Source organism: Pelodiscus sinensis, chromosome 18 (genome assembly GCF_052426305.1).
Source record: "Pelodiscus sinensis isolate ZL-2025 chromosome 18, ASM5242630v1, whole genome shotgun sequence".
NCBI lineage: Eukaryota > Metazoa > Chordata > Testudines > Trionychidae > Pelodiscus > Pelodiscus sinensis.
In genome coordinates this window covers 7,178,416-7,452,621 of record NC_143069.1, presented here as the reverse complement: position 1 = coordinate 7,452,621, position 274,206 = coordinate 7,178,416, and the positions used below count along the sequence as shown (strand labels likewise).

The 274,206-nt window shown below is 54.0% G+C and overlaps 4 protein-coding genes and 7 long non-coding RNA genes across 19 annotated transcripts; 2 read left to right on the top strand and 9 right to left on the bottom strand.

The window, feature by feature from the left end:
* Nucleotides 1-2,178: 2,178 nt before the first annotated feature.
* On the bottom strand, nucleotides 2,179-5,486 carry LOC142823397 (uncharacterized). Its single transcript, XR_016347215.1, has 4 exons — nucleotides 5,117-5,486; nucleotides 4,681-4,712; nucleotides 3,332-3,414; nucleotides 2,179-3,049 (listed from the first exon to the last, which is right to left on the bottom strand). It is a non-coding gene; the product is annotated as an uncharacterized LOC142823397 (long non-coding RNA).
* Nucleotides 5,487-9,262: 3,776 nt separating this feature from the next.
* LOC149523198 (uncharacterized) lies at nucleotides 9,263-9,986 on the bottom strand. Its single transcript, XR_016347136.1, has 2 exons — nucleotides 9,741-9,986; nucleotides 9,263-9,385 (listed from the first exon to the last, which is right to left on the bottom strand). It is a non-coding gene; the product is annotated as an uncharacterized LOC149523198 (long non-coding RNA).
* A 153-nt stretch (nucleotides 9,987-10,139) lies between these two features.
* LOC149523197 (uncharacterized) lies at nucleotides 10,140-12,271 on the bottom strand. Its single transcript, XR_016347214.1, has 4 exons — nucleotides 11,846-12,271; nucleotides 11,630-11,735; nucleotides 10,466-11,361; nucleotides 10,140-10,236 (listed from the first exon to the last, which is right to left on the bottom strand). It is a non-coding gene; the product is annotated as an uncharacterized LOC149523197 (long non-coding RNA).
* A 76-nt stretch (nucleotides 12,272-12,347) lies between these two features.
* On the bottom strand, nucleotides 12,348-13,721 carry LOC149523196 (uncharacterized). Its single transcript, XR_016347213.1, has 3 exons — nucleotides 13,275-13,721; nucleotides 12,881-12,984; nucleotides 12,348-12,569 (listed from the first exon to the last, which is right to left on the bottom strand). It is a non-coding gene; the product is annotated as an uncharacterized LOC149523196 (long non-coding RNA).
* A 3,965-nt stretch (nucleotides 13,722-17,686) lies between these two features.
* LOC149523195 (uncharacterized) lies at nucleotides 17,687-22,598 on the bottom strand. The gene is made up of 3 exons (XR_016347114.1): nucleotides 22,506-22,598; nucleotides 20,113-20,230; nucleotides 17,687-18,742 (listed from the first exon to the last, which is right to left on the bottom strand). It is a non-coding gene; the product is annotated as an uncharacterized LOC149523195 (long non-coding RNA).
* Nucleotides 22,599-48,889: 26,291 nt separating this feature from the next.
* On the bottom strand, nucleotides 48,890-249,026 carry LOC142823330 (maestro heat-like repeat-containing protein family member 7). Of its 9 annotated transcripts, none has more exons than XM_089769963.1 (12): nucleotides 119,219-120,312; nucleotides 108,794-108,992; nucleotides 108,170-108,273; nucleotides 107,732-107,854; nucleotides 92,016-92,083; nucleotides 51,251-51,356; nucleotides 50,881-50,976; nucleotides 50,609-50,713; nucleotides 50,084-50,219; nucleotides 49,760-49,854; nucleotides 49,359-49,511; nucleotides 48,890-49,000 (listed from the first exon to the last, which is right to left on the bottom strand). In XM_089769963.1, exons 4-12 carry the CDS (start codon nucleotides 107,825-107,827, stop codon nucleotides 48,983-48,985), a joined length of 873 nt encoding a protein of 290 aa, XP_089626089.1. In that variant the 5' UTR covers nucleotides 107,828-107,854; nucleotides 108,170-108,273; nucleotides 108,794-108,992; nucleotides 119,219-120,312; the 3' UTR covers nucleotides 48,890-48,982. The 9 variants fall into 9 exon arrangements, with proteins under 9 accessions (XP_089626089.1, XP_089626081.1, XP_089626087.1 ...); XM_089769955.1 differs by lacking the exons at nucleotides 107,732-107,854; nucleotides 108,170-108,273; nucleotides 108,794-108,992 and adding exons at nucleotides 92,618-92,740; nucleotides 93,052-93,155; nucleotides 93,446-93,879 and having other exon boundaries at nucleotides 119,219-120,306; XM_089769961.1 differs by lacking the exons at nucleotides 107,732-107,854; nucleotides 108,170-108,273 and adding exons at nucleotides 92,618-92,740; nucleotides 93,052-93,155 and having other exon boundaries at nucleotides 119,219-120,304.
* On the bottom strand, nucleotides 89,418-90,782 carry LOC149523194 (uncharacterized). Its single transcript, XM_089769968.1, has 4 exons — nucleotides 90,637-90,782; nucleotides 90,313-90,407; nucleotides 89,912-90,064; nucleotides 89,418-89,540 (listed from the first exon to the last, which is right to left on the bottom strand). The coding sequence occupies exons 1-4, from the start codon at nucleotides 90,749-90,751 to the stop codon at nucleotides 89,523-89,525; spliced, it is 381 nt and encodes a 126-aa protein (XP_089626094.1). The 5' UTR covers nucleotides 90,752-90,782; the 3' UTR covers nucleotides 89,418-89,522.
* LOC149523193 (uncharacterized) lies at nucleotides 111,375-112,813 on the top strand. Its single transcript, XR_016347116.1, has 3 exons — nucleotides 111,375-111,503; nucleotides 111,981-112,643; nucleotides 112,680-112,813. It is a non-coding gene; the product is annotated as an uncharacterized LOC149523193 (long non-coding RNA).
* LOC142823340 (maestro heat-like repeat family member 5) lies at nucleotides 126,913-129,606 on the bottom strand. Its single transcript, XM_075914271.2, has 8 exons — nucleotides 129,497-129,606; nucleotides 129,276-129,381; nucleotides 128,911-129,006; nucleotides 128,645-128,749; nucleotides 128,120-128,255; nucleotides 127,793-127,887; nucleotides 127,392-127,544; nucleotides 126,913-127,035 (listed from the first exon to the last, which is right to left on the bottom strand). Exons 3-8 carry the CDS (start codon nucleotides 128,914-128,916, stop codon nucleotides 127,018-127,020), a joined length of 513 nt encoding a protein of 170 aa, XP_075770386.2. The 5' UTR covers nucleotides 128,917-129,006; nucleotides 129,276-129,381; nucleotides 129,497-129,606; the 3' UTR covers nucleotides 126,913-127,017.
* LOC149523192 (maestro heat-like repeat-containing protein family member 2A) lies at nucleotides 167,011-212,346 on the top strand. Its single transcript, XM_089770370.1, has 17 exons — nucleotides 167,011-167,121; nucleotides 169,994-170,136; nucleotides 173,447-173,569; nucleotides 174,399-174,561; nucleotides 175,062-175,160; nucleotides 176,663-176,852; nucleotides 184,142-184,311; nucleotides 185,558-185,631; nucleotides 186,349-186,471; nucleotides 188,838-188,942; nucleotides 191,645-191,768; nucleotides 205,404-205,579; nucleotides 206,587-206,766; nucleotides 207,650-207,805; nucleotides 208,838-208,972; nucleotides 211,191-211,293; nucleotides 212,258-212,346. The coding sequence occupies exons 1-17, from the start codon at nucleotides 167,082-167,084 to the stop codon at nucleotides 212,329-212,331; spliced, it is 2,178 nt and encodes a 725-aa protein (XP_089626496.1). The 5' UTR covers nucleotides 167,011-167,081; the 3' UTR covers nucleotides 212,332-212,346.
* Nucleotides 249,027-253,253: 4,227 nt separating the features above from the next.
* LOC149523191 (uncharacterized) lies at nucleotides 253,254-257,837 on the bottom strand. Its single transcript, XR_016347113.1, has 3 exons — nucleotides 257,719-257,837; nucleotides 255,294-255,411; nucleotides 253,254-253,927 (listed from the first exon to the last, which is right to left on the bottom strand). It is a non-coding gene; the product is annotated as an uncharacterized LOC149523191 (long non-coding RNA).
* Between the last annotated feature and the right edge of the window lie 16,369 nt (nucleotides 257,838-274,206).

Here is a 274,206-nt window from a genome sequence, read left to right as displayed (position 1 = left end):
TAAAGCCAGGCTGATGGCCGTGAGGACACCCTGACTCCAGCTGAAGGCTGTGGGTCTATGCCCACCTAAAACTTCGGTCAACCCAGCTATATTGCATCGGTGTGTGTGAAAAATCCAGAGCGCTGGGGACGTGGTGAGGCCGACCTATGTCCTGGTGTAGCCAGCAGAAGGTGAACAGAAACATTCTCCCATTGACCTGGATAGCATCGCTTGGAGGGGGGATTAACTACAGTGACAGCAAAGCCCCTTCCATTGCTGCAGGGTCTGTATTACAACACTCCAGCGGCACAGTCCTGCACGTGTAGGGTCGACACAGCCCTTGTCTGCCCAGGGCAGGGGCATCACTGCATCGGCCTCACCCTGGGGGGCACCCCATGTACCTAGAGCACAATCACACCTGAGCTTATACCCAAGACCTGTTTCCATGTCACTATCTCGGCAAATCCCAGAGAACACGGCTTCCTTGCGGAGCGAGGGCCCAGTGGCCCAGTCCCTGCTAGCCCCTGATGCTCTCTGGGGGCTGTGGGTCTATGCCCACCCTTGGGGCTCTCAGTGGACCATGGAGGCGTTTGGCGCCTGTGTGATCGCCGGCTGCGGAGCAGCTTTCGTTGGTAAACGCGCTTCATCATCCACTGGTCTGTTCCAAGAGAGCCGCCGCTGGAACCGAGAGCTGGCGGGGGGGGGGAGGGGGGGACGCTGGGTTCAGCTACCAAGACCTCAAGCTGATATTGTCTTGCCCCAGCCCAGGGAGCAGCTGAGCTAGGTGACGAGAACCGAGAGCTCCCCACTGTGGACAAGGCCTAAGATGAGCGTTGCCCCCGAGCTGAGGCGTGTCGCTGCCAGGGCGTGGGGCTGTGCAGACGTGTTTGCTCTCACCCCCCGAGCCTGTGCCAAAGCCCGGAGCAGGCAGCGCTCTGGCAACTCGCCCTGCACCAGGCGTGCGGCTCCCTGGCCGTGCCGTGCCCAGCTCACACACACTCACAGGGCTCCGGGTGGCCAGCACGAGGGTTTGCAGCTGGGCTAGGTAATGTCGAACTGGCCGAAGAGGAGCCCCCAGTGGTGACTCTCCCGGCATCAAGGAGATATGAGGCTAGGCCTGTCCTGGAGTGGGGGGTGGGGGGTTCACACATTTATTCCCTCGTGGGAGCAAGGAGAGTGGGGGGGCAGAGCCAGGTTTACAATGGCACCGTGGAGCTGAGCCCACGCCCAGAAGGGCCTCCGTCCTGCTCTGCTTGCACTGTGCCCTGAAGCCCTGTCAGCCCACTGGCTCCTCTCCCCGGCCACCCACCACATACTCTCAGCCTGCCTGCTGGTCAGCTGAGGGCTCCTCTCTGTCTCCCAGCCTCGCCCGCCAGCTTCTCTCTGCCTGCTGGTGGGATGCCGGCTCGGAGCAGTCTCTGCATCTGACCACCTGTGGGGCCCACCTGTCTCGCTGGAGCTGAGCCACTAAGGACCAGTGCAGAAGTCTGACCAGTCTCAGCCCATTGCGGGAGGGAGCGTGGGGCGGCTTGGCTGGGCCCCTCCAGGCAAGTGGGTCCTGAGGGAGCCTGTATCACTCCCAGGTTGCTGGAGCGATTCCCTGCCGAGGACCTGCCCTGTCGGCTCAGACGCAGTCACTTCCTAGAGGGCAGTGAGTGGAGGCAGGGCATGGGGAAGTGGGGCTGAGCAGGGGGCGCTGTACTGCAGTGGGTGGGACGGGGCTGCAGTGGGTGGGACGGGGCTGCAGTGGGTGGGACGGGGCTCAGCAAGGGGTGGGACGGGGCTCAGCAAGGGGTGCTGTGCTGCAGTAGGCAGGACAGTGCTCAGCAGGGGGTGCTGTACTGCAGTGGGCGGGATGGATCTCAGCAGGGGGCGCTGTGCTGCAGTGGGTTGGAGAGGGCTCAGCAGGGGGCGCTGTGCTGCAGTGGGCAGGATGGGGCTCAGCAGGGGGTGCTGTGCTGCAGTGGGCGGGACGGGGCTCAGCAGGGGGTGCTGTGCTGCAGTGCGCGGGACGGGGCTCAGCAGGGGGCGCTCTGCTGCAGTGGGCGGGACGGGGCTCAGCAGGGGGCGCTGTGCTGCAGTGGGTGGGACGGGGCTGCAGTGGGCGGGACAGGGCTCAGCTGGGGGCGCTGTGCTGCAGTGGGCGGGACGGGGCTCAGCAGGGGGCGCTGTTCTGCAGTGGGCAGGACGGGGCTCAGCAGGGGGCGCTGTGCTGCAGTGGGCGGGACGGGGCTCAGCAGGGGGCGCTGTGCTGCAGTGGGCGGGACGGGGCTCAGCAGGGGGCGCTGTGCTGCAGTGGGCGGGACGGGGCTCAGCAGGGGGCGCTGTGCTGCAGTGGGTGGGGTAGAAGGCTGATGCTGTGCAGTGTCCCCCTCTCAGTGGAGGACTCTGGTGGAGTCCAGCACCGTGAGCCTCTTTCACACTCCCCCCCCCCCCCGTCCCAGTCATGCTCCTCATGCCGCCTCCTGGCTGCTGTGACCAAGGCTGCTGGAACTGAGCCTGGGATCCCCCGGCTGCACCCCGGGCTTAGGGCCCTTTCTCGATGGCAGAGTTATGGAGAGAAACCAGCTGCCACCTGCCTGGCGAGCCCAGCCCCAGCGCCCGACAGACGGACAGAGTGACGCAGGGACACGGCTGCCGGAGCCCGGGGGGTTCGGCCATTGCAGCTGGGCGCGTCTCGTTGCATTAACCCCAGCGGCCCTGGCCATCGTTGTGGGGCTGGGCAGGGCCCCGGCTCGCAGGCTGCTGAGGGGCTGGTACCAGGGCGCGCTTGGGGGAGGTTGCTGGCACCACTGGTTCACAGCCTGCCTGTGCCCACAGATCCAAGGGCAGAGCAGGTGCCTCCTCCTCTCCCGTGTGGGCCGAGCAGTGTCCAGGGCCCAGCTGCAGGCATGGGGGTCATGCCGGGAACAAGCCTCACTGGAGATCGGGGGCGGGGGGCAGAGGGCTCTGGTGGCTCTAGCCCGCTCCCAGGCTCCAGCGCAGCCCCAGCACCCAGCCAGCGCCCTCCCTGCGCCCAGGAGTCCTGGTGCCCCTCAGCCAGCCGGGCGAGGGACGTCCCCTCCACGTCCTGGGGAGAGAAAATGGGAGGGGGCTCAGCTATGCACAGTGCAACCCCCAGCCCTACTCCCCCCTTATCCCCGCTAGGGGCACCCAGCCCCCTGTCCTGCCACCTCCGATCCCACTGCCCCAGCACCTGCCCCATTATCCCCAGAGCCCCCGATGTGCCCCACAGCCATCCTGGGTGTGTGCAACTGTGCAAGCCCCTCCCCCCATTACCCCCCCAGCGCCCCCTGCTGGCCCCTGCTGGGTGGGTGCCCCCCCCTCACCCCCAGCACTGAGCCCCCCTCACCAGGCTCCTGGGGCAGGAGGCAGCAGCACAGGATCACCTCAGTGCTCGTAGGTCACCATGTCATAGTGCACGGGGGGCAGTGTCTGGAAGAGAGGCAGGAGGGGTCAGTTCAGGCTGCACTGCCCATGGCCAGGCCCATCCCTCTGCCTGGGAGCTGCTGCGCCCCCCCCCCAGCCCCCCAACCGGGGTTAGCAACTCCCATCGCAGAGTCCCTGCAGGTGGGCTGCCCCACATACTCAGCCCCACGGCAGCAGGGTCCCCCAGGTGCTCAGCCCCATGGAGGCAAGGTCCCCAGGTGCTCAGCCCCATGGCAGCAGGGTCCCCTAGGTGCTCAGCCCCACGGCAGCAGGGTCCCCCAGGTGCTCAGCCCCATGGAGGCAAGGTCCCCAGGTGCTCAGCCCCACGGCAGCATGTCCCCTAGGTGCTCAGCCCCATGGAGGCAAGGTCCCCAGGTGCTCAGCCCCACGGCAGCATGTCCCCTAGGTGCTCAGCCCCATGGAGGCAAGGTCCCCAGGTGCTCAGCCTCACGGCAGCATGTCCCCTAGGTGCTCAGCCCCATGGAGGCAAGGTCCCCAGGTGCTCAGCCCCACGGCAGCATGTCCCCTAGGTGCTCAGCCCCATGGAGGCAAGGTCCCCCAGGTGCTCAGCCTCACGGCAGCATGTCCCCCAGGTGCTCAGCCCCATGGAGGCAAGGTCCCCAGGTGCTCAGCCCCACGGCAGCATGTCCCCTAGGTGCTCAGCCCCATGGAGGCAAGGCCCCCAGGTGCTTAGCCCCATGGCAGCAGGGTCCCCCAGGTGCTCAGCCCTATGGAGGCAAGGTCCCCAGGTGCTCAGCCCCACGGCAGCATGTCCCCTAGGTGCTCAGCCCCATGGAGGCAAGGTCCCCCAGGTGCTCAGCCCCACGGCAGCATGTCCCCTAGGTGCTCAGCCCCATGGAGGCAAGGTCCCCAGGTGCTCAGCCTCACGGCAGCATGTCCCCTAGGTGCTCAGCCCCATGGAGGCAAGGTCCCCAGGTGCTCAGCCCCACGGCAGCATGTCCCCTAGGTGCTCAGCCCCATGGAGGCAAGGTCCCCCAGGTGCTCAGCCTCACGGCAGCATGTCCCCTAGGTGCTCAGCCCCATGGAGGCAAGGTCCCCAGGTGCTCAGCCTCATGGCAGCATGTCCCCTAGGTGCTTAGCCCCATGGCAGCAGGGTCCACCCGGTGCTCAGCCTCACCCTGGGGTGCCGGGACAGGGTCAGTTCTGGCTTTAGTAGGGGAAACCCAGGGCCCCTGCCTCACTGCTCCCCCTCCCCCTGGTCATCCAGGCCTGAACCCCCCACTGCAGCCAGGGCCGGGGTGCAGCACCTACCTTGGAGGTGCAGAACTGGCCAATGTCAGCATCTGAGAGAGAGATGGGGGGTTAGATTGAATCACATGGGCAGGTCCCACAGTTTCCCACCCTCTTCCCCCTCCAGCCAGACACCCCTAACCTCTCCATCCCTGGGGAGCCCCAGTCCGGGGAGCCCCCAGACTCCCCCACCTATAGCTCCACTGGGGGGTCCTTCCCCCACCAGCGCTCCCTGGCCCTTGCAGCGGCAGGCCCAGCGCTGCACATGGACACGGTGCCCCCGTCAGCCTATGGAGGTGCACTGCTGGGACCCCCAGACGGGGTGGGGGTGGACGGTCACAGTGAGGGAGGGGGCCCCGTCTCCATCAGGCGGGGACAGTGAGAGCTGCCAGATGAAAAGGACCCAGCTCGTGTTGCCCCCCCCCCAGCGGCATGGGGGAGCCTGGCAGGCCCTCACAGTGCAGCTGCCCCTCGGTGTGTCCGCCACTGCCAGGGCCCCCGTGACGATCGCCAACACCAGCCGCAGCGTCATGGCCAGGGCCTCCCGTGCCTGGCTGCCTGTGCAGGACAAACACAGCCGGCTCAGCGCATGCCACCCCCGACCCCCTGCCCTGCCACCCACTGCACCCCTGCAGCATGGCCCAGCCCGCACCCAAGCTCGGCCAGGGGATCAGAGGGCCGTGGGACGGGGGAGCAGGCTGCAGAGGGGACCCAGCTGTCAGGGACATCGGAACCCTCCCGCGCAGTTCGGTTGTGCCCCCAAAATCCCCCCGCCCTGATCCCTGCTGCAAGGGAAGCCCAGGGGCACCGTGCCAGGGGGACTCCTCCCCGGGGCCCACCTACCTGGGTCTTCGCCAGGACGACACAACTGGAAGAAAGAGGGAGAACGTCACTAGGAACCGCGCAGGCCCCTCCTGCCCCCACCACGCTGCGGCTGTGCTGGCACCCGCTGCCAGACGACCTCCATCTAGGCAGGGGCTGGCCAGCGCCCAGAGGGCTCCGATATGCACCCTGAGCCCCCGCCCTTCTGTCTGTCCCCATTATCCCTGGGCTCCGGGCATTGCACCGTGGCTGCAGAGGGATGAGGAGTAACGGTAGTTTGAACTAGGAAGCCTAGTTCGAAGTACCTAGTTCGTGCCCCGTGTAGCCGCGCTGCACGGGGTTCGAACGAGCGGGGTTTTAAAAATGGCGGCTCCCCGCTTATGCAAATGAAGCCCGGGAAATTCAAATCGAACTAGGAGGGTAGTGTAGACATACCCTCAGAGGCTTGGCCTGAGCCAGCTGGGCTCACCACTAGAGGGCAACACCAGCACACGCAATGGGATGGGGGGTTAGCCTCCCACTGCACAGAGGGCCATGGGGCCTAGCAGTTAGCGCAGGAGGGCTGGGAACCAGGTTTCATCCCCAGCTCTGGGAGGGGAGTGAGACCTAGTGGTTAGAGTGGGGGGGTGGCTGCCAGGATACCTGGGTTCTGTCCCTGGCTCTGGCAGTGGCCGTGTTGTGCAGGGACTTTGCACCTGTTTCCTCCCCCATCCTGGGTCATCGGCAGGGATTAGCCCTCCCCAGGCCAGGACAGACCCTCAGGGAGCTCGGGGGCTGAGAACAGCCCTAGTGCTGGGTGCGGGTACCTGGGCTGGCGGCGGCGGCTCCGTCCTGGGCACCTGCAGCAAAAGGAACGGTCACAGTAAAGGGACGAGGGGGCCAGAGGGGCCAGGGCTGCAACTGGCTCTGGGAAGGAGCCAGACACCAGCAGAGGGTGTGAAGGGAATCCCTGAACTCCAGCCCCTGCCCCCTTCTATCCTGCCCCCTTCCAGCTGCGCAGAGACCTGGGCAAGAACAAGGGCCAGCAAGCAACCTGCCTGCTGGCTAGCTGGGCGGCCCATAATGCCAGCCCGCCCCTCCCCTAATCCCAGCCCTCCAGCTGGGCACCAGACCGCTCCTCTAATCCCAGCCCCCCAGCTGGGCACCAGACCGCTCCTCTAATCCCAGCCCCCCAGCTGGGCACCAGACCGCTCCTCTAATCCCAGCCCCCCCGCTGGGCACCAGACCGCTCCTCTAATCCCAGCCCCCCAGCTGGGCACCAGACCGCTCCTCTAATCCCAGCCCCCCAGCTGGGCACCAGACCGCTCCCCTAATCCCAGCCCCCCAGCTGGGCACCAGACCGCTCCCCTAATCCCAGCCCCCCCGCTGGGCACCAGACCGCTCCTCTAATCCCAGCCCCCCAGCTGGGCACCAGACCGCTCCTCTAATCCCAGCCCCCCGCTGGGCACCAGACCGCTCCTCTAATCCCAGCCCCCCAGCTGGGCACCAGACCGCTCCTCTAATCCCAGCCCCCCAGCTGGGTACCAGACCGCTCCTCTAATCCCAGCCCCCCAGCTGGGCACCAGACCGCTCCTCTAATCCCAGCCCCCCAGCTGGGCACCAGACCGCTCCTCTAATCCCAGCCCCCCAAGCCACTGGCAGCACCAGTCATGAGCAGAGTTTGGGAAGGGCCCGCAGAGCCTCTGGCCCTGCTTGTGAAAACCCAGCCAGCCCAGGCCGTCACTGTCCTGCCAGGTTCTCTGGCACTATGCGGTGCTCCTGGAACCGGGGCTGTTCTGGCCTGTGCCGGCCCAGCCAGCTCCCCTAGACACAGTGATGGGGGGCAGGGAGTCCCTGCCCTGCAGGAGGGGTGTGACGGGGGCTGCTGCCCACACATGCCAGCTGCCCCGGAGCCCCTTCTGTTCAGCACAGCCCCTGGTTCCTGCCCCAGCAGTGGGGTCCGGCTGCTCTGGGTAGGGCAGGTCTGGGCCTCAGGGCCTCACCGGTCACACGCAGCATCCTGGAGAGGCTCAGGTTGGAATTCAGCAGCTCCTTATTGTCACTCCTGTGCTGGTACCAGCAGGAGAAATTCCCAGCGTCCCCCGGGCCGGAGACGCGACGGGTGAGGTGGTAGGTGAATGGCCCGGGGGTGAACACTTGGCTGGCAGCCTCCCGCCCGCCCTTGCAGAAGATAAAGCGGGTCACAGGGGATGCTCCAGGGACCAGACACCTCATGGTAACAATGACCCCAGGGACGCGTTCAGAGAGAGCAGGGGAGCCGGCAGGTACCCTGAGGGGAGAAGTGGGAGTGAGAGCCCAGCCGGGGAGCCGCAGAGAGACTAGAGTCAGTCTAGTATCGCGTGTACAGCTGGGGGAGAGCTAAGTTCCCCGCAAGCTGTTCTCATCGCTCAGCCATCACCACCACTGCCCTGCCTGTGTCCTGCTCCTCATCCCCGCCCCCACTCCTATCCCCTGTTCTCCTCCATCTCCTCCCCCTTCCCTTCTCCTGCCCCTCCCCATTTCTACCCACCCTGCCCTGCCCATCCCCATCCTCTCCCTACCCCCCCGTCTGTCTCCCTCTTATGTGAGGGCTTTGCTGGAAACGCCCCCCCCCCCCACCCAAGCCAGGGAGATCTCCCCTCCAGGAACAATTCACCCCCCGCATCTCGCTCCCTCCACTCCACAGTATTTCCTCCATTCCCCACAGTTGAAAATTGAGCTCCCCCGTCCCCTCAGGTGACAGTCGGGCTCCCCCATACGCAGCTGCCTAGGTAGGCGCCTCCCCAGCCAGAGCCTGCCCCTGGCGCCCACGTCCCCTCCCCGCCTGCCTGTCCCAGGCGACCACCTGAACTTGCGTCCCTCTTTCCCCCAGGTCACAGCTCCCTCCCTGACCCTGCACCCCCCGACACCCCTCGCCCAGGCCAGACTCCTCTCTGGCACCCGCACCCCTCCCCCAAACCCTCTGCTCCCCCTTCACCCAGATCACAGCTCCCTCCCTGACCCTGCACCCCTCTAGAGCCCCTCCCCCAGGCCAGACTCCTCTCTGGCACCCGCACCCCTCCCCCAAACCCTCTGCTCCCCCTTCACCCAGATCACAGCTCCCTCCCAGACCTGCACCCCCTAGAGCCCCTCCCCCAGGCCAGACTCCTCTCTGGCACCCGCACCCCCTCCCCCAAACCCTCTGCTCCCCCTTCACCCAGGTCACAGCTCCCTCCCAGACCCTGCACCCCTCTAGAGCCCCTCCCCCAGGCCAGACTCCTCTCTGGCACCCGCACCCCCTCCCCCAAACCCTCTGCTCCCCCTTCACCCAGGTCACAGCTCCCTCCCTGACCCTGCACCCCCCCGGCGCCCCTCCCCCAGGCCAGACTCCTCTCCGGCACCCGCACCCCCTCCCCCAAACCCTCTGCTCCCCCTTCACCCAGGTCACAGCTCCCTCCCTGACCCTGCACCCCCCGACACGCCTCCCCCAGGCCAGACTCCTCTCTGGCACCCGCACCCCCTCCCCCAAACCCTCTGCTCCCCCTTCACCCAGGTCACAGCTCCCTCCCAGACCTGCACCCCTCTAGAGCCCCTCCCCCAGGCCAGACTCCTCTCCTGCGCCCATTTCCCCTCCTGGACCCTGCACCCCTATCCACCGCCCCAGATCATACCCCCCCTCCCTGCACGCAGGCTCCTACCCTAAGCTCCTTTCTGCACCCAACCACCCCGTCCCAGACCCCAAACCCCTCGGTAGAAATGTGGCCCTTGATCAGTTGCCAAAATGGCCCCCCCATTACAAATTATTGACCAAGCCTGATCCAAATGTTTTTTGAAACATTGTTTAATGAGAATGTAAATACAATTCAATACAATTGGGAGGGTTGGGGGGAGGGGGACGCAGCTGCTGGCTCCTCAGCTCTTGCTGCTCTCACTGGGTGTCTTCCTGCTGCAAGGGAAGCAGAATCCGTCACATTCATCCCTGGGGACTCAGGGGAACTGGCCCCCAGCATTTCCACCCTCCTCCCCCCTGCTCTCTGGTCACCCCCCGTCAGGCCCGCAGGGTGAGCTCCTGACCCCCCCCCCCCAGAGCTCCTGACACCTCGGCCCCCTCCCGCCTCCTAGGACAGTTTCTGTGTTCAGAGCCTCCCCCACCCCCAGGGACGCTCGCAGGGGCAGGAGGGATTCTGCCAGCAGGGACGTGGGGTGGGGGCAGCCTGAGGAAAGGGGCGGGGGACTCCCTGAGGGGATGGGAAGGAGACCCTGGCCCTGCCCCACTCTCCTGATCTGCTCCGGCTGCTCACCATGTATTCCAGGAGCTGATGGGCCTGCCCATGCAGGGCGTGGGCCAGGACCAGCCCGGCCTGGCTGGGGCGCCGCAGGGGGGAGCAGGCAGCGAGCAGAGCCTTGTCCAAAAAGCAGTTCTCCTGCTCTGCTGTGAAGAGCTGCCCAAAGACCTGGAATCAAGAGCACAGGAGGTTTCAGCTGACGGCCCAGAGCCCGGCCCCAACTCCTGGGGCTAAAACAGCTTCCTCCTCCCCCAAACTCCCTTCCAGACCCTGCACCCAGACGCTCTCCTCACCCGGCACCCCAACCCCTGCCCCAGGTCACAGCTTCCTCCTGCCCCCAAGACCCTCCTACCCCCACGAGGGCCCCAGCCAGCCCCACCCCCGAGCCCTGCCCTGCCCTGGCAGCGCGTCCTTACCTCTCCCACCCGCACGCTGTTGCTGTGAGCCAGGACCCATCTTTCTTTGTAGTAGTGTCTGCACCACAGGTCCTCTGCCTGGTGGATGTTGAGGCCTGCAAGAGACACAACAGGGTCATTCTGCTGGCAGGTCTGAGCCCTTCCCCTCCCACGGGTCCCTGCAGGCATCCCTGGGCAAATGGAGGGGCACAGGGGGCAGAAGGGGAACACAGAGGGACGCATCCCCCCTTGGGCCAGTCTGGGGGAAAAGGGCTGGGTCCCCTCCCCCCGCCGCCGGCACCCTCAGGGTGTCCCTGGGGCCCAGGTCCCGGCTGGGTTCCTTACCCCTGTGGTGCAGGAGGAGTTGATACAGGCTGTGCACCCCCTCCCGGGCCAGCCGGCTGACGTCTTCGGATGGGTCCGAAATAAAAAGGCCCAGCTGGGCCACGTGGTGACCCATCCTCGGCCAGTTGGCGGAGTTCTGAGGGGAGAGAAGAGGGGGGGTCCCTCAGCATCCTGGGGCTGCACGTCCCATGCAAACGGCCGCCGAGGCGGGTCTGAGCTCGGGGGACGGACAGAGACACCTCCCGGGGCGGGGCGGGGCGGGGCCGGCCTTGCGAGGAGACAACCCTGAGCAATGGCCCCGACTGAAGGGTCACTCCGGGGGTGGAACAAGGGGATCCACTGACGGCCACTCCCCAGTCCCCAGGCCCAGTCCCTCAAGAGCCCCCCTGAAGGGCCCAGGGTCGCCCCTCCCCGGGGAAAGGAGAACGCGGCCCATTCCCGGCCCATTCCCGGCCCTGCCTCTGCCTCCCGGGGACGCTCCCAGCCCCGCGCCCTGCAGCCCCAGACCCCCCGGCTCCGAGGTCACTTACGTCAAACCCCGGGAGGGTGGTGGCGACTCCCAGCAGGGCCGTGGTGCTGCCAAGGGCCCTGGCTCGCTCCTGGGGCAGGCGGGACTCCAGCCATGGGCTCAGGTGCTGGGGGGGAAAGAGGCAGGTCAGGACCCGTAGGGAGGTGCCGGTTCTGGGCAGAGCCTGGGGCTCCTCTCGGACTGTGCCCCCCCCAGCCACTGACACTGCTCCTCTCTCGGCCCCCCCCCGAGGAAGCAGGGACAATGGCCCCGTCCCCCCCACGGGGCTCACCTCCATTATGAGCTGCAGCCGGGCGGTGTCTGGGGACTCGGCGAGGAGGCTCGCCAGTAGGGCCTGGAGGTCGTAGGGAAGGGCCCGGATGAACTGCTGCAAGACAAGGGGGAGCCCTGGGTCAGAGGGGGGTTGGGGAATCCAGGCCACCCGCTGGCTCCGGGGTGCAGCCTAGAGCAGGGTCTGAGCCGCCTCGCAGAGCAGGGAGGAGCCCAGGCTGGGCGTGGAAGGGACGGGCCCCCCGGGAGAGCAACGGGAACCCTGGAGGGAAGGATCCAAACCTGCAGCTTCTTCCCTCCCTCTGCCCCCCCCCTCCTCTCTGGAGCTCCAGCCCAGCCCGGGAGCAGGGCCCGGAGGGACGTACCTGAGTGTGGATGGGCTCCTGCTGCCAGTCCCCAGACACAGTCTGTCCCACGGCCGCCGTCAGCAGGGGGCTCAGGAGCTGGGCCCGCAGGGGAGGCTGCAAGGTGCTGGCAGGAGAGAGGGGCAGAGGCTGTTAATTCAGCAGCAGGAGACAGAGACTTTCCCACTCCCTGGCCAGGGGATCTGCTCTGGGGGGAGTCGACGGGGGGGTCGGTACCTGAGGCTGCAGGCGGCGTTGAGGCAGTCGGCCAAGACCAGCGGGGGGGCGAGTCCTCCATGATCTCCTGGGAGACCCAAGGAGACAAAGGGGCGTGTGAGGCTGGGCCCCCAAGAGACGCTCACGCGGCCAGCGCCCCCACCCAGCAGGATCCAACCCCACTGCCTCCCGCTGCCCTGTAGCCCCCCTGCCCGGCACAGGGCCCCTCCCAGCACCCCCCTCCCAAACCGGGACCAGCTCAATCCTTGTCCCCAGGCCGTCTCCTGCCCCTCACTGCCCTGGTGACCAGCCTCTGAACCTCCTCATCCCTGCTCCCCAGGCGCATCCCCAGCAGCCCGCTCGGCTCCCTTCCAGCCCCCCATGGCCCGGGGAGACCCCTCCCTGTCCCGAATCCCCCTTCCTGTCCGGCACCCCAGACCTGCCCCATTTCTGTGTCCCTCCCTCCTCCAGCATCCCCACCCACCCTCCCCATGTCCACCTCCAGCCCTCCTGGCTCCACCCATCCCGTTTCCAGCACCCCCACCCGCCGCCATGGCCCAGGCAGACCCCTGTCCACCCCACGTATCCCCTCCCCTCCTCCCGGCCGCCGCGACTCGCTTACAACGATCCTGGCCATCATGGTGTCCTTGCAGCAGCGCGGCGCCAGGGTGTCCTCGCCCCTTTGGAGGGCGGCGAGGCAGGCGAGGGGGATGGCCAAGAGGAACCGCTGCAGGGCGGCTGGGCTCTGCACCCCAGAGAGAGTCTGTGAGCCTGGGGCCTGCCTGCCCCCCACGGACAGCTGCAGGGCTCAGGCCTCCCAGGAGTGGAGGTGGGAGCTGCCGGTTGTCCAAGCACCCGCACTCCCCCCCAACTGCTGCCTCAGGCTTGTGGGGGCCCAGCTGGTGCATGACAAGAGCCCCCAGCTTGGGGGGCCCAGGTCATGCAGGAGAAGGGGCCCCAGGGGGATCCCCAGGGACAAGCCCCTCCCGGAGGGGGGGACGTGCTGGGAAGGGGCCGGACAATCTCGGGTCCCCCCCGTGTGGAGAAGGTTCCTACCGTGTCCCGGGTGTGGAGCTGCTCTTCGATGTCATAGATGGCCCCTTCCTCCACCCGGGAGTCCACCCGCTCCTGGCAGAGCTCCGCCGAGGCGCAGGGGGGCTCTGTGCGGGAGGGAAGGGACCAGGGTGACTCCAGCGGCCAGCAGGGGTCACGCGCCCCCATGTCAGGGACCCAGGGCAGGTTGGGCCCCACACGCCCCTCGCAGGGACCCATCCCCCTGCCACCCTCACATCTGCCAACGCCCTCAGCAGAGCCCCCACCAGGAACAAGAGAGCCAAGCAGCCCCCGCCCCCATCCATTGCCCAGGGTGCGGGGCAGACACTGGGGCTGCCCCTCCCCCCCCCCGGGTACTGGGTGAGCCCCTGGGCCCAGCGTGTTCACGGCCCCTCACCTGGGTCTGAGCGGCTGCAGGAGGTGGCCCGGCTGCAGCTGGAGGCCCAGGCGCTGCTGCTGACGGACCTGGACCCACAGCTGCAGGGGCTGGTGCGGGGAGCGACGGGCTGGGGGCTCCCGGAGACTGGCAGGTCCCCGGGGGCCGGGCAGGGCGATGCCCCCTGGTGGTAATGGGGGCTGGGCTCCCGGGGCAGGTGTTTCTCTCCACAGAGGAGGCCCCGGAGCCACCCTACCCGGCTCCCCCGCTGGGCTGGGTCCCGCCTGCCCAGCCGCCTCTGGAGCCAGGTCCGGGGGGCCTGGCCGGTGGGCGAGTCGCCCCGAGCTGGTGGGATCCAGCTTCCCCGCCCGCGGGGACGGAGAAGCTGCTCCCCACCGGCCCTGGGGCCATCTTCAGGGCTTTCTTGAACCACAGCCGAAAACGTTTGGCCATGCTGCAAATGAGGGGAGCAAAGGGGAGCTTGGGGCGCAGCCTGCAGAGCGAAATCCAGGGGTTCCAGCTCCCCAGAGCGACTGCCCCCAGCCCCCAAATGGCCCCTTGCTTATCGGTTCGGTCTTGCACAGGCACTGCAAGGACCTGAGGATATGTCTACACTACCCCGCTAGTTCGAACTAGGAGGGTAATGTAGGCATACCGCACTTGCAAATGAAGCCCGGGATTTGAATTTCCCGGGCTTCATTTGCATAAGCGGGGAGCCGCCATTTTTAAAACCCCGCTCGTTCGAACCCCGTGCAGCGCGGCTACACGGGGCACGAACTAGGTAGTTCGAACTAGGCTTCCTAGTTCAAACTACCGTTACTCCTCATTCCACGAGTCTCCTGCCCATCAACAGCCCCTTCTTGGCCAATCAGGGGAGAATCTAAGGTGTGGGGGGTGGAGCGTTCTCCCCAAAGACACCGGCATAGACTTGTTCCAGCCCCACCTCCCCAGTCCCCACAATCGGGGCTGCATCCCCCACCCCACGGCTCCTGCAAACCACCCCCCGTCCTTCAGCTAGTCTGTTGGGTCCCAAGCTGGGGGAGGCAGCAAGGGAAGGTCACAGAGGAGGCAAGAACAGAGCAGAAATGTGGGGGGATGGAGGAAAAGGGAAACCAACCAGGAGAAAGCCCCAGTGGCGCTAAGGATGCAGCCCAGGTGAGGAATCACCTTCCGGCCCTTGACCGAGGGCTGGGCCTGCCTGGAACCCAGCCGGCCCCGGGCGGGATCCAACCCCTGGGGGCTCTTACCTTCGTCACAAAGGTGTCGGGATGTGGAACTCACAGAACGCGAAGGAACCGTGAGGAGGAGACGCACCAGAGCTAAAGCAACCGGGGGTCTCCAAAGTCCCCTGGGCCCGCCCCCCGCTTTTATCAGCCTGAGATGTGGGTCCCTCTGTGAGGTCACCACCTCCCCACCTGCCCTTTGCCTTATATGCTGAGGGCTGCCCAAAGCCCCTGTGAGGTCACCGCCCCCCCCTCACCCTGCCAGGCAAATGTCCTGCCTCTGGCCACCCCCCTGGGAAGTTTGAGCCATTACTAGGGGTCCCTCCCCCTCCCTCATAGGCTGCTCCCTGCCCTACACTGCAGGCTTCTTGCACGAGAGCTGTTTCACGCCGGAGTTCTTGCGCAAAAGGTCTCGTGCAAGAGTGCCTCCACCCTGCCATGGGCTTTTGCACAAGAGCGTCCATGGCAGTGTGAACGCTCTCTTGTGCAAGAAAGCTCTGATGGTCATTTTAGCCATAAAAGTGTCTTGCTCAAGAAGCCCCTGGTGCCCGTCCACGCTGCCTTCTTGCACAACAGCTCTTGCACAAAGGGGGCTTAGTCATCGTCGGGAGAGGAATAACTCCTGTGCAAGGAGCCCTGTTCTCTGATGCTTTACTGCAAATTTACTTCTGCAAGAACACACGTAGAGTGTAGACGCGCCACAAGTTTTTTCGCAAGAACACGCAAAAACAAGCCATGTGGATGTTTTCTTTTTAGGCAAAAGCCCCTTTTTGCACAAGATCGGTCGGCCTTTTTGCAGGCATAGGGATCTTGTGGGAAAAGGGGGTTTTTTGCACAAAAAGTAAACATCCACATGGCTTGGTTTTGCGCACAAACCCCGAGCACAAAAACGGATCGGCAGAAAATATGCAAATGACATTGCGTGTCATAGAGTCCCTCGTTAGCATATTTGTTGCCAAAAAAACTCGTTGTGTAGACGTAGCCTAGGAGAGAAGCGATCTCAGACACAAAGCCCTTCAGTAAGAGGGCATAGCCCTGGGGCGTGGTAGGAGACGTACGGCAGACATGGGAGGTCACTCTCCTAGCTATTTGGCACGGAGGAGGCCTCAGCTGGAGCACTGTGTCCAGATCTCAGGGCCATGCTTTAGGAGAGAGAGTCCAGAGGGGAACTATGAAAAGGGATTAGGGACCTTAGATATTCACTGAGTAGTCAATTAACCTCATGATTTCTTATCGGTTACTTGACTTTTCGATAGTCCCCAGGGGCCAGCTGTCTCAGTCCTGGCTCGCGCTGGGTCCGGGACCTACCCCCTCTGCGGCTCTGCATTTACAGTGTGTTAGGAGCCAGGCAGGCAGGCAGCCTCGCTCAGTTCCAGTTTGCACCAGGTCCAGAAGCTCAGACCCAGCCCCCAGGCAAGGGCTGCTGCCAGCTTGTGCTGCTGCCTCTGATACAGAGGCAGCAGTACGGAGTGCCAGGAGGGAACTGGTCTAAAAAGCACCTCCCCTTGCGACCTGGCTGCCTGTCATCCCACGCTGCTGCCTCCGTTTTTGGCGAGAGAGAGCCGCCTGTCTTGAGACACCGGTGGGGAGTCGGATTTTCAAAAGGCAGGTCTCTGTCCTTTGTGAGCCTTCCAAAGCGCTTCGGTGGGGGGAGGGGGCAGGAAGGCGGACGACACTCAGGAATTGTAGCACCCAAATCCACGGAGTGTTTCGCCAGCACCTCCTGCAACAGAGCCCAATCCCTGACAGGCTTTTAGGCAAGATAGATCATTTGAAAAAATGACAGACACAGGGTTTTCCGTCACCGCTCTCCCTTTCTTTTATTTCCCTGGGCTAACTGGCTTGTTCCTCTTTGGCTAAGGATGGAAGGGTATGTCTACACTACAATGTTAGTTCGAACTAACGGACGTTAGTTCGAACTAACATTCATAGCCGCTACACTAGCGCTCCGCTAGTTCGAATTTGAATCGAACTAGCGGAGCGCTTAGTTCGAACTAGGAAAACCTCATTTTACGAGGCTTAAGCCTAGTTCGAACTTACTAGTTCGAATTAAGGGATGTGTAGCCCCTTAATTCGAACGAGTGGGAGGCTAGCCCTCCCCAAGTTTCCCTGGTGGCCACTCTGGCCAACACCAGGGAAACTCTATGCCCCCCTCCCGGCCCCGGACCCCTTAAAGGGGCACGGGCTGGCTACGGTGCCCGTGCCAGGTGCAAGCCTGCTAGCACCCAGCCAGCAGACCCTGCACCTGGCACGGCACAGAGCCACCCACCCGATGTCCCCCAGCCCACCCCCTCTTCCCGGGACCAGGCTGGCAGCTCCCGGAAGCTTGCCCGGGACCGCAAGAGGAGGGTACATTCCTGGGCTAGTGCGGACATCGTGGACCTCGTCCACGATCTCCGCACTAGGCACAGGAAAGTGGCCATCTAGGGCAGGAGAGCTGCCAGCCTGGCCACCCAGGAGCAGGTTTGCATGAAAATCAAGGGGGTCCACTGAGACCCCCGACCCTGAGCCCTGAGCTTACAATGGCCGTCCTGGGTCAGACCAAAGGTCCATCTAGCCCAGTAGCCTGTCTGCCGACAGCGGCCAACCCTAGGGACCGTGGAGGGGATGGACCGAAGCCAGTGACCAAGCCATTTGTCTCGTGCCATCCCTCTCCAGCCTTGCACAAACTTTGGGCAGGGACACCACTCCTACCCCCTGGCTAAGACTACTCCATGGACCCACCCTCCATGACTTGATCTCACTTCCCTTTAAACTCTGTTCTAGTTGTAGCCTTCACAGCCTCCTGCAGCAAGGAGTTCCAGCGGTTAACTATTTGCTTTGTGAGGAACAACTTTCTCTTACTAGTTTGAAGCCTGCTACCCAGTCCTTTCCTTTGGTGTCCTCTAGTCCTTCTTTATGGGAACTCAGGAAGAACTTTTCTGAATGCACCCTCTCCACCCAACCCTTGCTTTTAGAGACCTCTATCCTGTCCCCCCTCCGTCTCCTCTTTTCTAAGCTGAACAGTCCCAGTCTCTGTAGCCTCTCTTCATCTGGGACCTGTTCCCAACCCCTTATCATGTTAGTTGCCCTCCCCTCTCCCAGCCTTAATCTTCCCCTCTCCCACCTCCTTTTCCCAGTCTCCCCCAGTTTTGTTCAATAAAGACAGAGTCAATGTTGGAAGAAACGTTATCTTTATTTTGTACATCAATAAGAAGGGGGGCTAGGGAAGGGTAAGTGGAAGGAGGTGAGGGAGGAATGGGGTACGAGCCCCCGATGGGGAGGACTGGGCTGGCTCTGCAGGCTTCTGGGGGTGGAAGCTCTCCTGCAGCCCCCCGATTACCCCCTCTCCCCAGATGGCAGCCTGCGGCAAGTGCAGCCGGGCTGATGGCTGAGTGGTGTGATGTGCCCAGTGTGGGTACTCCGGGCACTCCAAGCCAGGACTGGTTTTCAAGCGGGGCACCCCTTAGAACTGTCTGTCCGGGGTGGGGGTCGGGACCCTTTAAGCGCAGCCCTCGGCTAGCCTGAGACTGCATCTCCACGCTCTAAGTCCTCCTCTGATGCCCTGCTGGCACTGCTTCCGGCCATCCTTAAGCCCTGTTCAGAGTCCACTCAATGTGGACTTGCTAGTTCGAATTAGCAAAACTAGTTTTTAGTTCTAGACGCGTTAGTTCGAATTAGCTTAGTTCGAACTAGCGCTGTAGTGTAGACATACCCGAAGAGAGGAGCCAGCAGGGGTAGAATGAATTGTGTACCAGGTCCTGGAAACAAGAGCATCTCCTCCAGATCACCCATCCACACCTGAACTGTTTAAAAGCTTGGCTGCCAATAAAGACACCTTAGCTCAGCAAATGCCAAGCCAGGCACCTGTGTTTGGACACGAGGGGTGCACAGGGATGTGAGAACCAGGAAGGCTGATCTGTGAATTCACCCCCAACCGTCCCAGTACAAGACAGACGCTTGCGCCAACCAGCAGGGGTCACTGCTCCTCCGGTTTGGCTTGGACAAAGGTGCCCATCTGTTTGGTGTTCGCGTCTCGGAGCTGCGCCAGCTGCCTCTGGCCACGGCGGAGCAGATACTCGATGTGCATCACGTCGGCCCGGGGGATGCTGGCGTTCTTCCGGAACTCAGCCTGGATGCGAGGCAGGAATCCCGGCTTCTCCCGGCCGGTGCGCAGGAACTGCCTGTATAGGCTCAGGACGTGCTTCTGCAGCTTGCTATGCCGGGCCATGGTGCGCCTGGGGAGCCCTCCCAGGCCACGGGGGGGCCAGCGCCACGAGGCAGGGGCTGGAAGTGAACAGAGGCGGAGATGTTAGAGCAGCATCTCATTCCCAGACGCGCCTGTGCAGGCATTTCCATGCACTTTTCACCCCCACCTGCTTGGGTTACCAGATGGTTTAAAAAAAATACCGAACAGCAGGGGCCGGGGGGGGGGGGGGGCGGGACTGGCTGGAAGAGAGGGGGTGGGGGGGAACCGGCCGCCGGGAAGCAGGGCTGGCTGGGAGGGGGCTGGAGGGAGCGGGGCTGGCCGGGGGGCAACCAGCCGTCGGGAAGCGGGTCTAGTTGGGTTGAGGACCAAGAGGTGGGGGAACCGGCCGGCAGCGCTGCAGAGATGTACCAGAGCCTGGGTCGGATTCATCTTTGGTGGGCCCTGGCTCCTAGACCATAGACACACTCCCCCCCCCCCCCCCACCCCCCCGGAGGCCCTAGGGAAAATGGCACCCCGGCCCTGTGGACATGGTGCCCTCTCTGTTTCCCTTGGCCCCGTAGGCACTAAGCTCCACTCCTGCCGCCCAACTCCTACAAGGCCCGACGGATTTCTCTGTGGCCCCCGACCCAAAAAAGGATCCCCCCAGCCCTGTGTTAGGGGATACGAGGGAGTCTGGCTGGGACGTAAGTGCAAATAACTCTGCTCTTAGCAGCTCTGAACCGATGGGCTCTGCCCTGTGCCCCAACCAAGAACCCTAACATAAGAACGGCAGTACTGGGTAGCCTGTCTGCTGACAGTGGCCAGCACCAGGTGCCCCAAAGAGGGTTGACCAAAGACAATGATCAAGCGATTTGTCTCCTGCCATCCTTCTCCAGCCTTCCACAAACAGAGGCCAGGGACACTATTTCTATCTCCTGGCTAATGGCCTTTTATGGACCTAACCTCCGTGAAATTATCTAGCTTCTCTTTAAATCCTGTTATAGTCCTAGCCTTCACAGTCTCCTCTGGCAAGGAGTTCCACAGGTTGACTACACCCTGTGTGAAGAAGAACTTTCTTTCATTAGTTTTAAACCTGCTACCCATTAACTTCATTTGGTGTCCTCTAGTTCTTCTATTATGGGAACTAATAAATCACTTTTCTTGATTCACCCTCTCCACACCACTCATGTTTTTATAGACCTCTATCATATCCCCCCTCAATCTCCTCTTTTCTAAACTGAAAAGTCCCATCGCTTTAACCTCTCCTCATATGGGACCCGTTTCAAACCCCTAATCATGTTAGTTGCCCTTTTCTGAACCCTTTCCAAGGCCAAAATATCTGTTTTGAGGTGAGGAGACCACATCTGTACACAGTATTCAGGATGTTGGTGTCCCATAGTTTTATACAGGGGCACCCTGAGTTACCAACCCACATGACAGTGCCCATTAAAAACCCACCAGGACTTACCCAGCGTTTATATGCAGAGGTCCCGCACCAGCAGCGATCTGCACTGGACAGGAAACCATCCGCCCAGCACGCGCGGGAAATCACAGGAACCCAGCCTGGACGGTCCGATGCCCCAGCCCTGACAGAAGAAAATCAAGGTGTGCTTGAAGTGCCACGCCCACCATCCCTTGGTCCTCTGGGGCATTCGGCACATCCTGCTGGGTGAAAGGGCCGGTCACAGCTCCAGGGTCTGTCACACTTCAGGGCCTTTGCCAGCTCCTATTCACCGGGGTCAGGCAGATAATCGCCCCGAGCTTTCCCAGCACTTTTCAGCATCAGCTCTCAAAGGGGGGCAGCGTGACCCCCATGGGATCAGGGGAATGTCAAAGAAGGAATGGGGCAGGGCAGGGCAGGCAGCCAACGGCTTCTCCTAATGCAGTGGTCCCCAACCATTTGAGGTTGCCGGGCGCCAAGGGGTGTGGCTGTTTGCCCGCAGGGCGCCCTGGAGCGGAGCCCCCCATTGCGCACCCGGGGGCGGGGCCCCCCCATAGACACATTCCCAGGGCCGCCCCCCCGCCCACAAGCGCCGCGCGCCCGGGACCGGCGCTCTCCCCCCAAGCACCGCGTGCCCGGGGCCGGCGCACCCTGCAAGCGCCACGCGCCCGGGGCCGGCACTAGCGCTGGCACTCTCCCCCCCCCCAAGCACCGCGCGCCCGGGGCCGGCGCTCTCCAAGCGCTGTGCGCCCAGGGCTGGCTCACCCTGCAAGTGCCGCACGCCCGGAGCCTGCGCTCCCCCCATGCGCCACGTGGCCATAGCGCGGGCAGCCAATCCGTGGCGCCCCCGGGGCCGGCGCTCACCGTGCACCATGCGCCCGGGGCCAGGCCAGCCCTGAGCACTTGGCGGGCGCATACAAATGCGGGCACCGTGTTGGGGACCACTGTCCTAATGTTAGCAGTGGGGACACCAAGTTCGGAAGTGAATGGTTAACCAGTAAGCCGGTTATGGTTAACCAGAGGGGGCTGGAGCAGCCCTCCACCAGCCATAGGCAGAGGGCACTCTGGCACGCCACGGGTAGGGTTGCTCAGCAGTCACAGCAGTGTGCCAAGGGGGTAGGTGTGTGGGCTGCTCCAAGCCCATCTTTAACACATCCTACGTGTCCCATTTAATCGGTTAACTGGTTCAACATATTGTTTAACTGGTTAGCTAATTAAATGAGATTTTACATCCCTGGCACCAAGGTGGCTAAAAGTAGGGTTGAATTGGGACTAGAAATTCCAGGATTTTGACTTTTTTTTCCTGATCACACACAGTTCTGCAAATAAATTCACGTTTTGTTTAGATTTTGACTTTTTTTAAATGTAGTACGGTGGATTACGGAAGATAAACTTTAAAGAGACCAAACAAAGAGTCATTTCAGGAATGGAAAACTACATTTTAATGTTCTGAAATGGTGGAGTTTTCCCCTTCCAAACAAAAGGTCACTAAAATCAGCATTTTCCAATGGAAAAACATCCCCTCAGAAAACTTCCTTCCAGCTCTAGTTAAAACGGCCGTATTTTGAAGTGTATAATCAACCTCTGGAACTCACTGCAAAAGGATATTAATGATGGTGAAGGAAAGGGGAGGGAATCATAGAATCATAGAGCTGGAAGAGACCTCAGAAGGTCATCAAATCCAGCCCCCTGCTCTAGGCAGGACCAATCCCAACTAAATCAACCCGGCCAGGGCTTTGTCAAGCTGAGACTTAAACACCCGCTGTGTACAGCCTGTCTGATCCCTTCTGGGGAAGCATGGGTGGGAAGAAAGAATTAGACAGGGTTAGACAAACCCGTAGGTCTTGGTTGACTTCGTCCTGCTTCAGGGCAGGGCGCTAAACTTGGGGACTACTCTAGTCAGACCAACATTTCAATCAATCTTGTCAAGAAACAGGCAAAAAAAAAAACCCCAACCCAAACCAGGGAGAAACACGTTCCTTGGTTTGTAAACACAGACACAGAGAACAGCTCCTTCCGTTAGGGGGGGTGGGAATAAAGAAAATAATCCCTCGCCCCCTCCCCTTCCTATTTGGTCCTAAAGGATGAAGATTTGTGCAGGCTGCGGGGGCAGGACTGATACTCAGGGAATGGGGAGCATGGGGGAGAAGGGGGCAGCTTGCTTACAATCCAGGGGCAACCCCGTGTCTCGGGGCTGGCCCAGCACAGGCAGGATTTCTGCAGCGCAGGGGGACACGAGGTGAAACAAGCAGCGACTCGGCCGATTGGGGCTTGTTATTGTAGGGTCGCATTGAAGCAGACACTGGCACCAGTGTCGCCTCCAAGAGCGAGGGGAGTGCGCGGCCTGGTAACCCCGGACGGACCCGGACCTGGACCCCCCTGCGCTGGGGGGCCAGGAGTCACCGCCCCCCGCCCTTCACCTCCGCCTCCTGCCTGCTCGCAGCTCCCGGGCCCGCGGCAGCAGCTGTGCCAGCCGGCTCCGAATGTTGAAACACCAGCAACATTAGCCCTCGTTTCCCATTGGCTGGAGGGCCCCAGGGGCGGGCGCAGGAAAGGGGAAGCTCCGCCCATCGAGGGCCACGTGGGCCGGCAGTGGAAGTTGCAAGTCAGCTGGAGGAGAGAGGGGCCCGGCCCGGCCTGCGCACGTGGCTTTCACCGCAGCGCTCACCTGCTCTCACGCCCCACGCTCCTGCTTTTCCCTCCCTGCGTTGTTCGACCCAACCCTCACCCAGGCATCCACCCAGTTCACCCCGATTCTCACCCCTTTTTAAACTTGTTCCTAAGAAACCCCGATCGGTTCCTGGGAAATTCCCAACAACTCTTATCAGTGGTGCCTGTTACATACCAGCTGGGTTTTCCCTTTGATATTTACATACCCCCTGCCTCCTTTTTTCGCCCCTCCCATTTTTTCCTCCCCTGTTCATTTTGGTTCTGGACATACAACACTCCAGTCGTCTGAAGAAGTGGGCTATGCCCAGGAAAGCTCATGATCCCATCGACACGGTTTGTTAATCTTTAAGGTGACTATATGTTGTGTTTTAAGTTTTTCCTGTTACAGACTCACTCAGCTACCCCTCTGAAACTCGTGGGCTCTGTCTACACTGCAGGCTTCTTGCACAAGAACTGTTTTGCAGAAGAGTTCTTGTGCAAAAGGTCTTCCATACGAGCGCGTCCACACTGCCATGTGCTTTTGCAGAAGAGATGTGCTTTTGCACAAGAGCATCCATGGCAGTGTCGACACTCTCTTGCACAAGAAAGCTCTGATGGCCATTTTAGCCGTAGGGGTTTTTTGCGCAAGAAATTCATGTTGCCTGTCTACACTGCCGCCTTCTGGAAGAGCTCTTGTGCAAGAGGGCTTATTCCTCGTGGGGAGAGGAATAACTCTTCCGGAAGAAGCCCTGTTTGCTGATGCTGTACTGTAATACTTGTGCAAAAACACGCACGCAGTGTAGACACTCTGCAAGTTTTTGCGCAAGAACAGCTGTTCTTGTGCAAAAAGCCTGCAGTGTAGACATAGCCTTAGAGGGGCAACCCCAACAGTCATTACTAACAAGGAGTCCTGTGGCACCTTGAAGATTTATTTGGGCATCAGCTGTTGCGGAGGAAAAGCAGGTCCAAGTGTTTTTTACCCCTGGAAGCGGATGCCCAAATACACGTGTTAGTCTTTAAGGTGCCCCAGGGTGCCTCTGTTTAAACAAGTGGAAGAGAAGGGCCTGTGTGCACCTCATAGGATGCCAGGCTAGACTGAAGATCACAATGGCCCTCTCTGGCCTGGAAGTTAATGAATGGTTACATCTGGCCAGGCTGCCTCTCTTTATGCTTGCATTAACTAACTGGGTTATTTGCAGGTGTTGTACTCAGTCCAGCTGTGTTGGAGCGCCTGCTGCTGGAGGAGAACGCAAAAGTTCTGTTACCTGGTTTGTAAGTCTGGAGCCTTCTCTACTGCATGAGGTACAAGCCACCTGGCTCTTCGCTAAAGTTGCAGAGCCGAGTCACTATCGCTGGATGTGGTCTCCGTGCCCAGAGTCCCCAGAGACCACAAACCAGATAAGATTCGAAATCGCCCAAGCAGATTTTTTGCGTAACAACATGCAATAATAGTTGCCAGCGAACAGACTCAGCGCTGCGCCGCTACACTTTATGGAAGCCGTGGCAATGTCCTAACACCCACTGAGCACCATCCAGTGCCCCCACACAGTCAGCTGGTGAACACCATTTGAGGTGAACTTTTATACATTCCTGATGTATCAGGTTGCTACCCCCTGTTACCTGGTTACCGTCCCTTACCTTGCAGAAGGGGGCTTACTTCCTAGTCTTCATACTGTCAACTTACTATCTGTTATGCTGTCAACTTTGACCTGGTCCTGAACATAGGTCGGTATGTACTTTATTTGTGGGAGGTAAATGGTACCAAGATGTTCCTTAGGACAATCCACAGAACTACAGACCGGTCAGCCTCACCTCACTCCCCAGAAAAATCAGGGAGGGGATCCTCAAGGAATCCATTTTGAAGCACTTAGAATAAGGAAAGGGATCAGGAGCAGTCAGCATGGATTCACCAAGGGCAAGTCATGCTTGACCAACCTGATTGCTTTCTATGACGAGGTAACTGGCTCTGTGGACATGGGGAATTCAGTGGATGTGATATACCTGGACTTATTCTTGCCAGCAAGTTAAGGAAGTATGGATTGGATTAATGGACTGTAAGATGGATAGAAATTGGGCTAGACTGTTGGGCTCAATGGGTAGTGATCAACAGCTCGATGTCGGACTGGCGGTCAGTTTCAAGCAGAGTACCTCAAAGACCGGTTCTACGGTCGGTTTAGTTCAACATCTTTATTAATGACTGGATGAGGGGATGGATTGCACCCTCAGCAAGTTTGCCTATGTCACTAAGCTAGGGGGAAAGGTAGATACATTGGACGGTAGGGTATATGGTGCAGAGTGTCCAAGACATATTGGAGGATTGGGCCAAAAGAAATCTGATGAGGTTCAACAAGGACAAGTGCAGAGTCCTGCACTTGAATGGAAGAATCCCAAGAATTGTTATAGGCTGGGACCGACTGGCTAAGCAGCAGTTCTGCAGAAAAGGACCTGGGGGTTACAGTGGATGAGAAGCTGGATATGAGTCAACAGTGTGCCCTTGTAGCCAAGAAGGCTAATGGCATATTAGGGTGCATTAGGAGGAACATTGCCAGCAGATCTAGGGAAGTGATTATTCCCCTTTATTGGGATGTGGTGAGGCCACGTCTGGAGTATTGTGTCCAGTTCTGGGCCCCCCACTACAGGAAGGATGTGGACGCATTGGAGAGGGTCCAGTGGAGGGCAACAAAAATTATTAGGAGGCTGGAGCACATGACTTAGGAGAGGCTGAGGGAGTTGGGCTTGTTTAGTCTGCAGAAGAATGACGGGGGATTTGATAGCAGCCTTTAACTATCTGAAGGGAGGTTCCAAAGAGGATGGAGAGAGGCTGTTCACAGTGGTGACGATGGCAGAACGAGGAGTGATGGTCTCAAGGTGCAGTGGGGGAGGTGTAGGTTGGATATTAGGAAAAACTCTTTCCCTAAGAGAATGGGGAAGCACTGGAATGGGCTAACTAGGGAGATGGTGGAATCTCCATCCCTAGAGGTTTTTAAGTCCTGGTTTGACACAGACCTGGTTGGGATGATTGAGTTGGGATTGGTCCTGCTTTTGGGCAGGGGGCTGCACTCGATGACTCCTGAGGTCTCTTCCAGCCCTGGGATTCTATGATTCTAAGGCAAGGGACTTCTTTTATTTGAGAGCCCCAATTCCTTCAACAGCAGTATAGGTCTAATCCATGGAGCTCCTGAAGAGCAGCTCTGCATCCCTTTCTACGGCAGCCCAACTGTCCTTGGAACTGGTCAGACCAGTGTGACATCCCCCTGTGTAGGCATAATGAGCTAACGTGTCCTTCACTCCCATGCACCAACTTTGCCACTTATCAACTATGTTTTTAATTTGTTCGAAGGGAAAGCTGAATGAAGCCAAAATTAATGAGTGTTTTAACTTGTAACAAAATACAGGACTGTGTAGCACTTTAAAGACTAACAAGATGATTTATTAGATGATGAGCTTTCGTGGGCCAGACCCACTTCCTCAGATCCACTATTTGATCTGAGGAAGTGGGTCTGGCCCACGAAAGCTCATCATCTAATAAACCATCTTGTTAGTCTTTAAAGTGCTACATAGTCCTGTATTTCGTTTCAGCTACACCAGACTAACACGGCTACATTTCTATCACTGTTCTAACTTGTGTTTCTGTTCCCAGGAAATGTTGAAACGGTAGATTCCTAGGGACTGTCAAGTAGAAAGATTGACCCAAATTAGTTACTTGTTTACTTTCTTTGGCTCCACTGGAATCTTTCAACAGGGATTAACTAGCTCCATTCATATCTATAATTAACACAAACAAAATCTATGTTTAGTGACAGGTAAGGTTTCCTGAGCACATGTCTAACAATCCAGACATTTAAAATCAGAAGTTAGTGGAAGGAGGCTGAAAAAGGTGAGGCTTTCGAGAGAAAAATTGCCCGAGAAAGGGTTATTTTGAACTCCAATTTACTCTGTATCAACCCATTTTTCCATTAAACCAACCTAAAGTACTATAAATAGGACTCAAAGTTTATGTCCTATGTTTTAGTTTTTGTCATAAACACCACAAGAAAAAAATATAAAGCAAATGGGAAAAAAGGGAGGATGCGAGTTATGAAAAAGCAAACAGTTGATAGGAGAAGCTAAAATTGGGGGGAAAAATCTATAACCAGTAACATAAAGGATAATTAGGAAATGTTTAAATATATCGGGAACAAAAGAAATCAGAGGAATGGTAAAGATCCATTACTGTATAAGGCTGGTCAAATTGCCAATCATGATGAAAAAAAGAAACTTCAGCAACCTGCTTGGAATTTAATGCGTTGAACTACACACAAGCCATAAAGATTGGATGTCTTTCTAAAACATATGTGGTAGCTCAACCGAGGGATGTTAAATTGCGCTTAATCAGCTAATCCAGTAGTTGGTGGAATTTCCATCGACTACTCAATTAGTCAATAAGGGTATGTCTACATTAGCTCGTTAATTTGAGCTAGGTAGGCAAAGCAGGCAACCGGAGTTGTAAATGAAGCCCGGGATTTAAATAGCCCAGGCTTTATTTGCATGTTCCCGTCCGGTCGCCATTTTGAAATACCACTAGCCCGAAGTAACTGCCGCGCGGCTATAGAATGAGATGTAACAGTTAATTCGAACTAAGGACTTAGTTCGAGTTACCGTTTCATTGCCACATGTAGCCGGCAGGAAGGGACCTCGAGAGGTCGAGTCCAGTCCCCTGCCCTCATGGCAGGACCCAGTACTTTCTAGACGAGTGTTTCTTAAACTTTTTAAGACCGAGGAACACCAAACAATTTTTTTTTTTAATGAGGATTTTTTGTTGACTCCTGAGGTCTCTTCCATTTATAGGATTCTATAAATGTGCTTGGTACCTGTGCCTGGACCTTTATGCTTGATCTGGCTTATACTATTTCTCTTTCCTGCCTGCGGTTCCACTGAGCCAAAGTCTTGCTTCCTAGATTTCAGGCCTGTTGCTGTTTTTATGTTACCGGCCTTTATTCGGGCATGCTGATTTTATGTTACCAACCCGCAACTTACTACAGAGGCAACTGAGTCCCAAAAAGGAGGAGCAACTTGTTCAAAAACACAGCAAGCCAGTGGCAGCGCTAGGAATAGGACCCGTATGTCCCAACTCCCTGTCCCCTGCTGTACTAACCAGACCAAAATACTTTGACCACCAGGGTCTGAAGCCCCACAGACAGGGGCCACGGATGGGGAGGGGGAGAGGCAAAGGGGGCAGTTGTCTCGGGAGCTGATGATTTAAAAGGGTCCAGGCCTCTGGGTCACTGTATCGACTATTATGGCAGCCGCCACTGCCAGAGACCCGGGCAAATGAAATCAATCCTAGAGCTCTGTCTGGTGCAAGGTGGGTGGCGCTAAGGCCTGAATGGCCCTCGCCTTGCCCCTCCTACCTTTAGCTTTGCCCCTTTGAGGGGGTCTAGAGCCTTGCCCCTTTGAGGGGGTCTTGAGCCGACCCCCTCCCATACATTACCCAGGGCCCGACAACGTCTGTCACCAGCCCCGTTGACATGAATGTGCCCCAAATCCCTCAGACCCAGTACAGTCCCCCCCTCCTCCCCCCCCCGGATCCTTAATTCTTCTCTTGTCATCTGATTGCTTCAAGCATTGTTACAGGCTGGGGACCGACTGGCTAAGCAGCAGTTCAGCAGAAAAGGACCTGGGGATTACAGTGGATGAGAAGCCGGAGATGAGTCAACAGGGTGGCCTTGTAGCCAAGAAGGCTAATGGCATATTAGGGGGCATTAGGAGGAGCATTGCCTGCAGATCCAGAGAAGTGATTATTCCCCTTTATTCGGCTCTGGTGAGGCCACATCTGGAGTATTGTGTCCAGTTCTGGGCCCCCAACTACAGGAAGGATGGGGACGCATTGGAGGGGGTCCAGGGGAGCTTGACCAAAATGATTCGGGGTCTGGAGCACATGACCTATGAGGAGAAACTGGGGGATTTGGGTTTGTTTAGCCTGCAGAAGCAAAGAGTGAGGGGGGATTTGATAGCAGCCTTCAACTTCCTGAAGGGAGGTTCCAAAGAGGATGGAGAGAGGCTGTTCTCAGTAGTGAGGGATGGCAGAACACGGAACAGTGGTCTCAGGTTACAGCGGGGGAGGTCTAGGTTGGATATTAAGAAAAACTATTTCCCTAGGAGGGTGGTGAAGCACTGGGCTGGGTTCCCTAGGGAGGTGGTGGAGTCTCCATCCCTAGAGGTGTTTAAGTCTCCGTTTGACAAAGCCCTGGCTGGGATGATTGAGTTGGGGTTGGTCCTGCCTTGGGCAGAGGGCTGGACTTGATGACTCCTGAGGTCTTTTCCAACTCTAGGATTCTATGATTCATCCGTGCGATGTCACTGGAGACGCAGGGAGGTACATTGTGGGCGAAAGCCCCGATCTTGCTTCTGGTTTTGTACAGGCGGCCGTGAAAGTAACTTTACAGTTTCTCACAGGTACTGTCCTGTTGCAGCCCAGGTCTTTGCAGTTCTTGCTGGAGCTGCGCACCAGGGCACTTTCACCTCTGTGTTCAGGATTCAGAGTTATCTCTTTTCCCAAAGATCTTCCCTGGAGCTGTTCAGAGAGAGCTTGCTCCCTCTCGCCACAGTCTCTCTTAAGGCAACCATGTTCTTCAGAGCCTCTGGCCTGACGTGGAACGGGACGGGGGACACCACAGAAGAGGCCAAATTCGCCGGGGGAAACACTCCAAGGAAATGGATGCTAAAGAGGGTCCATTCGCCAAGACTCATGTGCAGGGCCTCTTTGATTTCAGTGTTGTCACTGTAGACCAGCGCGCACCCGTTGAGATTATGGTCCCTGAGCCTCTGTTTGTACAGCGGGACGTTTTCCTCCTTCAAGCCGATTGTGTCCATCTGGAAGAGAAGTGGGAGCACCCGTTAGTGCCGTGCATCTACTGAACATGTCGCCAAACACGTTTTTAGGAAGGGTCCGCTATAGCTCCCGAGAGGAACCTGTCTGGGCTTGCTCAGATTCTAGCAAACAAGGCGGGCCGGCCGGCTGTGGGGCCAGGTATGGTACCCTGCACACCCCACTGCCGTGTGCTTGGATTCTGCTAGGGGCACCGCTGAGCAAGTTGGCACGGCAGGGGAAATAGCATGCTCTCTGCAGGCAAAAGCTAGCAATGCAGGGACCACTGGAGGGGTGTGTTGAAATGAAGAGGGAAGGTTTCCTGACCCTGCTTGTAGGCTGGAGGGAAGCATGCAGTCAGCCTGACGGGGGTGGAGTTGGGCCTCTCGACCTAAGGCTATATCTACACTGCGGGCCTTTGCAGGCAGAGAGTATGCTAATGAAGCACTCGTTAGCAACTTCTTGGCACTCATTAGCATGCTCTCTGCAGGCAAAAGCTAGCAGTGTAGACATAGCCTCAGGGTTCTTGTGTGTTATTCTGGATAAGGGGTATTATGCTGCAGGCCTCCAGCAAGAGTATTTATGTTTTTGCCTCTCTTCTCTCTGGAGTGCATAACAGACAGCTACGGGTCTCCCAGTCTTAAAACCGACCCAAGTCACTTCAGAGCGTAAAGGATGAACCCGGGGAGAGCCAGCCAATGGCTTCGGGGTTGGAGGAAAGAGCTGCAAGGAACCGAGTTGTTCCAAGCAGAAATGTTTTGTGCAAACCAAGAGTCAGGAGCAGCAGAAAGTGGGTGAACTAGCAGAGCCCGGACTGTGGCCTTGCCCCCTACATCACCCTTTCCCCTCATCCTCACTCTGCCCATTCCCCCTCATGTGCCCCCCCTACTCCTGAGGCCTCAAACCCACACTGTGCCTTCCCCGAAAGCCCCCATCCCACACCGCCTGTTCCCCTCAACATCCTACCCCCACTAGTTCTCGCTCCTCTCCCTCCAGTTATGCACCAGTTATGTGGGACAGTTTTCTCCCAGCTCTGGGGCCCGTAGTCAGGGCTGTCCCTAGGCCCATGGGAAATATGTAGCTGCATAGGGCACCGGAAAATTTGGGCACCAAATTTTTGAGTTCCCCAATGCAGCAGCCATGTGTTCTTGTATGTCTGAGGATATGCCTCTGCCGGTTCGTCTCTGGGGACGCTCTGTCCTGTCTGCTGCAGGGCTTTTCCCTTCGCCCTCCCCCACGTGCTCCTCTCAGCTGGCAGTGTAATCCACACGCCTAGTGTGTGTGGTTCACTGTCCCTTCGTGTGGCAATTGGACCTCTTACAGCCAGAGATAAGAACAAGGGAGCTCTACATCCTAAGCTGGGAGCCAGCTGCCTTCATGGCTCCAGCTGTCGAGGCCTCTAGGGGTGTGTCTAAACTACATGGCTCCATCGATGGAGCCATGTAGATGAGGCTGATCGGCAGAGGGAAATGAAGCCGCGATTTAAATAATCGCGGCTTCATTTAAATTTAAATGGCTGCCGCGCTCTGCCGACCAGCTGATGATCAGCTGTTTGTCGGCAGATCGGGGCAGTGTGGACGCTCCCGTCGACATGAAAGCCCTTTGTCGACCTCCCCCTGATGCCTCGTGGGATGAGGTTTACCGGGGAGGTCGACAAAGGGCTTTCACGTCGACGGGGAAGCGTCCAGACTGCCCCGATCTGCCGACAAACAGCTGATCATCAGCTGGTCGGCAGAGCGCGGCAGCCATTTAAATTTAAATGAAGCCACGATTATTTAAATCGCAGCTTCATTTCCCTCTGCCGATCAGCCTCATCTACATGGCTCCGTCGACGGAGCCATGTAGTTTAGACACACTCCTAGAGGGCCTAGGTTCAAATCTGCTACGGGGTTCAAATCAGCAGCAGCAGCAAGCTAGCAAGCAGAGAGGATCTGCAACTCTGCTCTAGTTCCTGAGCCCTGCTTGGGGTAGGGAGGTAGTAGGAACGACCAGACCTCCAGCAGAAGCTGCATGAGGGGAAAAGGCCCAGGCAATCCTGCAGAAGGGCCCTCAATTATTCAGGGCCCCACGATTTGCAAAGATGGCTCTGCCTGTAGCCATCATCTGTGGGCAGCTGCTGTCACATGAATGACATGCTTCTTGCGATGAAGAGGCATGGACATTCTATCGACAGCTGGCCCTGCTCGAAGGAAGGAAACCCAAGGGTGACCCACCTCTCGGCAGACATCCTCCACCGTCATACCCAGCAGAGTGCAGGTGCTGAGCTTGTCGAATTTCTTTGTCCGTTTCAGTCTGTGGCTGCCACGTTGCAGCTCCATCTGTCTTTTCAGGGATGGGTCCAAATTGACCGTGAAGGGGAGGTAGAAGAGGGCCTCCTCCACCCGAAACCTGCCGCACAGGAAAGTGTGGAACAGCTCGGGATCCTGGTCCAGTTCCAGCAGCTTTTCCATCTGGCCTTTCAGCATGTCCAGCTCTTCCATGTACTTCTCGTAGACCTCCCACAGAGACATGTCGGGGCGGAGCGGGCTTCCATGGCAGCTGCCCATTCGACTCCTCTGCTCCTCATCCTCGATGCACTGCAAGAGCCAGCTCAGACGGCACGGCCACTGGTTGGCAAGGAGCACCCATTCCACCACCTTCTTCGGACACACTTCATCCTTGGGGATGTTACTCGCCAGCAGCCTGATGGTGATGGTGACGGTGTTCACGATGCGCCGCATCTGCACCACGTTGTCTGTCATGAATTCCTTCAAGGCGTCATCCAGGAGGTAGTCGAAAGCATCTTGAATGAGGTCTTTGGCTCGGATACCTTTCCCGCAGCTGCCGGTTCCCAGCGCTGGGGTTCCAACCATGAGAGGTATCTGGCTGTCCTCTGCAACTGGATTCTGGGCATCGTGGTTGGCCGAATGGTAGCGAGAGATGTTGAGGAAGTCAGAGCTGGCTTCCATCTTGCCATCCTGCCGGAAGCCGACCTCTGCCTCTAGCTGCTCCTTGCGCGCGATGATATTCCTGATCAGCCTCCGCTTGGTGTCACAGTCCATCCGAGGGACAGAGAAGGGCAGGGTGACGATGCGGTTTAAGAACTCGTAGCCGTTGTTGGCCATACCTCTCATATACTTGGAGCTTTCCACGCAGTCGACAATGATGCTGGAGTCAACAGCCAGGATGGAGATGAAAGGGGCGTCATCGTCTGAGAGGAGGATGTTCATGGCATCAAGGACGCCCACCACCTTGTCAGGGCTGCATGTATCCAAGTGGGTGATCTCCAGCACCACCCGCAGCTTCCGCCGCTGGAAGATCTCCATGTACTGCAGGAACCCAGGGTATGTCTACACTAGAAAGTTAGTTCGAAGTAACGGACGTTAGTTCGAACTAACTTTCCTAGGCGCTACACTAGCGGTCCGTTAGTTCGAACTTAATTCGAACTAACGGAACGCTTAGTTCAAACTAGGTAAACCTCATTTTACGAGGACTAACGCCTAGTTCGAACTAGCTAGTTCGAACTAAGGGCTGTGTAGCCCTTTAGTTCGAACTAGTGGGAGGCTAAGGCTTCCCAGGTTTCCCTGGTGGCCACTCTGGCCAACACCAGGGAAACTCTATTGCCCCCCTCCCGGCCCCGGAGCCCTTAAAGGGCCACGGGCTGGCTACTCACTTTATGCCAGTTCAAGGCTGCAAGCACCCGTGCCTGCACAGCCTGCACCTGCCACATGATGAGCCAGCCATCCGAGGGTTCCCAGCCCTCCACTGCTCCCCACGACCAGCCTGGCGGCTCCCGGGAGCCTGCCCGGGGGCGCAAAAGGCGGGCGCCCGCCTGGTCAAGTGCGGAGATCGTGGACCTCATCGAGGTTTGGGGGGAAGCCTCCAATGTCCACGATCTCCGCACTAGCCACCGGAACGCGGCCGTCTACGGACGCATGGCTGCCAGTCTGGCCGCCAGGGGCCACCAGCGCAGCCGGGAGCAGGTGCGCTGCAAAATTAAGGACTTGCGGCAGTCCTACTCCCGGGCCTGCCTGCCAGGGGCTGACCCGGAGGCCTGCCCCCACTTCCATGCCCTGGACCGCATCCTGGGGCCTCATGCCGTCCCTGCCCCCCGGGACGTGATTGACCCCGGGGCAGAGGGACCGCTCCTGGACACCGAGGAGGAGGAAGAGGGCTCTGAGAGCCAGGAGCCTGCCGCCAGCCTTCCCAGGACCCGGGACCCCCGAGGCACCCCACAGAGCCGCTCGCCTGCATCATCAGAGGCCGGGGAGGCGTCCGCCTGTGAGTACCCTCGTGTTCCCCTTATGTGTACGGGGGGCTGGGGCGAGAGGGAGCCCCGGGACCGTGCGCCTGGGCCTTGCCCACCACGGAGCAGCAGCTGGGGATCCTGCAGGGGCCCTGGCCTTGCAGAGGGGAGCTGGGTTTCACACACCTGGGCCCCTGGCGTCATTGACCGCTGGTCTTCTTGCACCACAGCTGCAGCACCGGGGCCTGCAGGGCGCACCACACCGCCTGCAGCAGCCGCCCGCGCCCGGGCAAGCAGGTCAGCCAGGAACCAGGAGGACTACCAGAGGCGGCATCTCCGGTTCCTGGACCGACAGCTCCGTCTCCAGGACCACTGGGTCCAGGAGGACCTCAGGCTGCGCCAGAGGAGTCTGGAGGCCCTGGAGGAGCAGGGCCGTGCCCTGCGAGGCCACCTCCAGAGCCTGCTGGACCGCTTCCCGTTTCCTCCTCCCCCTGCTCCCCCTCTTGCTCCCCTCTTGCTCCCCCTGCTCCCCCTCTTTCTCCCCCTCTTGCTCCCCCTGCTCCCCCTGCTCCTCCTGCTTCCGCTCCTGCTTCCTCCACACCCCCTGTCCTCTCTGCCCCCCCCCCACAACCATTCCCCACCGACGCCCCCGGACCCGCAGTGTGGCGAGACGGGAGAGGCAGCCGGACTCCCACCCCTGAGCTTTCCTTTCCCTTCCTCCCTTCCCTCCCCTCCCCTTCCAGCTCCCTCGTCCCAGGTTTCCCCCTCCCTTCTCCCACCTTCATTCCTCCCTCCCCCACCCCAGTTCTGTGAAATAAACAGACGTTTTTGTTGGAAAAACAGGTGTCTTTATTTGACAGTAGGTAGGGAGGGGAAAGGGGAAGGGGGGGGGGTAGGGTGGAAGAAGGCCCCGGTGGGGCATGCAGGGAGAGGACAGTCCTCCTCCTCCTCCACCTGGAAGCTCTCCCGCAGGGCTTCCCGGATCCGGATGGCCCCCCGCTGGGCTTCCCGGACGGCGGCGGTGCGGGGCTGACCGTAGTGTCCAGCCATGCGGTCAGCCTCAGCCATCCAGGCTGGCAGGAAAGCCTCCCCCTTCCGCTCACACAAATTGTGGAGCACACAACATGCCGCCACCACGGGAGGGATGTTGTGCTCGGCCAGGTCCAGACGGGTGAGGAGGCATCGAAAGCGGGCTTTCAGTCGCCCGAAGGCCCCCTCCACCACGATGCGGGCCCTGCTCAGCCTGTTATTGAAGGCCTGGCGGGAGGGATTGAGGTGCCCCGTGTAGGGCTTCATGAGCCACGGCTGCAGTGGGTAGGCGGCATCCCCCACCAGGCAGACGGGCATGTCCACGTCCCCGACCCTGATGTGGCGGTCGGGGAAGAAGGTCCCGTCCTGCAGCCGCTGGCACACGGAGGAGTTCCGGTACACCCGTGCGTCGTGTGCTTTGCCGGACCAGCCCACATTTATGTCCGTGAACTGTCCCCGGTGGTCACACACGGCCTGCAGGATGACGGAGAAGTACCCCTTGCGGTTCACGTACTGGGACGCCTGGTGTTCCGGGGCACGGATGGGGATGTGCGTCCCGTCGATGGCCCCCCCGCAGTTGGGGAAGCTGAGGGCGCCGAATCCCCGGATGACGGCATCCGGGTCGGCGAGGCGGACCACCCTGCGGAGCAGCACCCGGTTGATGGCCTTGACCACCTGCGGAGAGAGACACAGCAAAGCGTCAATCAGTGGGGCGCCCGGGTGGCTGGGAGCGTGCGTGCCCTGGCAGTGCCCTGGGCCCCACTCCCGGAAGCAACCCCCCTGGCGGCGTGTAGTACGGCCGGGACAGCCCGACCCCTCCGGTGCGGGGCGCTTTCGCCTCCTCCCGCCCCCCCCTTTGTCCCTGGGGCGGCCCATCCCCTCCTCGCAGCCCCCCTCCCCCCCCGGCTCGGTGGCCGACGAGCGCCGTACCTGCATGAGCACTGCTCCGACAGTGGATCTCCCCACGCCGAACTGGTTCCCGACGGATCGGTAGCTGTCCGGCGTGGAGAGCTTCCAGAGGGCGATGGCCACCCGCTTCTGGAGGGGGATGGCGGGCCTCATGCGAGTGTCCCTTCTTTGCAGGGCAGGGGCGAGCCACTCGCAGAGCTCCAGGAAGGTGTCCCTCCTCATCCTAAAGTTCTGGGTCCACTGTCGGTCGTCCCAGCGCTCCAGGACGATGCGGTCCCACCAGTCACTGCTGGTGTCCAGACGCCAGATGCGGCGGGGCACGCCGGTGCCGGGGCGCCGCCGCGGCTCCTCCACGGCCCCCAGGGCGGCCAGGCGGAGAGGCAGGGGGCTGACGTTCCCCAGGTGGTGCCAGGCAGCCTCGAGCCATTGCTGGCAGGCTTGCAGCAGCAAGTCCAGAAAGTGCACCAGAAGGTGCAGGGCGAGCCGTGGCTCCATGTTGCCACCTGCGGCGGTCCCCCCCGAAGGGAAGCACCGACACAGACGGGCACAGAGACCGACGCTTTGCTGTCCCTCGGCGAGGTTGGCAAGCAAGCAGGAAAAGCTGACAACCGGCTGTCCAGGGGGGTCCCTTTAAGCACGAGCCTCAGATAGCCTCAGACAGCAGCCACACAAAGCAACTGCTGACCTGATGCCCTGCCAGAACCGGTTTCAGCTGCCCTTAAATGCCCCCCTGCGTCCAATCAGTGTGGACGCGCTAGTTCGAACTAGCAAAACGCTAGTTCGAACTAGTTTTTAGTTCTAGATGCGCTAGTTCGAACTAGCTTAGTTCGAATTAACTAATTCGAACTAAGTTAGTTCGAACTAGCGCTGTAGTGTAGACGTACCCCCAGTGATTGTCCTGACTTCGCTTTTCACGCAGCTCATGAAGCCCAGCTGTGCGCTGAGAGCCGTCTGGTTCATCTGTCTCTCCAGCTGGCTCTTCTGGGTGACGATAATGTTTCGTACCACTGTGATAGTGAGCCGTATGGCAGCTGCTGCAGAGACGCTGACAGCCGTCACCACAATGCCTTCCACGACAGCTATGGCGTCTCCCGAGGCATCCCCGATGGGGATCCCAAACACTAGGAGGAGACCACCCACCCCAATAGCTACCATGATCAAAAGGATCACAGCCACCCACAGCGGGAGGAAGAGGAACTTCTTGCTAACCCATTCCTGATCCCCTGGTCTTTCGATGATGCTACATTTCCTGTCTATGGTCCTGTAAATGCTCATGGGTAGGAGACCAAAGTGGCTTTCGATGCCGTCGCACAGTGTGGTAATGAGGCCTGCCCAGAGCTGGTCGCAGCCCGCGTACTCCCAGGCGCTGAAATGGATGAAGACGTGTTTCACGTTCCTTCTCCACTTCTGCTGCTCCGTCAGGACCGGCCGGTAGAAGATCATGAGTAACAGGAGCTTGAGTAGATCCCGGCCAGTGTTGTCACGCTGCATCTTCTGCGTCCGCTGAAATTCCTCCTGGTCTTTCTTCTTCGATTCGTTTTCCATGTTCTCTGAGATAAAAGAGGAAGATATGTTAGGTACCTGGCAGTGCCTTAAATCTCTCCTCCTGAAGGGTCTTCCAGCTTCACAATCCCTCCCTTCTGGGAAGCAATCAAGAATGGGTAGCTCTTGGCAAAGCCATCCTTAGGATTGATGGGATCCTACACCGTTCTATTAAACTGGTGCCCATCTGCCCAACAGCAGCCCAGATGGATGTTGAATTTTTAGCGATGTGATTTTATAACCCTCATCCACACACTAATAAACAAACACATTTTAAACTAAGGTCCTGTCGACTCTCACAGTAAATTCAGCAAACATTTAGCAGAGGTTGGCAAATGCCTGTTAAATGGCTTCATTACTATGTCGTCGATGTTCTGCCAGTAGCTCGAGCAGACTTTGTCACTTGTAAATTAACTAGATCTTCTAGAACTTCTGCTGCTGGAGGAAGCAGAGCCACAGACCATGGATAGGAAGAGGCAGGTGGGTGGAGTGGACATGAAAACCCAGTGCTGCTCCAAATTTTCAGGTCCCCTATGCGATTGCATAATCGGCAAATGAGTACGGGTGGCTCTGGCTCTTTGGAGATGGTTGTCATCCACTAATCCCCATCCCCACAAGGTTCCTTCCCCGTCTTACGTTCCCCGGGGCAGTACTCACCCTTGATTTTGTGTAAGAGCAGGTTTTTGCAATGTCCCCATGGTGCATAAAACCCAGCAGTCACTGGCGTGGGCACAGTGTACAGGGCCTTCGCTAAAGCGAGGCAGTAGATATCCTCCTTGGTCTGGAACCCTGCAACGGGGATGAGGTAAAACACGAAGATTAGCCTCACCGAGCGCATCCACAGTGGATGCTCAACAGTGTCTCCTCTAATATTTTTCGGTTCAAGGTACTAGGTACAAGGGGAGGGAGCAAACAAATGTCCGAAACCAGACAAGTTTATTTTAGGCTATAAATATTGGGGTGCCTGGCCTTACCCCCTTTGCATGGCCGAAGGGACAACAGAGACTTACTGACTGAATTGCTCCTCATCCTGGAGCACTTGAGTTGGTGCACGCGTAACCGCAAATCCAGGGCACTAGATCTGTGACTACACAGCTATAAACCTGGCCAAGTGCCTCTGTCACCAGACGGTGCCTGTGGTCGGTCTTTGTGCATAACAGCGAGATCTGCAGCAGGAGCAGGCTGCGTTACCTGCACTGACCACTGATAACACCAGAGCTCCAAGAACAGAAGCACTGAGCCACGCTGCTGAGGCAACCACATCACAGCTCTTAACACTAGGAGCCCGTAAGTACTCCTGTAGACCCTGCTTTCGCTGGCATTAAGCCAAACAGCATCCACAGAGCCCCCTGGCACTCCTGCGCCCTGCTGTGCAATGCAGAGGGAGAGATGGAGAAGAGAAAGGCCCACGTGTTCCTTTGCCCTGGCCCAGGCTAGCCTATGCCACTTCCCATGGTTCTGTGGGCCAGACTTGCAGGGCGGGGAAAAGAGATGTAGAGGTCATGGTGGGTAATCAGCAGAACATGAGCTCCCATTGTGGCGTTGGGGCTTAAAAAGCTATTGTAATTCTGGGATGTATAAACAGGAAACGCTTGAGCAGGAGTAAAGAGGTTGTCTCGCTTCTGTGATGGATGGGAGGCCCACTGTTCTTTTCTGAACATCCCAGTATTCAGTGACTAAAGGGTTAAACCTAGCTAGCTAGAAAGTGTTGGCAGGGAGCCAGGAGCACCAGTGAGAAGAAAGAGTTCAGATCTGCATTAAAAGGGAATCTGTCTGCTGTTTTTCTTTGTGAGTTTAATCCTGGAGCTGCGGAAGGGGATGAGGGGGGGGATGAATTGAACTGGGCAGGGACATCATGCCTAAAAAAAAGAATACCTGGGCCTAGAATTGGACTGGACCTTGGAAGTGTGGATACTTGAGTAGATAGAGAATGTTTATTTAGATGCGATCAGGTTATTTTTTTGTTTTGTTGTTTGGTTAAACTCCTCTGTGCTAAATCCATATCCCCTCCTCTCCCCACTATAACTTTAAACTGAATCCCAGGGATGCAATTGTCTGTGTTTTAATCTGTTCTTTTCTCAGTTGCGCTATAACTCCTAGCAGCCAAGTCAGCTTTACAAATGAATACCTTTTTGTTTTCTTAATATAATCACCTATTTTAAGGCTATGATCTGATTTTGTATCCTGGAAAGTAATAGGAGGTCTGTGTATACCTGCCTAAGACTAAGAGGACAGCTATCAGAAATTACAGTTTGTTTTCATTTTTCTTTTTTTCTTTCCAAGTGCTAAATAAAAGGGAATAATGACATCTCTGGATCTGCTGGCAATGCTCCTCCTAATGCAACCTAATATGCCATTAGCCTTCTTGGCTACAAGGGCACACTGTTGACTCATCTCCAGCTTCTCATCCACTGTAACCCCCAGGTCCTTTTCTGCAGAACTACTACTTAGCTGGTTGGTCCCAGGCCTGTAACAATGCTTGGGATTCTTCTGTCCCAAGTGCAGGACTCCGCACTTGTCCTTGTTGAACCTCATCAGATTTCTTTTGGCTCTTGTGTAAAAGAGTTTGGGGTACCCTTCTGGAATACGTTCCCAAGTGACTTCTTCCTGCGTTCAAGAAGAAAATGTTTTTTTCCACTTGGGTAGAGGCAGCAACCCTCCTCAGCTCAGGGAATCTGTGACCTTGGGGAGTTTTGAAGCAGAAGCCCATAGAGACACGGTATTTTAAGGTCTCTTTTGGGCCCACACCTTCTGCACTCCAAGTGCCAGAGTGGGGAACCGACTTAGCCTCTTTATTCGGCACTTGAACTTCTGCTGCTGGAGTTCTGTGCCCAGCTCTGGTGACCAGAATTCCAGATGGATGTTGATAAATTGGAGAGGGGTCATGTCAAGGCTGTTTCCCACTCTGGCACTCCAAGTGCAGAAGGTGGGGGCCCACAAGAGACTTTAAAATACCCTGCCACTGGAGGCTTGTGTTGGTGTTGCTGCCATCATCCAAATGCACAAACCCCTTTGAGAACCAGACAGGCGCATTTCAGAATTCCCTCCTGTGGGGTACCTTCCTTGTCCTTGACACTCCCTCCAGAGAGAGCTTGAAAACCTGTAATTTCTCCTAGAAGTATGGCTTGCTGTCTTAGGCACGTGCATACAGAACCTTCCGCCCTCTAGGATGCAGGAATCAGATCATGGTTTTAAAAATGTGACGTCTATTAACAAAACAAATACACTTGGTGAAACATTACTTAGAATCATAGAACCATAGAGCTGGAAGAGACCTCAGGAGTCATCAAGTCCAGCCCCTGCCCAAGGCAGGACCTATCCCAACTAAATCAACCCATCCAGGGCTTTGTCAAGCCAAGACTTAAAAACCTCTAGGGATGCAGATTCCACCACCTCCCTAGGGAACCCATCTCAGTGTTTCCCTACCCTCCTAGTGAAATAGTTTTTCCTAATATCCAACCTAGACCTTCCCCATTGTAACTTGAGGCCATTTCTCCTTGTTCTGCCATCCGTCACTACTGTGAACAGCCTCTCTCCATCCTCTTTGGAACCTCCCTTCAGGAAGTTGAAGGCTGCTATCAAACCCCCCTCGCTCTTCTCTTCTGCAGACTAAACAAACCCAAATCCCTCAGTCTCTCCTCATAGGTCATGCGCTCCAGCCCCCTAATCATTTTGGTCGCCCTCCGCTGGACCCTCTCCAATGCGTCCACATCCTTTCTATAGTGGGGGCCCCAGAACTGGACACAATACGCCAGATGTGGCCTCACCAGAGCCGAATGAAGGGGAATAATCACTTCTCTGGATCTGCTGGCAATGCTCCTCCTAATGCACCCTAATATGCCATTAGGTTTCTTGGCTACAAGGTCACACTGTTGACTCATATCCAGCTTCTCATCCACTGTAACCCCCAGGTCCTTTTCTGCTGAACTGCTACTTAGCCAGTCGGTCCCCGGCCTGTAACTATGCTCGGGATTCTTCCATCCCAAGTGCAGGACTCTGCACTTGTCCTTGTTGAACCTCATCAGATTTCTTTTGGCCCAATCCTCTAATCTGTCTAGGTCACTCTGGACCCTATCCCTGCCCTCCAGCATATCTACTGCCCTCCAGCGTATCTACTTGGTTGCTAGGTGTTACAAAGAAACTGAAAAAAGAAAGATTAAAACACAGAAAATCGCTTCCCTGGGATTCAGTTTGAAGAGTTCCAGGGTAAAGGGGGATAGTTACATGTGCTTAGCAAAAAGAAGTCCAACAAACTAAAAAAATAAAGAAAATAACCTAGTAGCGTCTGACTAAAAATTCCCTGTTCTACTCACATCTCTCTTGTTCCAAGATTTAGTCTTTCCCTAGCCAAGAAAGTCGCTGGATTCTGCTTGCCCAGGTTCCTGGCTTAATTCACATCTTCCAGGCATGATCACACAACAACAGGCACATCACTGCTTCCAATTCAAAACCCCAAATTCTGTTTCCATTTTCTTTCCTGGCCTCCTGTCAACTCGCTTCCTGCTTCTCTAGCATTCCTGGAGACTTTCTAGGACCTTTTGTCTATGGTTTCAACCTTTCCAGGCAAGACAGTTAGGGTTAAGTCCCAAGACTTTCAGGCAACTGTCTGCTTTTGACACGACCTGCCTGTTTCTCTTCAGCTAACTCTTGCTTACTTTGGTTCAGGCCTCAGGCCTTACACCAGGCCCATGCTTCAGGCCCATCCTTTCTAGTACAGGATGTAGCCTGGTAACAAAGCCCTGACTGTGGTATCAGGAAACCTGGGTTCTATTCCTGCCTCTCCCACAGGTTGGAGAGGTTATTCCCTGTCTGTAAAATAAGACTAATGATACTAACCTTCACTTTTTAGACCTACACACAGCAACTAGGGATTTTTATTAACTACTCAAATATCGGTGAGCCTGGCTCGCTAGATGAACCATCCGGTTCCTCTTGGAATCATGTTAAATGCTTGATCCCCATGACCAAAGTCTCAGATACCGGGAGAAGTGACACGGGGGAATAAAAGCTGCTGTCTGAGGTAAACTACCTGGCAGGAATCCCCTGGAATGGGAGCCATCGCTACCAGGAGCCCAGGAATAACAAGACTCCAAAAGTCCAGCTGCCAGGCAGTTTGACCATCTCCTTCAGGCCAGTGGCCCAGAATTCCAGGACATCTTTGGGCCTGGGTTTAAAAAGAGGCAGTACCGTGTGCTCAGCCCCTTTTTATCCATCCCCTTTCCCTCCATTGGCACGCAACCCTCAAATGGCCAAAGGTTTCCCTTTCCCTCCCTCCTTGGTTAAACAAGCTGGTTAAACAGCTCGAGGTGATGGAGTGATAAGCACCCACTGACAGAGTCGCTCGGGTTGCAGGGCCAGCGTAAGTCCGCTTTTAAAACTGCCGGCCATAGCTGCAGCTACGGGAGGGGACTCTAGCAAGGGCCTGGAACAAGGAACAGGGCTCCACTCCTGCATGGGATTCGGGCTTCCCCCAGGCAGATGCTCTGTTGCTGCTTTCCTGTCTCTCCCTTCTCCAGGTGGAAGGGGACGGTTAGCCAGTGTTCCCTGCAAGCTGAGCTCTTGGGCGGCCAGCCAGGAGACATTCAAATGCTGCCCAGTTTGCTAGCCGGTAGCATGTGTTTCTAGTGGTGGTGCATGTGGTGTACTGGGTGTAGACATAGATCTTGTTGTTATAGTAACTGCGTTAGGTCACTGGGGGTCAGCCCAGCTGGTTTGGGTTTTTTCTAGCTAGCTCCGTGCTATGCAATAAAATGGACACTTGCAACTACTCAAGCTCTCTGTATTTCCACTGATTTCTTCCCATACTGTGAAACTCCACGTGACGTAACAGTGCACATCCGTGCATGCCTTGGTGCACATAACAAAATGTATTCCGCACAGGAGTGGGGGAAAAAGTAGAGGCATTATTGCTGCTAGCTCCTTACTGAAACTCAGTGAAAGGCAGGGGAAATGAGAGATCAAAATCCTGAGACTGACAGTCCCCAGGAACAACGGGGAGAGGCTAAAGTCCCAGTTCAGCCTGACTGGCAGAGCAGGGAGCCAGGAGGGGGCCAGGGTCGGCAGAGTGGGACTGAGCTAAGGAGAGAGCAGGGGCCCGCACTGAGCTGGGGAGCAGGGCTGGCCTCGGGGAGGGAGAAGGGGAGGCCGGGGTCAGGATCGGGGGCAGTGCGACTGGCCTCAGGGAGGAAGGGGGTCAGAGGCAGCATGACTGGCCTTGGGGAGGGAGAAGGGGGGGCCAGGGTCAGGATCTGGCCCCTCCCCCCCAGAGCTGCTTCCCATCCCCTCTTCCTTCCAGCCAGTTCCTGCCCCCCCCCCCCCCCAGCCAGTCCCTCTTCCTCCCTCCCCCCTGCCCAGGATCTAGTGTGTCCGTTTTTTGGGGGGAGGGTCTACCTCGCAACCCTACGAGTCAGACCCGGCGCAGGCACCAAGTGATGGGGACTGCCAGAACTTTGGGAACCTGAGTCTGCGGGGTGGGGGTTTGTGGCAGGTCAGGAGATGAAAGGGGAAGGCACTAAGGGACAGGGTGTAGGAGACAGACAAATGCCCGGGGGCCAAGTGGAGACAATGAGGAAAAGGGCAGGAGGGGAGGTGTCAGTGAGGGGGGGGGACAGGATGATGCTAGGAGAGGAGAGGGGAAGGGCTTTGGGGGCTAGAGGGGAGAAGGGGAGGTGCTGGGAGAAGGCTTGAAAGAAGGGGTGGGCATGAGGAAGGCGGAGATGGAGCAAGGCACGTGTAAAGGCACAGGGGCATGAGGGGAACGGGGGCAGAGGGTGGTGAGGGAGTGGGCAAAGTGGGTAGGGGCAGTGAGGGAAGGGGGAGGCACCAAGAGGGTGCAAGGGTAAGGGAAGGTGCAGGTGCCAGGGAGTCCGGGGGTGAAGCAGAAGGGCAGACACCTGCAGGGGAGGGACCAGCAGCAGAGGAGAGAGGCAGGACAGGTGTGTAGAGGGAGGTGTTAGAAGAGGGGATGAGGAGGGGTAGCTCACATGGTCAGAGTGGGGCTACTGGAGGAGTGGGCACAGGGGGGGAGAGAAAGGCTGCTGGAGGGGGCAGGTCTCGGGAAGGCCGAGGGCAGTGAGAAGGGCAGGAGTCAGGACAGCAGAGGTGGGTGAGGGGTTGGGGGGGCAGCAGGCACCAGGGGAGCTGATGGAGGAAGGGGAGGAGACAGGGCAGCAGAGGGGAAAGGTAAGTGGTTCATAAGATATTTATGAATAACTTGGGTGCCACCATGGCACATCCAAACAAGCCACAAACTCAGTACTGGTGCACAACACAAAATGTATTGTGCTCATGGGAGGAAACTCTTAGAGGGAACACTTCCCCCAGCCTCCCCACCCCCCGAGTTAATGTCACACACATTGGGTTAATGCAATTGCAGGATCGTTGCATGAGGGGGGTTTGGTGAGGGCCAAACTAATCCCTATTGGTAAGTGGATGGTGGGAAAAGTCCTTGGGGGGGGGAGGTCACATGACACCTTTTATTTCTGGTCATGTGTCCATATTGCCCTGAAAGTGTTACCTCCAGAGGCGTGGCTAATGGGGGTCAAAGAGTACATTTAAAAACATTCTTTGGGTGCACACCCTAATGAAATGTGCTGCGCACGCCAATGGGCAGAGAGCAGATCCAGTCCTGGGAGCAGGGCTGCAGCCACAGAGTTGTAGACGCCACCCAGAAAGCAGATCCGCATGCTGGGAGCAGGGCTGCAGCCACAGAGTTATAGACGCCGCCCAGAGAGCAGATCCGCATGCTGGGAGCAGGCCTGCAGCTGTAACCCACCCACCTGATGTGGGTCACTATCCTATGGAGTGGCACTGAGACCACTTCCAGCAAGCAATTATTACAAGGGAGCTCTTCAGCCTATGCTGAGAGGCAACTGACTTATAACTCAAGCTGTAGCAGCTCCTGCCCTAAGCTCCAAAAGTCCCAGGTTCTAATCCACCTGGTGGCAGTTGCACAGCCATGGAAGCAGAGGGGCCAGGGAACCCTCTGTACAGGACTTCCCCCCCCCCCCCCCACACACACCCTTGCTTCCTGGAATCAGCCACCTAGGTGAATAAAGCTGGAAACCCCCATGCCTATAGCTGTGCACCTTTGCTTTCAATAGCTACAGCCATTCTAAAGTGCCCAGATCTCACAACAGAAAGGAGACGTCCCAATGAGCTGCTAAGCTGTGCTGCCTGCCACGGACAAGTAGCTCCAAGAGGAGCAAGTGCTGTTGACTCTGGAGCCTAATGATGGTGGTGTCTTCCAGCCATTTTCAGATTAGTACAGCTGTGAACCAGGTGCCAGCTGGCCATAGGGTCCCATAGACCTGGCTTGTGCAGCCTAACCTGATAACCAAGCAGTCCATCCATTACTAGCCAGCCGATTACCTTGGGCATGGGAGACCATCGCACTCGTAATTCCTGGGGCCTTCACGCACTGACAGGGCTTGACTTGATCGGCCAGCTAGGGAGAAAGAAATAAACAGAAGGCAGAGGAGTCACCAAGAGATCAGAAGACCAGCACGATGCCTTATAGGCCGTTCAGCTGTGAAGAGTCACCAAGACAGGGCAGGTGATGCTAACCTGAGTTAGTCCATTAGCTGCGGCTAGGCTGGGCCATGAGAGGAGAGACAGGCAGTAAATCTGCAGCTGTCAGACCATAAGGAGGACACGGAGGTTTCGAAACCAGCTCAGAGAACAGGGCTGGGTAAGATGCAACCCACCTAACACTGTGATCTGGCCGCTTTCTGTTTAGATCCTGCTGCCCATGCCGCCGAATTCTAAGTGGGGACTCAGGCAGCAGGATCCAATTTTAAATGATTCACGGCTCATGGTTACAGCAGGGGCAGGAGCCACGAGCCCTTTAAAAAGCTGTAGCCACGCTGGACAGCTGCCAGTCGTGGCAAAGCTGTGAGCTCTTTTCTGTGCTTTTAATTGAAAGCCTCAGCCACGGAGAACTCTGAGGGTAGGCTAGTCCACAACACCGCCCCTTCTGCCTCAGGCTCCGCCCCTTCTGTGGGTGGAGCCGGCCTATGACCCCATACCAAAATCCATTAAGTGGCCCCCTTCTGAAAATTATCGCCCAGCCCTGTCACAGAATCATAGAAAAGTCTGAGTGGAAGGGACCATGATAGGTCCAGTGTTTCGCAAACTTTTTTTATAATGTACCCCCTTTAAAAAAAAATGTGTAAGTACCCCCAGTACCTACAGTTTTCAGACACACACAATTTTTTTCTACCGTTGCAACACATTTGTTTAAACAACTGCATCGTAGCCGGGCGGGCGATGGCATTTTTGGGTGTAAAAGGTACAAAAAGAATAAAGCGCTGTCAAACTGAAAACTAAAATTCAGTTTTCTCCAAATTTCAGTTGTGTTGACGTGTCCCCCAGACATCTCTTGAGTACCTTTAAGGGGACTCGTACCACTGGTCGAGAAGCACTGATCTAGTCCACCCCTGCACCGAGACAGGACCAAGCATGTTTGTCTCACCTCTTGGCTCCTAGGACACGGCTTGAACTAACGCACTTGGAAAGACATTATCGTATATACGCCCAAAGTGCTTCGTCTCAGTGTATTACCATAAAATCTAACTGACCAAACTCCGACCTTTCATTTCCCTGTCACTTGGCCAGCCACAGCCTCACAAGCCTTCGGCATCGATCTCAAAGCCTTCGTCACGCTTTTACACAGCTGTGCTGACACGCTTGTGAGCCAGGCACACTTGTGCGACACGTCCCAAAGCACTTGCTCCAGGGCATTACATCGCACTTGCCTGCCTTTGATGGACAGGGAAAGGGAGACCTGAAAGGCCTCTCCAAGGTCACCAGCGCGAGAGTGAGCGCAGAATTGAGGAGCAAGGGTCTAACACACAACTCTGTGCCTTAGTCACTAGGTGGCATTAGATTAGAACCCGGGAGTTCTTACACCCAACCCCCTGCCCCCTCCACTAGGCCATGCTGCTGGCCTCCCGCCTCTCCCCCAGGGCTTGGAGACAGACGGGAGGCTGGAGCCAGCCTGCGCAGAAGGGGCTGTAACGCTTACAGCTCGTTCATGACACTGCCCCTGCGCAGCCCCTCTCAGATCCACACTCGGAACCCACGAGAAACACCCCAAGAGCAGAGATGAAACCGCCACTCACCTGCAGCCCAGCTTCCAGGAAGGGCAAAGCAAAAGCGGAGCTCGCGGATTCCAGCCCAGCCTGGCACCTGCTTCCTGAACTTTGGCCCCTTTCCTCCAAGATAGCAGGAGGCTGCTCTGGGCCTTTTGTGCCCACGACGGGGCAGAAAAGCAAACTCAGCTGTTGGTTCCATCTTGCGGGCAGAGCCCCGGCAGACAGTGGCAGGCGGGGGTATCGACTGACCCTCCAACCCAGGATATTCCCCCCACACCTGGATTCGCTTCCTAGTCATCCCCATCTCCCTGCACGATCCTTGTTTCTCAACCCGCCGGTCCGAGAAATTGTCAGAGCAGGTTGATCCCGACCTTGCCAAGGGCTTAGGTTACATCACAAGGCTTTGCCGCCACAGCTGGCTTGGCTTGGGTGTGTGGCAAAAGCCCCCCCCCCCCCCCCGCTGGCACAGCTATTCTGGCAAAGCCGCCAGGGCAAATGGCAACTCTGCCGAAAAGCATCTGCTGGCTTTAAGCTCCCTGCGAGCTGTTCTCATCGCTCAGCCATCACCACCACTGCCCTGCCTCTGTCCTGCTCCTCATCCCCGCCCCCACTCCTATCCCCTGCTCTCCTCCATCTCCTCCCCCTTCCCTTCTCCTGCCCCTCCCCATTTCCACCTGCCCTGCCCATCCCTGTCCTCTCCCTCCCCCCGTCTGTCCCCCTCTTATGTGAGGGCTTTGCTGGAAACGCCCCCCCCCCAAGCCAGGGAGATCTCCCCTCCGGGAACAATTCAGCCCCCCATCTCGCTCCCTCCACTCCACAGTATTTCCTCCATTCCCCACAGTTGAAAATTGAGCTCCCCCATCCCCTCAGGTGACAGTCGGGCTCCCCCATACGCAGCTGCCTAGGTAGGCACCTCCGCAGCCAGAGCCTGCCCCTGGCGCCCACGTCCCCTCCCCGACTGCCTGTCCCAGGCGACCACCTGAACCTGCGTCCCCCATTCCCTCAGATCACAGCTCCCTCCCTGACCCTGCACCCCCCGACACCCCTCCCCCAGGCCAGACTCCTCTCTGGCACCCGCACCCCCTCCCCCAAACCCTCTGCTCCCCCTTCACCCAGGTCACAGCTCCCTCCCTGACCCTGCACCCCCCGACACCCCTCCCCCAGGCCAGACTCCTCTCTGGCACCCGCACCCCCTCCCCCAAACCTTCTGCTCCCCCTTCACCCAGGTCACAGCTCCCTCCCTGACCCTGCACCCCTCTAGAGCCCCTCCCCCAGGCCAGAGTCCTCTCCTGCGCCCATACCCTCTCCTGGACCCTGCACCCCTATCCACCGCCCCAGATCATACCCCCCCCCCCTGAACCCAGGCTCCACCCCTAAGCTCCCTTCTGCACCCAACCACCCCGTCCCAGACCCCAAAGCCCTCGGTAGAAATGTGGCCCTTGATCAGTTGCCAAAATGGCCCCCCCATTACAAATTATTGACCAAGCCTGATCCAAATGTTTTTTGAAACATTGTTTAATGAGAATGTAAATACAATTCAATACAATTGGGAGGGTTGGGGGGAGGGGGACGCAGCTGCTGGCTCCTCAGCTCTTGCTGCTCTCACTGGCTGTCTTCCTGCTGCAAGGGAAGCAGAATCCGTCACATTCATCCCTGGGGACTCAGGGGAACTGGCCCCCCAGCATTTCCACCCTCCTCCCCCTGCTCTCTGGTCACCCCCCCGTCAGGCCCGCAGGGTGAGCTCCTGACCCCCCCCCCCCCCAGAGCTCCTGACACCTCGGCCCCCTCCCGCCTCCTAGGACAGTTTCTGTGTTCAGAGCCTCCCCCACCCCCAGGGACGCTCGCAGGGGCAGGAGGGATTCTGCCAGCAGGGACGTGGGGTGGGGGCAGCCTGAGGAAAGGGGCGGGGGACTCCCTGAGGGGATGGGAAGGAGACCCTGGCCCTGCCCCACTCTCCTGATCTGCTCCGGCTGCTCACCATGTATTCCAGGAGCTGATGGGCCTGCCCATGCAGGGCGTGGGCCAGGACCAGCCCGGCCTGGCTGGGGCGCCGCAGGGGGGAGCGGGCAGCGAGCAGAGCCTTGTCCAAAAAGCAGTTCTCCTGCTCTGGTGTAAAGAGCTGCCCAAAGACCTGGAATCAAGAGCACAGGAGGTTTCAGCTGACGGCCCAGAGACCGGCCCCAACTCCTGGGGCTAAAACAGCTTCCTCCTCCCCCAAACTCCCTTCCAGACCCTGCACCCAGACGCTCTCCTCACCCGGCACCCCAACCCCTGCCCCCGGTCACAGCTTCCTCCTGCCCCCAAGACCCTCCTACCCCCACGAGGGCCCCAGCCAGCCCCACCCCCGAGCCCTGCCCTGCCCTGGCAGCGCGTCCTTACCTCTCCCACCCGCACGCTGTTGCTGTGAGCCAGGACCCATCTTTCTTTGTAGTAGTGTCTGCACCACAGGTCCTCTGCCTGGTGGATGTTGAGGCCTGCAAGAGACACAACAGGGTCATTCTGCTGGCAGGTCTGAGCCCTTCCCCTCCCACGGGTCCCTGCAGGCATCCCTGGGCAAATGGAGGGGCACAGGGGGCAGAAGGGGAACACAGAGGGACGCATCCCCCCTTGGGCCAGCCTGGGGGAAAAGGGCTGGGTCCCCTCCCCCCGCCGCCGGCACCCTCAGGGTGTCCCTGGGGCCCAGGTCCCGGCTGGGTTCCTTACCCCTGTGGTGCAGGAGGAGTTGATACAGGCTGTGCACCCCCTCCCGGGCCAGCCGGCTGACGTCTTCGGATGGGTCCGAAATAAAAAGGCCCAGCTGGGCCACGTGGTGACCCATCCTCGGCCAGTCGGCGGAGTTCTGAGGGGAGAGAAGAGGGGGGGTCCCTCAGCATCCTGGGGCTGCACGTCCCATGCAAACGGCCGCCGAGGCGGGTCTGAGCTCTGGGGACGGACAGAGACACCTCCCGGGGCGGGGCGGGGCCGGCCTTGCGAGGAGACAACCCTGAGCAATGGCCCCGACTGAAGGGTCACTCCGGGGGTGGAACAAGGGGATCCACTGACGGCCACTCCCCAGTCCCCAGGCCCAGTCCCTCAAGAGCCCCCCTGAAGGGCCCAGGGTCGCCCCTCCCCGGGGAAAGGAGAACGCGGCCCATTCCCGGCCCATTCCCGGCCCTGCCTCTGCCTCCCGGGGACGCTCCCAGCCCCGCGCCCTGCAGCCCCAGACCCCCCGGCTCCGAGGTCACTTACGTCAAACCCCGGGAGGGTGGTGGCGACTCCCAGCAGGGCCGTGGTGCTGCCAAGGGCCCTGGCTCGCTCCTGGGGCAGGCGGGACTCCAGCCACGGGCTCAGGTGCTGGGGGGGAAAGAGGCAGGTCAGGACCCGTAGGGAGGTGCCGGTTCTGGGCAGAGCCTGGGGCTCCTCTCGGACTGTGCCCCCCCCAGCCACTGACACTGCTCCTCTCTCGGCCCCCCCCCCCGAGGAGGCAGGGACAATGGCCCCGTCCCCCCCACGGGGCTCACCTCCATTATGAGCTGCAGCCGGGCGGTGTCTGGGGACTCGGCGAGGAGGCTCGCCAGTAGGGCCTGGAGGTCGTAGGGAAGGGCCCGGATGAACTGCTGCAAGACAAGGGGGAGCCCTGGGTCAGAGGGGGGTTGGGGTTGGGGAATCCAGGCCACCCGCTGGCTCCGGGGTGCAGCCTTGAGCAGGGTCTGAGCCGCCTCGCAGAGCAGGGAGGAGCCCAGGCTGGGCATGGAAGGGACGGGCCCCCCAGGAGAGCAACGGGAACCCTGGAGGGAAGGATCCAAACCTGCAGCTTCTTCCCTCCCTCTGCCCCCCCCCTCCTCTCTGGAGCTCCAGCCCAGCCCGGGAGCAGGGCCCGGAGGGACGTACCTGAGTGTGGATGGGCTCCTGCTGCCAGTCCCCAGACACAGTCTGTCCCACGGCCGCCGTCAGCAGGGGGCTCAGGAGCTGGGCCCGCAGGGGAGGCTGCAAGGTGCTGGCAGGAGAGAGGGGCAGAGACTGTTAATTCAGCAGCAGGAGACAGAGACTTTCCCACTCCCTGGCCAGGGGATCTGCTCTGGGGGAGTCGGCGGGGGGGGGGGGGGTCGGTACCTGAGGCTGCAGGCGGCGTTGAGGCAGTCGGCCAAGACCAGCGGGGGGGCGAGTCCTCCATGATCTCCTGTGAGACCCAAGGAGACAAAGGGGCGTGTGAGGCTGGGGCCCCCAAGAGACGCTCACACGGCCAGCGCCCCCACCCAGCAGGATCCAACCCCACTGCCTCCCGCTGCCCTGTAGCCCCCCTGCCCGACACAGGGCCCCTCCCAGCACCCCCCTCCCAAACCGGGACCAGCTCAGTCCTTGTCCCCAGGCCGTCTCCTGCCCCTCCCTGCCCTGGTGACCAGCCTCTGAACCTCCTCATCCCTGCTCCCCAGGCGCATCCCCAGCAGCCCGCTCGGCTGCCTTCCAGCCCCCCATGGCCCGGGGAGACCCCTCCCTGTCCCGAATCCCCCTTCCTGTCCGGCACCCCAGACCTGCCCCATTTCTGTGTCCCTCCCTCCTCCAGCATCCCCACCCACCCTCCCCATGTCCACCTCCAGCCCTCCTGGCTCCACCCATCCCGTTTCCAGCACCCCCACCCGCCGCCATGGCGAAGGCAGACCCCTGTCCACCCCACGTATCCCCTTCCCTCCTCCCGGCTGCCGCGACTCGCTTACAACGATCCTGGCCATCATGGTGTCCTTGCAGCAGCGCGGCGCCAGGGTGTCCTCGCCCCTTTGGAGGGCGGCGAGGCAGGCGAGGGGGATGGCCAAGAGGAACCGCTGCAGGGCGGCTGGGCTCTGCACCCCAGAGAGAGTCTGTGAGCCTGGGGCCTGCCTGCCCCCCACGGACAGCTGCAGGGCTCAGGTCTCCCAGGAGTGGAGGTGGGAGCTGCCGGTTGTCCAAGCACCCACACTCCCCCCCCAACTGCTGCCTCAGGCTTGTGGGGGCCCAGCTGGTGCATGACAAGAGCCCCCAGCTTGGGGGGTCCAGGTCATGCAGGAGAAGGGGCTCCAGGGGGATCCCCAGGGACAAGCCCCTCCCGGAGGGGGGGGGACGTGCTGGGAAGGGGCCGGACAATCTCGGGTCCCCCCAGTGTGGAGAAGGTTCCTACCGTGTCCCGGGTGTGGAGCTGCTCTTCGATGTCATAGATGGCCCCTTCCTCCACCCGGGAGTCCATCCGCTCCTGGCAGAGCTCCGCCGAGGCGCAGGGGAGCTCTGTGCGGGAGGGAAGGGACCAGGGTGACTCCAGCGGCCAGCAGGGGTCACGCGCCCCCATGTCAGGGACCCAGGGCAGGTTGGGCCCCACACGCCCCTCGCAGGGACCCATCCCCCTTCCACCCTCACATCTGCCAACGCCCTCAGCAGAGCCCCCACCAGGAAGAAGAGAGCCAAGCAGCCCCCCCCCATCCATTGCCCTGGCTGCGGGGCAGACACTGGGGCTGCCCCTCCCCGCCCCCCCCCCCGGGTACTGGGTGAGCCCCTGGGCCCAGCGTGTTCACGGCCCCTCACCTGGGTCTGAGCGGCTGCAGGAGGTGGCCCGGCTGCAGCTGGAGGCCCAGGCGCTGCTGCTGACGGACCTGGACCCACAGCTGCAGGGGCTGGTGCGGGGAGCGACGGGCTGGGAGCTCCCGGAGACTGGCAGGTCCCCGGGGGCCGGGCAGGGCGATGCCCCCTGGTGGTAATGGGGGCTGGGCTCCCGGGGCAGGTGTTTCTCTCCACAGAGGAGGCCCCGGAGCCACCCTACCCGGCTCCCCCGCTGGGCTGGGTCCCGCCTGCCCAGCCGCCTCTGGAGCCAGGTCCGGGGGGGCCTGGCCGGTGGGCGAGTCGCCCCGAGCTGGTGGGATCCAGCTTCCCCGCCCGCGGGGACGGAGAAGCTGCTCCCCACCGGCCCTGGGGCCATCTTCAGGGCTTTCTTGAACCACAGCCGAAAACGTTTGGCCATGCTGCAAATGAGGGGAGCAAAGGGGAGCTTGGGGCGCAGCCTGATGAATGAAATCCAGGGGTTCCAGCTCCCCAGAGCGACTGCCCCCAGCCCCCAAATGGCCCCTTGCTTATCGGTTCGGTCTTGCACAGGCACTGCAAGGACCTGAGGGTATGTCTACACTACCCCGCTAGTTCGAACTAGGAGGGTAATGTAGGCATACCGCACTTGCAAATGAAGCCCGGGATTTGAATTTCCCGGGCTTCATTTGCATAAGCGGGGAGCCGCCATTTTTAAAACCCCGCTCGTTCGAACCCCGTGCAGCGCGGCTACACGGGGCACGAACTAGGTAGTTCGAACTAGGCTTCCTAGTTCAAACTACCGTTACTCCTCATTCCACGAGTCTCCTGCCCATCAACAGCCCCTTCTTGGCCAATCAGGGGAGAATCTAAGGTGTGGGGGGTGGAGCGTTCTCCCCAAAGACACTGGCATAGACTTGTTCCAGCCCCACCTCCCCAGTCCCCACAATGGGGGCTGCATCCCCCACCCCACGGCTCCTGCAAACCACCCCCCATCCTTCAGCTAGTCTGTTGGGTCCCAAGCTGGGGGAGGCAGCAAGGGAAGGTCACAGAGGAGGCAAGAACAGAGCAGAAATGTGGGGGGATGGAGGAAAAGGGAAACCAACCAGGAGAAAGCCCCAGTGGCGCTAAGGACGCAGCCCAGGTGAGGAATCACCTTCTGGCCCTTGACCGAGGGCTGGGCCTGCCTGGAACCCAGCCGGCCCCGGGCGGGATCCAACCCCTGGGGGCTCTTACCTTCGTCACAAAGGTGTCGGGATGTGGAACTCACAGAACGCGAAGGAACCGTGAGGAGGAGACGCACCAGAGCTAAAGCAACCGGGGGTCTCCAAAGTCCCCTGGGCCCGCCCCCCGCTTTTATCAGCCTGAGATGTGGGTCCCTCTGTGAGGTCACCACCTCCCCACCTGCCCTTTGCCTTATATGCTGAGGGCTGCCCAAAGCCCCTGTGAGGTCACCGCCCCCCCCCCCCACCCTGCCAGGCAAATGTCCTGCCTCTGGCCACCCCCCTGGGAAGTTTGAGCCATTACTAGGGGTCCCTCCCCCTCCCTCATAGGCTGCTCCCTGCCCTACACTGCAGGCTTCTTGCACGAGAGCTGTTTCACGCCGGAGTTCTTGCGCAAAAGGTCTCGTGCAAGAGTGCCTCCACCCTGCCATGGGCTTTTGCACAAGAGCGTCCATGGCAGTGTGAACGCTCTCTTGTGCAAGAAAGCTCTGATGGTCATTTTAGCCATAAAAGTGTCTTGCTCAAGAAGCCCCTGGTGCCCGTCCACGCTGCCTTCTTGCACAACAGCTCTTGCACAAAGGGGGCTTAGTCATCGTCGGGAGAGGAATAACTCCTGTGCAAGGAGCCCTGTTCTCTGATGCTTTACTGCAAATTTACTTCTGCAAGAACACACGTAGAGTGTAGACGCGCCACAAGTTTTTTTGCAAGAACACGCAAAAACAAGCCATGTGGATGTTTTCTTTTTAGGCAAAAGCCCCTTTTTGCACAAGATCGGTCGGCCTTTTTGCAGGCATAGGGATCTTGTGGGAAAAGGGGGTTTTTTGCACAAAAAGTAAACATCCACACGGCTTGGTTTTGCACACAAACCCCGAGCACAAAAACGGATCGGCAGAAAATATGCAAATGACATTGCGTGTCATAGAGTCCCTCGTTAGCATATTTGTTGCCAAAAAAACTCGTTGTGTAGACGTAGCCTAGGAGAGAAGCGATCTCAGACACAAAGCCCTTCAGTAAGAGGGCATAGCCCTGGGGCGTGGTAGGAGACGTACGGCAGACATGGGAGGTCACTCTCCTAGCTATTTGGCACGGAGGAGGCCTCAGCTGGAGCACTGTGTCCAGATCTCAGGGCCATGCTTTAGGAGAGAGAGTCCAGAGGGGAACTATGAAAAGGGATTAGGGACGTTAGATATTCACTGAGTAGTCAATTAACCTCATGATTTCTTATCGGTTACTTGACTTTTCGATAGTCCCCAGGGGCCAGCTGTCTCAGTCCTGGCTCGCGCTGGGTGCGGGACCTACCCCCTCTGCGGCTCTGCATTTACAGTGTGTTAGGAGCCAGGCAGGCAGGCAGCCTCGCTCAGTTCCAGTTTGCACCAGGTCCAGAAGCTCAGACCCAGCCCCCAGGCAAGGGCTGCTGCCAGCTTGTGCTGCTGCCTCTGATACAGAGGCAGCAGTACGGAGTGCCAGGAGGGAACTGGTCTAAAAAGCACCTCCCCTTGCGACCTGGCTGCCTGTCATCCCACGCTGCTGCCTCCGTTTTTGGCGAGAGAGAGCCGCCTGTCTTGAGACACCGGTGGGGAGTCGGATTTTCAAAAGGCAGGTCTCTGTCCTTTGTGAGCCTTCCAAAGCGCTTCGGTGCGGGGAGGGGGCAGGAAGGCGGACGACACTCAGGAATTGTAGCACCCAAATCCATGGAGTGTTTCGCCAGCACCTCCTGCAACAGAGCCCAATCCCTGACAGGCTTTTAGGCAAGATAGATCATTTGAAAAAATGACAGACACAGGGTTTTCCGTCACCGCTCTCCCTTTCTTTTATTTCCCTGGGCTAACTGGCTTGTTCCTCTTTGGCTAAGGATGGAAGGGTATGTCTACACTACAATGTTAGTTCGAACTAACGGACGCTTAGTTCGAACTAGGAAAACCTCATTTTACGAGGCTTAAGCCTAGTTCGAACTTACTAGTTCGAATTAAGGGCTGTGTAGCCCCTTAATTCGAACGAGTGGGAGGCTAGCCCTCCCCAGGTTTCCCTGGTGGCCACTCTGGCCAACACCAGGGAAACTCTATGCCCCCCTCCCGGCCCCGGACCCCTTAAAGGGGCACGGGCTGGCTACGGTGCCCGTGCCAGGTGCAAGCCTGCCAGCACCCAGCCAGCAGACCCTGCACCTGGCACGGCACAGAGCCACCCACGCCGAGTGGTGTGATGTGCCCAGTGTGGGTACTCCGGGCACTCCAAGCCAGGACTGGTTTTCAAGCGGGGCACCCCTTAGAACTGTCTGTCCGGGGTGGGGGTCGGGACCCTTTAAGCGCAGCCCTCGGCTAGCCTGAGACTGCATCTCCACACTCTAAGTCCTCCTCTGATGCCCTGCTGGCACTGCTTCCGGCCATCCTTAAGCCCTGTTCAGAGTCCACTCAATGTGGACTTGCTAGTTCGAATTAGCAAAACTAGTTTTTAGTTCTAGACGCGTTAGTTCGAATTAGCTTAGTTCGAACTAGCGCTGTAGTGTAGACATACCCGAAGAGAGGAGCCAGCAGGGGTAGAATGAATTGTGTACCAGGTCCTGGAAACAAGAGTATCTCCTCCAGATCACCCATCCACACCTGAACTGTTTAAAAGCTTGGCTGCCAATAAAGACACCTTAGCTCAGCAAATGCCAAGCCAGGCACCTGTGTTTGGACACGAGGGGTGCACAGGGATGTGAGAACCAGGAAGGCTGATCTGTGAATTCACCCCCAACCGTCCCAGTACAAGACAGACGCTTGCGCCAACCAGCAGGGGTCACTGCTCCTCGGGTTTGGCTTGGACAAAGGTGCCCATCTGTTTGGTGTTCGCGTCTCGGAGCTGCGCCAGCTGCCTCTGGCCACGGCGGAGCAGATACTCGATGTGCATCACGTCGGCCCGGGGGATGCTGGCGTTCTTCCGGAACTCGGCCTGGATGCGAGGCAGGAATCCCGGCTTCTCCCGGCCGGCGCGCAGGAACTGCCTGTATAGGCTCAGGACGTGCTTCTGCAGCTTGCTATGCCGGGCCATGGTGCGCCTGGGGAGCCCTCCCAGGCCACGGGGGGGGCCAGCGCCACGAGGCAGGGGCTGGAAGTGAACAGAGGCGGAGATGTTAGAGCAGCATCTCATTCCCAGACGCGCCTGTGCAGGCATTTCCATGCACTTTTCACCCCCACCTGCTAGGGTTACCAGATGGTTTAAAAAAAATACCGAACAGCAGGGGCCGGGGGGGGGGGGGGGACTGGCTGGAAGAGAGGGGGTGGGGGGGAACCGGCCGCCGGGAAGCAGGGCTGGCTGGGAGGGGGCTGGAGGGAGCGGGGCTGGCCGGGGGCAACCAGCCGTCGGGAAGCGGGTCTAGTTGGGTTGAGGACCAAGAGGTGGGGGAACCGGCCGGCAGTGCTGCAGAGATGTACCAGAGCCTGGGTCGGATTCATCTTTGGTGGGCCCTGGCTCCTAGACCATAGACACACTCCCCCCCCCACCCCCCCGGAGGCCCTAGGGAAAATGGCACCCCGGCCCTGTGGACATGGTGCCCTCTCTGTTTCCCTTGGCCCCGTAGGCACTAAGCTCCACTCCTGCCGCCCAACTACTACAAGGCCCGACGGATTTCTCTGTGGCCCCCGACCCAAAAGGGATCCCCCCAGCCCTGCGTTAGGGGATACGAGGGAGTCTGGCTGGGATGTAAGTGTAAGGGGCCTGTTACCCCTTACTAAAACTCTGTGGGAGTTTTTGGTTTACCAGCTTCAGAAGGGGAAGGGTTCATGAGACTGACAGACCCCAGAGACAATGGAAAGCAGTCAACACTCCAGCTCAGCCTGACTGACAGGTTGTAAGTGGGGATTGTTCTGGCTCTGTCTCTGAACAAACAAGCTGTGTGCAGAAGAGGTCCTGCAAAGACAGAGCTGAAAGAGGAGTACAAGAAGAAGTCCTGCAGCGACAGAACCAGACACAGACAGGCCAAGCAGTGCAGACCCTGTGTTGAGCAGCAGACTGGCAGTGCTCAGAAAGCCAAAAGGAACAGAGAAGCAACACAAAGAGCTGGAACTGGCCAAGCAGCACAGCCTGCACCTGGATATGGTGAGCTACTGGGACCTGCAAAGTGTGGGGAAAGGCTCTGGACTAGGAGAGGGGTCTGGCCACTTAGAGACTGAGGCTGTGTGGTCACTGCCAGTGCAAGCGTGTCCAGCCTGCAGCCCCTTGCAGCACATCCAGGGCTTCTAAGGAAGAGACTGTGAACTGTCCTTACACTCTGCAGACTGCTGTGTTGATGTCCCTGTGCTACAGAGCAGGGCTGTGTGTTCTCATTTAACCATTCTCATTGTTTCTTATTCTATTCTCTTTAATCAGTTGATGTTTAATAAATTGTATTTGCTTTGAACCTTATGAAGTGATCACTGGGCCAAGAAGGCCTGCAGTGTAAAGAGAGCACCTCGGAGTGGGGACACCCTAACTCCTGCCCCTAGTGACTACAAGGTCAGGGATTAAGCCCCAGGAAACCTGGGCCCAGCCTTGTTGGGGTTTCAAGGGCTCTGCTACTCAGGAGAGTGGAGGGGGAGCCCTCAGGATCAGGGAGCCGTGGGGTAAAGGAAGTGGGAGCGGGGACTCAGATCCTTTCGCTGGTTCATTTCACCGGGGTGTATAGAAGCCAGGAAAGTTCCCCACAAGAGCGGGACCATTCCCGCGCTTACATAAGTGCAAATAACTCTGCTCTTAGCAGCTCTGAACCGATGGGCTCTGCCCTGTGCCCCAACCAAGAACCCTAACATAAGAACGGCAGTACTGGGTAGCCTGTCTGCTGACAGTGGCCAGCACCAGGTGCCCCAAAGAGGGTTGACCAAAGACAATGATCAAGCGATTTGTCTCCTGCCATCCTTCTCCAGCCTTCCACAAACAGAGGCCAGGGACACTATTTCTATCTCCTGGCTAATGGCCTTTTATGGACCTAACCTCCGTGAAATTATCTAGCTTCTCTTTAAATCCTGTTATAGTCCTAGCCTTCACAGTCTCCTCTGGCAAGGAGATCCACAGGTTGACTACACGCTGTGTGAAGAAGAACTTTCTTTTATTAGTTTTAAACCTGCTACCCATTAACTTCATTTGGTGTCCTCTAGTTCTTCTATTATGGGAACTAATAAATCACTTTTCTTTATTCACCCTCTCCACACCACTCATGTTTTTATAGACCTCTATCATATCCCCCCTCAGTCTCCTCTTTTCTAAACTGAAAAGTCCCATCGCTTTAACCTCTCCTCATATGGGACCCGTTTCAAACCCCTAATCATGTTAGTTGCCCTTTTCTGAACCCTTTCCAAGGCCAAAATATCTTTTTTGAGGTGAGGAGACCACAGCTGTACACAGTATTCAAGATGTGGGCGTACCATAGTTTTATACAGGGGCACCCTGAGTTACCAAACCACATGACACTGCCCATTAAAAACCCACCAGGACTTACCCAGCGTTTATATGCAGAGGTCCCGCACCAGCAGCAATCTGCACTGGACAGGAAACCATCCGCCCAGCACGCGCGGGAAATCACAGGAACCCAGCCTGGACGGTCCGATGCCCCAGCCCTGACAGAAGAAAATCAAGGTGTGCTTGAAGTGCCACGCCCACCATCCCTTGGTCCTCTGGGGCATTCGGCACATCCTGCTGGGTGAAAGGGCCGGTCACAGCTCCAGGGTCTGTCACACTTCAGGGCCTTTGGCAGCTCCTATTCACCGGGGTCAGGCAGATAATCGCCCCGAGCTTTCCCAGCACTTTTCAGCATCAGCTCTCAAAGGGGGGCAGCGTGACCCCCATGGGAGCAGGGGAATGTCAAAGAAGGAATGGGGCGGGGCAGGGGAGGCAGCCAATGGCTTCTCCTAATGCAGTGGTCCCCAACCATTTGAGGTTGCCGGGCGCCAAGGGGTGTGGCTGTTTGCCCGCAGGGCGCCCTGGAGCGGAGCCCCCCATTGCGCACCCGGGCGCGGGGCCCCCCCGTAGACACATTCCCAGGGCCGCCCCCCCCCCCCACAAGTACCGCATGCCCAGGGCCGGGCCTCCCACCAAGCGCCGCGCGCCCGGGACCGGCGCTCTCCCCCCAAGCACCGCGTGCCCGGGGCCGGCGCACCCTGCAAGCGCCACGCGCCCGGGGCCGGCACTAGCGCTGGCACTCTCCCCCCCCAAGCACCGCGCGCCCGGGGCCGGCGCTCTCCAAGCGCTGTGCGCCCAGGGCTGGCGCACCCTGCAAGTGCCGCACGCCCGGAGCCTGCGCTCCCCCCATGCGCCACGTGGCCATAGCGCGGGCAGCCAATCTGCGGCGCCCCCGGGGCCGGCGCTCACCGTGCACCATGCGCCCGGGGCCAGCTCCGGCACCGCACATGCGCCACGTGCCCGGGGCCAGGCCAGCCCTGAGCACTTGGCGGGCGCATACAAATGCGGGCACCGTGTTGGGGACCACTGTCCTAATGTTAGCAGTGGGGACACCAAGTTCGGAAGTGAATGGTTAACCAGTAAGCCGGTTATGGTTAACCAGAGGGGGCTGGAGCAGCCCTCCACCAGCCATAGGCAGAGGGCACTCTGGCACGCCACGGGTAGGGTTGCTCAGCAGTCACAGCAGTGTGCCAAGGGGGTAGGTGTGTGGGCTGCTCCAAGCCCATCTTTAACACGTCCTACGTGTCCCATTTAATCGGTTAACTGGTTCAACATATTGTTTAACTGGTTAGCTAATTAAATGAGATTTTACATCCCTGGCACCAAGGTGGCTAAAAGTAGGGTTGAATTGGGACTAGAAATTCCAGGATTTTGACTTTTTTTTCCTGATCACACACAGTTCTGCAAATAAATTCACGTTTTGTTTAGATGTTGACTTTTATTAAATGTAGTACGGTGGATTACGGAAGATAAACCTTAAAGAGACCAAACAAAGAGTCATTTCAGGAATGGAAAACTACATTTTAATGTTCTGAAATGGTGGAGTTTTCCCCTTCCAAACAAAAGGTCACTAAAATCAGCATTTTCCAATGGAAAAACATCCCCTCAGAAAACTTCCTTCCAGCTCTAGTTAAAACGGACGTATTTTGAAGTGTATAATCAACCTCTGGAACTCACTGCAAAAGGATATTAATGATGGTGAAGGAAAGGGGAGGGAATCATAGAATCATAGAGCTGGAAGAGACCTCAGAAGGTCATCAAATCCAGCCCCCTGCTCTAGGCAGGACCAATCCCAACTAAATCAACCCGGCCAGGGCTTTGTCAAGCTGAGACTTAAACACCCGCTGTGTACAGCCTGTCTGATCCCTTCTGGGGAAGCATGGGTGGGAAGAAAGAATTAAACAGGGTTAGACAAACCCGTAGGTCTTGGTTGACTTCGTCCTGCTTCAGGGCAGGGCGCTAAACTTGGGGACTACTCTAGTCAGACCAACATTTCAATCAATCTTGTCAAGAAACAGGCAAAAAAAAAACCCCAACCCAAACCAGGGAGAAACACGTTCCTTGGTTTGTAAACACAGACACAGAGAACAGCTCCTTCCGTTAGGGGGGGTGGGAATAAAGAAAATAATCCCTCGCCCCCTCCCCTTCCTATTTGGTCCTAAAGGATGAAGATTTGTGCAGGCTGCGGGGGCAGGACTGATATTCAGGGAACGGGGAGCATGGGGGAGAAGGGGGCAGCTTGCTTACAATCCAGGGGCAACCCCGTGTCTCGGGGCTGGCCCAGCAGAGGCGGGATTTCTGCAGCGCAGGGGGACACGAGGTGAAACAAGCAGCGACTCGGCCGATTGGGGCTTGTTATTGTAGGGTCGCATTGAAGCAGACACTGGCACCAGCGTCGCCTCCAAGAGCGAGGGGAGTGCGCGGCCTGGTAACCCCGGACGGACCCGGACCTGGACCCCCCTGCGCTGGGGGACCAGGAGTCACCGCCCCCCGCCCCTCACCTCTGCCTCCTGCCTGCTCGCAGCTCCCGGGCCCGCGGCAGCAGCTGTGCCAGCCGGCTCCGAATGTTGAAACACCAGCAACATTAGCCCTCGCTTCCCATTGGCTGGAGGGCCCCAGGGGCGGGCGCAGGGAAGGGGAAGCTCCTCCCTTCGAGGGCCACGTGGGCCGGCAGTGGAAGTTGCAAGTTGCTAGTCAGCTGGAGGAGAGAGGGGCCCGGCCCGGCCTGCGCACGTGGCTTTCACCGCAGCGCTCACCTGCCCTCACGCCCCACGCTCCTGCTTTTCCCTCCCTGCGTTGTTCGACCCAACCCTCACCCAGGCATCCACCCAGTTCACCCCGATTCTCACCCCTTTTTAAACTTGTTCCTAAGAAACCCCGATCGGTTCCTGGGAAATTCCCAACAACTCTTATCAGTGGTGCCTGTTACATACCAGCTGGGTTTTCCCTTTGATATTTACATACCCCCTGCCTCCTTTTTTCGCCCCTCCCATTTTTTCCTCCCCTGTTCATTTTGGTTCTGGACATACAACACTCCAGTCGTCTGAAGAAGTGGGCTATGCCCAGGAAAGCTCATGATCCCATTGACACGGTTTGTTAATCTTTAAGGTGACTATATGTTGTGTTTTAAGTTTTTCCTGTTACAGACTCACTCAGCTACCCCTCTGAAACTCGTGGGCTCTGTCTACACTGCAGGCTTCTTGCACAAGAACTGTTTTGCAGAAGAGTTCTTGTGCAAAAGGTCTTCCATACGAGCGCGTCCACACTGCCATGTGCTTTTGCAGAAGAGATGTGCTTTTGCACAAGAGCATCCATGCACAAGAAAGCTCTGATGGCCATTTTAGCCGTAGGGGTTTTTTGCGTAAGAAATTCATGTTGCCTGTCTACACTGCCGCCTTCTGGAAGAGCTCTTGTGCAAGAGGGCTTATTCCTCGTGGGGAGAGGAATAACTCTTCCGGAAGAAGCCCTGTTTGCTGATGCTGTACTGTAATACTTGTGCAAAAACACGCACGCAGTGTAGACACTCTGCAAGTTTTTGCGCAAGAACAGCTGTTCTTGTGCAAAAAGCCTGCAGTGTAGACATAGCCTTAGAGGGGCAACCCCAACAGTCATTACTAACAAGGAGTCCTGTGGCACCTTGAAGATTTATTTGGGCATCAGCTGTTGCGGAGGAAAAGCAGGTCCAAGTGTTTTTTACCCCTGGAAGCGGATGCCCAAATACACGTGTTAGTCTTTAAGGTGCCCCAGGGTGCCTCTGTTTAAACAAGTGGAAGAGAAGGGCCTGTGTGCACCTCATAGGATGCCAGGCTAGACTGAAGATCACAATGGCCCTCTCTGGCCTGGAAGTTAATGAATGGTTGCATCTGGCCAGGCTGCCTCTCTTTATGCTTGCATTAACTAACTGGGTTATTTGCAGGTGTTGTACTCAGTCCAGCTGTGTCGGAGCGCCTGCTGCTGGAGGAGAACGCAAAAGTTCTGTTACCTGGTTTGTAAGTCTGGAGCCTTCTCTACTGCATGAGGTACAAGCCACCTGGCTCTTCGCTAAAGTTGCAGATGTGTCCGTGCCCAGAGTCCCCAGAGACCACAAACCAGATAAGATTCGAAATCGCCCAAGCAGATTTTTTGCGTAACAACATGCAATAATAGTTGCCAGCGAACAGACTCAGCGCTGCGCCGCTACACTTTATGGAAGCCGTGGCAATGTCCTAACACCCACTGAGCACCATCCAGTGCCCCCACACAGTCAGCTGGTGAACACCATTTGAGGTGAACTTTTATACATTCCTGACGTATCAGGTTGCTACCCCCTGTTACCTGGTTACCGTCCCTTACCTTGCAGAAGGGGGCTTACTTCCTAGTCTTCATACTGTCAACTTACTATCTGTTATGCTGTCAACTTTGACCTGGTCCTGAACATAGGTCGGTATGTACTTTATTTGTGGGAGGTAAATGGTACCAAGATGTTCCTTAGGCCAATCCACAGAACTACAGACCGGTCAGCCTCACCTCACTCCCCGGAAAAATCATGGAGGGGATCCTCAAGGAATCCATTTTGAAGCACTTAGAATAAGGAAAGGGATCAGGAGCAGTCAGCATGGATTCACCAAGGGCAAGTCATGCTTGACGAACCTGATTGCTTTCTATGACGAGGTAACTGGCTCTGTGGACATGGGGAATTCAGTGGATGTGATATACCTGGACTTATTCTTGTCAGCAAGTTAAGGAAGTATGGATTGGATTAATGGACTGTAAGATGGATAGAAATTGGGCTAGACTGTTGGGCTCAATGGGTAGTGATCAACAGCTCGATGTCGGACTGGCGGTCAGTTTCAAGCAGAGTACCTCAAAGACCGGTTCTACGGTCGGTTTTGTTCAACATCTTTATTAATGACTGGATGAGGGGATGGATTGCACCCTCAGCAAGTTTGCCTATGTCACTAAGCTAGGGGGAAAGGTAGATACATTGGAGGGTAGGGTATATGGTGCAGAGTGTCCAAGACATATTGGAGGATTGGGCCAAAAGAAATCTGATGAGGTTCAACAAGGACAAGTGCAGAGTCCTGCACTTGAATGGAAGAATCCCAAGAATTGTTATAGGCTGGGACCGACTGGCTAAGCAGCAGTTCTGCACAAAAGGACCTGGGGGTTACAGTGGATGAGAAGCTGGATATGAGTCAACAGGGTGCCCTTGTAGCCAAGAAGGCTAATGGCATATTAGGGTGCATTAGGAGGAACATTGCCAGCAGATCTAGGGAAGTGATTATTCCCCTTTATTGGGATGTGGAGAGGCCACGTCTGGAGTATTGTGTCCAGTTCTGGGCCCCCCACTACAGGAAGGATGTGGACGCATTGGAGAGGGTCCAGTGGAGGGCAACAAAAATTATTAGGAGGCTGGAGCACATGACTTAGGAGAGGCTGAGGGAGTTGGGCTTGTTTAGTCTGCAGAAGAATGACGGGGGATTTGAGAGCAGCCTTTAACTATCTGAAGGGAGGTTCCAAAGAGGATGGAGAGAGGCTGTTCACAGTGGTGACGATGGCAGAACGAGGAGTGATGGTCTCAAGGTGCAGTGGGGGAGGTGTATGTTGGATATTAGGAAAAACTCTTTCCCTAAGGGTGTGTCTAGACTACATGCCTCCGTCGACGGAGGCATGTAGATTAGCCAGATCGGCAGAGGGAAATGAAGCCGCGATTAAAATAATCGCGGCTTCATTTAAATTTAAATGGCTGCCCCGCTCTGCCGATCAGCTGTTTGTCGGCAGATCGGGGCAGTCTGGACGCGCTGCATCGACAAAGAAGCCTTTCTTGATCGGCACAGGTATGCCTTGTGAAACCAGGTTTACCTGTGCCGATCAAGAAAGGCTTCTTTGTCGGCGCATCGCGTCCAGACTGCCCCGATCTGCCGACAAACAGCTGATCGGCAGAGCGGGGCAGCCAATTAAATTTAAATGAAGCCGCGATTATTTTAATCGCGGCTTCATTTCCCTCTGCCGATCTGGCTAATCTACATGCCTCCGTCGATGGAGGCATGTAGTCTAGACACACCCTAAGAGAATGGTGAAGCTCTGGAATGGGCTAACTAGGGAGATGGTGGAATCTCCATCCCTAGAGGTTTTTAAGTCCTGGTTTGACACAGACCTGGTTGGGATGATTGAGTTGGGATTGGTCCTGCTTTTGGGAAGGGGGCTGCACTCAATGACTCCTGAGGTCTCTTCCAGCCCTGGGATTCTATGATTCTAAGGCAAGGGACTTCTTTTATTTGAGAGCCCCAATTCCTTCAACAGCAGTATAGGTCTAATCCATGGAGCTCCTGAAGAGCAGCTCTGCATCCCTTTCTATGGCAGCCCAACTGTCCTTGGAACTGGTCAGACCAGTGTGACATCCCCCTGTGTAGACATATTGAGCTAACGTGTCCTTCACTCCCATGCACCAACTTTGCCACTTATCAACTATGTTTTTAAATTGTTCCAAGGGAAAGCTGAATGAAGCCAAAATTAATGAGTGTTTTAACTTGTAACAAAATACAGGACTGTGTAGCACTTTAAAGACTAATAAGATGATTTGTTAGATGATGAGCTTTCGTGGGCCAGACCCACTTCCTCAGATCCACTATTTGATCTGAGGAAGTGGGTCTGGCCCACGAAAGCTCATCATCTAATAAACCATCTTGTTAGTCTTTAAAGTGCTACATAGTCCTGTATTTCGTTTCAGCTACACCAGACTAACACGGCTACATTTCTATCACTGTTCTAACTTGTGTTTCTGTTCCCAGGAAATGTTGAAACGGTAGATTCCTAGGGACTGTCAAGTAGAAAGATTGACCCAAATTAGTTACTTGTTTACTTTCTTTGGCTCCACTGGAATCTTACAACAGGGATTAACTAGCTCCATTCATATCTATAATTAACACAAACAAAATCTATGTTTAGTGACAGGTAAGGTTTCCTGAGCACATGTCTAACAATCCAAACATTTAAAATCAGAAGTTAGTGGAAGGAGGCTGAAAAAGGTGAGGCTTTCGAGAGAAAAATTGCCCGAGAAAGGGTTATTTTGAACTCCAATTTACTCTGTATCAACCCATTTTTCCATTAAACCAACCTGAAGTACTATAAATAAGACTCAAAGTTTATGTCCTATGTTTTAGTTTTTGTCATAAACACCACAAGAAAAAAATATAAAGCAAATGGGAAAAAAGGGAGGACGCGAGTTATGAAAAAGCAAACAGTTGATAGGAGAAGCTAAAATTGAAAAAAAAATCTATAACCAGTAACATAAAGGATAATTAGGAAATGTTTAAATATATCAGGAACAAAAGAAATCAGAGGAATGGTAAAGATCCATTACTGTATAAGGCTGGTCAAATTGCCAATCATGATGAAAAAAAGAAACTTCAGCAACCTGCTTGGAATTTAATGCGTTGAACTACACACAAGCCATAAAGATTGGATGTCTTTCTAAAACATATGTGGTAGCTCAACCGAGGGATGTTAAATTGCGCTTAATCAGCTAATCCAGTAGTTGGTGGAATTTCCATCGACTACTCAATTAGTCAATAAGGGTATGTCTACATTAGCTCGTTAATTTGAGCTAGGTAGGCAAAGCAGGCAACCGGAGTTGTAAATGAAGCCTGGGATTTAAATAGCCCAGGCTTTATTTGCATGTTCCCGTCCGGTCGCCATTTTGAAATTCCACTAGCCCGAAGTAACTGCCGCGCGGCTATAGAATGAGATGTAACAGTTAATTCGAACTAAGGACTTAGTTCGAATTACCGTTTCATTGCCACATGTAGCCGGCAGGAAGGGACCTCGAGAGGTCGAGTCCAGTCCCCTGCCCTCATGGCAGGACCCAGTACTGTCTAGACGAGTGTTTCTTAAACTTTTTAAGACCGAGGAACACCAAACTATTTTTTTTTTAATGAGGATTTTTTGTTGACTCCTGAGGTCTCTTCCATTTATAGGATTCTATAAATGTGCTTGGTACCTGTGCCTGGACCTTTATGCTTGATCTGGCTTATACTATTTCTCTTTCCTGCCTGCGGTTCCACTGAGCCAAAGTCTTGCTTCCTAGATTTCAGGCCTGTTGCTGTTTTTATGTTACCGGCCTTTATTCGGGCCTGCTGATTTTATGTTACCAACCCACAACTTACTACAGAGGCAACTGAGTCCCAAAAAGGAGGAGCAGCTTGTTCAAAAACACAGCAAGCCAGTGGCAGCGCTAGGAATAGGACCCGTATGTCCCAACTCCCTGTCCCCTGCTGTACTAACCAGACCAAAATACTTTGACCACCAGGGTCTGAAGCCCCACAGACAGGGGCCACGGATGGGGAGGGGGAGAGGCAAAGGGGGCAGTTGTCCCGGGAGCTGATGATTTAAAAGGGTCCAGGCCTCTGGGTCACTGTATCGACTATTATGGCAGCCGCCACTGCCAGAGACCCGGGCAAATGAAATCAATCCTAGAGCTCTGTCTGGTGCAGGGTGGGTGGCGCTAAGGCCTGATTGGCCCTCGCCTTGCCCCTCCTACCTTTAGCTTTGCCCCTTTGAGGGGGTCTAGAGCCGACCCCCCCCCCATACATTACCCAGGGCCCGACAACGTGACACCAGCCCCGTTGACATGAATGTGCCCCAAATCCCTCAGACCCAGTACAGTCCCCCCCCCCCCCCCCCCCCCCGGATCCTTAATTCTTCTCTTGTCATCTGATTGCTTCAAGCAGTGTTACAGGCTGGGGACCGACTGGCTAAGCAGCAGTTCAGCAGAAAAGGACCTGGGGGTTACAGTGGATGAGAAGCCGGAGATGAGTCAACAGGGCGCCCTTGTAGCCAAGAAGGTTAATGGAATATTAGGGGGCATTAGGAGGAGCATTGCCAGCAGATCCAGAGAAGTGATTATTCCCCTTTATTCGGCTCTGGTGAGGCCACATCTGGAGTATTGTGTCCAGTTCTGGGCCCCCAACTACAGGAAGGATGGGGACGCATTGGAGGGGGTCCAGGGGAGCTTGACCAAAATGATTCGGGGTATGGAGCACATGACCTATGAGGAGAAACTGGGGGATTTGGGTTTGTTTAGCCTGCAGAAGCAAAGAGTGAGGGGGGATTTGATAGCAGCCTTCAACTTCCTGAAGGGAGGTTCCAAAGAGGATGGAGAGAGGCTGTTCTCAGTAGTGAGGGATGGCAGAACACGGAACAGTGGTCTCAGGTTACAGCGGGGGAGGTCTAGGTTGGACATTAGGAAAAACTATTTCCCTAGGAGGGTGGGGAAGCGCTGGGCTGGGTTCCCTAGGGAGGGGGTGGAATCTCCATCCCTAGAGGTGTTTAAGTCTCCGTTTGAGAAAGCCCTGGCTGGGATGATTGAGTTGGGGTTGGTCCTGCCTTGAGCAGGGGGCTGGACTTGATGACTTCTGAGGTCTTTTCCAACTCTAGGATTCTATGATTCATCCGTGCGATGTCACTGGAGACGCAGGGAGGTACATTGTGGGCGAAAGCCCCGATCTTGCTTCTGGTTTTGTACAGGCGGCCGTGAAAGTAACTTTACAGTTTCTCACAGGTACTGTCCTGTTGCAGCCCAGGTCTTTGCAGTTCTTGCTGGAGCTGCGCACCAGGGCACTTTCACCTCTGTGTTCAGGATTCAGAGTTATCTCTTTTCCCAAAGATCTTCCCTGGAGCTGTTCAGAGAGAGCTTGCTCCCTCTCGCCACATTCTCTCTTAAGGCAACCATGTTCTTCAGAGCCTCTGGCCAAATTCGCCGGGGGAAACACTCCAAGGAAATGGATGCTAAACAGGGTCCATTCGCCAAGACTCATGTGCAGGGCCTCTTTGATTTCAGTGTTGTCACTGTAGACCAGCGCACGCCCGTTGAGATTATGGTCCCTGAGCCTCTGTTTGTACAGCGGGACGTTTTCCTCCTTCAAGCCGATTGTGTCCATCTGGAAGAGAAGTGGGAGCACCCGTTAGTGCCGTGCATCTACTGAACATGTCGCCAAACACGTTTCTAGGAAGGGTCCGCTATAGCTCCCGAGAGGAACCTGTCTGGGCTTGCTCAGATTCTAGCAAACAAGGCGGGCCGGCTGGCTGTGGGGCCAGGTATGGTACCCGGCACACCCCACTGCCGTGTGCTTGGATTCTGTTAAGGGCACCGCTGAGCAAGTTGGCACGGCAGGGGAAATAGCATGCTCTCTGCAGGGAAAAGCTAGCAATGCAGGGACCACTGGAGGGGTGTGTTGAAATGAAGAGGGAAGGTTTCCTGACCCTGCTTGTAGGCTGGAGGGAAGCATGCAGTCAGCCTGACGGGGGTGGAGTTGGGCCTCTCGACCTAAGGCTATATCTACACTGCGGGCCTTTGCAGGCAGAGAGTATGCTAATGAAGCACTCGTTAGCAACTTCTTGTGCTTCATTAGGGGTGTGTCTAGACTACATGCCTCCATCGACGGAGGCATGTAGATTAGACAGATCGGCAGAGGGACATGAAGCCACGATTAAAATAATCGCGGCTTCATTTAAATTTAAATGGCTGCCCTGCTCTGCCGATCAGCTGTTTGTCGGCAGATCGGGGCAGTCTGGACGTTCCCCTGTCGACAGAAAACCCTTTTGTCGACCGCCCCGGTAAACCTCATCCCACGAGGCATAACGGGGCGGTCGACAAAAGGGTTTTCTGTCGACAGGGGAACGTCCAGACTGCCCCGATCTGCCGACAAACAGCTGATCGGCAGAGCGGGGCAGCCATTTAAATTTAAATGAAGCCGCGATTATTTTAATCGCGGCTTCATTTCCCTCTGCTGATCTGTCTAATCTACATGCCTCCGTCGACGGAGGCATGTAGTCTAGACACACCCTAGCAAGCTCTCTGCAGGCAAAAGCTAGCAGTGTAGACATAGCCTCAGGGTTCTTGTGTGTTATTCTGGATAAGGGGTATTACGCTGCAGGCCTCCAGCAAGAGTATTTATGTTTTTGCCTCTCTTCTCTCTGGAGTGCATAACAGACAGCTACGGGTCTCCCAGTCTTAAAACCGACCCAAGTCACTTCAGAGCGTAAAGGATGAACCCGGGGAGAGCCAGCCAATGGCTTCGGGGTTGGAGGAAAGAGCTGCAAGGAACCGAGTTGTTCCAAGCAGAAATTTTTTGTGCAAACCAAGAGTCAGGAGCAGCAGAAAGTGGGGGAACTAGCAGAGCCCGGACTGTGGCCATCACCCTTTCCCCCTCATCCTCACTCTGCCCATTCCCCCTCATGTGCCCCCCTACTCCTGAGGCCTCAAACCCACACTGTGCCTTCCCCGAAAGCCCCCATCCCACACCGCCTGTTCCCCTCAACATCCTACCCCCACTAGTTCTCGCTCCTCTCCCTCCAGTTATGCACCAGTTATGTGGGACAGTTTTCTCCCAGCTCTGGGGCCCGTAGTCAGGGCTGTCCCTAGGCCCATGGGAAATATGTAGCTGCATAGGGCACCGGAAAATTTGGGCACCAAATTTTTGAGTTCCCCAATGCAGCAGCCATGTGTTCTTGTATGTCTGAGGATATGCCTCTGCCGGTTCGTCTCTGGGGACGCTCTGTCCTGTCTGCTGCAGGGCTTTTCCCTTCGCCCTCCCCCACGTGCTCCTCTCAGCTGGCAGTGTAATCCACACGCCTAGTGTGTGTGGTTCACTGTCCCTTCGTGTGGCAATTGGGCCTCTTACAGCCAGAGATAAGAACAAGGGAGCTCTATATCCTAAGCTGGGAGCCAGCTGCCTTCATGGCTCCAGCTGTCGAGGCCTCTAGGGGTGTGTCTGAACTACATGGCTCCATCGATGGAGCCATGTAGATGAGGCTGATCGGCAGAGGGAAATGAAGCCGCGATTTAAATAATCGCGGCTTCATTTAAATTTAAATGGCTGCCGCGCTCTGCCGACCAGCTGATGATCAGCTGTTTGTCGGCAGATCGGGGCAGTGTGGACACTCCCGTCGACATAAAAGCCCTTTGTCGACCTCCCCCTGATGCCTCGTGGGATGAGGTTTACCGGGGAGGTCGACAAAGGGCTTTCACGTCGACGGGGAAGCGTCCAGACTGCCCCGATCTGCCGACAAACAGCTGATCATCAGCTGGTCGGCAGAGCGCGGCAGCCATTTAAATTTAAATGAAGCCGCGATTATTTAAATCGCGGCTTCAGTTCCCTCTGCCGATCAGCCTCATCTACATGGCTCCGTCGACGGAGCCATGTAGTTTAGACACACTCCTAGAGGGCCTAGGTTCAAATCTGCTACGGGGTTCAAATCAGCAGCAGCAGCAAGCTAGCAAGCAGAGAGGATCTGCAACTCTGCTCTAGTTCCTGAGCCCTGCTTGGGGTAGGGAGGTAGAAGGAACGACCAGACCTCCAGCAGAAGCTGCATGAGGGGAAAAGGCCCAGGCAATCCTGCAGAAGGGCCCTCAATTATTCAGGGCCCCACGATTTGCAAAGATGGCTCTGCCTGTAGCCATCATCTGTGGGCAGCTGCTGTCACATGAATGACATGCTTCTTGCGATGAAGAGGCATGGACATTCTATCGACAGCTGGCCCGGCTCGAAGGAAGGAAACCCAAGGGTGACCCACCTCTCGGCAGACATCCTCCACCGTCATACCCAGCAGAGTGCAGGTGCTGAGCTTGTCGAATTTCTTTGTCCGTTTCAGTCTGTGGCTGCCACGTTGCAGCTCCATCTGTCTTTTCAGGGATGGGTCCAAATTGACCGTGAAGGGGAGGTAGAAGAGGGCCTCCTCCACCCGAAACCTGCCGCACAGGAAGTGTGGAACAGCTCGGGATCCTGGTCCAGTTCCAGCAGCTTTTCCATCTGGCCTTTCAGCATGTCCAGCTCTTCCATGTACTTCTCGTAGACCTCCCACAGAGACATGTCGGGGCGGAGCGGGCTTCCATGGCAGCTGCCCATTCGGCTCCTCTGCTCCTCATCCTCAATGCACTGCAAGAGCCAGCTCAGACGGCACGGCCACTGGTTGGCAAGGAGCACCCATTCCACCACCTTCTTCGGACACACTTCATCCTTGGGGATGTTACTCGCCAGCAGCCTGATGGTGATGGTGACGGTGTTCACGATGCGCCGCATCTGCACCACGTTGTCTGTCATGAATTCCTTCAAGGCGTCATCCAGGAGGTAGTCGAAAGCATCTTGAATGAGGTCTTTGGCTCGGATACCTTTCCCGCAGCTGCCGGTTCCCAGCGCTGGGGTTCCAACCATGAGAGGTATCTGGCTGTCCTCTGCAACTGGATTCTGGGCATCGTGGTTGGCCGAATGGTAGCGAGAGATGTTGAGGAAGTCAGAGCTGGCTTCCATCTTGCCATCCTGCCGGAAGCCGACCTCTGCCTCTAGCTGCTCCTTGCGCGCGATGATATTCCTGATCAGCCTCCGCTTGGTGTCGCAGTCCATCCGAGGGACAGAGAAGGGCAGGGTGACGATGCGGTTTAAGAACTCGTAGCCGTTGTTGGCCATACCTCTCATATACTTGGAGCTTTCCACGCAGTCGACAATGATGCTGGAGTCAACAGCCAGGATGGAGATGAAAGGGGCGTCATCGTCTGAGAGGAGGATGTTCATGGCATCAAGGACGCCCACCACCTTGTCAGGGCTGCATGTATCCAAGTGGATGATCTCCAGCACCACCCGCAGCTTCCGCGGCTGGAAGATCTCCATGTACTGCAGGAACCCAGTGATTGTCCTGACTTCGCTTTTCACGCAGCTCATGAAGCCCAGCTGTGCGCTGAGAGCCGCCTGGTTCATCTGTCTCTCCAGCTGGCTCTTCTGGGTGACGATAATGTTTCGTACCACTGTGATAGTGAGCCGTATGGCAGCTGCTGCAGAGACGCTGACAGCCGTCACCCCAATGCCTTCCACGACAGCTATGGCGTCTCCCGAGGCATCCCCGATGGGGATCCCAAACTCTAGGAGGAGACCACCCACCCCAATAGCTACCATGATCAAAAGGATCACAGCCACCCACAGCGGGAGGAAGAGGAACTTCTTGCTAACCCATTCCTGATCCCCTGGTCTTTCGATGATGCTACATTTCCTGTCTATGGCCCTGTAAATGCTCATGGGTAGGAGACCAAAGTGGCTTTCGATGCCATCACACAGTGTGGTGATGAGGCCTGCCCAGAGCTGGTCGCAGCCCGCGTACTCCCAGGCGCTGAAATGGATGAAGACGTGTTTCACGTTCCTTCTCCATTTCTGCTGCTCTGTCAGGACCGGCCGGTAGAAGATCATGAGTAACAGGAGCTTGAGTAGATCCCGGCCAGTGTTGTCACGCTGCATCTTCTGCGTCCGCTGAAATTCCTCCTGGTCTTTCTTCTTCGATTCGTTTTCCATGTTCTCTGAGATAAAAGAGGAAGATATGTTAGGTACCTGGCAGTGCCTTAAATCTCTCCTCCTGAAGGGTCTTCCAGCTTCACAATCCCTCCCTTCTGGGAAGCAATCAAGAATGGGTAGCTCTTGGCAAAGCCATCCTTAGGATTGATGGGATCCTACGCCGTACTATTAAACTGGTGCCCATCTGCCCAACAGCAGCCCAGATGGATGTTGAATTTTTAGCGATGTGATTTTATAATCCTCATCCACACACTAATAAACAAACACATTTTAAACTAAGGTCCTGTCGACTCTCACAGTAAATTCAGCAAACATTTAGCAGAGGTTGGCAAATGCCTGTTAAATGGCTTCATTACCATGTCGTCGATGTTCTGCCAGTAGCTCGAGCAGACTTTGTCACTTGTAAATTAACTAGATCTTCTAGAACTTCTGCTGCTGGAGGAAGCAGAGCCACAGACCATGGATAGGAAGAGGCAGGTGGGTGGAGTGGACATGAAAACCCAGTGCTGCTCCAAATTTTCAGGTCCCCTATGCGATTGCATAATCGGCAAATGAGTACGGGTGGCTCTGGCTCTTTGGAGATGGTTGTCATCCACTAATCCCCATCCCCACAAGGTTCCTTCCCCGTCTTACATTCCCCGGGGCAGTACTCACCCTTGATTTTGTGTAAGAGCAGGTTTTTGCAATGTCCCCATGGTGCATAAAACCCAGCAGTCACTGGCGTGGGCACAGTGTACAGAGCGTTCGCTAAAGCGAGGCAGTAGATATCCTCCTTGGTCTGGAACCCTGCAACGGGGATGAGGTAAAACACGAAGATTAGCCTCACCGAGCGCATCCTCAGTGGATGCTCAACAGTGTCTCTGCTAATATTTTTCGGTTCAAGGTACTAGGTACAAGGGGAGGGAGCAAACAAATGTCCGAAACCACACAAGTTTATTTTAGGCTATAAATATTGGGGTGCCTGGCCTTACCCCCTTTGCATGGCCGAAGGGACAACAGAGACTTACTGACTGACTTGCTCCTCGTCCTGGGGCACTCATGAGTTGGTGCACGCGTAACCGCAAATCCAGGGCACTAGATCTGTGACTACACAGCTATAAACCTGGCCAAGTGCCTCTGTCACCAGACGGTGCCTGTGGTCGGTCTTTGTGCATAACAGCGAGATCTGCAGCAGGAGCAGGCTGCGTTACCTGCACTGATCACTGATCACACCAGAGCTCCAAGAACAGAAGCACCGAGCCACGCTGCTGAGGCAACCACATCACAGCTCTTAACACTAGGAGCCCGTAAGTACTCCTGTAGACCCTGCTTTCGCTGGCATTAAGCCAAACAGCGTCCACAGAGCCCCCTGGCACTTCTGCGCCCTGCTGTGCAATGCAGAGGGAGAGATGGAGAAGAGAAAGGCCCACGTGTTCCTTTGCCCTGGCCCAGGCTAGCCTATGCCACTTCCCATGGTTCTGTGGGCCAGACTTGCAGGGCGGGGAAAAGAGATGTAGAGGTCATGGTGGGTAATCAGCAGAACATGAGCTCCCATTGTGGCGTTGGGGCTTAAAAAGCTATTGTAATTCTGGGATGTATAAACAGGTGTGGGGAAAATCCAATAACTCCAATTGTGTCTAAAGGGGGGACTGTGCAGAAATCAAAACTCTCTAAAGAAAACTGCTGTAAGGGTTAAAAGTTTTTCAGGCCTCTCTCCCTGTAACAGAGAGAAATCAAATTAACTCTAATCAAGACCCTTACAATGCCTATCTCAAATTCATGGATACTCTTAGTCTGTCACAATTTGTCATGTAAACCCTTATCTTTGTCACAGTTTGCCTTGTAGACTACTCCACTCAAGTTCTCATGTGGCTTTGTGTACTGTAAAAACTTACTTCTAGCACTCCTGGGGTGAACAGAAGTCTCAGAGTACTTCTGCTGAGACTTTGATATGTTAAAGAAGAACAATCCACAACTGAACTGTCTAAGCATTCTGTATAAAGGATACCTGAATCTGTCTGTCAGGGCTGCTGCTTCACTCTTGGAAGTGACAGCCTGCATGCATGCATCATAAAGTTTTCTCTTCTAAGTTTCTCTCCTGCCTCACTGATTTGACCTCCGGCCTCGGACCCTTCTGGGGGCTCTGTACCCCAGGGGAGCGAGATTTCCCCTTCAATTTGGTGTCAGAAGTGGGATGGCTTGGAACTCCAGTTGGAAAGGCTGATGACGGGGAATGGGAACGGACTACAGCGCGCATCTGGAGGGTAAGGGATCCATTTAAAATCCCCCGGTCCGCCTCCCTGTTCTCGTCACCAGCTGGACCGGCTGGCGGTAAGAGTCATCTTTTACTTAAAATTTTTTTGTTAAGAGGCTTGAGGGAAACTTAAAACGAAAACACTGGGTATAGCCAAATAGGGGTTGGATTTTGTTGTTGTTGTTGTTGTTGCTGACTGATTGGTGGCGAGTCCAAGCACATGGTTTTGAGTGAGTGAAGTCCGGAGTGGGACCGCAGCCGCACCAGCGCTGTCAGTGTCACTGCACAGCTGCTGAAAGCAAGGGCGGTTTCCCCCGGCACATAAGGAGTGTGAGTGAAGCTGACAGTTTGTGTGGACTCCCACACTATCCTTGGAGAGGGTAGTGTTGCTGGACGCCTGTGCTATCCTTGGAGAGGGTAGTACTGTTGGGCTCCTGTGCTGTCCTTGGACAAGACAGTGCTAACATGGATAAGATTGCTCCCTCAAGTCTGTCTCCTACTGAGAGAAAAGGTTTCTCACAGCCTGGGACTCCCTTGTCTCAGATGATCAGTCAGCTAGGTATTGCCTGCAGGTTTGAAACTAAGGAGACTTAAGGAATTATTGAGCATTTGGAATGGCTATACTCAGGGGAATTCCCAGAATAAATGGCAACTAGAACTTTGACTTACAAAAGCTTGCTTATCTTAGAGTTTTCCTCGAGGAAAAACATCCTAACCAGATGGAATATTGGTGCCTCTGGGAGGATGTGTCAGTAAGAAAAAAGAATCAGAGCATTATGGCTAGCCAAAAAGGAATTCTATTGAAAAGCTGCAGCAAGAATTGGCTACTCTAAAGAAACAGCTTGATTCCCCAGATGTGCCATCTGCACCCCCACCCGCTTTGGACCCTTGTCAGCTGAACATTCTTTCCTGTTATCTCCCTTTTCTGCTGTAAACCTTATGGGACCTGACTTGTTGTGTAAATTGGGTGCAAACCTTCTCTGTAGAGAGGAAGGGATATTTGTTGACCTTCCCCCTATCAGGCTCCAAATTGGATGGCATTACTACTCTGAGGAATCTGATGAGACCTCAGTACATACACCCCTCCTGGACCTCTCAGATGTCCCAGAGACATTGTGGGCAGCCCATGTGAATGAAGTGGGGTTGCTAGCCTCTGCAACACCAGTGCAAATAACATACAAACACAACAAGCCTTTCCCAAGGGTAGCCCTGTATCTATTGGCTAGGGAGGCACAAGAGGGCATTAAGCCTGTAATCTCTCCCTCCTTAAACAAGGGATACTTGTTTATACAACTTCACCATGTAATACACCTATACTACCTGTGAAAAAGCAAATCTATAGATTTGTAGAAGACCTAAGAGTCATTAATAAGTTTGTAATCCCTAGATTTCCAGTAGTACCTAACCTGGTTTTCTGTAATAGATTTATGTTCTGCCTTCTTTTCTATTCCAGTGCATAAGAATTCCCAATTTCTCTTTGCCTTTTCCTTTCAGAGTCATCAATTAACCTGGACATGTTTTTGTAAAGTTATTGTAAAAGCCCTACTCTGTTTTCTCAGTTTTTAAAAAGCTGACCTTAATTCTATCTCTTTTCCCTGCAGTTCTGTGTTAGTTCAGTATGTTGATGATGTGCTAATTGCTAGTGAAACTGAGGAAAGATGTAAAAAACTGATACCTCCTATGTGTTAAAGTGTCTTGCTAATAAGGGTCACAAGGCTTCCAAAGCCAAATTGTAGTTTGTAAAACAAAGAGTTCAGTACTTAGGACATTTACTTTCAGGAGATGGCCGCCAGTTAACACCTGAGTGAATCTCACAAGTTTTTTTTTCATTCCTCACCCTTTCACCAAAGTCAGGTATACAAATTTCTGGGTACTGCAGGATATTGCAGACAATGGATTCCTAACTTTTCTGGACTCACCAGGCCCCTTACTATTCTACTCTTAATCTTAGCTCCTGACCCAGTGACCTGGTCCCCAGAATGTGAATCTGCTTTCCTTTCCCTTAAAACTCTTCTGCACAGTGGGCTTACCTAATTATAGCAAGCCTTTTACTCTGTTTTGTCATGAACAGGATGGAATTGCAGCTGGAGCTCTCTGTCAGCCCCTTGGGCCCACACCTCGTCCAGTAGCTTATTTTTCTGCAACACTGGACTCAGTAGCCCGTGGGTTCCCACTTTGTCTGAGGGCAGTTGCAGCTACTGCTGAATTACTTGAAAAAGGCCCAACCTGTCACATTAGGCCACAGCATTATCTTACAGGTCCCTCATGCTGTCTCTGCTCTCTTACAGCGACACCGCACTCAGCACCTATCTGTTCAGAGACAAACCCTGTATAAGAATGTTATCCTCTCTTTCCCAAATGTGGTAATTCAAAGATGTAATGTACTTAACCCAGCTACTTTTTCTCCTTTACCCTCTAATGGTAAAGCACATACCCATAACTGTGAAGAATTGCTTGGGCACTGTGTAAAACCTCCCCAAAAATTTGTCTGATCAACTGCTGGAAAATGCAGATCTTGTATTGTATACTGATGGCTCATGTAAAAGAAATTCAGTTGGTAAACTAAAGGCTGGATATGCAGTGGTCTCAGATAATAATGTTTTAGAGGTTCTTTTCTCTTCCAGGAATCAAAATCAGCTCAGTCTGCTGAGCTCATCGCTTTAATTCGTGCTTGCCTTTTAGCTTCCGGACAGTCTGCTGCCATTTATACTGACTCAAAGTATGCTTTCTCTGTCTGTCATGCCACAGGACAAATTTGGAAACAACAAGGTTTCCTTACCTCTTCTGGCTCTGCTATCTCTCATGGTCCCCTTATCTCCCAACTCCTTGATGCTATTCAGCTACCCACATCCCTCTCTATTACCCATTGCCCGGCCCACACAGGTGCCATTGATCCTGTTTCTCTGGGTAATGGGAATGCTGATGCAGCCGCCAGACATGCAGCAGAACATGGACCTCTGGCTCCCTTTCAGATTCTGGTCTCTCTTTCCCTCCCTGTTTCTTTGCAGGACCTGATAGAACTACAGCAAGCTGCTCAACCTGCAGAGAAAAACCTTTGGGAGAAAGCAGGCTGCTCCTTATCCCCAGCTGGGATAATGGTTGCACCTGATGGCTGCCCAGTCGCCCCAAAAATCTCTCACACGGCAGCTTGCTCAGGTGTCTCATCAAATGACACACATGAGCAAAAGGGGGGTGGCCTCACAAATCCCAAAATAATGGTACGCCCCAGGCGTGCACCTAGAAGCTGTCAAGAATATCTAATTCATGTGTGATTTGTAAGCAGTTTAATGTTGCAGGAGGCCCACAGGCTAGCAGCCACACAGAAAGAAGAAACCTAGACATAAAATGCAGTTAGGAGAGCTTGCACCTGCAGGTAAAGGAAGCCCTCCCAGCACCTACTGATGTGCCGTGCCACAACATCCAACCAGGCGACTACGTGTTCGTGAAGGAACATCGCAGAAAGAATTCCCGACAGCCCGGTGGGAAGGACCGTTCCAAGTGCTGCTCATCACCCACACAGCAGTAAAGGTGAAGGAGGGCCCCTCGTGGATCCACGCAAGTCATGTATGCCGAACTGCAGATCCAACAGAGCTGATTGACCCCGTCACCCAGGACCCCTCCCTGGAGGAATCACCTGAGGACGAGGTTCAGCGGACCGAGGCGGCAGACTCTCAAACCAGACTGTTACCAAACCGGCCTGCACCAGGAGCTTCGAGGTACAACCTGAGAGGTAGGACTGTGCCAGAAAAGACCTACAGGTGAGCCTGGCGCCCTGTAGCTCTCACAAAGGGGAATCCATTCCAGTATTGAGTGAACTAAGAGACTACGAAATCTCGAAGAGTGCCTGCAGAGGCAAGCCAAACAATACTAACTGATTAAGTTTAGTTAAAAGACTGCTTTGCTAGTTGCTAGATAATTACTATATTATTATTATCCTTTCTACTTTAGAAATTTAAGATACTATAATAGGATAAGGATTGTTTTCCTTCTTTTAGTAGTCAGAATAGCCTTAGTATATAACTTTCCCCACCCTTATTGGGAAGCCCTGCAAAAGGTTGTGTCCCTCACCAATACAAGTGATACAAGTGACTGTTGGATATGTGAACAGCTTATAAAAGGCTCTGAAGGCCTTTTACCATTACAGTTTATCCCAACTCCTGCCTCCCTGTGGACCAGACCCCTAAAATTCAGATCTACTGGTAGTCAGTACTCTACAGGAGAGCGGGAGTGGGTAAATGCCCAGAATGATAACACTGTGCCAAAAGTACATAGTCATGGGGGGGAACAGGCAGATTTGGCATAAAAATCTAATTGCCTCAGAGATTCCCCTTACTCAAGCATTACATCCATCAGGGAATGCTTCCCTTATGTTTCCCTTATGTTTTAAAAGCAATATTGGCACTGGTAAAGATCTGGGGGTGAATGGGCAGTGGATCATTTACCCAACTGATAAAGAAAACCTCCCTCTAAGATAAGAATTCATCCCAGCAAAAGAAGAATACCTAAGAATGTCTAGAATAACTTTGAGTAATACTCCAATAGGAGTATTAAAGGGGGGAATTGTGGGGAAAATCCAATAACTCCAATTGTGTCTAAAGGGGGGACTGTGCAGAAATCAAAACTCTCTAAAGAAAACTGCTGTAAGGGTTAAAAGTTTTTCAGGCCTCTCTCCCTGTAACAGAGAGAAATCAAATTAACTCTAATCAAGACCCTTACAATGCCTATCTCAAATTCATGGATACTCTTAGTCTGTCACAATTTGTCATGTAAACCCTTATCTTTGTCACAGTTTGCCTTGTAGACTACTCCACTCAAGTTCTCATGTGGCTTTGTGTACTGTAAAAACTTACTTCTAGCACTCCTGGGGTGAACAGAAGTCTCAGAGTACTTCTGCTGAGACTTTGATATGTTAAAGAAGAACAATCCACAACTGAACTGTCTAAGCATTCTGTATAAAGGATACCTGAATCTGTCTGTCAGGGCTGCTGCTTCACTCTTGGAAGTGACAGCCTGCATGCATGCATCATAAAGTTTTCTCTTCTAAGTTTCTCTCCTGCCTCACTGATTTGACCTCCGGCCTCGGACCCTTCTGGGGGCTCTGTACCCCAGGGGAGCGAGATTTCCCCTTCACAGGAAACGCTTGAGCAGGAGTAAAGAGGCTGTCTCGCTTCTGTGATGGATGGGAGGCCCACTGTTCTTTTCTGAACATCCCAGTATTCAGTGACTAAAGGGTTAAACCTAGCTAGCTAGAAAGTGTTGGCAGGGAGCCAGGAGCACCAGTGAGAAGAAAGAGTTCAGATCTGCATTAAAAGGGAATCTGTCTGCTGTTTTTCTTTGTGAGTTTAATCCTGGAGCTGCGGAAGGGGATGAGGGGGGGGGATGAATTGAACTGGGCAGGGACATCATGCCTAAAAAAAAGAATACCTGGGCCTAGAATTGGACTGGACCTTGGAAGTGTGGATACTTGAGTAGATAGAGAATGTTTATTTAGATGCGATCAGGTTATTTTTTTGTTTTGTTGTTTGGTTAAACTCCTCTGTGCTAAATCCATATCCCCTCCTCTCCCCACTATAACTTTAAACTGAATCCCAGGGATGCAATTGTCTGTGTTTTAATCTGTTCTTTTCTCAGTTGCGCTATAACTCCTAGCAGCCAAGTCAGCTTTACAAATGAATACCTTTTTGTTTTCTTAATATAATCACCTATTTTAAGGCTATGATCTGATTTTGTATCCTGGAAAGTAATAGGAGGTCTGTGTATACCTGCCTAAGACTAAGAGGACAGCTATCAGAAATTACAGTTTGTTTTCATTTTTCTTTTTTTCTTTCCAAGTGCTAAATAAAAGGGAATAATGACATCTCTGGATCTGCTGGCAATGCTCCTCCTAATGCAACCTAATATGCCATTAGCCTTCTTGGCTACAAGGGCACACTGTTGACTCATATCCAGCTTCTCATCCACTGTAACCCCCAGGTCCTTTTCTGCAGAACTACTACTTAGCTGGTTGGTCCCAGGCCTGTAACAATGCTTGGGATTCTTCTGTCCCAAGTGCAGGACTCCGCACTTGTCCTTGTTGAACCTCATCAGATTTCTTTTGGCTCTTGTGTAAAAGAGTTTGGGGTACCCTTCTGGAATACGTTCCCAAGTGACTTCTTCCTGCGTTCAAGAAGAAAAAGTTTTTTTCCACTTGGGTAGAGGCAGCAACCCTCCTAAGCTCAGGGAATCTGTGACCTTGGGGAGTTTTGAAGCAGAAGCCCATAGAGACACGGTATTTTAAGGTCTCTTTTGGGCCCACACCTTCTGCACTCCAAGTGCCAGAGTGGGGAACCGACTTAGCCTCTTTATTCGGCACTTGAACTTCTGCTGCTGGAGTTCTGTGCCCAGCCCTGGTGACCAGAATTCCAGATGGATGTTGATAAATTGGAGAGGGGTCATGTCAAGGCTGTTTCCCACTCTGGCACTCCAAGTGCAGAAGGTGGGGGCCCACAAGAGACTTTAAAATACCCTGCCACTGGAGGCTTGCGTTGGTGTTGCTGCCATCATCCAAATGCACAAACCCCTTTGAGAACCAGACAGGCGCATTTCAGAATTCCCTCCTGTGGGGTACCTTCCTTGTCCTTGACACTCCCTCCAGAGAGAGCTTGAAAACCTGTAATTTCTCCTAGAAGTATGGCTTGCTGTCTTAGGCACGTGCATACAGAACCTTCCGCCCTCTAGGATGCAGGAATCAGATCATGGTTTTAAAAATGTGACGTCTATTAACAAAAAAAATACACTTGGTGAAACATTACTTAGAATCATAGAACCATAGAGCTGGAAGAGACCTCAGGAGTCATCAAGTCCAGCCCCTGCCCAAGGCAGGACCTATCCCAACTAAATCAACCCATCCAGGGCTTTGTCAAGCCAAGACTTAAAAACCTCTAGGGATGCAGATTCCACCACCTCCCTAGGGAACCCATCTCAGTGTTTCCCTACCCTCCTAGTGAAATAGTTTTTCCTAATATCCAACCTAGACCTTCCCCATTGTAACTTGAGACCATTTCTCCTTGTTCTGCAATCCGTCACTACTGTGAACAGCCTCTCTCCATCCTCTTTGGAACCTCCCTTCAGGAAGTTGAAGGCTGCTATCAAACCCCCCTCGCTCTTCTCTTCTGCAGACTAAACAAACCCAAATCCCTCAGTCTCTCCTCATAGGTCATGCGCTCCAGCCCCCTAATCATTTTGGTCGCCCTCCGCTGGACCCTCTCCAATGCGTCCACATCCTTTCTATAGTGGGGGCCCCAGAACTGGACACAATACGCCAGATGTGGCCTCACCAGAGCCGAATGAAGGGGAATAATCACTTCTCTGGATCTGCTGGCAATGCTCCTCCTAATGCACCCTAATATGCCATTAGGTTTCTTGACTACAAGGTCACACTGTTGACTCATATCCAGCTTCTCATCCACTGTAACCCCCAGGTCCTTTTCTGCTGAACTGCTACTTAGCCAGTCGGTCCCCAGCCTGAACTATGCTCGGGATTCTTCCATCCCAAGTGCAGGACTCTGCACTTGTCCTTGTTGAACCTCATCAGATTTCTTTTGGCCCAATCCTCTAATCTGTCTAGGTCACTCTGGACCCTATCCCTGCCCTCCAGCATATCTACTGCCCTCCAGCGTATCTACTTGGTTGCTAGGTGTTACAAAGAAACTGAAAAAAGAAAGATTAAAACACAGAAAATCGCTTCCCTGGGATTCAGTTTGAAGAGTTCCAGGGTAAAGGGGGATAGTTACATGTGCTTAGCAAAAAGAAGTCCAACAAACTAAAAAAATAAAGAAAATAACCTAGTAGCGTCTGACTAAAAATTCCCTGTTCTACTCACATCTCTCTTGTTCCAAGATTTAGTCTTTCCCTAGCCAAGAAAGTCGCTGGATTCTGCTTGCCCAGGTTCCTGGCTTAATTCACATCTTCCAGGCATGATCACACAACAACAGGCACATCACTGCTTCCAATTCAAAACCCCAAATTCTGTTTCCATTTTCTTTCCTGGCCTCCTGTCAACTCGCTTCCTGCTTCTCTAGCATTCCTGGAGACTTTCTAGGACCTTTTGTCTATGGTTTCAACCTTTCCAGGCAAGACAGTTAGGGTTAAGTCCCAAGACTTTCAGGCAACCGTCTGCTTTTGACACGACCTGCCTGTTTCTCTTCAGCTAACTCTTGCTTACTTTGGTTCAGGCCTCAGGCCTTACACCAGGCCCATGCTTCAGGCCCATCCTTTCTAGTACAGGATGTAGCCTGGTAACAAAGCCCTGACTGTGGTATCAGGAAACCTGGGTTCTATTCCTGCCTCTCCCACAGGGTGCTCTTTGGAGAGGTTATTCCCTGTCTGTAAAATAAGACTAATGATACTAACCTTCCCTTTTTAGACCTACACACAGCAACTAAGGATTTTTATTAACTACTCAAATATCGGTGAGTCTGGCTCACTAGATGAACCATCCGGTTCCTCTTGGAATCATGTTAAATGCTTGATCCCCATGACCAAAGTCTCAGATACCGGGAGAAGTGACACGGGGGAATAAAAGCTGCTGTCTGAGGTAAACTACCTGGCAGGAATCCCCTGGAATGGGAGCCATCGCTACCAGGAGCCCAGGAATAACAAGACTCCAAAAGTCCAGGTGCCAGGCAGTTTGACCATCTCCTTCAGGCCAGTGGCCCAGAATTCCAGGACATCTTTGGGCCTGGGTTTAAAAAGAGGCAGTACCGTGTGCTCAGCCCCTTTTTATCCATCCCCTTTCCCTCCATTGGCACGCAACCCTCAAATGGCCAAAGGTTTCCCTTTCCCTCCCTCCTTGGTTAAACAAGCTGGTTAAACAGCTCGAGGTGATGGAGTGATAAGCACCCACTGACAGAGTCGCTCGGGTTGCAGGGCCAGCGTAAGTCCGCTTTTAAAACTGCCGGCCATAGCTGCAGCTACGGGAGGGGACTCTAGCAAGGGCCTGGAACAAGGAACAGGGCTCCACTCCTGTATGGGATTCGGGCTTCCCCCAGGCAGATGCTCTGTTGCTGCTTTCCTGTCTCTCCCTTCTCCAGGTGGAAGGGGACGGTTAGCCAGTGTTCCCTGCAAGCTGAGCTCTTGGGCGGCCAGCCAGGAGACATTCAAATGCTGCCCAGTTTGCTAGCCGGTAGCATGTGTTTCTAGTGGTGGTGCATGTGGTGTACTGGGTGTAGACATAGATCTTGTTGTTATAGTAACTGCGTTAGGTCACTGGGGGTCAGCCCAGCTGGTTTGGGTTTTTTCTAGCTAGCTCCGTGCTATGCAATAAAATGGACACTTGCAATTACTCAAGCTCTCTGAATTTCCACTGATTTCTTCCCGTGCTGTGAAACTCCACGTGACGTAACAGTGCACATCCGTGCATGCCTTGGTGCACATAACAAAATGTATTCCGCACAGGAGTGGGGGAAAAAGTAGAGGCATTATTGCTGCTAGGTCCTTACTGAAACTCAGTGAAAGGCAGGGGAAATGAGAGATCAAAATCCTGAGACTGACTGTCCCCAGGAACAACGGGGAGAGGCTAAAGTCCCAGTTCAGCCTGACTGGCAGAGCAGGGAGCCAGGAGGGAGCCAGGGTCGGCAGAGTGGGACTGAGCTAAGGAGAGAGCAGGGGCCCGCACTGAGCTGGGGAGCAGGGCTGGCCTCGGGGAGGGAGAAGGGGAGGCCGGGGTCAGGATCGGGGGCAGTGCGACTGGCCTCAGGGAGGAAGGGGGTCAGAGGCAGCATGACTGGCCTCGGGGAAGGAGAAGGGGAGGCCGGGGTCAGGATCGGGGGCAGTGCGACTGGCCTCAGGGAGGAAGGGGGGGTCAGGGGCAGCATGACTGGCCTCGGGGAGGGAGAAGGGGGGGCCAGGGTCAGGATCTGGCCCCTCCCCCCCAGAGCTGCTTCCCATCCCCTCTTCCTTCCAGCCAGTTCCTGCCCCCCCCCAGCCAGTCCCTCTTCCTCCCTCCCCCCTGCCCAGGATCAAGTGTGTCCGTTTTTTGGGGGGAGGGTCTACCTGGCAACCCTACGAGTCAGACCCAGCGCAGGCACCAAGTGATGGGGACTGCCGGAACTTTGGGAACCTGAGACTGCGGGGTGGGGGTTTGTGGCAGGTCAGGAGATGAAAGGGGAAGGCACCAAGGGTCAGGGTGTAGGTGAGAGACAAATGCCAGGGGGCCAAGTGGAGACAATGAGGAAAAGGGCAGGAGGGGAGGTGTCAGTGAGGGAGGGGACAGGATGATGCTAGGAGAGGAGAGGGGAAGGGCTTTGGGGGCTAGAGGGGAGAAGAGGAGGTGCTGGGAAAAGGCTTGAAAGAAGGGGTGGGCATGAGGAAGGCGGAGATGGAGCAAGGCACGTGTAAAGGCACAGGGGCATGAGGGGAACGGGGGCAGAGGGTGGTGAGGGAGTGGGCAAAGTGGGCAGGGGCAGTGAGGGAAGGGGGAGGCACCAAGAGGGTGCAAGGGTAAGGGAAGGTGCAGGTGCCAGGGGAGTCCGGGGGTGAAGCAGAAGGGCAGACACCTGCAGGGGAGGGACCAGCAGCAGAGGAGAGAGGCAGGACAGGTGTGTAGAGGGAGGTGTTAGAAGAGGGGATGAGGAGGGGTAGCTCACATGGTCAGAGTGGGGCTACTGGAGGAGTGGGCACAGGGGGAGAGAGAAAGGCTGCTGGAGGGGGCAGGTCTCGGGAAGGCCGAGGGCAGTGAGAAGGGCAGGAGTCAGGGCAGCAGAGGTGGGTGAGGGATTGGGGGGCAGCAGGCACCAGGGGAGCTGATGGAGGAAGGGAAGGAGACAGGGCAGCAGAGGGGACAGGTAAGTGGTTCATAAGATATTTATGAATAACTTGGGTGCCACCATGGCACATCCAAACAAGCCACAAACTCAGTACTGGTGCACAACACAAAATGTATTCTGGTCATGGGAGGAAACTCTTAGACTAGAGGGAACACTTCCCCCAGCCTCCCCACCCCCCGAGTTAATGTCTCACACGTTGGGTTAATGCAATTGCAGGATCGTTGCACGGGGGGGGGGGTTGGTGAGGGCCAAACTAATCCCTATTGGTAAGAGGATAGTGGGAAAAGTCCTTGGGGGGGGGGGAGGTCACATGACACCTTTTATTTCTGGTCATGTGTCCATATTGCCCTGAAAGTGTTACCTCCAGAGGCGTGGCTAATGGGAGTCAGGGGGCGTGGCTAATGGGGGTCAGGGGGCGTGGCTAATGGGAGTCAGGGGGCGTGGCTAATGGGGGTCAAAGAGTACATTTAAAAACATCCTTTGGGTGCACACCCTAATGAAATGTGCTGCGCACGCCTATGGGCAGAGAGCAGATCCAGTCCTGGGAGCAGGGCTGCAGCCACAGAGTTGTAGACGCCGCCCAGAGAGCAGATCCGCATGCTGGGAGCAGGCCTGCAGCTGTAACCCACACACCTGATGTGGGTCACTATCCTATGGAGTGGCACTGAGACCACTTCCAGCAAGCAATTATTACAAGGGAGCTCTTCAGCCTATGCTGAGAGGCAACTGACTTATAACTCAAGCTGTAGCAGCTCCTGCCCTAAGCTCCAAAAGTCCCAGGTTCTAATCCACCTGGTGGCAGTTGCACAGCCATGGAAGCAGAGGGGCCAGGGAACCCTCTGTACAGGACACCTCCCTCCCCCCTCACACACACACCCTTGCTTCCTGGAATCAGCCACCTAGGTGAATAAAGCTGGAAACCCCCATGCCTATAGCTGTGCGCCTTTGCTTTCAATAGCTACAGCCATTCTAAAGTGCCCAGATCTCACAACTAAAAAGGAGACGTCCCAATGAGCTGCTAAACTGTGCTGCCTGCCACGGACAAGTAGCTCCAAGAGGAGCAAGTGCTGTTGTCTCTGGAGCCTAATGATGGTGGTGTCTTCCAGCCATTTTCAGATTAGTACAGCTGCCTCCCTGTGAACCAGGTGCCAGCTGGCCATGGGGTCCCATAGACCTGGCTTGTGCAGCCTAACCTGATAACCAAGCAGCCCATCCATTACTAGCCAGCCGATTACCTTGGGCATGGGAGACCATCGCACTCGTAATTCCTGGGGCCTTCACGCACTGACAGGGTTTGACTCGATCGGCCAGCTAGGGAGAAAGAAATAAACAGAAGGCAGAGGAGTCACCAAGAGATCAGAAGACCAGCACGATGCCTTATAGGCCGTTCAGCTGTGAAGAGTCACCAAGACAGGGCAGGTGATGCTAACCTGAGTTAGTCCATTAGCTGCGGCTAGGCTGGGCCACGAGAGGAGAGACAGGCAGTAAATCTGCAGCTGTCAGACCATAAGGAGGACACGGAGGTTTCGAAACCAGCTCAGAGAACAGGGCTGGGTAAGATGCAACCTACCAAACACTGTGATCTGGCCGCTTTCTGTTTAGATCCTGCTGCCCATGCCGCCGAATTCTAAGTGGGGACTCAGGCAGCAGGATCCAATTTTAAATGATTCACGGCTCATGGTTACAGCAGGGGCAGGAGCCACGAGCCCTTTAAAAAGCTGTAGCCACGCTGGACAGCTGCCAGTAGTGGCAAAGCTGTGAGCTCTTTTCTGCGCTTTTAATTGAAAGCCTCAGCCACGGAGAACTCTGAGGGTGGGCTAGTCCACAACACCGCCCCTTCTGCCTCAGGCTCCGCCCCTGGCGCCCATGTCCCCTCCCCGACTGCCTGTCCCAGGCGACCACCTGAACCTGCGTCCCCCATTCCCTCAGATCACAGCTCCCTCCCTGACCCTGCACCCCCCGACACCCCTCCCCCAGGCCAGACTCCTCTCTGGCACCCGCACCCCCTCCCCCAAACCCTCTGCTCCCCCTTCACCCAGGTCACAGCTCCCTCCCTGACCCTGCACCCCCCCGACACCCCTCCCCCAGGCCAGACTCCTCTCTGGCACCCACACCCCCTCCCCCAAACCTTCTGCTCCCCCTTCACCCAGGTCACAGCTCCCTCCCTGACCCTGCACCCCCCCAACACCCCTCCCCCAGGCCAGACTCCTCTCTGGCACCCGCACCCCCTCCCCCAAACCTTCTGCTCCCCCTTCACCCAGGTCACAGCTCCCTCCCTGACCCTGCACCCCTCTAGAGCCCCTCCCCCAGGCCAGAGTCCTCTCCTGCGCCCATACCCCCTCCTGGACCCTGCACCCCTATCCACCGCCCCAGATCATACCCCCCCTCCCTGCACGCAGGCTCCTCCCCTAAGCTCCCTTCTGCACCCAACCACCCCGTCCCAGACCCCAAACCCCTCGGTAGAAATGTGGCCCTTGATCAGTTGCCAAAATGGCCCCCCCATTACAAATTATTGACCAAGCCTGATCCAAATGTTTTTTGAAACATTGTTTAATGAGAATGTAAATACAATTCAATACAATTGGGAGGGTTGGGGGGAGGGGGACGCAGCTGCTGGCTCCTCAGCTCTTGCTGCTCTCACTGGGTGTCTTCCTGCTGCAAGGGAAGCAGAATCCGTCACATTCATCCCTGGGGACTCAGGGGAACTGGCCCCCCAGCATTTCCACCCTCCTCCCCCTGCTCTCTGGTCACCCCCCGTCAGGCCCGCAGGGTGAGCTCCTGACCCCCCCCCCCCCCCCCCCCCCCCCCTCAGAGCTCCTGACACCTCGGCCCCCTCCCGCCTCCTAGGACAGTTTCTGTGTTCAGAGCCTCCCCCACCCCCAGGGACGCTCGCAGGGGCAGGAGGGATTCTGCCAGCAGGGACGTGGGGTGGGGGCAGCCTGAGGAAAGGGGCGGGGGACTCCCTGAGGGGATGGGAAGGAGACCCTGGCCCTGCCCCACTCTCCTGATCTGCTCCGGCTGCTCACCATGTATTCCAGGAGCTGATGGGCCTGCCCATGCAGGGCGTGGGCCAGGACCAGCCCGGCCTGGCTGGGGCGCCGCAGGGGGGAGCGGGCAGCGAGCAGAGCCTTGTCCAAAAAGCTTTTCTCCTGCTCTGCTGTGAAGAGCTGCCCAAAGACCTGGAATCAAGAGCACAGGAGGTTTCAGCTGACGGCCCAGAGCCCGGCCCCAACTCCTGGGGCTAAAACAGCTTCCTCCTCCCCCAAACTCCCTTCCAGACCCTGCACCCAGACGCTCTCCTCACCCGGCACCCCAACCCCTGCCCCAGGTCACAGCTTCCTCCTGCCCCCAAGACCCTCCTACCCCCACGAGGGCCCCAGCCAGCCCCACCCCCGAGCCCTGCCCTGCCCTGGCAGCGCGTCCTTACCTCTCCCACCCGCACGCTGTTGCTGTGAGCCAGGACCCATCTTTCTTTGTAGTAGTGTCTGCACCACAGGTCCTCTGCCTGGTGGATGTTGAGGCCTGCAAGAGACACAACAGGGTCATTCTGCTGGCAGGTCTGAGCCCTTCCCCTCCCACGGGTCCCTGCAGGCATCCCTGGGCAAATGGAGGGGCACAGGGGGCAGAAGGGGAACACAGAGGGACGCATCCCCCCTTGGGCCAGTCTGGGGGAAAAGGGCTGGGTCCCCTCCCCCCGCCGCCGGCACCCTCAGGGTGTCCCTGGGGCCCAGGTCCCGGCTGGGTTCCTTACCCCTGTGGTGCAGGAGGAGTTGATACAGGCTGTGCACCCCCTCCCGGGCCAGCCGGCTGACGTCTTCGGATGGGTCCGAAATAAAAAGGCCCAGCTGGGCCACGTGGTGACCCATCCTCGGCCAGTTGGCGGAGTTCTGAGGGGAGAGAAGAGGGGGGGTCCCTCAGCATCCTGGGGCTGCACGTCCCATGCAAACGGCCGCCGAGGCGGGTCTGAGCTCGGGGGACGGACAGAGACACCTCCCGGGGCGGGGCGGGGCGGGGCCGGCCTTGCGAGGAGACAACCCTGAGCAATGGCCCCGACTGAAGGGTCACTCCGGGGGTGGAACAAGGGGATCCACTGACGGCCACTCCCCAGTCCCCAGGCCCAGTCCCTCAAGAGCCCCCCTGAAGGGCCCAGGGTCGCCCCTCCCCGGGGAAAGGAGAACGCGGCCCATTCCCGGCCCATTCCCGGCCCTGCCTCTGCCTCCCGGGGACGCTCCCAGCCCCGCGCCCTGCAGCCCCAGACCCCCCGGCTCCGAGGTCACTTACGTCAAACCCCGGGAGGGTGGTGGCGACTCCCAGCAGGGCCGTGGTGCTGCCAAGGGCCCTGGCTCGCTCCTGGGGCAGGCGGGACTCCAGCCATGGGCTCAGGTGCTGGGGGGGAAAGAGGCAGGTCAGGACCCGTAGGGAGGTGCCGGTTCTGGGCAGAGCCTGGGGCTCCTCTCGGACTGTGCCCCCCCCAGCCACTGACACTGCTCCTCTCTCGGCCCCCCCCCGAGGAAGCAGGGACAATGGCCCCGTCCCCCCCACGGGGCTCACCTCCATTATGAGCTGCAGCCGGGCGGTGTCTGGGGACTCGGCGAGGAGGCTCGCCAGTAGGGCCTGGAGGTCGTAGGGAAGGGCCCGGATGAACTGCTGCAAGACAAGGGGGAGCCCTGGGTCAGAGGGGGGTTGGGGAATCCAGGCCACCCGCTGGCTCCGGGGTGCAGCCTAGAGCAGGGTCTGAGCCGCCTCGCAGAGCAGGGAGGAGCCCAGGCTGGGCGTGGAAGGGACGGGCCCCCCGGGAGAGCAACGGGAACCCTGGAGGGAAGGATCCAAACCTGCAGCTTCTTCCCTCCCTCTGCCCCCCCCCTCCTCTCTGGAGCTCCAGCCCAGCCCGGGAGCAGGGCCCGGAGGGACGTACCTGAGTGTGGATGGGCTCCTGCTGCCAGTCCCCAGACACAGTCTGTCCCACGGCCGCCGTCAGCAGGGGCTCAGGAGCTGGGCCCGCAGGGGAGGCTGCAAGGTGCTGGCAGGAGAGAGGGGCAGAGGCTGTTAATTCAGCAGCAGGAGACAGAGACTTTCCCACTCCCTGGCCAGGGGATCTGCTCTGGGGGGAGTCGACGGGGGGGTCGGTACCTGAGGCTGCAGGCGGCGTTGAGGCAGTCGGCCAAGACCAGCGGGGGGGGCGAGTCCTCCATGATCTCCTGGGAGACCCAAGGAGACAAAGGGGCGTGTGAGGCTGGGCCCCCAAGAGACGCTCACGCGGCCAGCGCCCCCACCCAGCAGGATCCAACCCCACTGCCTCCCGCTGCCCTGTAGCCCCCCTGCCCGGCACAGGGCCCCTCCCAGCACCCCCCTCCCAAACCGGGACCAGCTCAATCCTTGTCCCCAGGCCGTCTCCTGCCCCTCACTGCCCTGGTGACCAGCCTCTGAACCTCCTCATCCCTGCTCCCCAGGCGCATCCCCAGCAGCCCGCTCGGCTCCCTTCCAGCCCCCCATGGCCCGGGGAGACCCCTCCCTGTCCCGAATCCCCCTTCCTGTCCGGCACCCCAGACCTGCCCCATTTCTGTGTCCCTCCCTCCTCCAGCATCCCCACCCACCCTCCCCATGTCCACCTCCAGCCCTCCTGGCTCCACCCATCCCGTTTCCAGCACCCCCACCCGCCGCCATGGCCCAGGCAGACCCCTGTCCACCCCACGTATCCCCTCCCCTCCTCCCGGCCGCCGCGACTCGCTTACAACGATCCTGGCCATCATGGTGTCCTTGCAGCAGCGCGGCGCCAGGGTGTCCTCGCCCCTTTGGAGGGCGGCGAGGCAGGCGAGGGGGATGGCCAAGAGGAACCGCTGCAGGGCGGCTGGGCTCTGCACCCCAGAGAGAGTCTGTGAGCCTGGGGCCTGCCTGCCCCCCACGGACAGCTGCAGGGCTCAGGCCTCCCAGGAGTGGAGGTGGGAGCTGCCGGTTGTCCAAGCACCCGCACTCCCCCCCAACTGCTGCCTCAGGCTTGTGGGGGCCCAGCTGGTGCATGACAAGAGCCCCCAGCTTGGGGGGCCCAGGTCATGCAGGAGAAGGGGCCCCAGGGGGATCCCCAGGGACAAGCCCCTCCCGGAGGGGGGGACGTGCTGGGAAGGGGCCGGACAATCTCGGGTCCCCCCCGTGTGGAGAAGGTTCCTACCGTGTCCCGGGTGTGGAGCTGCTCTTCGATGTCATAGATGGCCCCTTCCTCCACCCGGGAGTCCATCCGCTCCTGGCAGAGCTCCGCCGAGGCGCAGGGGGGCTCTGTGCGGGAGGGAAGGGACCAGGGTGACTCCAGCGGCCAGCAGGGGTCACGCGCCCCCATGTCAGGGACCCAGGGCAGGTTGGGCCCCACACGCCCCTCGCAGGGACCCATCCCCCTGCCACCCTCACATCTGCCAACGCCCTCAGCAGAGCCCCCACCAGGAACAAGAGAGCCAAGCAGCCCCCGCCCCCATCCATTGCCCAGGGTGCGGGGCAGACACTGGGGCTGCCCCTCCCCCCCCCCGGGTACTGGGTGAGCCCCTGGGCCCAGCGTGTTCACGGCCCCTCACCTGGGTCTGAGCGGCTGCAGGAGGTGGCCCGGCTGCAGCTGGAGGCCCAGGCGCTGCTGCTGACGGACCTGGACCCACAGCTGCAGGGGCTGGTGCGGGGAGCGACGGGCTGGGGGCTCCCGGAGACTGGCAGGTCCCCGGGGGCCGGGCAGGGCGATGCCCCCTGGTGGTAATGGGGGCTGGGCTCCCGGGGCAGGTGTTTCTCTCCACAGAGGAGGCCCCGGAGCCACCCTACCCGGCTCCCCCGCTGGGCTGGGTCCCGCCTGCCCAGCCGCCTCTGGAGCCAGGTCCGGGGGGGCCTGGCCGGTGGGCGAGTCGCCCCGAGCTGGTGGGATCCAGCTTCCCCGCCCGCGGGGACGGAGAAGCTGCTCCCCACCGGCCCTGGGGCCATCTTCAGGGCTTTCTTGAACCACAGCCGAAAACGTTTGGCCATGCTGCAAATGAGGGGAGCAAAGGGGAGCTTGGGGCGCAGCCTGCAGAGCGAAATCCAGGGGTTCCAGCTCCCCAGAGCGACTGCCCCCAGCCCCCAAATGGCCCCTTGCTTATCGGTTCGGTCTTGCACAGGCACTGCAAGGACCTGAGGATATGTCTACACTACCCCGCTAGTTCGAACTAGGAGGGTAATGTAGGCATACCGCACTTGCAAATGAAGCCCGGGATTTGAATTTCCCGGGCTTCATTTGCATAAGCGGGGAGCCGCCATTTTTAAAACCCCGCTCGTTCGAACCCCGTGCAGCGCGGCTACACGGGGCACGAACTAGGTAGTTCGAACTAGGCTTCCTAGTTCAAACTACCGTTACTCCTCATTCCACGAGTCTCCTGCCCATCAACAGCCCCTTCTTGGCCAATCAGGGGAGAATCTAAGGTGTGGGGGGTGGAGCGTTCTCCCCAAAGACACCGGCATAGACTTGTTCCAGCCCCACCTCCCCAGTCCCCACAATCGGGGCTGCATCCCCCACCCCACGGCTCCTGCAAACCACCCCCCGTCCTTCAGCTAGTCTGTTGGGTCCCAAGCTGGGGGAGGCAGCAAGGGAAGGTCACAGAGGAGGCAAGAACAGAGCAGAAATGTGGGGGGATGGAGGAAAAGGGAAACCAACCAGGAGAAAGCCCCAGTGGCGCTAAGGATGCAGCCCAGGTGAGGAATCACCTTCCGGCCCTTGACCGAGGGCTGGGCCTGCCTGGAACCCAGCCGGCCCCGGGCGGGATCCAACCCCTGGGGGCTCTTACCTTCGTCACAAAGGTGTCGGGATGTGGAACTCACAGAACGCGAAGGAACCGTGAGGAGGAGACGCACCAGAGCTAAAGCAACCGGGGGTCTCCAAAGTCCCCTGGGCCCGCCCCCCGCTTTTATCAGCCTGAGATGTGGGTCCCTCTGTGAGGTCACCACCTCCCCACCTGCCCTTTGCCTTATATGCTGAGGGCTGCCCAAAGCCCCTGTGAGGTCACCGCCCCCCCCTCACCCTGCCAGGCAAATGTCCTGCCTCTGGCCACCCCCCTGGGAAGTTTGAGCCATTACTAGGGGTCCCTCCCCCTCCCTCATAGGCTGCTCCCTGCCCTACACTGCAGGCTTCTTGCACGAGAGCTGTTTCACGCCGGAGTTCTTGCGCAAAAGGTCTCGTGCAAGAGTGCCTCCACCCTGCCATGGGCTTTTGCACAAGAGCGTCCATGGCAGTGTGAACGCTCTCTTGTGCAAGAAAGCTCTGATGGTCATTTTAGCCATAAAAGTGTCTTGCTCAAGAAGCCCCTGGTGCCCGTCCACGCTGCCTTCTTGCACAACAGCTCTTGCACAAAGGGGGCTTAGTCATCGTCGGGAGAGGAATAACTCCTGTGCAAGGAGCCCTGTTCTCTGATGCTTTACTGCAAATTTACTTCTGCAAGAACACACGTAGAGTGTAGACGCGCCACAAGTTTTTTCGCAAGAACACGCAAAAACAAGCCATGTGGATGTTTTCTTTTTAGGCAAAAGCCCCTTTTTGCACAAGATCGGTCGGCCTTTTTGCAGGCATAGGGATCTTGTGGGAAAAGGGGGTTTTTTGCACAAAAAGTAAACATCCACATGGCTTGGTTTTGCGCACAAACCCCGAGCACAAAAACGGATCGGCAGAAAATATGCAAATGACATTGCGTGTCATAGAGTCCCTCGTTAGCATATTTGTTGCCAAAAAAACTCGTTGTGTAGACGTAGCCTAGGAGAGAAGCGATCTCAGACACAAAGCCCTTCAGTAAGAGGGCATAGCCCTGGGGCGTGGTAGGAGACGTACGGCAGACATGGGAGGTCACTCTCCTAGCTATTTGGCACGGAGGAGGCCTCAGCTGGAGCACTGTGTCCAGATCTCAGGGCCATGCTTTAGGAGAGAGAGTCCAGAGGGGAACTATGAAAAGGGATTAGGGACCTTAGATATTCACTGAGTAGTCAATTAACCTCATGATTTCTTATCGGTTACTTGACTTTTCGATAGTCCCCAGGGGCCAGCTGTCTCAGTCCTGGCTCGCGCTGGGTCCGGGACCTACCCCCTCTGCGGCTCTGCATTTACAGTGTGTTAGGAGCCAGGCAGGCAGGCAGCCTCGCTCAGTTCCAGTTTGCACCAGGTCCAGAAGCTCAGACCCAGCCCCCAGGCAAGGGCTGCTGCCAGCTTGTGCTGCTGCCTCTGATACAGAGGCAGCAGTACGGAGTGCCAGGAGGGAACTGGTCTAAAAAGCACCTCCCCTTGCGACCTGGCTGCCTGTCATCCCACGCTGCTGCCTCCGTTTTTGGCGAGAGAGAGCCGCCTGTCTTGAGACACCGGTGGGGAGTCGGATTTTCAAAAGGCAGGTCTCTGTCCTTTGTGAGCCTTCCAAAGCGCTTCGGTGGGGGGAGGGGGCAGGAAGGCGGACGACACTCAGGAATTGTAGCACCCAAATCCACGGAGTGTTTCGCCAGCACCTCCTGCAACAGAGCCCAATCCCTGACAGGCTTTTAGGCAAGATAGATCATTTGAAAAAATGACAGACACAGGGTTTTCCGTCACCGCTCTCCCTTTCTTTTATTTCCCTGGGCTAACTGGCTTGTTCCTCTTTGGCTAAGGATGGAAGGGTATGTCTACACTACAATGTTAGTTCGAACTAACGGACGTTAGTTCGAACTAACATTCATAGCCGCTACACTAGCGCTCCGCTAGTTCGAATTTGAATCGAACTAGCGGAGCGCTTAGTTCGAACTAGGAAAACCTCATTTTACGAGGCTTAAGCCTAGTTCGAACTTACTAGTTCGAATTAAGGGATGTGTAGCCCCTTAATTCGAACGAGTGGGAGGCTAGCCCTCCCCAAGTTTCCCTGGTGGCCACTCTGGCCAACACCAGGGAAACTCTATGCCCCCCTCCCGGCCCCAGACCCCTTAAAGGGGCACGGGCTGGCTACGGTGCCCGTGCCAGGTGCAAGCCTGCTAGCACCCAGCCAGCAGACCCTGCACCTGGCACGGCACAGAGCCACCCACCCGATGTCCCCCAGCCCACCCCCTCTTCCCGGGACCAGGCTGGCAGCTCCCGGAAGCTTGCCCGGGACCGCAAGAGGAGGGTACATTCCTGGGCTAGTGCGGACATCGTGGACCTCGTCCACGATCTCCGCACTAGGCACAGGAAAGTGGCCATCTAGGGCAGGAGAGCTGCCAGCCTGGCCACCCAGGAGCAGGTTTGCATGAAAATCAAGGGGGTCCACTGAGACCCCCGACCCTGAGCCCTGAGCTTACAATGGCCGTCCTGGGTCAGACCAAAGGTCCATCTAGCCCAGTAGCCTGTCTGCCGACAGCGGCCAACCCTAGGGACCGTGGAGGGGATGGACCGAAGCCAGTGACCAAGCCATTTGTCTCGTGCCATCCCTCTCCAGCCTTGCACAAACTTTGGGCAGGGACACCACTCCTACCCCCTGGCTAAGACTACTCCATGGACCCACCCTCCATGACTTGATCTCACTTCCCTTTAAACTCTGTTCTAGTTGTAGCCTTCACAGCCTCCTGCAGCAAGGAGTTCCAGCGGTTAACTATTTGCTTTGTGAGGAACAACTTTCTCTTACTAGTTTGAAGCCTGCTACCCAGTCCTTTCCTTTGGTGTCCTCTAGTCCTTCTTTATGGGAACTCAGGAAGAACTTTTCTGAATGCACCCTCTCCACCCAACCCTTGCTTTTAGAGACCTCTATCCTGTCCCCCCTCCGTCTCCTCTTTTCTAAGCTGAACAGTCCCAGTCTCTGTAGCCTCTCTTCATCTGGGACCTGTTCCCAACCCCTTATCATGTTAGTTGCCCTCCCCTCTCCCAGCCTTAATCTTCCCCTCTCCCACCTCCTTTTCCCAGTCTCCCCCAGTTTTGTTCAATAAAGACAGAGTCAATGTTGGAAGAAACGTTATCTTTATTTTGTACATCAATAAGAAGGGGGGCTAGGGAAGGGTAAGTGGAAGGAGGTGAGGGAGGAATGGGGTACGAGCCCCCGATGGGGAGGACTGGGCTGGCTCTGCAGGCTTCTGGGGGTGGAAGCTCTCCTGCAGCCCCCCGATTACCCCCTCTCCCCAGATGGCAGCCTGCGGCAAGTGCAGCCGGGCTGATGGCTGAGTGGTGTGATGTGCCCAGTGTGGGTACTCCGGGCACTCCAAGCCAGGACTGGTTTTCAAGCGGGGCACCCCTTAGAACTGTCTGTCCGGGGTGGGGGTCGGGACCCTTTAAGCGCAGCCCTCGGCTAGCCTGAGACTGCATCTCCACGCTCTAAGTCCTCCTCTGATGCCCTGCTGGCACTGCTTCCGGCCATCCTTAAGCCCTGTTCAGAGTCCACTCAATGTGGACTTGCTAGTTCGAATTAGCAAAACTAGTTTTTAGTTCTAGACGCGTTAGTTCGAATTAGCTTAGTTCGAACTAGCGCTGTAGTGTAGACATACCCGAAGAGAGGAGCCAGCAGGGGTAGAATGAATTGTGTACCAGGTCCTGGAAACAAGAGCATCTCCTCCAGATCACCCATCCACACCTGAACTGTTTAAAAGCTTGGCTGCCAATAAAGACACCTTAGCTCAGCAAATGCCAAGCCAGGCACCTGTGTTTGGACACGAGGGGTGCACAGGGATGTGAGAACCAGGAAGGCTGATCTGTGAATTCACCCCCAACCGTCCCAGTACAAGACAGACGCTTGCGCCAACCAGCAGGGGTCACTGCTCCTCCGGTTTGGCTTGGACAAAGGTGCCCATCTGTTTGGTGTTCGCGTCTCGGAGCTGCGCCAGCTGCCTCTGGCCACGGCGGAGCAGATACTCGATGTGCATCACGTCGGCCCGGGGGATGCTGGCGTTCTTCCGGAACTCAGCCTGGATGCGAGGCAGGAATCCCGGCTTCTCCCGGCCGGTGCGCAGGAACTGCCTGTATAGGCTCAGGACGTGCTTCTGCAGCTTGCTATGCCGGGCCATGGTGCGCCTGGGGAGCCCTCCCAGGCCACGGGGGGGCCAGCGCCACGAGGCAGGGGCTGGAAGTGAACAGAGGCGGAGATGTTAGAGCAGCATCTCATTCCCAGACGCGCCTGTGCAGGCATTTCCATGCACTTTTCACCCCCACCTGCTTGGGTTACCAGATGGTTTAAAAAAAATACCGAACAGCAGGGGCCGGGGGGGGGGGGGGGGGGGGGGGGGGCGGGACTGGCTGGAAGAGAGGGGGTGGGGGGGAACCGGCCGCCGGGAAGCAGGGCTGGCTGGGAGGGGGCTGGAGGGAGCGGGGCTGGCCGGGGGGCAACCAGCCGTCGGGAAGCGGGTCTAGTTGGGTTGAGGACCAAGAGGTGGGGGAACCGGCCGGCAGCGCTGCAGAGATGTACCAGAGCCTGGGTCGGATTCATCTTTGGTGGGCCCTGGCTCCTAGACCATAGACACACTCCCCCCCCCCCCCCACCCCCCCGGAGGCCCTAGGGAAAATGGCACCCCGGCCCTGTGGACATGGTGCCCTCTCTGTTTCCCTTGGCCCCGTAGGCACTAAGCTCCACTCCTGCCGCCCAACTCCTACAAGGCCCGACGGATTTCTCTGTGGCCCCCGACCCAAAAAAGGATCCCCCCAGCCCTGTGTTAGGGGATACGAGGGAGTCTGGCTGGGACGTAAGTGCAAATAACTCTGCTCTTAGCAGCTCTGAACCGATGGGCTCTGCCCTGTGCCCCAACCAAGAACCCTAACATAAGAACGGCAGTACTGGGTAGCCTGTCTGCTGACAGTGGCCAGCACCAGGTGCCCCAAAGAGGGTTGACCAAAGACAATGATCAAGCGATTTGTCTCCTGCCATCCTTCTCCAGCCTTCCACAAACAGAGGCCAGGGACACTATTTCTATCTCCTGGCTAATGGCCTTTTATGGACCTAACCTCCGTGAAATTATCTAGCTTCTCTTTAAATCCTGTTATAGTCCTAGCCTTCACAGTCTCCTCTGGCAAGGAGTTCCACAGGTTGACTACACCCTGTGTGAAGAAGAACTTTCTTTCATTAGTTTTAAACCTGCTACCCATTAACTTCATTTGGTGTCCTCTAGTTCTTCTATTATGGGAACTAATAAATCACTTTTCTTGATTCACCCTCTCCACACCACTCATGTTTTTATAGACCTCTATCATATCCCCCCTCAATCTCCTCTTTTCTAAACTGAAAAGTCCCATCGCTTTAACCTCTCCTCATATGGGACCCGTTTCAAACCCCTAATCATGTTAGTTGCCCTTTTCTGAACCCTTTCCAAGGCCAAAATATCTGTTTTGAGGTGAGGAGACCACATCTGTACACAGTATTCAGGATGTTGGTGTCCCATAGTTTTATACAGGGGCACCCTGAGTTACCAACCCACATGACAGTGCCCATTAAAAACCCACCAGGACTTACCCAGCGTTTATATGCAAAGGTCCCGCACCAGCAGCGATCTGCACTGGACAGGAAACCATCCGCCCAGCACGCGCGGGAAATCACAGGAACCCACCCTGGACGGTCCGATGCCCCAGCCCTGACAGAAGAAAATCAAGGTGTGCTTGAAGTGCCACGCCCACCATCCCTTGGTCCCCTGGGGCATTCGGCACATCCTGCTGGGTGAAAGGGCCGGTCACAGCTCCAGGGTCTGTCACACTTCAGGGCCTTTGGCAGCTCCTATTCACCGGGGTCAGGCAGATAATCGCCCCGAGCTTTCCCAGCACTTTTCAGCATCAGCTCTCAAAGGGGGGCAGCGTGACCCCCATGGGAGCAGGGGAATGTCAAAGAAGGAATGGGGCAGGGCGGGGCAGGCAGCCAACGGCTTCTCCTAATGCAGTGGTCCCCAACCATTTGAGGTTGCCGGGCGCCAAGGGGCGTGGCCGTTTGCCCGCAGGGCGCCCTGGCGCGGGGACCCCCATTGTGCACCTGGGGGCGGGGACCCCCCCATAGCCACATTGCCGGGTGGGGGCCCCCCATAGCCACATTCCCAGGGCCGCCCCCCCCCCCCACAAGCACCGCGTGCCCAGGGCCGGGCCCCCCGCCATGCGCCGTGCGCCCGGGACCGGCGCTCTCCCCCCAAGCACCGCATGCCCGGGGCCGGCGCACCCTGCAAGTGCCGCGCGCCCGGGGCCTGTGCTCCCCCCATGCACCACGTGGCCAAAGCGCGGGCAGCCAATCCGCGGCGCCCCCGGGGCCGGCGCTCACTGTGCACCATGCGCTCGGGGCCAGCTCCGGCACCGCACATGCGCCACGTGCCTGGGGCCAGGCCAGCCCTGAGCAATTGGCGGGCGCATACAAATGCGGGCACCGTGTTGGGGACCACTGTCCTAATGTTAGCAGTGGGGACACCAAGTTCGGAAGTGAATGGTTAACCAGTAAGCCGGTTATGGTTAACCAGTGGGGGCTGGAGCAGCCCTCCACCAGCCATAGGCAGAGGGCACTCTGGCACACCACGGGTAGGGTTGCTCAGCAGTCACAGCAGTGTGCCACGGGGGTAGGTGTTGGGGCTGCTCCAAGTCCATCTTTAACACGTTCTACGTGTCCCATTTAATCGGTTAACTGGTTCAACGTATTGTTTAACTGGTTAGCTAATTAAATGAGATTTTACATCCCTGGCACCAAGGTGGCTAAAAGTAGGGTTGAATTGGGACTAGAAATTCCAGGATATTGACTTTTTTTTCCTGATCACACACAGTTCTGCAAATAAATTCACGTTTTGTTTAGATTTTGACTATTTTTAAATGTATTACGGTGGATTACGGAAGATAAACTTTAAAGAGAACAAAGAGTCATTTCAGGAATGGAAAACTACATTTTAATGTTCTGAAATGGTGGAGTTTTCCCCTTCCAAACAAAAGGTCACTAAAATCAGTGTTTTCCAATGGAAAAACACCCCCTCTGAAAACTTCCTTCCAGCTCTAGTTAAAACGGCCGTATTTTGAAGTGTATAATCAACCTCTGGAACTCACTGCAAAAGGATATTAATGATGGTGAAGGAAAGGGGAGGGAATCATAGAATCATAGAGCTGGAAGAGACCTCAGAAGGTCATCAAATCCAGCCCCCTGCTCTAGGCAGGACCAATCCCAACTAAATCAACCCGGCCAGGGCTTTGTCAAGCTGAGACTTAAACACCCGCTGTGTACAGCCTGTCTGATCCCTTCTGGGGAAGCATGGGTGGGAAGAAAGAATTAGACAGGGTTAGACAAACCCGTAGGTCTTGGTTGACTTCGTCCTGCTTCAGGGCAGGGCGCTAAACTTGGGGACTACTCTAGTCAGACCAACATTTCAATCAATCTTGTCAAGAAACAGGCAAAAAAAAAACCCCAACCCAAACCAGGGAGAAACACGTTCCTTGGTTTGTAAACACAGACACAGAGAACAGCTCCTTCCGCTGGGGGGTGGGAATAAAGAAAATAATCCCTCGCCCCCTCCCCTTCCTATTTGGTCCTAAAGGATGTAGATTTGTGCAGGCTGCGGGGGCAGGACTGATACTCAGGGAACGGGGAGCATGGGGGAGAAGGGGGCAGCTTGCTTACAATCCAGGGGCAACCCCGTGTCTCGGGGCTGGCCCAGCAGAGGCGGGATTTCTGCAGCGCAGGGGGACACGAGGTGAAACAAGCAGCGACTCGGCCGATTGGGGCTTGTTATTGTAGGGTCGCATTGAAGCAGACACTGGCACCAGCGTCGCCTCCAAGAGCGAGGGGAGCGCGCGGCCTGGTAACCCCGGACGGACCCGGACCTGGACCCCCCTGCGCTGGGGGGCCAGGAGTCACCGCCCCCCACCTCTCACCTCCGCCTCCTGCCTGCTCGCAGCTCCCGGGCCCGCGGCAGCAGCTGTGCAGCCGGCTCCGAATGTTGAAACACCAGCAACATTAGCCCTCACTTCCCATTGGCTGGAGGGCCCCAGGGGCGGGCGCAGGAAAGGGGAAGCTCCGCCCTTCGAGGGCCACGTGGGCCGGCAGTGGAAGTTGCAAGTCAGCTGGAGGAGAGAGGGGCCCGGCCCGGCCTGCGCACGTGGCTTTCACCGCAGCGCTCACCTGCCCTCACGCCCCACGCTCCTGCTTTTCCCTCCCTGCGTTGTTCGACCCAACCCTCACCCAGGCATCCACCCAGTTCACCCCGATTCTCATCCCTTTTTAAACTTGTTCCTAAGAAACCCCGATCGGTTCCTGGGAAATTCCAAACAACTCTTATCAGTGGTGCCCGTTACATACCAGCTGGGTTTTCCCTGTGATATTTACATACCCCCTGCCTCCTTTCCCCCCCCTCCCATTTTTTCCTCCCCTGTTCATTTTGGTTCTGGACATACAACACTCCAGTCATCTGAAGAAGTGGGCTATGCCCAGGAAAGCTCATGATCCCATTGACACGGTTTGTTAATCTTTAAGGTGACTATATGTTGTGTTTTAAGTTTTTCCTGTTACAGACTCACTCAGCTACCCCTCTGAAACTCGTGGGCTCTGTCTACACTGCAGGCTTCTTGCACAAGAACTGTTTTGCAGAAGAGTTCTTGTGCAAAAGGTCTTCCATACGAGCGCGTCCACACTGCCATGTGCTTTTGCAGAAGAGATGTGCTTTTGCACAAGAGCATCCATGGCAGTGTCGACACTCTCTTGCACAAGAAAGCTCTGATGGCCATTTTAGCCGTAGGGGTTTTTTGCGCAAGAAATTCATGTTGCCTGTCTACACTGCCGCCTTCTGGAAGAGCTCTTGTGCAAGAGGGCTTATTCCTCGTAGGGAGAGGAATAACTCTTCCGGAAGAAGCCCTGTTTGCTGATGCTGTACTGTAATACTTGTGCAAAAACACGCACGCAGTGCAGACGCTCTGCAAGTTTTTGCGCAAGAACAGCTGTTCTTGTGCAAAAAGCCTGCAGTGTAGACATAGCCTTAGAGGGGCAACCCCAATAGTCATTACTAACAAGGAGTCCTGTGGCACCTTGAAGATTTATTTGGGCATCAGCTGTTGCGGAGGAAAAGCAGGTGCAAGTGTTTTTACCCCTGGAAGCGGATGCCCAAATACACGTGTTAGTCTTTAAGGTGCCCCAGGGTGCCTCTGTTTAAACAAGTGGAAGAGAAGGGCCTGTGTGCACCTCATAGGATGCCAGGCTAGACTGAAGATCACAATGGCCCTCTCTGGCCTGGATGTTAATGAATGGTTGTATCTGGTCCATCTGCATCTTTATGCTTGCATTAACTAACTGGGGGTATGTCTACACTACCCCGCTAGTTCGAACTAGGAGGGTAATGTAGGCATACCGCACTTGCAAATGAAGCCCGGGATTTGAATTTCCCGGGCTTCATATGCATAAGCGGGGAGCCGCCATTTTTAAATCCCCGCTGGTTCGAACCCCGTGCAGCGTGGCTACACGGGGCTCGAACTAAGTAGTTCGGACTAGGTTCCTATTCCGAACTACCGTTACTCCTTGTCCTAGTTCGTGCCCCGTGTAGCCGCGCTGCACGGGGTTCGAACCAGCGGGGATTTAAAAATGGCGGCTCCCCGCTTATGCAAATGAAGCCCGGGAAATTCAAATCCCGGGCTTCATTTGCAAGTGCGGTATGCCTACATTACCCTCCTAGTTCGAACTAGCGGGGTAGTGTAGACATACCCTGGGTTATTTGCAGGTGTTGTACTCAGTCCAGCTGTGTAGGAGCGCCTGCTGCTGGAGGAGAACGCAAAAGTTCTGTTACCTGGGTTGTAAGTCTGGAGCCTCCTCTACTGCATGAGGTAAAAGCCGCTAAAGTTGCAGAGCCCAGTCACTGTCGCTGGATGTGGTCTCCGTGCCACTGGCTGGGACAGTACAACCCACCCAGTAGGTGTGTGGGTTACATGAGCGCTGTCGTTTGGCCTAGATCCATAAAGCTGCTTGCAGGTGGGTTTTATGTAGCTTTATGGATCTTGGCCAAAGGACGGGAGGCGTGATGGTGAAAGGTACAAAGTGAGGTGCTCAGTTCCCATGGAACGTCAATGGGAGGTAGGAAGGTAACCGCCACTGAAGTGCTCATTGGCGTTCTCACCACGACAAGGCCCTGCTGTAGGTGCAAGAGTCGCGTCTGCACGGTGTCCCCATCTCAGGGCGAACGAGGCTCCTACTCTAAGCTCCCTTCTGCACCCAACCGCCCCGTCCCAGACCCCAAAGCCCTCGGTAGAAATGTGGCCCTTGATCAGTTGCCAAAATGGCCCCCCCATTACAAATTATTGACCAAGCCTGATCCAAATGTTTTTTGAAACATTGTTTAATGAGAATGTAAATACAATTCAATACAATTGGGAGGGTTGGGGGGAGGGGGACGCAGCTGCTGGCTCCTCAGCTCTTGCTGCTCTCACTGGCTGTCTTCCTGCTGCAAGGGAAGCAGAATCCGTCACATTCATCCCTGGGGACTCAGGGGAACTGCCCCCCCAGCATTTCCACCCTCCTCCCCCTGCTCTCTGGTCACCCCCCGTCAGGCCCGCAGGGTGAGCTCCTGACCCCCCCCCCCCCCCGAGCTCCTGACACCTCGGCCCCCTCCCGCCTCCTAGGACAGTTTCTGTGTTCAGAGCCTCCCCACCCCCAGGGACGCTCGCAGGGGCAGGAGGGATTCTGCCAGCAGGGACGTGGGGTGGGGGCAGCCTGAGGAAAGGGGCGGGGGACTCCCTGAGGGGATGGGAAGGAGACCCTGGCCCTGCCCCACTCTCCTGATCTGCTCCGGCTGCTCACCATGTATTCCAGGAGCTGATGGGCCTGCCCATGCAGGGCGTGGGCCAGGACCAGCCCGGCCTGGCTGGGGCGCCGCAGGGGGGAGCGGGCAGCGAGCAGAGCCTTGTCCAAAAAGCAGTTCTCCTGCTCTGGTGTAAAGAGCTGCCCAAAGACCTGGAATCAAGAGCACAGGAGGTTTCAGCTGACGGCCCAGAGCCCGGCCCCAACTCCTGGGGCTAAAACAGCTTCCTCCTCCCCCAAACTCCCTTCCAGACCCTGCACCCAGACGCTCTCCTCACCCGGCACCCCAACCCCTGCCCCAGGTCACAGCTTCCTCCTGCCCCCAAGACCCTCCTACCCCCACGAGGGCCCCAGCCAGCCCCACCCCCGAGCCCTGCCCTGCCCTGGCAGCGCGTCCTTCCCTCTCCCACCCTCACGCTGTTGCTGTGAGCCAGGACCCATCTTTCTTTGTAGTAGTGTCTGCACCACAGGTCCTCTGCCTGGTGGATGTTGAGGCCTGCAAGAGACACAACAGGGTCATTCTGCTGGCAGGTCTGAGCCCTTCCCCTCCCACGGGTCCCTGCAGGCATCCCTGGGCAAATGGAGGGGCACAGGGGGCAGAAGGGGAACACAGAGGGACGCATCCCCCCTTGGGCCAGTCTGGGGGAAAAGGGCTGGGTCCCCTCCCCCCGCCGCCGGCACCCTCAGGGTGTCCCTGGGGCCCAGGTCCCGGCTGGGTTCCTTACCCCTGTGGTGCAGGAGGAGTTGATACAGGCTGTGCACCCCCTCCCGGGCCAGCCGGCTGACGTCTTCAGATGGGTCCGAAATAAAAAGGCCCAGCTGGGCCACATGGTGACCCATCCTCGGCCAGTCGGCGGAGTTCTGAGGGGAGAGAAGGGGGGGGGTCCCTCAGCATCCTGGGGCTGCACGTCCCATGCAAACGGCCGCCGAGGCGGGTCTGAGCTCGGGGGACGGACAGAGACACCTCCCGGGGCGGGGCGGGGCCGGCCTTGCGAGGAGACAACCCTGAGCAATGGCCCCGACTGAAGAGTCACTCCGGGGGTGGAACAAGGGGATCCACTGACGGCCACTCCCCAGTCCCCAGGCCCAGTCCCTCAAGAGCCCCCCTGAAGGGCCCAGGGTCGCCCCTCCCCGGGGAAAGGAGAACGCGGCCCATTCCCGGCCCATTCCCGGCCCTGCCTCTGCCTCCCGGGGACGCTCCCAGCCCCGCGCCCTGCAGCCCCAGACCCCCCGGCTCCGAGGTCACTTACGTCAAACCCCGGGAGGGTGGTGGCGACTCGCAGCAGGGCCGTGGTGCTGCCAAGGGCCCTGGCTCGCTCCTGGGGCAGGCGGGACTCCAGCCACGGGCTCAGGTGCTGGGGGGGAAAGAGGCAGGTCAGGACCCGTAGGGAGGCGCCAGATCAGGGCAGAGCCTGGGGCTCCTCTCAGACTGTGCCCCCCCCAGCCACTGACACTGCTCCTCTCTCGGCCCCCCCCCCGAGGAAGCAGGGACAATGACTTTCCCACTCCCTGGCCAGGGGATCTGCTCTGGGGGAGTCGGCGGGGGGGGGGGTCGGTACCTGAGGCTGCAGGCGGCGTTGAGGCAGTCGGCCAAGACCAGCGGGGGGGCGAGTCCTCCATGATCTCCTGGGAGACCCAAGGAGACAAAGGGGCGTGTGAGGCTGGGCCCCCAAGAGACGCTCACACGGCCAGCGCCCCCACCCAGCAGGATCCAACCCCACTGCCTCCCGCTGCCCTGTAGCCCCCCTGCCCGACACAGGGCCCCTCCCAGCACCCCCCTCCCAAACTGGGACCAGCTCAATCCTTGTCCCCAGGCCATCTCCTGCCCCTCCCTGCCCTGGTGACCAGCCTCTGAACCTCCTCATCCCTGCTCCCCAGGCGCATCCCCAGCAGCCCGCTCGGCTCCCTTCCAGCCCCCCATGGCCCGGGGAGACCCCTCCCTGTCCCGAATCCCCCTTCCTGTCCGGCACCCCAGACCTGCCCCATTTCTGTGTCCCTCCCTCCTCCAGCATCCCCACCCACCCTCCCCATGTCCACCTCCAGCCCTCCTGGCTCCACCCATCCCGTTTCCAGCACCCCCACCCGCCGCCATGGTCCAGGCAGACCCCTGTCCACCCCACGTATCCCCTCCCCTCCTCCCGGCCGCCGCGACTCCCTCACCACGATCCTGGCCATCATGGTGTCCTTGCAGTAGCGCGGCGCCAGGGTGTCCTCGCCCCTTTGGAGGGCGGCGAGGCAGGCGGGGGTGACGGCCATAAGGAACCGCTGCAGGGCGGCTGGGCTCTGCACCCCAGAGAGAGTCTGTGAGCCTGGGGCCTGCCTGCCCCCCACGGACAGCTGCAGGGCTCAGGCCTCCCAGGAGTGGAGGTGGGAGCTGCCGGTTGTCCAAGCACCCACACTCCCCCCCCAACTGCTGCCTCAGGCTTGTGGGGGCCCAGCTGGTGCATGACAAGAGCCCCCAGCTTGGGGGGCCCAGGCCATGCAGGAGAAGGGGCCCCAGGGGGATCCCCAGGGACAAGCCCCTCCCGGAGGGGGGGGGAACGTGCTGGGAAGGGGCCGGACAATCTCGGGTCCCCCCCGTGTGGAGAAGGTTCCTACCGTGTCCCGGGTGTGGAGCTGCTCTTCGATGTCATAGATGGCCCCTTCCTCCACCCGGGAGTCCACCCGCTCCTGGCAGAGCTCCGCCGAGGCGCAGGGGGACTCTGTGCGGGAGGGAAGGGACCAGGGTGACTCCAGCGGCCAGCAGGGGTCACGCGCCCCCATGTCAGGGACCCAGGGCAGGTTGGGCCCCACACGCCCCTCGCAGGGACCCATCCCCCTTCCACCCTCACATCTGCCAACGCCCTCAGCAGAGCCCCCACCAGGAACAAGAGAGCCAAGCAGCCCCCGCCTCCATCCATTGCCCTGGCTGCAGGGCAGACACTGGGGCTGCCCCCCCCCCGGGTACTGGGTGAGCCCCTGGGCCCAGCGTGTTCACGGCCCCTCACCTGGGTCTGAGCGGCTGCGCGAGGTGGCCCGGCTGCAGCTGGAGGCCCAGGCGCTGCTGCTGACTGAGCTGGACCCACAGCTGCAGGGGCTGGTGCGGGGAGCGACGGGCTGGGGGCTCCCGGAGACTGGCAGGTCCCCGGGGGCCGGGCAGGGCAATGCCCCCTGGTGGTAATGGGGGCTGGGCTCCTGGGGCAGGTGTTTCTCTCCACAGAGGAGGTCCAGGAGCCACCCTACCTGGCTCCCCCGCTGGGCTGGGTCCCGCCTGCCCAGCCGCCTCTGGAGCCAGGTCCGGGGGGGCCTGGCCGGTGGGCGAGTCGCCCCGAGCTGGTGGGATTCAGCTTCCCCGCCCGTGGGGACGGAGGAGCTGCTCCCCACCGGCTCTGGGGCCATCTTCAAGGCTTTCCTGAACCACAGCTGGACGCGTTTGGCCATGCTGGAAATGAGGGGAGCAAAGGGGAGCTTGGGGCGCAGCCTGATGAACGAAATCCAGGGGTTCCAGCTCCCCAGAGCGACTGCCCCCAGCCCCCAAATGGCCCCTTGCTTATTGGCTCGGTCTTGCACAGGCACTGCAAGGACCTGAGTCTCCTGCCCATCAACAGCCCCTGCTCGGTCAATCAGGGGAGAGTCTAAGGTGTGGGGGGGTGGAGCGTTCTCCCCAAAGACACCGGCATAGACCTGTTCCAGCCCCACCTCCCCAGTCCCCACAATGGGGGCTGCATCCCCTGCCCCACGGCTCCTGCAAACCACCCCCCGTCCTTCAGCTAGTCTGTTGGGTCACAAGCTGGGGGGGGCAGCAGGGGGAGGTCACAGGAGAGGCAAGAACAGAGCAGAAATGTGGGGGATGGAGGAAAAGGGAAATCAACCAGGAGAAAGCCCCAGTGGCGCTAAGGACGCAGCCCAGGTGAGGAATCACCTTCTGGCCCTTGACTAAGGGCTGGGCCTGCCTGGAACCCAGCCGGCCCCGGGCGGGATCCAACCCCTGGGGGCTCTTACCTTCGTCACAAAGGTGTCGGGATGTGGAACTCACAGAACGCGAACGAACCGTGAGGAGGAGACGCACCAGAGCTAAAGCAACCGGGGGTCTCCAAAGTCCCCTGGGCCCGCCCCCCGCTTTTCTCAGCCTGAGACGTGGGTCCCTCTGTGAGGTCACCACCTCCCCACCTGCCCTTTGCCTTGAAGGGTTTGCATGTGTTCATTTTAAACAGAACGTGCTTTGGAAAGTAGCTGTGCAGAAAGACGCATGCTGTGGCTCCACCCTAGCAACAGCCTGGAAAAGGCCAAGGGGAGGGGGGTGAACTCAACATGTGGAGTGGAGAAGCACAAGCATGTGACAAACAAAGCCATGTACGGAAAGGTTGAATCGGATTGGTTTAGAAGTTTGTGTTATGTAACCTGTAACCATGTGCTATAGAACAGCAAGGGGAGGGGCTCTCGGCTCGAGGGGCTCTGGCTGATTTTAGTGCCAGGGGCTTTCCCTTTGTGCACATTGAATAAAGTATTGAATTGAATTGAAGACCCTTGATTCTGCCCAGCTCCTGACTCTCTGGGAACCACAAAATCCCAACAGCCTTATGTGCTGAGGGCTGCCCAAAGCCCCTGTGAGGTCACTGCCCCCCCACCTCACCCTGCCAGGCAAATGTCCTGCCTCTGGCCATTGGGAAGTTGGAGCCATTCCTAGGGGTCCCTCCCCTCCCTCACTGGGCACCCTGCAGCCAGCGGCTCCAGTAGCCCCATAGGCTGCTCCCTGCCCTACATTGCAGGCTTCTTGCACGAGAACTGTTTCACGCCGGAGTTCTTGCGCCAAAGGTCTCGTGCAAGAGCGCCTCCACCCTGCCATGGGCTTTTGCACAAGAGCGTCCATGGCAGTGTGAACGCTCTCTTGCACAAGAAAGCTCTGCTGGCTATTTTAGCCAGAAAAGTGTCTTGCTGAAGAAGCCCCTGGTGCCCGTCCACGCTGCCTTCTTGCACAACAGCTCTTGCACAAAGGGGGCTTAGTCATCGTGGGGAGAGGAATAACTCCTGTGCAAGAAGCCCTGTTCTCTGATGCTTTACTGCAAATTTACTTGCGCAAGAACACACATAGAGTGTAGACGCGCCACAAGCTGTTGCTCAGGAACACTTGTTCTTGTGCAAAATGCCTGCCGTGTAGACGTGGCCTTGGTGTCACCCAGCACTGGACTTCCTGGCCCAGGAGCAAGAGTTAGAGCCTCCCACCCGCCCCGATGCCTCTCACGGGTTCCTGTCCGGTCCCGGCCCTGGATTTTGCCCTAGCTCATCCCAGCAAGGCCTCTGGGCCTGCACTAGACCCATCGACACGCGGAGAATCCACCACTGCCCTGGAGCGCCTTAAAGGGCCAAACCAGGAAAACTCCTCTCCCCTCCCCAGCCCTGGGGCCCTTACAGGGGTAGACTTGCCACTGGGCACGTGCGAGAGCCAGGCCTGCCAGCAGCTGCAGACCCTCAGCCAGTGGCCACACAATGGCAGCCTGGAGCAGCCAGCTCTCCCCTGCCCAGGAGCCAGCCAGGGGCCTTAGACAGCGCGCACCCTGCTGGACTAGTGTGGAGGTCATGGACCTCATTGAGGTTTGGGGGCAGCCCCCCAACCTCCATGGTCTCCGCTCTAGGCGGAGGAACGCGGCCGTCTACAGGCGCATAGCGGCCGCCATGGCCAGGAAAGGCCACAGGCGCACCCCGGAGCAGGTGCACGTGAAGGTCAAACAGCTGCGGCAGGCGTACGCCAGGGCCACCAGGGGCGGCGCCGCAGGGGCTGCCACCTGCCCCTACTTCCCCGCCCTCGACCGACTCCTGGGGGGCGGGGCGGTCTGTGCCAGCCTGGGAGACAGCGACCTGGGGCCAGAGGGCCCCGACCTGGGCACAGCAGAGGGGCCACCACCAGCTGTCCCGGCACTGGAGTCGGCAGGGTCGTCCAGGGAGGCCCTACCAGGTAAGTGCCAGCACTGTCCCCTGCCCGGGGGGGGAGGCGGGAGGGAGACCAGGGACCGCGCGCGTGGGCCATGCCTCCCACAGATCACGCAGCCACTTGTGCACCTGCGAGCACATGCCCTGCCACCCAGGGGCCGTGGCCCAATAGGCACATGCGTGTGTGGAGAGACCTGACACGTTCCCGACCCCGGGGCGGGACCCTGCAGGATGCTCTCCCTTCACAGGCCCCTTCTACACAGAGTCAGGGGATATCTCCCCCCCCCCGCCCCGGCCACAGTATACACGGCACAGGGGCATGGGTGCAGTCTTGGGGCAGCTCCCAATCCCGGGGAGAGCCAGACATCCTGACCATGGCCTCTGTGCAAGCACATCGGTTCTGACAGTGCAGGGCACGGGTGCCCTCACGTCGCAGGGGCGGGCTGGGCATCGTCCACTGCGTCCCCAGGGAGAACTGACCACTTCTCTTCTTTCTCTACAGCTGCACCAGCTGCTTGTGCAGGGCGCTCCCACACCTGGCAGGAGTACTGGGACCAGCACCTGGGGGTCCTGAGAGCCCTGCACCACACCATTGAGGCCTGGACGCGGGAAGACCTGCAGCTCCGCCGGGAGCAGCTGGCTGAGGACCGAGCCATAAACGCTAACCTGCAGGCCCTGCTGCAGAGCATGCTGCTCCGCGCCGGTCCTGCACCTGCTGCCCCCCCCCGCTACGGGTCCTCCTCCCACTCCTGCCCCCCTCCCACCTCTTCCTCCTCAACCTCCACACCCTCATCCTCAATGTCCACCCCCCCACCTCAACCTCTGCACCCTCCTCCCCATCTCCCCGGGGACGCCGAGGCCTCCTCCCCCGCCATGCTGGGAGGCGGTTGGCCCGGCGAGACCCCCACCCCTGAGCCCTGAGCTTCTCCTTCCCCTTCTTCCCCCTTCCAGCTCCCTCCTCCCAGTTTTCCCCCCCCCTCTCCCACCCTCTTCCTGCCCTCTCCCGCCTCCGTCTCCCCAGAGTTTCATTTCCCCTCCCCGAGTTTTGTTCAATAAAGAGAGTTTCTATTTTTGAAAATACGTGTCTTTTATTTGACATCAGGAAGGGGGGGCTAGGGAAGGGTAAGTGGAAGGATGAGAGGGAGGAGTGGGGCACAAGCCCCCGGTGGGGCAGACCGGGGAGACTGTTAGCGCTCCTCAGGGTGGAAGCGCTTCCGCAGGGCCCCCTGGATCCTGACATCCCCTCGATGGTCCTCCCGGATGGCAGCCTGCAGACAGTGCAGCCAGGCTGCCGGCAACGTGTCCACGAGACGCAGCAGAGTCCCCGGGGGCAGGTCTGGTTCCATGTTGCAGCGTGCCGTGGTGTCCCGAGTAAGGGCAAGCAGAGCACTTAGCGAGGTGGACCAGCAAGCGGAGAAACCTGAGAACTGTCTGTCCAGGATGGGAGTCAGGTCCCTTTAATCACAGACCTCGGCTAGCCTGAGGCAACAGCCCCATACACTAAGTCCGACCCTGATGCCCTGCCGGCACTGGTTCCGGCCAGCCTTACCTTCAATTCAGGGTCCACTCACTGTGGACGTGCTATTTAGAAAAATTCTATTTCGAATTAGTTTTTTTGTCTAGATGTGTTATTTCGAATGAGCATAATTCGAATTAACTAATTCGAAATAAGTGAATTTGAAATAGTGCTGTAGCGTAGACATACCCAGATTTATCTAAACTTTACCCTTCTGACACATTCTGAAGAGTCTTTTTCTTGGAGAGAGACATGTCTTCTGTCTCCCTCAGTATTCTAGAGCAAACTGGCCTAGAGACAAAGGAGGGAAACCCCCAAAATCCCTTTGTCTCAGTTTGAAATCCCTACCTGCATTTCTATTGGCTGAATGCTACCTGGCTAGGTATAGGGACATAGTTAACTCCTTAGTTCCCAGGCTGCTGGTCATCCCTCATGACCATGACAGAAGCCATAAACAGACACTTGTGTGTTAGAACGTATTGGGGTAAGACCCCCCCCTGAGACCAGGAGAGAGACCACTCAGATTAAGAGGGACAAATCCCAGCCTATATGCAGAAGGGAAAAATTCAGCCTGTCCAGCCAGAGGCACATGGTATAATATTTACATGAATTATGGGCATTTTGCAGCTGTGTACAGCACCAGAGCACGTAGGGATCTGACTCATCACAAACAACCAAGAGCCATTGTTTGTGGGATCCGTCACCTGTGATCACAGAGAGCATGTCTGGAGAATGAAACTGAATGCTAATGGCAAGACAATTCTCTATAAAATTGACTCCTGAGCTGATGTCTCTGGCATTTCAGATGGGACTTAAAATCTACACTTTGCTAGGTCTACACTGCAAAGATAAATCGGAAAAAGAAACACCATTTGCAGTACGCAAATTGTGTATCTTTTTCCGCTTTACTGTTAAAAGAGGCTTTTCCAAAATTTGGCATGTCTACATGGTGCCACATTTTGGAAAAAAAGTCCTCTTTTGACACATCCCTCTTCCGCGTAAAACGAGGTTTACAGGGATGGCAAAAGAGCACGTCTGCTTTTTTGAATTTTTTTCTGAAAAAGCAGACACGCTCCTTGGACATGGCATTGATTTCCGGGATACGCCGGTATCCCGGAAAAGTGCTGCAGCCTAGATGTAGCCCTCCAGTCCCTCCCAGAGTAGAAGTCACCTAAAACAGCTGTAACTAGCCCTGGACTTATCTGACCTGCCTGTGCGAGTTCACCACAGAAATAAGTGTTATATCAGAAAATCTTCCAGCAAGTTCTTCTGCCTTTCTCACCAGGCCCATCTTGGCTGCCACACTGCAGCTCAGAAGGTCGCTGGTTGTCTGTGGTTCTTTGATCACATTCACTCTCAATGCAAAGCTCTAGTCTTAGCCTATGGAACTCCTTGCTAGGTGATATTGTAAAGACCAAAACTATAACAGGGTTCAAAAAAGAACTAGAGAAATTCATAGAGGACAGGTCTATGAGCTAGGATGGGAAGGGATGTAACACCATGCTCTGAAGTGTCCCTAGACTCTTTTTGCCAGAAGCTGGGAGTGGATAACAGGGGATGGATCACTTGATGATTGCCTGATCTGTTCATTCCCTCTGAAGCACCTGGCATTGACTCCAATTGAAAACAGAATGGGTACAGGGCTAGGAGCATTGCTCTGCTCTAGTATGGCCATTCTTATGTTCTTAGGACCCTGGGCTTTTGAAAGGGGAACCAGTACAACTCAACATAAGAGACAATACTGAACTATATAGCGCACAAACGTTCCCACCAGAGAGACCTTGAAGAGACTAGCTGCAGATTTAGGGAAATTCAGAGTCCTTCATTACCTGCAAAAGCGATGAGGAGTCCTGTGGCACCTTATAGACTAACTGAAGTAAGGTGCCACAGGACTCCTCATCGCTTTTGCAGATTCAGACTAACACGGCTACCCCTCTGATACTTCATTACCTGGTCACCATGGATTATTTTTCCGGGTGTATAGAGACAATGTAATTGAAAGGCACATTGCGGTGTTATCGAGACACTGAAGTGCATTTTTGCTCACTTGGTATTCCAGAGCAACCAGTGACAGACAATGGACCACAGTTCACTGCAGCAACATTTGTCATTCCGAACAAACTGTTATCCCAAGCTCCCCACATTACCCCAAGCAAATGGAGAGGCTGAAGGAGCTGTATAGGGAACCAAGAAAACCCGATAGCAGGAAGATCCATTCCTTGCTCTTCTCAGTTACAGAGCCACACCCATAGCAGCTGCTGAAAACAGTCCAGCACAGCTCCTGATGGGAAGACAATTCAGAATCCTAGAATCCTAGGGCTGGACAAGACCTCAGGAGTCATCGAGTCTAACCCCCTGCCCAGAGCAGGACCGACCCAACTAAATCAACCAGTCCAACTTTGGAAAAGAATTGCTCTCCAAAGGAAAGGGACCAGACACGAAGATGCCAAATAAGATAAAAAAGTTAAACCTCCAGAGCCACATGCGGCTTTTCAGAAGTTAATATGAGGCTCCTTGCATAGGTACCAAATCCAGGGCTGGAGCTATAGGTGCCAACTTTCCACTGAGCCGGAGGGTGCTCGCTGTTCAACCCCAGCTCTGCCCTAGGCCCTTTCCCCCCAGGATCCTGCCACTTCCGACTGAGCCTGTCACACCCACGCTTCTCCCCGCCAGTGTCTCCCACTGAGCGAGAGCGGATCCCAGTGGGCAGGAGGAAAAGGAGAAGGAGGCGCTGACCGGTGGGGCTGCCAGTGGGCGGGATGTGGTGAGAGCTGTTTGGGGAGCTGATCAGGGCTGGTGACATAGAACTGTAGCTCTTTGGCAATGGGCGCTGGTACATTCTGGCTCCTTCTCAGGTTTAGGCTGGACACCCCTGGGCTACACTGACATACTGTAATGGCACTAGGGGCGGGGTATTGCAAAATGGGACCCTACCCCACCCTAAGTTATCTTGGGGGGACAGGAAGCAGCCCACCCCTCACTATCCGCTACACAGAGAAGCAGGCTGGGGAAGCGGAGGGACACTAGTAACTCCAGGAGATTTCTTGCCCCAATTTACCTAGAGAGGCTACACCAGCAGGGCCTTGCCTACGGGGCCCCGAGAACACTCTGGGATTGGGCTACTGCCCTGTTACCAGCTATCCTCCCTCTTGAGGGACCTCACAGCTGCTCCTGCATCCCGAAGGCCGAACCTGAACACTGTAGACTATGGCAAAGGGGCTTCCAGATCACCTTGTCCCCTCACCACACAGCACCCCCTCCCCAGCTGCTGTCCACATGTCGGCGTCTGTGAGCTGCAGCGCTCCTGCCTGGCTACTGGACAGCTTTCCAATCAGTAACATGGGCGGGGCTATCTGGGGTTGTGCTTTTATCCACATCTGACATGTAAAGAAGAGCACACACAAAAAGCCAACACAAACACAACAGATTTCTCTCTGCCTGGAACAACCTGGCAAGGGGTGAGAATTTGTGAGCAAGTTTAAGGGTGCACTAAGCAGCTGAAAGATTTTAAAACATGCTAAAGCAATCGTCACACTCTAGCTGATACCTGCATGGGAAACATACTGAATGATTGACTCTGAATGTACATGTTGCAGTGCTTTGTGCTTTGGAGGACAAGATTAAAAGTCAAAATGATCTGGGCTAACGGGAGTAACGGTCTGAAGTAAATAGGATGAAATTCAATTAAACACAGGAATAAATTGCCTAGGGAGCTAGCGTGGTTGAGGAATCTCCCTCACTGAAGACTTTTTAGAGTGGGTTAGAGAAACGCTTGTCAGGAAAGGTTTCGATAATACCTAGTCCTGCCATGTGTGCAGAGAACTGGACGAGATGCTCTCCCAAGGTCCCTTCCAGTCCTGCGTCTCTGCGGTTCTATACAAACCAACACACCTTCAGCAGTCACACTCTCTTCTCTGGGATGCTGAAATTCGGTGCTGTGGTTGCTCACCCCAGAAGGGGGTGTGCTGAGGTGATATTTCATCCACTGGGTTATGGCTTCCCTTGATGCTTTCCCACCTCTGTTGGGAGGGGGCACAGTGGAGAGCTGATCTTAGTAACACTCACTTATCTCCTGTGTCCCTTCCCCTCACTCACCTGCTCTCTCCATACCAATTATCTCAGCAGCCTCCCGCCTCTTTTCTCTTTTTGCACTAGCCTCACATCTCCCCCCCAACAGAGCCTGGTTTGGAAGGTGAATGCTGGTGATTGCCCACGCTGATGAATGCCTGGTGACTGCCCCAGCCGAGTACTCACCAGTCAGTGGGTGCTCAGCCCCTGTAGCCAAGAGTCAATGGAAAAGGAAAGAAATCGAGAAAAGAAAAACCCTTCCTCCTCTGAGCTCCGGCCTGCTGTGAGGTGGGGCTGCCTTTGTCCAGGCCGTACACGGCTAACACAGGGCCCTTCCCCAGGACAGGACCAGGCAAACCTCTGCAGAGCCAGTTGCAGTCATCTGCCTGGCTCAGGGGCTGCTGGACGCCCCCAAGGCCGGGGCAGTCACAGCTCCCTGCACGGCGGGTCTCAAGGCAGCGTGTGGGGGGATGTTTCTGGGACAGCTCAGCCCGCCCTGCTGCCCACTTGCTCCCCCTTGCGGGGTCTCTGCCTGTCTCCTGCTCCCACACAGCACGGCCCTGATCCTCCAGCCCCTGGCAACCCCGTCTCTGCTGTTGGGTTCGCTCCCTCTGCAGGGCCCTGTCCAGCTGGGCCTGTTGCTATATCACAGTGGGACCCTGGCCCCTCACCAACCCTCGGCCCACCCCCACTGACCCTGGCTCCCCCTCCGCATCGCTGACCTTTACCTCACACCTCTCACTAACCCTCGCTACACACGCCTCACTGATCCTGGCTCACCCCCCACGAACCCTTTCGCCACCCTCCTCACTGAACCCCTCCCCTCACCTCTCCTCACCCCACCTCCTGACTGGCCCGGGCCCTCCTGCCCCACTGCCTCGCCCCCATTCACTGACATATGCCCCCTCACTAACCCTCACCCGCTCTCCTCAGCACCCCATGACCCACGCCCCTCACCAAGCCTGGCCCATCCCCCCACTATTCCTGGCTACATCCGCGGGCCCCACTCTCACTGTGCTGCCTCTTTTCTGCAGCCTTGCGAGAGTCTCTGGGCTCCACAGACCCTGCCCAGCCCGCGCACCCCGCACAGGGGCCGAGGGAAAGGTTCAGAGCCAGAGACTCCTAGGCCAAGGGGGCTGCGGGCCGCTCGTCAGCCCCATGGGCTTGGTTCCTAGCTGTGCACAGTTGCTCGTATCTCTGTTAAAACACAGATTGTTTGCTTGCACCAGTTTACAAAGTGCCCAGCTTGCGCTGAATCCGTGACCTGTCCCGTTCCGTATTTACACTCCCCGGTTGTGTCATCTGCAAACGTTCTCAGCGACGAGCTCTGCTTTCAGCCCCAGCGACGGGGCCGGCGGGTCTGTGTGGGCCCACAGAGCGGCTGGCCAGCCCTCTGGAAATGCCAGTGGGGGCTGAGAGGGAGCTGCGATTTGGGATGGTAACGTGTCCTTGTCCCCCAGTGATGGCCAGAGCCGGAGAAGGGCTGTGTCTGGGGACAGCACGTGTCATGGTTGGTTGTGAGCACAGCAGGGCAAAAGCTCTCCCTGGCCGTGTGGTGCACAGCACCAAGCACAGCAGGGCGGGTTTGGCTGGCACAGCGCAGGCTGAGCGGGGAGCTGACTGCTCTGTAGGACCCCATCAGGGAACCCCGGGGAGGGAGAGGAACCAGTGAAGCCAAAGGACAGTGTTGGCACAAGAGCTACTGGGGATAAACTAGCCAGGAATCACGTTAGGCTGGAAATGAGAAGGGGGGTCGGGACCAGCCTCCTAACGGGGGAGGGGAGAACAGCCTCACGCGCGTGAAGATGGCGCTTGGTAAGCGTGTGACGGGGATTGTATGACGTGTCCTCCCAGCCTGATGCCCCGTGTTCCCAAAGAAACCAGCCCAGGGTGGCTGGGAAACACCTCCAGGAGTCACTGACAGACGTTAAACAAAAGCTAAACTTATTGTGCTGTAAAATCGTACATGCAGCTAGATAAACCCTGGAAAGACCCTCCCCAAACCATCGCCCCCACTCTCCTGCCCCCAGCAGCAATGCACCCAGGAGTCCCGGCTCCCAGGACACAGCTATGCTGTGCCTGATGGGTGGGGATGGAGGAGAGCAGGTTGCCCACGGGGCTACTCAAAGCCAGAGCAAAGGGAAAAGGCCACTCACCCCACAGCCAGGCCAGGAGGATGGGGATCCTTGTGTACCCAGCTCCAGAGCAGGCAGCTGAACTCCTGCCACGGGGGCGTCCAGCTGGGAGCAGGCAGTGCCCAGGAAACCCCATGCCCCACAGCAGAGGTTGCGGGGCAGCGTAGCCAGGCACTAGTGCAGGCGATGGCCCTAGCGAGAGAGGCAGGCTGAGCTCGGTGTGACGGTCACAGGCTGGGAGGTGGGGGAGATGGGGCAGGCACCCAAGGGGGCAGGGTGTGTGACAGGCCTCTCATTGCTGAGACCCCTCCCTCTGCACCCCCTAGCACTGCCCCAATGGGCGTGTGCAATGGAGACCACAGAGGGGAAGTGACCCACGTGCCCAGCGCTGTGGCCTTATTTATATCACTGGATTGTGAAATCCGTGTTCTGGGAACATGCTGAGCAAACAAACTCCTCTTGGAACAGCTGGCTCTGGGACACATGGGGCAGGAGGGGCAGTTCCTGGAACAGGTTTGCAGGGACTCAGTAGAAACGACCCACGGAGCGCTGGTGGACTCGGGACAGGCACCCAGGTTTGGCTGAGGGGACGAGGATCAGGTGCCCGGGTTTGGCTGAGGGGGCGAGGACCAGCCGATGCCGTTAAAGCCAGGCTGATGGCCGTGAGGACACCCTGACTCCAGCTGAAGGCTGTGGGTCTATGCCCACCTAAAACTTCGGTCAACCCAGCTATATTGCATCGGTGTGTGTGAAAAATCCAGAGCGCTGGGGACGTGGTGAGGCCGACCTATGTCCTGGTGTAGCCAGCAGAAGGTGAACAGAAACATTCTCCCATTGACCTGGATAGCATCGCTTGGAGGGGGGATTAACTACAGTGACAGCAAAGCCCCTTCCATTGCTGCAGGGTCTGTATTACAACACTCCAGCGGCACAGTCCTGCACGTGTAGGGTCGACACAGCCCTTGTCTGCCCAGGGCAGGGGCATCACTGCATCGGCCTCACCCTGGGGGGCACCCCATGTACCTAGAGCACAATCACACCTGAGCTTATACCCAAGACCTGTTTCCATGTCACTATCTCGGCAAATCCCAGAGAACACGGCTTCCTTGCGGAGCGAGGGCCCAGTGGCCCAGTCCCGGCTAGCCCCGATGCTCTCTGGGGGATGTGGGTCTATGCCCACCCTTGGGGATCTCAGTGGACCATGGAGGCGTTTGGCGCCTGTGTGATCGCCGGCTGCGGAGCAGCTTTCGTTGGTAAACGCGCTTCATCATCCACTGGTCTGTTCCAAGGGAGCCGCCGCTGGAACCGAGAGCTGGCGGGGGGGGGGGGGGGGGACGCTGGGTTCAGCTACCAAGACCTCAAGCTGATATTGTCTTGCCCCAGCCCAGGGAGCAGCTGAGCTAGGTGACGAGAACCGAGAGCTCCCCACTGTGGACAAGGCCTAAGATGAGTGTTGCCCCCGAGCTGAGGCGTGTCGCTGCCAGGGCGTGGGGCTGTGCAGACGTGTTGGCTCTCACCCCCCGAGCCTGTGCCAAAGCCCGGAGCAGGCAACGCTCTGGCAACTCGCCCTGCACCAGGCGTGAGGCTCCCTGGCCATGCCGTGCCCAGCTCACACACACTCACAGGGCTCCGGGTGGCCAGCACGAGGGTTTGCAGCTGGGCTAGGTAATGTCGAACTGGCCGAAGAGGAGCCCCCAGTGGTGACTCTCCCGGTATCAAGGAGATATGAGGCTAGGCCTGTCCTGGAGTGGGGGGTGGGGGGTTCACACATTTATTCCCTCGTGGGAGCAAGGAGAGTGGGGGGGCAGAGCCAGGTTTACAATGGCACCGTGGAGCTGAGCCCATGCTCAGAAGGGCCTCCATCCTGCTCTGCTTGCACTGTGCCCTGAAGCCCTGTCAGCCCACTGGCTCCTCTCCCTGGCCATCCACCACGTACTCTCAGCCTGCCTGCTGGTCAGCTGAGGGCTCCTCTCTGTCTCCCAGCCTCGCCCGCCAGCTTCTCTCTGCCTGCTGGTGGGATGCCAGCTCGGAGCAGTCTCTACATCTGACCACCTGTGGGGCCCACCTGTCTCGCTGGAGCTGAGCCCATGATCCTCATGCCACCTCCTGGCTGCTGTGACCAAGGCTGCTGGAACTGAGCCTGGGATCCCCCGGCTGCACCCCGGGCTTAGCTCTGCCATCTTTCTCGATTGCAGAGTTATGGAGAGAAACCAGCTGCCACCTGCAGGGCGAGCCCAGCCCCAGCGCCCGACAGACGGACAGAGGGACGCAGGGACACGGCTGCCGGAGCCCGGGGGGTTCGGCCATTGCAGCTGGGCGCGTCTCGTTGCATTAACCCCAGCGGCCCTGGCCATCGTTGTGGGGCTGGGCAGGGCCCCGGCTCGCAGGCTGCTGAGGGGCTGGTACCAGGGCGCGCTTGGGGGAGGTTGCTGGCACCACTGGTTCACAGCCTGCCTGTGCCCACAGATCCAAGGGCAGAGCAGGTGCCTCCTCCTCTCCCGTGTGGGCCGAGCAGTGTCCAGGGCCCAGCTGCAGGCATGGGGGTCATGCCGGGAACAAGCCTCACTGGAGATCGGGGGCGGGGGGCAGAGGGCTCTGGTGGCTCTAGCCCACTCCCAGGCTCCAGCGCAGCCCCAGCACCCAGCCAGCGCCCTCCCTGCGCCCAGGAGTCCTGGTGCCCCTCAGCCAGCCGGGCGAGGGACGTCCCCTCCACGTCCTGGGGAGAGAAAATGGGAGGGGGCTCAGCTATGCACAGTGCAACCCCCAGCCCTACTCCCCCCCTTATCCCCGCTAGGGGCACCCAGCCCCCTGTCCTGCCACCTCTGATCCCACTGCCCCAGCACCTGCCCCATTATCCCCAGAGCCCCCGATGTGCCCCACAGCCATCCTGGGTGTGTGCAACTGTGCAAGCCCCTCCCCCCATTATCCCCCCAGCGCCCCCTGCTGGCCCCTGCTGGGTGGGTGCTCCCCTCACCCCCAGCACTGAGCCCCCCTCACCAGGCTCCTGGGGCAGGAGGCAGCAGCACAGGATCACCTCAGTGCTCGTAGGTCACCATGTCATAGTGCACGGGGGGCAGTGTCTGGAAGAGAGGCAGGAGGGGTCAGTTCAGGCTGCACTGCCCATGGCCAGGCCCATCCCTCTGCCTGGGAGCTGCTGCGCCCCCCCCCCCCAGCCCCCCAACCGGGGTTAGCAACTCCCATCGCAGAGTCCCTGCAGGTGGGCTGCCCCACATACTCAGCCCCACGGCAGCATGTCCCCAGGTGCTCAGCCCCACGGCAGCATGTCCCCCAGGTGCTCAGCCCCACGGCAGCATGTCTCCCAAGTGCTCAGCCCCATGGCAGCAGGGTCCCCCAGGTGCTCAGCCCCATGGAGGCAAGGCCCCCAGGTGCTCAGCCCCACGGCAGCATGTCCCCTAGGTGCTCAGCCCCATGGAGGCAAGGCCCCCAGGTGCTCAGCCCCATGGCAGCAGGGTCCCCCAGGTGCTCAGCCCCATGGCAGCAGGGTCCCCCAGGTGCTCAGCCCCATGGCAGCATGTCCCCCAGGTGCTCAGCCCCATGGAGGCAAGGCCCCCAGGTGCTCAGCCCCATGGCAGCATGTCCCCTAGGTGCTCAGCCCCATGGAGGCAAGGCCCCCAGGTGCTTAGCCCCATGGCAGCAGGGTCCACCCGGTGCTCAGCCTCACCCTGGGGTGCCGGGACAGGGTCAGTTCTGGCTTTAGTAGGGGAAACCCAGGGCCCCTGCCTCACTGCTCCCCCTCCCCCTGGTCATCCAGGCCTGAACCCCCCACTGCAGCCAGGGCCGGGGTGCAGCACCTACCTTGGAGGTGCAGAACTGGCCAATGTCAGCATCTGAGAGAGAGATGGGGGGTTAGATTGAATCACATGGGCAGGTCCCACAGTTTCCCACCCTCTTCCCCCTCCAGCCAGACACCCCTAACCTCTCCATCCCTGGGGAGCCCCAGTCCGGGGAGCCCCCAGACTCCCCCACCTATAGCTCCACTGGGGGGTCCTTCCCCCACCAGCGCTCCCCGGCCCTTGCAGCGGCAGGCCCAGCGCTGCACATGGACACGGTGCCCCCGTCAGCCTATGGAGGTGCACTGCCGGGACCCCCAGACGGGGTGGGGGTGGACGGTCACAGTGAGGGAGGGGGCCCCGTCTCCATCAGGCGGGGACAGTGAGAGCTGCCAGATGAAAAGGACCCAGCTCGTGTTGCCCCCCCGCCCCCCACCGGCATGGGGGAGCCTGGCAGGCCCTCACAGTGCAGCTGCCCCTCGGTGTGCCCGCCACTGCCAGGGCCCCCGTGACGATCGCCAACACCAGCCGCAGCGTCATGGCCAGGGCCTCCCGTGCCCGGCTGCCTGTGCAGGACAAACACAGCCGGCTCAGCGCATGCCACCCCCGACCCCCCGGCCCTGCCACCCACTGCACCCCCGCAGCATGGCCCAGCCCGCACCCAAGCTCGGCCAGGGGATCAGAGGGCCGTGGGACGGGGGAGCAGGCTGCAGAGGGGACCCAGCTGTCAGGGACATCGGAACCCTCCCGCGCAGTTCGGTTGTGCCCCCAAAATCCCCCCGCCCTGATCCCTGCTGCAAGGGAAGCCCAGGGGCACCGTGCCAGGGGGACTCCTCCCCGGGGCCCACCTACCTGGGTCTTCGCCAGGACGACACAACTGGAAGAAAGAGGGAGAACGTCACTAGGAACCGCGCAGGCCCCCCCTGCCCCCACCACGCTGCGGCTGTGCCGGCACCCGCTGCCAGACGACCTCCATCTAGGCAGGGGCTGGCCAGCGCCCAGAGGGCTCCGATATGCACCCTGAGCCCCCGCCCTTCTGTCTGTCCCCATTATCCCTGGGCTCCGGGCATTGCACCGTGGCTGCAGAGGGATGAGGAGTAACGGTAGTTTGAACTAGGAAGCCTAGTTCCAAGTACCTAGTTCGTGCCCCGTGTAGCCGCGCTGCACAGGGTTCGAACCAGCGGGGTTTTAAAAATGGCGGCTCCCCGCTTATGCAAATGAAGCCCGGGAAATTCAAATCGAACTAGGAGGGTAGTGTAGACATACCCTCAGAGGCTTGGCCTGAGCCAGCTGGGCTCACCACTAGAGGGCAACACCAGCACACGCAATGGGATGGGGGGTTAGCCTCCCACTGCACAGAGGGCCATGGGGCCTAGCAGTTAGCGCAGGAGGGCTGGGAACCAGGTTTCATCCCCAGCTCTGGGAGGGGAGTGAGACCTAGTGGTTAGAGTGGGGGGTGGCTGCCAGGATGCCTGGGTTCTGTCCCTGGCTCTGGCAGTGGCCGTGTTGTGCAGGGACTTTGCACCTGTTTCCTCCCCCATCCTGGGTCATCGGCAGGGATTAGCCCTCCCCAGGCCAGGACAGACCCTCAGGGAGCTCGGGGGCTGAGAACAGCCCTAGTGCTGGGTGCGGGTACCTGGGCTGGCGACGGCGGCTCCGTCCTGGGCACCTGCAGCAAAAGGAACGGTCACAGTAAAGGGAGGAGGGGGCCAGAGGGGCCAGGGCTGCAACTGGCTCTGGGAAGGAGCCAGACACCAGCAGAGGGTGTGAAGGGAATCCCTGAACTCCAGCCCCTGCCCCCTTCTCTCCTGCCCCCTTCCAGCTGCGCAGAGACCTGGGCAAGAACAAGGGCCAACAAGCAACCTGCCTGCTGGCTAGCTGGGCGGCCCATAATGCCAGCCCGCCCCTCCCCTAATCCCAGCCCCCCAGCTGGGCACCAGACCGCTCCTCTAATCCCAGCCCCCCAGCTGGGCACCAGACCGCTCCTCTAATCCCAGCCCCCCAGCTGGGCACCAGACCGCTCCTCTAATCCCAGCCCCCCAGCTGGGCACCAGACCGCTCCTCTAATCCCAGCCCCCCAGCTGGGCACCAGACCGCTCCTCTAATCCCAGCCCCCCAGCTGGGCACCAGACCGCTCCTCTAATCCCAGCCCCCCAGCTGGGTACCAGACCGCTCCCCTAATCCCAGCCCCCCAGCTGGGCACCAGACCGCTCCTCTAATCCCAGCCCCCCAGCTGGGCACCAGACCGCTCCTCTAATCCCAGCCCCCCAGCTGGGCACCAGACCGCTCCTCTAATCCCAGCCCCCCAGATGGGCACCAGACCGCTCCTCTAATCCCAGCCCCCAAGCCACTGGCAGCACCAGTCATGAGCAGAGTTTGGGAAGGGCCCGCAGAGCCTCTGACCCTGCTTGTGAAAACCCAGCCAGCCCAGGCTGTCACTGTCCTGCCAGGTTCTCTGGCACCATGGGGTGCTCCAGGAACCGGGGCTGTTCTGGGCTGTGCCGGCCCAGCCAGCTCCCCTAGACACAGTGATGGGGGGCAGGGAGTCCCTGCCCTGCAGGAGGGGTGTGACGGAGGCTGCTGCCCACACATGCCAGCTGCCCCGGAGCCCCTTCTGCTCAGCACAGCCCCATGTTCCTGCCCCAGCAGTGGGGTCCGGCTGCTCTGGGTGGGGCAGGTCTGGGCCTTAGGGCCTCACCGGTCACACGCAGCGTCCTGGAGAGGCTCAGGTTGTCACTCCTGTGCTGGTACCAGCAGGAGAAATTCCCAGCGTCCCCCGGGCCGGAGACGCGACGGGTGAGGTGGTAGGTGAATGGCCCGGGGCTGAACACTTGGCTGGCAGCCTCCCGCCCGTCCTTGCAGAAGATAAAGCGGGTCACAGGGGACGCTCCAGGGACCAGACACCTCATGGTAACAATGACCCCAGGGACGGGTTCAGAGAGAGCAGGGGAGCCGGCAGGCACCCTGAGGGGAGACGTGGGAGTGAGAGCCCAGCTGGGGAGCCGCAGAGAGACTAGAGTCAGTCTAGTATCGCGTGTACAGCTGGGGGAGAGCTAAGTTCCCCGCAAGCTGTTCTCATCACTCAGCCATCACCACCACTGCCCTGCCTGTGTCCTGCTCCTCATCCCCGCCCCCACTCTTGTCCCCTGTTCTCCTCCATCTCCTCCCCCTTCCCTTCTCCTGCCCCTCCCCATTTCTACCCACCCTGCCCTGCCCATCCCCGTCCTCTCCCTACCCCCCCGTCTGTCTCCCTCTTATGTGAGGGCTTTGCTGGAAACGCCCCCCCCCCCACCCAAGCCAGGGAGATCTCCCCTCCAGGAACAATTCACCCCCCGCATCTCGCTCCCTCCACTCCACAGTATTTCCTCCATTCCCCACAGTTGAAAATTGAGCTCCCCCATCCCCTCAGGTGACAGTCGGGCTCCCCCATACGCAGCTGCCTAGGTAGGCGCCTCCCCAGCCAGAGCCTGTCCCTGGCGCCCACGTCCCCTCCCCGCCTGCCTGTCCCAGGCGACCACCTGAACCTGCGTCCCCCATTCCCTCAGATCACAGCTCCCTCCCTGACCCTGCACCCCCCGACACCCCTCGCCCAGGCCAGACTCCTCTCTGGCACCCGCACCCCTCCCCCAAAACCTCTGCTCCCCCTTCACCCAGGTCACAGCTCCCTCCCAGACCTGCACTCCTCTAGAGCCCCTCCCCCAGGCCAGACTCCTCTCCTGCGCCCATACCCCCTCCTGGACCCTGCACCCCTATCCACCGCCCCAGATCATACCCCCCCTCCCTGCACGCAGGCTCCTCCCCTAAGCTCCCTTCTGCACCCAACCGCCCCGTCCCAGACCCCAAACCCCTCGGTAGAAATGTGGCCCTTGATCAGTTGCCAAAATGGCCCCCCCATTACAAATTATTGACCAAGCCTGATCCAAATGTTTTTTGAAACATTGTTTAATGAGAATGTAAATACAATTCAATACAATTGGGAGGGTTGGGGGGAGGGGGACGCAGCTGCTGGCTCCTCAGCTCTTGCTGCTCTCACTGGGTGTCTTCCTGCTGCAAGGGAAGCAGAATCCGTCACATTCATCCCTGGGGACTCAGGGGAACTGGCCCCCCAGCATTTCCACCCTCCTCCCCCTGCTCTCTGGTCACCCCCCGTCAGGCCCGCAGGGTGAGCTCCTGACCCCCCCCCCCCCAGAGCTCCTGACACCTCGGCCCCCTCCCGCCTCCTAGGACAGTTTCTGTGTTCAGAGCCTCCCCCACCCCCAGGGACGCTCGCAGGGGCAGGAGGGATTCTGCCAGCAGGGACGTGGGGTGGGGGCAGCCTGAGGAAAGGGGCGGGGGACTCCCTGAGGGGATGGGAAGGAGACCCTGGCCCTGCCCCACTCTCCTGATCTGCTCCGGCTGCTCACCATGTATTCCAGGAGCTGATGGGCCTGCCCATGCAGGGCGTGGGCCAGGACCAGCCCGGCCTGGCTGGGGCGCCGCAGGGGGGAGCGGGCAGCGAGCAGAGCCTTGTCCAAAAAGCTTTTCTCCTGCTCTGCTGTGAAGAGCTGCCCAAAGACCTGGAATCAAGAGCACAGGAGGTTTCAGCTGACGGCCCAGAGCCCGGCCCCAACTCCTGGGGCTAAAACAGCTTCCTCCTCCCCCAAACTCCCTTCCAGACCCTGCACCCAGACGCTCTCCTCACCCGGCACCCCAACCCCTGCCCCAGGTCACAGCTTCCTCCTGCCCCCAAGACCCTCCTACCCCCACGAGGGCCCCAGCCAGCCCCACCCCCGAGCCCTGCCCTGCCCTGGCAGCGCGTCCTTACCTCTCCCACCCGCACGCTGTTGCTGTGAGCCAGGACCCATTTTTCCTTATAATAGTGTCTGCACCACAGGTCCTCTGCCTGGTGGATGTTGAGGCCTGCAAGAGACACAACAGGGTCATTCTGCTGGCAGGTCTGAGCCCTTCCCCTCCCACGGGTCCCTGCAGGCATCCCTGGGCAAATGGAGGGGCACAGGGGGCAGAAGGAGGGGAACACAGAGGGACGCATCCCCCCTTGGGCCAGTCTGGGGGAAAAGGGCTGGGTCCCCTCCCCCCGCCGCCGGCACCCTCAGGGTGTCCCTGGGGCCCAGGTCCCGGCTGGGTTCCTTACCCCTGTGGTGCAGGAGGAGTTGATACAGGCTGTGCACCCCCTCCCGGGCCAGCCGGCTGACGTCTTCGGATGGGTCCGAAATAAAAAGGCCCAGCTGGGCCACGTGGTGACCCATCCTCGGCCAGTCGGCGGAGTTCTGAGGGGAGAGAAGAGGGGGGGTCCCTCAGCATCCTGGGGCTGCACGTCCCATGCAAACGGCCGCCGAGGCGGGTCTGAGCTCGGGGGACGGACAGAGACACCTCCCGGGGCGGGGCGGGGCCGGCCTTGCGAGGACACAACCCTGAGCAATGGCCCCGACTGAAGGGTCACTCCGGGGGTGGAACAAGGGGATCCACTGACGGCCACTCCCCAGTCCCCAGGCCCAGTCCCTCAAGAGCCCCCCTGAAGGGCCCAGGGTCGCCCCTCCCCGGGGAAAGGAGAACGCGGCCCATTCCCGGCCCATTCCCGGCCCTGCCTCTGCCTCCCGGGGACGCTCCCAGCCCCGCGCCCTGCAGCCCCAGACCCCCCGGCTCCGAGGTCACTTACGTCAAACCCCGGGAGGGTGGTGGCGACTCCCAGCAGGGCCGTGGTGCTGCCAAGGGCCCTGGCTCGCTCCTGGGGCAGGCGGGACTCCAGCCACGGGCTCAGGTGCTGGGGGGGAAAGAGGCAGGTCAGGACCCGTAGGGAGGTGCCGGTTCTGGGCAGAGCCTGGGGCTCCTCTCGGACTGTGCCCCCCCCAGCCACTGACACTGCTCCTCTCTCGGCCCCCGAGGAAGCAGGGACAATGGCCCCGTCCCCCCCACGGGGCTCACCTCCATTATGAGCTGGAGCCGGGCGGTGTCTGGGGACTCGGCGAGGAGGCTCGCCAGTAGGGCCTGGAGGTCGTAGGGAAGGGCCCGGATGAACTGCTGCAAGACAAGGGGGAGCCCTGGGTCAGAGGGGGGTTGGGGAATCCAGGCCACCCGCTGGCTCCGGGGTGCAGCCTTGAGCAGGGTCTGAGCCGCCTCGCAGAGCAGGGAGGAGCCCAGGCTGGGCATGGAAGGGACGGGCCCCCCGGGAGAGCAACGGGAACCCTGGAGGGAAGGATCCAAACCTGCAGCTTCTTCCCTCCCTCTGCCCCCCCCCCTCCTCTCTGGAGCTCCAGCCCAGCCCGGGAGCAGGGCCCGGAGGGACGTACCTGCGTGTGGATGGGCTCCTGCTGCCAGTCCCCAGACACTGTCTGTCCTACGGCCGCCGTCAGCAGGGGGCTCAGGAGCTGGGCCCGCAGGGGAGGCTGCAAGGTGCTGGCAGGAGAGAGGGGCAGAGACTGTTAATTCAGCAGCAGGAGACAGAGACTTTCCCACTCCCTGGCCAGGGGATCTGCTCTGGGGGGGAGTCGGCGGGGGGGGGGGTCGGTACCTGAGGCTGCAGGCGGCGTTGAGGCAGTCGGCCAAGACCAGCGGGGGGGCGAGTCCTCCATGATCTCCTGTGAGACCCAAGGGGACAAAGGGGCGTGTGAGGCTGGGCCCCCAAGAGACGCTCACGCGGCCAGCGCCCCCACCCAGCAGGATCCAACCCCACTGCCTCCCGCTGCCCTGTAGCCCCCCTGCCCGGCACAGGGCCCCTCCCAGCACCCCCCTCCCAAACTGGGACCAGCTCAATCCTTGTCCCCAGGCCGTCTCCTGCCCCTCACTGCCCTGGTGACCAGCCTCTGAACCTCCTCATCCCTGCTCCCCAGGCGCATCCCCAGCAGCCCGCTCGGCTCCCTTCCAGCCCCCGATGGCCCGGGGAGACCCCTCCCTGTCCCGAATCCCCCTTCCTGTCCGGCACCCCAGACCTGCCCCATTTCTGTGTCCCTCCCTCCTCCAGCATCCCCACCCACCCCTCCCCATGTCCACCTCCAGCCCTTCTGGCTCCACCCATCCCGTTTCCAGCACCCCCACCCGCCGCCATGGCCCAGGCAGACCCCTGTCCACCCCACGTATCCCCTTCCCTCCTCCCGGCTGCCGCGACTCGCTTACAACGATCCTGGCCATCATGGTGTCCTTGCAGCAGCGCGGCGCCAGGGTGTCCTCGCCTCTTTGGAGGGCGGCGAGGCAGGCGAGGGGGATGGCCAAGAGGAACCGCTGCAGGGCGGCTGGGCTCTGTACCCCAGAGAGAGTCTGTGAGCCTGGGGCCTGCCTGCCCCCCACGGACAGCTGCAGGGCTCAGGTCTCCCAGGAGTGGAGGTGGGAGCTGCCGGTTGTCCAAGCACCCACACTCCCCCCCCAACTGCTGCCTCAGGCTTGTGGGGGCCCAGCTGGTGCATGACAAGAGCCCCCAGCTTGGGGGGTCCAGGTCATGCAGGAGAAGGGGCCCCAGGGGGATCCCCAGGGACAAGCCCCTCCCGGGGGGGGGGGACGTGCTGGGAAGGGGCCGGACAATCTCGGGTCCCCCCCGTGTGGAGAAGGTTCCTACCGTGTCCCGGGTGTGGAGCTGCTCTTCGATGTCATAGATGGCCCCTTCCTCCACCCGGGAGTCCATCCGCTCCTGGCAGAGCTCCGCCGAGGCGCAGGGGGGCTCTGTGCGGGAGGGAAGGGACCAGGGTGACTCCAGCGGCCAGCAGGGGTCACGCGCCCCCATGTCAGGGACCCAGGGCAGGTTGGGCCCCACACGCCCCTCGCAGGGACCCATCCCCCTGCCACCCTCACATCTGCCAACGCCCTCAGCAGAGCCCCCACCAGGAACAAGAGAGCCAAGCAACCCCCCCCATCCATTGCCCTGGCTGAGGGGCAGACACTGGGGCTGCCCCTCCCCGCCCCCCCCCCGGGTAGTGGGTGAGCCCCTGGGCCCAGCGTGTTCACGGCCCCTCACCTGGGTCTGAGCGGCTGCAGGAGGTGGCCCGGCTGCAGCTGGAGGCCCAGGCGCTGCTGCTGACGGACCTGGACCCACAGCTGCAGGGGCTGGTGCGGGGAGCGACGGGCTGGGGGCTCCCGGAGACTGGCAGGTCCCCGGGGGCCGGGCAGGGCGATGCCCCCTGGTGATAATGGGGGCTGGGCTCCCGGGGCAGGTGTTTCTCTCCACAGAGGAGGCCCCGGAGCCACCCTACCCGGCTCCCCCGCTGGGCTGGGTCCCGCCTGCCCAGCCGCCTCTGGAGCCAGGTCCGGGGGGGCCTGGCCGGTGGGCGAGTCGCCCCGAGCTGGTGGGATCCAGCTTCCCCGCCCGCGGGGACGGAGAAGCTGCTCCCCACCGGCCCTGGGGCCATCTTCAGGGCTTTCTTGAACCACAGCCGAAAACGTTTGGCCATGCTGGAAATGAGGGGAGCAAAGGGGAGCTTGGGGCGCAGCCTGCAGAGCGAAATCCAGGGGTTCCAGCTCCCCAGAGCGACTGCCCCCAGCCCCCAAATGGCCCCTTGCTTATCGGTTCGGTCTTGCACAGGCACTGCAAGGACCTGAGGGTATGTCTACACTACCCCGCTAGTTCGAACTAGGAGGGTAATGTAGGCATACCGCACTTGCAAATGAAGCCCGGGATTTGAATTTCCCGGGCTTCATTTGCATAAGAGGGGAGCCGCCATTTTTAAAACCCCGCTCGTTCGAACCCCGTGCAGCGCGGCTACACGGGGCACGAACTAGGTAGTTCGAACTAGGCTTCCTAGTTCAAACTACCGTTACTCCTCATTCCACGAGTCTCCTGCCCATCAACAGCCCCTTCTTGGCCAATCAGGGGAGAATCTAAGGTGTGGGGGGTGGAGCGTTCTCCCCAAAGACACCGGCATAGACTTGTTCCAGCCCCACCTCCCCAGTCCCCACAATGCGGGCTGCATCCCCCACCCCACGGCTCCTGCAAACCACCCCCCGTCCTTCAGCTAGTCTGTTGGGTCCCAAGCTGGGGGAGGCAGCAAGGGAAGGTCACAGAGGAGGCAAGAACAGAGCAGAAATGTGGGGGGATGGAGGAAAAGGGAAACCAACCAGGAGAAAGCCCCAGTGGCGCTAAGGACGCAGCCCAGGTGAGGAATCACCTTCTGGCCCTTGACCGAGGGCTGGGCCTGCCTGGAACCCAGCCGGCCCCGGGCGGGATCCAACCCCTGGGGGCTCTTACCTTCGTCACAAAGGTGTCGGGATGTGAAAGTCACAGAACGCGAAGGAACCGTGAGGAGGAGACGCACCAGAGCTAAAGCAACCGGGGGTCTCCAAAGTCCCCTGGGCCCGCCCCCCGCTTTTATCAGCCTGAGATGTGGGTCCCTCTGTGAGGTCACCACCTCCCCACCTGCCCTTTGCCTTATATGCTGAGGGCTGCCCAAAGCCCCTGTGAGGTCACCGCCCCCCCCTCACCCTGCCAGGCAAATGTCCTGCCTCTGGCCACCCCCCTGGGAAGTTTGAGCCATTACTAGGGGTCCCTCCCCCTCCCTCATAGGCTGCTCCCTGCCCTACACTGCAGGCTTCTTGCACGAGAGCTGTTTCACGCCGGAGTTCTTGCGCAAAAGGTCTCGTGCAAGAGTGCCTCCACCCTGCCATGGGCTTTTGCACAAGAGCGTCCATGGCAGTGTGAACGCTCTCTTGTGCAAGAAAGCTCTGATGGTCATTTTAGCCATAAAAGTGTCTTGCTCAAGAAGCCCCTGGTGCCCGTCCACGCTGCCTTCTTGCACAACAGCTCTTGCACAAAGGGGGCTTAGTCATCGTCGGGAGAGGAATAACTCCTGTGCAAGGAGCCCTGTTCTCTGATGCTTTACTGCAAATTTACTTCTGCAAGAACACACGTAGAGTGTAGACGCGCCACAAGTTTTTTCACAAGAACACGCAAAAACAAGCCATGTGGATGTTTTCTTTTTAGGCAAAAGCCCCTTTTTGCACAAGATCGGTCGGCCTTTTTGCAGGCATAGGGATCTTGTGGGAAAAGGGGGTTTTTTGCACAAAAAGTAAACATCCACATGGCTTGGTTTTGCGCACAAACCCCGAGCACAAAAACGGATCAGCAGAAAATATGCAAATGACATTGCATGTCATAGAGTCCCTCGTTAGCATATTTGTTGCCAAAAAAACTCGTTGTGTAGACGTAGCCTAGGAGAGAAGCGATCTCAGACACAAAGCCCTTCAGTAAGAGGGCATAGCCCTGGGGCGTGGTAGGAGACGTACGGCAGACATGGGAGGTCACTCTCCTAGCTATTTGGCACGGAGGAGGCCTCAGCTGGAGCACTGTGTCCAGATCTCAGGGCCATGCTTTAGGAGAGAGAGTCCAGAGGGGAACTATGAAAAGGGATTAGGGACGTTAGATATTCACTGAGTAGTCAATTAACCTCATGATTTCTTATCGGTTACTTGACTTTTCGATAGTCCCCAGGGGCCAGCTGTCTCAGTCCTGGCTCGCGCTGGGTGCGGGACCTACCCCCTCTGCGGCTCTGCATTTACAGTGTGTTAGGAGCCAGGCAGGCAGGCAGCCTCGCTCAGTTCCAGTTTGCACCAGGTCCAGAAGCTCAGACCCAGCCCCCAGGCAAGGGCTGCTGCCAGCTTGTGCTGCTGCCTCTGATACAGAGGCAGCAGTACGGAGTGCCAGGAGGGAACTGGTCTAAAAAGCACCTCCCCTTGCGACCTGGCTGCCTGTCATCCCACGCTGCTGCCTCCGTTTTTGGCGAGAGAGAGCCACCTGTCTTGAGACACCGGTGGGGAGTCGGATTTTCAAAAGGCAGGTCTCTGTCCTTTGTGAGCCTTCCAAAGCGCTTCGGTGGGGGGAGGGGGCAGGAAGGCGGACGACACTCAGGAATTGTAGCACCCAAATCCACGGAGTGTTTCGCCAGCACCTCCTGCAACAGAGCCCAATCCCTGACAGGCTTTTAGGCAAGATAGATCATTTGAAAAAATGACAGACACAGGGTTTTCCGTCACCGCTCTCCCTTTCTTTTATTTCCCTGGGCTAACTGGCTTGTTCCTCTTTGGCTAAGGATGGAAGAGTATGTCTACACTACAATGTTAGTTCGAACTAACGGACGTTAGTTCGAACTAACATTCATAGCCGCTACACTAGCGCGCCGCTAGTTCGAATTTGAATCGAACTAGCGGAGCGCTTAGTTCGAACTAGAAAAACCTCATTTTACGAGGCTTAAGCCTAGTTCGAACTTACTAGTTCGAATTAAGGGCTGTGTAGCCCCTCAATTCGAACGAGTGGGAGGCTAGCCCTCCCCAGGTTTCCCTGGTGGCCACTCTGGCCAACACCAGGGAAACTCTATGCCCCCCTCCCGGCCCCGGACCCCTTAAAGGGGCACGGGCTGGCTACGGTGCCCGTGCCAGGTGCAAGCCCTGCACGGCACAGAGCCACCCACCCGATGTCCCCCAGCCCACCCCCTCTTCCCGGGACCAGGCTGGCGGCTCCCGGAAGCTTGCCCGGGACCGCAAGAGGCGGGTACATTCCTGGGCTAGTGCGGACATCGTGGACCTCGTCCACGATCTCCGCACTAGGCACAGGAAAGTGGCCATCTAGGGCAGGAGAGCTGCCAGCCTGGCCACCCAGGAGCAGGTTTGTATGAAAATCAAGGGGGTCCACTGAGACCCCCGACCCTGAGCCCTGAGCTTACAATGGCCGTCCTGGGTCAGACCAAAGGTCCATCTAGCCCAGTAGCCTGTCTGCCGACAGCGGCCAACCCTAGGGACCGTGGAGGGGATGGACCAAAGACAGTGACCAAGCCATTTGTCTCGTGCCATCCCTCTCCAGCCTTGCACAAACTTTGGGCAGGGACACCACTCCTACCCCCTGGCTAAGACTACTCCATGGACCCAACCTCCCCTTCCCCTCTCCCACCTCCTTTTCCCAGTCTCCCCCAGTTTTGTTCAATAAAGACAGAGTCAATGTTGGAAGAAACGTTATCTTTATTTTGTACATCAATAAGAAGGGGGGCTAGGGAAGGGTAAGTGGAAGGAGGTGAGGGAGGAATGGGGTACGAGCCCCCGATGGGGAGGACTGGGCTGGCTCTGCAGGCTTCTGGGGGTGGAAGCTCTCCTGCAGCCCCCCGATTACCCCCTCTCCCCAGATGGCAGCCTGCGGCAAGTGCAGCCGGGCTGATGGCTGAGTGGTGTGATGTGCCCAGTGTGGGTACTCCGGGCACTCCAAGCCAGGACTGGTTTTCAAGCGGGGCACCCCTTAGAACTGTCTGTCCGGGGTGGGGGTCGGGACCCTTTAAGCGCAGCCCTCGGCTAGCCTGAGACTGCATCTCCACGCTCTAAGTCCTCCTCTGATGCCCTGCTGGCACTGCTTCCGGCCATCCTTAAGCCCTGTTCAGAGTCCACTCAATGTGGACTTGCTAGTTCGAATTAGCAAAACTAGTTTTTAGTTCTAGACGCGTTAGTTCGAATTAGCTTAGTTCGAACTAGCGCTGTAGTGTAGACATACCCGAAGAGAGGAGCCAGCAGGGGTAGAATGAATTGTGTACCAGGTCCTGGAAACAAGAGCATCTCCTCCAGATCACCCATCCACACCTGAACTGTTTAAAAGCTTGGCTGCCAATAAAGACACCTTAGCTCAGCAAATGCCAAGCCAGGCACCTGTGTTTGGACACGAGGGGTGCACAGGGATGTGAGAACCAGGAAGGCTGATCTGTGAATTCACCCCCAACCGTCCCAGTACAAGACAGACGCTTGCGCCAACCAGCAGGGGTCACTGCTCCTCCGGTTTGGCTTGGACAAAGGTGCCCATCTGTTTGGTGTTCGCGTCTCGGAGCTGCGCCAGCTGCCTCTGGCCATGGCGGAGCAGATACTCGATGTGCATCACGTCGGCCCGGGGGATGCTGGCGTTCTTCCGGAACTCAGCCTGGATGCGAGGCAGGAATCCCGGCTTCTCCCGGCCGGTGCGCAGGAACTGCCTGTATAGGCTCAGGACGTGCTTCTGCAGCTTGCTATGCCGGGCCATGGTGCGCCTGGGGAGCCCTCCCAGGCCACGAGGGGGCCAGCGCCACGAGGCAGGGGCTGGAAGTGAACAGAGGCGGAGATGTTAGAGCAGCATCTCATTCCCAGACGCGCCTGTGCGGGCATTTCCATGCACTTTTCACCCCCACCTGCTAGGGTTATCAGATGGTTTAAAAAAAATACTGAACAGCAGGGGCCGGGGGGGGGGGGGGGCGGGACTGGCTGGAAGAGAGGGGGTGGGGGGGAACCGGCCGCCGGGAAGCAGGGCTGGCTGGGAGGGGGCTGGAGGGAGCGGGGCTGGCCGGGGGGCAACCAGCCGTCGGGAAGCGGGTCTAGTTGGGTTGAGGACCAAGAGGTGGGGGAACCGGCCGGCAGCGCTGCAGAGATGTACCAGAGCCTGGGTCGGATTCATCTTTGGTGGGCCCTGGCTCCTAGACCATAGACACACTCGTTCCCCCCGCCCTCCCGGAGGCCCTAGGGAAAATGGCACCCCGGCCCTGTGGACATGGTGCCCTCTCTGTTTCCCTTGGCCCCGTAGGCACTAAGCTCCACTCCTGCCGCCCAACTCCTACAAGGCCCGACGGATTTCTCTGTGGCCCCCGACCCAAAAAAGGATCCCCCCAGCCCTGTGTTAGGGGATACGAGGGAGTCTGGCTGGGACGTAAGTGCAAATAACTCTGCTCTTAGCAGCTCTGAACCGATGGGCTCTGCCCTGTGCCCCAACCAAGAACCCTAACATAAGAACGGCAGTACTGGGTAGCCTGTCTGCTGACAGTGGCCAGCACCAGGTGCCCCAAAGAGGGTTGACCAAAGACAATGATCAAGCGATTTGTCTCCTGCCATCCTTCTCCAGCCTTCCACAAACAGAGGCCAGGGACACTATTTCTATCTCTTGGCTAATGGCCTTTTATGGACCTAACCTCCGTGAAATTATCTAGCTTCTCTTTAAATCCTGTTATAGTTCTAGCCTTCACAGTCTCCTCTGGCAAGGAGTTCCACAGGTTGACTACACGCTGTGTGAAGAAGAACTTTCTTTTATTAGTTTTAAACCTGCTACCCATTAACTTCATTTGGTGTCCTCTAGTTCTTCTATTATGGGAACTAATAAATCACTTTTCTTGATTCACCCTCTCCACACCACTCATGTTTTTATAGACCTCTATCATATCCCCCCTCAGTCTCCTCTTTTCTAAACTGAAAAGTCCCATCGCTTTAACCTCTCTTCATATGGGACCCGTTTCAAACCCCTAATCATGTTAGTTGCCCTTTTCTGAACCCTTTCCAAGGCCAAAATATCTGTTTTGAGGTGAGGAGACCACAGCTGTACACAGTATTCAAGTTGTTGGTGTCCCATAGTTTTATACAGGGGCACCCTGAGTTACCAAACCACATGACACTGCCCATTAAAAACCCACCAGGACTTACCCAGCATTTATATGCAGAGGTCCCGCACCAGCAGTGGTCTGCACTGGACAGGAAACCATCCGCCCAGCACGCGCGGGAAATCACAGGAACCCAGCCTGGACGGTCCGATGCCCCAGCCTTGACAGAAGAAAATCAAGGTGTGCTTGAAGTGCCACGCCCACCATCCCTTGGTCCTCTGGGGCATTCGGCACATCCTGCTGGGTGAAAGGGCCGGTCACAGCTCCAGGGTCTGTCACACTTCAGGGCCTTTGGCAGCTCCTATTCACCGGGGTCAGGCAGATAATCGCCCCGAGCTTTCCCAGCACTTTTCAGCATCAGCTCTCAAAGGGGGGCAGCGTGACCCCCATGGGATCAGGGGAATGTAAAAGAAGGAATGGGGCAGGGCGGGGCAGGCAGCCAACGGCTTCTCCTAATGCAGTGGTCCCCAACCATTTGAGGTTTCCCGGCGCCAAGGGGCGTGGCCGTTTGCCCGCAGGGCACCCTGGCGCGGGGACCCCCATTGTGCACCTGGGGGCGGGGACCCCCCCATAGCCACATTGCCGGGCGGGGCCCCCCCATAGCCACATTCCCAGGGCCGCCCCCCCCCACAAGCACCGCACGCCCAGGGCCGGGCCCCCCGCCAAGCGCCGCGCGCCCGGGACCGGCGCTCTCCCCCCAAGCACCGCGCGCCCGGGGCCGGCGCACCCTGCAAGCGCCACGCGCCCGGGGCCTGCGCTCCCCCCATGCACTACGTGGCCAAAGCGCGGCAGCCAATCTGCGGCGCCCCCGGGGCCGGCGCTCACTGTGCACCATGCGCCCGGGGCCAGCTCCGGCACCGCACATGCGCCACGTGCCTGGGGCCAGGCCAGCCCTGAGCAATTGGCGGGCGCATACAAATGCGGGCACCGTGTTGGGGACCACTGTCCTAATGTTAGCAGTGGGGACACCAAGTTCGGAAGTGAATGGTTAACCAGTAAGCCGGTTATGGTTAACCAGTGGGGGCTGGAGCAGCCCTCCACCAGCCATTGGCACAGGGCACTCTGGCACACCACGGGTAGGGTTGCTCAGCAGTCTCAGCAGTGTGCCACGGGGGTAGGTGTGGGGGCTGCTCCAAGCCCATCTTTAACACGCAGGGGGACCACTCGCCCTACGTGTCCCATTTAATCGGTTAACTGGTTCAACGTATTGTTTAACTGGTTAGCTAATTAAATGAGATTTTACATCCCTGGCACCAAGGTGGCTAAAAGTAGGGTTGAACTGGGACTAGCAATTCCAGGATTTTGACTTTTTTTTCTGATCTCACACAGTTCTGCAAATAAATTCACATTTTGTTTAGATTTTAACTATTTTTAAATGTAGTACGGTGGATTACGGAAGATAAACTTTAAAGAGACCAAACAAAGAGTCATTTCAGGAATGGAAAACTACATTTTAATGTTCTGAAATGGTGGAGTTTTCCCCTTCCAAACAAAAGGTCACTAAAATCAGTGTTTTCCAATGGAAAAACACCCCCTCTGAAAACTTCCTTCCAGCTCTAGTTAAAACGGCCGTATTTTGAAGTGTATAATCAACCTCTGGAACTCACTGCAAAAGGATATTAATGATGGTGAAGGAAAGGGGAGGGAATCATAGAATCATAGAGCTGGAAGAGACCTCAGAAGGTCATCAAATCCAGCCCCCTGCTCTAGGCAGGACCAATCCCAACTAAATCAACCCGGCCAGGGCTTTGTCAAGCTGAGACTTAAACACCCGCTGTGTACAGCCTGTCTGATCCCTTCTGGGGAAGCATGGGTGGGAAGAAAGAATTAGACAGGGTTAGACAAACCCATAGGTCTTGGTTGATTTCGTCCTGCTTCAGGGCAGGGCGCTAAACTTGGGGACTACTCTAGTCAGACCAACATTTCAATCAATCTTGTCAAGAAACAGGCAAAAAAAAACCCCAACCCAAACCAGGGAGAAACACGTTCCTTGGTTTGTAAACACAGACACAGAGAACAGCTCCTTCCGCTGGGGGGGTGGGAATAAAGAAAATAATCCCTCGCCCCCTCCCCTTCCTAGTTGGTCCTAAAGGATGAAGATTTGTGCAGGCTGCGGGGGCAGGACTGATACTCAGGGAACGGGAGCATGGGGGAGAAGGGGGCAGCTTGCTTACAATGCAGGGGCAACCCCGTGTCTCGGGGCTGGCCCAGCACAGGCAGGATTTCTGCAGCGCAGGGGGACACGAGGTGAAACAAGCAGCGACTCGGCCGATTGGGGCTTGTTATTGTAGGGTCGCATTGAAGCAGACACTGGCACCAGCGTCGCCTCCAAGAGCGAGGGGAGCGCGCAGCCTGGTAACCCCGGACGGACCCGGACCCCCCTGCGCTGCGGAGCCAGGAGTCACCGCCCCCCGCCCCTCACCTCCGCCTCCCGCCTGCTCGCAGCCCCCGGGCCCGCGGCAGCAGCTGTGCCAGCCGGCTCCGAATGTTGAAACACCAGCAACATTAGCCCTCGCTTCCCATTGGCTGGAGGGCCCCAGGGGCGGGCGCAGGGAAGGGGAAGCTCCGTCCTCCGAGGGCCACGTGGGCCGGCAGTGGAAGTTGCAAGTCAGCTGGAGGAGAGAGGGGCCCGGCCCGGCCTGCGCACGTGGCTTTCACCGCAGCGCTCACCTGCCCTCACGCCCCACGCTCCTGCTTTTCCCTCCCTGCGTTGTTCGACCCAACCCTCACCCAGGCATCCACCCAGTTCACCCCGATTCTCACCCCTTTTTAAACTTGTTCCTAAGAAACCCCGATCGGTTCCTGGGAAATTCCAAACAACTCTTATCAGTGGTGCCCGTTACATACCAGCTGGGTTTTCCTTGTGATATTTACATACCCCCTGCCTCCTTTTCCCCCCTCCCATTTTTTCCTCCCCTATTCATTTTGGTTCTGGACATACAACACTCCAGTCGTCTGAAGAAGTGGGCTATGCCCAGGAAAGCTCATGATCCCATCGACACGGTTTGTTAATCTTTAAGGTGACTATATGTTGTGTTTTAAGTTTTTCCTGTTACAGACTCACTCAGCTACCCCTCTGAAACTCGTGGGCTCTGTCTACACTGCAGGCTTCTTGCACAAGAACTGTTTTGCAGAAGAGTTCTTGTGCAAAAGGTCTTCCAGACGAGCGCGTCCACACTGCCATGTGCTTTTGCGGAAGAGATGTGCTTTTGCACAAGAGCATCCATGGCAGTGTCGACACTCTCTTGCACAAGAAAGCTCTGATGGCCATTTTAGCCGTAGGGGTTTTTTGCGCAAGAAATTCATGTTGCCTGTCTACACTGCCGCCTTCTGGAAGAGCTCTTGTGCAAGAGGGCTTATTCCTCGTGGGGAGAGGAATAACTCTTCCGGAAGAAGCCCTGTTTGCTGATGCTGTACTGTAATACTTGTGCAAAAACACGCACGCAGTGTAGACACTCTGCAAGTTTTTGCGCAAGAACAGCTGTTCTTGTGCAAAAAGCCTGCAGTGTAGACATAGCCTTAAAGGGGCAACCCCAATAGTCAGTACTAACAAGGAGTCCTGTGGCACCTTGAAGATTTATTTGGGCATCAGCTGTTGCGGAGGAAAAGCAGGTCCAAGTGTTTTTTACCCCTGGAAGCGGATGCCCAAATACACGTGTTAGTCTTTAAGGTGCCCCAGGGTGCCTCTGTTTAAACAAGTGGAAGAGAAGGGCCTGTGTGCACCTCATAGGATGCCAGGCTAGACTGAAGATCACAATGGCCCTCTCTGGCCTGGAAGTTAATGAATGGTTACATCTGGCCAGGCTGCCTCTCTTTATGCTTGCATTAACTAACTGGGTTATTTGCAGGTGTTGTACTCAGTCCAGCTGTGTCGGAGCGCCTGCTGCTGGAGGAGAACGCAAAAGTTCTGTTACCTGGTTTGTAAGTCTGGAGCCTTCTCTACTGCATGAGGTACAAGCCACCTGGCTCTTCGCTAAAGTTGCAGAGCCGAGTCACTATCGCTGGATGTGGTCTCCGTGCCCAGAGTCCCCAGAGACCACAAACCAGATAAGATTCGAAATCGCCCAAGCAGATTTTTTGCGTAACAACATGCAATAATAGTTGCCAGCGAACAGACTCAGCGCTGCGCCGCTACACTTTATGGAAGCCGTGGCAATGTCCTAACACCCACTGAGCACCATCCAGTGCCCCCACACAGTCAGCTGGTGAACACCATTTGAGGTGAACTTTTATACATTCCTGATGTATCAGGTTGCTACCCCCTGTTACCTGGTTACCGTCCCTTACCTTGCAGAAGGGGGCTTACTTCCTAGTCTTCATACTGTCAACTTACTATCTGTTATGCTGTCAACTTTGACCTGGTCCTGAACATAGGTCGGTATGTACTTTATTTGTGGGAGGTAAATGGTACCAAGATGTTCCTTAGGACAATCCACAGAACTACAGACCGGTCAGCCTCACCTCACTCCCCGGAAAAATCATGGAGGGGATCCTCAAGGAATCCATTTTGAAGCACTTAGAATAAGGAAAGGGATCAGGAGCAGTCAGCATGGATTCACCAAGGGCAAGTCATGCTTGACGAACCTGATTGCTTTCTATGACGAGGTAACTGGCTCTGTGGACATGGGGAATTCAGTGGATGTGATAGACCTGGACTTATTCTTGCCAGCAAGTTAAGGAAGTATGGATTGGATTAATGGACTGTAAGATGGATAGAAATCGGGCTAGACTGTTGGGCTCAATGGGTAGTGATCAACAGCTCGATGTCGGACTGGCGGTCAGTTTCAAGCAGAGTACCTCAAAGACCGGTTCTACGGTCGGTTTTGTTCAACATCTTTATTAATGACTGGATGAGGGGATGGATTGCACCCTCAGCAAGTTTGCCTATGTCACTAAGCTAGGGGGAAAGGTAGATACATTGGACGGTAGGGTATATGGTGCAGAGTGTCCAAGACATATTGGAGGATTGGGCCAAAAGAAATCTGATGAGGTTCAACAAGGACAAGTTCAGAGTCCTGCACTTGAATGGAAGAATCCCAAGAATTGTTATAGGCTGGGACCGACTGGCTAAGTAGCAGTTCTGCAGAAAAGGACCTGGGGGTTACAGTGGATGAGAAGCTGGATATGAGTCAACAGTGTGCCCTTGTAGCCAAGAAGGCTAATGGCATATTAGGGTGCATTAGGAGGAACATTGCCAGCAGATCTAGGGAAGTGATTATTCCCCTTTATTGGGATGTGGTGAGGCCACGTCTGGAGTATTGTGTCCAGTTCTGGGCCCCCCACTACAGGAAGGATGTGGACGCATTGGAGAGGGTCCAGTGGAGGGCAACAAAAATTATTAGGAGGCTGGAGCACATGACTTAGGAGAGGCTGAGGGAGTTGGGCTTGTTTAGTCTGCAGAAGAATGACGGGGGATTTGAGAGCAGCCTTTAACTATCTGAAGGGAGGTTCCAAAGAGGATGGAGAGAGGCTGTTCACAGTGGTGACGATGGCAGAACGAGGAGTGATGGTCTCAAGGTGCAGTGGGGGAGGTGTAGGTTGGATATTAGGAAAAACTCTTTCCCTAAGAGAATGGGGAAGCACTGGAATGGGCTAACTAGGGAGATGGTGGAATCTCCATCCCTAGAGGTTTTTAAGTCCTGGTTTGACACAGACCTGGTTGGGATGATTGAGTTGGGATTGGTCCTGCTTTTGGGCAGGGGGCTGCACTCGATGACTCCTGAGGTCTCTTCCAGCCCTGGGATTCTATGATTCTAAGGCAAGGGACTTCTTTTATTTGAGAGCCCCAATTCCTTCAACAGCAGTATAGGTCTAATCCATGGAGCTCCTGAAGAGCAGCTCCGCATCCCTTTCTATGGCAGCCCAACTGTCCTTGGAACTGGTCAGACCAGTGTGACATCCCCCTGTGTAGGCATAATGAGCTAATGTGTCCTTCACTCCCATGCACCAACTTTGCCACTTATCAACTATGTTTTTAATTTGTTCCAAGGGAAAGCTGAATGAAGCCAAAATTAATGAGTGTTTTAACTTGTAACAAAATACAGGACTGTGTAGCACTTTAAAGACTAACAAGATGATTTATTAGATGATGAGCTTTCGTGGGCCAGACCCACTTCCTCAGATCCACTATTTGATCTGAGGAAGTGGGTCTGGCCCACGAAAGCTCATCATCTAATAAACCATCTTGTTAGTCTTTAAAGTGCTACATAGTCCTGTATTTCGTTTCAGCTACACCAGACTAACACGGCTACATTTCTATCACTGTTCTAACTTGTGTTTCTGTTCCCAGGAAATGTTGAAACGGTAGATTCCTAGGGACTGTCAAGTAGAAAGATTGACCCAAATTAGTTACTTGTTTACTTTCTTTGGCTCCACTGGAATCTTACAACAGGGATTAACTAGCTCCATTCATATCTATAATTAACACAAACAAAATCTATGTTTAGTGACAGGTAAGGTTTCCTGAGCACATGTCTAACAATCCAGACATTTAAAATCAGAAGTTAGTGGAAGGAGGCTGAAAAAGGTGAGGCTTTCGAGAGAAAAATTGCCCGAGAAAGGGTTATTTTGAACTCCAATTTACTCTGTATCAACCCATTTTTCCATTAAACCAACCTAAAGTACTATAAATAGGACTCAAAGTTTATGTCCTATGTTTTAGTTTTTGTCATAAACACCACAAGAAAAAAATATAAAGCAAATGGGAAAAAAGGGAGGATGCGAGTTATGAAAAAGCAAACAGTTGATAGGAGAAGCTAAAATTGGGGGAAAAAATCTATAACCAGTAACATAAAGGATAATTAGGAAATGTTTAAATATATCGGGAACAAAAGAAATCAGAGGAATGGTAAAGATCCATTACTGTATAAGGCTGGTCAAATTGCCAATCATGATGAAAAAAAGAAACTTCAGCAACCTGCTTGGAATTTAATGCGTTGAACTACACACAAGCCATAAAGATTGGATGTCTTTCTAAAACATATGTGGTAGCTCAACCGAGGGATGTTAAATTGCGCTTAATCAGCTAATCCAGTAGTTGGTGGAATTTCCATCTACTACTCAATTAGTCAATAAGGGTATGTCTACATTAGCTCGTTAATTTGAGCTAGGTAGGCAAAGCAGGCAACCGGAGTTGTAAATGAAGCCCGGGATTTAAATAGCCCAGGCTTTATTTGCATGTTCCCGTCCGGTCGCCATTTTGAAATTCCACTAGCCGCGCAGCTATAGAATGAGATGTAACAGTTAATTCGAACTAAGGACTTAGTTCGAGTTACCGTTTCATTGCCACATGTAGCTGGCAGGAAGGGACCTCGAGAGGTCGAGTCCAGTCCCCTGCCCTCATGGCAGGACCCAGTACTGTCTAGACGAGTGTTTCTTAAACTTTTTAAGACCGAGGAACACCAAACAATTTTTTTTTTAATGAGGATTTTTTGTTGACTCCTGAGGTCTCTTCCAGCCCTAGGATTCTATAAATGTGCTTGGTACCTGTGCCTGGACCTTTATGCTTGATCTGGCTTATACTATTTCTCTTTCCTGCCTGCGGTTCCACTGAGCCAAAGTCTTGCTTCCTAGATTTCAGGCCTGTTGCTGTTTTTATGTTACCGGCCTTTATTCGGGCCTGCTGATTTTATGTTACCAACCCGCAACTTACTACAGAGGCAACTGAGTCCCAAAAAGGAGGAGCAGCTTGTTCAAAAACAAACAGCAAGCCAGTGGCAGCGCTAGGAATAGGACCCGTATGTCCCAACTCCCTGTCCCCTGCTGTACTAACCAGACCAAAATACTTTGACCACCAGGGTCTGAAGCCCCACAGACAGGGGCCACGGATGGGGAGGGGGAGAGGCAAAGGGGGCAGTTGTCCCGGGAGCTGATGATTTAAAAGGGTCCAGGCCTCTGGGTCACTGTATCGACTATTATGGCAGCCGCCACTGCCAGAGACCCGGGCAAATGAAATCAATCCGAGAGCTCTGTCTGGTGCAAGGTGGGTGGCGCTAAGGCCTGATTGGCCCTAGCCTTGCCCCTCCTACCTTTAGCTTTGCCCCTTTGAGGGGGTCTAGAGCCGACCCCCTCCCATACATTACCCAGGGCCCGACAACGTGTGTCACCAGCCCCGTTGACATGAATGTGCCCCAAATCCCTCAGACCCAGTACAGTCCCCCCCTCCTCCCCCCCCCGGATCCTTAATTCTTCTCTTGTCATCTGATTGCTTCAAGCATTGTTACAGGCTGGGGACCGACTGGCTAAGCAGCAGTTCAGCAGAAAAGGACCTGGGGATTACAGTGGATGAGAAGCCGGAGATGAGTCAACAGGGTGGCCTTGAAGCCAAGAAGGTTAATGGTATATTAGGGGGCATTAGGAGGAGCATTGCCAGCAGGTCTAGAGAAGTGATTATTCCCCTTTATTCGGCTCTTGTGAGGCCACATCTGGAGTATTGCGTCCAGTTCTGGGCCCCCAACTACAGGAAGGATGGGGACGCATTGGAAGGGGTCCAGGGGAGCTTGACCAAAATGATTCGGGGTCTGGAGCACATGACCTATGAGGAGAAACTGGGGGATTTGGGTTTGTTTAGCCTGCAGAAGCAAAGAGTGACGGGGGGATTTGATAGCAGCCTTCAACTTCCTGAAGGGAGGTTCCAAAGAGGATGGAGAGAGGCTGTTCTCAGTAGTGAGGGATGGCAGAACACGGAACAGTGGTCTCAGGTTACAGCGGGGGAGGTCTAGGTTGGATATTAAGAAAAACTATTTCCCTAGGAGGGTGGGGAAGCGCTGGGCTGGGTTCCCTAGGGAGGTGGTGGAATCTCCATCCCTAGAGGTTTTTATGTCTCGGTTTGACAAAGCCCTGGCTGGGATGATTGAGTTGGGATTGGTCCTGCCTTGGGCAGGGGGCTGGACTTGATGACTCCTGAGGTCTTTTCCAACTCTAGGATTCTATGATTCATCCTTGCGATGTCACTGGAGACGCAGGGAGGTACACTGTGGGCGAAAGCCCCGATCTTGCTTCTGGTTTTGTACAGGCGGCCGTGAAAGTAACTTTACAGTTTCTCACAGGTACTGTCCTGTTGCAGCCCAGGTCTTTGCAGTTCTTGCTGGAGCTGCGCACCAGGGCACTTTCACCTCTGTGTTCAGGATTCAGAGTTATCTCTTTTCCCAAAGATCTTCCCTGGAGCTGTTCAGAGAGAGCTTGCTCCCTCTCGCCACAGTCTCTCTTAAGGCAACCATGTTCTTCAGAGCCTCTGGCCTGACGTGGAACGGGACGGGGGACACCACAGAAGAGGCCAAATTCGCCGGGGGAAACACTCCAAGGAAATGGATGCTAAAGAGGGTCCATTCGCCAAGACTCATGTGCAGGGCCTCTTTGATTTCAGTGTTGTCACTGTAGACCAGCGCGCGCCCGTTGAGATTATGGTCCCTGAGCCTCTGTTTGTACAGCGGGACGTTTTCCTCCTTCAAGCCGATTGTGTCCATCTGGAAGAGAAGTGGGAGCACCCGTTAGTGCCGTGCATCTACTGAACATGTCGCCAAACACGTTTTTAGGAAGGGTCCGCTATAGCTCCTGAGAGGAACCTGTCTGGGCTTGCTCAGATTCTAGCAAACAAGGCGGGCCGGCCGGCTGTGGGGCCAGGTATGGTACCCAGCACACCCCACTGCCGTGTGCTTGGATTCTGCTAGGGGCACCGCTGAGCAAGTTGGCACGGCAGGGGAAATAGCATGCTCTCTGCAGGCAAAAGCTAGCAATGCAGGGACCACTGGAGGGGTGTGTTGAAATGAAGAGGGAAGGTTTCCTGACCCTGCTTGTAGGCTGGAGGGAAGCATGCAGTCAGCCTGACGGGGGTGGAGTTGGGCCTCTCGACCTAAGGCTATATCTACACTGCGGGCTTTTGCAGGCAGAGAGTATGCTAATGAAGCACTCGTTAGCAACTTCTTGTGCTTCATTAGGGGTGTGTCTAGACTACATGCCTCCGTCGACGGAGGCATGTAGATTAGACAGATCGGCAGAGGGAAATGAAGCCGCGATTAAAATAATCGCGGCTTCATTTAAATTTAAATGGCTGCCCTGCTCTGCCGATCAGCTGTTTGTCGGCAGATCGGGGCAGTCTGGACGTTCCCCTGTCGACAGAAAACCCTTTTGTCGACCGCCAAGGTAAACCTCATCCCACGAGGCATAACGGGGCGGTCGACAAAAGGGTTTTCTGTCGACAGGGGAACGTCCAGACTGCCCCGATCTGCCGACAAACAGCTGATCGGCAGAGCGGGGCAGCCATTTAAATTTAAATGAAGCCGCGATTATTTTAATCGCGGCTTCATTTCCCTCTGCCGATCTGTCTAATCTACATGCCTCCGTCGACGGAGGCATGTAGTCTAGACACACCCTAGCATGCTCTCTGCAGGCAAAAGCTAGCAGTGTAGACATAGCCTCAGGGTTCTTGTGTGTTATTCTGGATAAGGGGTATTACGCTGCAGGCCTCCAGCAAGAGTATTTATGTTTTTGCCTTTCTTCTCTCTGGAGTGCATAACAGACAGCTACGGGTCTCCCAGTCTTAAAACCGACCCAAGTCACTTCAGAGCGTAAAGGATGAACCCGGGGAGAGCCAGCCAATGGCTTCGGGGTTGGAGGAAAGAGCTGCAAGGAACCGAGTTGTTCCAAGCAGAAATTTTTTGTGCAAACCAAGAGTCAGGAGCAGCAGAAAGTGGGGGAACTAGCAGAGCCCGGACTGTGGCCTTGCCCCCTACATCACCCTTTCCCCCTCATCCTCACTCTGCCCATTCCCCCTCATGTGCCCACCCTACTCCTGAGGCCTCAAACCCACACTGTGCCTTCCCCGAAAGCCCCCATCCCACACCGCCTGTTCCCCTCAACATCCTACCCCCACTAGTTCTCGCTCCTCTCCCTCCAGTTATGCACCAGTTATGTGGGACAGTTTTCTCCCAGCTCTGGGGCCCGTAGTCAGGGCTGTCCCTAGGCCCATGGGAAATATGTAGCTGCATAGGGCACCGGAAAATTTGGGCACCAAATTTTTGAGTTCCCCAATGCAGCAGCCATGTGTTCTTGTATGTCTGAGGATATGCCTCTGCCGGTTCGTCTCTGGGGACGCTGTGTCCTGTCTGCTGCAAGGCTTTTCCCTTCGCCCTCCCCCACGTGCTCCTCTCAGCTGGCAGTGTAATCCACACACCTAGTGTGTGTGGTTCACTGTCCCTTTGTGTGGCAATTGGACCTCTTACAGCCAGAGATAAGAACAAGGGAGCTCTACATCCTAAGCTGGGAGCCAGCTTCCTTCATGGCTCCAGCTGTCGAGGCCTCTAGGGGTGTGTCTAAACTACATGGCTCCATCGATGGAGCCATGTAGATGAGGCTGATCGGCAGAGGGAAATGAAGCCGCGATTTAAATAATCGCGGCTTCATTTAAATTTAAATGGCTGCCGCGCTCTGCCGACCAGCTGATGATCAGCTGTTTGTCGGCAGATCGGGGCAGTGTGGACGCTCCCGTCGACATGAAAGCCCTTTGTCGACCTCCCCCTGATGCCTCGTGGGATGAGGTTTACCGGGGAGGTCGACAAAGGGCTTTCACGTCGACGGGGAAGCGTCCAGACTGCCCCGATCTGCCGACAAACAGCTGATCATCAGCTGGTCGGCAGAGCGCGGCAGCCATTTAAATTTAAATGAAGCCACGATTATTTAAATCGCGGCTTCATTTCCCTCTGCCGATCAGCCTCATCTACATGGCTCCGTCGACGGAGCCATGTAGTTTAGACACACTCCTAGAGGGCCTAGGTTCAAATCTGCTACGGGGTTCAAATCAGCAGCAGCAGCAAGCTAGCAAGCAGAGAGGATCTGCAACTCTGCTCTAGTTCCTGAGCCCTGCTTGGGGTAGGGAGGTAGTAGGAACGACCAGACCTCCAGCAGAAGCTGCATGAGGGGAAAAGGCCCAGGCAATCCTGCAGAAGGGCCCTCAATTATTCAGGGCCCCACGATTTGCAAAGATGGCTCTGCCTGTAGCCGTCATCTGCGGGCAGCTGCTGTCACATGAATGACATTCTTCTTGCAATGAAGAGGCATGGACATTCTATCGACAGCTGGCCCTGCTCGAAGGAAGGAAACCCAAGGGTGACCCACCTCTCGGCAGACATCCTCCACCGTCATACCCAGCAGAGTGCAGGCGCTGAGCTTGTCGAATTTCTTTGTCCGTTTCAGTCTGTGGCTGCCACGTTGCAGCTCCATCTGTCTTTTCAGGGATGGGTCCAAATTGACCGTGAAGGGGAGGTAGAAGAGGGCCTCCTCCACCCGAAACCTGCCGCACAGGAAAGTGTGGAACAGCTCGGGATCCTGGTCCAGTTCCAGCAGCTTTTCCATCTGGCCTTTCAGCATGTCCAGCTCTTCCATGTACTTCTCGTAGACCTCCCACAGAGACATGTCGGGGCGGAGCGGGCTTCCATGGCAGCTGCCCATTCGGCTCCTCTGCTCCTCATCCTCGATGCACTGCAAGAGCCAGCTCAGACGGCACGGCCACTGGTTGGCAAGGAGCACCCATTCCACCACCTTCTTCGGACACACTTCATCCTTGGGGATGTTACTCGCCAGCAGCCTGATGGTGATGGTGACGGTGTTCACGATGCGCCGCATCTGCACCACGTTGTCTGTCATGAATTCCTTCAAGGCGTCATCCAGGAGGTAGTCGAAAGCATCTTGAATGAGGTCTTTGGCTCGGATACCTTTCCCGCAGCTGCCGGTTCCCAGCGCTGGGGTTCCAACCATGAGAGGTATCTGGCTGTCCTCTGCAACTGGATTCTGGGCATCGTGGTTGGCCGAATGGTAGCGAGAGATGTTGAGGAAGTCAGAGCTGGCTTCCATCTTGCCATCCTGCCGGAAGCCGACCTCTGCCTCTAGCTGCTCCTTGCGCGCGATGATATTCCTGATCAGCCTCCGCTTGGTGTCGCAGTCCATCCGAGGGACAGAGAAGAGCAGGGTGACAATGCGGTTTAAGAACTCGTAGCCGTTGTTGGCCATACCTCTCATATACTTGGAGCTTTCCACGGAGTCGACAATGATGCTGGAGTCAACAGCCAGGATGGAGATGAACGGGGCGTCATCGTCTGAGAGGAGAATGTTCATGGCATCAAGGACGCCCACCACCTTGTCAGGGCTGCATGTATCCAAGTGGGTGATCTCCAGCACCACCCGCAGCTTCCGCCGCTGGAAGATCTCCATGTACTGCAGGAACACAGTGATTGTCCTGACTTCGCTTTTCACGCAGCTCATGAAGCCCAGCTGTGCGCTGAGAGCCGTCTGGTTCATCTGTCTCTCCAGCTGGCTCTTCTGGGTGACAATAATGTTTCGTACCACTGTGATAGTGAGTCGTATGGCAGCTGCTGCAGAGACGCTGACAGCCGTCACCCCAATGCCTTCCACGACAGCTATGGCGTCTCCCGAGGCATCCCCGATGGGGATCCCAAACACTAGGAGGAGACCACCCACCCCAATAGCTACCATGATCAAAAGGATCACAGCCACCCACAGCGGGAGGAAGAGGAACTTCTTGCTAACCCATTCCTGATCCCCTGGTCTTTCGATGATGCTACATTTCCTGTCTATGGTCCTGTAAATGCTCATGGGTAGGAGACCAAAGTGGCTTTCGATGCCGTCGCACAGTGTGGTAATGAGGCCTGCCCAGAGCTGGTCGCAGCCCGCGTACTCCCAGGCGCTGAAATGGATGAAGACGTGTATCACGTTCCTTCTCCACTTCTGCTGCTCCGTCAGGACCGGCCGGTAGAAGATCATGAGTAACAGGAGCTTGAGTAGATCCCGGCCAGTGTTGTCACGCTGCATCTTCTGCGTCCGCTGAAATTCCTCCTGGTCTTTCTTCTTCGATTCGTTTTCCATGATCTCTGAGATAAAAGAGGAAGATATGTTAGGTACCTGGCAGTGCCTTAAATCTCTCCTCCTGAAGGGTCTTCCAGCTTCACAATCCCTCCCTTCTGGGAAGCAATCAAGAATGGGTAGCTCTTGGCAAAGCCATCCTTAGGATTGATGGGATCCTACACCGTTCTATTAAACTGGTGCCCATCTGCCCAACAGCAGCCCAGATGGATGTTGAATTTTTAGCGATGTGATTTTATAATCCTCATCCACACACTAATAAACAAACACATTTTAAACTAAGGTCCTGTCGACTCTCACAGTAAATTCAGCAAACATTTAGCAGAGGTTGGCAAATGCCTGTTAAATGGCTTCATTACCATGTCGTTGATGTTCTGCCAGTAGCTCGAGCAGACTTTGTCACTTGTAAATTAACTAGATCTTCTAGAACTTCTGCTGCTGGAGGAAGCAGAGCCACAGACCATGGATAGGAAGAGGCAGGTGGGTGGAGTGGACATGAAAACCCAGTGCTGCTCCAAATTTTCAGGTCCCCTATGCGATTGCATAATCGGCAAATGAGTACGGGTGGCTCTGGCTCTTTGGAGATAGTTGTCATCCACTAATCCCCATCCCCACAAGGTTCCTTCCCCGTCTTACGTTCCCCGGGGCAGTACTCACCCTTGATTTTGTGTAAGAGCAGGTTTTTGCAATGTCCCCATGGTGCATAAAACCCAGCAGTCACTGGCGTGGGCACAGTGTACAGGGCCTTCGCTAAAGCGAGGCAGTAGATATCCTCCTTGGTCTGGAACCCTGCAACGGGGATGAGGTAAAACACGAAGATTAGCCTCACCGAGCGCATCCGCAGTGGATGCTCAACAGTGTCTCCGCTAATATTTTTCGGTTCAAGGTACTAGGTACAAGGGGAGGGAGCAAACAAATGTCCGAAACCAGACAAGTTTATTTTAGGCTATAAATATTGGGGTGCCTGGCCTTACCCCCTTTGCATGGCCGAAGGGACAACAGAGACTTACTGACTGACTTGCTCCTCGTCCTGGGGCACTCATGAGTTGGTGCACGCGTAACCGCAAATCCAGGGCACTAGATCTGTGACTACACGGCTATAAACCTGGCCAAGTGCCTCTGTCACCAAACGGTGCCTGTGGTCGGTCTTTGTGCATAACAGCGAGATCTGCAGCAGGAGCAGGCTGCGTTACCTGCACTGACCACTGATAACACCAGAGCTCCAAGAACAGAAGCACTGAGCCACGCTGCTGAGGCAACCACATCACAGCTCTTAACACCAGGAGCCCGTAAGTACTCCTGTAGACCCTGCTTTCGCTGGCATTAAGCCAAACAGCGTCCACAGAGCCCCCTGGCACTCCTGCGCCCTGCTGTGCAATGCAGAGGGAGAGATGGAGAAGAGAAAGGCCCACGTGTTCCTTTGCCCTGGCCCAGGCTAGCCTATGCCACTTCCCATGGTTCTGTGGGCCAGACTTGCAGGGCGGGGAAAAGAGATGTAGAGGTCATGGTGGGTAATCAGCAGAACATGAGCTCCCATTGTGGCGTTGGGGCTTAAAAAGCTATTGTAATTCTGGGATGTATAAACAGGAAACGCTTGAGCAGGAGTAAAGAGGTTGTCTCGCTTCTGTGATGGATGGGAGGCCCACTGTTCTTTTCTGAACATCCCAGTATTCAGTGACTAAAGGGTTAAACCTAGCTAGCTAGAAAGTGTTGGCAGGGAGCCAGGAGCACCAGTGAGAAGAAAGAGTTCAGATCTGCATTAAAAGGGAATCTGTCTGCTGTTTTTCTTTGTGAGTTTAATCCTGGAGCTGTGGAAGGGGATGAGGGGGCGGGGGGTGATGAATTGAACTGGGCAGGGACATCATGCCTAAAAAAAAGAATACCTGGGCCTAGAATTGGACTGGACCTTGGAAGTGTGGATACTTGAGTAGATAGAGAATGTTTATTTAGATGCGATCAGGTTATTTTTTTGTTTTGTTGTTTGGTTAAACTCCTCTGTGCTAAATCCATATCCCCTCCTCTCCCCACTATAACTTTAAACTGAATCCCAGGGATGCAATTGTCTGTGTTTTAATCTGTTCTTTTCTCAGTTGCGCTATAACTCCTAGCAGCCAAGTCAGCTTTACAAATGAATACCTTTTTGTTTTCTTAATATAATCACCTATTTTAAGGCTATGATCTGATTTTGTATCCTGGAAAGTAATAGGAGGTCTGTGTATACCTGCCTAAGACTAAGAGGACAGCTATCAGAAATTACAGTTTGTTTTCATTTTTCTTTTTTTCTTTCCAAGTGCTAAATAAAAGGGAATAATGACATCTCTGGATCTGCTGGCAATGCTCCTCCTAATGCAACCTAATATGCCATTAGCCTTCTTGGCTACAAGGGCACACTGTTGACTCATATCCAGCTTCTCATCCACTGTAACCCCCAGGTCCTTTTCTGCAGAACTACTACTTAGCTGGTTGGTCCCAGGCCTGTAACAATGCTTGGGATTCTTCTGTCCCAAGTGCAGGACTCCGCACTTGTCCTTGTTGAACCTCATCAGATTTCTTTTGGCTCTTGTGTAAAAGAGTTTGGGGTACCCTTCTGGAATACGTTCCCAAGTGACTTCTTCCTGCGTTCAAGAAGAAAAAGTTTTTTTCCACTTGGGTAGAGGCAGCAACCCTCCTAAGCTCAGGGAATCTGTGACCTTGGGGAGTTTTGAAGCAGAAGCCCATAGAGACACGGTATTTTAAGGTCTCTTTTGGGCCCACACCTTCTGCACTCCAAGTGCCAGAGTGGGGAACCGACTTAGCCTCTTTATTCGGCACTTGAACTTCTGCTGCTGGAGTTCTGTGCCCAGCTCTGGTGACCAGAATTCCAGATGGATGTTGATAAATTGGAGAGGGGTCATGTCAAGGCTGTTTCCCACTCTGGCACTCCAAGTGCAGAAGGTGGGGGCCCACAAGAGACTTTAAAATACCCTGCCACTGGAGGCTTGTGTTGGTGTTGCTGCCATCATCCAAATGCACAAATCCCTTTGAGAACCAGACAGGCGCATTTCAGAATTCCCTCCTGTGGGGTACCTTCCTTGTCCTTGACACTCCCTCCAGAGAGAGCTTGAAAACCTGTAATTTCTCCTAGAAGTATGGCTTGCTGTCTTAGGCACGTGCATACAGAACCTTCCGCCCTCTAGGATGCAGGAATCAGATCATGGTTTTAAAAATGTGACGTCTATTAACAAAACAAATACACTTGGTGAAACATTACTTAGAATCATAGAACCATAGAGCTGGAAGAGACCTCAGGAGTCATCAAGTCCAGCCCCTGCCCAAGGCAGGACCTATCCCAACTAAATCAACCCATCCAGGGCTTTGTCAAGCCAAGACTTAAAAACCTCTAGGGATGCAGATTCCACCACCTCCCTAGGGAACCCATCTCAGTGTTTCCCTACCCTCCTAGTGAAATAGTTTTTCCTAATATCCAACCTAGACCTTCCCCATTGTAACTTGAGACCATTTCTCCTTGTTCTGCCATCCGTCACTACTGTGAACAGCCTCTCTCCATCCTCTTTGGAACCTCCCTTCAGGAAGTTGAAGGCTGCTATCAAACCCCCCTCGCTCTTCTCTTCTGCAGACTAAACAAACCCAAATCCCTCAGTCTCTCCTCATAGGTCATGCGCTCCAGCCCCCTAATCATTTTGGTCGCCCTCCGCTGGACCCTCTCCAATGCGTCCACATCCTTTCTATAGTGGGGGCCCCAGAACTGGACACAATACGCCAGATGTGGCCTCACCAGAGCCGAATGAAGGGGAATAATCACTTCTCTGGATCTGCTGGCAATGCTCCTCCTAATGCACCCTAATATGCCATTAGGTTTCTTGGCTACAAGGTCACACTGTTGACTCATATCCAGCTTCTCATCCACTGTAACCCCCAGGTCCTTTTCTGCTGAACTGCTACTTAGCCAGTCGGTCCCCAGCCTGTAACTATGCTCGGGATTCTTCCATCCCAAGTGCAGGACTCTGCACTTGTCCTTGTTGAACCTCATCAGATTTCTTTTGGCCCAATCCTCTAATCTGTCTAGGTCACTCTGGACCCTATCCCTGCCCTCCAGCATATTTACTGCCCTCCAGCGTATCTACTTGGTTGCTAGGTGTTACAAAGAAACTGAAAAAAGAAAGATTAAAACACAGAAAATCGCTTCCCTGGGATTCAGTTTGAAGAGTTCTAGGGTAAAGGGGGATAGTTACATGTGCTTAGCAAAAAGAAGTCCAACAAACTAAAAAAATAAAGAAAATAACCTAGTAGCGTCTGACTAAAAATTCCCTGTTCTACTCACATCTCTCTTGTTCCAAGATTTAGTCTTTCCCTAGCCAAGAAAGTCGCTGGATTCTGCTTGCCCAGGTTCCTGGCTTAATTCACATCTTCCAGGCATGATCACACAACAGGCACATCACTGCTTCCAATTCAAAACCCCAAATTCTGTTTCCATTTTCTTTCCTGGCCTCCTGTCAACTCGCTTCCTGCTTCTCTAGCATTCCTGGAGACTTTCTAGGACCTTTTGTCTATGGTTTCAACCTTTCCAGGCAAGACAGTTAGGGTTAAGTCCCAAGACTTTCAGGCAACCGTCTGCTTTTGACACGACCTGCCTGTTTCTCTTCAGCTAACTCTTGCTTACTTTGGTTCAGGCCTCAGGCCTTACACCAGGCCGATGCTTCAGGCCCATCCTTTCTAGTACAGGAGGTAGCCTGGTAACAAAGCCCTGACTGTGGTATCAGGAAACCTGGGTTCTATTCCTGCCTCTCCCACAGGTTGGAGAGGTTATTCCCTGTCTGTAAAATAAGACTAATGATACTAACCTTCCCTTTTTAGACCTACACACAGCAACTAGGGATTTTTATTAACTACTCAAATATCGGTGAGCCTGGCTCGCTAGATGAACCATCCGGTTCCTCTTGGAATCATGTTAAATGCTTGATCCCCATGACCAAAGTCTCAGATACTGGGAGAAGTGACACGGGGGAATAAAAGCTGCTGTCTGAGGTAAACTACCTGGCAGGAATCCCCTGGAATGGGAGCCATCGCTACCAGGAGCCCAGGAATAACAAGACTCCAAAAGTCCAGCTGCCAGGCAGTTTGACCATCTCCTTCAGGCCAGTGGCCCAGAATTCCAGGACATCTTTGGGCCTGGGTTTAAAAAGAGGCAGCACCGTGTGCTCAGCCCCTTTTTATCCATCCCCTTTCCCTCCATTGGCACGCAACCCTCAAATGGCCAAAGGTTTCCCTTTCCCTCCCTCCTTGGTTAAACAAGCTGGTTAAACAGCTCGAGGTGATGGAGTGATAAGCACCCACTGACAGAGTCGCTCGGGTTGCAGGGCCAGCGTAAGTCCGCTTTTAAAACTGCCGGCCATAGCTGCAGCTACGGGAGGGGACTCTAGCAAGGGCCTGGAACAAGGAACAGGGCTCCACTCCTGCATGGGATTCGGGCTTCCCCCAGGCAGATGCTCTGTTGCTGCTTTCCTGTCTCTCCCTTCTCCAGGTGGAAGGGGACGGTTAGCCAGTGTTCCCTGCAAGCTGAGCTCTTGGGCGGCCAGCCAGGAGACATTCAAATGCTGCCCAGTTTGCTAGCCGGTAGCATGTGTTTCTAGTGGTGGTGCATGTGGTGTACTGGGTGTAGACATAGATCTTGTTGTTATAGTAACTGCGTTAGGTCACTGGGGGTCAGCCCAGCTGGTTTGGGTTTTTTCTAGCTAGCTCCGTGCTATGCAATAAAATGGACACTTGCAACTACTCAAGCTCTCTGTATTTCCACTGATTTCTTCCCATACTGTGAAACTCCACGTGACGTAACAGTGCACATCCGTGCATGCCTTGGTGCACATAACAAAATGTATTCCGCACAGGAGTGGGGGAAAAAGTAGAGGCATTATTGCTGCTAGCTCCTTACTGAAACTCAGTGAAAGGCAGTGGAAATGAGAGATCAAGATCCTGAGACTAACAGTCCCCAGGAACAACGGGGAGAGGCTAAAGTCCCAGTTCAGCCTGACTGGCAGAGCAGGGAGCCAGGAGGGAGCCAGGGTCGGCAGAGTGGGACTGAGCTAAGGAGAGAGCAGGGGCCCGCACTGAGCTGGGGAGCAGGGCTGGCCTCGGGGAGGGAGAAGGGGAGGCCGGGGTCAGGATCGGGGGCAGTGCGACTGGCCTCAGGGAGGAAGGGGGTCAGAGGCAGCATGACTGGCCTCGGGGAGGGAGAAGGGGAGGCCGGGGTAAGGATCGGGGGCAGTGCGACTGGCCTCAGGGAGGAAGGGGGGGTCAGGGGCAGCATGACTGGCCTCGGGGAGGGAGAAGGGGGGGCCAGGGTCAGGATCTGGCCCTTCCCCCCCAGAGCTGCTTCCCATCCCCTCTTCCTTCCAGCCAGTTCCTGCCCCCCCCCCCCCCCCAGCCAGTCCCTCTTCCTCCCTCCCCCCTGCCCAGGATCAAGTGTGTCCATTTTTTGGGGGGAGGGTCTACCTCGCAACCCTACGAGTCAGACCCAGCGCAGGCACCAAGTGATGGGGACTGCCAGAACTTTGGGAACCTGAGTCTGCGGGGTGGGGGTTTGTGGCAGGTCAGGAGATGAAAGGGGAAGGCACCAAGGGTCAGGGTGTAGGAGAGAGACAAATGCCCAGGGGCCAAGTGGAGACAATGAGGAAAAGGGCAGGAGGGGAGGTGTCAGTGGGGGGGGGGGCAGGATGATGCTAGGAGAGGAGAGGGGAAGGGCTTTGGGGGCTAGAGGGGAGAAGGGGAGGTGCTGGGAAAAGGCTTGAAAGAAGGGGTGGGCATGAGGAAGGCGGAGATGGAGCAAGGCACGTGTAAAGGCACAGGGGCATGAGGGGAACGGGGGCAGAGGGTGGTGAGGGAGTGGGCAAAGTGGGTAGGGGCAGTGAGGGAAGGGGGAGGCACCAAGAGGGTGCAAGGGTAAGGGAAGGTGCAGGTGCCAGGGAGTCCGGGGGTGAAGCAGAAGGGCAGACACCTGCAGGGGAGGGACCAGCAGCAGAGGAGAGAGGCAGGACAGGTGTGTAGAGGGAGGTGTTAGAAGAGGGGATGAGGAGGGGTAGCTCACATGGTCAGAGTGGGGCTACTGGAGGAGTGGGCACAGGGGGGGAGAGAAAGGCTGGTGGAGGGGGCAGGTCTCAGGAAGGCCGAGGGCAGTGAGAAGGGCAGGAGTCAGGGCAGCAGAGGTGGGTGAGGGATTGGGGGGCAGCAGGCACCAGGGGAGCTGATGGAGGAAGGGAAGGAGACAGGGCAGCAGAGGGGACAGGTAAGTGGTTCATAAGATATTTATGAATAACTTGGGTGCCACACTGATACATCCAAACAAGCCACAAACTCAGTACTGGTGCACAACACAAAATGTATTGTGCTCATGGGAGGAAACTCTTAGAGGGAACACTTCCCCCAGCCTCCCCACCCCCCGAGTTAATGTCTCACACATTGGGTTAATGCAATTGCAGGATCGTTGAACGAGGGGGGGTTTGGTGAGGGCCAAACTAATCCCTATTGGTAAGTGGATGGTGGGAAAAGTCCTTGGGGGGGGGGGGAGGTCACATGACACCTTTTATTTCTGGTCATGTGTCCATATTGCCCTGAAAGTGTTACCTCCAGAGGCGTGGCTAATGGGGGTCAGGGGGCGTGGCTAATGGGGGTCAGGGGGCGTGGCTAATGGGAGTCAGGGGGTGTGGCTAATGGGGGTCAAAGAGTACATTTAAAAACATTCTTTGGCTGCACACCCTAATGAAATGTGCTGCGCACGCCTATGGGCAGAGAGCAGATCCAGTCCTGGGAGCAGGGCTGCAGCCACAGAGTTATAGACGCCGCCCAGAGAGCAGATCCGCATGCTGGGAGCAGGCCTGCAGCTGTAACCCACCCACCTGATGTGGGTCACTATCCTATGGAGTGGCACTGAGACCACGTCCAGCAAGCAATTATTACAAGGGAGCTCTTCAGCCTATGCTGAGAGGCAACTGACTTATAACTCAAGCTATAGCAGCTCGTGCCCTAAGCTCCAAAAGTCCCAGGTTCTAATCCACCTGGTAGCAGTTGCACAGCCATGGAAGCAGAGGGGCCAGGGAACCCTCTGTACAGGACCCCCCCCCCCCCACACACACACCCTTGCTTCCTGGAATCAGCCACCTAGGTGAATAAAGCTGGAAACCCCCATGCCTATAGCTGTGCACCTTTGCTTTCAATAGCTACAGCCATTCTAAAGTGCCAGATCTCACAACAGAAAGGAGACGTCCCAATGAGCTGCTAAGCTGTGCTGCCTGCCACAGACAAGTAGCTCCAAGAGGAGCAAGTGCTGTTGACTCTGGAGCCTAATGATGGTGGTGTCTTCCAGCCATTTTCAGCTTAGTACAGCTGCCTCCCTGTGAACCAGGTGCCAGCTGGCCATGGGGTCCCATAGACCTGGCTTGTGCAGCCTAACCTGATAACCAAGCAGCCCATCCATTACTAGCCAGCCGATTACCTTGGGCATGGGAGACCATCGCACTCGTAATTCCTGGGGCCTTCACGCACTGACAGGGTTTGACTCGATCGGCCAGCTAGGGAGAAAGAAATAAACAGAAGGCAGAGGAGTCACCAAGAGATCAGAAGACCAGCACGATGCCTTATAGGCCGTTCAGCTGTGAAGAGTCACCAAGACAGGGCAGGTGATGCTAACCTGAGTTAGTCCATTAGCTGCGGCTAGGCTGGGCCACGAGAGGAGAGACAGGCAGTAAATCTGCAGCTGTCAGACCATAAGGAGGACACGGAGGTTTCGAAACCAGCTCAGAGAACAGGGCTGGGTAAGATGCAACCTACCAAACACTGTGATCTGGCCGCTTTCTGTTTAGATCCTGCTGCCCATGCCGCCGAATTCTAAGTGGGGACTCAGGCAGCAGGATCCAGTTTTAAATGATTCACGGCTCATGGTTACAGCAGGGGCAGGAGCCACGAGCCCTTTAAAAAGCTGTAGCCACGCTGGACAGCTGCCAGTAGTGGCAAAGCTGTGAGCTCTTTTCTGTGCTTTTAATTGAAAGCCTCAGCCACGGAGAACTCTGAGGGTGGGCTAGTCCACAACACCGCCCCTTCTGCCTCAGGCTCCGCCCCTTCTGTGGGTGGAGCCGGCCTATGACCCCATACCAAAATCCATTAAGTGGCCCCCTTCTGAAAATTATCGCCCAGCCCTGTCACAGAATCATAGAAAAGTCTGAGTGGAAGGGACCATGATAGGTCCAGTGTTTCGCAAACTTTTTTTATAATGTACCCCCTTTAAAAAAAAATGTGTAAGTACCCCCAGTACCTACAGTTTTCAGACACACACAATTTTTTTCTACCGTTGCAACACATTTGTTTAAACAACTGAATCGTAGCCGGGCGGGCGATGGCATTTTTGGGTGTAAAAGGTACAAAAAGAATAAAGCGCTGTCAAACTGAAAACTAAAATTCAGTTTTCTCCAAATTTCAGTTGTGTTGACGTATCCCCCAGACATCTCTTGAGTACCTTTAAGGGGACTCGTACCACTGGTCGAGAAGCACTGATCTAGTCCACCCCTGCACCGAGACAGGACCAAGCATGTTTGTCTCACCTCTTGGCTCCTAGGACACGGCTTGAACTAACGCACTTGGAAAGACATTATCGTTTATACGCCCAAAGTGCTTCGTCTCAGTGTATTACCATAAAATCTAACCAACCAAACTCCGACCTTTCATTTCCCTGTCACTTGGCCAGCTACAGCCTCACACGCCTTCGGCATCGATCTCAAAACCCTCGTCACGCTTTTACACAGCTGTGCTGACACGCTTGTGAGCCAGGCACACTTGTGCGACACGTCCCAAAGCACTTGCTCCAGGGCATTACATCGCACTTGCCTGCCTTTGATGGACAGGGAAAGGGAGACCTGAAAGGCCTCTCCAAGGTCACCAGCGCGAGAGTGAGCGCAGAATTGAGGAGCAAGGGTCTAGCACACAACTCTGTGCCTTAGTCACTAGGTGGCATTAGATTAAAACCCGGGAGTTCTTACACCCAACCCCCTGCCCCCTCCACTAGGCCATGCTGCTGGCCTCCTGCCTCTCCCCCAGGGCTTGGAGACAGACGGGAGGCTGGAGCCAGCCTGCGCAGAAGGGGCTGTAACGCTTACAGCACGTTCATGACACTGCCCCTGCGCAGCCCCTCTCAGATCCACACTCGGAACCCACAAGAAACACCCCAAGAGCAGAGATGAAACCGCCACTCACCTGCAGCCCAGCTTCCAGGAAGGGCAAAGCAAAAGCGGAGCTCGCGGATTCCAGCCCAGCCTGGCACCTGCTTCCTGAACTTTGGCCCCTTTCCTCCAAGATAGCAGGAGGCTGCTCTGGGCCTTTTGTGCCCACGACGGGGCAGAAAAGCAAACTCAGCTGTTGGTTCCATCTTGCGGGCAGAGCCCCGGCAGACAGTGGCAGGCGGGGGTATCGACTGACCCTCCAACCCAGGATATTCCCCCCACACCTGGATTCGCTTCCTAGTCATCCCCATCTCCCTGCATGATCCTTGTTTCTCAACCCGCCGGTCCGAGAAATTGTCAGAGCAGGTTGATCCCGACCTTGCCAAGGGCTTAGGTTACATCACAAGGCTTTGCCGCCACAGCTGGCTTGGCTTGGGTGTGTGGCAAAAGCCCCCCCCCCCCCCGGCACAGCTATTCTGGCAAAGCCGCCAGCCATCACCACCACTGCCCTGCCTCTGTCCTGCTCCTCATCCCTGCCCCCACTCCTATCCCCTGCTCTCCTCCATCTCCTCCCCCTTCCCTTCTCCTGCCCCTCCCCATTTCCACCTGCCCTGCCCATCCCCGTCCTCTCCCTCCCCCCATCTGTCCCCCTCTTATGTGAGGGCTTTGCTGGAAACGCCCCCCCCCCCCCAAGCCAGGGAGATCTCCCCTCCGGGAACAATTCAGCCCCCCCCATCTCGCTCCCTCCACTCCACAGTATTTCCTCCATTCCCCACAGTTGAAAATTGAGCTCCCCCATCCCCTCAGGTGACAGTCGGGCTTCCCCATACGCAGCTGCCTAGGTAGGCACCTCTGCAGCCAGAGCCTGCCCCTGGCGCCCACGTCCCCTCCCCGACTGCCTGTCCCAGGCGACCACCTGAACCTGCGTCCCCCATTCCCTCAGATCACAGCTCCCTCCCTGACCCTGCACCCCCCGACACCCCTCCCCCAGGCCAGACTCCTCTCTGGCACCCGCACCCCCTCCCCCAAACCCTCTGCTCCCCCTTCACCCAGGTCACAGCTCCCTCCCTGACCCTGCACCCCCCCGACACCCCTCCCCCAGGCCAGACTCCTCTCTGGCACCCGCACCCCCTCCCCCAAACCTTCTGCTCCCCCTTCACCCAGGTCACAGCTCCCTCCCTGACCCTGCACCCCTCTAGAGCCCCTCCCCCAGGCCAGAGTCCTCTCCTGCGCCCATACCCCCTCCTGGACCCTGCACCCCTATCCACCGCCCCAGATCATACCCCCCCCCTGCACCCAGGCTCCAAGGAAATGGATGCTAAAGAGGGTCCATTCGCCAAGACTCATGTGCAGGGCCTCTTTGATTTCAGTGTTGTCACTGTAGACCAGCGCGCGCCCGTTGAGATTATGGTCCCTGAGCCTCTGTTTGTACAGCGGGACGTTTTCCTCCTTCAAGCCGATTGTGTCCATCTGGAAGAGAAGTGGGAGCACCCGTTAGTGCCGTGCATCTACTGAACATGTCGCCAAACACGTTTTTAGGAAGGGTCCGCTAGAGCTCCCGAGAGGAACCTGTCTGGGCTTGCTCAGATTCTAGCAAACAAGGCGGGCCGGCCGGCTGTGGGGCCAGGTATGGTACCCTGCACACCTCACTGCCGTGTGCTTGGATTCTGCTAAGGGCACCGCTGAGCAAGTTGGCACGGCAGGGGAAATAGCATGCTCTCTGCAGGAAAAGCTAGCAATGCAGGGACCACTGGAGGGGTTGAAGCAAAATGCAGGACAATGTAGCACTTTAAAGGCTAACAAGATGGTTTATTAGATGATGAGCTTTCGTGGGCCAGACCCACTTCCTCAGATCAAATAGTGGAAGAAAGTAGTCACAACCATATATACCAAAGGATACAATTAAAAAAAATGAACAAATATGAAAAGGACAAATCACATTGCAGAACAGAAGGGGGATGCGGGGGAGGAAGGAAGGTAAGTGTCTGTGAATTGCTGATATTAAAGGTAGGGAGAGTGGGATGTTTGTGAGTTAATGGTATAACAGGTGATAATTGGGGAAACTGTCTTGGTAATGGGTGAGAAAGTTCAAAGACTTGTTAAGTCCTTGTTGGCAAGTGTCGAATTTTAACATGAATGACAGTTCAGAGGATTCCCTTTCAAGTGCAGATGTAAAAGGTCTTTGTAGCAGAATGCAGGTGGCTAAGTCATTTAGAGAGTGTCCTTTCTGGTTAAAGTGGCAAGAAACTGTTTTCTCTTTGTGATCTTGTCTGATATCTGTTTTGTGGGCATTAATCCTTTGGCGAAGTGTCTGAGATGTTTGTCCAACGTACATAGCAGACGGACACTTTCGGCACATGATAGCATAGATTATATTTCTGGATGCGCAGGAATATGTGTTCTTGATCTTATAACTCACTTGGTTAGGTCCAATAATGGTATCAGCAGAATGAATATGTGGACAAAGCTGGCAACGGGGTTTGTTGCAAGGGAAGGTACCAGGGTTGGTATTAGTGTGGTATGTCCTGTGGTGGTTGGTAAGAATCATCTTGAGGTTAGGTGGTTGTCTATAGGAGACTATGGGTCTGTCTCCCAGAGCCTCTTTCAACACACTGGAGGGGTGTGTTGAAATGAAGAGGGAAGGTTTCCTGACCCTGCTTGTAGGCTGGAGGGAAGCATGCAGTCAGCCTGACGGGGGTGGAGTTGGGCCTCTCGACCTAAGGCTATATCTACACTGCGGGCCTTTGCAGGCAGAGAGTATGCTAATGAAGCACTCGTTAGCAACTTCTTGGCACTCATTAGCATGCTCTCTGCAGGCAAAAGCTAGCAGTGTAGACATAGCCTCAGGGTTCTTGTGTGTTATTCTGGATAAGGGGTATTACGCTGCAGGCCTCCAGCAAGAGTATTTATGTTTTTGCCTCTCTTCTCTCTGGAGTGCATAACAGACAGCTACGGGTCTCCCAGTCTTAAAACCTACCAAAGTCACTTCAGAGCATAAAGGATGAACCCGGGGAGAGCCAGCCAATGGCTTCGGGGTTGGAGGAAAGAGCTCCAAGGAACCGAGTTGTTCCAAGAAGAAATGTTTTGTGCAAACCAAGAGTCAGGAGCAGCAGAAAGTGGGGGAACTAGCAGAGCCCGGACTGTGGCCCTGCCCCCTACATCACCCTTTCCCCCTCATCCTCACTCTGCCCATTCCCCCTCATGTGCCCACCCTACTCCTGAGGCCTCAAACCCACACTGTGCCCTCCCCGAAAGCTCCCATCCCACACCGCCTGTTCCCCTCAACATCCTACCCCCACTAGCTCTCGCTCCTCTCCCTCCAGTTATGCGCCAGTTATGTGGGACAGTTTTCTCCCAGCTCTGGGGCCCGTAGTCAGGGCTGTCCCTAGGCCCATGGGAAATATGTAGCTGCATAGGGCACCGGAAAATTTGGGCACCAAATTTTTGAGTTCCCCAATGCAGCAGCCATGTGTTCTTGTATGTCTGAGGATATGCCTCTGCCGGTTCGTCTCTGGGGACGCTGTGTCCTGTCTGCTGCAGGGCTTTTCCCTTCGCCCTCCCCCACGTGCTCCTCTCAGCTGGCAGTGTAATCCACACACCTAGTGTGTGTGGTTCACTGTCCCTTCGTGTGGCAATTGGACCTCTTACAGCCAGAGATAAGAACAAGGGAGCTCTACATCCTAAGCTGGGAGCCAGCTGCCTTCATGGCTCCAGCTGTCGAGGCCTCTAGGGGTGTGTCTAAACTACAAGCTCCATCGATGGAGCCATGTAGATGAGGCTGATCGGCAGAGGGAAATGAAGCCGCGATTTAAATAATCGCGGCTTCATTTAAATTTAAATGGCTGCCGCGCTCTGCCGACCAGCTGATGATCAGCTGTTTGTCGGCAGATCGGGGCAGTGTGGACGCTCCCGTCGACATGAAAGCCCTTTGAGGGCTGCCTCAGTTTACCCTACAATTTACCAGCACTGAGGTCACGGAGCCTTGCAGGTCCCTTTGGCTCTGGTTAGCCAGTCATAGCAAAAGGAGCTGTGGCTGCTGCTTCCCATGGCTCCCTTTGGCTGCAAACAGCAAATCGGATCCAATGGGAGCCACGAGGCTTTGTGGCTGCGGCACCAGTAAATAAACACACCAGTGTAGCCAGTTAGCAGTTTTCTCAAAGTGGTTTCATGGACCATTTTGAGTGTCACTGCTTTAGACGTCTACTCACAAATTCAAGGAATAACAGGAATAAGCAGTCAGAATTGGGAGTACTAATAGACAAGTCATAACTGAGCTTAAGTGGCATCTCAGATACTTGATGGGATAAATCTCATAACTGCAGTATTGGCATAGAGGGGTACATCTTGTTCAGGAAGAGCATGTAGGAATAAAAGGGAGGTGGTGTTGTATTGTACACTTGTTCTGAGTTCCAGAAAGAGGCACGAGGCAGACCAGCTGAAAGTCTCTGGGTAAAGACGAAGTGGGGAAAACACATCCAAACCAGGAGGAGGAGGGAGATGAGGCATTTCTAGAACAAATAAAACAAATATCCAGACCCTTATAGTAATGAGGGACTTTACCTACCTAGACATCAGTGGGAAAAGTAATATGATAAAACACAAAATATCCAATAAGTTTTTGGAATGTCATGGGGACAATGCTTTGTTTCAGAAACTGAAGGAAGTAACCCAGGGCATAGGCATTTAAGAATTGATTCTGACCAACAGGGAGGAGATGGTTGTGAACCTGTAGGTAGAGGCCTATTTGGGAGAAAGTGATTATGAATAAGGCTGTGAATCATTCATGGAGGTCACAGAAATCATGAAACAAAAAACAGGACTATGTAGCACTTTAAAGACTAACAAGATGGTTTATTAGGTGATGAGCTTCCGTGGGCCAGACCCACTTCCTCAGATCAAATAGTGGAAGAAAATTGACACAACCATATATACCAAAGGATACCATCAAAAAAATGAACACATATGAAAAGGACAAATCAAATTTCATGTGTTCATTTTTTTGATTGTATCCTTTGGTATATACGGTTGTGCCAATTTTCTTCCACTATTTGATCTGAGGAAGTGGGTCTGGCCCACGAAAGCTCATCACCTAATAAACCATCTTGTTAGTCTTTAAAGTTCTACATAGTCCTGTTTTTTGTTTCAGCTACACGAGACTAACACGGCTACATTTCTATCACAGAAATCATGGATTCTGTGACTTTCTGGGACCTTTGTGACTTCCACAGTAGTTGGCGTGGTACATCTCAGGGCATCCCTGGGGCCAGATGCTGTGCTGGAGCATTGGTTGGAGAGCAGTCAGGGTACCCTGGGCAGTTCACCCACCTGGAGTGGAAGTAGTAGTGGCACCCTAGCCTGCTCTCAGAGCGGTGGAGTCTGCTGGAGTGCTGCCTTTCCCCAGCACCTAAAATTTATTTAGGGCAATTTTTAGTAAAAGTCATAGACAGGTGACAGGTCATCTTAACCATAGTTCTCTCCAGCAAAGTGACAGAGTCCCTGTGTGCCTACCTGGTCATCAACAGTTTATGGAATTTGCTTTGGTCACAAGGATGTCACAATAGTGCTTGTGTAAGTTTAACTGGAAGTTCTGGTTGACAGACTGAGAGGCCATCTATCTCTCAGTACTGGAGCTAGTTGGAGAAAGGATTGAGAGAAGGTGTTGAGGAAAGACTAAACCATGAATACATTTGTGAGTGAACAGGAGGTAATTGATAGAGGTAAGGGTCACTATTGTATATTTTATATCCAACCTGTAGCCACACATACACATTCAAGAGCATGGGTGCATAGAAACGTGTAATATTCTCCATTTCTATGACCAGATCATTAGCTGCTGTAAATCCAGTGAGCCTCTACTGACTTCCCTTTTAATTGACGTGAGTTGAAGGACTGGCCTACAGCCTCTGAACCTGGAAACTTTCCTGACAACCTGTGTCACTATTGGATGTTATGGGGAAGGTCTTCTTTCCTTTCTCCAGTTGTTTTATGTTGTTAATATGGGTCCTTATTTTATGACTTCTGCATCCTTGGAGCCAAAATCCAGTGGTGCAAAGCATCAGAGATGGGAGAAATTAGAAGAGAAAACACAGAAGGACTTCTCTTCTAGCTGACTGTGTCTAGACTACAAAGTTCTATCACTTTTCTTTTGAAAGAGGCTTTTCTGACAGTTGGCCCGTCTACACTGGGCCAAATGTCAGAAAAAAAAGCCTCTTTCAGAACATCCCTTCTTCCTCGTAGAACGAGGTTTACTGAGATGCTGAAAAAACATGTCTGCTTTTCCAATATTTTTTTGGAAAAGCAGACGCATTCCTTGGACGTGGCAGAGCTTTTCTGGGATATCTCTGGTATCCTGGAAAAACTCTGCAGTCTAGATGTACCTGCTGTCTACTTAAGATATTAAGTGGATAGCTAGCATATTAAATGGAGGATAACAAAGCGTTTCTTAGCAACACTAGTGCTCTTAATCCTTCACCATTACTATTGCAACTGTATGGGCAATGTAAGTTACAGTTCTGATTCCATCTGCATCTGGGTGTTGGAATCGAAGGGTAAGGATGGGTAATCGCCTAATCTTGAGCAATCTTTCATGGGAAGGGTAAATTCTGATCAATTCCTCCTCCATGCCTTGGAATGCTGTTACAATGGAGACAGATAAATATGGCATTTCAGATTTCTTGTTAAATATTAAGTCTCCAGGAGAATTTCTGCTGAGAGACACATGGGAGATAAAATCCTGATTTTATTAATACATCAACTATTTCACAGTTTCATCGAGTTTAAGGCTGGTAGGTCATTAGATCATGTACTTTAATCTTCTGTATGTCACAAAACCATTACGTTTCACCTAGCAACCCTATGCTGAAACCAAAACTTGTCTTGGACTAAAAATTGTCACTCTTGAAGGGTATGTCAACACAGCAGTGTTAATTTGGAATAACTGATGTTATTGCAAAATAACATAGTCCGCATCTACACAGCAAGCCATTATTTCAACATAATGTCAAATAATGTCAAGCTGGAGGACTTCTTTCTCCGACTCCTATAACCCGCATTTTATGTGTAGACAGCGCCAAAAGCCGAAATAAACTATTTCAACTTAAGCTGCACAATTGAGAGCTCAAGTTGTGTAGCTTATTTCTGCTTTAGCCCTGCTGTGTAGATGTGCCCAAGGCCTAGGAGACCAAGATGCTGTGTGCTGCAGACAGAGGATAGGAGAAACTGAAATGCTACCAATGTCTGAGGCCTTTGCAATGGTAGAGAAATGATTAGGTCAGAAATGCCCTGATGATCCTGGTGGTTGATCAGTGCCCCATACTCCCGAAGAAGACAAATTCCCAACCTCCCAAACAATAATCCCTGCTAGTCTGACCCAGGGAAAATTCCTCCCCACCCTCAAATCTGGAGATCAATTGCATCCTGACCAATGTTCTCTCCTATTCTACATGTAGAATACATTTTATGTGCATTGAGGCATGTACGGATGTGTACAACCATTAGAAACACATGTCTGCCACCCAAGTGCTCAGTTTACGGGTAACACTGATCCTGACTATGTGAGCAAGACTTACCAAGACTTAATCTCTGAGGCTTCACATAAAGGTATGGGGCAATCACCCTACCCATGGAAAACACCTAGCTAGATAATTTCATGGAGGTTAGGTCCATAAAAGGCTATTAGCCAGGGGATAAAATGGTGTCCTTGGCCTGTGTTTGTCAGAGGCTGGAGAGGGATGGCAGGAGATAAATCGCTTGATAATTGTCTTCTGTCCACCCTCTCTGGGGCACCTGGTGCTGGCCACTGTCGGCAGACAGGATACTGGGCTAGATGGACCTTTGGTCTGACCCAGTACGGCCGTTCTTATGTTCTTATGTTGTGCATTGGGGGAAAATCTTTTAGGGTCTCTAGAGGCAACTGGACAAATACCTATTCCATGTGTCTTCTCTGCAAGTATTTAAATTACCATAAAATAAAACTGAAGCCTTTTTTCAAAACAGAGTGCATAAAGTTTGACTTCTAAATTCATACAGTGGGGTCTTTAAAAAGTGGCTTGATTTTCAAGAGATACTGAACCCCTAGAAGTTCTTTGCACCATCCATAGGTAATTCTGGGTGCTCAGCACTTTTGGAAATGACACCCTGACTAAGCAAAACACTTCAGCATGTGTTTAACTTTAGATTTATTTGTTGGCATTGAGTTAGGCATGTGATTAATTTGTTGAATCAGGATGTAGGCGTGTTAATATGGATTTAGGAGTTTTAGTTTAGGCACCCAGTTTTAAAAATCTTGGCTCTAAATTATTCTGTGTGCTATCAAAATGCCTAAATTAATAGTAAAGGTGGAAAAGATTATTTTATGTGGGGATCTTATTTAAAAGGAGCAGCTTTTCCTTATTATAATCCGTCCCCCCACAATAGCTCTGCAAACAGACATGGTCACCATGAGGGAAGAAAAGGATTTGCATGATTCCCAGGTCCACTTATCACCATGTCTGGTCTCCTACAGAGTCTTTACTAGATAGTGAATTAAAGACACAAGCCCTGAATCCCAACATCAATGATAACCAGCAGAATCCTTTCCTTTAATTTCAGCTGTTTACAGCGAGGTTGTTTTCCTCCTGGACCATATGGACGATCAAGATAAGGCCTCTATTGCCCTTCAGATTGTCAAGATAGCTGAGACCAAACTGGCTGTCGTTGTGACTGTTCTGCTAGAAAAACTTCAGCAGGATGAGGTAGGGCAGTTTCATCAAATCACATCTGTTTTCCATGTTTCCACTCCAAATTCTGTTTGACTTCATGGAAGTAATTCAATACAGAACTTGGCTCAGCCCACCTTCAGTGTAAGCAGTATTTACCCTTCTGTCTTCATGCAAAACTCATCATGCAAAATTCTGTTACAGATCAGGATGATATAATAAAGAGACACTCAGAGGAGCACTGTCCTTTTGTACACACTGGAGTACATGGGCTGTAGATTATAAAAGTGCACTGTAGGGGTATCTATAATCTCTTATAGCAGTATTTTGTCCTCCTTTAGCATCTTCATCCAAAAACCTCAAAGCACTTACCTACTTACGCATGAATCAGGTTTTACAGCACCTTTGGGAGAGTGATAAACATCCCCATTTACTGATGGGCTGTGTCATGGGGAATTAAATAACTTGCTCAACACCACATAGTGAGTTAGTAGAAGAATGGGGAATAAAACCCATGTGAACTGACTCTCTGCTCTAAACCCAAGACAACACTTCTTAATTATAATGACATATGATTGGGATATAGCTCTGAAGGGTTCTTAAATAATCCAAACCCCTTTTTCTTTTATTAATACTCGCATCCAGCAAAGTCCATTTCTCTATTAAGGGTCAACACAGAAGGCATTTTAGTTTCAAGTACCAGGAAGCCAAGACAAGCAGTTCATTTCTGGCTCGCTTGAATAGTGTGGGGCGCTTGTATTCATAAGTTATCAATTATGATTTTCAATTAAAAATCCTCCTTACATTTAAAAATGAATGGAAAGAGGCAGAGCCTCTCCCCACTAGAGCAGTAATAATAGCAGTTTGCAGCAGCATCCTTTAAAAGCACAACCACTGGAATGTGTAGCCAACCATTGGCTTTGAACATTCCAAAGTGCTTTATGACCTTAGCAGGCAGTTCACACCTTCAGCTGCCTGAATTCAGAGTTATAGACTCACAGGAGACAGATGTGAAAGGCTTGTTGGATCATCCAATTTCCCAGCAGTGCCTTTTTCATTTTTTTGGGCCAAACCAATTTTAAAAGCTCCTAGTGACTGGGTTTCCACCACTTTCCAATGAAGACGATGTAATAACCTGATAGATGTCTTATAGCTGGGGCATTTTTCCTGATGTTAAAGTCTAAATTTTAGGTCTCTGATACTGCCCCCTGCTGTGCAATGTACGTGCTGCAGGGTAAGAAACACTGACTCCTAAGCATCCTCACTCCACAGTGCATGCTATGCAGCAAGGAGGTGGTGGCTGGCTGGAGTAGGCAGTCACGGTTGTGCTGACTCTGTGGAGGAGAGCTGACCTGATCTGAGCCCAGGGGAGTCCAGTTGTTTTCCCACTGTGATGTGATACGATTCATTTTAGATCCAAGAGAAACCAGGACACTCCAGGGATACTTAACCACTTTCTTATTTATTGCAAGCTTTAAGCAGTTATGACAGTTGTTTAAGTTTTACAAGCCTTAAAAACAATTACTACACAATTTAAACCTTAAATGCCATACATTCTAAAGCAAGAATATAGTGCAAAGCAATGCAAAAGCAATTAATAAAAGAGCTACTATAATACAATAAGAAAGACTAGTTCACTTACACTTCACCCGTATGCTACCTACAGTAGCAGGCAGGAGGTCAGGGTTCCTTTTCTTCCCATGCATTGGAACACCATGCACTGGATCACCGGTGTGAAGGGCCTATTTACTTCTAGTTACATCGAGCAGTACCTGTGGGTCAATCCTGCTCATTCCCTCCCACTGATTGTTCTTACTAAGCCCATTTTATAGCAAAGCGAGACTTGGTTGTTCTAATAATATTTACCAATTGATTACGTATTGTGTAGGATATGGAACATGCCCAATACCCTATCTGGAGTACATCCTGTCACTCAGGATGTTGCTGCTATGTGCACAGTTGACAGTTGTATGGCTGCATCTGTAATTTGTGGTTATCAGAAACAGAAGTACCTGTACAAGATTGCTTGCCATGTGTTCTTGACATAGTCTCACGTACCATGCTTCATCTGCATTGTTATGCAAAACATTCCTTCCTCTCACAGCTTCTCCCATGACCTTGCCTGCATGCTTATGTGCACCAGACTTGAGACAGGCCTGGGTTTTGCTTGTTAGAGATCCGCACGTGTTAAAGGGAGACGTGGCCATTTATTGTCAAGGCAGGCTCCCCTACACCCACCCAACCTCACCCTGATGCATGAGGTCAGATCCCATAGAGGTTGCAGGTCTCTATTTAAAAGTCAGTTCTGCTGGCCTCCCTGCACTTTTTAAAATTTTCTCCTGAATTACTTCCAAGCTGTTGATCTTTTCTGGGGAATGTGGTGCCAAAAAAGTGAAATAAGCCAGAAGCAGTCACACCTCAGATGAACAATGAGAAACTGTTGTCTTCCTGCTTTATGACAAGATTCCTGTATGTAACAAACCCAACCCAGATGGCTGACTTTTTTTTTCACTGTCACTCCAGGTCACTTGTTGTTTCCCACTTTTCTCCCTCTCATTATGTCAGTTATATTGACCCCCTCTCTAGGTGCGCTAGTTTGCAGTTCTCTGAAATCAGTCTTGCTCTGCTCAGGTTTCTAATTTCTCTGTGCCCCTCTTTATTATTTCTCTGTCACAACTCATACCTTCAACTCCTCCATATTTAGTATCATCTGTGAATTTGAACTTTGATGGACCCCATAAAAGAGACCTTCAAGTGTGCTACTGTCAATGTAGAGGTAACTCCTGAGCTAATTTTCCCTAAAAGCTGCAGAAGATTTACTGCAGGAGTTGGGTATTTTATAATTGTATTTACAAATTCTGTCTGGAGTGGATAAAAAAGGCATGCTAATAATAACAATAATAATAATAATAATAATAACAACAATAATAATAATAAACGAAATTGGATAAGGGGGCAGTGCAGGGCCCTTATTCTGATTAAAAAATGTGTAAATTGCTCAGCTTCTTCTGAAATGCTGCTAGCTGGGGTGATTGTGGAGGGCATAGCAAGTTTTATACAAATGAAGACTAGGGGTTACTTGAGTGAGTATGCAGGCTGTGGAATCAGTGTGGTCTAGTGGAGAGGACTCCAGATAGTGAATCAGAAGACCTGAATTATTTTCCTGGCTATTGATCTGCTCTTTTAGCCTGGGCTAGTTGTTTCATGTTTAGATTGTAAACTCTTTTGGGCAGAAGCTTATTAGCGTAAGTGTTACTATATTGCGTTACTATATTAGCTTATAGCATTACTATATTGTCATCAAGGAAACATTTCCCCCAATTGTTCTTTTATGTTTTGTCCCCAGAAAAACAGAGTAGACATTTACTGTATCCTGGAGAAAGTATTACAGCAGGATGCCCAGGTCCTAAAGAGAAGGCTACTGAGCAAAATAATAACACTTGCCTCAAAGCACATGAGAGAGACTCAGGTAAGTTAGATTAACGGAAGTGTTGGAGCATAAGCTTTTGTGGTCAAAGACCCACTTCACTGCTTTTGCAGATTCAGACTAACACGGCTACCCCTCTGATACTCAGGTAAGTTAGTTTTCCCTATATGCTAATGACAGGAATGAAAGCTTAAACTAATTAAAACATTGTTTGTAAACTATATACTGAAACTCCAGGATTAATGACTGCTAGGGGCCCACAGATCCCCACACCGTCCTCCAGAAATCCCAGGTCCTAAGCAGCATGTGACTAGTTTCATCTTGTTCAAGTTACACGTGTGCTTAAGTGCTTTGTAAGGTCAGGATATTGTGACATATATCAGATGCAGAGAGGCCTACCGCTTCTTAACAAGCAAGTATTTTGTGAAGTCTCCTAGGGATTTCATTATTGATACTGATTTTGTGTGGAAGGTGCTCTGATACTATGGTGTTAAGCAGCAGGATGAAACCTTTAAACAGAATCGGAGCTGTTTCCAAAAGAAGCAGTATTTGGATTTAGGGTATAGTTTATTCAGGAAAATTCTCTGAATATCTTGAAGCTGCCCACCTCCTCTGAGGGAAAAATATCATGTCACTATGATAGCCAATCATCCACCACAAATAGCTAATAGCGAATAGTCTAAGCAGCTTGCAAACAACTGAAAGGCTGACAAGTGTTTAGGCAAACGATTCAATGATTATTTATGACTCATGATTCTGTTCTCAGAAAGTTGGGTGGAAAACAGAAATAAGAACTTGATTCATTTGAGCAGCATTGGCTGGTGTAGTTGGCTTTAATCACTTCAGTCTCTCTCTTTTTGTATTTTTTAAGGACGCAACAAATGAACTAAAAGTGGCAGCGAGCAACACATTAGTGGCTCTGGCACGCTGCTATTTCAGTGAGGTGATGTATGAGCTTCAATGTCATCTGAATCCACTGAAGCTGTCTGACGTGTTCACTTTGATTACGCTGGGCAACCTATCATCAGCTTATCGTATGTCAACTTCCATCTTTTGTTTCAAAGTTATTGTCTTCCATTTAAGGACAGAGGTTCACACTCTGTACAGCTACACAGAGTGCTATTTGGGGGGCATGAGATGAACTGCTGTGGCTGGTTCCAGTTGCTAGACCATGAGCTATCCACACCAAGGTGCAAGCTCTTATGCCCCATTTGAAGTTCTTAAAGGACAGGATTGAGGAAAATCAGGTCTAGTGGAGCTCTTCTCCATTCCATTTCTCATCCCTCCCCAGTGCTCTCTCTCCTACTCTGGGAGAGGATTGGGCATCTGGCACAGCTGCACATTGGTGGAGAATGCTCCTCCTCAGGGTAAATCCCCCACTGATTTTTTACTTCTGCCTTATCATTTGTTTACACAGCACAAAATGACCTAGGAGCCCATAGCATCCGACCCAGCGGTGTTTCTAAATGCGATAGTAAGAAGGCAGATAACAGTCAATTGTCTCTCTTCCTTTTCTTCTGGTCCTTCTTTTCAGCACTCAAGTGCATTCCTTTTGTGGGAATGACCCTGTACGGCATGAGCTCCATGCGGATGTTAGACGACGAGAGCAGGCTGAGGCAAGCATTTTGTGGTGGTAAGTGCCAGCACTTATTGCAGATGTCCAAAATGGATATTTAGGGGCCTTGGTACAGAGTTAAGTGACTGATCGTTACAAACAGGCTCTGAACTGGATTGTACCAGGGGCTGAGTCCTCATGCTCCTGTGGCACTCAGTGGAGTTGAGAGTGCTCCTTACTTTGCTGGAGGTGCTGAGCATTTGTAAGTTCAGGCCCTTTATGACTTGTGGCTATTTTAAAAATAAACAAAAGCTGATGCTGCCCATGTGCCAGGAAACTCCTGGGGGAGAATGTGCAGGCAACAGACTGAATTACATTTAAAAATTTCCCGTTTTCCACCCCTCCACCCATTCCTCCTCTTTAGTTGCTTAATTATCATCTCCTTTCACCCTCTTTCTCTGTCCTCTGGTCTTCTCCACTTCTCTCTTCCTTTGCTTTTTAGTTGATGCTCAAGTAAGGCCACGTCTACACTATGCAGAAGATCAATGCTGCTGTAGTTGATCACCAGGGTCCAAATTAGCAGGTCTAGTGAAGACCCACTAATTCGAACTGAGTGGGTGCTCCCGTTGGCACCGGTAGTCCTGCTTCTCATGAGGAATAACACTCCTGTCAACCTTCCACTGTGTGGACAGTCTGAAAACACGATTTAAGATACGTCAACTCCAGCTACATAATGAACATAGCTGGAGTTGCGTACCTTAAGTCAACTTTCCCCTTTAGTGTAGATCAGGCCTAAGGGATTAATCCTGCACCTTTGAGATCAATGGGAATTTTGCCATCAGCTTCATAGAACATAGGATTGAGCCTTAATTTTCCTTTCAAGGGCAGCGGGTGCATCTAATTTTAGGGCAAAATGCTGTCAAATCTCAGTATAGCTAATAGGAGTTAGGGGCACTGAACATCTTTCAGACAAACTGTAACCCAACAGGAAATCATACAGTTTTAGGGCTAAATAAGCAATAACTGCAGAGGACATGAATCATTCAGAAAACAGCTGGTCAAAATATTTTGTTTTTTTATTAAATTTTTCATATTTTTTTCCAAGTTGATGGAATATTAAACTGAAAAAATGTCAATGACAGTTTTAATCAGGATGTGTTCAGTGTTTTTGTGCAGCTAAAAAGGTGGCTGAAATTTGTTGATTTTTGAAACACGTGAATGATCTTTGTAATTTGAAATTTTGAAAAAAAACAAGAGTAAACACTTTTAATTTAATTTCAACTACCTTTACAATCATCTCTAATTAAGAGGTAACAAGGGAGAAAAAAATATGTTTTCAAATGATGGGAATTAAAAAGAGATGGAGAGAGACAAAAGAGAAGAAAGCCTTTTGAGAAACAAGAAACGGAAAGGAGGGAAGAGAAATCATTCAAAACTGTTATTGGATTTCATCAGCTGTTCCTGAATTGGGCATGGAATTGTAATAAACTACAAGCCTGGGTGTCTTCACTGATAAAACAACGTATCCTTATTACTAGTGCATCCTTTTCATATTGCCTGTCTTTTTTCCTTCCATGCAGTTCTGGAAAAATGGTCAAGGGCAGTAAATGTATATTTTAGTAACTGGGAAAGGTGGCCATTTCCCAAAATGGGTAAATCTCAATTCTGTGATGAAATTCTTCCCCTCTATCGTCATGTGACAAGCAAATGGACCACATGTGAAGATTTGGAGGTGAGAATTGTAGGCTTTCTAAACCTTTATGAGAAATTGTATTGTTAAATTCTCTGTGTATGGCACTCTTTGTGATGATGGAGTTCAATGGCAGGTTCTTTGGGATAGAACGGAGTATGATGTAAAACATTTAAAAAAGATTATAATGTCACAATCTCATGGAAATTCTGTCTGTACATAGTGTACATAGATTCCAGTTTTGTCACCTGACATGCAGATGAATATAGGAGAATGGGCTAAATTCATTCCTGGCAGATGTCTATTCAGTTCCAGTAGAGTTACAGCAGGAATGAGTTGGTTTAGTGTGCATACTAATCTGGGGAAATATCCCACTTGGGAAAGTTGTGAGGTGCAGTAGAATATAATTCTGAAACCAACACCATAGCTGTGTCTAGACTGGAAAAACTTGCCAGCTGTCTACACTGGCTGCTTGAATTTCCGGAAAAGCACTGACGATCTCATGTAAGATCGTCACTGCTTTTCCGGAAATACTATGCTGCTCCCGTTCAGGCAAAAGTCCTTTTCCGAAAGACTTTTGCGCAAAAGGGCCAGTGTAGACAGCACAGTAGTGTTTTCTGCAAAAAAGCCCCGATCGCGAAAATGGCAATTGGGGCTTTTTTGAGGAAAAGCGTGTCTAGATTGGCCACGGACGCTTTTCCGCAAAAAGTGCTTTTGCGGAAAAGCATCCTGCCAATCTAGACGTGCTTTTCCGAAAATGCTTTTAACGGAAAACTTTTCCGTTAAAAGCATTTTCGGAAAATCATGCCAGTGTAGACGAAGCCCATGAGTCTTAACTCTTTACCAGGAAATATTGAGATAGGGCTGTTTCAACAGTGGAAAAGGGAAATTGCACTCATCAGAAGTAGAAAAGATGGGCCCATTGCATGATATTGAATGAATTTGTAGGAACTTAAATTCTGTGTCTCTATGTAGCTCATGCAGGCCATTATCAAAGCCCTTGGTACTATGATGAGCCTCCTCCTGCATAAAGAAGAGCATCAAGATAAGGTGTTCGAACAGATCCCATGGCTCCTTGAGCAATATAAAGAGGATGTTAATGTTTTTCATGTCACCAAGGTGAGATACTTATTAAAATAACTATCAATGTGTGCGCATAGGTGAACTGCACTAGCTGCTACCAGTGGCGTTTCCTGGTCTACATAGTGACTTGTTAGATAATAGATAAACACACAAGTCTTGATTTTATAGACATGGTGACCCAGGTGACAAGTTTTGTAGGTAAAAGCCTCTCATGAAAAGTATCTTCTGTTTCTGGAGATGATAAGGAGGTAAGAAACAAAACACCTGTTCCCTTTCCTCCCCCCCCCCCCATAAGATACTCCCTCCTTGTGATTTACTGGTACATCCTATCAACTCTGTGTCTCTCTTTTAGATTATAAATAAACTCCTCAGAGCAGGGGCTGCTGTGTGTTGTCTCTGGGCAGTATTAAGTAAACTGCCAGTAGCTGAAAATTAATACTAAGAAGGCCTGAAGTGCATTGCTTTAGATTCTATAACTAGATAGATATAAAATCACTGTCTATTTCATCTACCGTTGTGTACAGGGCTGTTGTAGCTGTGTTGGTTCAAGGATATTAGAGAGACAAGGTGGGTGAGATAATATAATTAAAGATATTATTTCACCCACCTTGTCTCTCTTATTTCATCTACCCTCAGTATCACATGACCAAGGTAACTCTTGTCTGCTGATAGTGAGAGGATGGAGTGAGGGCAGTTGGCTTCAGTAGTATGATTGAGCATGCTCAGTCTCTGTGAGCTGGCTCAGTACAAGCCAAGCAGCAAATCCAGGGCCACAACCCTGCTGCCCTTCCCCCCTCCCCACTTCCTCCATGGTTTACTCCCAATCTATGTTGGCTTTCTGGTCCAGAATATGTGGTTGCTTTTGGGATTGGAATGCCCATGACTTTGAGGGAATCAATGTCTCATGGACTTGACTAAAAGTATCAGAGGACTACACAAGAGCCTAAATGTAGTAAAATATGTAGATTTCATCAGAGATATCCTGGAAGCTTCAAGCAGCAAAGAAGAAAAGTGTGTAGGTACAGGAAGGAGTTAGACTGTCATCTCATTATCAATAGCCTGGAAGAGAACATAAAATCATCATTGATAAAATTGGCAGATGAAATAAACATTGGGGAGTGGTAAATAATGGAAAGGACAACTCACTGATTCAGAGTGATATAGATCATTTGGTAAACTGGGTGCTAACAATAAATGTGCATTTAAATATGGCTGAATGTAAATAGATGCATCTAGGAACAAAACAATGTAGGTGATACATACATGTTGAGGGATGCTTCCTGAGAAACAGTAACTCTGAAAAATATTTTGGGAAACTTGGTGAATACTCAGCTGAACATGACCTACAAATGCGATGCTGTGGCCAAAAAAGCTGAAGTGATACTGGGATGCATACATGGGGAAATCTCAAGGAGGAATATAGTGGGAAATGCAAAGTTCATTTCCACACTAGAACTGACCAACAGATATTGGTAGATACCCCTGATACCGGCTTCCTGTGAGAAGAGTGCCTTCCACACCCTGCTTGGCTTATAGCAATTCAGCAGGATGCCATTTGGGCTGCACAGAGCCTCAGCCACTTTTCAGCAGCTCACGAACCAAATATTGCAAACATATATGCAATATACAGCCGTGTGCATTAAGAATATTGTCATCCACAGCACCAGCTGGGGGAAACACCTCTGACATCTTAGCAAGGTATTGTAAGCCCCAATAGATGCAGGACTCACTGTGAATCCAGCCAAGTGCCATCTTAGTGAACACAGTAGGAAGGGGAAAACTATAGCTCCTTGATAAATAAGGTCTAAGGCTTGTGTGACTGCCCCACCTCCCTGACAAAGAAACAGGTGCCACAATACTTCAGACACAGTGGCTGCTTAGTACTCAACTTCATCACACTGGGCACCCTATTATTGGACCTGATGAAGAACACCCAATCACAGAAAGTCCAGTAATCAGAAGACTGTGAGGAAGCCTTTCAGGCCCTGTGAAAACAGCTGAACCAAGAGCTGGTCCTATCCCATCCAACTTCACAAAGCCTTCTATCCTTCAAATGGAGGTCTCGGAGGTAGGACCAGGAGTGGTACTATCTCAAGAAATAGGTGGGAAGGAGCACCAGATCCTTTATCTCAGCTGCAAGCTGTTCTCCTGAGAGACCTGCCGCCCTACTATAGCAAGGGAGGCCCTGGCCATCAAGTGGGTGATTTACACCCTGGGGGTATGTCTACACTACAAAGTTAATTCGAACTAACGGATGTTAGTTCGAATTAACTTTGATAGGCGCTACACTAGCGCTCCGCTAGTTCGAACTTAATTCGAACTAGCGGTGTGCTTAGTTCGAACTAGGTAAACCTCATTGAACGAGGACTAAGCCTAGTTCAAACTTACTAGTTCGAATTAAGGGGTGGCTAGCCCTCCCCAGCTTTCCCTGGTGGCCACTCTGGCCAACACCAGGGAAACTAGTCTGCCCCCCTTCCGGCCCCGGACCTCTTAAAGGGGCACAGGCTGGCCAGCACCCAGCTAGCAGACCCTGCACCTGGCACGGCTCGAGCCAGCCTCCCGCTGCCACCCAGCCATCCCCCTCTTCCCGGGACCAGGCTGGCGGCTCTCGGGAGCCTGCCCAGGACCGCACCCGCCTGGTTTAGTGCGGACATCATGGACCTCATCCACGACCTCCGCACTAGGCACAGGAAAGTGGCCGTCTAGGGCAGGAGAGCTGCCAGCCTGGCCACCTAGGAGCAGGTGTGCATGAAAATGAAGGTGGTCCACTGAGACCCCCAACCCTGAGCCCTGAGCTTACAATGGGCGTATTGGGTCATACCAAAGGTCCATCTAGCCCAGTAGCCTGTCTGCCGACAGTGGCCAACCCTAGAGACCCTGGAGGGGATGGACCGAAGACAGTGATCAAGCCATTTGTCTCGTGCCATCCCTCTCCAGCCTTCCACAAACTTTGGGCAGGGACACCACTCCTACCCCCTGGCTAATAGCACTCCATGGACCCAACCTCCATCACTTTATATCACTTCTCTTTAAACTCTGTTCTAAGTTCTAGCCGTCACAACCTCCTGCAGCAAGGAGTTCCACAGGTTGAATCTTTGCTTTGTGAAGAGCAACTTTCTGTTAGTAGTTTGAAGCCTGCTACCCATCCTTTTCCTTTGGTGTCCTCTAGTCCTTCTATTATGGGGACTAATGGAGAACTTTTCTTAATGCACCCTCTCCACCCCACTCATGCTTTTATGGACTTCTATGGATACCCCCTCAGTCTCCTCTTTTCTAAGCTGAGAAGTCCCAGTCTCTTTAGCCTCTCTTTATATGGGACCTGTTCCAAACCTCTGATCATTGTAGTTGCCCTCCCCTCTCCCACCCTCTCTCTTCCCCTCTCCCACCTCCTTTTCCCAGTCTCCCCGAGTTTTGTTCAATAAAGAGAGATTCTATTTTTGACCACACGTTTTCTTTATTTTGTACATCAGGAAGGGGGGCTAGGGAAGGGTAAGTGGAAGGAGGTGACGGAGGAATGGGGTATGAGCCCCCGATGGGGAGGACTGGGCTGGCTCTGCGTGCTTCTGGGGGTGGAAGCTCTCCTGCAGCCCCCCAATTGCTCCTTCTCCCCAGATGGCAGCCTGCGGCAAGTACAGCCAGGCTGATGGCCGAGTGCTGTGATGTGCCCAGTGTGGGCACTCAGAGCACTCCAAGCCAGGACTGCTTTGCAAGAGGGGCACCCCTGAGAACTGTCTGTCCGGGGTGGGGGTCGGGTCCCTTTAAGCACAGCCCTCGGCTAGCCTGAGGCAGCAGCTCCACGCTCTAAGTCCTCATCTGATGCCCTGCCGTCACTGCTTCCGGCTATCCTTAAGCCCGGTTCAGGGTCCACTTAATGTGGACATGCTAGTTCGAATTAGCAAAACACTAATTCGAACTAGTTTTTTTAGTCTGGATGCATTAGTTCGAATTAGCTTAGTTCGAATTAACTAATTCGAACTAAGTTAGTTCGAATTAGCGCTGTAGTGTAGACATACCCTGGGATATTCTGTACTGGGGAAGCCCTTTCAACTGGTCACCAACCATGCACCCCTCAGATGGATTAATAACATGAAGGACACCAGTGCCTGAATCATGAGGTAGTACTTCCCGCTCCAACCCTATGACTTCTGTATGTTACGCTGGGCCAGGGAAGGCTCATGCAAACACAGACTTCTCCCAAGTGGAAGGAGACGATGAAGAGGAAGGTCCACCAATGGACACCCTCTTAAGGGGGAGTGTTTGTGACAGAGGATACCCCCCATGCATGGTTCAGCGGGGGCTAATCATGATCTGTGGGCTATGCCCCTTCATACTTGCTGGGAATGCTCCAACTGGAACCAGGATATAAAAGGGAGCAGCTCAGTTCTGTCTAGGCTGACAGCTGAAGGAAGCAGAGGTGCTTTGCAGGCTTTTGTGGAGGGACTGCCAGTGCCCTAGGATGCAGAAACCAGCCAGCCTGTGGTTCCAGTTGACCCCCCCCCCCCCCCACAACCATCCAATGCCACAGATGGAGGAGAGACCACGGAGTTACTGAGATGACCTGCTGCAGAAGAATGGTGGGAAGCAATCTATGTGAACTAAGCATTATTGAGTTGAGGTATTAGTCTTTGACTCTGCATGTTTTGGAAGAAACCCCATTGAGCTGCAAGACAAGGCCCTGGGCTGGGACCCTGTGGAGTAGGTAGAGCCTGGTGGAGAAGGGCTGGCCACTAGGCAACACTGGTTTGCCCCAAAGGGTGGTTGAGCACTAGGTTGCACGGTCGTACCTAGAAGGGCTTGGGTCATTGAGCTGAAGAGCCTCATTAAAGGGCTGCTGCACTGACCCTGACTATTAGGCAATGCTGCTCTAAGAACCAGGCCTGCTATGGTGGTTGGGGAGACTAGGTCACTTGGGCTGCCTTAGTTCTTTAACTCCTCCACAACCTGATACCATCCAAACAGGGTGGACCTACCCTGTGACAGGTGACTTACTTACAGTCTATAATATCTGCATGGGGAAATATATGTAATGACCTAGCAGAGAAAGGCATGACATGATCCAGTGGCTACAAACTGAAACAGGAGACATTCAGATGGGAAATAAGGTCTACCTTTTCAGTGGTGGGATATTAGCCATTCAAACCATTTACCAAGAGTCAAGGTGATCATTTTAAAATCAAGATTGGATTTTTTTCTGAAAGTTCTGCTTTAGGAATTATTTTGGCAATTTCTAAGGCCTGTGTCATACAGAAGGCCTGACTAGTTGATGACAATCATCCCTTTTGGCCTTGGAATCTATGAATTCCATGAACCTGCTTCAGTCATTGCATATTGCTCCTTTGTATGCCCACCTTCTAACTTTCACCCTCTCTTGTAGAGTCTGAGGCAGCTCTTGGAAGTCTCTGGTGAATATAAGATCCTTCTACCTGAAGGGAAATTTCAAGCCATCTGCAGTGCTCTGCACGACCGGGTGAGGGGAACTTGTTCTTGTATCACTTGAGCTTAAGCACAGCAGATCTGAAGCATATTAAGAATAAACATCTTTTGAATGCTAGTGAAGAGCCCGGAGACCTTCTCATGCCTTATTGGTTTCTGCTGGCTTAAGAATAAGCAGATAGTGGTCTCATTTTATTAGCTAAAATCCAGCTCAGTTTGTAAAGCAATTTTAGCATAAGCCAGTTATTAGAGGGAGTTAGAGTTAGATAGTAAAAACTGATCCCATCCAAATGGGGAGGACCTATCCTGTGACAGGGTGACTTAATTGCAGTCTATAATATCTATGTGGGGAAACATATGTAATAATCTAGCAGAGAAAGGCATAACGTGAGCCAATAACTAGAAAATGAAGCTGGACAAATTCAGACTGCAAATAAGGCCTACATTTTTATGGTGGAATAATTAACCATTTGAACCAGTTACCAAGGGTCAAGTCTTGATTCAATTAGCTCTGCTGCTAAAAACACTTTGAAAGCATGAACTTCTGTTATCCAGTGTCTCGGTCATTGTTTCTGATTCTTGTTGTGCAGTCAGTACCATTTCTTTTGGCTTCAGAGCTCTATTTGGAAAGGTAGGAAGTGAGTGCTTAGAAATTAATTGAGCATCTTCTTTTCAGTTGCTTGTTCTGATTAGTTTTCCTTTGATCACTTCTCTTCTTCCCACAGATCTGTTCTCCAACTCAGCAGCTCATCATGGAAAATCAAATGGAGCTGTGCTATTGTATCCTACTGCTAGGTAGGGGAAGAGACTCCAAATTACACAGTAGTTTCCTTGTAACTTCCTTCTTTTGTAGGTGTGGTAAGAATGAGCTTTCAGTTGTTAGTGAGGATGTGATTTCTTCCTTTGCAGCCCGTTCTTCTCCTGATGACCTCATAGCATTTCTGCACTCGCAGCTGAAGATTGAGAATGAGACTGTTCGTGTGGCAACCCTGAATCTGCTCACAGCTATTATTGGTGCTGACTGTAAGTAACACAGGAGTAACTGTGACTGCTGCGATCATCGCCATCGTGCTGGGGGTTGAGTTGGGGACATCCAGAGCTAAAAGCATGAGCTGCTATAGGTTGATCTAAAGAACCAAGGCTTTGCAGGCATGGTAGGGCTATAACATACTCATCATCTCTGCAAATGGGGCACAGAGGATCTGTAACACAGGGGCGGATATAGGGCAGGGCGAGCGGGGTGGCCGCCCCGGGTCCCGCGCTTCAAAAAGCCCCGCGCACGCGCCGTGGTGCCACCGCGCATGAGCATGGCATCACTGTGCATGCGCCGTGGCAAAGGGGGGGGCCCCGCGGAATTATGCTGCCCGGGGCCCCGCAAAACGGTCATCTGCCCCTGCTGCAACACATAGAGTCATATAGTCATAGATTATTAGAACTGGAAGGGACCTTGAGAGGTCATCAAGTCCAGTCCCCTGCCCTCATGGCAGGACCAAGCACTGTCTAGATCATCCCTGATAGGTGTCTATCCAATCTGCTCTTAAATATCTCCAGTGGTGGAGATTCCACAACTTCCCTGGGCAATTTTTCACAGTGTTTAACCAACCTAACAGTTGGGACGTTTTTCCTAATGTCCAACCTAAACCTCCCTTGCTGCAATTTAAGCCCATTGTTTCTTGTCCTATCATCAGAGGCCAAAGAGAACAATTTTTCTCCCTTCTCCTTGCGACACCCTTTTAGATGCATGCTCACCAGAGGGTTGGAAATTCACTAAAGGGACCCAGTGCTGCTCTAAGTTACTCCCATGTGGTCACACAGAAATCAACAGGGTTAATTAAGTGCTGAATGTAGCCTAAAATATTTTCAAGGTACATATACAAATGTAATCTTGTGGCGGATGCATGTTAATAATAATGAGATAAAAACAAAATAGTACTCCTGACTGAATAAGTATTAGACACTCTAGAATAGATTCCGAATTCTGCTATACTGGTGGTAAACACAGACTAACTTCACTGACCTCCATTTGTCTAACTCTCTTACAATATTTCCATCAGGATAGTATGATGGTGCTATTTACAGAAGTGGAAATACTTCAGACTTAGACTGGTGTAACTGAGATCAGAGTCTGGTCCTATATTTTCCCCGCTGATTCTGTATATGAGTGAAGCTTGGTAGTACTCTTAAATAGGGCACAGGACACATTCTAATGTGGAGCATGAGTGTTTGGAACAAAGATATACTATATTGCACACTTCTCCTTATCTTTCAGTGCCTGAGACAAGAGTTAGAAAGTTTCTGATTGTGAAGGCAGTGAAATCTGCTCTCAGTGATCAGAGTGCTAAGGTAAGATTGTGTGTGGAATAGTGGTATTGCTGTTAATATCTGGGAAGTATTTCACTCAGTGGAGAGTCTGGCAACGAGACACATTTTTAGGCTGAGATTATTAATAGGGTTTCAATTAATTACAGTTAACTAAAAATTAATGCGATTAAAAATTGAAATTTATTACATATTTTTGTGGTTTTTTACATTTTCAAATATATTGATTTCAATTACAACACAATGACAAGTGTGTACTATGCACTTTATATTATTTTTATAACAAACATTTGCATTGTAAAAATGACAAAAGAAATAATATTTTTCAATTCATCTCATAGAAGTGATGTAGAGCAATCTCTTTAGCGTGAAAATGCAACTTACAAATGTAGATATTTTTTGTTAACTGTAATGAAAGAATGTAAAACTTTAGAGTCTACAAGTCCATTCAGACCTACTTCTTTTCAGCCAGACACTAAGACAAACAAGTTTGTTTCCATTTATAGGAGAAAATGCTGCCTTTTTCCTAATTACAGTGTCACCTGAAAGTGAAAACTGGCATTTGCATGGTACTTCTGTAGCCAGTGTTGCAAGGAATTTACATAACAGATGTGTTAATCATTTGTACTTCAGCCACTATTCCAAAGAGATAAAAGAAAAAGCAAAAGGACTCTCATATCCTGTCTCATATTGCATGCAGAAGAGATAATAATAACTCGTGCATAATCTCTACCCTTGCAGGTGAGGATGGCAGCTCTCCATTTTGTCCTGAAGCTGCTCAGTTCAGGAAGTGTGGAGAATTGTGCAGCAGGGGATATGGTCGCCTATGTATTCGGAGAGTTCGATGTGTCCACCAGAAATCTGGTAAGGAGAGTTCTTAACACTTAGGACTCAGTTCTGCCATTCTGGCATGCTGATTGTTCCCCTTGACTTCAGTGGGAGCTTTGGATGCTCAAGGATGCAGCTGGACTGAAGGATTAGAGCTAGAATCTGATCAGTGATATTCGTGTAAAACCAGGGTAATGCCCCTGACTTCAGTGGCATTATTTTGGATTTACACAAGTGTAACAGAGACCAGAATCTGATTCTGGATATTTATATCTGACAGTGCGACCTACATTACTTAGACCTCGGGCAAGTCAGTGAAAATTCTGACAACACAATCTTTCAGTGAAATGCTCTTGTATAAGGAAGCACATCTTTTTTATAAATAGACTCTCCAAAGAACACAATGGTGCCCAATCCTGTGGCTGCTGAAGCATACATAAACTATTAGCAAAACACTGAAGTTATGCAGCCTACATCAAGATGTCTAGAACCTGGAAAAGTTTGCTGCACACTTCATTCTCTGTTCTATGTGTACTAGTTCAAAATCTTTTCAATGGGTATTTCCAGCTATGGGCAGAGTCATGGACTCCAGACACAGAGTTCCATGATGGGATCCATGATATACATTAACTTTACAGTAAGTTGTTGAGGATCTTAGCTCTGCCTGGCCCTTTAGCTACCAAGTGGGAGCTTATGGCAGTACTCACCAACTGCCTCTTTTTCATCCTACCCATCTCAAAGAAAGTAGGAGGCAACTCTTTCTCATCAGGCCACATTTGCTCTTATTTAAACTGAAATCAGTAGAGCTGATCAATATTTAGTTTGGTGTAAGGAAGAACAGAATTTAGCCTATAGATAGACTCACATTCACTATGCACAGAATGATCAAGCTGCTTGGGGCATCAGAACAAACAGAATGGCTCCCTCTAGGTTCTGCATATTTATTTCCACTGGGCAGAGTCTGAGTGGCTCTCCTCAGAGATAAAAAGAAGAAATGTTCTTTTTTGAAAATTTTTTTGAAAAGAGTTCAGGGAACTCTTTTATAGAATCATAGAACGATAGGGCTTGAAGAGAATTCAGGAAGTCATCGAGTCCAACCCCCTGCTAAAAGCAGAACCAATTCCAACTAAATCATCTCAGCCAGGGCTTTGTCAAGCTGGGACTGAAAAACCTCTAGGGATGGAGATCTCACCACCTCCCTCAGTAACCCATTCCAGTGCTTCACCACCCTCCTCGTGAAATCGTTTTTCCTAAGATCCACCCCCCCCCCACACACAACTTGAGACCACTGCTTCTTGTTCTGTCATCTGTCACTACTGAGAACAGCCTCTCTCCATCTTCTTTGTGTCCCCTTGTGCTGGGGTTTTCCTAAGCCTGGGTTCTGACCCACCAGTTAGGTGTTTCTGTTATTCTCTTCCCTTAAGAATCTCCATCATTCGAGGTTTTTAATGCCAGGCTTGGCAAAGCCATGGCTGGAATAATTTAGTTGGGGCTGGCCCTGCTTTGAGCAGGGGGTTGGACTATATGACCTCCTGAGGTCCCTTCCATCCTTAATCCATGATTTTATGATTTGTGCACTCCTAATGCAATGGAAAAGCTCTCCTAGGTCAATATTCAGAAAGGCTTTGTAAGAAATAGACACCGATTCTACAGCCAGTGTTTTCCCACTAGCTAGTAAATTCTATGTATCTATCTCATAGCAGGGGACATTTTATGCCAGTGGTGGACTGAGATCTAGTTTTTCCAGTATAGTTAACACTACATGGACAGGAAAGAAAATCATCAGCGCAGTAACCAAATTCAAGAGGACCAGTGAGAACTGATCACCTCTCGTAAAAGGAATGAATTAGTATTGAGTTAAGCTCTGTGTATGGAAACTCATTCACCAAAGACTTCCTGCTCTTCAGACATAAACAGAATAGTTTGAAGAGCTGAGGGGAGGGGAGTTAGGTGCAACGTTGGTATGAAAATAAAGTTATAAAAGGAGCTGGGCTGGGGAGACTTCTCTGCTCTAAATAAAAAGAAATGCTCCTCTCTGTCATTTGCCACTCAGCATGGGAGAAGCTGTCCAGGAAAGAGAACACAGCACCGGACCCCAAACTGCATGCAATGTGCTAGACAGCTGCCATCAGACAGTCTACAGAAGCCCTCACATACACAGAGCCAGACTCATCTCTCATGTAACTCCTTTGGCTTTGATGGAGTTACGTACACCAGAGGTGAATCTGGTCCCTGGGACTTGTATAGACAAGGGTCTCTTTTTGGAGACATATAAATCTTTTGCTATATGGAAGTTAAATGCTTTGGAGAGGGATTTTAGTGACAATCAAACCTATTTAAAAGAAACGTTTGGGAGGGATTTTCTGGTACTAACTTTGTCCATTCTCCTGCTTTGCCAACAGCTACTAGAGACCTGGCTCAGTTCAGGGCAGGAGTGGGAGAGAGAAAGGGCCTTGCAGGCCAGTGTCTGGCTGCTAACTGCCTATCAGGAGATAGTTAATAGCACAGTGAGTATAGTTCTACTCTTCCTTGAGCTGACTTCCCAACTTCTATCAAATCTGACATTCAACGTGAATGCATGAGAAATTCTACTAGGCCTGCAGCTGGGGCCTCAAAGTGAGTAAGATCCCTCTGCTTCCATAAGAGAAAGGTTTCCATAATAGTGCTGTGACAGCACTCAGGCCAGACTGTAAGAAACAGGGCAGGCAGTTCCCCAGACTAGTGATTTTATAATTAGATTCACCAAACCAGTAAGAAAAGAGCTTCTACTCTGGTTAACAAAATACCAAACAATAGTACCCTTTAGGCATTCCAGACCTTGGTTCCCATCTAGACAACTAAGTCTAATATAATCACCAATCACAAAGGACTAGACACTTATCCTTAGGTTAATATGAATCACAGGTCTTCCCTAAATATCAGCCAATCCTTAATAACGGAATATCAGATTTGTTGTTAAAAGGAAAAAGAAGAGAGTTACAAATGGTTAAGTGATAGATAGTTGTTCAAATGACTTTCACTTTTCATAGTTCAGGATCACAACCATGGTGGAATAAACGGCTGGCTTGTAAAAGTCTCTCTGGAATCATGCTAACCGGTCAACATCCAAAGCCAGTTTAGATGCAAAGGCTGTTAGTTTTTCCATGCATTTCCCAGACTATTCCAAATAATTATTTGGAAGATCTATGTCCTATGGCTTACACGTCCCCTGTTCAAAGTTTAAGCAGACTGGAGAGAGAAGATCAGTCCCATAACTTGTCTTTTATAGCTATTCTAGCCGGTTGGCAAGCCTCCTCACAGAAATTGTCGAAGCAGGATCTCTCCCTGAGAAAGAATAGGTCATGCAGATCTCCTGTCGTACTTTGTTTTGAAGTTAATTTTCTATTTCCTACGCATACACTGGTAAATGGGTGATAGTCATTCACATAAAGTAATTAGCCGATCGTAGTCTTCCATTACAACACAGATAGTTAAGCTGAAGGCAATGTACAAACTATTTTCTTGTACTATCTTATATCTTTGATCTTAAGGTTAACTGAAGACAGTTGCATATAATTAAGGCAATTAAGACATGAAAAGGAATTGGAATCTACAAGCTAATTTGGTTATGTTAAACTTCTAGCAAGATATAAATACAGACAATAATACATAACATCTACCTTTCATATCTATTCCCAAAATGCATAATGTTGGTGATCGCTAGTCTAGGACTTTTCTTTGGGTACGTCTAGACTACAGGGTTTTGTCGACAGAAGTTTTGTCGACAGTATCTGTCGACAAAACTTCTGTCGACAAAGAGCGTCTAGACACATTCAGTTCTGTCGACTAAACAAGCTGCTTTGTCGACAAAACCCTGTAGTCTAGACACAACCCTACATGCAATAACACCTTCTGTCGACAGAACTCTGTCGACAGAAGGTGTTATGCCTCGTAAAATGAGGTTTACCAGCATCGACAAAACTGCTGAGTTCTGTCGACGTTATGTTGACAGAACTCAGCGGTAGTGTAGACGCAGGTATAGTTTTGTCGACAAAAGTCCACTTTTGTCGACAAAACTCAGTAGTCTAGACACACCCTTTGAAATAACATAGAAGTGACTTGTCTTGATACAATTGCAGTGCCGCTTGTTAAGTTATTGTGGTCACACATAGGTTGGCTGTGTCAGTGTCATAGATGCATTCCTATACTCTCAGGCTGTTAAAGTTGAAGCAAAATGCAGGACAATGTAGCACTTTAAAGACTAACAAGATGGTTTATTAGATGATGAGCTTTCGTGGGCCAGACCCACTTCCTGATCTGAGGACGTGGGTCTGGCCCACGAAAGCTCATCATCTACTAAACCATCTTAAAAAATAAATAAATAAATAAATAAATCTTGTTAGTCTTTAAAGTGCTACATTGTCCTGCATTTGCTTCAGCTACTCCAGACTAACACAGCTACATTTCTATCGCTGTTAAAGTTGAATTTCTATTTCTATTTAATCGGATAAGAACATAAAACATGAATGGCCATTCTGGATCCCCCAGACAAATGGTTCATGTAGCCTGTCTTCTGACAGTGGTGGGTGTTATATGCATCAGAGGGAACAAACAGAACAAGGCAATTGTTGAGTGATCTCTCCCCTGTTGTCCAGTCCCAGCCCCAGGCAGTCAGAGATATAGGGACACCCATATCATGCATCTCTGATCATCTTATATGGCTCTATCAAACCCCCCTGTAAGCATCTCTTTTCTAAGATGAATGGTCCCAGTCCTTTTAACTTCTCCTTGTATGACTTGTCCCATATCCCATATCATTTTTGTTGCTTTTCTCTGAACTTTTTCCAATTATAACCTAACTTTATTTAAGTTGGAGGACTACAATTGCTTGCAATATTCAAGGTGTGGGTGTACCATGGATTTGAAACAGTGGCATGATGATATTTATCATATTATTATTCATCCCTTTTCCTAGTGGTTCCTAACATACCATTAGCATTTTTAACTGCAGCTGCATGTTGAACAGATGTTTTTAGAGGACTATCCACAATGACTCTGAGATTTTTCTTGAGTGCTACAGCTAAGTTAGACCCCATCAATTTGCATGTACAACAAGGATTATGTTTTCCAATGTGCCGTACCCAGGTACAGTAATGGAGTTCACAATAAGGAAGGCAAATAATGTCCAGTATAGCCGGAGAACTTTCATTCTTCATTCTTTTAAAATTAGCCTCAGGAAACTTTTGATCAGTTTGGATCGCTGATTGGGCTGTTAGCACCATATACCTGTGCTTCACTTACGACATCGCGTCAGTGGGTGGTTGACTGTATCAACTGTCTTCTCAATATACAAGGTGAGGAGACCATGAGCAGGTGTAAGTAACTCTTCACTTTCTTTCATTGTTGTAATGACCATTTTTTCCATCTGTAATTCTTTCTGTCTTGTTAGCGACACTTATATAACAGAACGATTGGGGCCTTGTAAGTACATTGCTGGAAGAGAACTGCACAAATAATAAATAATCTGCAAATATTAGAGGGTGGACAAAATATAGCACACAGGCCAGATCTGCCCTTCTCCCCAGAATTTCTGTCTGGAGCGCTCAGCTGATTAGCAAGCATGCCAGCAGCATGTGTTCAGCTGCCCCTCTCCGACCTTGCTCCATCCTATCTGCTGCTAGTGGTGTGTGGAGGGGAGGTGAGCAGGGAGACATGCAGAAATCAGGGTGACCCTTTTGCCCCTGTCATCATCTCTGCAGAGCAGAGTTTGGGGAGAGGGACACATACAATAGTGCTGCTCCAGTCTGAAGTATGGTGAGTAACGGAGTGCCTATCTAAAGAGGCACTGTTTCTAAGATTTCTCTGGCAGCCAGCATGTCCCTCTCTCTCTCTCTCTCTCTCTCTCTCTCTCTCTCTCACACACACACACACACATTGTCTCACACACACTCTCTCCCCCGCCATATGCCCATATGCCCCCGCTCTGCAGAGTGGGGTGGGGAGAGGGAGATGACAGAGCAGGACAGCTTTCCCTTAAAGAGACAGTTCATGATTTAGAAGTGAGCGAAGAGCCTGGGTTTCCTACCTAAGCTTTTGGTCAGCCCCATCTCTTTTACAATGAGAGTTCAGTGGAGGGATTCTCCTCCAAAGCAGAACCTCAGATCAATCTACATGAGTTGTGCTTGACTATGAGATTAGATTTAAATACTGAGAGCAGAGTGGCTACTGAAACCAGATATACAGAGAAAGATGCTCCACACAGAATACAGTGCCTGTTTAATCCTGTATGAATCACAATGAATCACATGCCATTACCGTTAACTTTCAGACATAGGGGCTACGTCTAGACTACATCCCTTTTTCGGAGGGATAAGGGATCTTTCGGAAAAGGCTTAATTTTCCGCAAGATCAGCATCTAGACTGGCGCTTTTCTCCGGCAAAGCTCCGTGCCGAAAAAAGCTGCAGCCATTTTTATGCTAATGAAGCAGGGGAGATTTAAATCCCCGCTTCATTAGCAATTGCGATACGTCTAATTTACATCCCTTTTCCGAAAAAGGGATGTAGTCTAGACATAGCCTGACGGTAAAATTCTGACTCCGTTAAAGTCAACAAGAATTTCGTCATTGGCTTTAGTGGGGCCAAAATTTCACACACAGCTGGTAATAACATACCCCATAGATCCTCCTGTATGATTATCTATGGATCAGAGGTTCAGTTTTATTAAATGTTGCCATACTTTTTCTCCTTTTCTCTATCCTAGGTCAGTGCACTAACCTGGGGTCAGCAGAGGAGGAGCTGAGTTGTCTCCGTGAGGCACTAACAACTCCAGACCCTGAGGCTCTGTTTCAAGCATCTTCCAAAATGGCTAAGGTAACAAACACTAGGTGACTGTCCTAGTGGCTGTGCACCATTCATTTTCCCTTGTCCAGAGGACTGGAAAAGGGCAAATCTAGTGCCCATCTATAAAAAGGGAAATAAGAACAACCCAGGAAACTACAGACCAGTTAGTTTAACTTCTGTGCCTGGGAAGATAATGGAGCAAGTAATTAAGGAAATCGTCTGTAAACACTTGGAAAGTGGCAAGGTGATAGGGAACAGCCAGCCTGGATTTGTAAAGAACAAATCATGTCAAACCAATCTGATAGTTTTCTTTGATAGGCTAACGAGTCTTGTGGATAAGGGAGAAGGGGTGGATGTGGTATACCTAGACTTTAGTAAGGCATTTGATACAGTCTCGCATGATATTCTTATCAATAAACCAGGTAAATACAACTTAGATGGGGCTACTATAAGGTGGGTGCATAACTGGCTGGATAACCATACTCAGAGAGTAGTTATTAATGGTTCACAATCCTGCTGGAAAGGCATAACAAGTGGGGTTCCACAGGGGTCTGTTTTGGAACCGGCTTTGTTCAATATCTTCATCAACGATTTAGATATTGATATAGAAAGTACGCTTATTAAGTTTGCAGATGATACCAAGCTGGGAGGGGTTGCGACTAATCTGCAGGATAGGGTCACTAATTCAAAATGACTTGGACAAATTGGAGAAATGGTCTGAGGTAAATAGGATGAAGTTTAAGACAAATGCCAAGTTCTCCACTTAGGAAGGAACAATCAGTTTCATACATACAGAATGGGAAGCGACTGTCTGGGAAGGAGTACGGCAGAAAGGGATTTAGGGGTTATAGTGGACCACAAGTTGAATATGAGTCAGCAGTGTGATGCCGTTGCAAAGAAAGCAAACATAATTCTGAGATGCATTAACGGGTGTTGTGAGCAAGACACGAGAAGTCATTCTTCCGCTCTACTCTGCGCTGGTTAGGCCTCAATTGGAGTATTGTGTTCAGTTCTGAGCACCGCATTTCAAGAAAGATGTGGAGAAATTGGAGAGGGTCCAGAGAAGAGCAACGAGAATGATGAAAGGTCTAGAGAACATGACCTATGAGGGAAGGCTGAAGGAATTAGGTTTGTTTAGTTTAGAAAAGAGAAGATCGAGGGGGAACATGATAGCAGTTTTCAGGTATCTAAAAGGGTGCCATAAGGAGGAGGGAGAAAACTTGTTCATCTTGGCCTATGGGGATAGAACAAGAAGCAATGGGCTTAAACTGCAGCAAGGGAGATTTAGGTTGGACATTAGGAAAAAGTTCCTAATTGTCAGGGTAGTCAAACACTGGAATAAATTGCCCAGGGAGGTTGTGGAATCTCCATTTCTGGAGATATTTAAGAGTAGGTTAGATAAATGTCTATCAGGGATGGTCTAGACAGTATTTGATCCTGCCATGAGGGCAGGGGATTGGACTCGATGAACTCTCAAGGTCCCTTCCAGTCCTAGTATTCTATGATTCTATGATTGTTTTATGCTTTTGTGATGTCTTTCCACACTTGGAGCGAGCTATGGGAGTGAGGCATTCATGGGTAATCAGTAACATGCTTTTCATAGGTATATGCTATGAATGCCATGTAAAAAACAAACAGATTCCAGACAGTTGCATGAACATGCCCATGCATGTGCGCGCGCACATCCATCCATCCATCCATCCATCCATCCATCCATCCATCCAGGGTAAAATATGTGAGCGGGACATCAAGCTGAGAAACCAGTCTTGGCACCTTGTGTGTTTACCTGAACCTATATTTGTGTGCATGCATCTCTTTGCATATTTTTATATTTTGTGAAAAGATGTCATGTACATAATAGAATATAAACTGGAAATTTACATCCTGTTTGTCCCATACAATGTTGTGCTAACTGTACAACCTAAGATCTAACCTGATATTATTAGTGTAGAATAGAGATGTGGTAGCTAGAAAGATTACAGAGAAAATTTTAATTGCAACTGCCTTGCCAGATAGGAGCCCAATTAGCAATTTGCTGATGAATACATTATTTTCCAATACAGCTCTTAGGCCTCCTTTCTTAAAAGTACTGGAGCCGACTATCATTGCAATCTTTCCTGTTTTTGATCTGTCCACAGGTGGTTAGTAAGTACTTTCCCTCTGAACAAGCCACAGATTTTATTGAGGCCATACTGGATGGTATGCGGTCTGCTAGCCCCTCCTGTGCCACAGCAGCCGGTCTGTGGATGAAGATCATCCTGAAGGAGTGTGGAGGTGCCATGCTGGATGAGGTAAAATAGAAGCTGGAGAGGTTTTTCTGGCTAACCTGCAGGCTTTCAGGTCTTTGCCATCATTTGCAGTGAACACAAGTCTTGCTGTTTCTCCCCCTGGGATTGGAAGTTAATTCCATCTGTGTTCCTATCCTGAGTCAGGCAATGGGGGAATCAACAGCAGAAGACAGAGATAATCTAACGGTACATCTGCACTAGCTCGTTAGTTCGAGCTCGGTAGGGTAATGAGGGCAAGCGGAGTTGCAAATGAAGCCCGAGATTTAAATATCCCGGGCTTCATTTGCATGTTCCCTGGCGCCACCATTTTTAAATCCCCCTTACTCCAAACTCCGTGCCCGCGGCTACATGCGGCATGGACTAGGTAGTTCAAATTAAAGATCCTAATTCGAACTACCGTTACTCCTCATGGAATTAGGATCTTTAATTAGAACTACCTACTCCGTGCCGCGTGTAGCCGCGGGCACGGAGTTCAGATTAAGGAGGATTTTAAAATGGCAGCACCCGGGAACATGCAAATGAAGCCTGGGATATTTAAATCCTGGGCTTCATTTGCAACTCTGCTTGCCCTCATTACCCTACCTAGCTCGAACTAACGAGCTAGTGTAGCCGTACCCCAAGGGAAAAGGAAGATGCTTGATTAGTTGTCTATCTTGTTGTCACAGTTTCCAGCCATGAAAGGCTTGGAAAAATTAGACTCCGAGTAAAATGCAAAAAGAGAATATCCGGCCCCAAGAGACAAGCTAAGTGAACTACATCTTCGGGCCTCAGATAATGAGGGGTCTCTAAAAATACCCCCAAATTACTAGTTTTTACTTGCCTCTTTGCCTATAGATAGATAGATAGATAGATAGATAGATAGATAGATAACTTTATTATTTCTCTTTTCATTGTCCTTTCTGTTAGAATAATACATGTTTTTTTGGAAATGCAATGAGGCCTCTTTAACTTGACATAGCTTAGGGCCTCAGCATGTCTTAACCCGGTGTTGCAGCCAGGTATGGGCAGAGATATGCATAATTTTTGTGGATTAAATCTATGCAGCCATGTCTAAATACTTGTTTTTTTGAAGGGAGGAATTTCTACAAGAACAGCAAATTGCTAAACGACTAAATAAAGGTTTTGGCTCTGCAGAATGAATGCAGAGAATGGAAAAGGGACATTTTTTCTGGTTTTATTCTGTCCAGGTGCCAGCTATCCTGAGGAGAATATACATTCATATGCCTACCATCAAGCAGGGTAGCTTGAGGCAGTTCCTGGTGGAGGCAGTGTCTATTCTAGCCCACCATCACCTAGAGGCAGTGATCTTCAGCCTCCTCACCAAACGTCTGCCGATGGACAGGTATATAGTGCTCCTTACAGTGTTCATTTTGGTAACCATGGATCCCACAGCTTCACTGGAAGATGTAAGGCTTCATTTAAGCCACAGACAGGTTGAGATAATTCCTAAAGGTTAATAGCTTGGGTCTTTCTGCAGAAAGGTCCAAGACCATGTCAAGGTGGGTGCAGGGAGAAATTAAGTTTCATTCTGTTTCCATTAATTAATAGTTGCTTTGGCATCCTAAAGACTTCCCTTTACTGGCATCACTGGAGTGGACTTTTGCCTCTCCAGACCCCTGAACTAACATCACCCTGGAAATTGCCAGTGACTGTTCGTTTTCTGGTAGCATGAAAGCTTCAAATCCAAATTCCTGGCTGATTAGCAAGGATAGGGCACCAGGCTTTTGGTATCAGGAAGGGTATGGCTGCTGGAATGGAGTTGTCATTCTTGGTACTTAAAGACAGGGCGGTAAGCATATCTATCATTTCATTCAAACATCCCTAGCTGAATTATCAGTCATCTGTGCTGGAATCTAAGAACATAAGAACGGCTGTAGTGGGTCAGACCAAATGTCCATCTAGCCCAGGATCCTGTCTTCAGACAGTGGCCAATGCCAGGTGCCCCATAGGGAGTGAACAGAACATGCCCATTCTGGCAAATAGAGGCCAGGGAATGCCATTTGTAAAGAGGTCATGGGCTAGCCACAAATATTTGTTCTCATAGTTGTACATCCAGTTAGTAGGAAGATCATTTTTCTTTCTTCAACTTGTCTCCCAGGCCCTAGATCTTTGGGCATCATATGCTCATGATTCCATATCTACTGAGAAGTAGGAAAACAGGAACTGTGATTAGAGCTCTGTGTCCTTTCCTTCTGAAGTCTAGCATTAATGGTTATGGTGCAGTAAGGCTAGGGTTGTGTCTATACAGCACCCTAAACTTGAAATAAGATGCACAATTTGCACTCCGCAAATTGCCTATCATATTTTGCATAGCCTATTTTGAAATGTGGCGCTTCTACACAGCACCAAATGTCGAAATAATGTGCTATTTCAAGCCATCCCTTATCCCTCATGCAACAAAGTTTATTGGGATGGCAAAATAGTGTGCCCATTATTTTGAAAAATATTTCAAAATAACGGGCTGCTTCTGTAAATGTGGGGTAGGTATTTCGGGATACCTCCAGGATCCCAAAATAGTCATGCACTGTAGAAATGTAACCTGAAATGTAACTTAACTTAGTTCTGTAACTAGAAACTCAATATGTAAAACATGAGGACCATATAAGGAGGACAGCACTCTGAACTTGCTCATCATAGGCAGGGCTTGACAAATAATACAATCTACTCATCCATGGCGTGTAGATTGTAACCTGGAAGAGCCGGGTTCGGGCGATCTGTGCATGCGCAGATCGCCGGACAGCGCGGCTGGTGAGCCCTGATCATAGTCAAGGAGAAAATGTGTTCTTTACTTGAATATGATGCATATAGTCAGAGCCACAAAAGTCTCCAGGGGTCACATATAACCTATGTTAAATTGCAGTAACACCACTGAGCTGTGGAGATCTCTGGGGACAGATCCCTTGCTCGCCCCTCAAGTCCTGAAGGTCCTAATAGAAAGAATAAAGACTCCAACAAGCCAAGAAGGAAGCATGACCTCAGAGACAGAAACTGACCTGCATTTAGCAGCTGCTGAACCTCTCACAGTAAGTTAGACGACAGACATGTATTTCTCTGCTTTGTGACAAACATGCTGATGGAAAGCTAGATGAGTGGTATAATATTGTCATCTGGGCACTTCTTTTCTGAAGTACTGTTTCCTGGATTCCAGCTGTGCTTTCTGTGGCAGATTTAGAGTATGTGGCTGATTCACTTAATAATATCTGGCAATTAGAAAGTCTTTGAATCAGATTTCTTACAGTGCTTTGCAAATGTTTTGTGCAACTCATAACATGCCTTGATAGGTCCTACACATTTTTACAGCTATGGGACGCTAAGGCACACATGGAGTGAATTGCTCTCGGTCATTCATCAAGTTAGTGACAGGAGTGAGAATTTAGTCCAGCAGGTATCAGAAGGGGAGAGCGTGTGATAGTGTTAGGAAGAGACCTCTTCTTTTACCATGCTCTCCTTTCAGGCAACATGTGCCATCTTTGAAGTGGTGTCAGCATTGCAGTTGAGCAAAACTGTGCAGGAGCTGTTCCCGGAGTTGTTCACTGTTCTTCTGCAGCAGATCAGCCAAACCCTAGGACAAAAGATGCCTTTGCCCAGGATGAGACGCCGAAGGAGGTTATTTAGAAAAGGACAACAACTATGTGAGGGCAACCCTTGCAGGTAATTAGAAGAAAGGGAGCAAAACAAAGAGAATCCCAGTCCATTTGTGTGACACTCCCCAGGAGTTCTCAGGGTTATGAGGCACCTTACCATCACCTGCTTTTAATATGAGAAAGTCTTGTTTGTGCTTGCTATAGGTCAGTTCCCTGAAACCACCAAGCTCTGGCAACACAAACACTACTATCTAGGCCTCCTCAGGCCTCAGTCTCTTTGTCCTCTCTTTCTGACTACAGCTTAGAGAATCTCTATCAACAGATTCTCCTCTAAGAGAAGTCTCCCTGCGATTTACGTGCATCTCCAAACCAATCGGCTTTCCCCCATCTCTTAGTTTAAAAACTGCTCTACAGCCTTTTAAATGTTTAGTGCCAGTAGTCTGGTTCCACCCTGGTTTAGGTGGAGCCCATCCTTCCTGTATAGGCTCCCCCTCTCCCAAAAGTGTCCCCAGTTCTTGATAAATCCAAACCCCTCTTCCCTACACCATCGTCTCATCCACGCATTGAGACTCTGAAGCTTTGCCTGCCTACCTGGTCCTGCGCATGGAACTGGAAGCATTTCCAAGAATGCCACCATAGAGGTCCTGGATTTCAGTCTCTTTCCTAGCAACCTAAATTTGGCCTCCAGGACATCTCTCCTACCCTTCCCTATGTCATTGAGACCTACATGTACCACGACCACCGGCTCCTCCCCAGCACTACACATAAGTCTATCTAGATGCCTCTAGCATTTTGTCTCTTTTGCTCTCTGTTTCCCTCAAACACTGCTGTGGATGTCCCTTTAGGCAGATTCCTTATTCATGGGAGAATAGGTTTGTTGATTCTATAGCCCCACTCTAGCCAGGCAATCAGGTACATTTCTATCCAATTAGGCTTTCTCTGGGGAAGCTAATTAGTACTAGTAGTTACCAGAGTGCTGACCCCAAGTACAAGCTCTCAGCACCCTGTCACATCTCGCTGGACATAGGGCCCCAAAATATCCATTAGTGATCACTAATCTCTCTGTGTCCCAGCTTTTGGGGTCTGATTGTGAATTTTTTCCATATTACTGTACTGTGCTAGTGCCCATACACCTTGCAGATAGGAGAAAGTGACTGCAAAATGTTGTCCATAGCAACACTAGTAATATGAGATGTATGAGACTGAAATACCTCCTGGGAATTAAGTCCTTCCAAAAACAGTGGTCCCCAGGATACTGTCAATGGATGAACTGTCAATGAACAACAGACCTGACAAGTAACTGGGGTTTCCTGACTGCTTAGGCTGTGCCTTTCTATTGGTTACTACAGTTCTGTGCCTCTTTTCCCCCAGGCTTTCTATTGAAGCATTAGAGGCTGTGCTTCTCAAGGCTATGAATGAGAAGCTGATACGAACTCTCTGGAAGCAGAAAACTTGGATGCTTCTTGAAAATCCGCAGACTCACCACGAGGGGGTGTGTTTGCTGGTGAGGTAAGAGATCTAGGAGACAGCACTTCATCCTCAGGGATCGGCAACAAATAGAGTGACTGACAGGGAACTTTCAGGTATAGCTTTGTGCGGGGTGCCCTGGGTGAGAAACACAGAGCTTCCATGCGTAGGTTTTAGAGTTGTATGGTCATAGCAGCTAAGCTTTTGAAGTGCACAGTCTGCCCCATAAGTGGTTCCTTTTGTCTTCCAGGGTTCTGCAAAGATCTGGACTAATAACAGTGGAGATCATACAGAGCCTCCTTCCCTGGGTAAATTCCCCATCAGAAAACCAGCGAGTCACCAGCACAGCTTTCTTTGCTCAGGTATGAGCAGTTCCACCATTAGGCTGTTATCTGTTGTTTACCTTTCTCTGAGGAATTGTACAGTTCAGTTCATAGGAATTCATTTTAGATAGTAGAATGTGTCCTTTATAAGGAAATCTCATAAGGAACTTCATTACACCTTTCTTAATCATTTTCTCATTGTTATTTTTGGGGCCTATACTAGCCTAGCCTAGCTGCCTATTCTAGTTGCTGGTTAAGAGAGAGTGAGCAAGATATAGATAGGCTACGTCTACATTGGCAAGATTTTGCGCAAATAGGGTATGTCTACACTACAGCACTAATTCGAATTAACTTAATTCAAATTAGTTAATTTGAAATAAGCTAATTCAAATGAGTGCATTTAGACCTAAAAACTAATTCGAATGAGCATTTTGCTAATTCGAAATAGCATGTCCACATTGAGTGGACCCTGAACCGAAGTTAAGGCTGGCCAGAACCAGTGCCGTCAGGGCATCAGGTTAGGACTTAAGGTGTGGAGCTGCTTCCTCAGGCTAGCCGAGGGCTGTGCTTAAAAAGACCTGACCCCCACCCCGGACAGACAGTTCTCAGGATTCCCCGCTTGCATGTCTAACTCGATGGGGACATCAAAGCAGTCCTGTCTTGGAGTGCCCTGAATGCCCACACTCGGCACATTTCAGCACTCGACCATCAGCCCGGCTGCACTTGCCGCAGGCTGCCATCTGGGGGAGGTCAATCAGGGGGCTATCAGGAAACAGGAGGCCCTACAGGAAAGCTTCCACCCCGAGGAGCCCGCAGAGCCACCCCAGTCCTCCCCATCGGGGGCTCGTGCCCCATTCCTCCCTCACCTCCTTCCACTTACCCTTCCCGAGCCCCCTCTTCCTGATGTAAAAAATAAAGGACATGTGTTCAAAAATAGAAACTCTCTTTATTTAACAAAACTGGGGGCGGAGGGGATTAACCTCTGGGGGACTGGGAAAAGGAGGTGGGAGAGGGGAAGAAAGAGGGTGGGAGAGGGGAGGTGGAAACCTGGGAGGAGGGAGCTGGAAGGGGGAAGCCAGGGGAAGAAGGAGGAGGGGAAGTATCAAACTATGGTACGCCATATCTTCAGAACTGTGTACAGATGTGGTCTTCTCACCTCAAAAACGATATGGCCTTGGAAAGGGTTCAGAAAAGGGCAAGTACAATGATTAGGGGTTTGGAACAGGTCCCATATGAAGAGAGGCTAAAGAGATTGCGACTTTTCAGCTTAGAAAAGAGGAGACTGAGGGGGGATATGATAGAGGTCTATAAAATCATGAGTGGTGTGGAGAGGGTGCATAAAGAAAAGTTCTTCATTAGTTCCCATAATAGAAGGACTAGAGGACACCAAATGAAATGAATGGACATCAGGTTTAAAACTAATAAAAGAAAGTTCTTCTTCACACAAAGTTCTTCTTATAGTCAACCTGTGGAACTCCTTGCCACAGGAGGCTTTGAAGCCTAGTACTATAACAGAGTTTAAAGAGAAGTTAGATAAATTCATGGAGGTTGGGTCCGTGGAGTGCTATTAGCCAGGGGGTAGGAATGGTGTCCCTGGCCTCTGTTTGTGGAAGGCTGAAGATGGATGGCACGAGACAAATGGCTTGGTCATTGTCTTCGGTCCATCCCCTCTGGGGTACCTGGTGTTGGCCGCTGTCGGCACACAGGCTACTGGACTAGATGGACCTTTGGTCTGACCCAGTACGGCCATTCTTATGTTCTTATGTACTAAGCGCAGGGCTCAGGGTCGGGGGTCTCACTGGAACAACTTGATTTTCATGCAAATCTGCTCCTGGGTTTGGATGTGGCCTTTGGTGGCCAGGCTGGCAGCTATCCTGCCCTAGACGGCTGCATTCCTGTGCCTAGTGTGGAGGTCGTGGACGCTGGAGGCCTCCCCCCAAACCTCGATAATGTCCACGATCTCTGCACTAGACCAGGCAGGCGCCTGCCTCTTGTGGCCCTGGGCAGGCTCCTAGGAGCCGCCAGCCTGGTCCTGGGAAGAGGCGGAGGGCTGGGTGGCAGCAGGTGGCTGGCTCATGCCATGCCAGGTGCAGGGTCTGCTGGCTGGGTCCTGGCAGGCTTGCCGCTGGCACAGGCACTGTAGCCAGACCATGCCCCTTTAAGGGCTCTGGGGCTGGGAGAGGGGCAGAAAAGTTTCCCTGGTTTGGCCCAGAGTGGCCATCAGGGCAACCTGATTAGGGTTAGCCTCCAACTAGTTCGAATTAAGTGGCTACACAGCCCTTAATTTGAACTACACAATTCGAACGAGGCGTTACTCCTCGTAGAATGAGGTTTACCTAGTTCGAATTAAGCGCTCCGCTAGTTCGATTTAAATTCGAACTAGCAGTTTGTATGTATAGCCGCTATTAAAGTTCATTCGAACTAACGGCTGTTAGTTTGAATCAACTTTGTACTGTAGACATACCCATACTTTTAACGCAAGAGTTTTTGCGTTAGAATATTTGCGCAAGAGAGCGTCTACACTGGCATGTGCTGTTGCGCTAAGAGGCGCTTTTCTGCAAAATCATCCGTGCCAGAATAGACGCTCTCTTGCGAAAGAAAGCTCCGATGGCCATTTTAGCCATTGGGCTTTCTTGCACAAGAAATTAATGTGGCCTGTCTACACTGGCCTCTTGCGCAAGAACAGTTGCACAGGAGGGCTTTTTCCTGAGCGGGAGCATCATAGGTTTTGCGCAAGAAGCACTGATTTTAGACATTAGAATGTCAGTGTTCTTGTGCAAGAACTCCCCACCAGTGTAGACAGGCAGCTGCTTTTGCGCAAAATCATGCCAATGTAGATGTAGCCATAGAATTTGAATTACTAGACCTTTTCTGACAATTCCTAGGGCTAATACTGACCAACAGCTCCTGATTTTGGTCTAGCTCAGCAAATCTTCTAAATGAATCTAGTGTCCTAATACTATAAAATAAGCAACATACAAATACATTAACATCTATCTTAGATTCTCATGAATGTAGAATAATAGATTCATAGATCATTAGAACTGGAAGGGATCTTGAGAGGTCTTCGAGTCCAATCCCCAGCCATCACGGCAGGACCAAGCACAGTCTAGATCATCCCTGACAGGTGTTTGTCTAACCTGCTCTTAAATATTTCTAGTGATGCAAATTCCACAACCTCCTGAGGCAATTTATTGCAGGGTTTAACCACCCTGACAGGCAGGACGTTTTTCCTGCTGTCCAACCTAAACTTCCCCTGATGTAATTTAAGCTCATGGCTTCTTATCCTATCCTTAGAGGCCAAGGAGAACAATTTTTCTCCATCTTCCTTAAAACATCCTTTTAGAAACTTGTATTATCTGAGTACTTCAAAATGAGAATGTAGTATCTGAGTGCCTCAAAACTCTTTAAAAGTATGTATCCCTACAACACCCCTGTGAGGCAGGGAAACACTATTAGTCCCATTTTGCAAACAGGAAACTGATGCACAGAAGGCCTAAGTGACTTGCCCAACATCATCTAGGAAGTCTTTGAGGGTGCAGGAAATTGAACTGGAACCTCCTAAGTCCTAGGCTGCTGACCACTGGAGCATCCTCCCTCTCCACAGCCTTGCTATAACGTCTGTGTCATATTTCACATTTACGCTAAGTCGCTATTTTAGAGGCTCATCTGGTGGTTCTAGGAATCTGTTTGTGCCCCCAAATCTTTCTACACCCCACCTAGGAAAGGAGTCACAAACGTGGGTTTTCAAGGTCTGCCTAGAGAGGCCTCATGAAAGCTGCCAATCAGAGCCCAGCTGGCTCAGATATATGGAGCTACAGGGTTTTATTAGGTCAGTTCCTTTCAGGAAGTGGAGGGCCAAGAAAGGATGCTATTCTCTGGCCAAACCAATTCACAGGGGTTTATTTCAGGCAGCATTTTCTGAAGCTGAATTTGCAGAGAGAGAGTCCTTACGAGCCTTCAACATATAATTAGAGGGAGAAACTGAAAGTGGCCCCATAGGAAGAAGCCAAGGAAAAAGTAGCAATAAACTGAAATGAAGCAATGACTCGCTGCTATTTCTAGGTTGGAACCAAGAGTAGTGGGCAGGCCCAGGTTCCCCAGTGGCATAAACCCGATGAAGGGGACAAGGCTTATGGAGAGGTTGAACAAAGAACAGAATATAAAGGGTCCAGAGTTGGGGCTGAAGACCCTAGTGAGGGCAACAGGACCTAAAAGGCATTTGTTTGGACTTTGGGACTTGGCCAGAGGGCTGAGCCATGGAAGACTCACTAAGATCGACTGGCAGGATGCACCTGGGCGAGAAAAGGACTGTGGTATCAAATGCAGTCACTGAGAGGCTTTCAAGGGATGAGCAATCCCCCATTATAGTGCCTAAAAGGAAAAAATCCATGTTTTTAACACAGTACTCATTCATATAGAATAATAAATTACAGTGTATTACGTGTCTCCTCAAATTATATTCGCTATCTTAATGAACATATTAGAGCTAATGGACATGTTGATTTTATTTCAGCTAATGACTGATCCCATACTCAGGGAGAAGAAGATCCTTAAGTCTGTGTTACATATATTAGAAGAAAGGTCACGGGACAATAACAGCATTGTCCGTCAAATGGCTGTAAGAGGCCTAGGCAATTTAGTCTATGGGGCACCTGAGAAGGTAAGATAGAATACTGAATACAATGCAGCATAACTAGAGAAACTAAAGGAAACAATTGCTCAGGATTTACAGAGGCCATGCACAATGCACTAGGCCAACTTCTGCTCTCTCATACCCCTGTAACCTCTTTGCAGTCAATACACAGCAGGTTTGTTCCCTTGGTAAGCTGGGCATAAGGAAACAATATGGACTTAATATGATCATATGTAAATGTATACTCCCAGGAATGAAGAGTGTAGGCTTTATTTCCAAGATGAGAGATTCTATTCCAGGAAACAGAGACACTAAAAAACTCAAATCATGATAGATAATCAGCTGAACGTAAGCGCCCAGTACAAAGCTGTGACCAAAAGAGCTGAGGTGATCCTCGGAGGCATAGACAGAGGGATTCTGAATAAGAATAAAGAAGTTATTTTACCTCTGCTTATGGCACTGGTGTGAGAACTGCTAGAATACTATGTCAGGATCATGCCTGCAATTCAAGAAGGATGCTGATAAATTGGAGAAGAGTCACAAGAATTTTCAAAGGGCTAGAAAATGTGCCTTTAGATTCAATGGGGGGGGGGGGAATGAAGCTAAACTAATTCAGACTGCTAGTAAGGCATACATTTTAATGGTAATTTTAATCATTGGAACCATTTACCAAGGGTTGTGGTGGGGTCTCTATCAGTAGCAACTTTAAAAACAAGATGGGCTGTTTTTCTAAAAGAGGTGCTCTAGTCAAACAGACATTATTTTGGGGAGGTTCTGTGTTGTGAAGGAGGTCAGACTGAATGATCACAATGGTCCCTTTTGGCCTTCAAATCTAAGTAATTAGAAATCTAATAGGATTACATAGGCGTAATATGGCACAGAGTTTGGCTTATTGTAGCTAGTACCTGATGTAAAATATAGCTATAGGTCACTAGGGGGGCAGATGAAATTCCCACTGCTTCATAATTGCTAAAAAAAACATATTAGAAATGTGGTTAGTGGAAAGTGTTTTTTAATGTCATACGTCTGAACAGGTGAAAAAGTACAAGAAGTTTCTTCTGGAGGCACTGATCAGGACTTTAGAAGACACTTTCAGTTCTGAAGTCGTCGAAAGCATGAAGGCACTGGCCAAAGTCCTTAAGGAGCTGAAAGGGAAGGACATAGGTTCTTCCTTCAGAGACCTCACCACACAGATCCGGAAGTACTTCGATAATGTACGTGAACAGAAGCCTTCAACCCCAGTTCAGCTGACATTGATGAGGCTCCATTTACAATGCATGATGTGTCCTCACTGGGCATTGTTCATGTCAGAATGAAGTGATTTTAGGCCTTAGGGAAGAGATGTGTTTTATGGAGGAGCAGAGAATTAAGAAAATGAGGATGCCATCCCTGCTCCTTCAGTCTCACCCTTCTGTTCATCTTTATTTCCAATGAGAATGGCAAAGGAAGTATGAATACTAGATTAGGTAGCTGCATAACAAGGAAAATGGGCATACAGGGTGTAATAGACTGTTTTGGGCCTGCTCCATACGATTTTTATGTCAGATGGTTGAAATTATTCCATTTTGCAGAGAAGTTTGAGATTTCAAATTTTGGTTTTGTTCCTATTTGGGGGACACACCCCCCAGCCCAAATTTCAAAACTCTTTGTGAAACAGTAATACTATTCTCAACCCAGCTCTACTGGGAGCCTTGCCTGAGGGCAGTCTACTGGCAGACTATGCTGGAGACAGGGAACCTGGAAACACTGGGAATTAGAGGTGCCAGGGTGCACATTCCTGGCTCCTTGTCAGCCTGCCAGACAGGCTGTTCTGAAGGTGAGGGCCAGGAAGCCCAAGATCCCAGTCAGCCTGCTAGATGGGTCACCAAGAAGCTGACCAAGTACCCCTACTTGGCTTCTGGAAGAATTTTGTCAAAATTGAACTGTCTTCAAAGTATTTTGATGAATCAACACATTTGGCCCAAACTTGATTAATTCCAGTTCTTTTAAACTTCTGTCGTTGGAATCACTCTACCCTAATGTAGAAGAGACAGCTGTGCTAGATACATGATGTGGTTATTTCTTCGTTACCAACCTGTGTGGCTTTCTTGGCTATAGGAGGACAACACTCTTCGTGCATTGGCCTTTGTCCTGTTTGGTATCCTGGCCGGCTCTGCAAAGAGAAAATGGAAGGACTATTTTGCCAAGCAGGTTAGACAGAGCTGGGTCACGCTTCTTATGCACCTGCAAGATCCAAGCCCTGAGGTTTCAATGGTAAGAATGACAGTGACTTAATTACTAAGCAAAAAGAATCTTCCTCCTGATGCCAGGGGAGCTCTGCTATTCCTTCCCGCAGTGGAGACCTAAATTCTTCCCTCAGTTCATTGCCCTCCTTTTGAGTTAATCCCAGACAGGCTGGTCCTTAGCAGCCAGGGTTGTCTCACTGGAGTTCAGGATAGGTCATGGGTCTGATCCCAAGAGTTCATTCCTGCCTATTTCTGCACCCCACGTTCCTGCCTCCCCACAACAGAGGAAAGACCACAGCTATGCCTAGTGAAGCAGCTTTCATAGCTACATCCGTTCTGAAAAAACATTGCTGCTATCTCCAGTTTTCAGTATTATAAAATCATAGAACCATAGGTTTGGAGGAGACCTCAGGAGGTCACTGAGTCCAACCTCCTGCCCAAAACAGGACCAGCCTCAACTAAACAATCCCAGCCAGGGCTTTGTCAAGCTAGGACTTGAAAACTCTAGATTTAGAGGTTCCGTTGCCTCCCTAGGTAACCCATTCCAGTGCTTCACCACCTTCCTAGTAAAATAGTTTTTCCGACTATCCAACCTAGACCTCCCCCACTGTAACTTGAGACCATTGCTCCTCATTCAGTCATCTAGTACCACTGAGAACAGCCTCTCTCCATCCTCTTTGAAATCCCCCTTCAGGTAGTTAAAGCCTTCTATCAAAGCTCCCCTCACTCTTCTCTTCTGAAGACTAAATAATCCCAAATCCCTCAGCCTCTCCTTGTAAATCATGTGTTCCAGCCTCCTAATCATTTTTGTTGCCCTCCGTTGGACTTTCTCCAATGTATCAACATTTTTTAAGTAATGGGGTGCCCAGAATTGGATGCAATACTCCAGAAGTAGAATCCCTTTCCCCCTATTAAAGTCATGCTGGCATATTTTCTGTCTATTACTTCAGGGGAATCCCTTTTATTCTTGGGGTAGATGAGCAGTCAAGGACATGAGTTCCATTTGAATGAGCACAATACGTGTTATGGAACAATTCAATGGTGCAACCCTCTTTTTCAGGAGTGCAGAGCTACATTTCATCTCTGTGCCCCATTTTTGGGACTGAAGAGGCTCCAAACTATACTTAATGAGCATCTTAGTTGGAGAACCGAGCTGAACCCTGAGGAGCTCCAGATGGATATCTGCAGACACCTTGTGAGTGACCTATAGAATTATATGAGATTATTGACAGCATAGGCTTGTGGTGTAGAAGCAGGGGGAATGTGTGATGGGCAATGGAAGTATCTATGGGTATGTCTACGCTACAAAGTTAGTTTGAACTAACGGACGTTAGTTCGAACTAACTTTCATAGGCGCTACACTAGCGCTCCGTTAGTTTGAATTTAATTCGAACTAACGGAGCGCTTAGTTCGAACTAGGTAATCCTCATTCCACGAGGATTAAGCCTAGTTCAAACTTACTAATTCGAATTAAGGGCTGTGTAGCCCCTTAATGCGAACTAGTGGGAGGCTAGCCCCCCCCAGGTTTCCCTGGTGGCCACTCCGGCCAACACCAGGGAAACTCGTATGCCCCCCTCCCGGCCCCGGACCTCTTAAAGGGGCACGGGATGGCTACGGTGCCCGTGCCAGGTGCAAGCCTGCCAGCACCCAGCAGGCAGACCCTGCACCTGGTGCGGATCGAGCCACCCACCCGATGCCCCCCAGCCCTCCCCCTCTTCCCGGGACCAGGCTGGCGGGTCCTGGGAGCTTGCCCGGGACCGCAAAAGGCGGGCTCCCTCCTGGGCTAGTGCGGACATCGTGGACCTCGTCCACGATCTCCGCACTAGGCACAGGAAGGTGGCCGGCTAGGGCAGGAGAGCTGCCAGCCTGGCCACCCAGGAGCAGGAGTGCATGAAAATCAAGGTGGTCCACTGAGACCCCCGACCCTGAGCCCTGAGCTTACAATGGCCATCCTGGGTCAGAACAAAGGTTCATCTATCCCAGTAGCCTGTCTGCCGACAGCGGCCAACCCTAGGGACCCTGGAGGGGATGGACCGAAGACAGTGACCAAGCCATTTGTCTCGTGCCATCCCTCTCCAGCCTTCCACAAACTTTGGGCAGGGACACCACTCCTACCCCCGGGCTAATACCACTCCATGGACCCAACCTCCATGGCTTGATCTCACTTCCCTTTAAACTCTGTTCTAGTTGTAGCCTTCACAGCCTCCTGCAGCAAGGAGTTCCACAGGTTGACTCTGTGCTTTGTGAAGAACAACTTTCTGTTACTAGTTTGAAGCCTGTTACCCATTCCTTTCCTTTGGTGTCCTCTAGTCCTTCTTTATGGGAACTAATGAAGAACTTTTCTGTATGCACCCTCTCCACCCAACTCCTGGTTTTAGAGACCTCTATCCTGTCCCCCCTCCGTCTCCTCTTTTCTAAGCTGAAAAGTCCCAGTCTCTTTAGCCTCTCTTCATATGAGACCTGTTCCCAACCCCTGATCATTTTAGTTGCCCTCCCCTCTGCCACCCTCTCTCTTCCCCTCTCCCACCCCCTTTTCCCAGTCTCCCCCAGTTTTGTTCAATAAAGACAGATTCCATTTTTGAACACAATTGTCCTTTATTTTGTACATCAAGAAGAGGGGCTAGGGAAGGGTAAGTGGAAGGAGTTGAGGGCGGAATGGGGTACGCGCCCCCGATGGGAAGGACTGGGCTGGCTCTGCGGGCTTTTGTGGTGGAAGCTCTCCTGCAGCCCCCCAATTGCCCCATCTCCCCAGATGGCAGGCTGCGGCAAGTGCAGCCGGGCTGATGGCCACGTGCTGTGATGTGCCCAGTGTGGGCACTCCGGGCACTCCAAGCCAAGACTGCTTTGCAAGCGGGGCACCCCTGAGAACTGTCTGTCCGGCGTGGGGGTTGGGACCCTTTAAGCACAGCCCTCGGCTAGCCTGAGACAGCATCTCCACGCTCTACGTCCTCCTCTGATGTCCTGCCGGCACTGCTTCCGGCCATCCTTAAGCCCGGTTCAGGGTCCACTTAATGTGGACATGCTAGTTCGAATTAGTAAAATGCTAATTCGAGCTAGTTTTTTAGTCTAGATCCGTTAGTTTTAATTAGCTTAGTTCGAATTAAGTAATTCGAACTAAGTTAGTTCGAATTAACGTTGTAGTGTAGACGTACCCTATTAGAGTGGGATACAGGACTGAGGGTGAGAGGAATGTAAATCTGCCATAGATTCCCACTTTCCCCACTTCTACACAGCCTCCTGTCCTTTCTTTTATTTACTTGTTTAAATTAAAAAAAAAGTCTGAGTGAGTCCAATAACTGACAGCAGTGGCAAGAGGAACACAGACTGTTTACTTGTGGTTTGTAAAGGCATGTGTTGGCAGTCAAAGGGCATTTCTAGCCAGAGAGAGCTCATGTGTCCCTGATTTTCTCTAGGCCAAAGAGAAGGCTGAGCTACTGGAGAACTTTTACAAAAGCACCATCACATACTTCTGCAGCAGCTGGGAAGAGATCCGGGCAGTTGCAGCCAAGTTAGCTGGTGAGAGAAAGTGTGCCGTGTCCCTTTTGGTATTCCCTTTGAGGTAGACAGAAAAAGTCCCTGTGTGCAGCACTGAGCTACTATTAATCTCTCCGTGCTGTGACTTCTCATGCATAAATGGAGATGTTAATGTTCTCCTACTTCTCCAGTGTGGTGTTAGGAGGAATTTGTAAGTTGCAATAGAATGCTTTGAGATGGCGCAGTCATTTAGTAGCAGAGGCTGGCACACTGTCACGTAGGGTATGTTTATTCTCCGATCAAACTAGTGTGCTAAAAATAGAGTAGCTGTGGCAGGAGTAGCAGGAGGGGTTAACTATTCCAAGGATGATCCCATCCAAACCCAAAAGTCTGTTCTCAAGGTGGCTAGCTCCTCCGACTGCTTCTGTCATCTGACCTGCACTCTATTTTTAGTAGTCAGAGTTAGTGTGGACTCAAACTATAGACCTAAGCTCAGTGTTGTTGACTGTTCCTTACTGGTGCTTCATCACTGGGAGGTAGGCAGGCCACCGCCACACAGTGCCTGCTGTTGCAGGTTCCTGATTGCCTTGCCCAGGAAGCACTAGATTCCTCCCCTTTGGCCCTGTGCCATCCTTTCCTTAGCACACCCATGCAAGCCAGGCAAGCATTGTGGCCTAATTAATTTATCCATGTGAGATCCTTGCTTAGTACGCACTTATTCCTGGCCCCAGCCCTTTGTTCACACCACTAGATTAATACACTATCCTAGTATATCTCCACTAACTGACAGCAGTGGCAAGAGGAACATAGATTGTTTAAAGCAAATGAGGTTTTATGTAAACATTCTTAATTTTTTTCTCTTCAGTGTGGACGCTAAACTTGTCTAGTATTTTCTTGCCTACAGCTCACCTTAGACCCACAATAGAAGCCAAAGGGCCAATGTTATCACCTTGCACTTAACAAGAGAAGGTTTTTTATTGATGTTTATTTTACACTGCTTATTTAGGCATCATCCTGGAACATACGGACACCAAGAATATGAAATGGCTGGACATGGAACATCTGTTGACCTGTAAGTAACAAATACAGGTGAAATCCTATTCATTAGTGAGTTATAAAGAAATTTAGCTGACAAGCAAGCAGTAACTGATACCACAGGTGTGAAGTGCATCAGCCACACATCAAAGGACAGATTCAGCTTTAGTCTGCTCTGAAAGAGGTACGTCTACACTATAGCGTTAATTCAAGTTAACTTAATTCGAAATAGTTAATTTGAATTAAGCTAATTCGAATTATGCATCTATACACAAAACCTATTTCAAAATAGCATTTTGTTATTTTGAAATAGCGCGTCCACACTGAGTGGACCCTGAACCGAAGTTCAGGCTGGCCGGAACCAGTGCTGGCAGGGCATCAGGTTAGGACATAGTGTGTGGGGCTGCTGCCTCAGGCTAACTGAGCTCCGTGCTTCACGGGACCCTACCCCCACCCCGAACAGACAGTTCTCAGGGTTCCCCGCTCGCTTGTCTACCCCGATGAGGGAGAGCAAAGCAGTCCTGTCTTGGAGTGCCCTGAGTGCCTGCACTCGGGACACCACAGCACTCGGCCACATGGAGCCAGAGCTGCCCCTGGGCACACCGGTGCGTCTCGTAGGGTTGTTGCCATCAGCCCAGCTGCACTTGCTGCAGGCTACCGTCCGGGGAGTCCATCGGGGGGCTGTCAGGATCCAGGAGGCCCTGCAGGAGAGTGTCCACCCCGAGGAGCCCTCAGAGCCACCCCGGTCCTCCCCACCGGGGGCTCGTGCCCCATTCCTCCCTCACGTCCATCTACTTACTCCTCCCTAGCCTCCCTTCCTGATGTCAAATAAAAGACATGTATGTTCAAAAATAGAAACTGGGTTTATTGAACAACAGGGTGAACCTCTGGGGAGACTGGGAAAAGGAGGTGGGAGAGAGGAATAGAGTGGGTGGGAGAGGGGAGGGTGAAACCTGGGAGGAGGAAGTTGGAAGGGAGAAGCAAAGGGAAGAAGGGGGAAGGGAAGATCAGGGCCCAAGGTTGGGGGTCTCACCGCACCAACTTGATTGTCATGCAAACCTGCTCCTGGGTTCGCATGTGGCCTTTGGTGGCCAGGCTGGCAGCTATCCTGCCATTGACGGCCGTGTTCCTCTGTCTAGTGCGGAGATCATGGATGCTGGGGCATCCCTCCCAAACCTGAATAAGGTCCATGATCTCCACCCTGGACCAGGAAGGCACCCGCCTTCTCCAGCCCCTGTCAGGCTCCTGGGTGCTGGCAGACTGCTCCTGAGGAGCAGTGGAGGGTTGGCTGCCAGTGCCTTGCTGGCTCACGTTTTGTGGCTACTGGCTCAGGGGCCCCGGTGGCCACTGCTGGCTCTTGGCTGGTAGGCTTGGATCTGGCACGGGCCAGGGTCTATCCCTTTAATGGCTCTGGGGCCAGGGGGAGAGGAGAGGAAGTTTTCCTGGTTGTGCCCAGAGTGGCCACCAGGGCTCCCTGGGAAGGGCTGGAGGCCCCCTATTTTGAATTAATTGTCTACACAGCACTTAATTTGAAATAGCTATTTCAAATTTGGTGTTACTCCTCGTAGAATGAGGTTTACCAAATTTGAATTAAGCGCTCTGCTATTTCGAATTAATTTCGAAATAGCGGTTTGCATGTATAGATGCTATTAAAGTTAATTCAAAATAACAGCTGTTATTTTGAATTAACTTTGCGGTGTAGACGTACCTGGAGGAAACTGCAGCCAGTGTGATATAAGTCAGTGCATCTCCTGGCTACCCTGGCAATGCCTCTTCCCAACCTGTGTGATCCACTCTTTGGGCTCCATCGGCTCCCTGGGAGCCACTTTTTGCTACCCCAAACTCCACACCATCAGATTTATTTCTGTCAGGAGATGTAAAATAACTTAAAAGCAGAAGCTATTGAGTCAATGGAGCACCTTCCAATTGGATGAGTTTCTGGTAGGGTCAGGGTCTCCCCTCTCCCCCCTCCTCCATCTCAGTTTGGAGCTTGGAAGGATCCCAATGGAGGAACCTAAAGCTTTGTTTGTACAGAGAGCTTCTGTAGCTTGGTACTCACTGGTACTAAATCTCCAGCTACTGCAGGCATAGGTGACTATATGAAAAGTGAGTCATATTCTCTGTAATTCCAGCTCTCCAGGTCCTACAGAATGACCCAAGTCCCATTGTCCAGCTGGTGGCAACTCAGGTCCTAAGAGACATCTGACCTGGATGAGTGCTCGGGGAATGAAGCACAGACAAATAGAAGAAAGAGCTCCTGCTTCTGTTTCCAGCTTGCACATCATATACTTGGGTGGGAAGCTAGACTGAACGCTATATCTGCTAGCTGTCTATGGGGTAGGGGAGTAGTATAAGGGCCCTACCATCAATCAAACATTAGCCCCGCCCCCCCGACTCCCCGGAAGTCCCTTCTCCCTTGTCACTGGCAGTCCCGCCCCTGGAGGGTAGTACATCCGGGTCGAGAGGGACAGGTGACCGGAAGTAAAAAAGGATGTCATGTGACCCCGGTTAGGCCCGTCCCCTGTCACCGGAAGTCCCGCCCTTGGGGGTAATACATCCGGGGTAAAGAGGGGCAGGTGACCGGAAGTAAGGGGTGTCATGTGACCCCTCTAAGGACTTGCCCCTCCTCCCTCTACCAATCAGGAAGGGCTTTCCCCGTAGGAACGCCCCGCGAACCGCTTTGACCAATCGGGGGGCAGTTCCGGGAACGGATGACCCGCCCAGAAGTGGGTCGTGTGACCCCTCTAAGAACTCAACCCGCCTCCCTCCACCAATCAGGAGGAGTTTTTTCCCTGTAGGACCGCCTCGTGAACTGCTTTGACCAATCGGGGGGCAGTTCCGGGAACGGATGACCCGCCCAGAAGTGGGTCGTGTGACCCCTCTAAGAACTCACCCTGCCTCCCTCTACCAATCAGGAGGGTTTTTTTCCCTGTAGGACCGCCCCACAAATCGCTTTGACCATTCGGGGGGTGCAGTTCTGGGACCCGTTGACCAGACCGGAAGCTGGTCGTGTGACCCCTCTAAGAGCTTCCCGTGACACCCTCTGTCAATCAGAGCATAGCACTTCCCCATAAGTTCTAGCGCCACACAAAAGAGGCCATCTTGTTCCAAGATACAGCTAGGACACCGCAGCGGCACGCCCACGCTGTCTGAGCACGTTCCGCTCAAGCAGAGGCGGCAACAATACCTGCAAGAGTGGTCATGACTGTATACTGTGTGGCAAAACTCACAATAATTTTTCGCTCCGAACAACTTTTTCACATCCAGAACCCCATAGTAATGCTCATCTCCGCCAAGCGCCGCGCGCCCGGGGCCGGCGCTCCCCCCGCAAGCGCCACGCGCCCGGGGCCGGGGCCGGCGCTCCCCCCGCCAAGCGCCGCGCGCCCGAGGCCGACACTCCCCCTGCCAAGCGCCGCGCGCCCGGGGCCGGCGCGCCCCCCCGTGCAAGCGCCACGCGCTATGTGCCCAGGGCCAGGTCAGCCCCGAGCACCTGGCGGGTGCATGCAAATGCCCCTGCGGGCGCCATAGCGCCCGTGGGCACCGTGTTGGGGACCACGGACCTACGGCAATAACAGTATTTAATAAGATTTCCAAACACAGTTCAGCACATAGGCCCTGGAGCTTGCAGTTTATACCCTCTGGAGTCCAAGTCAAACAGTCATGGTACCGCTGGGCTGGCGCATTTATGACACAACCCTCACAGTCCTCAAAAAGCTTTTCCCTAAGACAGTGACTAAGGACGGTATAAACACTAATGCGTACAATAGAGCGCATAACTTTTTTACGCTTATGATGTGGCACTGGCTCAACTAGGTCAATGCACAGCCACCTCCTGAATTCTTCATGGCCGTCATCCTAGGCGTTCTCTTCAATGCTTTGTATCGGTGTTGAGCAAAAACAAGGTGGGCCCGGTTCGTCTTCCTCGTCCGATGCAATGCTGTCCTGGGTCTGACGGTCAGCTAGAAAGGCATCGTCAAGCTGTCAAAAGATTGCCAGAAAGAAATAATGTAAGACGCTCTGGTCATTTTTTTTTTAAAGTTTACAAAATCCCGGATTCCTAACCCCATGATGCCCCAACTTCGATCTTTCATTTACCTATTTGGCTTCTTTTTCATGCGTCTTGTCCGACTCCTGGGAGCCATGGGCACCTTCTTCCTCCAGGCTATCTAGCTTGTCTGGCTGCATCGTGAGCGGTTGGGTTTCGGTGTCAGATATTGGTGTATCCATCAGCGGGTGGGTCAAAGGGCTCCCTTCAACTTCTCCTTCCTCCTCGGAACTGTCGCTGATGTAGCGCTTTCTTCTCGGCACCAAAACAAAGTTGGTGAAAGAAGCCATGTTTCCGCTCAGCGTTTGCACGCTCTCTGAAACACGCGCTCTTGGAACAAGATGGCCTCTTTTGTGTGGCGCTAGAACTTACGGGGAAGTGCTATGCTCTGATTGGCAAAGGGTGTCACGGGAAGCTCTTAGAGGGGTCACACGACCCGTCTTCGGTCTGGTCAACGGGTCCCGGAACTGCACTCCCCGGATTGGTCAAAGCGATTTGTGGGGTGGTCCTACAGGGAAAAAACCCCTCCTGATTGGTAGAGGGAGGCAGGGCGAGTTCTTAGAGGGGTCACACAACCCACTGCTGGGTGGGTCATCCGGTCCCAAAACTGCCCCCCGATTGGTCAAAGGGGTTCGCGGGGCAGTCCTACAGGGAAAAACCCCCTCCTGATTGGTGGAGGGAGGCGGGGCAAGTTCTTAGAGGGGTCACACAACCCACTGCGGGGCGGGTCATCCGGTCCCAGAACTGCCCCCCCCGCTTGGTTAAAGCGGTTCGCGGGGTGGTCCTACAGGGGAAAAACCCTTCCTGATTGGTTGAGGGAGGCGGGGCGAGTCCTTAGAGGGGTCACATGACACTCCTTACTTCCGGTCACCTGCCCCTCTTGACCCCGGATGTATTACCCCCAAAGGCAGGACTTCCGGTGACAGGGGACGGGCCTAACGGGGGTCACATGACACCCGGTCAGCTGTCCCTCTTGACCCGGATGTACTACCATCCAGTGGCCGGACTTCTGGTGACAGGGGAGAAGGGAATTCTGGCGGTCAGTGGGCGGGACTTCCGGGATCAGGGGGCAGGGCTAACGTTTGATTGATGGTAGGGCCCTTATACTACTTAGGGGATTCCACATGCCAGGGGAATTCACTAAGGGTGGCTTTAATTGGCATTTAAGCATCTAACTGTGGATTTTGGTGATTTCCTTTAGATATCCAGGGCCTTTAACTGTGCTTGTATTGTCCAGTCTCATAAGTTGCTGAGTGTCCTCAAACTCCCTCTGATGATATTGGGAGTTCAGAACACTCTGCCCTTCAAAGAAGGTACTCAGCAGATATCATTCGTCCTCCAAATTTAGAGGCTATGATCCTCCACCTCATAGAAAAAGTTTCCTGAATAGTTAGGTTTCTAGTCTCTCTCAGCACTTTACTCTTGCCCTCCTGGGTTCTGGGCCTATGAGGAGTCACCAGACAACAGTTAGCAAAGGAGGGTAAAAGGCTGAGGGGGTCTGGGATATCATTGTCTGTGGTTCTCAATGGGGAGAGAATCTTCCTGTGATGGCTGAATATGGGAAGGGGATCAGTGTTTTCCCCTGTTGAATTGACACTTTCTGATCATTCACTATATTAGGTAATAGGAGTTCCCCTAATCTTGTGGTGTTTCCTGTTTTGGAGATTGTTTTCCATTCCATATCCAGCAGCTTAATCCCAACCCATATTATTATATTTATTAAGGGGCATTGTACAAATGCTGATGACTCTTTAAGTTTATTTCTCAGGTGCTGGCCATGCTGTGTCTCACAAACAGTCACCTGTAAATAACCCTCCCCTGTAAATAATATAGTGTTTGTATTTACTGTGCACATGTTTCCAATTAAACTCTTTGAAGTATCTGTTTCAATTACTCAGGGGCCTGATTTCTTCTTTCAGAGTATGTCTACACTACAGCATTATTTCAAAATATCTTATTTCGAAATAGCGCGTCTACACACAAAATGCATTTTGAAATAGCGTTTTGCTATTTTGAAATAGCGCGTCCACACTGAGTGGACGGTGAATCGCATTTAAGGCCGGACAGAATCAGGTCCGGCAGGGCATCAGGTCAGGAGTTACTTTGTGTGGCTGCTGCCTGAGGCTGTCTGAGGCCTGTGCTTAAAGGCACCCCCTTGGACAGCCAGTTCTCAGGTTTCCCTGCTTGCTTGCCTACCTCCATGAGGGACAGGAAACCATTTTGTCTCTGTGTGCTCTGGTTGCCTTCACTCGGGACATCACAGCACTCTGCAACGTGAAGCCAGAGCTGCCCCTGGGCACTCTGGTGCTTTTCGTGGACGCGTTGCTGCGGACCTGTCTGAACTTTCTGCAGGCTGCCATCTGAGAGGTCCATCAGGGGGCTGTCAGTATCCAGGAGGCTCTGCGGGAGAGCTTCCATCCTGAGGAGCCCTCAGAGCCTCTCTGGTCTGCCCCACTGGGGGCTTGTGCCTCATTCCTCCCTCACGTCCTTCCACTTACCTCTCCCTAAGCCCCCTTCCTGATGTCAAATAAAATACACGTATTTTCATGAACACAAACTATCTTTATTTAACAAAACCCCGGGGGAGAGCGGGGAGAATGAAACTCTGGTGAGACTGGGGAAAGGAGGCGGGAGAGAGGAGAAGAGAGGGGGGGGAGAGGGAAGGGGGAAAACTTGGGGGGAGGAAGCAAGGGGAAGAAAGGGGAGGGGAAGGTCAAGGCTCAGGGTTGGGGGGCTCTCCAGACCAACTTGATTTTCATGCAAACTTGCTCCTGGGTTCACATGTGGCCTTTAGTGCCACGCTGGCAGCTATCCTGCCATTGACGGCCGCATTCCTCTCTCTAGTGCAGAGATCATGGACATTGGGGGCAATCCCCCCAAACCTGAATAAGGTCCATGATCTCCACCCTGGACCAGGAAGGTGCCCGCCTTCTCCAGCCCCTGTCAGGCTCCTGGGAGCTGGCAGACTGCTCCTGGCGAGTGGTGGAGGGCTGGCTGCCAGTCTTTGCTGGCTCATGTTTGGGGGCCACTGGATCAGGGGTAGTGACTGCTGGCTCTGGCCTGGCAGGCTTGGAACTGGCACAGACACTGTGGCCAGAGTCAACCCCTAAAGGCTCCGGGGAGGGAGGAAGGAGAGGAGTGATCTTGGTTGAGGCTGGAGTGGCCACCAGGGCACCCTGGGAAGTGTCAAAGTCAGACAGGACTCACAGATTTGGCAGACTGCTCTGTTTATTTCAGCAAAGCTTTGCTAAAATGCATTCAGAAAATGTGAGTACCATACAAGGTTCAAACCCCTTGATTTTATACAGTCAAAAGGCCAAGTTAACAAGATCAAAGGGTGTGGCAAAACTTCACATTATTAGTGTGGTTAAGTATCTTCATTTCAATATCAAGCACACAGCAATCTCCTGGCTATATCTCCCTGATTATCTAGAATTGCTTTCTGTCTAACACCTAATGTTTCTCTTCCTGTTAAACTCAGGCCCAAATTGGCTAGCACCTTGATCTGCATACCTACAATCAACATTAACATACTTTTCTTCTTCCTCTTAAAAGACAAACAGAATTCCTTCAACTTATTCAATTATTACAGTACAATTCATCTTTCTCCTACAGTATAATTCTTTCTACTTTCACAATCCCTCCTTTTGGTCAAGCCTCGCCTATGACCAACAATTACTGGGTTCCTTGCATTAACCGTTCTTTGTCTTTTTGTTCATTAGTGATATTTAAAAGCATCAGATTAGCACTCTGGTGAGGGGACATGTCTGTGACATGTCTTGCACAGTTTTGGATACAACAGGAGATTAACTGAAAACATACAAAAATTATTAAGATTCCAAATAGGATAGTCAGGGCTTCCTGAAACAACCAGTTTCCTATGCCAGAGAAATTGGACAAGTTACTTAGCCATTTTCACAGGGAACTTGGCTCTTCGTTGGAAAGGTATGCAATCTTTTTTAAGTAGCTAGCGCGATCTATTCTATCATTGGTGTTGTCTGGTATATATACACAACATTCTTTGCCAATGAGAGCACAGGTCCCTCCTTTTGCTGCCAGCACTATATCCAATGCCTGACGGTTTTGGAGGACCACTTGTCTGATCGCTCCTGTTTCTTTGGCCAGGGCCCTTAAACTTTTTCCAGTTTCATTTTCCATGATTTTAACTACTGTTTGTAACCTCAGAAGCCTTTTTGCATGATGTATTACTCCCCCAAGTGGGTCAAAGGAACCACCAATAGCCTCTTCCCAAGTTAAAGGGCTTATGTGATTCACATACCATTGGGCATCCGACAAGTCCCTTCTTTTTCGCCTAAAATTACGGAGGCGTTCTCATGGGAAGGACTCTAACACTCGGAATTGTGGGAAGAGTTGGGCGGGATAACAGATACCTGACCAGTTAACTGGTAATGTGGTATAGGCCTTTGTTCCACAGACCCAATGATGCCCTATCAAAGCCGGGAAGGGTCGGTTGCACCCCTTTGCCATATAGGTGTCTACAAAGGAGGAGTAATATCCCCCGAAGGGCACACGGTGATTCTCCTTACGGGGAGTGGTGTTATTTGCATGGCATTAAAGATTGTACTGATGTTACAATATGCTGGAGACAACTGCTCCTCCCCAGATTCAGCCCCGTCCCATTACACACCAAACACCAGTGACCTTTTTTCTCCTCCACACTTATCCGTTTAGATACATTTATTCCCACAATTATTCCCACTGCTTCCCAAGTGTCATTACTGTTCCATGTCTTGTTAAACGGGTGAGGCCTGGGGAATTAAGTGGGATTGCCAAGACAGGAACCAGCTTGTGAGTGGGATGGAATGTGGCTGCAGACCCAGCAATTAGAGATATTAAGGGTCTGAGCGATCCATACTTGCTGGTGGATAAAAGAATTGTCATTGTCATTGTGGATTCCCCAGATCTTAAGACACCAGTGGCCGAGGAACAGGCCCCACCAGAGGCACATGTTGGAGGCAAGACCCTTTTGGTTCTGACAACCTCCACTGAGGGAACCGCAGTTACGGTTTTATGTCCACCAGGCAGCAGGCGCTAGGCTCACTACTGCTTCTTCTTGGGCCTTGCTTTTGGTCCTCATCTGCTTCAGGCAATCCTTACGCGAACGTAGGTTGTAAGGTATTGCAGGCTGTTCCTCTACGTCTTCTTCTGGAGTCAAAATTGACTCTGCATGGTCCTGAGGTGATGATTGGTCCGCTGGGGATGGTGCCTTCTTACACTGCGAAGCCTGTATCCATGCTGCGATGCCGGATAACTTAACAGCCGTCTGGGCAGTGAGCAGCACCTGATGCAGGCCCTTCCACCGGGGTTCCATGGCGTGTTTTCGTTGGTGGTGTCGTACGTAGACCCAATCACCTGTCTCGAGAGTGTGGCAGGCATCCGAGGTGGGTTCCGTCGGCCAGGCGGCTCGAACCTGTGAATGGAAGTGACTTACAGCTTGCATTAGTCCCTTGCAGTACTGAAGGAGTGTACTGTGAGTCAAGTTCAAGTCTGAGACTGGAGTAATGGTAGCCATTGTTCACATAAACAATTTCAAAAGGACTTAGTTTATGTCTTTGGGATGGTAGGGACAGTGCAGCAGGTGTGTGACATGTAACACACGATCCAGTGCTGAACAAGTTGTTCAGTAAAACGTGTACCCCGGTCACTGGACAGAGTGGCAGGAGTTTCTTTGGCAGGCATAATATGATTTAACAAACATTTGGCAACAGACAGCGAATCAGCTTTGTGACAAGGAAAGACTTCAATCCAACCCGAAAATAAGCATACCATAACCCAAATAAATTCATATAGTTGACACACAGGCATTTGTACAAAATCAAGCTGCCAATGCAAGAACAGTGCTTGGGGCAGGCCCCAGAACCCTTGAGCTACCTTTACAGGTTTGCCAACATTGTAGCTTTGGCAAGTGGTACAGGCGGCACAGTGGTGAGCTGCAAAAGAGCTGAAATGGGGGGCCCACCATTCTGCCTTAGTTACAGCAGAGATCATACCCTCCTTTCCGACATGCGAAACGCCGTGTAGCAGGGCGGCCAGAGCTGGGTAGAGCGAAAAGGGGGCCACAAAGGCACCAATAAGGGGGCGCCAAAGGGAATCAGGGTGTAGAGAGCAACCCTGGGCGACCCAGGAGTCTTTTTCTGTTTCTGAGGCAGAGTCTTGGAGCAGGGTGACTTTAGAAAGGGACTGCGGTGGTACAGAAACAGAAAGGGAACCGAGAAACGCACCTGGGGAAGGTTCTATGGCAGCATTACCCTTAGCAACATCAGTATCTGCTGTGGAGTGACCAGGGCACTTAACAATAGCTAATGCAGATGGGAGTGCATACAGGAGAGCAGCAATGTAGGGGCCATTCTTGATAGGGGTACCAGCAGAGGTAAGGAAACCCCGAGCTTGCCAGAGAGTGCCAAAGTCATGTACAACCCCAAAAGCATATCGAGAATCAGTATAAATGGTGGCGGAGCGTCCCTCAGTCAGAAAGCAAGCGCGGGTTAGGGCAACTAGTTCAGCGACTTGTGCTGAGGTCACAGAAGGTAAAGGCGCAGCTTCTAGGGTTTCAGAGAGTGATACCACAGCGTATCCTGCGAGGAGACGACCTTGGCTATCTCTAAAGCAGGAACCTTCAGTGAATAACACAAGGTCGGAGTTAGAGAGAGGGACATCAGAAAGGTCGGGGCATGAGACGGTGACAGCAGAGACACTTGCAAGGCAGTCGTGGGGTTCACCGTCATTAGCCAGAGGAAGGAGAGTGGCAGGGTTCAACTGAGAACAGCACTTTATGGTGATATGCGAAGCCGAAAGCAGTAAAAGTGAGGCGGGCGGAGGAAAGGTGAGCTGTATTACATTGTAGCAGGAGAGTATCTATAGAGTGAGGGACCATGAGAGAAACAGGAGAGCGGAGGACAAGGGACTCAGACATTTCAATTAGGCGTGCCGCGGCAGCCACAGCACGCAGACAGGGGGGTAGACCTTGGGCAACAGGATCCAAGGTGGCAGAGAAATAAGCTACTGGACGATTTTTGCCACCATGCTCCAGAGTAAGAACCCCAAGTGCACAACCAGATTGCTCGTGGCAGAAAGGGTAAAGGCTTACAGTAGTCAGGTAACACTAAGGTGGGGGGGGGGGGCAGTGAGAAGCACTAAAGAGTCAGTTTCTGAGGCAGCTAATGAAGGGGAACAGAGGAGTAGATCATTTACACATTGGACCAATGTGGACCCAGAGGGGAAGACCAGGTTAACAAGGTCTTTGGCTAATGCTTGGGAAAAGTAAGACGGGCTTTCTGTGTACCCCTTGGGAAGCATACTGCTGCTCCTTGTAAGAAAAGGCAAAAAGATACTGGAACTTAGGGTGAACCGGGACAGAAAAGAAAGCAGAACACAAATCAACAACAGTAAAATGAGTTGCATCTGGCAGGATAGAAGCCAGATTGGTTGCTGGGTTAGGGATTACAGGAAAGGTGGGTACAACAATGCAGTTAATAGCTTGAAGATCCTGAACAAACCGCCATGATTTACCATCAGCTTTTCGAACTGGGAGGATAGGAGTGTTACAGGGGCTGGAATAGGGGACAATAATGCCTTGTTCCCACAGGGTGGATATGACCGGAGCTGAAACCTCTAAATCCCAAAAACCCGGTGCCACAACCCCTTCTCCGACCTTATCCCCATTCTTGGTACCCTCCCCATTCCCAGTACTGTCTGCCCTGCCCTGAATAATGCTGTATTTGCAGAGCTATCAACTTTTGTGAGGACTGCTTCTCTTTCCTTTTAGAGTGCAGTGGCAATGCTCTACCACTGCTTGCAATTTGTCCATGGTCTTGGCCTCCCATCCAACACTTATTTGCTTTAACATACTGCTAATAGCAGATAAGAGGCTATTAACAAACGCATGCGCCAGGGCGCCCTGTCCATTTTTACCTGGTTGCTGTACCCCAAAACCCCCCCCCAAAAAACCAAACAAACAAAAAAAACCATCAGTCAGTCTGTGTGATAGTTGCCCGGGTTTTTTTTTTTTTTCTTTGTTGCTGTTTACGGGGTTATAAGTAGCTTACACAGTTGCAGGAGGTCTGCTTCAGAGGGTTCATAGGCATTGCACACTAGCAAAATTTCTCTGCAAATTTGGTAGGGTTTTCCTGGGGCTTTGGAAAACCTTTTAAAATCGAGTGGAGCTCCGTGTGGGCCAAGGGTTTATAGCTTCAAGTAGGACCGGTCTGAGTCTTCTTGGAGGACGGGGTAAAGGGAAGCGCTCGATCTGGTGGTGGGAGAGGAGGTTTCCAATAAAGCTTTTTCTTATAATTAGAATTTTTAAGGGAGGCGAGCTTCGATTCAGTTCATTTAAGATTTGCCTCGTCCCACCACTGCATGAAGCTATCTACCTCTCCTCTAGCCAATTTAGTTTTTGGGAAGGCCAAGTTTGTCTTTTAAGACGTCCACTTGGTCTTTGTTCCAAGATCCTAACAGTGGCCACTGAGTTTTGGGATCCCCCCAGAGTCAATCTAGATCATTTTTCCAGAAATTTACAGGAGTCCGGACCCTTTCTAAAATATATAAACTGAGCCAGGGTCCCTTTAGGGAACTATCCCTGCTTAGACGTCTAGTTACCCATACAGGAGGACTTCATACACCAATTACACAAGGAGGAAATTCGGGTTCGTCAGAGCGGTGCCCAGTGCAACACACAAAAGAAGCCCACAGGCTACTGCCTCAATCGCCCTTGCGTTCACTCCAAGGATTTTATCCAAGGTGCGGTGCGGCTGCGATTGTGCAGATTCCAGTCACACAGACCGTGGGGACAGGAGCCCCTTGGTCGGCCAGTCCCTGGACAGGGATGGCTCCCAGACTCACTCACACCACAGGGAAGACGGATAGACACAGAGACAAGACAGTCCTCAGTCCGGACAAAATAATTACCTGACCAGAGTCCTGATGTTAGATCCCGGGATCCCTACCAGAACAGAGCAGGAACCAACAGGTTCGATGGCGTAGACTTCGCTGTGGTTGTGCACCTTTCCGTTCTGGTGGAGGACCGCTCGGGCCAAATGCCCAGGTGCCGGCTACCACGGTCATCCTGCAAAACAGTCAGGGATCACACAGCCTCAGCGAAGACGGTTGCCATCTCGGTGGGACCTCCAAATTGTCAAAGTCAGACAGGACTCACAGATTTGGCAGACTGCTCTGTTTATTTCAGCAAAGCTTTGCTAAAATGCATGGAGAAAATGTGAGTGCCATACAAGGTTCAAACCCCTTGATTTTATACAGTCAAAAGGCCAAGTTAACAAGATCAAAGGATGTGGCAAAACTTCACATTATTAGTGTGGTTAAGTATCTTCATTTCAATATTAAGCACACAGCAATCTCCTGGCTATATCTCCCTGATTATCTGGAATTGTTTCCTGTCTAACACTTAATGTTCCTTTTCCTGTTAAACTCAGGCCCAAATTGGCTAGCACCTTGATCTGCATACCTACAATCAACATTAACATACTTTTCTTCTTTCTCTTAAAAAGACAAACAGAATTCCTTCAACTTATTCAGTTATTACAGCACAATTCATCTTTTTCTTACAGTATAATTCTTTCTACTTTCACAACTTTGACCACCAGGGTCTGAAGCCCCACAGACAGGGGCCACGGATGGGGAGGGGGAGAGGCAAAGGGGGCAGTTGTCTCGGGAGCTGATGATTTAAAAGGGTCCAGGCCTCTGGGTCACTGTATCGACTATTATGGCAGCCGCCACTGCCAGAGACCCGGGCAAATGAAATCAATCCTAGAGCTCTGTCTGGTGCAAGGTGGGTGGCGCTAAGGCCTGAATGGCCCTCGCCTTGCCCCTCCTACCTTTAGCTTTGCCCCTTTGAGGGGGTCTAGAGTCTTGCCCCTTTGAGGGGGTCTTGAGCCGACCCCCTCCCATATATTACCCAGGGCCCGACAACGTCTGTCACCAGCCCCGTTGACATGAATGTGCCCCAAATCCCTCAGACCCAGTACAGTCCCCCCCTCCCCCCCCCCCGGATCCTTAATTCTTCTCTTGTCATCTGATTGCTTCAAGCATTGTTACAGGCTGGGGACCGACTGGCTAAGCAGCAGTTCAGCAGAAAAGGACCTGGGGATTCCAGTGGATGAGAAGCCGGAGATGAGTCAACAGGGTGGCCTTGTAGCCAAGAAGGCTAATGGCATATTAGGGGGCATTAGGAGGAGCATTGCCTGCAGATCCAGAGAAGTCATTATTCCCCTTTATTCGGCTCTGGTGAGGCCACATCTGGAGTATTGTGTCCAGTTCTGGGCCCCCAACTACAGGAAGGATGGGGACGCATTGGAGGGGGTCCAGGGGAGCTTGACCAAAATGATTCGGGGTCTGGAGCACATGACCTATGAGGAGAAACTGGGGGATTTGGGTTTGTTTAGCCTGCAGAAGCAAAGAGTGAGGGGGGATTTGATAGCAGCCTTCAACTTCCTGAAGGGAGGTTCCAAAGAGGATGGAGAGAGGCTGTTCTCAGTAGTGACAGATGGCAGAACAAGGAACAATGGTCTCAGGTTACAGCGGGGGAGGTCTAGGTTGGATATTAGGAAAAACTATTTCCCTAGGAGGGTGGGGAAGCGCTGGGCTGGGTTCCCTAGGGAGGTGGTGGAGTCTCCATCCCTAGAGGTGTTTAAGTCTCGGTTTGACAAAGCCCTGGCTGGGATGATTGAGTTGGGATTGGTCCTGCCTTGGGCAGGGGGCTGGACTTGATGACTCCTGAGGTCTTTTCCAACTCTAGGATTCTATGATTCATCCGTGCGATGTCACTGGAGACGCAGGGAGGTACACTGTGGGCGAAAGCCCCGATCTTGCTTCTGGTTTTGTACAGGCGGCCGTGAAAGTAACTTTACAGTTTCTCACAGGTACTGTCCTATTGCAGCCCAGGTCTTTGCAGTTCTTGCTGGAGCTGCGCACCAGGGCACTTTCACCTCTGTGTTCAGGATTCAGAGTTATCTCTTTTCCCAAAGATCTTCCCTGGAGCTGTTCAGAGAGAGCTTGCTCCCTCTCGCCACAGTCTCTCTTAAGGCAACCATGTTCTTCAGAGCCTCTGGCCTGACGTGGAACGGGACGGGGGACACCACAGAAGAGGCCAAATTCGCCGGGGGAAACACTCCAAGGAAATGGATGCTAAAGAGGGTCCATTCGCCAAGACTCATGTGCAGGGCCTCTTTGATTTCAGTGTTGTCACTGTAGACCAGCGCGCGCCCGTTGAGATTATGGTCCCTGAGCCTCTGTTTGTACAGCAGGACGTTTTCCTCCTTCAAGCCGATTGTGTCCATCTGGAAGAGAAGTGGGAGCACCCGTTAGTGCCGTGCATCTACTGAACATGTCGCCAAACACGTTTCTAGGAAGGGTCCGCTATAGCTCCCGAGAGGAACCTGTCTGGGCTTGCTCAGATTCTAGCAAACAAGGCGGGCCGGCCGGCTGTGGGGCCAGGTATGGTACCCTGCACACCCCACTGCCATGTGCTTGGATTCTGCTAGGGGCACCGCTGAGCAAGTTGGCACGGCAGGGGAAATAGCATGCTCTCTGCAGGCAAAAGCTAGCAGTGTAGACATAGTCTCAGGGTTCTTGTGTGTTATTCTGGATAAGGGGTATTACGCTGCAGGCCTCCAGCAAGAGTATTTATGTTTTTGCCTCTCTTCTCTCTGGAGTGCATAACAGACAGCTACGGGTCTCCCAGTCTTAAAACCGACCCAAGTCACTTCAGAGCGTAAAGGATGAACCCGGGGAGAGCCAGCCAATGGCTTCGGGGTTGGAGGAAAGAGCTCCAAGGAACCGAGTTGTTCCAAGAAGAAATTTTTTGTGCAAACCAAGAGTCAGGAGCAGCAGAAAGTGGGGGAACTAGCAGAGCCCGGACTGTGGCCTTGCCCCCTACATCACCCTTTCCCCCTCATCCTCACTCTGCCCATTCCCCCTCATGTGCCCCCCTACTCCTGAGGCCTCAAACCCACACTGTGCCTTCCCCGAAAGCTCCCATCCCACACCGCCTGTTCCCCTCAACATCCTACCCCCACTAGTTCTCGCTCCTCTCCCTCCAGTTATGCACCAGTTATGTGGGACAGTTTTCTCTCAGCTCTGGGGCCCGTAGTCAGGGCTGTCCCTAGGCCCATGGGAAATATGTAGCTGCATAGGGCACCGGAAAATTTGGGCATCAAATTTTTGAGTTCCCCAATGCAGCAGCCATGTGTTCTTGTATGTCTGAGGATATGCCTCTGCCGGTTCGTCTCTGGGGACGCTCTGTCCTGTCTGCTGCAGGGCTTTTCCCTTCGCCCTCCCCCACGTGCTCCTCTCAGCTGGCAGTGTAATCCGCACACCTAGTGTGTGTGGTTCACTGTCCCTTCGTGTGGCAATTGGACCTCTTACAGCCAGAGATAAGAACAAGGGAGCTCTACATCCTAAGCTGGGAGCCAGCTGCCTTCATGGCTCCAGCTGTCGAGGCCTCTAGGGGTGTGTCTAAACTACATGGCTCCATCAATGGAGCCATGTAGATGAGGCTGATCGGCAGAGGGAAATGAAGCCGCGATTTAAATAATCGCGGCTTCATTTAAATTTAAATGGCTGCCGCGCTCTGCCGACCAGCTGATGATCAGCTGTTTGTCGGCAGATCGGGGCAGTGTGGACGCTCCCGTCGACATGAAAGCCCTTTGTCGACCTCCCCCTGATGCCTCGTGGGATGAGGTTTACCGGGGAGGTCGACAAAGGGCTTTCACGTCGACGGGGAAGCGTCCAGACTGCCCCGATCTGCCGACAAACAGCTGATCATCAGCTGGTCGGCAGAGCGCGGCAGCCATTTAAATTTAAATGAAGCCACGATTATTTAAATCGCGGCTTCATTTCCCTCTGCCGATCAGCCTCATCTACATGGCTCCGTCGACGGAGCCATGTAGTTTAGACACACTCCTAGAGGGCCTAGGTTCAAATCTGCTACGGGGTTCAAATCAGCAGCAGCAGCAAGCTAGCAAGCAGAGAGGATCTGCAACTCTGCTCTAGTTCCTGAGCCCTGCTTGGGGTAGGGAGGTAGTAGGAACGACCAGGACTCCAGCAGAAGCTGCATGAGGGGAAAAGGCCCAGGCAATCCTGCAGAAGGGCCCTCAATTATTCAGGGCCCCACGATTTGCAAAGATGGCTCTGCCTGTAGCCATCATCTGTGGGCAGCTGCTGTCACATGAATGACATGCTTCTTGCGATGAAGAGGCATGGACATTCTATCGACAGCTGGCCCTGCTCGAAGGAAGGAAACCCAAGGGTGACCCACCTCTCGGCAGACATCCTCCACCGTCATACCCAGCAGAGTGCAGGCGCTGAGCTTGTCGAATTTCTTTGTCCGTTTCAGTCTGTGGCTGCCACGTTGCAGCTCCATCTGTCTTTTCAGGGATGGGTCCAAATTGACCGTGAAGGGGAGGTAGAAGAGGGCCTCCTCCACCCGAAACCTGCCGCACAGGAAAGTGTGGAACAGCTCGGGATCCTGGTCCAGTTCCAGCAGCTTTTCCATCTGGCCTTTCAGCATGTCCAGCTCTTCCATGTACTTCTCGTAGACCTCCCACAGAGACATGTCGGGGCGGAGCGGGCTTCCATGGCAGCTGCCCATTCGACTCCTCTGCTCCTCATCCTCGATGCACTGCAAGAGCCAGCTCAGACGGCACGGCCACTGGTTGGCAAGGAGCACCCATTCCACCACCTTCTTCGGACACACTTCATCCTTGGGGATGTTACTCGCCAGCAGCCTGATGGTGATGGTGACGGTGTTCACGATGCGCCGCATCTGCACCACGTTGTCGGTCATGAATTCCTTCAAGGCGTCATCCAGGAGGTAGTCGAAAGCATCTTGAATGAGGTCTTTGGCTCGGATACCTTTCCCGCAGCTGCCGGTTCCCAGCGCTGGGGTTCCAACCATGAGAGGTATCTGGCTGTCCTCTGCAACTGGATTCTGGGCATCGTGGTTGGCCGAATGGTAGCGAGAGATGTTGAGGAAGTCAGAGCTGGCTTCCATCTTGCCATCCTGCCGGAAGCCGACCTCTGCCTCTAGCTGCTCCTTGCGCGCGATGATATTCCTGATCAGCCTCCGCTTGGTGTCGCAGTCCATCCGAGGGACAGAGAAGGGCAGGGTGACGATGCGGTTTAAGAACTCGTAGCCGTTGTTGGCCATACCTCTCATATACTTGGAGCTTTCCACGCAGTCGACAATGATGCTGGAGTCAACAGCCAGGATGGAGATGAAAGGGGCGTCATCGTCTGAGAGGAGGATGTTCATGGCATCAAGGACGCCCACCACCTTGTCAGGGCTGCATGTATCCAAGTGGGTGATCTCCAGCACCACCCGCAGCTTCCGCCGCTGGAAGATCTCCATGTACTGCAGGAACCCAGGGTATGTCTACACTAGAAAGTTAGTTCGAACTAACGGACGTTAGTTCGAACTAACTTTCCTAGGCGCTACACTAGCGGTCCGTTAGTTCGAACTTAATTCGAACTAACGGAGCGCTTAGTTCGAACTAGGTAAACCTCATTTTACGAGGACTAACGCCTAGTTCGAACTAGCTAGTTCGAACTAAGGGCTGTGTAGCCCTTTAGTTCGAACTAGTGGGAGGCTAAGGCTTCCCAGGTTTTCCTGGTGGCCACTCTGGCCAACACCAGGGAAACTCTATTGCCCCCCTCCCGGCCCCGGAGCCCTTAAAGGGCCACGGGCTGGCTACTCACTTTGTGCCAGTTGCAAGGCTGCAAGCACCCGTGCCTGCACAGCCTGCACCTGCCACAGGATGAGCCAGCCATCCGAGGGTTCCCAGCCCTCCACTGCTCCCCACGACCAGCCTGGCGGCTCCCGGGAGCCTGCCCGGGGGCGCAAAAGGCGGGCGCCCGCCTGGTCAAGTGCGGAGATCGTGGACCTCATCGAGGTTTGGGGGGAAGCCTCCAATGTCCACGATCTCCGCACTAGCCACCGGAACGCGGCCGTCTATGGACGCATGGCTGCCAGTCTGGCCGCCAGGGGCCACCAGCGCAGCCGGGAGCAGGTGCGCTGCAAAATTAAGGACTTGCGGCAGTCCTACTCCCGGGCCTGCCTGCCAGGGGCTGACCCGGAGGCCTGCCCCCACTTCCATGCCCTGGACCGCATCCTGGGGCCTCATGCCGTCCCTGCCCCCCGGGACGTGATTGACCCCGGGGCAGAAGGACCGCTCCTGGACACCGAGGAGGAGGAAGAGGGCTCTGAGAGCCAGGAGCCTGCCGCCAGCCTTCCCAGGACCCGGGACCCCCGAGGCACCCCACAGAGCCGCTCGCCTGCATCATCAGAGGCCGGGGAGGCGTCCACCTGTGAGTACCCTCGTGTTCCCCTTATGTGTACGGGGGGCTGGGGCGAGAGGGAGCCCCGGGACCGTGCGCCTGGGCCTTGCCCACCACGGAGCAGCAGCTGGGGATCCTGCAGGGGCCCTGGCCTTGCAGAGGGGAGCTGGGTTTCACACACCTGGGCCCCTGGGGTCATTGACCGCTGGTCTTCTTGCACCACAGCTGCAGCACCGGGGCCTGCAGGGCGCACCACACCGCCTGCAGCAGCCGCCCGCGCCCGGGCAAGCAGGTCAGCCAGGAACCAGGAGGACTACCAGAGGCGGCATCTCCGGTTCCTGGACTGACAGCTCCGTCTCCAGGACCACTGGGTCCAGGAGGACCTCAGGCTGCGCCAGAGGAGTCTGGAGGCCCTGGAGGAGCAGGGCCGTGCCCTGCGAGGCCACCTCCAGAGCCTGCTGGACCGCTTCCCGTTTCCTCCTCCCCCTGCTCCCCCTCTTGCTCCCCCTCTTGCTCCCCCTGCTCCCCTTCTTTCTCCCCCTCTTGCTCCCCCTGCTCCCCCTGCTCCTCCTGCTTCCGCTCCTGCTTCCTCCACACCCCCTGTCCTCTCTGCCCCCCCCTCCACAACCATTCCCCACCGACGCCCCCGGACCCGCAGTGTGGCGAGACGGGAGAGGCAGCCGGACTCCCACCCCTGAGCTTTCCTTTCCCTTCCTCCCTTCCCTCCCCTCCCCTCCCCTTCCAGCTCCCTCGTCCCAGGTTTCCCCCTCCCTTCTCCCACCTTCATTCCTCCCTCCCCCACCCCAGTTCTGTGAAATAAACAGACGTTTTTGTTGGAAAAACAGGTGTCTTTATTTGACAGTAGATAGGGAGGGGAAAGGGGAAGGGGAGGGTAGGGTGGAAGAAGGCCCCGGTGGGGCATGCAGGGAGAGGTCAGTCCTCCTCCTCCTCCACCTGGAAGCTCTCCCGCAGGGCTTCCCGGATCCGGATGGCCCCCCGCTGGGCTTCCCGGACGGCGGCGGTGCGGGGCTGACCGTAGTGTCCAGCCATGCGGTCAGCCTCAGCCATCCAGGCTGGCAGGAAAGCCTCCCCCTTCCGCTCACACAAATTGTGGAGCACACAACATGCCGCCACCACGGGAGGGATGTTGTGCTCGGCCAGGTCCAGACGGGTGAGGAGGCATCGAAAGCGGGCTTTCAGTCGCCCGAAGGCCCCCTCCACCACGATGCGGGCCCTGCTCAGCCTGTTATTGAAGGCCTGGCGGGAGGGATTGAGGTGCCCCGTGTAGGGCTTCATGAGCCACGGCTGCAGTGGGTAGGCGGCATCCCCCACCAGGCAGACGGGCATGTCCACGTCCCCGACCCTGATGTGGCGGTCGGGGAAGAAGGTCCCGTCCTGCAGCCGCTGGCACACGGAGGAGTTCCGGTACACCCGTGCGTCGTGTGCTTTGCCGGACCAGCCCACATTTATGTCCGTGAACTGTCCCCGGTGGTCACACACGGCCTGCAGGATGACGGAGAAGTACCCCTTGCGGTTCACGTACCGGGACGCCTGGTGTTCCGGGGCACGGATGGGGATGTGCGTCCCGTCGATGGCCCCCCCGCAGTTGGGGAAGCCGAGGGCGCCGAATCCCCGGATGACGGCATCCGGGTCGGCGAGGCGGACCACCCTGCGGAGCAGCACCCGGTTGATGGCCTTGACCACCTGCGGAGAGAGACACAGCAAAGCGTCAATCAGTGGGGCGCCCGGGTGGCTGGGAGCGTGCGTGCCCTGGCAGTGCCCTGGGCCCCACTCCCAGAAGCAACCCCCCTGGCGGCGTGTAGTACGGCCGGGACAGCCCGACCCCTCCGGTGCGGGGCGCTTTCGCCTCCTCCCGCCCCCCCCTTTGTCCCTGGGGCGGCCCATCCCCTCCTCGCAGCCCCCCTCCCCCCGGCTCGGTGGCTGACGAGCGCCGTACCTGCATGAGCACTGCTCCGACAGTGGATCTCCCCACGCCGAACTGGTTCCCGACGGATCGGTAGCTGTCTGGCGTGGAGAGCTTCCAGAGGGCGATGGCCACCCGCTTCTGGAGGGGGATGGCGGGCCTCATGCGAGTGTCCCTTCTTTGCAGGGCAGGGGCGAGCCACTCGCAGAGCTCCAGGAAGGTGTCCCTCCTCATCCTAAAGTTCTGGGTCCACTGTCGGTCGTCCCAGCGCTCCAGGACGATGCGGTCCCACCAGTCGCTGCTGGTGTCCAGACGCCAGATGCGGCGGGGCACGCCGGTGCCGGGGCGCCGCCGCGGCTCCTCCACGGCCCCCAGGGCGGCCAGGCGGAGAGGCAGGGGGCTGACGTTCCCCAGGTGGTGCCAGGCAGCCTCGAGCCATTGCTGGCAGGCTTGCAGCAGCAAGTCCAGAAAGTGCACCAGAAGGTGCAGGGCGAGCCGTGGCTCCATGTTGCCACCTGCGGCGGTCCCCCCCGAAGGGAAGCACCGACACAGACGGGCACAGAGACCGACGCTTTGCTGTCCCTCGGCGAGGTTGGCAAGCAAGCAGGAAAAGCTGAGAACCGGCTGTCCAGGGGGGTCCCTTTAAGCACGAGCCTCAGATAGCCTCAGACAGCAGCCACACAAAGCAACTGCTGACCTGATGCCCTGCCAGAACCGGTTTCAGCTGCCCTTAAATGCCCCCCTGCGTCCAATCAGTGTGGACGCGCTAGTTCGAACTAGCAAAACGCTAGTTCGAACGAGTTTTTAGTTCTAGATGCGCTAGTTCGAACTAGCTTAGTTCGAATTAAATAATTCGAACTAAGTTAGTTCGAACTAGCGCTGTAGTGTAGACGTACCCCCAGTGATTGTCCTGACTTCGCTTTTCACGCAGCTCATGAAGCCCAGCTGTGCGCTGAGAGCCGTCTGGTTCATCTGTCTCTCCAGCTGGCTCTTCTGGGTGACGATAATGTTTCGTACCACTGTGATAGTGAGCCGTATGGCAGCTGCTGCAGAGACGCTGACAGCCGTCACCCCAATGCCTTCCACGACAGCTATGGCGTCTCCCGAGGCATCCCCCATGGGGATCCCAAACACTAGGAGGAGACCACCCACCCCAATAGCTACCATGATCAAAAGGATCACAGCCACCCACAGCGGGAGGAAGAGGAACTTCTTGCTAACCCATTCCTGATCCCCTGGTCTTTCGATGATGCTACATTTCCTGTCTATGGTCCTGTAAATGCTCATGGGTAGGAGACCAAAGTGGCTTTCGATGCCGTCGCACAGTGTGGTAATGAGGCCTGTCCAGAGCTGGTCGCAGCCCGCGTACTCCCAGGCGCTGAAATGGATGAAGACGTGTTTCACGTTCCTTCTCCACTTCTGCTGCTCCGTCAGGACCGGCCGGTAGAAGATCATGAGTAACAGGAGCTTGAGTAGATCCCGGCCAGTGTTGTCACGCTGCATCTTCTGCGTCCGCTGAAATTCCTCCTGGTCTTTCTTCTTCGATTCGTTTTCCATGTTCTCTGAGATAAAAGAGGAAGATATGTTAGGTACCTGGCAGTGCCTTAAATCTCTCCTCCTGAAGGGTCTTCCAGCTTCACAATCCCTCCCTTCTGGGAAGCAATCAAGAATGGGTAGCTCTTGGCAAAGCCATCCTTAGGATTGATGGGATCCTACACCGTTCTATTAAACTGGTGCCCATCTGCCCAACAGCAGCCCAGATGGATGTTGAATTTTTAGCGATGTGATTTTATAACCCTCATCCACACACTAATAAACAAACACATTTTAAACTAAGGTCCTGTCGACTCTCACCGTAAATTCAGCAAACATTTAGCAGAGGTTGGCAAATGCCTGTTAAATGGCTTCATTACCATGTCGTCGATGTTCTGCCAGTAGCTCGAGCAGACTTTGTCACTTGTAAATTAACTAGATCTTCTAGAACTTCTGCTGCTGGAGGAAGCAGAGCCACAGACCATGGATAGGAAGAGGCAGGTGGGTGGAGTGGACATGAAAACCCAGTGCTGCTCCAAATTTTCAGGTCCCCTATGCGATTGCATAATCGGCAAATGAGTACGGGTGGCTCTGGCTCTTTGGAGATAGTTGTCATCCACTAATCCCCATCCCCACAAGGTTCCTTCCCCGTCTTTCGTTCCCCGGGGCAGTACTCACCCTTGATTTTGTGTAAGAGCAGGTTTTTGCAATGTCCCCATGGTGCATAAAACCCAGCAGTCACTGGCGTGGGCACAGTGTACAGGGCCTTTGCTAAAGCGAGGCAGTAGATATCCTCCTTGGTCTGGAACCCTGCAACGGGAATGAGGTAAAACACGAAGATTAGCCTCACCGAGCGCATCCGCAGTGGATGCTCAACAGTGTCTCCGCTAATATTTTTCGGTTCAAGGTACTAGGTACAAGGGGAGGGAGCAAACAAATGTCCGAAACCAGACAAGTTTATTTTAGGCTATAAATATTGGGGTGCCTGGCCTTACCCCCTTTGCATGGCCGAAGGGACAACAGAGACTTACTGACTGACTTGCTCCTCGTCCTGGGGCACTTGAGTTGGTGCACGCGTAACCGCAAATCCAGGGCACTAGATCTGTGACTACACGGCTATAAACCTGGCCAAGTGCCTCTGTCACCAGACGGTGCCTGTGGTCGGTCTTTGTGCATAACAGCGAGATCTGCAGCAGGAGCAGGCTGCGTTACCTGCACTGACCACTGATAACACCAGAGCTCCAAGAACAGAAGCACTGAGCCACGCTGCTGAGGCAACCACATCACAGCTCTTAACACTAGGAGCCCGTAAGTACTCCTGTAGACCCTGCTTTCACTGGCATTAAGCCAAACAGCGTCCACAAAGCCCCCTGGCACTCCTGCGCCCTGCTGTGCAATGCAGAGGGAGAGATGGAGAAGAGAAAGGCCCACGTGTTCCTTTGCCCTGGCCCAGGCTAGCCTATGCCACTTCCCATGGTTCTGTGGGCCAGACTTGCAGGGCGGGGAAAAGAGATGTAGAGGTCATGGTGGGTAATCAGCAGAACATGAGCTCCCATTGTGGCGTTGGGGCTTAAAAAGCTATTGTAATTCTGGGATGTATAAACAGGAAACGCTTGAGCAGGAGTAAAGAGGCTGTCTCGCTTCTGTGATGGATGGGAGGCCCACTGTTCTTTTCTGAACATCCCAGTATTCAGTGACTAAAGGGTTAAACCTAGCTAGCTAGAAAGTGTTGGCAGGGAGTTCAGATCTGCATTAAAAGGGAATCTGTCTGCTGTTTTTCTTTGTGAGTTTAATCCTGGAGCTGCAGAAGGGGATGAGGGGGGGATGAATTGAACTGGGCAGGGACATCATGCCTAAAAAAAAGAATACCTGGGCCTAGAATTGGACTGGACCTTGGAAGTGTGGATACTTGAGTAGATAGAGAATGTTTATTTAGATGCGATCAGGTTATTTTTTTGTTTTGTTGTTTGGTTAAACTCCTCTGTGCTAAATCCATATCCCCTCCTCTCCCCACTATAACTTTAAACTGAATCCCAGGGATGCAATTGTCTGTGTTTTAATCTGTTCTTTTCTCAGTTGCGCTATAACTCCTAGCAGCCAAGTCAGCTTTACAAATGAATACCTTTTTGTTTTCTTAATATAATCACCTATTTTAAGGCTATGATCTGATTTTGTATCCTGGAAAGTAATAGGAGGTCTGTGTATACCTGCCTAAGACTAAGAGGACAGCTATCAGAAATTACAGTTTGTTTTCATTTTTCTTTTTTTCTTTCCAAGTGCTAAATAAAGGGGAATAATCACATCTCTGGATCTGCTGGCAGTGCTCCTCCTAATGCCCCCTAATATGCCATTAGCCTTCTTGGCTACAAGGGCACACTGTTGACTCATATCCAGCTTCTCATCCACTGTAACCCCCAGGTCCTTTTCTGCTGAACTGCTACTTAGCCAGTCGGTCCCCAGCCTGAACTATGCTCGGGATTCTTCCATCCCAAGTGCAGGACTCTGCACTTGTCCTTGTTGAACCTCATCAGATTTCTTTTGGCCCAATCCTCTAATCTGTCTAGGTCACTCTGGACCCTATCCCTGCCCTCCAACATATCTACTGCCCTCCAGCGTATCTACTTGGTTGCTAGGTGTTACAAAGAAACTGAAAAAAGAAAGATTAAAACACAGAAAATCGCTTCCCTGGGATTCAGTTTGAAGAGTTCTAGGGTAAAGGGGGATAGTTACATGTGCTTAGCAAAAAGAAGTCCAACAAACTAAAAAAATAAAGAAAATAACCTAGTAGCGTCTGACTAAAAATTCCCTGTTCTACTCACATCTCTCTTGTTCCAAGATTTAGTCTTTCCCTAGCCAAGAAAGTCGCTGGATTCTGCTTGCCCAGGTTCCTGGCTTAATTCACATCTTCCAGGCATGATCACACAACAGGCACATCACTGCTTCCAATTCAAAACCCCAAATTCTGTTTCCATTTTCTTTCCTGGCCTCCTGTCAACTCGCTTCCTGCTTCTCTAGCATTCCTGGAGACTTTCTAGGACCTTTTGTCTATGGTTTCAACCTTTCCAGGCAAGACAGTTAGGGTTAAGTCCCAAGACTTTCAGGCAACCGTCTGCTTTTGACACGACCTGCCTGTTTCTCTTCAGCTAACTCTTGCTTACTTTGGTTCAGGCCTCAGGCCTTACACCAGGCCCATGCTTCAGGCCCATCCTTTCTAGTACAGGATGTAGCCTGGTAACAAAGCCCTGACTGTGGTATCAGGAAACCTGGGTTCTATTCCTGCCTCTCCCACAGGTTGGAGAGGTTATTCCCTGTCTGTAAAATAAGACTAATGATACTAACCTTCCCTTTTTAGACCTACACACAGCAACTAGGGATTTTTATTAACTACTCAAATATCGGTGAGCCTGGCTCGCTAGATGAACCATCCGGTTCCTCTTGGAATCATGTTAAATGCTTGATCCCCATGACCAAAGTCTCAGATACTGGGAGAAGTGACACGGGGGAATAAAAGCTGCTGTCTGAGGTAAACTACCTGGCAGGAATCCCCTGGAATGGGAGCCATCGCTACCAGGAGCCCAGGAATAACAAGACTCCAAAAGTCCAGCTGCCAGGCAGTTTGACCATCTCCTTCAGGCCAGTGGCCCAGAATTCCAGGACATCTTTGGGCCTGGGTTTAAAAAGAGGCAGTACCGTGTGCTCAGCCCCTTTTTATCCATCCCCTTTCCCTCCATTGGCACGCAACCCTCAAATGGCCAAAGGTTTCCCTTTCCCTCCCTCCTTGGTTAAACAAGCTGGTTAAACAGCTCGAGGTGATGGAGTGATAAGCACCCACTGACAGAGTCGCTCGGGTTGCAGGGCCAGCGTAAGTCCGCTTTTAAAACTGCCGGCCATAGCTGCAGCTACGGGAGGGGACTCTAGCAAGGGCCTGGAACAAGGAACAGGGCTCCACTCCTGCATGGGATTCGGGCTTCCCCCAGGCAGATGCTCTGTTGCTGCTTTCCTGTCTCTCCCTTCTCCAGGTGGAAGGGGACGGTTAGCCAGTGTTCCCTGCAAGCTGAGCTCTTGGGCGGCCAGCCAGGAGACATTCAAATGCTGCCCAGTTTGCTAGCCGGTAGCATGTGTTTCTAGTGGTGGTGCATGTGGTGTACTGGGTGTAGACATAGATCTTGTTGTTATAGTAACTGCGTTAGGTCACTGGGGGTCAGCCCAGCTGGTTTGGGTTTTTTCTAGCTAGCTCCGTGCTATGCAATAAAATGGACACTTGCAACTACTCAAGCTCTCTGTATTTCCACTGATTTCTTCCCATGCTGTGAAACTCCACGTGACGTAACAGTGCACATCCGTGCATGCCTTGGTGCACATAACAAAATGTATTCCGCACAGGAGTGGGGGAAAAAGTAGAGGCATTATTGCTGCTAGCTCCTTACTGAAACTCAGTGAAAGGCAGGGGAAATGAGAGATCAAGATCCTGAGACTGACAGTCCCCAGGAACAACGGGGAGAGGCTAAAGTCCCAGTTCAGCCTGACTGGCAGAGCAGGGAGCCAGGAGGGAGCCAGGGTCGGCAGAGTGGGACTGAGCTAAGGAGAGAGCAGGGGCCCGCACTGAGCTGGGGAGCAGGGCTGGCCTCGGGGAGGGAGAAGGGGAGGCCGGGGTCAGGATCGGGGGCAGTGCGACTGGCCTCAGGGAGGAAGGGGGTCAGAGGCAGCATGACTGGCCTCGGGGAGGGAGAAGGGGAGGCCGGGGTCAGGATTGGGGGCAGTGCGACTGGCCTCAGGGAGGAAGGGGGGGTCAGGGGCAGCATGACTGGCCTCGGGGAGGGAGAAGGGGGGGCCAGGGTCAGGATCTGGCCCTTCCCCCCCAGAGCTGCTTCCCATCCCCTCTTCCTTCCAGCCAGTTCCTGCCCCCCCCCCAGCCAGTCCCTCTTCCTCCCTCCCCCCTGCCCAGGATCAAGTGTGTCCGTTTTTTGGGGGGAGGGTCTACCTCGCAACCCTACGAGTCAGACCCAGCGCAGGCACCAAGTGATGGGGACTGCCGGAACTTTGGGAACCTGAGTCTGCGGGGTGGGGGTTTGTGGCAGGTCAGGAGATGAAAGGGGAAGGCACTAAGGGACAGGGTGTAGGAGACAGACAAATGCCAGGGGGCCAAGTGGAGACAATGAGGAAAAGGACAGGAGGGGAGGTGTCAGTGGGGGGGGGGGGACAGGATGATGCTAGGAGAGGAGAGGGGAAGGGCTTTGGGGGCTAGAGGGGAGAAGGGGAGGTGCTGGGAGAAGGCTTGAAAGAAGGGGTGGGCATGAGGAAGGCAGAGATGGAGCAAGGCACGTGTAAAGGCACAGGGGCATGAGGGGAACGGGGGCAGAGGGTGGTGAGGGAGTGGGCAAAGTGGGTAGGGGCAGTGAGGGAAGGGGGAGGCACCAAGAGGGTGCAGGGGTAAGGGAAGGTGCAGGTGCCAGAGGAGTCCGGGGGGTGAAGCAGAAGGGCAGACACCTGCAGGGGAGGGACCAGCACCAGAGGAGAGAGGCAGGGCAGGTGTGTAGAGGGGGGTGTTAGGAAAGGGGATGAGGAGGGGTAGCTCACATGGTCAGAGTGGGGCTACTGGAGGAGTGGGCACAGGGGGAGAGAAAGGCTGCTGGAGGGGGCAGGTCTCGGGAAGGCCGAGGGCAGTGAGAAGGGCAGGAGTCAGGACAGCAGAGGTGGGTGAGGGATTGGGGGGCAGCAGGCACCAGGGGAGCTGATGGAGGAAGGGAAGGAGACAGGGCAGCAGAGGGGAAAGGTAAGTGGTTCATAAGATATTTATGAATAACTTGGGTGCCACACTGACACATCCAAACAAGCCACAAACTCAGTACTGGTGCACAACACAAAATGTATTGTGCTCATGGGAGGAAACTCTTAGAGGGAACACTTCCCCCAGCCTCTCCACCCCCCGAGTTAATGTCTCACATGTTGGGTTAATGCAATTGCAGGATCGTTGCACGAGGGGGGGTTTGGTGAGGGCCAAACTAATCCCTATTGGTAAGTGGATGGTGGGAAAAGTCCTTGGGGGGGGAGGTCACATGACACCTTTTATTTGTGGTCATGTGTCCATACTGCCCTGAAAGTGTTACCTCCAGAGGCTTGGTAATGGGGGTCAGGAGGCGTGGCTAATGGGGGTCAGGGGGCGTGGCTAATGGGTGTCAGGGGCGTGGCTAACGGGGGTCAAGGGGGTCAAAGAGTACATTTAAAAACATTCTTTGGGTGCACACCCTAATGAAATGTGCTGCGCACGCCTATGGGCAGAGAGCAGATCCAGTCCTGGGAGCAGGGCTGCAGCCACAGAGTTATAGACGCCGCCCAGAGAGCAGATCCGCATGCTGGGAGCAGGCCTGCAGCTGTAACCCACCCACCTGATGTGGGTCACTATCCTATGGAGTGGCACTGAGACCACGTCCAGCAAGCAATTATTACAAGGGAGCTCTTCAGCCTACGCTGAGAGGCAACTGACTTATAACTCAAGCTGTAGCAGCTCCTGCCCTAAGCTCCAACAGTCCCAGGTTCTAATCCACCTGGTGGCAGTTGCACAGCCATGGAAGCAGAGGGGCATAGGGAACCCTCTGTACAGGACCCCCCCCCCCCACACACACACCCTTGCTTCCTGGAATCAGCCACCTAGGTGAATAAACTGGAAACTACATGCCTATAGCTGTGCGCCTTTGCTTTCAATAGCTACAGCCATTCTAAAGTGCCCAGATCTCACAACTAAAAAGAAGACGTCCCAATGAGCTGCTAAACTGTGCTGCCTGCCTCCGACAAGTAGCTCCAAGAAGAGTGAGTGCTGTAACTCTGGAGCCTAATGATGGTGGTGTCCTCCAGCCATTTTCAGATTAGTACAGCTGCCTCCCTGTGAACCAGGTGCCAGCTGGCCATGGGGTCCCATAGACCTGGCTTGTGCAGCCTAACCTGATAACCAAGCAGCCCATCCATTACTAGCCAGCCGATTACCTTGGGCATGGGAGACCATCGCACTCGTAATTCCTGGGGCCTTCACGCACTGACAGGGTTTGACTCGATCGGCCAGCTAGGGAGAAAGAAATAAACAGAAGGCAGAGGAGTCACCAAGAGATCAGAAGACCAGCATGATGCCTTACAGGCCATTCAGCTGTGAAGAGTCACCAAGACAGGGCAGGTGATGCTAACCTGAGTTAGTCCATTAGCTGTGGCTAGGCTGGGCCATGAGAGGAGAGACAGGCAGTAAAACTGCAGCTGTCAGACCACAAGGAGGACACGGAGGTTTCGAAACCAGCTCAGAGAACAGGGCTGGGTAAGATGCAACCCACCTAACACTGTGATCTGGCCACTTTGTGTTTAGATCCTGCTGCCCATGCCGCCGAATTCTAAGTGGTGACTCAGGCAGCAGGATCCAATTTTAAATGATTCACGGCTCATGGTTACGGCAGTGGCGGGAGCCACGAGCCCTTTAAAAAGCTGCAGCCACGCTGGACAGCTGCCAGTAGTGGCAAAGCTGTGAGCTCTTTTCTGTGCTTTTAATTGAAAGCCTCAGCCACGGAGAACTCTGAGGGTGGGCTAGTCCACAACACCGCCCCTTCTGCCTCAGGCTCCGCCCCTTCTGTGGGTGGAGCCGGCCTATGACCCCATACCAAAATCCATTAAGTGGCCCAACCCCTGCCCCCTCCACTAGGCCATGCTGCTGGCCTCCCGCCTCTCCCCCAGGGCTTGGAGACAGACGGGAGGCTGGAGCCAGCCTGCGCAGAAGGGGCTGTAACGCTTACAGCACGTTCATGACACTGCCCCTGCGCAGCCCCTCTCAGATCCACACTCGGAACCCACAAGAAACACCCCAAGAGCAGAGATGAAACCGCCACTCACCTGCAGCCCAGCTTCCAGGAAGGGCAAAGCAAAAGCGGAGCTCGCGGATTCCAGCCCAGCCTGGCTCCTGCTTCCTGAACTTTGGCCCCTTTCCTCCAAGATAGCAGGAGGCTGCTCTGGGCCTTTTGTGCCCACGACGGGGCAGAAAAGCAAACTCAGCTGTTGGTTCCATCTTGCGGGCAGAGCCCCGGCAGACAGTGGCAGGCGGGGGTATCGACTGACCCTCCAACCCAGGATATTCCCCCCACACCTGGACTCGCTTCCTAGTCATCCCCATCTCCCTGCACGATCCTTGTTTCTCATCCCGCCGGTCCGAGAAATTGTCAGAGCAGGTTGATCCCGACCTTGCCAAGGGCTTAGGTTACATCACAAGGCTTTGCCGCCACAGCTGGCTTGGCTTGGGTGTGTGGCAAAAGCCCCCCCCCCATCCTCCCCCCCCGCTGGCACAGCTATTCTGGCAAAGCCGCCAGGGCAAATGGCAACTCTGCCGAAAAGCATCTGCTGGCTTTAAGCTCCCTGCGAGCTGTTCTCATCGCTCAGCCATCACCACCACTGCCCTGCCTCTGTCCTGCTCCTCATCCCCGCCCCCACTCCTATCCCCTGCTCTCCTCCATCTCCTCCCCCTTCCCTTCTCCTGCCCCTCCCCATTTCCACCTGCCCTGCCCATCCCCGTCCTCTCCCTCCCCCCGTCTGTCCCCCTCTTATGTGAGGGCTTTGCTGGAAACGCCCCCCCCCCCCAAGCCAGGGAGATCTCCCCTCCGGGAACAATTCAGCCCCCCATCTCGCTCCCTCCACTCCACAGTATTTCCTCCATTCCCCGCAGTTGAAAATTGAGCTCCCCCATCCCCTCAGGTGACAGTCGGGCTCCCCCATACGCAGCTGCCTAGGTAGGCACCTCCGCAGCCAGAGCCTGCCCCTGGCGCCCACGTCCCCTCCCCGACTGCCTGTCCCAGGCGACCACCTGAACCTGCGTCCCCCATTCCCTCAGATCACAGCTCCCTCCCTGACCCTGCACCCCCCGACACCCCTCCCCCAGGCCAGACTCCTCTCTGGCACCCGCACCCCCTCCCCCAAACCCTCTGCTCCCCCTTCACCCAGGTCACAGCTCCCTCCCTGACCCTGCACCCCCCCGACACCCCTCCCCCAGGCCAGACTCCTCTCTGGCACCCGCACCCCCTCCCCCAAACCTTCTGCTCCCCCTTCACCCAGGTCACAGCTCCCTCCCTGACCCTGCACCCCTCTAGAGCCCCTCCCCCAGGCCAGAGTCCTCTCCTGCGCCCATACCCCCTCCTGGACCCTGCACCCCTATCCACCGCCCCAGATCATACCCCCCCCCTGCACCCAGGCTCCACCCCTAAGCTCCCTTCTGCACCCAACCACCCCGTCCCAGACCCCAAAGCCCTCGGTAGAAATGTGGCCCTTGATCAGTTGCCAAAATGGCCCCCCCATTACAAATTATTGACCAAGCCTGATCCAAATGTTTTTTGAAACATTGTTTAATGAGAATGTAAATACAATTCAATACAATTGGGAGGGTTGGGGGGAGGGGGACGCAGCTGCTGGCTCCTCAGCTCTTGCTGCTCTCACTGGGTGTCTTCCTGCTGCAAGGGAAGCAGAATCCGTCACATTCATCCCTGGGGACTCAGGGGAACTGGCCCCCCAGCATTTCCACCCTCCTCCCCCTGCTCTCTGGTCACCCCCGTCAGGCCCGCAGGGTGAGCTCCTGACCCCCCCCCCCCCAGAGCTCCTGACACCTCGGCCCCCTCCCGCCTCCTAGGACAGTTTCTGTGTTCAGAGCCTCCCCCACCCCCAGGGACGCTCGCAGGGGCAGGAGGGATTCTGCCAGCAGGGACGTGGGGTGGGGGCAGCCTGAGGAAAGGGGCGGGGGACTCCCTGAGGGGATGGGAAGGAGACCCTGGCCCTGCCCCACTCTCCTGATCTGCTCCGGCTGCTCACCATGTATTCCAGGAGCTGATGGGCCTGCCCATGCAGGGCGTGGGCCAGGACCAGCCCGGCCTGGCTGGGGCGCCGCAGGGGGGAGCGGGCAGCGAGCAGAGCCTTGTCCAAAAAGCTTTTCTCCTGCTCTGCTGTGAAGAGCTGCCCAAAGACCTGGAATCAAGAGCACAGGAGGTTTCAGCTGACGGCCCAGAGCCCGGCCCCAACTCCTGGGGCTAAAACAGCTTCCTCCTCCCCCAAACTCCCTTCCAGACCCTGCACCCAGACGCTCTCCTCACCCGGCACCCCAACCCCTGCCCCAGGTCACAGCTTCCTCCTGCCCCCAAGACCCTCCTACCCCCACGAGGGCCCCAGCCAGTCCCACCCCCGAGCCCTGCCCTGCCCTGGCAGCGCGTCCTTACCTCTCCCACCCTCACGCTGTTGCTGTGAGCCAGGACCCATCGTTCTTTGTAGTAGTGTCTGCACCACAGGTCCTCTGCCTGGTGGATGTTGAGGCCTGCAAGAGACACAACAGGGTCATTCTGCTGGCAGGTCTGAGCCCTTCCCCTCCCACGGGTCCCTGCAGGCATCCCTGGGCAAATGGAGGGGCACAGGGGGCAGAAGGGGAACACAGAGGGACGCATCCCCCCTTGGGCCAGTCTGGGGGAAAAGGGCTGGGTCCCCTCCCCCCGCCGCCGGCACCCTCAGGGTGTCCCTGGGGCCCAGGTCCCGGCTGGGTTCCTTACCCCTGTGGTGCAGGAGGAGTTGATACAGGCTGTGCACCCCCTCCCGGGCCAGCCGGCTGACGTCTTCGGATGGGTCCGAAATAAAAAGGCCCAGCTGGGCCACGTGGTGACCCATCCTCGGCCAGTCGGCGGAGTTCTGAGGGGAGAGAAGAGGGGGGGTCCCTCAGCATCCTGGGGCTGCACGTCCCATGCAAACGGCCGCCGAGGCGGGTCTGAGCTCGGGGGACGGACAGAGACACCTCCCGGGGCGGGGCGGGGCCGGCCTTGCGAGGAGACAACCCTGAGCAATGGCCCCGACTGAAGGGTCACTCCGGGGGTGGAACAAGGGGATCCACTGACGGCCACTCCCCAGTCCCCAGGCCCAGTCCCTCAAGAGCCCCCCTGAAGGGCCCAGGGTCGCCCCTCCCCGGGGAAAGGAGAACGCGGCCCATTCCCGGCCCATTCCCGGCCCTGCCTCTGCCTCCCGGGGACGCTCCCAGCCCCGCGCCCTGCAGCCCCAGACCCCCCGGCTCCGAGGTCACTTACGTCAAACCCCGGGAGGGTGGTGGCGACTCCCAGCAGGGCCGTGGTGCTGCCAAGGGCCCTGGCTCGCTCCTGGGGCAGGCGGGACTCCAGCCACGGGCTCAGGTGCTGGGGGGGAAAGAGGCAGGTCAGGACCCGTAGGGAGGTGCCGGTTCTGGGCAGAGCCTGGGGCTCCTCTTGGACTGTGCCCCCCCCCAGCCACTGACACTGCTCCTCTCTCGGCCCCCCGAGGAAGCAGGGACAATGGCCCCGTCCCCCCCACGGGGCTCACCTCCATTATGAGCTGCAGCCGGGCGGTGTCTGGGGACTCGGCGAGGAGGCTCGCCAGTAGGGCCTGGAGGTCGTAGGGAAGGGCCCGGATGAACTGCTGCAAGACAAGGGGGAGCCCTGGGTCAGAGGGGGGTTGGGGAATCCAGGCCACCCGCTGGCTCCGGGGTGCAGCCTTGAGCAGGGTCTGAGCCGCCTCGCAGAGCAGGGAGGAGCCCAGGCTGGGCATGGAAGGGACGGGCCCCCCGGGAGAGCAACGGGAACCCTGGAGGGAAGGATCCAAACCTGCAGCTTCTTCCCTCCCTCTGCCCCCCCCCCACTCCTCTCTGGAGCTCCAGCCCAGCCCGGGAGCAGGGCCCAGAGGGACGTACCTGCGTGTGGATGGGCTCCTGCTGCCAGTCCCCAGACACTGTCTGTCCCACGGCCGCCGTCAGCAGGGGGCTCAGGAGCTGGGCCCGCAGGGGAGGCTGCAAGGTGCTGGCAGGAGAGAGGGGCAGAGGCTGTTAATTCAGCAGCAGGAGACAGAGACTTTCCCGCTCCCTGGCCAGGGGATCTGCTCTGGGGGAGTCGGCGGGGGGGGGGGGGGGGTCGGTACCTGAGGCTGCAGGCGGCGTTGAGGCAGTCGGCCAAGACCAGCGGGGGGGCGAGTCCTCCATGATCTCCTGTGAGACCCAAGGAGACAAAGGGGCGTGTGAGGCTGGGCCCCCAAGAGACGCTCACACGGCCAGCGCCCCCACCCAGCAGGATCCAACCCCACTGCCTCCCGCTGCCCTGTAGCCCCCCTGCCCGACACAGGGCCCCTCCCAGCACCCCCCTCCCAAACCGGGACCAGCTCAATCCTTGTCCCCAGGCCGTCTCCTGACCCTCCCTGCCCTGGTGACCAGCCTCTGAACCTCCTCATCCCTGCTCCCCAGGCGCATCCCCAGCAGCCCGCTCGGCTCCCTTCCAGCCCCCCATGGCCCGGGGAGACCCCTCCCTGTCCCGAATCCCCCTTCCTGTCCGGCACCCCAGACCTGCCCCATTTCTGTGTCCCTCCCTCCTCCAGCATCCCCACCCACCCTCCCGATGTCCACCTCCAGCCCTCCTGGCTCCACACATCCCGTTTCCAGCACCCCCACCCGCCGCCATGGCCCAGGCAGACCCCCGTCCACCCCACGTATCCCCTTCCCTCCTCCCGGCTGCCGCGACTCGCTTACAACGATCCTGGCCATCATGGTGTCCTTGCAGCAGCGCGGCGCCAGGGTGTCCTCGCCCCTTTGGAGGGCGGCGAGGCAGGCGAGGGGGATGGCCAAGAGGAACCGCTGCAGGGCGGCTGGGCTCTGCACCCCAGAGAGAGTCTGTGAGCCTGGGGCCTGCCTGCCCCCCACGGACAGCTGCAGGGCTCAGGTCTCCCAGGAGTGGAGGTGGGAGCTGCCGGTTGTCCAAGCACCCGCACTCCCCCCCCAACTGCTGCCTCAGGCTTGTGGGGGCCCAGCTGGTGCATGACAAGAGCCCCCAGCTTGGGGGGCCCAGGTCATGCAGGAGAAGGGGCCCCAGGGGGATCCCCAGGGACAAGCCCCTCCCGGAGGGGGGGGGGACGTGCTGGGAAGGGGCCGGACAATCTCGGGTCCCCCCCGTGTGGAGAAGGTTCCTACCGTGTCCCGGGTGTGGAGCTGCTCTTCGATGTCGTAGATGGCCCCTTCCTCCACCCGGGAGTCCACCCGCTCCTGGCAGAGCTCCGCCGAGGCGCAGGGGGGCTCTGTGCGGGAGGGAAGGGACCAGGGTGACTCCAGCGGCCAGCAGGGGTCACGCGCCCCCATGTCAGGGACCCAGGGCAGGTTGGGCCCCACACGCCCCTCGCAGGGACCCATCCCCCTTCCACCCTCACATCTGCCAACGCCCTCAGCAGAGCCCCCACCAGGAACAAGAGAGCCAAGCACCCCCCCCCCCCCATCCATTGCCCTGGCTGCGGGGCAGACACTGGGGCTGCCCCTCCCCGCCCCCCACCCGGGTACTGGGTGAGCCCCTGGGCCCAGCGTGTTCACGGCCCCTCACCTGGGTCTGAGCGGCTGCAGGAGGTGGCCCGGCTGCAGCTGGAGGCCCAGGCGCTGCTGCTGACGGACCTGGACCCACAGCTGCAGGGGCTGGTGCGGGGAGCGACGGGCTGGGGGCTCCCGGAGACTGGCAGGTCCCCGGGGGCCGGGCAGGGCGATGCCCCCTGGTGGTAATGGGGGCTGGGCTCCCGGGGCAGGTGTTTCTCTCCACAGAGGAGGCCCCGGAGCCACCCTACCCGGCTCCCCCGCTGGGCTGGGTCCCGCCTGCCCAGCCGCCTCTGGAGCCAGGTCCGGGGGGGCCTGGCCGGTGGGCGAGTCGCCCCGAGCTGGTGGGATCCAGCTTCCCCGCCCGCGGGGACGGAGAAGCTGCTCCCCACCGGCCCTGGGGCCATCTTCAGGGCTTTCTTGAACCACAGCCGAAAACGTTTGGCCATGCTGCAAATGAGGGGAGCAAAGGGGAGCTTGGGGCGCAGCCTGATGAACGAAATCCAGGGGTTCCAGCTCCCCAGAGCGACTGCCCCCAGCCCCCAAATGGCCCCTTGCTTATCGGTTCGGTCTTGCACAGGCACTGCAAGGACCTGAGGGTATGTCTACACTACCCCGCTAGTTCGAACTAGGAGGGTAATGTAGGCATACCGCACTTGCAAATGAAGCCCGGGATTTGAATTTCCCGGGCTTCATTTGCATAAGCGGGGAGCCGCCATTTTTAAAACCCCGCTCGTTCGAACCCCGTGCAGCGCGGCTACACGGGGCATGAACTAGGTAGTTCGAACTAGGCTTCCTAGTTCAAACTACCGTTACTCCTCATTCCACGAGTCTCCTGCCCATCAACAGCCCCTTCTTGGCCAATCAGGGGAGAATCTAAGGTGTGGGGGGTGGAGCGTTCTCCCCAAAGACACCGGCATAGACTTGTTCCAGCCCCACCTCCCCAGTCCCCACAATGGGGGCTGCATCCCCCACCCCACGGCTCCTGCAAACCACCCCCCGTCCTTCAGCTAGTCTGTTGGGTCCCAAGCTGGGGGAGGCAGCAAGGGAAGGTCACAGAGGAGGCAAGAACAGAGCAGAAATGTGGGGGGATGGAGGAAAAGGGAAACCAACCAGGAGAAAGCCCCAGTGGCGCTAAGGACGCAGCCCAGGTGAGGAATCACCTTCTGGCCCTTGACCGAGGGCTGGGCCTGCCTGGAACCCAGCCGGCCCCGGGCGGGATCCAACCCCTGGGGGCTCTTACCTTCGTCACAAAGGTGTCGGGATGTGGAACTCACAGAACGCGAAGGAACCGTGAGGAGGAGACGCACCAGAGCTAAAGCAACCGGGGGTCTCCAAAGTCCCCTGGGCCCGCCCCCCGCTTTTATCAGCCTGAGATGTGGGTCCCTCTGTGAGGTCACCACCTCCCCACCTGCCCTTTGCCTTATATGCTGAGGGCTGCCCAAAGCCCCTGTGAGGTCACCGCCCCCCCCTCACCCTGCCAGGCAAATGTCCTGCCTCTGGCCACCCCCCTGGGAAGTTTGAGCCATTACTAGGGGTCCCTCCCCCTCCCTCATAGGCTGCTCCCTGCCCTACACTGCAGGCTTCTTGCACGAGAGCTGTTTCACGCCGGAGTTCTTGCGCAAAAGGTCTCGTGCAAGAGTGCCTCCACCCTGCCATAGGCTTTTGCACAAGAGCGTCCATGGCAGTGTGAACGCTCTCTTGTGCAAGAAAGCTCTGATGGTCATTTTAGCCATAAAAGTGTCTTGCTCAAGAAGCCCCTGGTGCCCGTCCACGCTGCCTTCTTGCACAACAGCTCTTGCACAAAGGGGGCTTAGTCATCGTCGGGAGAGGAATAACTCCTGTGCAAGGAGCCCTGTTCTCTGATGCTTTACTGCAAATTTACTTCTGCAAGAACACACGTAGAGTGTAGACGCGCCACAAGTTTTTTCGCAAGAACACGCAAAAACAAGCCATGTGGATGTTTTCTTTTTAGGCAAAAGCCCCTTTTTGCACAAGATCGGTCAGCCTTTTTGCAGGCATAGGGATCTTGTGGGAAAAGGGGGTTTTTTGCACAAAAAGTAAACATCCACACGGCTTGGTTTTGCGCACAAACCCCGAGCACAAAAACGGATTGGCAGAAAATATGCAAATGACATTGCGTGTCATAGAGTCCCTCGTTAGCATATTTGTTGCCAAAAAAACTCGTTGTGTAGACGTAGCCTAGGAGAGAAGCGATCTCAGACACAAAGCCCTTCAGTAAGAGGGCATAGCCCTGGGGCGTGGTAGGAGACGTACGGCAGACATGGGAGGTCACTCTCCTAGCTATTTGGCACGGAGGAGGCCTCAGCTGGAGCACTGTGTCCAGATCTCAGGGCCATGCTTTAGGAGAGAGAGTCCAGAGGGGAACTATGAAAAGGGATTAGGGACGTTAGATATTCACTGAGTAGTCAATTAACCTCATGATTTCTTATCGGTTACTTGACTTTTCGATAGTCCCCAGGGGCCAGCTGTCTCAGTCCTGGCTCGCGCTGGGTGCGGGACCTACCCCCTCTGCGGCTCTGCATTTACAGTGTGTTAGGAGCCAGGCAGGCAGGCAGCCTCGCTCAGTTCCAGTTTGCACCAGGTCCAGAAGCTCAGACCCAGCCCCCAGGCAAGGGCTGCTGCCAGCTTGTGCTGCTGCCTCTGATACAGAGGCAGCAGTACGGAGTGCCAGGAGGGAACTGGTCTAAAAAGCACCTCCCCTTGCGACCTGGCTGCCTGTCATCCCACGCTGCTGCCTCCGTTTTTGGCGAGAGAGAGCCGCCTGTCTTGAGACACCGGTGGGGAGTCAGATTTTCAAAAGGCAGGTCTCTGTCCTTTGTGAGCCTTCCAAAGCGCTTCGGTGGGGGGAGGGGGCAGGAAGGCGGACGACACTCAGGAATTGTAGCACCCAAATCCACGGAGTGTTTCGCCAGCACCTCCTGCAACAGAGCCCAATCCCTGACAGGCTTTTAGGCAAGATAGATCATTTGAAAAAATGACAGACACAGGGTTTTCCGTCACCGCTCTCCCTTTCTTTTATTTCCCTGGGCTAACTGGCTTGTTCCTCTTTGGCTAAGGATGGAAGGGTATGTCTACACTACAATGTTAGTTCGAACTAACGGACATTAGTTCGAACTAACATTCATAGCCGCTACACTAGCGCTCCGCTAGTTCGAATTTGAATCGAACTAGCGGAGCGCTTAGTTCGAACTAGGAAAACCTCATTTTACGAGGCTTAAGCCTAGTTCGAACTTACTAGTTCGAATTAAGGGCTGTGTAGCCCCTTAATTCGAACGAGTGGGAGGCTAGCCCTCCCCAAGTTTCCCTGGTGGCCACTCTGGCCAACACCAGGGAAACTCTATGCCCCCCTCCCGGCCCCGGACCCCTTAAAGGGGCACGGGCTGGCTACGGTGCCCGTGCCAGGTGCAAGCCTGCTAGCACCCAGCCAGCAGACCCTGCACCTGGCACGGCACAGAGCCACCCACCCGATGTCCCCCAGCCCACCCCCTCTTCCCGGGACCAGGCTGGCGGCTCCCGGAAGCTTGCCCGGGACTGCAAGAGGCGGGTACATTCCTGGGCTAGTGCGGACATCGTGGACCTCGTCCACGATCTCCACACTAGGCACAGGAAAGTGGCCATCTAGGGCAGGAGAGCTGCCAGCCTGGCCACCCAGGAGCAGGTTTGCATGAAAATCAAGGGGGTCCACTGAGACCCCCGACCCTGAGCCCTGAGCTTACAATGGCCGTCCTGGGTCAGACCAAAGGTCCATCTAGCCCAGTAGCCTGTCTGCCGACAGCGGCCAACCCTAGGGACCGTGGAGGGGATGGACCAAAGACAGTGACCAAGCCATTTGTCTCGTGCCATCCCTCTCCAGCCTTGCACAAACTTTGGGCAGGGACACCATTCCTACCCCCTGGCTAAGACTACTCCATGGACCCAACCTCCATGACTTGATCTCACTTCCCTTTAAACTCTGTTCTAGTTGTAGCCTTCACAGCCTCCTGCAGCAAGGAGTTCCACCGGTTAACTATTTGCTTTGTCAAGAAGAACAACTTTCTCTTACTAGTTTCAAGCCTGCTACCCAGTCCTTTCCTTTGGTGTCCTCTAGTCCTTCTTTATGGGAACTCAGGAAGAACTTTTCTGAATGCACCCTCTCCACCCAACCCCTGCTTTTAGAGACCTCTAGCCTGTCCCCCCTCCGTCTCCTCTTTTCTAAGCTGAACAGTCCCAGTCTCTGTAGCCTCTCTTCATCTGGGACCTGTTCCCAACCCCTGATCATGTTAGTTGCCCTCCCCTCTCCCAGCCTTAATCTTCCCCTCTCCCACCTCCTTTTCCCAGTCTCCCCCAGTTTTGTTCAATAAAGACAGAGTCAATGTTGGAAGAAACGTTATCTTTATTTTGTACAACAATAAGAAGGGGGGCTAGGGAAGGGTAAGTGGAAGGAGGTGAGGGAGGAATGGGGTACAAGCCCCCGATGGGGAGGACTGGGCTGGCCCTGCAGGCTTCTGGGGGTGGAAGCTCTCCTGCAGCCCCCCGATTACCCCCTCTCCCCAGATGGCAGCCTGCGGCAAGTGCAGCCGGGCTGATGGTTGAGTGGTGTGATGTGCCCAGTGTGGGCACTCCAAGCCAGGACTGCTTTGCAAGCGGGGCACCCCTGAGAACTGTCTGTCCGGGGTGGGGGGTCGGGACCCTTTAAGCGCAGCCCTCGGCTAGCCTGAGACTGCATCTCCATGCTCTAAGTTCTCCTCTGATGCCCTGCTGGCACTGCTTCCAGCCATCCTTAAGCCCTGTTCAGAGTCCACTCAATGTGGACTTGCTAGTTCGAATTAGCAAAACTAGTTTTTAGTTCTAGACGCGTTAGCTCGAATTAGCTTAGTTCGAACTAGCGCTGTAGTGTAGACATACCCGAAGAGAGGAGCCAGCAGGGGTAGAATGAATTGTGTACCAGGTCCTGGAAACAAGAGCATCTCCTCCAGATCACCCATCCACACCTGAACTGTTTAAAAGCTTGGCTGCCAATAAAGACACCTTAGCTCAGCAAATGCCAAGCCAGGCACCTGTGTTTGGACACGAGGGGTGCACAGGGATGTGAGAACCAGGAAGGCTGATCTGTGAATTCACCCCCAACCGTCCCAGTACAAGACAGACGCTTGCGCCAACCAGCAGGGGTCACTGCTCCTCCGGTTTGGCTTGGAAAAAGGTGCCCATCTGTTTGGTGTTCGCGTCTCGGAGCTGCGCCAGCTGCCTCTGGCCACGGCGGAGCAGATACTCGATGTGCATCACGTCGGCCCGGGGGATGCTGGCGTTCTTCCGGAACTCGGCCTGGATGCGAGGCAGGAATCCCGGCTTCTCCCGGCCGGTGCGCAGGAACTGCCTGTATAGGCTCAGGACGTGCTTCTGCAGCTTGCTATGCCGGGCCATGGTGCGCCTGGGGAGCCCTCCCAGGCCACGGGGGGCCAGCGCCACGAGGCAGGGGCTGGAAGTGAACAGAGGCGGAGATGTTAGAGCAGCATCTCATTCCCAGACGCGCCTGTGCGGGCATTTCCATGCACTTTTCACCCCCACCTGCTAGGGTTACCAGATGGTTTAAAAAAAATACCGAACAGCAGGGGCCGGAGGGGGGGGGGGGCGGGACTGGCTGGAAGAGAGGGGGTGGGGGGGAACCGGCCGCCGGGAAGCGGGGCTGGCTGGGAGGGGGCTGGAGGGAGCGGGGCTGGCCGGGGGGCAACCAGCCGTCGGGAAGCGGGTCTAGTTGGGTTGAGGACCAAGAGGTGGGGGAACCGGCCGGCAGCGCTGCAGAGATGTACCAGAGCCTGGGTCGGATTCATCTTTGGTGGGCCCTGGCTCCTAGACCATAGACACACTCCCCCCCCCCCACCCCCCCGGAGGCCCTAGGGAAAATGGCACCCCGGCCCTGTGGACATGGTGCCCTCTCTGTTTCCCTTGGCCCCGTAGGCACTAAGCTCCACTCCTGCCGCCCAACTACTACAAGGCCCGACTGATTTCTCTGTGGCCCCCGACCCAAAAAGGGATCCCCCCAGCCCTGTGTTAGGGGATATGAGGGAGTCTGGCTGGGATGTAAGTGCAAATAACTCTGCTCTTAGCAGCTCTGAACCGATGGGCTCTGCCCTGTGCCCCGACCAAGAACCCTAACATAAGAACGGCAGTACTGGGTAGCCTGTCTGCTGACAGTGGCCAGCACCAGGTGCCCCAAAGTGGGTTGACCAAAGACAATGATCAAGCGATTTGTCTCCTGCCATCCTTCTCCAGCCTTCCACAAACAGAGGCCAGGGACACTATTTCTATCTCCTGGCTAATGGCCTTTTATGGACCTAACCTCCGTGAAATTATCTAGCTTCTCTTTAAATCCTGTTATAGTCCTAGCCTTCACAGTCTCCTCTGGCAAGGAGTTCCACAGGTTGACTACACCCTGTGTGAAGAAGAACTTTCTTTTATTAGTTTTAAACCTGCTACCCATTAACTTCATTTGGTGTCCTCTAGTTCTTCTATTATGGGAACTAATAAATCACTTTTCTTGATTCACCCTCTCCACACCACTCATGTTTTTATAGACCTCTATCATATCCCCCCTCAATCTCCTCTTTTCTAAACTGAAAAGTCCCATCGCTTTAACCTCTCTTCATATGGGACTCGTTCCAAACCCCTAATCATGTTAGTTGCCCTTTTCTGAACCCTTTCCAAGGCCAAAATATCTGTTTTGAGGTGAGGAGACCACATCTGTACACAGTATTCAAGATGTTGGTGTCCCATAGTTTTATACAGGGGCACCCTGAGTTACCAAACCACATGACACTGCCCATTAAAAACCCACCAGGACTTACCCAGCGTTTATATGCAGAGGTCCCGCACCAGCGGCAGTCTGCACTGGACAGGAAACCATCCGCCCAGCACGCGCGGGAAATCACAGGAACCCAGCCTGGACGGTCCGATGCCCCAGCCCTGACAGAAGAAAATCAAGGTGTGCTTGAAGTGCCACGCCCACCATCCCTTGGTCCTCTGGGGCATTCGGCACATCCTGCTGGGTGAAAGGGCCGGTCACAGCTCCAGGGTCTGTCACACTTCAGGGCCTTTGGCAGCTCCTATTCACCGGGGTCAGGCAGATAATCGCCCCGAGCTTTCCCAGCACTTTTCAGCATCAGCTCTCAAAGGGGGGCAGCGTGACCCCCATGGGAGCAGGGGAATGTCAAAGAAGGAATGGGGCAGGGCGGGGCAGGCAGCCAACGGCTTCTCCTAATGCAGTGGTCCCCAACCATTTGAGGTTTCCCGGCGCCAAGGGGCGTGGCCGTTTGCCCGCAGGGCGCCCTGGTGTGGGGACCCCCATTGTGCACCTGGGGGCGGGGACCCCCCCATAGCCACATTCCCAGGGCCGCCCCCCCCCACAAGCACTGCACGCCCAGGGCCGGGCCCCCCAAGCGCCGCGCGCCCGGGACCGGCGCTCTCCCCCCAAGCACCACGCGCCCGGGGCCTGCACTGGCGCTGACACTCTCCCCCCCCAAGCGCCACGCGCCCGGGGCCGGTGCTCTCCAAGTGCTGCGCACCGAGGGCTGGCGCACCCTGCAAGTGCCGCGCGCCCGGGGCCTGCGCTCCCCCCATGCACCACGTGGCCATAGCGCGGGCAGCCCATCTGCGGCGCCCCCGGGGCCGGCGCTCACCGTGCACCATGCGCCCGGGGCCAGCTCCGGCACCGCACATGCGCCACGTGCCCGGGGCCAGGCCAGCCCTGAGCACTTGGCGGGCGCATACAAATGCGGGCACCGTGTTGGGGACCACTGTCCTAATGTTAGCAGTGGGGACACCAAGTTCGGAAGTGAATGGTTAACCAGTAAGCCGGTTATGGTTAACCAGAGGGGGCTGGAGCAGCCCTCCACCAGCCATAGGCAGAGGGCACTCTGGCACGCCACGGGTAGGGTTGCTCAGCAGTCACAGCAGTGTGCCAAGGGGGTAGGTGTGTGGGCTGCTCCAAGCCCATCTTTAACACGTCCTACGTGTCCCATTTAATCGGTTAACTGGTTCAACATATTGTTTAACTGGTTAGCTAATTAAATGAGATTTTACATCCCTGGCACCAAGGTGGCTAAAAGTAGGGTTGAATTGGGACTAGAAATTCCAGGATTTTGACTTTTTTTTCCTGATCACACACAGTTCTGCAAATAAATTCACGTTTTGTTTAGATTTTGACTTTTTTTAAATGTAGTACGGTGGATTACGGAAGATAAACTTTAAAGAGACCAAACAAAGAGTCATTTCAGGAATGGAAAACTACATTTTAATGTTCTGAAATGGTGGAGTTTTCCCCTTCCAAACAAAAGGTCACTAAAATCAGCATTTTCCAATGGAAAAACATCCCCTCAGAAAACTTCCTTCCAGCTCTAGTTAAAACGGACGTATTTTGAAGTGTATAATCAACCTCTGGAACTCACTGCAAAAGGATATTAATGATGGTGAAGGAAAGGGGAGGGAATCATAGAATCATAGAGCTGGAAGAGACCTCAGAAGGTCATCAAATCCAGCCCCCTGCTCTAGGCAGGACCAATCCCAACTAAATCAACCCGGCCAGGGCTTTGTCAAGCTGAGACTTAAACACCCGCTGTGTACAGCCTGTCTGATCCCTTCTGGGGAAGCATGGGTGGGAAGAAAGAATTAGACAGGGTTAGACAAACCCGTAGGTCTTGGTTGACTTCGTCCTGCTTCAGGGCAGGGCGCTAAACTTGGGGACTACTCTAGTCAGACCAACATTTCAATCAATCTTGTCAAGAAACAGGCAAAAAAAAAACCCCCAACCCAAACCAGGGAGAAACATGTTCCTTGGTTTGTAAACACAGACACAGAGAACAGCTCCTTCCGCTGGGGGGGGGTGGGAATAAAGAAAATAATCCCTCGCCCCCTCCCCTTCCTATTTGGTCCTAAAGGATGAAGATTTGTGCAGGCTGCGGGGGCAGGACTGATATTCAGGGAATGGGGAGCATGGGGGAGAAGGGGGCAGCTTGCTTACAATCCAGGGGCAACCCCGTGTCTCGGGGCTGGCCCAGCACAGGCAGGATTTCTGCAGCGCAGGGGGACACGAGGTGAAACAAGCAGCGACTCGGCCGATTGGGGCTTGTTATTGTAGGGTCGCATTGAAGCAGACACTGGCACCAGCGTCGCCTCCAAGAGCGAGGGGAGTGCGCGGCCTGGTAACCCCGGACGGACCCGGACCTGGACCCCCCTGCGCTGGGGGGCCAGGAGTCACCGCCCCCCGCCCCTCACCTCCGCCTCCTGCCTGCTCGCAGCTCCCGGGCCCGCGGCAGCAGCTGTGCCAGCCGGCTCCGAATGTTGAAACACCAGCAACATTAGCCCTCGCTTCCCATTGGCTGGAGGGCCCCAGGGGCGGGCGCAGGAAAGGGGAAGCTCCGCCCTTCGAGGGCCACGTGGGCCGGCAGTGGAAGTTGCAAGTCAGCTGGAGGAGAGAGGGGCCCGGCCCGGCCTGCGCACGTGGCTTTCACCGCAGCGCTCACCTGCCCTCACGCCCCACGCTCCTGCTTTTCCCTCCCTGCGTTGTTCGACCCAACCCTCACCCAGGCATCCACCCAGTTCACCCCGATTCTCACCCCTTTTTAAACTTGTTCCTAAGAAACCCCGATCGGTTCCTGGGAAATTCCCAACAACTCTTATCAGTGGTGCCTGTTACATACCAGCTGGGTTTTCCCTTTGATATTTACATACCCCCTGCCTCCTTTTTTCGCCCCTCCCATTTTTTCCTCCCCTGTTCATTTTGGTTCTGGACATACAACACTCCAGTCGTCTGAAGAAGTGGGCTATGCCCAGGAAAGCTCATGATCCCATTGACACGGTTTGTTAATCTTTAAGGTGTGTTTTAAGTTTTATGTTGTGTTTTAAGTTTTTCCTGTTACAGACTCACTCAGCTACCCCTCTGAAACTCGTGGGCTCTGTCTGCACTGCAGGCTTCTTGCACAAGAACTGTTTTGCAGAAGAGTTCTTGTGCAAAAGGTCTTCCATACGAGCGCGTCCACACTGCCATGTGCTTTTGCAGAAGAGATGTGCTTTTGCACAAGAGCATCCATGGCAGTGTCGACACTCTCTTGCACAAGAAAGCTCTGATGGCCATTTTAGCCGTAGGGGTTTTTTGCGCAAGAAATTCATGTTGCCTGTCTACACTGCCGCCTTCTGGAAGAGCTCTTGTGCAAGAGGGCTTATTCCTCGTGGGGAGAGGAATAACTCTTCCGGAAGAAGCCCTGTTTGCTGATGCTGTACTGTAATACTTGTGCAAAAACACGCACGCAGTGTAGACACTCTGCAAGTTTTTGCGCAAGAACAGCTGTTCTTGTGCAAAAAGCCTGCAGTGTAGACATAGCCTTAGAGGGGCAACCCCAACAGTCATTACTAACAAGGAGTCCTGTGGCACCTTGAAGATTTATTTGGGCATCAGCTGTTGCGGAGGAAAAGCAGGTCCAAGTGTTTTTTACCCCTGGAAGCGGATGCCCAAATACACGTGTTAGTCTTTAAGGTGCCCCAGGGTGCCTCTGTTTAAACAAGTGGAAGAGAAGGGCCTGTGTGCACCTCATAGGATGCCAGGCTAGACTGAAGATCACAATGGCCCTCTCTGGCCTGGAAGTTAATGAATGGTTACATCTGGCCAGGCTGCCTCTCTTTATGCTTGCATTAACTAACTGGGTTATTTGCAGGTGTTGTACTCAGTCCAGCTGTGTCGGAGCGCCTGCTGCTGGAGGAGAACGCAAAAGTTCTGTTACCTGGTTTGTAAGTCTGGAGCCTTCTCTACTGCATGAGGTACAAGCCACCTGGCTCTTCGCTAAAGTTGCAGAGCCGAGTCACTATCGCTGGATGTGGTCTCCGTGCCCAGAGTCCCCAGAGACCACAAACCAGATAAGATTCGAAATCGCCCAAGCAGATTTTTTGCGTAACAACATGCAATAATAATTGCCAGCGAACAGACTCAGCGCTGCGCCGCTACACTTTATGGAAGCCGTGGCAATGTCCTAACACCCACTGAGCACCATCCAGTGTCCCCACACAGTCAGCTGGTGAACACCATTTGAGGTGAACTTTTATACATTCCTGACGTATCAGGTTGCTACCCCCTGTTACCTGGTTACCGTCCCTTACCTTGCAGAAGGGGGCTTACTTCCTAGTCTTCATACTGTCAACTTACTATCTGTTATGCTGTCAACTTTGACCTGGTCCTGAACATAGGTCGGTATGTACTTTATTTGTGGGAGGTAAATGGTACCAAGATGTTCCTTAGGACAATCCACAGAACTACAGACCGGTCAGCCTTACCTCACTCCCTGGAAAAATCATGGAGGGGATCCTCAAGGAATCCATTTTGAAGCACTTAGAATAAGGAAAGGGATCAGGAGCAGTCAGCATGGATTCACCAAGGGCAAGTCATGCTTGACGAACCTGATTGCTTTCTATGACGAGGTAACTGGCTCTGTGGACATGGGGAATTCAGTGGATGTGATAGACCTGGACTTATTCTTGCCAGCAAGTTAAGGAAGTATGGATTGGATTAATGGACTGTAAGATGGATAGAAATTGGGCTAGACTGTTGGGCTCAATGGGTAGTGATCAACAGCTCGATGTCGGACTGGCGGTCAGTTTCAAGCAGAGTACCTCAAAGACCGGTTCTACGGTCGGTTTTGTTCAACATCTTTATTAATGACTGGATGAGGGGATGGATTGCACCCTCAGCAAGTTTGCCTATGTCACTAAGCTAGGGGGAAAGGTAGATACATTGGACGGTAGGGTATATGGTGCAGAGTGTCCAAGACATATTGGAGGATTGGGCCAAAAGAAATCTGATGAGGTTCAACAAGGACAAGTGCAGAGTCCTGCACTTGAATGGAAGAATCCCAAGAATTGTTATAGGCTGGGACCGACTGGCTAAGTAGCAGTTCTGCAGAAAAGGACCTGGGGGTTACAGTGGATGAGAAGCTGGATATGAGTCAACAGTGTGCCCTTGTAGCCAAGAAGGCTAATGGCATATTAGGGTGCATTAGGAGGAACATTGCCAGCAGATCTAGGGAAGTGATTATTCCCCTTTATTGGGATGTGGTGAGGCCACGTCTGGAGTATTGTGTCCAGTTCTGGGCCCCCCACTACAGGAAGGATGTGGACGCATTGGAGAGGGTCCAGTGGAGGGCAACAAAAATTATTAGGAGGCTGGAGCACATGACTTAGGAGAGGCTGAGGGAGTTGGGCTTGTTTAGTCTGCAGAAGAATGACGGGGGATTTGATAGCAGCCTTTAACTATCTGAAGGGAGGTTCCAAAGAGGATGGAGAGAGGCTGTTCACAGTGGTGACGATGGCAGAACGAGGAGTGATGGTCTCAAGGTGCAGTGGGGGAGGTGTAGGTTGGATATTAGGAAAAACTCTTTCCCTAAGAGAATGGGGAAGCACTGGAATGGGCTAACTAGGGAGATGGTGGAATCTCCATCCCTAGAGGTTTTTAAGTCCTGGTTTGACACAGACCTGGTTGGGATGATTGAGTTGGGATTGGTCCTGCTTTTGGGCAGGGGGCTGCACTCGATGACTCCTGAGGTCTCTTCCAGCCCTGGGATTCTATGATTCTAAGGCAAGGGACTTCTTTTATTTGAGAGCCCCAATTCCTTCAACAGCAGTATAGGTCTAATCCATGGAGCTCCTGAAGAGCAGCTCTGCATCCCTTTCTATGGCAGCCCAACTGTCCTTGGAACTGGTCAGACCAGTGTGACATCCCCCTGTGTAGGCATAATGAGCTAACGTGTCCTTCACTCCCATGCACCAACTTTGCCACTTATCAACTATGTTTTTAATTTGTTCCAAGGGAAAGCTGAATGAAGCCAAAATTAATGAGTGTTTTAACTTGTAACAAAATACAGGACTGTGTAGCACTTTAAAGACTAACAAGATGATTTATTAGATGATGAGCTTTCGTGGGCCAGACCCACTTCCTCAGATCCACTATTTGATCTGAGGAAGTGGGTCTGGCCCACGAAAGCTCATCATCTAATAAACCATCTTGTTAGTCTTTAAAGTGCTACATAGTCCTGTATTTCGTTTCAGCTACACCAGACTAACACGGCTACATTTCTATCACTGTTCTAACTTGTGTTTCTGTTCCCAGGAAATGTTGAAACGGTAGATTCCTAGGGACTGTCAAGTAGAAAGATTGACCCAAATTAGTTACTTGTTTACTTTCTTTGGCTCCACTGGAATCTTACAACAGGGATTAACTAGCTCCATTCATATCTATAATGAACACAAACAAAATCTATGTTTAGTGACAGGTAAGGTTTCCTGAGCACATGTCTAACAATCCAGACATTTAAAATCAGAAGTTAGTGGAAGGAGGCTGAAAAAGGTGAGGCTTTCGAGAGAAAAATTGCCCGAGAAAGGGTTATTTTGAACTCCAATTTACTCTGTATCAACCCATTTTTCCATTAAACCAACCTAAAGTACTATAAATAGGACTCAAAGTTTATGTCCTATGTTTTAGTTTTTGTCATAAACACCACAAGAAAAAAATATAAAGCAAATGGGAAAAAAGGGAGGATGCGAGTTATGAAAAAGCAAACAGTTGATAGGAGAAGCTAAAATTGGGGGAAAAAAATCTATAACCAGTAACATAAAGGATAATTAGGAAATGTTTAAATATATCGGGAACAAAAGAAATCAGAGGAATGGTAAAGATCCATTACTGTATAAGGCTGGTCAAATTGCCAATCATGATGAAAAAAAGAAACTTCAGCAACCTGCTTGGAATTTAATGCGTTGAACTACACACAAGCCATAAAGATTGGATGTCTTTCTAAAACATATGTGGTAGCTCAACCGAGGGATGTTAAATTGCGCTTAATCAGCTAATCCAGTAGTTGGTGGATGTTTCCACTATCTTCAAGAAGTATGATTTACAGAAGTGACTGAGCAAGTTAGTAATAATTCTCCTACCTCTCATAGATGTTTTTAAAATCTCAGTCTCAATTTTAATAACTAATTTCCTCCCAGAGATACTACTTTATCATTTGTTGTTACTGCCGCTCTGCCTTTTCTATTGGTCAAACTGGTCAGTCTCTATGATAAAGAATAAATGAACACAAATCAAACATCAGAAATGGTAACACATATAAACATATAGGGAAACTTTTTAACCTGCTTGGGTGCTCATTCTTGGATGTAAAAGTAATCATTCTTCTACAAAGGAATTTCACCAGCCAATTACAGAGAGAGTGTGCGAAACTGATCTTCATTTGCAAATTTCACACTGTTTCCCTGCGTTTGACATTAACTGGATGTGGCATTATAAAGCCAGTCTCCACTGCCTTTAACACTGCATTTTTACATCAAAACTAAGTATCTGACACTTCCAGCCCATTTGTTTAGCCTTGTTAGCACTGGTCCTACAATTGACAGGTACCTTTCTTTCCTTTCTTTTTCTGTTATCATTTCTGGGTTTTTGTTATTCCTTTACAGCTCATCTGATGAAGTGGGTTTTGCCCACGAAAGTTCATGCTACTATGTATATATTTTTGTTAGTCTCTAAGGTGCCACAGGACTACTTGCTGTTTTACAAGTTCTTTAGTGACTCAGCCATTTTGATTAAACATTAATTTTGTCCCTCTTGTTTATAAATTGCCTCGGCGGGTTGTGGAATCTCCATCACTGGACATGTTTATGAGCAGGCTAGACAGACACCTGTCAGGGATGATCTAGACAGTCCTTGGTCCTGCCGTGAGGGCAAGGGACTTGACCTGATGATCTCTTGACGTGCTAGTGTTCTATGATTCTATTATTCTATTTATTATAGGATCTATTGCATTTTCCTCCCAATAAACTTATAAAAGCTCTTATTTCCCCTAACTTCTTTGCCTGTATCACCCACACCTGGTCATTACTGCCCTCTGTCTCCCTCTAGAGGTCATTAGACCCCCTGTGACGATGCTCAGGTTACTTAGAGTTCTAAGGCACCTCATTAATGCCTGCTATTACCATGAGGAATCTTCTCTCTGCCTGCTAGGGGTCAGCTGGCTGATCCTATCAGCCACAGGCAACCCATGTGGGCTCCAGTGTTTTTCAGAGAGGAAAGTGCCAGGCAAACTCCAACCCTGAGTACTCTGAGTGGGGCCCCTGTGACATTCAGCATCTTAACCACTTACAGAATTACCAGATCCCAAAGGCCCAGTACCCAGCAGCTTATTGTTACACCTGAGAACACAGCTCAGCATTGTACACAGCACTTAGTTCACGGGAAAAGCACCTGTGAGCTTATTTAACAAAGGAGAGAGATTCAATGGCAGCCAACAGAAATGCTGGAAAAAAGGGTTACATGTCCATCAAAACCAGCCAAAGTCCTTCTCACTGCATTTTAACCAAGATAGAAACTACACCCACTGGCACTTTGTCCCCTTCCCCTGGTAAAGGAACTCAGAGCATCTTTCTGCATTCCTAGATATCTCAGTCCAGTACTTCATTCTTGACCTGTAAAGCAGCCACCCCACCCCCGCTTTTAACATCATTCTCATAATTATCCCCCTGCCTTCTCTCCATTCACAGGTGACTCACTATGCGAATAGAGTACTACTGTAAGACACACGATGGTCAGCAAGGGAAATAAGCATCTCCCACCTCCTTGCCTTGAGCTACAAGGTCTAAAGAACACAACTACCAATAGACACATACCTCCTTCCGTATTCTCTGCACATATATTTAGAAAAGATTATGAGGACCGGTGTGACACACACTTTCATGTGACACTGTTTGGTGAACTAGAAGGTAAACACCAGTCCCATGGGACCCCAGTAACTTTTATACCCCCGTGCCCTCTGCAGACGGCTGCAAGAGGCCCATGGGTTACACCACCCATCCTGGTTAATAAATCTACTTTCCACTAGCTGAGGCTACACAAACTCCCAGTTTTAGATCCAGAAGTTCTATAGACAATCCCGACTGCAGGCAATTTCCTGAGGGATTGCACCCACGTTTTAGCCTTTGCCCATACAGGCAGTCCCTGACTTACGCGGATCCGACTTATGTCGGATCCGCACTTACGAACGGGGCTTTCTCGCCCCGGAGGTTGAGGTGGCAGATTGCTGCCTGCGAGCTCCGGGGCGAGAAAGCCCCGTTCGTAAGCTGCTCCCGGTGCCCCTGGTCTGCTGGAGACCGTCTCCAGCAGACCACAGGCACCGGGACTGAAGCCGCAGCCGCGGCGGGGTCCTGCACCTCTGAGACTTTGCCAGAGCAAAGCCTCAGAGGCACGGCACCCTGCTGCGGCTCTGCTCCCCGTGTCCCTGGTCTGCTGGGGGGGGGGGGCGCAGCTAGTGTGCCCCCCCCAGCAGACCAGGCTTTTGTTGTGGAACCTGAGGCAGAGCAGCTGGGGCGCTGCCGATTGGTCCTGCAGCGCCGCTCTGGGCACTACTGGACCAACCCGGCAGCACCCCAGCTGCTCTGCCCCAGGTCCTGATTCAGCTGCTGCTGGTCAGTTTCAGCAGTGGCTGAATCAGGACGCCTGGGGCAGAGCAGCTGGGGTGCTGCTGGGTTGGTCCAGTAGCGCCGAGGAGCGAGGAGCGGTGCTACTGGAGCAACCCAGCAGCACCCCAGCTGCTCTGCCCCAGGCGTCCCCAAGTCAGCCGCTGCTGAAACTGACCAGCGCTGACTACAGGAAGCCCGAGGCAGAGTTGCTCTGCCCCAGGCTTCCTGGAGTCAGCCGCTGATCAGTTTCAGCAGCAGCTGACTTGGGGACGCCTGGGGTTCTTAAGTTGAATCTGTATGTAAGTCAGAACTGGCGGTCAGTTTCAGCAGCGGCTGAATCTGGACTCCAGTTCCGACTTACATACAGATTCAACTTAAGAAGAAACCTACAGTCCCTATCTTGTACGTAACCCGGGGACTGCCTGTATATCTCTTCTGCAGCCTTCACAGACTCATTTACACACTAACGTATGTGCCCTTTTTCCACAGGGCTCACAGCCCAGCGGAGACACAGTGGTGACCTGCACAACAGTAGGTCCTTGCACAGACCAGACAGCAGGTCTTTCGCCAGCTGGGGAAACAGATGACTTGCATCCTTATGGCACTGGTGAGCACACCTGGCAAGTACGAACCCCTTTGAGGAGGGACCTAGGTCACACAGCTTAGGTTGGAGTTAAAGCTTCCCCAAAGTGCAGAGGACATTCTGGTTTGGTCTCATCCTAGACATGCTGTTTTAATCTATGTAGGTTCTTATCCCACCCACCCCATGACAGTAACCGTGCAACTTCCAATAGCGCATTAAGCAAGACGACTAATGTCTGTCCCATGGGGTTCATTCTCTCGTCTGGCTGGGGAAATGGATTTTCTGTCCCCTAAAACATTCAGAGCTTATCCAAGAACTTCACCCAGAAATCAGGACACGCGACCTACAATTTTGAATATTTTCCATGAGACAAAATGAAAAATGTGAGGGCTGAAATGAAAACTTTCATTTTGATTAAACAAGGGGGCTCTGCTCCCTGCTCGCTACGCTCACCAAGCTCCATCACTGTGGGTAGGCAGCCCCAGCTCTCCCGCTGGGCCACTGGAGGGTTGGGTCGAGGCTGGCCTGGCTCTCTTCCTCCAACCACCAGGGCATTGGACTGGGCCAAGGCTGCCTGGCTCTCTCCCTCTGGCTGCGAGGGATGAGGGTGTATGACTTCCAGCCCACCCCACGTGATGTGGGAGGAAATGTGGCTCTGCCCCTCCTCCTCCCGGTGTCATCACATCACTCTGTCATCCCATAGAAAACTTTTTTTATATAGAGAGAGAGATTAAACTGTTTCCTTTTGATTTAGACCTTTTTTTTTGGGGGGGGGGGGCATTTTAATGAAAAAGAAAGAACCTTTCCAAACAAAAATGTATTTGGAAGTGAAAAAAAATGAAAACTTTTCTTTCCCAAAATGTTAAAATAGAATTTTTCCCGCGTTTTCTCATATTTTTTTTTAATTTTTAAACAAAACTTCATCAAAATTAAAAAACGTGGAGTTAATCAGGAATACTGTTCTGGAAGGACTCCCCATGTGAAGAAGCTGTAAGAGGAGAAGCTGGTCAAATGTTTTTGCAATAATACACATACTGAGAATAGAACCATTCCCCCTGTAATGTGTTTTATTCACATAAATATACTCAATGCATTCAGTAGGGCTGCTTGTGAGAGCATGATTAGAACACCACCTGCAACCAGGTAGATGTAGAGATGACTGAGGAAGTGATTTTTGGATTCAGTGGCCAAATCAAAAAATCTGGGGAAAAATATGAGTTTAGCTCATGACCAAAACGGATTTTGTTGTTTTTTCTTGTGAAATATTTGGGTTGAATACATAGCTCATGTATTTGTGACTTCACGCATGAATGTCAGTTCAAATGAAAAGGCCAACATGAAATATTTTGATACTTCCCTCAAAAGAATCTGTGGGATGTATTTTGAAATATATGTAGGCACTTCCATTCAGGTTATCTCTGGTTCTAACATGTGATCTAGTCTGATGTTCTGCATGGCACAGGCCAGAGAACGGCCACAGAATAATTCCTACAATAGTGCTTAAAAAAACATTCAGTCTTGGCCTACCCCTCTGATGTTGCCATGACTATGAAATGAGCTAGGGTTTTTGTTAACAACCCTATATTCCCTCTGGATTTCAGGTAGTTCTCTTGAGTTGCTGTGAATGTTAATTTCTATGATGTGTCTCTCTCACACCTTTTCTAGATTTTGGCCTCTAACATGGATTCTCTGAGAACACTAGCCCAGGGCTCCACTGTTGCAAACTCTTTGGATTTGTTTTCTTTTTTGTGTATCTGATTTTTTTTTCTTTTGGGAACATATTCCAGCCCTGAGTGACAGATCTGCTTCAGAAGAGTAAGCAATCTGTTCCCAAGCCTCCACTAGCTCAGATCATTCAACCACTAGCTATGCCTTTTTTGGAGCAAATGGTACATGAAGAACACAGATTTCAAGTAGATCAGAATTTCCATCTTTCCTGTTTAACATTCTATCAAACTGTTAATGCAGTGGGGGCTGGACTGGGCTATAATCCTGGCTATGCCATCCGATGGCATAATTGAGTCATAGCCACACTCTGAGAGTCAGTTTTCCCAACTGTAGAGAATAACAGTGATCTCCTTTCTAAAGCATTTGTGTAACCACCACAGGCAGAACAGAACCTGGAACCTCTGGGTTTAATGTAGGAGCCTTTACAGCTTGGCTACATCTACTTTTAACACAAGAGTTTTTGCATTAAAGTATTTGTGCAAGAGAGTGTCTACACTGGCATGTGCTTTTGCACACGAGCATCCATGCCAGTGTAGATGCTCTCTTGCGCAAGAAAGCTCCGATGGCCATTTTAGTATGAGGCACATGAGCAGTGAAGGCCCACAGCGTGTGAAGGGACACATCTTGTGAAGGCCCACAGCGTGTGCAAGCATACATTGTGTCAAAGCACACACTGTGTGATGGCAAACATTGTGTGAAAGCACACAGCGTGTGAAGGCAGACAGCCTGTGAAAGTACACAGCGTGGGAAGGCAGACAGCCTGTGAAAGTACACAGCGTGGGAAGGCAGACATTTCATCTCTTCCCCCAGTACACAGTAGCTTGCCAGCCTGCACTTTCATTTCCCTTTGTGTCTATTGCAGAGTGGATGATTTGGCCACTTGACTCCTCTGAAGGAGGGGCTATCCTCAGGCCAATACCCGCGTGAGGCACCACATTGCAAGCTGCCACGTGCTGTTTGATGCTGCAGAAATGTCTCCACGAGTTGCAATGCAGCCATTTTGACTGTTCTTTTGCCCTTTGCATAATCATAGCCAGGGCCCGTTCATGGATGAGGCAGTTCTGCTGCGTAGGGTGCATGTGAACCACCCCAAATGGTCACGAGAGACAAGGGTAGTAAAAAGCTCATTTAATGTATAACCCATTTCAAGGGGTTCTTTGGATTAGGGATGTGAAAGGTTCACCAGTTAACCAGTAAGCAACCAGTTAACCAGGGGCCATGGGCAGGGGAGCTACTGCAGTCCCATGGGACCTGCCACAGACAGGGGCTTCTCCAGCCATCTCCTGCCACAGACAGGGGCTTCTCCAGCCATCCAGCTTCTCCAGCCCCACACAGGGACCCAACCCAGAGAACTCCACAACGGTGTCGCCTGGAGAAGGTGAGTGGGAGAAATGGAGCAATTCATCTCCTGGGGAACAGAGCTCCCCGCTCAGATGCCCTTGGGGCCATTCGGGTGTTTGGAGGGGGACGGTCCCTGCACAGCGGGAGATGGACAGACCCTGGGGACACCCAGCTGTGGGGCAGTGGGGATGGGGGCACTGGGCGCGCAGGGCAGGGATTGGAGCACGTCTGGGGAGGGACAGACAGACTCAGACCTTGTCTGCATGAGACCTCGGCCCCAAATGCCCAACCCCCCCGGGGAGCTCAGAAGCAGTCGGGGCTGTGGGAATTAGCGCCCGGATGGGACATGGCCCGTGGGGCAGCCAAGCTCCCCTGAGCTCTGTGGGGCAGGGGGCTCCTCCCCTGCAGAAGGGACACCGCGCCCATTCCAACCCCTCAGGGACTCCAGGAGTGAGTGGCCCCTGACTGGGGCAGGGACCGTCTCTGTGTCTGGTGTCCGTACAGCACCGAGCACGCAGGGCAGCTGGCCCAGGACAGGGCTCCTGGTGATTAGCACGAGTCATTAGGGATTGTGGTTTCCATGGAGCCAGGCAGGGGCCGTGTCTCGCTGAGGGTCTCACTGGGACCCATCCTGCGATCCCAGGGACACTGATCCAGCCCCAGTCCCTGTGTCCCATCCTCACTCCAGGGAATTGGCTCAGCCCATGGTGTATAGACACCCTGTATAACTAGCCACAGATTCCGGCTTTCTCACACCCTCCCTGCCCCTGAGTGTCTTTGTTCCACAGATGCCCTCGTGGGCCAAGGGAAACTGCAAGATGTCTTTGTAAGTGCCCCCCAAAACTCCCCAGCTCTGTGCCTTGCCTCACCCCACACCAATGCACCATGCACCCCCTCACTGCATATGAATACCCCCTGCTGTCTGGGATCAGGACTGTCTGGTGTGTGGCTGTGTGTGTTTGTGTGCTGGTTTTGACTCATACACATAGTGACTCTCTTCCCTCCCTACCCCAGGAGCCCAACCCCAGCGCTGAGGGACTCACCTATGCCGAACTGGACCCCCCAGCGCTGCAGACTAAGCGGGGGGCCCTGTCCCCAAACCCATCCTGTATGCCGCAGTCAGCACCTGTCCTCTGCCCCCATAGAGGAAGTCACTAGATCAATGGGGCAGGGAGGATGGTCCCCAGAGAGTGATGCAGTGACACCCCCCAGAGAACAGGCTCAGCTTATGGTCTCTCCTGAATCCCTTCCCCCGCCCGCATCTGGTACTGCCCCACCCAGTCACATTCCTCACCCTCAGTCCCATGGGTACATGCGCTGGTCTCAGATTCCCTCCCCTCTCCCTGTGGGCCCACCCCCTGGTCTCAGACCCACCCCCATGGGCCCACCCCCTGGTCTCAGACCCACCCCAATGGGCCCACCCCCTGGTCTCAGACCCACCCCCATGGGCCCACACCCTGGTCTCAGATCCGCCCCCATTGAAACATGCCCTGGTCTCAGATCCCCCCTGTCCACTCCTGTCTGTCTGCAATACTCACTGAGGAAGACGATGGTGAGAGCAGATGCCATAATGGGCCAGTGAGGGGCACCAGCCACACCCTTTTTCCCAGCTCCACCCAGCCTCAAATAAGGAGTTCCACTGCATCCACCACCCCTTGTTTCTCATCTGCAGGCAAAATCTCATGTGGTCACAGTTACCAGAGGTCTCTGCAAAACCGAGGAAACCCTGAAATCATCAGCCTAGCCAAATGTCCAGCAGCACCAGCTTGTCCATGTCTCTGTGGGGAGGGAGGGAGGGAGGTCGTCTTCTTTGGGGGGGGGTACACTAGGCTGGGAGCCGGGTTGTCATAATCAGGAGTGCTGACCAGTGTCTGGTGACTAAGGGGTTAACCCTGTAGCTAGCCAAGTATCAGGTGGTAAGTCAATAACAATGCAGGTAGAAAATTCAAACTGAAAAACAGGGGTTTTCTCTCTCTCTTCTGTGTTTGAGAGGTAGAGTAGTATCTTCCAAGACTGAGGGAAATGTGAGAATGGGAAGCGACTGTCTAGGAAGGAGTACGGCAGAAAGGGATCTAGGGGTTATAGTGGACCACAAGCTGAATATGAGTCAGCAGCGTGATGCTGTTGCAAAAAAAGCAAACATGATTCTGAGATGCATTAACAGGTGTGTTGTGAGCAAGACATGACAAATCATTCTTCTGCTCTACTCTGCGCTGGTTAGGCCTCAGTTGGAGTATTGTGTCCTGTTCTGGGCACCGCATTTCAAGAAAGATGTGGTGAAATTGGAGAGGGTCCAGAGAAGAGCAACAAGACTCATTAAAGGTCTAGAGAACATGAGCTATGAAGGAAGGCTGAAAGAATTGGGTTTGTTTAGTTTAGAAAAGAGAAGATTGAGAGGCGATATGATAGTCGTTTTCAGGTATCTAAAAGTGTGTCATAAGGGGGAGGGAGAAAACTTGTTCATCTTGGCCTCTGGGGATAGAACAAGAAGCAATGGGCTTAAACTGCAGCAAGGGAGGTTTAGGTTGGACATTAGGAAAAAGTTCTTAACTGTGAGGGTTGTCAAACACTGGAATAAATTGCCCAGGGAGGTTGTGCAATCCCCATCTCTGGAGATATTTAAGAGTAGGTTAGATAAATGTCTATCAGGGATGGTCTAGACAGTATTTGGTCCTGCTATAGGGGCAGGGGACTGGACTCGATGACCTCTCGAGGTCCCTTCCAGCCCCAGTATTCTATGATTCTATGATTCTCTCTCCAAGAACGGATTTCTTAGAATGTGTAAGTAGGGAAAAGTTTAGCTAGTCCGTCAATAATTTGTTGTTTTCCTTGTTTGGGGATTTGGAAATAATGTCTAAGCTGTTAATTGTGTTTTTCTTTTTTCTTTGTAACCAAGTTTTAGCCAATGGGGTTCCCTGAGTATCTTTATCAATTTGGTGGCTCTTTCCATCTGACCACTTTACTGTGCTTGCTACTGTAGTTTTATTTTGATAATAAAGAATTGTTGTATCTTGTAATTACCTGAGATTGATTGATTGTTGTGTCCTTAGGACTCAGTGCCTACTTACAAGGGCAGAGTTCATTGTTGTCTGTGAATCTCCTGTTTTCCCAACTCCAAGTAAAACAGAGCTTGGGGCACGGGGAGAGTTTTACCTTAGGTAGGAGGTTTCCCACGTGATCTCTTCCCTGGTTTTCTTGGATTTACTTGGGTGGTGGCAGCGGATTCCCCAAAATCTGGGTATTAGGATTTTTTTAGCGGGGGGGGGGGGCGGGGGGTTGTACCAGAGCCTGCAGAGGCAAGATTTTGGAGTGCTTTTGAGGGACCCACTTCTGCATTCATCATGCCAGAGTTGGGGACAGCCTTGACACAGATGTGTACAGGATCTGAAATTCAGTCTTTGACTGACCATTTAAAGGAAGGTGTCATAAGGCATGTGCGTGAGGGGGCAGAGTTAAAGGTGTTTGGGAAAGAGTAAGTGGCATTTCTTGGTTCCGGAGAGTTTGACTATTCAAAGCCTACTGCTTAGCCTGCAATCCTGCCCATGTGCAACATGAGCCCTGGCACCATGAGAAGAACAGGTGTGATGGGGAGAAAAGCAGGTGTGATGGGTTTGCTGCTCTTTACTGCAGAGCTGAGTGGGGATGGCAACTTTGCAGCTTTGCACTCTTGTGCAATGCCGTTATTCCTGAAAATAATCGGCCTAACAGCATCGCGCAAGAGGGTTTTTCTTGCACAGAAAGGGGCAGTGCAGACAGCTCCTTCTGGCGCAAGAGCCTCTTCTGCAAAAATGGTGGCTCATTAGGCGATATTCCACGCTTAGCCTCATTTGCATATTTCTCAGGCCAGAAGCCGCGAGTGCAGACATAGCCTGACTCAGCCAGCCGCGAGTGCAACAGGGCCTCATTTATCCCATCAAATGCAGAGGGGCCAGATCAGATCAGCACAAATCCAGATTCTCTGGGGAACGGGGCAGTGCAAGGCTGCAGCGCCACCTAGCGGCCACAGGAGGAATTGCCGGCCCTTGTCCCTGTGTGTGCTGGTTGGGAGGTTCCCATGGAAAGCAGCACAGTAGAAGGTTGGAAATAAAGGGCTCTAGTGCCCCCCCAGGAGTGTGTGGCCCCAAGGACCATACGAGAAGGGGCTGTCGCCCTGAAGCGGGTTCCCCCAGGGCCAACGGGCCAAGTGTGGATGTGACCTGTGGGCCCATGAGAAGGGGAATGATGTTGGTCTCCAAGGGAGGGGAACACCTGGCCTGGGGCAAGTCCCTTCAGCTGAGCCTGCCCAGAGATGCTCTCAGCATCTGTATCGTTCTGCAGCTGTCGGGGGGGGGGGGGGGGAGAGGGGGAGGGAAGGGGCTGTCTGTGTGTTGCTGGGGGAGGCTTATGAGCCTGGCTCCCCACAGCAGGTCTAAGGGCTGCCCAGGCCCAACCAGGATCTGCAAACAGAAAGGGCTTGGTTCTTAGCTGTTACATGGGAGTCCTAGTTCCCAACCTCCTCCTCTAACCCTTAGTCCCCACTCCCCTCCCAGAGCTGGGACCAGGGCCAAATGTGCCTGACTACTAGCTTACTCCTGCCAGGTAGCCAGCAGCTGCACAAACACAGCTTATGTCCCTCTCTAGGGGCCTAGCCACACACCCACTGGCAGCTCAGTGGGCAAGGTTTATGTGGCACATGGGAAAGTCCCTGAGTCTCTCCTGGTTGGTGACCCATTGGGTTGAATGGAATTTCTCTTGCTCCCATTTTCTTTTGAACCTGGCTGATTTAATTCACAGGCTGACTAAAGACCCTTAGAACCAAGCGTTACAGCGTAAAGCCGCCAACACCGCTCAGCTATGGTGCAAGGGGCAGTGAACCCAGGTGTTCCCCTTCATGCCCATTCCTCGCATGCTGCCAGGGCTTGTGTTGCACGTGGGCAGGTTTGCAAGCTGAGCAGGAGGCTTTAAAGAATCAAAGCCTCCAAAGCCAGGAAATGCCACTTACTGTTCCCTAAACACCCTTAACTCTGTCCCTTCACTAACAGGCCTCACAACGGCTTCCTTTAATTGCATGATCACTTCCTGATTTTATTTACATGAGTCACCAACCACTTGGATCTAGAAACAAAGAAAGGGGGAGGGGAATCGTCATGGAAATAATGGTCAGTCAATGATTGAATTTCAGAACCTGTGGTTCCCTGGCTCCCCACAGACAGAGGAGACTTCCCTTTCTCCCCACAGAGATACGGACAAGCTGGAGCTGCAGGACACTGAGCCAGGCTGATAATTTCCTCGGTTTTGCAAAGACCTCTAATTAACTGTGATTGCACGAGATGTCGCCTGCCGATAAGAGGCAAGGGATACCAGAAGAGATGAAATATTATTGACTTCCTGTAGCTGCAACCACCAGCTGAGTACCTTATTTGAGGAGGGGTGGAGCTGCGCATTAGGGGATCGGTGGTACCCTTCACTGCCCCATTATGGGATCTGCTCTCACCATCCTTTTCCTCTGTGAGTATTGCAGAGAGCCAGAGGCATGCGCCTGTGGGGAGATCTGAGACCAGGGCATGTGCCCATTGGAGGGAAACTGAGGCATGTGTCCAATGGGGAGGGTATGGGTCTGAGCGGCTGGATGCGGCAGA

Coding starts and splice junctions, on each gene's coding strand:
- LOC149523192 (XM_089770370.1), top strand. CDS start 167,082: ATGAATACATTTGTGAGTGAACAGGAGGTAATTGATAGAG. Junction 188,943..191,644: donor AGGAGATAGTTAATAGCACA/GTGAGTATAGTT, acceptor TTTTAAAATTAG/CCTCAGGAAACTTTTGATCA. Junction 207,806..208,837: donor CAAGCCCTGAGGTTTCAATG/GTAAGAATGACA, acceptor CCTCTTTTTCAG/GAGTGCAGAGCTACATTTCA.
- LOC142823340 (XM_075914271.2), bottom strand. Junction 128,256..128,644: donor CCACCCTCCCGGGGTTTGAC/GTAAGTGACCTC, acceptor CTCTCCCCTCAG/AACTCCGCCGACTGGCCGAG. Junction 127,545..127,792: donor ACAGCGTGCGGGTGGGAGAG/GTAAGGACGCGC, acceptor TCTTGATTCCAG/GTCTTTGGGCAGCTCTTCAC.
- LOC149523194 (XM_089769968.1), bottom strand. CDS start 90,751: ATGGGTCACCACGTGGCCCAGCTGGGCCTTTTTATTTCGGACCCATCC. Junction 90,408..90,636: donor ACTCCTCCTGCACCACAGGG/GTAAGGAACCCA, acceptor TGTCTCTTGCAG/GCCTCAACATCCACCAGGCA. Junction 90,065..90,312: donor ACAGCGTGCGGGTGGGAGAG/GTAAGGACGCGC, acceptor TCTTGATTCCAG/GTCTTTGGGCAGCTCTTCAC.
- LOC142823330 (XM_089769956.1), bottom strand. CDS start 248,897: ATGGCCAAACGTTTTCGGCTGTGGTTCAAGAAAGCCCTGAAGATGGCC. Junction 51,357..92,015: donor AACGCCGCCTGCAGCCTCAG/GTACCGACCCCC, acceptor CTCTCCTGCCAG/CACCTTGCAGCCTCCCCTGC. Junction 50,977..51,250: donor AGGAGCCCATCCACACTCAG/GTACGTCCCTCC, acceptor CTTGTCTTGCAG/CAGTTCATCCGGGCCCTTCC.